General features: G+C 44.8%; 3 protein-coding genes and 1 long non-coding RNA gene across 6 annotated transcripts in view; 3 read left to right on the forward strand and 1 right to left on the reverse strand.

The window, feature by feature from the left end:
• ZNHIT1 (zinc finger HIT-type containing 1) overlaps window positions 1–2,677 on the forward strand; it is a 15,918-nt gene extending 13,241 nt beyond the window's left edge. For all 3 annotated transcript variants that reach the window (XM_085636937.1, XM_085636938.1, XM_085636936.1), the window contains one exon: window positions 1,108–2,677. In XM_085636937.1, the coding sequence (XP_085493063.1) occupies window positions 1,108–1,129 (22 nt within the window). In that variant the 3' untranslated portion in view covers window positions 1,130–2,677. The remainder of the gene's footprint in view (window positions 1–1,107) is intronic.
• A 106,146-nt stretch (window positions 2,678–108,823) lies between these two features.
• LOC146782818 (alpha-2,8-sialyltransferase 8E-like) lies at window positions 108,824–243,045 on the forward strand. Its single transcript, XM_085637903.1, has 7 exons — window positions 108,824–108,939; window positions 156,185–156,268; window positions 162,133–162,219; window positions 199,707–199,851; window positions 214,947–215,059; window positions 241,587–241,676; window positions 242,229–243,045. Exons 1-7 carry the CDS (start codon window positions 108,824–108,826, stop codon window positions 242,689–242,691), a joined length of 1,098 nt encoding a protein of 365 aa, XP_085494029.1. The 3' UTR covers window positions 242,692–243,045.
• Window positions 194,362–196,345, forward strand: LOC146782819 (uncharacterized). Its single transcript, XM_085638206.1, has 2 exons — window positions 194,362–194,971; window positions 195,268–196,345. Exons 1-2 carry the CDS (start codon window positions 194,539–194,541, stop codon window positions 196,134–196,136), a joined length of 1,302 nt encoding a protein of 433 aa, XP_085494332.1. The 5' UTR covers window positions 194,362–194,538; the 3' UTR covers window positions 196,137–196,345.
• Window positions 195,247–196,474, reverse strand: LOC146782820 (uncharacterized). Its single transcript, XR_014972136.1, has 2 exons — window positions 196,340–196,474; window positions 195,247–195,617 (listed from the first exon to the last, which is right to left on the reverse strand). It is a non-coding gene; the product is annotated as an uncharacterized LOC146782820 (long non-coding RNA).
• Window positions 243,046–280,453: the final 37,408 nt, after the last annotated feature.

Genomic DNA, 280,453 nt, shown 5'->3' on the forward strand with positions numbered 1-280,453 from the left:
GTTCTGATTGAATAAAGACTATGGAATGACTGACTTAACTGGTCAAATTCAGTGTCCAACCTATGTAGAAAGGAGATGGCTAGATGCCTACATCTAATCGCAGAATAAAATTCTATGACCAGGAAAAGGAGAGAGAGGTTCCGGGGTATAGGATACTGTCTCCCCAACCAATATAATCAACACAATCGGATATCCTACAGTCTATCCCCGACCCTCTTAAATTGAGATGTTTTAATAAAGGTTAATTATGGGTAAGAAAAAGAAGCTGTTCTCCTATGTATTCCAACACCATTGTTTACAACTGATTGTGTCTTTTATCATTTCGTTCTGTGCGCGCACACTGTTTACATAAATACTGGTAGAAATATGTAGACACCATTTACAGGAGCACATATACCTATAGGTAAGTGTAAAATAAGTTTACACCTAATTGAAAAGAATATCCTTTTCAAATACCACCACCTTTTGTGGAGTTGTAGAAGTAGTTACTCTTTATCCTTTTACACTAACTATGTCAATCCTTTTAAAACTGCTAAATAACATCTTCAACAAATGTGCAAAGCTTAAAAAAGAAATGTAATAGTGTATTGTTGCAATATTTTAATTGTTTGTTAAAATGTTGTAAATCTTGTTGATTTATGAGACTAAACCCCCTCCTGGTGGAAGCAAGTTTGCAATGGAATATATTGTGTCTGGGAATGGTCCAAGTATGCATTTCTTGTTTTTATGCTGGGAAATGTTAGCCACTTCTAACGATGAGCACGGTAAAAGATATAGTTGTATCTTCTTAGTTATAGTAAGAAACATCCTTCTGCCAATATACATTGTCCTCTCCACATTGTTTGATTTTTACTCTCAGCTGTAGGCATTGGCCAATTCGTTTTAGATCTCAAATTTCTTGCTGTGCTCCCTCTCAAAAGTCAAATTTATTCTTAAACTTTCAATTTCCAAGGTAAATATTCTTAAGCTGTGTTCCTTTCTTTGGTTTACTCTCCTATTACAGGGTGCTAGGAAATGGAGCGTAGATAGATAGTGGTACCATGTGATTTTGACCGTCTGTCTCTGTTATCCAATCACTGATCTCTTTTTGTCCTCTTGCTTTCACAGATGTCTAAAGTGGACTGTATAGCTGTGACAATTCTTCACTCCATTGTTGAGATTGCCCTTAGGTATTCTCGGTGTTGGTTGTTACTGCTTAAAGTCTGGCGATATGGCGTGGCAGTATGAAGGAAATTGTTGGACTTGGGGCTCTGCTTCATTACACAGTGCAATTGGTGAAGGAACCAAAATAGAAGAACTTCCCAACCACAAGCAGTTGTCAGCCATGAAGGATTCTGCAGTTAACTGTGTTTACCTCTGGCAATAGACCTCTATGAAAAAAGGTCTGGTACACAAGCAGGACACTGCTGAATCAGCGCTGTGTGTACCGAGCTGTGTTGAACGGGCATTTAGGATGCCTTGCTGTTGCCTGGGACAATCTGTGACCGACTCTTTTGCTTAGAGATTTGGAAAAGGTTTTTCTTCTTCTGATCGGGTTTCAGTGTACAAGTATTTCCAGGGTGCAATCCCAGGGCATACATAATCACTGGTAGCGTAGATTTAATTAGACATGCATCACATGTTGCTACTAAATAGTGGTGCTAATATCAAGTACGCAAAAGGATGCTGCGGTGATGAAATTGGTTTTACTTTCCACAAACAAATGACCAGTTCCGTTTCTCACTAGATCCGTTGGGTACATGTTACATTCTTACTAGCTTCAAGGTCTCCACATTGTTGCTGTTACAAACCTTGAAAAAAAGAGAAAAGTTTCAAAACTAGATTTCATCTTATATGTTTCTCCACACTGAAAGAGAGCATCCTCGAGTCCAGTATTTTGCACCCTAGAACAACAACATTACCTCTAGCAGTAGGCTTCACTGCACATGGTGGCGAGTACCTGGCTGCATTGTAGTCCTCGATAACTTACTCCTGATTGAGCTCTCACTTTTTACCTGCTTGTGCGTGTTGATGTCTTAAGCATTTTGAGAAGAAACTTGCTAAAGAATGGAGGATGGTTGATCAGGCCTGTCTTATAGTATTTTAACAATTACTACATCCTTCTGCATATTTCTTTCCTCAATCAATTCAAAGTAGTTAAGTTTTAATTCTACTCTAACTTATATGTGTATTGTGGGTACTGGGCTAATGCACATGCGCAGCAGGAGCTAAACTAAAGAGTGTGTGATAGAAACTCGACACTCATTATTGTCCTGCCGTACCAACTCATGTAAATAAGAGGGATACAGGCTGTGTTTACCCCTCAGCAATGGGATTGTGATCTTCTCTGGTCATCATGCGGCGGTAGCTGCAGGAGCAACGTTGCAGACTTAATTGTACCTTTTTGTCTATCTGGGGCCTCCTGCTTCTCCACATTGTTATTTTTCGCCCATTTGGCAGGTTGAACTAGAAAACCTTCTGGCTGTATTCGGCCAACTGCGCACAAAGCAAAAAGCATTATTTCATAATGTCGTACGCACAGATGGATTTTAATGTTGGAAATAGACAAGGCATCCTTGAAAGTGGAGGTGGGTGTTCATCTCAAAACTTTACTAGAAGCCCTCTGTCTCAAATGATCCATTTTTGCACTGTGGCAATGTTACTTATGTTTATGAAATAAAGTGCATTATGCTGCTTACTGGGGCTCTGGTGTAAAATTACTAGAAACGTTTCATCAGTGGTGCTGAAACAATTTTCAGAGTGGGGGTGCTGCCATCAGTGTTACATCACTGAAGTCCTAGGGATTGTGAAAAATCCAGGCATCACACAAAGAAGTGTAGCAATTGAGCCGCTCCCATTCAACAAATGGCAAGGGTGTAGAATGTGCCCAGTTGTGCCTTATGGGAGACACAGTCACAAACCTATGACTAAAGCATGGTGTGGTTGCACACTGTGATCATTTCCCATTGAAATGGCCACTCACTTTAAATCAGACATGCAGTTTTACTGATAAAAGTATATGGGGCACAAATGATAATGTGTGGAAATTACTTTGGAGAAATCTTTATCGTGTGCTCATCTCACAAGTAAAGTGGCGAATTATTTTGATCCTATTAAAAATCTTGTCATCACATTTCAGAATTACAAAAAATGAATGTGCTTCATTTGTCCTTGTCTTGATGAGGATATATTCTGTAATATAACTGCAATATTTGTACAGTTCATTTACAGGTATTTAGCGTTTGTTGGATGTTAAGAAATGTTTGACAACCTTCCCTTAGCATCTGACAGCCTTTCTTTGGCTTGACATATGAAAGCCTTTCGTTTCGCACTCTCTGTACCCCTGCAAGATTGTTGGTTCACATTTGAAAAGTATTCACAGAGAAGGGAAAGAAGACACCAAGCACGCTTTAAAAGAATAAGCAGCAATTCGCTAGCCCTTTGAATTCTGTGAATACACACCAAATATGACGAGATAAAAACTAAATTGAATGGCCTCTGTATTGCATGTTCACCTTCTGAACTCCAGAATGGTTATTTTGGAGGTGTGCAGTACTTCCGTCACCCCTGTTTCCAGCGCCCATGCCTTTCATTGGAGGCAACAGATACATGCTTCCGACACCCTTTTGAAAGAGTTGCTGCAGTTTCCTCTCTGCCTTCTCCCTGGAACAAAGGAAAGTGTAGTCCGTCTCTTCGAGAGAAGTCATTGCCTGTATGTGGTAAACCTCTAGTGTGCAGGATAGTGGTGTGGTCTCCTCTGTAGCAAGGGGGCAATGCTGATGCATAATGATTTATCATCTGTTTCTTGATGGGAATTCTTAGTAATTGAGAATGGAATGTACCATTGTGAGGAGCGCCCACTAAGCTTTGGCCATCTCTTTACGCCTCTGTCCCACTCGATGTCCTGATTATTACTGTACGGATTCTAGGTAAACTTTTATTAACATCTTCCCATGACCGCTGGCTTAGGCTTGGAGGACTTGTCTTTCTTGTGCCCTTAGCACAGTCACTGTGCTGAATCTCACTCCTTCCAGTGTCTGGTAGTAATTTGGGGGGGGGGGGGGGGGTGCAAGGGTTGTTGTGGACCCTTTCATCAGACAGCCTGAGCATTTTTACCTTTGATAGGTGGGCCAAAAGTCCTGAGGCGGACTATCCTAAGTTCCATAAAAGGTATTTCCTGAAAGGATAAAGACCTTACGGTTTGGCCGAAAGGGTAGTCCCTCAAAATATGGTGGACGTTCCATAAACTGTAATGTGCAATGCATTGACAGTAATCCACTTTTAATACTGCAGGGGGAACGTCCACTATGTTTGGATAGATGATGAACGTGGAAAGCAGGCCACAAGTATACCCAATGTATATCTATTTACTAGAGTTGTTAAAGATATAGTGGGTTAAATCTAATTTAGGAAGAAAACCTTTATGGATTATGGTACATCTTTGGGTGATAACTGTTTCCAAATTCGATTAAATAATTTGAAAGGCTGCATGGGCAAGATAAGCTATGGGCCACTGGAGGTATGTATCTATACACAACCTTTTAAAGTCAAACACTAACACTTAAGCTGACTGTTACACTTCAGTCAGTTTATCAGAACTTCATTTTTGTGTAGCATGAAGTCAAGAAATGTGGAACGTATACGCCTGGCTGAGGTGGACACTGGGGACAGTAATAATAAAAAGTCTTCTGCCTCTTTCTTTGCTGATTAGAAACTACATCTGCGGTAAGGTTTGCTCATCTTCTCTGTTGCAGGAAGAAGGTCTGCAAAGTGTCGATCCGGCAGCTTAGATGCATCCTCTGAAACTGATGGGCCAACTCAAAATCAAGGAAGGACATTAGTCTTCCCGTGGTAGTATGACGAAATACAGTATATGCCTTCTACATTGCCAAATAGATCTGGTAGACAGCCAACTAATTGTACCATGTGTGAGTCACAACATAAGGTTTAAGTAAAGTACTTGTTATAATCAGGTATCCAGTAGGGCTTTTGGACTTTTGCCGATTGATCTCAAACCATGACCAAAGAAGCACTCCCATTGTGAATTATAATGAGCACAGGCACTTTCCAAATTTCTGAGAACTTCACAGCCAGAAGTACATTGCAACACACTGCTTTGACCTTGGAGCTTCCTACAAACATGCCAATGATGGAATCCTTAACGGTGCCTTTGATTTGTACCAAAAGCCACAGTATCGCTGTTGCACAGCTCGTTGAACAGCGGTACTCCTATGTCAAAATGAGCCACATAAAGATTGTAACCTTAATATAAGAATAATTTGACTCAATTCCACACAATTGTATCACTAATTCCTAATGTGATCAACCTGCAGGGTTTGTGCTGGAGTCCTTCCCAGTATATACTATTTGGCAGAATACATAACCACTACGGCTCTTGCACAACATGTATAGCCTAAACACCAGCGACCCACTGTACAGGGTCAAAGGCTCTTCGACCGCTACATCATTCCCTGGAGCATGAATCTCAGAAGCCTGGCAGACAAATACTCCACAAAAGGCCAGATTAATGAATAAAAATGTTATGGTCTTGATAGCATTATGGTAGTGCTGCAGAGTTATCATTGTAATGCAGAATCAAAAATCGATCTTTGCTCATGACAGATGGGAAATTGAGTGATGAACAAACTGTACTGGGAGACCTTTAAGACTTTACTGATGGTTTGCACAAAATTCCCATGAGCAGTGTATGGCCCCAACGTTTTTTCAACTCCCTAAGTGAAGTGGGAGTCCACTGGTGTGCCCTGGAAGGAGGCGCCAGAGTGCTTCCATATTCCCTCAAAAACATTTCCGCATGCAAATTTGTTTGCTGCACAATTTCCTTCAATAACATAATTCACAAATAATTGGAAGTAATCAATGGACATACATTTGCATTATTAAATATACATCCAGCATCTCCACTGAAAGCAGGAATTTGTGCCTGGAATCTATTTAGGGGCTTCCAAATAAGCACTCTTCCAGTGCTCTGCCTGGTACCTGTCTTCACTCCAGATTAGCCTACACTGCCTCTGTCTCCCAGCAGCACTGGTTGAGCCTTCAAAGGGACATCAAAACAGCTTTTCTGTGCTGCATAGCCATGTTCTTCAGATTCACTAGAAGAGTCATCATCAGATGGGACTCCGCCACAGATGGAACTATGCCAGCTGAAAAATCACTTCCAGATTCTGATCTTTGAGACTTAACCCTTTCCAAATGTGCCTCTCAGGCCAATATGCCTGGTCATGAGGTGCCGAACAAACATCCAGACCTGAACGTTCAAATTCAAAATGTCGGCAGCCATTTTGCCTTCCCTGGGGGAGGGAGCGATCACAGACTGCTGGGGACCTGGAACACCCACCACCCCCAGTTAAGGGCAAATACATGGTAAAGTGGCACTAAGGGTAAGAGGAGTCCTCTCTCCTTCCGAATGGTGTCCCTTATCAATGTTTCTGCCTTGGGGTGGCACAAAGGCCCTGGGCGCGAACTACCAAATTCAAAATGTCTTCAGCCATTTTCACTTTCCTGGGCCTGATAAACTGTTGGAAAGGAAGATTCTACCCCCACTCAGCAGTGAAGGGAAAATACTCCTACATGTTTTCCTCACGAGGGGGTCCACCCATATGCTGAAGTATGATGACCCTCTCCCTGAAAAAAAAATCTGGTAAATTAGTGGCGGATTCCTGTTCTAGGACTGTGGTGTGGCAGCAATCCCTGAGAAGAATCTAGTTGGGAGAGGCACCTTTGGAAAGGAGAATCTCTCCCTTTTCCAGCATTGCCTCATGTTTGTACGTGCCAAAGTAGGGTGCGATAGCCTGCTGGATGCATGCTGCACCCATACTGGCTGGGCTGTCTGGCAGTTAGGTCAGCACGCCGTACAGCAGGCTGATGTCACTGATGTGGGAGGGAGGATCGAGGTGCAGATGCAGAAGTGCTTTCGCGTAAGCCCCCAGTACTTACTGACATGGGCGAAGCCTCCGGTGCAAGTACCAGAGGTTTCCCTGCACAACTCTGAGGATGAGTCATTCGTCAGGTAGTGTGAAGCACACAATCATTATGTAATGATTAAAAAATTATATATATTGTGTTAAATTTTTTTGTTTCTAAGTGTAATTAACTTAATTTTCAAAAACTATACTAAGCTTGTAATTTTTTAAAAATTTAAAACGATTTTAAATTTAGTATGTAACTTTTAATCAAATATACTAAATAATAAATACAAATAGAATTTTTAGTTATGTTGAGTCTGTTTAAAATTATTGGTTAAAAATGAATATTTATAATGTAATTAATATATTTAAAATAAGGTTATACCGGAACGAGGCAGGGATGCCCCCTTTTGCCCCTACTCTTTGCCTTAGCGATGGAGACTCTGACCTCCCTGGTGCGGGCCGATGGTCGCATTCGCGGGTGGTAATGGCCCAACACGGAAGCAGACAAGATCGCCTTATACGCGGACGATGTCTTGCTCTTCTTGGCTGAACCCTCCTTGTCGGGTCCGCACTGCCTCCAGAACCTGCAGTCATTCGGGCAAGCATGCGGTCTATGGCTAAACCCGGGGAAGTCTGTACTGGTCCCACTACACCTCTCCAGGGACTGTTACGATTGGCAGTCCACCATACCACTTCGGCGCCAATCGTTTAAATATTTAGGGATATGGATCACCCTCCTTCCCGAGTTAGGCTGGTCCCTCAACGTCACCCCATTGGTGAAGAAGGCTAAAGTGGACCTTCAGAAGTGGAAGACTCTGCCTCTGAATCCCCTGGGGAGGGTCGCCCTCTTCAAAATGATGATCCTTCCCAGATTTCTCTATGTCCTCCAGAACGCCCCTTCTGTTTTCCTAGGACATGGTTTCGGGAGCTGGACAGTCTGGCCACCAAATTTCTCTGGGGGCAGGGTACGCTTGGCCTTTACCCTATGTCAGATCCCATCCTTTGACTGGGGTATGGGGATGACGCACCTTTACCTCTGTTTCTTGGCGGCGCCTCTCCTAGTTATCCACGATTGGTTTAATGGGGGTTGGTCTGACCCTGCCTATCGACTCGAGATGAGTGAACTGGGTCTACCCCAAATCCAATCACTGATGTACGGGGGGTCCATTCCTTCACAGCTGCCGGATGCAACGAGTTCCTTGCTGTTGGCCTTGCGGGCCTCTTTGCGCCACACTCGTTGGACGCGCAAGCTGACTCAATGTACACCCCTCTGGCAAGGCACTTTGCTCCGTGAGATTAGTGGGCTGCAGGGGTTTAAATCATGGGACCTCATTGGAATCTCACATGACTTTACGGAGGGCGAAGCATTGGATTTTTCCCTCACTATTTCTCCACATTTGTTATTGGGAGCCACGCTTTTATATCGTCCCCCTGGACCCCCTAATCCTTTTTCTCAAAGCGCTGGATGAAGCCATTGTGCCTAGAGCTTTAAATTATACTAATCATTTACTGCTCGACGATTTTAATATCCATTTTGATTTTAGAGATGCTTCTGATACACACCCCCTCAATGAGTCGCTGGATCTTGCCCAACTGACACAATGGATCAACTCCCCCACCCACAGTGGAGGTCATACCATTGATGGGGTTTGTTCTAATTTTCCGCTAACTGTACTAGACCCTCTCCCGGTCACTTGGTCTGATCATTTTTTGATTCAATTTTCTTGGACCATTAAGCCATCCGCCTCTTCTATGAATACGCCGGTGGCCAGACCTCCCCCTGGTATCGAGCCCGCTGCTTTTGGTAGGGTCTTGGCTGACACACGCCCAGGCACGTCAGGGAATTTACTGGAAGCAGTCGGCAGACTCAAGATTTGGTTGGCCGACGCAGTGGAGAGCTTCTCTGTTCCACTAGGCTATAAAAGAGTGAGAAAATCCCCGTCCCAACCCAGGTTCTCTAAGAAGTTAAAAGAACAAAAATCTTCATGCAAGAAGCTAGAGCGGCACTGGAGACAAGCTTACTGTCCTCTTGCCAAAATAGCTCTCAGGAAAGCTCAGAATAACTATTATTCCATGGTGAAGGTGGCCAAAGGCCACTTTTTCGCAGAGCGCATTGCCCAATCGAAAAATAATTCAAAATAAATATTTTCCATCGTTCAAAGCTTCCTGGATCCCTGTGCTGAACAGAGGACTTCTCCCGGCTCTAGGGATTGGTGTGAACAGCTCTCAGGTTTTTTTTATCAATAAAATTAAAGCCATACAGGATAGTTTTGGGTCTGTCAACCAGCCTCAGGAGATTTATTTCCATTACAAAGCCACAGCACTGGGTTCAGTGCACCCTTCTCTGGCTACATTCTCTCCCATTCCGCTGTCTGACACCCTGACTATTCTTAAATCGCTCAAATCAGGCTCTCCTACTGACCCCTGCCGCACAAGGCTATTGGCGGAAGTTGCGGATGTAGTCAACCCGGAAGTTAACAAAATTGTTAATATGTCCCTCCTGACCGCTACGATCCCACCGGAGTGGAAACAGGCAAAACTCCTCCCCTTGCTGAAAAAACCTTCACTCAATCCCACCACCCCGGATAGCTACCGCCCAATCTCACTCCTCCCGGCTGTGGCAAAGGTGTGTGAGAAGGCCGCTCACAAGCAGCTCTCGGAGTTTGTTGAGACCTCTGGCGCCCTCTGCCCCACCCAGTCGGGCTTTAGGGCCTCCCACAGTACCAAGACGGCCTTGGTTGAGATGGCGGAGGCTATTAGAGAGTGTTTGGATGCCGGCGGCAGAGCAGCGCTAGTGCTCTTAGACCTCTCTGCCGCGTTTGATACCGTGCCTCATCAACAACTTTTGGCATATACAAAGAAGGCAATGCTGCACACCACAAACGTAACCTGCACCCCTTTAGACAGTCTGTTTCCTGGGTGTAGTCCAAAATACGTAAAATGTTCGAAGTACACAATGAATTTCCAATCTTGATGTCACAGGAAATGTATATATTTATTCTTTGTTAATCATATGAGTGTCCAGTTTACACAACGCAGCCGACGCGCGTTTCGCCCAACGGGCTTTCTCAAGGCTGCATACAAATGAAAGACAAAGAAAAAAAAGAAAGAAAAAAACAACGTATCTAATTTACTGTATTTACAGAGACGTACACACTATTTTCTCAGCTGTGTTATGCCTTACAGTCTAATGTAAGCAAGATCCATAAATGGACATCCAATTTAAGGGGATAGAGTTCCCCAGAATATAGGAAGAAAAGCGTTTATTTGTGTGGTTAGTAGAGAGATAGGTTCCGACAGGCTCCCCAAATGGATAGAAAAAAAGTCCAACAAAAACCCCTGAATTGCTACATACTATTTTCAAAAATTAACAGAATGTGTGGTTCATCTTGCAACGTGGAAGGGAGTGCGTATTAATGGATGTGCCTGTATTTAATATACCTGACCCAACAGTCATTGGTGCTAGTGTACTTCAAGTCATAAAAAGTAAGGTGATAATGTCTCACTTTATGCGTTTCACAATTACTGTTCCTGTTAGATGTATGGGAAATTTCCAAACTTATACCTAAAAAGTAAAGTTGTGATTTACAACAACCATTGACAGTATGGATAAAGTGATGCTCAACAAGACATCTATTGAAACAGTCCATATTCCTTACCTATTTCCCACCATAGGATTCGATAAAGCGTGGCTCAAAACGTGCACTATCACTATTTTCTTGTAGTTGTGGTCAGTCACATGTATTTCGAGGACCAGGATCCGTCCCCTCTGAATACAGAATGTAACGAAGAAAAAGTATTTAATTATATGTTATCGTATAACATAAAGGTCATCATTTCGTGTTGACCCCTTAAACAATATGTCCAATGACAATTCGTATTTAGCCACACCTATTGTATACTAAGTGTCTAAGTCTATATCAAGCCGACAGTCATTTACCTATTTCAATCCCCAACGTAATTAAACTAATGTATCCAAGTGAAATATTAGAGTCGATGTCTGCGTATTCACGACACCGCGCTACGTGCCCCTTGAAATGTTTCCGTATCAATGTTTGCAAAGTGAACAGCAATCTAGTTATAATCCTGACATCGCGCTTCCTCGCAACACGCTACATAATGCTACGAATATTGACATGATACTGTTTATGACGCGAGCAGAGACATAATCGTATTTATAAGTACGCGCTTCATCCTACTTCGAGTATTATTATGGCAATAACCATAACGCACTCACCTCCTTCAAATTATAAATTGTCCCGCATGTCCCTGGGCGTTCGTACCAAAAGCTTTACCGCCATTGCACTGTTTAAATAAAGATTGTGAACAACAACAAAGGACTGACATCTAAGGCGGCCTGGTTCAGAGTAATAGAACTGGCGGCCATATTGTAACGGTGTCCAAGTGAATGTAATATGTCTAAATGTCGTCCTCATAACCCGGACTGAAACCTAAAGTAACCCGGTTTGAAGTTAGCGAACTAGAGACCATATTAGTAACCGTATAATCATGTGAAACACCATCCTCTTGTTCAGAAAAGGCAGGGAAGCATGGTAAACCATGAAAAGATAGCTAAATTCAGAAATAGAAAGGACAGGTAGCAGCAGGTTAAGAGAAATAGGAATCCTGGCTCCACAGCATGTTACATGGATTATTTTGTTTAAAAAGTCCATCACATTCTAATTATAATTAGCTATGATATTGTACATATTCCGTTATTGTAATGACAATAGGTGTTGGCAAAAAAATACCAATCTATGAGCCTATAGTTAACATTAAACAGTACATGAAAAAAAAAGGGGATCTACAGAAATTCGAAAAGTTCCTTATCAATATTAATCCCATGTTCAACTGCTCTGAGGGAAACAATCCATTTACATTCTTTTTGTCTGAGCATGCTGATCCTGTTGCCACCTCTTGGATGTGGCAATACTACTTCAAGACCATGAAAGGTTATTCTGATCAATTCAGTGTGTTTAGGTGTCGTATTGAAATGTAAAGCTAACGGATATTGCAGATTATTATTTCTAATGGCTCTTAGGTGTTCCTGTATTCGTTCCTTTAATGGTCTAATGGTGCTACCAACGTAAATTTGTCCACAGATACAAATAATACAATAGACAACGTATTTCGTGTTGCAGTTAATGAAATCGTTGACTGAGTATATTTTTTCAGAATTGTATTTAAATGACGTGGTTCTATTCAGCGCGAAAGGGCAAATATTGCAGGTACCACATTTAAAAAACCCTTTCGGTTTTGTTGGTAACCAAGTCCTTTGACGTGTTTTGGGAATAAAACTGGGGCACAAAGATTGTCTCAGAGTATTGCCCCTGGAAAAAGTAATGTTGGGCCTTGGTCCCACCGCCTCCATGACTTTCTCATCGTCAGTTAGTAAATGCCAATGTTTTCTCAGAATTTTGAAGATTTCTCCACTCATGTTGTTGTATGGTGTGATAAACCTGATCATTTTAGTATTTTCTGACTTTCTTTTTCTTTTCATGCTACCCTTCAGTATGTCTGTTCTAATCATATTGTTTACAGCTTTGCGTGCCTTATGGATATCATATGTCTTGTATCCTCTGGCCCTAAAACGTTGTTCTACTATGTTAAGTTCATTTTCCAGTATTTGAAGATCACTGCAATTTCTTTTTGTACGGATCATCTCCCCCAAAGGAATTGCTCTAATCTGTGATGGTGGGTGTGCACTGGTGGCATGCAGAACTGCATTGCATGCAGTATCTTTTCTATATGGTCGTGATAGCAGTTTATTCTTTGCCACTACAATTGTGATATCAAGAAAGTTGATATGTGTGGTACTTTCTGTTTTAGTAAACCTTAAATTGAAGGGATTGGTGTTGAGATACTGGAAAAATTCATCCAGCGTTGTTAATGTACCTGACCAAAACATCAGTATATCGTCTATATACCGACCTAGAAAAAGAATATTTTCCGTTAGTATATTGGGACACTTCTTCCAAATATGGTGCAGTTCAAAATATCCCATATAGAGATTGGCAAACGAGGGCGAAAATTTCGCCCCCATCGCCACCCCTCTAATCTGACGGTACCAAATATCATTGTGTATGAAAATGTTATTTTTCAACACTAATTCTATCAATTCAAGTATCATGATAGTGTGTTCTAGGAATTGTATAGACCTAGATTCTAGAAAGTATTGTGCTGCCAGGAGACCCATGTCCATAGGTATACTGGTGTAGAGGGAACACACATCCAAGGTGACAAGATAGTGTCCATCTACCCAGTCTACATCCGAAATCTTATTAAGGACCTCTGTAGTGTCTTTGATGAACGAAGGTAGGTTCACCACCAATGGTTGTAAATATGTGTCGATGTATTCAGAGATACGTTCAGTTGGTGATCCGATTCCTGAAATGATTGGCCTACCAGGTGGAAAGGGTTCATTTTTATGAATTTTTGGTAGAACGTATATACACGGTATGGTTGGTGTGTCATTGTATAAATATCTGTATTCAATGTCAGAAATTAAACATTTGTCCTTCCAAAATCGTAATGTATTTTGAATAAGTTCTTTGGTAATATTGAGTGGATTGTGGTCTAATGGCTGGTATGTCATTTCATCACTCAATTGTCTATTGATTTCATCCATATAGTCAGATCTGTTCATTAGTACAACATTACCTCCCTTGTCAGCCTCACGGATGACAAGGGAGGCATCATTTTTGAGACTGAGCAATGCCTGTCTTTCCTCCCTAGTAATGTTTGTAGGATAGTGTTTTCTTTTCATAAGGTATTGATCTTCTAATTTATATAGATCTTTGAAGATGTTATGTTGAAATTTGTCAATCAGATTGTGCCCAGGCAATTGTGGTGTAAACCTGGATCTGTGTCTCAAACCACTGTCAGAACTAGCAAAAGTATCAAGATCTAAATCAGTTGCTACGTCTTGTAATGAAAATGTACATTCGCTATCATCAATAGAAAGTAGTAATTGGACATCTCTAATGTCCCTGATCGAAGGTGATTCTGCTAGATAAGTAACATTACCAATTGCGCCGGACAACTGTTGTTTATCCTGAAAGTATTTCAACAATTTGATCTTTCTAACAAATTTAAAACAACTAACATGTAGAGATGTAAAGTCTGGAACAGCACTGGGACAGAAACTCAAGCCTTTGCTCAGTATTTTAATTTCATGTTCGTTGAGTACATGATCCGAAAGATTTACAACATTAACAATATTTGAACCTGTTGTGTCTTCTACATTACTCAATTCTTCTGATTGCGTGCATTTGATCTCGTGGTCACCCCTGTTCTTTCTTGACCGCTTGTGCCTGGTTTTTCCCCTTCTTGCCTTTTTTGGCCCATATCTTTCCTGTATGTTTGTTTGTTCCCTTTCCTGTAGCGTTGTAATTCTAAAAAAAAAGGGATCAGAAATGGGCCCCTCCACCCGTGTTTGTGTGTTCAGTGATTCACTGCTAGTAGCACTGCTAATACTAGACGTCTCTGGAGTACTAGCTGTGTCCGTTTGGCGTGGAGGATGTCCAGAGTCTCCCATATTTACCTCCACTCCTATATTGTCAAATTTTTTGGCGAAGGTGTACACCCTCCCCTGTTTGTAATCTCTATCATCCCTCCTAATTTTTTGGGATTTTTTCTCCTTTAGGTATAGTTGATGGTTATATAGTACATCCTTGAGTATTAGTAGATTTTTATCTCTCACCTCAGGTTGATTTAGTTCCTCAATTTCCTGTTCCAATTTTGTGATCTCTACAATAATCTTATTGCGTTTTAATTCAGCATCCTTGATAAGGATCTCCATCATACCCACTGATGAATTAGCAAGCAGTTTTTCCCATTCTTTGAGGTGACCTCTATCCAGGTCCTCAAAGGAGGGGAAAATAAGAATTCGGAGACCTCTGGGTACCTGTCCTTTTTCTATATATTTGCGTAAAATTGTAGAGTCCCACCATCTGGAGAGTTCCTGACGTTTCAATCTCTCTAGTCTAATAAATTTTTGTCTCATGCCTTCTTTGGCAGTTGGCCGGGTGTTGGTTTGCCCTGGAATCGTGTCATGACTAAACAAATCTTCTAACAAAGTGTCTCTGTTATCATCAAAATTCGCCATTGTTACTTAGTGATTTATCACAATACACACAAGGTAAATGGTTAATACCCAATTCTCAGCACTATGCACATGAAAGTCATATATGTTCACAAGTTAAAGGCAAAACGAGTGCTAGGTCCGCAAAAATTAATGTATATATAGATTATACAGTGGATATGCTAAATGGACCTGCACATCGTATAATTCCAGCCGTAATGTAATCAATAGTTATTCGCAAAAGTATTGGGTGCTAGCACCAAGCCACATACTCATCCACCAAGAGTAATATTCATCTCAAGGAAATAAGGAAAATCCCCAAGATGTTCAACATATACAAAGAAGGCAATGCTGCACACCACAAACGTAACCTGCACCCCTTTAGACAGTCTGTTTCCTGGGTGTAGTCCAAAATACGTAAAATGTTCGAAGTACACAATGAATTTCCAATCTTGATGTCACAGGAAATGTATATATTTATTCTTTGTTAATCATATGAGTGTCCAGTTTACACAACGCAGCCGACGCGCGTTTCGCCCAACGGGCTTTCTCAAGGCTGCATACAAATGAAAGACAAAGAAAAAAAAGAAAGAAAAAAACAACGTATCTAATTTACTGTATTTACAGAGACGTACACACTATTTTCTCAGCTGTGTTATGCCTTACAGTCTAATGTAAGCAAGATCCATAAATGGACATCCAATTTAAGGGGATAGAGTTCCCCAGAATATAGGAAGAAAAGCGTTTATTTGTGTGGTTAGTAGAGAGATAGGTTCCGACAGGCTCCCCAAATGGATAGAAAAAAAGTCCAACAAAAACCCCTGAATTGCTACATACTATTTTCAAAAATTAACAGAATGTGTGGTTCATCTTGCAACGTGGAAGGGAGTGCGTATTAATGGATGTGCCTGTATTTAATATACCTGACCCAACAGTCATTGGTGCTAGTGTACTTCAAGTCATAAAAAGTAAGGTGATAATGTCTCACTTTATGCGTTTCACAATTACTGTTCCTGTTAGATGTATGGGAAATTTCCAAACTTATACCTAAAAAGTAAAGTTGTGATTTACAACAACCATTGACAGTATGGATAAAGTGATGCTCAACAAGACATCTATTGAAACAGTCCATATTCCTTACCTATTTCCCACCATAGGATTCGATAAAGCGTGGCTCAAAACGTGCACTATCACTATTTTCTTGTAGTTGTGGTCAGTCACATGTATTTCGAGGACCAGGATCCGTCCCCTCTGAATACAGAATGTAACGAAGAAAAAGTATTTAATTATATGTTATCGTATAACATAAAGGTCATCATTTCGTGTTGACCCCTTAAACAATATGTCCAATGACAATTCGTATTTAGCCACACCTATTGTATACTAAGTGTCTAAGTCTATATCAAGCCGACAGTCATTTACCTATTTCAATCCCCAACGTAATTAAACTAATGTATCCAAGTGAAATATTAGAGTCGATGTCTGCGTATTCACGACACCGCGCTACGTGCCCCTTGAAATGTTTCCGTATCAATGTTTGCAAAGTGAACAGCAATCTAGTTATAATCCTGACATCGCGCTTCCTCGCAACACGCTACATAATGCTACGAATATTGACATGATACTGTTTATGACGCGAGCAGAGACATAATCGTATTTATAAGTACGCGCTTCATCCTACTTCGAGTATTATTATGGCAATAACCATAACGCACTCACCTCCTTCAAATTATAAATTGTCCCGCATGTCCCTGGGCGTTCGTACCAAAAGCTTTACCGCCATTGCACTGTTTAAATAAAGATTGTGAACAACAACAAAGGACTGACATCTAAGGCGGCCTGGTTCAGAGTAATAGAACTGGCGGCCATATTGTAACGGTGTCCAAGTGAATGTAATATGTCTAAATGTCGTCCTCATAACCCGGACTGAAACCTAAAGTAACCCGGTTTGAAGTTAGCGAACTAGAGACCATATTAGTAACCGTATAATCATGTGAAACACCATCCTCTTGTTCAGAAAAGGCAGGGAAGCATGGTAAACCATGAAAAGATAGCTAAATTCAGAAATAGAAAGGACAGGTAGCAGCAGGTTAAGAGAAATAGGAATCCTGGCTCCACAGCATGTTACATGGATTATTTTGTTTAAAAAGTCCATCACATTCTAATTATAATTAGCTATGATATTGTACATATTCCGTTATTGTAATGACAATAGGTGTTGGCAAAAAAATACCAATCTATGAGCCTATAGTTAACATTAAACAGTACATGAAAAAAAAAGGGGATCTACAGAAATTCGAAAAGTTCCTTATCAATATTAATCCCATGTTCAACTGCTCTGAGGGAAACAATCCATTTACATTCTTTTTGTCTGAGCATGCTGATCCTGTTGCCACCTCTTGGATGTGGCAATACTACTTCAAGACCATGAAAGGTTATTCTGATCAATTCAGTGTGTTTATGTGTCGTATTGAAATGTAAAGCTAACGGATATTGCAGATTATTATTTCTAATGGCTCTTAGGTGTTCCTGTAACTTTTGGCATGGTTGTCTCACATCGGCATCTCGGGGCAGGTATGGAAGTGGATCGAATCCTTTCTAGCCAACAGATCACAGCAAGTATGGCTGCCTCCTTTCTCTTCTACTCCTAGAAGCCTGAATACGGGAGTCCCTCAGGGCTCTACATTGAGCCCTCTTTTGTTTAATGTCTATATCACACCCCTGGTCTACTAGGCAGAGGAGCTGGGCGCTAAAATCTTAGCTTATGCTGATGATACCCAGCTCCTCTTCACGTGGAACAAAACTGACTCCTCTCGGACCATTGCTAAACATTGTCTCGCTGAGGTCTTTAAGTGGCTAGCAAAGGCCCAACTGAAATGCAACGAGGAGAAATTGGAGGTGCTCCTCTATGGTTCCTTCCCCCCGCATTTCAGAGAGAACATTTGGCCTGTGGGTTACCCCATGCCCAGCTCCTCGGGGTGTCCAGCGAAAAATGTGGGTGTTTGGTTTGGTGAGGATTTGAAATTTCTCCCCCAGATGAATAAATTGGCGGGTGTGTGCTTTGGCACACTGAAACGCTTAAAGAAGTTTCTGCCCCTCTTGCCCTAAATGGCTAAGGAAATGGCGACCTGCCGCTCATCCTGTCAAGGCTAGATTACGCCAACGCCTTGCACATTGGTCCCCCGGCATACCAGCTAAAAAAGCTGCAGATTGTTCAGAACGCGACGGCGAGAGATCTGTTGGGTATGCCAGGTAGATCCAGCGCTAGTCAGAACCTTCGAGATCTACATTGGCTCCCGGTTGAACAGCGGGTACTGTTTAAGGCTCTCACACTAGTTCATGGTGCCCTTTATAAGACAGGGCCTCAATATCTTAGGAGACGTTTTGCGTTCTATGTGCCGCCTCGCGTTCTTCGATCTACAGGTCAGTGCCTTGCTGTTGTTCCTAGGTACCGCCTGACTAGATTAGGCGGCAGCTCTCTTTCTGTTAAAGCGGCTATGGCTTGGAACGCTCTGCCCTTTGAACTACGAAACTTAGAGAGCCTCAGGCTGTTTAAAAAACAGTTAAAAACACTGCTATTTAAGTAATCTTACGTCAGGCTAACCCTTTTCCTTCTCCATATTCCATTCGCGCTGGGACACTTCAGAGTAGCTGTGCGTTCTATAAATGGAGGCTAACATAACATAACATGTCTGGGCTAGCGGCCACATACGTTCATTTCAGGACCTCCAGACCCGTTACTCCCTCTACCCCTCCCAATTCTACAAATATTTACAGCTGCAGCATGCCCTCCACACGCATCTCACAGACGACACGAGGCTCCCTGAATATAGCCCCCAGAGGTGCAGACTATGCTGGGTGACTTGGGCACAGGGGATATCTCCTGTATTTACTGAACTTTGGTCAACAACACCCCCGTTACACTGGACAAGTTAAGAGACCAATGGGAGGAATGGGTGGGTCCACTTGACGAGGTGGACTGGCGTCCAAGACGGTTACCACGTCTGCCAAACTCAGACTGATACAACTTTACTACTTGCATGCTGCATACCTTACCCCCTCGTGCCTTCCCTGGGCGGGCCTGCGCCCAGACGCCTCCTGTGCAAGGTGTGGCTATACCCCAGCCGACTTTTTCCATATGGTCTGGTCAAGCCCCTGCTTGGCGAGATTCTGGGGCGATATCAAGGAGGAGGAGAGTCCAGGGTTGGGTGGTCCCCCATGACCCGCGTCACTCCCTACTGGGGATCACAGATGGACTGGACGGGTTCAGAAATGAAAAACTATTTTTTAACACTGCCATGATTGTAGCTAAACGTGATATAGCAGCAGCGTGGACATGCCTGGACCCTCCTGGCCCCGGGAAGTGGCGGAAGTGGGTAGACTGGTGTGCGACCCAGGAAAGTACCGTAGGGTGTGGGAAAAATGGCTGGGTACTGTGGAATGATCTAACTTTGCTCAGTTATTATATAAGTGTATACATTCAGAAGTCGGGACTCTTGGGATGTTACTCTCCTGTGAAGGCTAATGATTTATCAATTCTGTGTTTAATGCTGATTTACTGTTTGCTTTTAAAAACCAATAAAAATTTGCTTAATAAAAAAAAATATGTTCTACCAGGCACTTAATGACAGAAAAAAGGACATCCTTCCATGGCTCTAATCTGGCGGGCCATCGGAGGAATCGTTCTGTTGACAGAACCAGAGCTCCATCAACGGAAAGATGGCAGCCCAACCGACTCTAAATGAAGCGGGTGGACGTAAGGTTAGATGTACAGGGTACCCCATCACATTTGCAGCAGAGTACATTCTCTGTCATACTCTAAATCAGGCCCTTTGTCTCTTTTCTTAGGCTCAAACTCCCCTAGCATGGCAAGCCTAAAGCTGTATCGGACAAAGTCCTCTCAATACCTTTGCCGCAAGGTCCCGCTGATGCCCTGGATGGCTTGAAAGTCCTAACTTTTCAGACTTTCTTAGGGATTTCCTTTTGGTCTTACTGAATGCTTCAGGAGCAACTCTTAGGGCCTGGACTCACTCGAGCAGAGGCCACCAGCAGGGACCATTCAAGATCCAATTACAATTGGTTAGATGGTCACTCCAGAAAAATGTCCTGTGCAGCTTGTGTCCCTGTAGCCCCACAGGCGGTCAGCCAACTGATACTTGGAGTCCAGTCCTCAGTCCTCGGTACAAGTGGGATTACACGCATTCTGTCAAGTCTCCACACTGTTCATAAACAGCAGGTCAAGTCCTCTTCTGTTTGTCCAAAGATCCACAAAGTGTTGTGATGAGCTTGGGATTCACTAGCCAGTGGGTGGCAGTGACTCTAGGACACTTCCTAACCAGTGGGCACACAAGTTCCCAGGGGCAGCTTCTTCTTTTGCAGCATATCCTGGTTGCCTTACAGCAAACTACCCCATAGTGTATTATTCCATGTGAAATCCAACATGGCAGGACCTTTTTTCCCCTTGAGGAAATGGTGGGACAGTCAGTCGTATGTCTTGGGAAATGAGCAGTCCCCACTTCATCCGCACCAAAATGATTCTGAGACCAACTTCCCCTCCCAACGGGATTGTGCCAGGATGACTAGACTGAGCTTTTGGCTCAAAAGACATTTCTTCCCCATGTCTCACTTTACACTTAATTATGAATCGACAGGCCTCACCCTTGTCCCATCCAAGCTGAATACATTCCTGAACCCTCCCAACTGCCCTTCCTGAGAGAGGAAGAGTCCCTTTCCTCACACCCAGGCCTTCCTAACAAAAGGCCTAAGCCATTGCTTCTGCTCTGGGGACAGTTTACACACCTCATCATCGTCGTAATTGTTTATTTTGGAAACAAATCACTTAAAAACACATACAACCACATTGTTCAAAGTTCCTTAGAACATACTGCATTATAATTCTTGTACTCTGTCTAAAAACAATCCTAATTTTAAAATCGATACAGATTGAATCAATTCATCAACAGATATTAGTCTGTGAAGCACATCGCTTTCTTACAATCCATGGGTGAAATAAAAATTTTGATAGTGCAAAAATGATCAAGGTGCTTGTCTCAGGTTTATGTATGCACAGGGGTTCAGAATAAAATCTAAACCCCAGCGACCAACATACTGGGATAATCCACTTTTTTTCTTAAATGAACATAACCCCTACAGCTAAACAGAAAGTGCTCTTTAGTTTTAGCTGGCAATAGCCTACAGGGCATAAATTGGTCTGAGATATTATTGGAGCCCGTTTATATGTAAAACATTCAGTGTGAGTATTCCCAGACAGAATTTGATGTAGAGATTCTTAGCTAATGAAGGCATGATATTATGTGTATAATCCTCAAAAGCAGGAATCGTATGATCTAAAAAAAGGGTCTATCAGTCCGTTTGTCTTAGCTTGTACAGCACAACTTTTCCTCACAAACATGCAGAAAATACTTTTTAGTTTACTGGCAGATTTTGAAATAATAGTCCCGAATACGCAATTCCTTTCAAGAATTCCTATAAGGATCAAGTACAGTTGTTGGCTAGCTATTTAACGAGTACAAAAATGGTGTCTGAAAGAGACCATTAGTTATAGATTCCTTACCTTAGAATTACCCTCAGGCGTCAGACTGGATCCGGAGAAACGTTTTCTTAGCAGTACCCCTGCGCATTGGTAGGTGGCATCGGTCGACTCCGCGTCGGTCGTTGGCATTGTGGTCACTGGGATGACGTCGCAGTGTCTACTTAGACGCCGCCCCTGCGCACTGACGTCTGCTCTTTTTTTTTTCTCAGTGCTAGCCAGCGCAGATCTGGAGAAAGCGTGCCCTTTAGTCACTTTTTGACTAAATATTTTTTGACTTTTGTCAACCTCTTTTTTGAGTCTTCGAGCTCCTGGTAGCACAAGGGATGTCCCATCGTCAGACCGGCTACAAGCCTTGGGACTCCTGTCACAAGTTGATGTCGGTCGCCGATCCTTACCTCGTATGTCTTTTGGGCCGTTACACACACACGGTGTATGATACGGTTGCACAAGTGCTGCCACAGTGTGTGGAGGAGGCCGGGCCATGGTCACCTGTGCCGTTGCTGAGGGTTGAGACGCAGCAAAGTTCACCATCCGGTGTGGGCTGTATACCACTGACTCGCTGGGTAGAATGGTTTCTACATCGGTAGCCTTGAGGCGCTACGCCTGGCAGAGAACGTCTAGCTTCTCTAGGGATTTCCAACATACCCTTTTGGACATGCCATTTGATGGTCGTCGCCTGTTTGGTGACAAGCCGGACAACGCACTCAAGCGCTTCAAGTACTCTAGTACCAAGACCAGATTCTTAGGCCTCGCAGCAACTTCGCCCCATGCAGTCTGCCTTTCACCCCTTTCGTGCTACAGGAGTGCCGCACCACGTGCCGTCCAGAGCCATGGAGCTGCGCAAGCTACCCAGACTCTGCGTGGTCGGGGACGTGGGACCCACTGTCGTGGGTCTGGGGGCCAGCGGGCGGACCAGTCCACATAAGCCCCCCCCCTACAGCAGCATCCAAACCTTCCTAGTCTAACCTTCCAGGGCCTCCAGTTGCCAGTGGGCGGCAGGATCTGCCATCACCTCCGCCAATGGCACAACATCACGTTGGACTGGTGTGTTTTGCAGAATGCCCGAAGGGGCTGCTCCCTCCCCTTCGAGATTACCCCTCCCTCCATGCCACCAACACCCCATTGCATGTTGGAGGAGCATTAGGCCCTTCTCTGCCTGGAAGTTACCGCTCTCTTGGCTAAGAGAGCTATCAAACGCGTCTCTGTGCCAGAAGTAGATCATGGTTGCTACTTCCACTACTTCTTGGTATCCAAGAAGGACAAAGGCCTGCATCCTATCTTAGACCTCAGGGACATCACCTGCTTCCTGCGAAAGGAGAAGTTCAAAATTTTTAACCATGGCTCAGGTCTTGTCTGCTCTCAACCCTGGAGACTGGATGGTAGCGGTGGACTTGCAGGACGCTTACTTTCACATCCCCGTCTTGCCTGCCCACCGGCGTTACCTGCGGTTCACGGTAGGCCACGAGCATATTCAGTTTACTGTGCTCCTCTTTGGCCTTACCAGCGCCTCTCGGGTGTTAACGATAGATGGCGGTGGTCGCAGCTCACCTGCGCAGATCCGGGGTTCCAGTCTTACCCTATCTCGACGACTGTCTGTTGAAGGCGGGTTCACCCCAGGCTGTAGTCTCCCACCACCAGACTATGGCGGATCGCCTGCATTCACAGGGGTTCACCGTCAATGTGCCGGAGTCGCACCAGATTCCCTCCCAAAAGCTCCTTTTCATCGGAGCTGTTCTGGACACAGCGCAGTTTCGGGTTGATCCTCCCGAGCAGCGACTCTGGGATATTAGGGCTATGATACCCATGTTTCAGCCTCTATCCTGGATTTTGATGAGAATGACTCAGAGGCTTCAGGGCCTCATAGCCTCCTGGCCTCCTGTATCCTGCTAGTGGATCATGCTAGGTGGCATATGCAGGCTCTCCAGTGGGACCTGAAGCTCCAGTGGGTGCAGCATCAGGGGAATCTTTCTGATGTCGTCCAGATCTCGGAAGGGACTGCACGTCCGTTTCAGTGGTGGCTCATGAACCAGGATTGGGTCAACAGCAGATCCCTCTCCCTTCCCCAACCAGAGTTCACTTTGGTGACAGATGCATCACTCCTGGGATGGGGCGGCCACATGGGAGAGGCGGAGATCAGAGGCCTCTGGTCTCCGGCGCAGTCCGGGCTCCACATCTACCTTCTGGAGCTCTGGGTGATCCGTCTTGCACTGAAGGCATTTCTTCCTTCTGTCAAAGGAAGAGTAGTGCAGGTGTTCACGGACAACACTGTCACCATGTGGTATTGCAACAAACAGGGTGAGGTGGGGTCGTGGACCCTTTGTCAAGGGGCTCTTCAACTTTGGCAAAATAAGACTATCCTGAACAAGTCAGATAGACAGGAACCTAACTGGGAAAAACAGAAGGTGTAGGAAACAATTTGATCCTTAAGGACACCTTTATCTGAAAGGGAAGTATTATCTCTTTCTATAGTCCCCTCACTCACCAGGGTTTCCCCACGGTGACATGCTTCATCATAGGGGTCCTCCCAGTCCTCTACGGACTGAGGCGTGCTGCGACTTGCGGTGTTACGTAGGAGCACTGAAAATTTTGTGGACTATGTGTGGTGTGAGTGAAGTAGTGGTGGAGTGGGAAAATTAAAATAATCAGCTAGTGGGCTACGAAATAAACTTTATTGGTGCTCTAAGCTGAAAAAATTAAAAACGGGGTAATATGACAAGGGACCCTAACTATGATGGGAAGGTGTGCCTAGCATATTAAGATGTCAACTAGTTTCGAGCTCCCCAGCTCTTCGTCAGGACTACACTGGGACCAGCCCAGTGTCGAGAAATTTGCCACTCCTAGTCAACCTTAATAGGGTGAAATAAGTGTGATGCCACAATAGTAAGGCATGCGTTTTAAAATATATACATACGTTATGTACGTTGATACACTGATCTGTAAATTACAAAATCACAGTTAATGGCTGGAATAAATATATACATATATATGCGTATAGTGTAATACGTAGTAGTCGATAAAGATGTGAACACACTACACACAGGTGAATGCACACTTCATTGGTTGGCGTGCCGCTAAGTGAAAAACAGAAGGGATGCAATTATTCACTCCATGCCGGCGTGGTGTTGGAAAGGTTGTGCTGGAATTGAATTGATTATTAGGTCTGACTAAACACACACAATGACATACAACAGAAAACATTTAACCTACTTAAGAAAAAGCAACACTGTGCCTCATGGTCACTGGAGGGGATGCGGAGATCTCGTACATCTAATGGACGAAGGGAATCAAGATCGTTAAGGAAAAGCGGCGTGTTCCGTCTTGACGGATCGCCCAGCGTGGTGTGGGAAAAAAGAAAGGTTTCCACGCTTCATTCAGCAGGTTAGAAAGGCAGCACTTACTTGTACGTTGAACCCCACATGCTTCTGACACCTAATGAAAGCCAAACCTCAGGACCGCATACTGGCGTGTCCTTGTAGCCGCAATGTTTTTATGTGCTGGCGGGCGTGTCTCAAGGCTAAAGATAGAAATGGAAAAAGGGCAGGTTCCAAATGCCGGTGTGCAAGTGGAGCCGCCATTTTGGAAAGGGGTGAAACTGAACGTCATGATACTATTAAGTATCAAAATACGTTTCTGCACGGACTTAATGGTCCAGCCGGTTGTTTTTTAAAACGCTAAAAAATATAATAAAATAAGGTTATGAGGGCTGCACAATGATAAGGCTCATATTAAGAGGAAAAATCGGAGTTTCTTTGTCGTTTGGCGTTGACTCAGCCCAGGAACCTGGGCTGAGTCAACGCCAGTTTCGAACAGTTACACGACTCACGTTTGGAGTGGTACAAGTGGTGCCTTGAACGCGCACACAGAGCCGCAAGGTCCCAAGGGTAAAGGTATGCCCATGTTGGGCTACATCCTGAATTGTTTTTAAACGACAAAGAAAGGTGCAGGGATAAATGAACAGACCCCAAGCCCTGAAGAAGTTACCGTGAAAGTGGTCCGATGGTAACGAAACATGTCGGCATTTTAACATACGAGCTATCACGCAGCTGAGAATAAAGTATGCAAGCCAGTGTGATTTAGCTCTTTCTCTGATATTAATATATATCACTTAGGGGTTTTTTGAGACGGTGCACACATTCTAGCACAGCTTCTCTTCCTTTAACTTTTTTCAATACACACCCTAGCACCTATTTAGTTCATCACTAGCATCATGCACAATTTCTTGCTGTTGGAGTGTTGGTAGCTGATGATGAGAAATTGAGGTAGCAGGCGAGTACCATCCTGCTTAACCCTCTTTGGTGGCGCTACCGTGAGGCACCAACACTCCTGCTCACTCCTTTTTCACCACATTTGGGTGTGGGAGACATAAGGTTATTATACATAAATAGTCAATTTGACATTCCTCGTAGGCAATTTGTCTCTTTCTTCTTTTTAATGAACCACACCGTAGAATAGCTTAGACGACAGAATCGCAAGCTACAAATGAGGGTCTAATGTTTATGGCCAATAATCCGGATGTATGAAACATTGGTTCACAGTGTGAACAGGTCTTTGTTGTATACAATGTCATTTTGGCAGCCAGGCGTTCCTCTACTAAAACAGGTATACGCCTGTACATTTAACAAATTTGTGGCATGGTGCACAGCAATGGCTGTGGATCCCTTTCTTTGTGGAGAAGTGTGGCTCAATGGTTAGAGCGGCAGACCCTGATGCAGAGTTCTGGCCCGGGACCAGAGTTCAATCCCCTGCCTCGGCGGGTCTTGGATTCAATTTCCTCGGACATGTTAATTCTCGCCTCGGTGCCTATTCTAATCATGGGTCCCACGCTGCAACTCTGGGCAATAGCTTGCTTAATCTCCACAACGGCCCCAGCAGCGCTGGGATGCCTGGCTTCACCATGGGGTGCCCAGGAGTGGACATTTCACAGGGAAAGGCCAGGAATGGTTCCACAGCGGTATGAGTAAAAGCGCCAGGATACCCCCGTTGGGTGTGGCAGTGCGCTATACAAGTACATACACATTTACATTTTACATTTACATTTCTGACCCTCTTTCAGAGGTTCTCCTCTTCATTCTTTCTTTGGCCCAGCAGGGCTCAGCTCTGGGCACTCTTAAGGGCTATCTTTCGGCCATTTAGGCCTTTCTTCGCCTTCCTAATCAGCCTTCTCTTTTCAAGTCCCCGATTGTTAACAGATTTCTGAAGGGTATTTCTCATCTCTTTCCTCCTCCTCCTTTCGAAATGCCCCAGTGGGACTTGAATCTTGTCCTCACTTATCTTATGTGTGCGCCCTTTGAGCCACTACATAATTGTCCTCAAGGTCTCCTTACTTTGAAGACTGCTTTCTTGCTTGCCATCACCTCTGCTTGCAGGGTGAGTGAGCTTCAGGCCTTATCTTCCAAACCTCCCTTTCTGGCTGTTCATCCGGACAAAGTGGTTCTATGCACTAGGCCTTCTTTTCTGCCCAAAGTGGTTACCTCTTTCCACAAAGGTCAGACCATTACATTGCTCACCTTCTTCCCGCCTCTGCACCCTTCCAAAGAGGAGAGACTCCACCATATGGACCCAAAACATGTGCTGTCCTTCTTCTTTGACCGCACTAAAGATTTCCGGGTGGACAATCAACTCTTCGTGGGTTATGTGGGCGCCAAGAAGGGTCAGGCAATGCACAAGCGTACCATCTCTCGATGGGTTGTCCTATGCATCAAGACCTGTTATTCTTTGGATAAAAAGGAACCTCCAGTAGGACTATGCACCCACTGTACCAAGACGACGTCAGCCACTACTGCTTTGGGACGTAGAGTTCCGTTGGGCATCCCTGCACACGTTTACCAAACATTACTGTCTGGACAGCCGAGTCCGGAGAGACAGCTTTTCCATCCGTTTTGTTCTGCAGGACTTCCTGGTGTGAACTTGGTTCGCAGCCCCACCTCTGGGGTTGGTATTGCTGGGGTATCTATTCTAAGGTAAGGAATCTATAACTAGTGGTCTATTTCAGATGAAGAAGTTACTAACCTTCGGTACCGATGTATCTGTAAGAGGCATACATTAGTTATCGATTCCTTACCGCCCCGCCCATCCTCCCCGTTGTGTGAACTGACTTCTAGAGATAGGGAGTCCCTTCCATGGCCCTAGTTGTGTGCACCAGTGGTCAGTGTCTTGCATGGTTCTGCGCATCAGGCGTGGAAAGTCGTGTCAGAACTGACGTCTGCGTGCAGGGGCGGCGTCTAAGTAGACCTTTGACCCTGCCAGCAGGTAGGTCGCCCCCCCAGCCGTCACACGGTCCTCCTGTGCTGCTGCCTGCCAGTGACCTCGCTGCCGCAGAGTAAGCCCTTCTGGGCCTGTTGTCCCCCGTTTTTTGCCTGTGCCCCCGTTTTCTCTTCTGTACCCCTGCCCCATGGTGCCCCCTCGCTTGTTGCCTGTTGTCCCCCATCTTTTGCCTGTGCCCCCGTTTTCTCTTCTGTACCCCTTTCCTTGGTGCCCCCTCGCTTGCCAGTGCCCCCGTGACCCCCTCCCCCGTTTTCCCCTGGTCCACCTTCCCGCTGCCCCGCCCCGCGGCCCCGCCCCCTGCTGTCCCATTCGCCACCCCGCTCCCACCTCCCAGCTGCTCCTCCCTCCCACTACCCCTTTAAATGGAGGCCGCGCAGCGCTGAAGGGAGCGACCTTTGACCCTGCCAGCAGGTAGGTCGCCCCCCCCAGCCGCCACACGGTCCTCCTGTGCTGCTGCCTGCCAGTGACCTCGCTGCCGCCGAGTAAGCCCTTCTGGGCCTGTTGTCCCCCGTCTTTTGCCTGTGCCCCCGTTTTCTCTTCTGTACCCCTGCCCCTTGGTGCCCCCTCGCTTGTTGCCTGTTGTCCCCCGTCTTTTGCCTGTGCCCCCGTTTTCTCTTCTGTACCTCTTTCCTTGGTGCCCCCTCGCTTGCCAGTGCCCCCGTGACCCCCTCCCCCGTTTTCCCCCGGTCCACCTTCCCGCCGCTGCGTCCCGCGGCCACGCCCCCTGCTGTCCCATTCGCCACCCCGCTCCCGCCTCCCAGCTGCTCCTCCCTCCCACTACCCCTTTAAATGGAGGCCGCGCAGCGCTGAAGGGAGCGACCTTTGACCCTGCCAGCAGGTAGGCCGCCCCCCCAGCCGCCACACGGTCCTCCTGTGCTGCTGCCTGCCAGTGACCTCGCTGCCGCCGAGTAAGCCCTTCTGGGCCTGTTGTCCCCCGTCTTTTGCCTGTGCCCCCGTTTACTCTTCTGTACCCCTGCCCCTTGGTGCCCCCTCGCTTGTTGCCTGTTGTCCCCCGTCTTTTGCCTGTGCCCCCGTTTTCTCTTCTGTACCCCTTTCCTTGGTGCACCCTCGCTTGCCAGTGCCCCGTGCCCCCCTCCCCCGTTTTCCCCCGGTCCACCTTCCCGCCGCTGCGTCCCGCGGCCCCGCCCCTTGCTGTCCCATTCGCCACCCCGCTCCCGCCTCCCAGCTGCTCCTCCCTCCCACTACCCCTTTAAATGGAGGCCGCGCAGCGCTGAAGGGAGCGACCTTTGACCCTGCCAGCAGGTAGGTCGCCCCCCCAGCCGGCACACGGTCCTCCTGTGCTGCTGCCTGCCAGGGACCTCGCTGCCGCCGAGTAAGCCCTTCTGGGCCTGTTGTCGCCCGTCTTTTGCCTGTGCCCCCGTTTTCTCTTCTGTACCCCTGCCCCTTGGTGCCCCCTCGCTTGTTGCCTGTTGTCCCCCGTCTTTTGCCTGTGCCCCCATTTTCTCTTCTGTACCCCTTTCCTTGGTGCTCCCTCGCTTGCCAGTGCCCCGTGACCCCCTCCCCCGTTTTCCCCGGTCCACCTTCCCGCCGCTGCGTCCCACGGCCCCGCCCCCTGCTGTCCCAATCGCCACCCCGCTCCCGCCTCCCAGCTGCTCCTCCCTCCCACTACCCCTTTAAATGGAGGCCGCACAGCGGCCGTGCAGCGGACGCGCCGAAGGGGCGCCTAAGGCAAGCCCGTCTGCGCTTGGACCGCGCTCTGTGCCAGGACCCCTGGCCCTCGCCGGAGCCAACCCACCCGACGGAGATACGACGCTGCCGCCCTCTACGCACTCAACACCGACCGACAGCCAAACCCGAAACGCACCCATGGAGCCTTCACCTGCCGTGCCTGCAAGTACACCTGCCTCCGGACCTGCACCGAGCCCGCCAGAACAGGCGCCAACAACAACCACCTCAAGTGCATCCTGCTTAACACCCGCTCCGTCCACAAGCACGCCGTCGAACTCTGTGACCTCCTCAACACAACAGCATCGGACGTCGCCTTCCTCACAGAAACCTGGATGAACGCCTCCTCATCCCCTGACATCGCCATAGCCATCCCGGACGGCTATAAGATCACCCGGAGGGACCGCGTCAACCAAGCCAGAGGTGGCATTGCCATTGTCTACAGAAACACCATCCGCATCACGACCAACACCAACGACACCATCACCACCGCCGAGCTCCTTCACTTCCAGATACACACCGACCCCAAGACCACCCTCAGAGGTACTCTCATCTACAGACCCCCGGGACCACGCACACAATTCAGCGAAGCCATCGCAGACTTCATCAGCCCGATCGCCCTAACCTCCTCCGACTACATCCTCCTAGGGGACCTCAATTTCCACCTGGAGAACAGCAAGGACAACAACACCACCACCCTGTTAGACAACCTCGCCAACCTCGGACTCGAGCAACTGGTCCGCACCCCCACCCACTACGCCGGCCACACGCTTGACCCCATCTTCTCCTCCAGCAACCACATCTCCTTCAGCCACTCCACCGGACTTCACTGGACCGATCACAGCTGCGTCCACTTCAACTTCAGGAAACCCACGACTCACCTCTGCCCGCACCAAGCCCCCCGTAGATACTGGAGCAAGATCACCACCGACCAGCTCACCACCTCCCTGGGCCAAAGCCAACCCACCAACACTACGGACCCCAACGAAGCAGCCCGCAACCTCACACAGTGGATCACCAACTGCGCCGACGCCCTTGCACCACTGAAGAACCCTCCAAGCAATCCCGACAGCAAGAAAGCCTCCTGGTTCACCGACGATCTCAAAGACTCCAAGAAATCCTGCCGCACCCTCGAAAAAGCCTGGCGCCACGACCAGTCAACAGAAAACATGACAGCCCTCAAGAACGCCATCCGCAAACCCCACCAGCTGATCCGCACCACCAAAAGGACATCATTCAGAGACCGACTGGACAACAACACCCACAGCAGCAAGGAACTCTTCAGCAACATCAAAGAGCTCTCCAACCCCAGCGCCAGCAACAACGACATCACGCCATCGCAAGACCTCTGCGACTCACTCGCCACGTTCTTCCACCGTAAGATCGCCGATATACACGACAGCTTCGGCGCTCAGACTACGTACCCAGCCCCCGAACCAACGCCCCCCACCACCACCCTATGCACCTGGAACCCCGTCAGCACGGAAGACACCACCCACATAATGAACACCATCCACTCCGGCTCCCCAGTCGACCCCTGCCCACATCTTCAACAGAGCCGACTCCATCATCGCACCCCAACTCCGGGACATCATTAACAACTCCTTCACGTCCGCCACATACCCGGAGAGCTGGAAGCATGCAGAGATCAGCGCCCTCATGAAGAAACCCACCGCAGACCCCACAGACCTCAAGAACTTCCGTCCCATCTCGCTACTCCCCTTCCCCGCAAAAGTCATCGAGAAAACCGTCAACAAACAGTTGACCACCTTCCTCGAGACGAACAGCTCCCTCGACCCATCGCAGTCCGGATTCCGAGCGAACCACAGCACCGAGACCGCCCTCATCGCAGCCACCGACGACATCAGGACCCTGCTTGACAATGGTGAAACTGCCGCCCTCATCCTCCTCGACCTGTCGGCCGCATTCGACACTGTCTGCCACCACACCCTGACAACCCGCCTCCACCACGCCGGGATCCAAGGAAAAGCCCTGGAATGGATCACCTCCTTCCTCTCGGACAGAACTCAGTGTCCGTCTCCCGCCCTTCCGCGCAGCGGCCACCAAGATCATCTGCGGCGTACCCCAAGGATCTTCGTTCAGCCCTACCCTCTTCAACGTCTACATGAGCCTCCTCGCAGCCATCGCACGCAAACACAACCTCAACATCATCTCCTACGCTGACGACATCCAACTGATCCTCTCCCTCACCAACGACCCCGCCACCACCAGAGCCAGCTTTGCGGAATGGATGAAGCGCAGCCGTCTGAAGCTGAACTCAGACAAGACAGAAGTCCTCATCCTCGGACCATCCCCCTCCGCCTGGGACGACTCCTGGTTGCCCCCTGCTCTGGGCACCGCCCCCAAGCCCACGCACGCAACCTGGGATTCATCCTGGACTCCTCCCTCACGATGACCAAGCAAGTCAACGCCGTTACATCTTCCTGCTTCAACACCCTCCGCATGCTCCGAAAGATCTTCCGGTGGATCCCCACTGGAACCAGGAAGACAGTCACTCAGGCCCTCGTCACCAGCCGACTGGACTACGGAAACGCCCTCTACGCTGGGACCACCGCCAAACTACAGAAAAGACTCCAGCACATTCAGAACGCATCTGCACGACTCATCCTGGACATTCCCCGACACAGCCACATCTCTGCACACCTGAGAGACCTGCACTGGCTCCCCGTCAGCAAGAGGATCCCCTTCAGACTCCTCACCCACGCCCACAAGGCTCTCCACGACATGGGCCCCGAATACCTCAATACCCGCCTCACGTTCTACACACCTACCCGCCAGCTCCGCTCCGCCAGCCTCGCCCTCGCCACCGTCCCACGGATTCGCAGAACCACCACCGGAGGAAGATCTTTCTCCTACCTGGCGGCCAAGACGTGGAACTCTCTCCCCACCCCCCTACGACTGACCCAGGACCACCTCTCCTTCAGGAGGCACCTCAAGACCTGGCTTTTCGGGCAGTAGCGGCACCCCCCCCCTCCCAGCGCCTTGAGACCCTCGCGGGTGAGTAGCGCGCTCTACAAATGTTCTTGATTGATTGATTGACACCGCGACGTCATCCCGGCGCCCACAACGCCAACGACGGCCGTGGAGTTGACCGACGCCACCTACTGACACGCAGGGGTACTGCTAAGAAAAACATTCTCCAGATGCAGTCTGACGCCTGGGGGTAATTCTAAGGTAAGGAATATATAACTAATGTATGTCTCTTACAGATACATCGTTATCGAAGGTAAGTAACTTGTTGCTCAGTTATAATCTCACCCGCCCCCGTTCAAGCCTAAATCTAAGAAATGTGGGAGCAAAGTAGCATGTGAAGGGAGACTAAAACAAGAAAGGGAGACATTATTTTCAGACACTGAAAACATCAAAACATTGCAGTGTACCCAAATAGTTGCTCCATAAAGTGCTACCTTGCTTAAGCATTAGGCACAATAAATGCGTAGCAGGGTGACACAGATGTTGACATTGTGGACTTGAGCATTTTGAGACGTGATGAAACTCTATACTTTGAAGACAAATTACTTTTACAAATTTGTGGATTGAAAATTGGGTGCTTAATTGTTGCAGTATTTATTTCAAGGCTGCAAAGATTACAAAAAATGAGAAATTAGTCCAGCAGAGATTTGAGCCCCAGCCACCAACATACAGGAGTTCTGGAGATTAACAGTGTGTCATCTGTGTGCATCAATGCTACCAGCTAATAAAGGTGAATCATTTTAGCAGAAATTTAGGGAATTGATAACACCATTGATTTAAAGTGTGAACACAGTATAAGCAAGGTCACACCCCTGCCTTTCAGTACACTGATGAGCTCTAATAGCTCCACATTCCCACACCATCTCACTTGCGCATAATTATCACAATGCAAACAGATCAACACTCTCAGCAGCTGTTCCAGAATGCAATGTGAGTGGAGCACTTCTCAAAGAGCTGTATGGGGTACAAAGTCAAACGCTGCCCTAAGATCACTGAAGACAACATATAAATGCTCCAAGGGCAAACGCTGCCCTAAGATCACTGAAGACAACATATAAATGCTCCAAGGGCAAACACTGTCCTAAGATCACTGAAGACAACATATACATGCTCCAAGTTAAACACTGCTCTAAGATCACTGAAGACAACATATAAATGCTCCAAGGGCAAACGCTGCCCTAAGATCACTGAAGACAACATATAAATGCTCCAAGGGCAAACACTGTCCTAAGATCACTGAAGACAACATATACATGCTCCAAGTTAAACACTGCCCTAAGATCACTGAAGACAACATATAAATGCTCCAAGGGCAAACACTGTCCTAAGATCACTGAAGACAACATATAAATGCTCCAAGTTAAACGCTGCACTAAGATCACTGAAGACAGCATATAAATGCTCCAAGTTAAACACTGCCCTAAGATCACTGAAGATAACATATAAATGCTCCAAGTTAAACACTGCCCTAAGATCACTGAAGACAACATATAAATGCTCCAAGTTAAACACTGCCCTAAGATCACTAAAGACAACATATAAATACTCCAAGTTAAACACTGCCCTAAGATCACTGAAGACAACATATAAATACTCCAAGTTAAATGCTGCACTAAGATCACTAAAGACAACATATAAATGCTCCAAGTTAAACACTGCCCTAAGATCACTAAAGACAACATATAAATGCTCCAAGTTAAACGCTGTACTAAGATCACTAAAGACAACATATAAATGCTCCAAGTTAAACACTGTGCTAAGATCACTGAAGACAACATATAAATATTCCAAGTTAAACACTGCCCTAAGATCACTGAAGACAACATATAAATGCTCCAAGTTAAACACTGCACTAAGATCACTGAAGACAGCATATGAATGCTCCAAGTTAATGCTCCAAGTTAAACGCTGCACTAAGATCACTGAATACAACATATAAATGCTCCAAGTTAAACACTGCCCTAAGAACACTGAAGACAACATATAAATGCTCCAAGTTAAACACTGCACTAAGATCACTGAAGACAGCATATAAATGCTCCAAGTTAAACACTGCACTAAGATCACTGAAGACAGCATATAAATGCTCCAAGTTAAACGCTGCACTAAGATCACTAAAGACAACATATAAATGCTCCAAGGGCAAACACTGTCCTAAGATCACTGAAGACAACATATAAATGCTCCAAGTTAAACACTGTCCTAAGATCACTGAAGACAACATATTAATGCTCCAAGGGCAAACACTGTCCTAAGATCACTGAAGACAACATATAAATGCTCCAAGTTAAACACTGTCCTAAGATCACTGAAGACAACATATAAATGCTCCAAGGGCAAACACTGCCCTAAGATCACTAAAGACAACATATAAATGCTCCAAGTTAAACGCTGCACTAAGATCACTGAAGACAGCATATAAATGCTCCAAGTTAAACACTGTCCTAAGATCACTGAAGACAACATATAAATGCTCCAAGTTAAACGCTGCACTAAGATCACTGAATACAACATATAAATGCTCCAAGTTAAACACTGCCCTAAGATCACTGAAGACAACATATAAATGCTCCAAGTTAAACACTGCCCTAAGATCACTGAAGACAACATATAAATGCTCCAAGTTAAACGCTGCACTAAGATCACTGAATACAACATATAAATGCTCCAAGTTAAACACTGCCCTAAGATCACTGAAGACAACATATAAATGCTCCAAGTTAAACGCTGCACTAAGATCACTAAAGACAATATATAAATGCTCCAAGGGCAAACACTGTCCTAAGATCACTGAAGACAACATATAAATGCTCCAAGGGCAAACACTGCCCTAAGATCACTGAAGACAACATATAAATGCTCCAAGGGCAAACACTGCCCTAAGATCACTGAAGACAACATATAAATGCTCCAAGTTAAACGCTGCACTAAGATCACTGAAGACAACATATAAATGCTCCAAGGGCAAACACTGCCCTAAGATCACTGAAGACAACATATAAATGCTCCAAGGGCAAACACTGCCCTAAGATCACTGAAGACAACATATAAATGCTCCAAGGGCAAACACTGCCCTAAGATCACTGAAGACAACATATAAATGCTCCAAGTTAAACGCTGCACTAAGATCACTGAAGACAACATATAAATGCTCCAAGGGCAAACACTGTCCTAAGATCACTGAAGACAACATATAAATGCTCCAAGTTAAACGCTGCACTAAGATCACTGAAGACAACATATAAATGCTCCAAGGTCAAACACTGCCCTAGAATCACTGATATCCCTTGATCTTTTAAAGATGGTGGTCATTGCACTGGTCTTGGCCAGATTATATGACTGCAATGGCCTTTACCAAAACTTACTGAAGGGTTCCTTGAACAGACTTCAAACTCGCCAAAGTGTGACTGCGCGTCTTCTTTTGAAAGTTCCAAAATTCCTTTCTGCTGCATCCGTGATTAGCAGGTTACAGAGGTTGCCGGTGAAGGGGCATATCATTTCCAAAGCCTTATGCATTGCTTATAACACTCTTCACAGACATGGACCTGCTGATCTGTAGAAGAATTTGAGATGATGTGTGCCGGGCAGGACTCTCCATTCCGGCTTTGCCATGCATCTAGTGGTGCCACCCTTAAAACAGTCCTCCTGAGGGGGTGGGAAGTGGTGGGGGGGGCAGGCATTTCATTTGGTGCACTGCTCTGAATTGGAATCGTCATCCTCGGAGCCTGAGAGCTGCTACCTCTTTGTGGCTTTTCTCCAAGTAAATGTTAGGTTTGGTTTCACTGTTCCTGGTCACTCACAGTGCCAAGACGCATCCAGGTAATCGCTGCGCTTAATAAATTATCTCATTTATTCATTAACTTAAGGCAACATATAAATGCTCCAAGGTCAAACGCTTCCCTAAGATCACTGAAGGCAACATATAAATACTCCCGTCTATGAAACGTATACTTCAAGTGTAACATGGCAAAGCGGAACACCTGATCTAGGGTGCTCATACGAGGTCTAAATCGTTATTGGAGGTCAGAAATCAGTTGCTCACCATCTAACCAATCATGTCATTTTTTCCAACACCTGCGGCAAAAAATGTTTTGCAAATGATGTAGCAGGCTAATGGGGCGGAAATTGGATGTACAATTCACCCAGCCCTTTTTGTAATTGGGAATGATTTATGCACCTCTCCAAGATCCGAGAATATCAGCTCCTACCATAATATCATCAAGAGAAAGTAAATATATGGTGCTCATATTGTTGTTCCGGATTTGTAAAGAGCACCCAGAATTTTATTGGGTGCTGGAGCCTTTTCTGTCCTAATGCTTTAGATTGCAGTAAAAGTGTCCCTTAATCTAAATACAATTGGAGGTGTATGTTGAAGAAGGCTGGCTTAGTATATGGTGCTCACTTATGTAAGTGTAGCACCTTGCACTAATCCAGACAACCCTTGTGGTATTTTTTGTGGTCTTGGACAACCTTAGAAAGCTCTCTAAGTTGGAGCTGTGGAGAGCAGCCTTCAGGCTTAGGCCAGAAGGAGTGTAAAGCAGCTTGTTTTACCAGTAATAATTATATAGTGTAGATTGAGTGAAAAAGAACCACACAGTGTAGTTAGTTAAGACTGGAATCAGAGGATATAGAAGAGCCAGGGACCCAAGGAACTACTCAAGGTAAGTACCCAGGAACCCCACGGAGGCCATGTGCAGAGTGGGAACACGACCGTGTGCTCAATACAAATCAATGGGTAAGTCGTGGTTGTAGTTTTTAAGAGGAAGGACCCTTTCCAAAGGGCCCTGAAGAAACCCCATGGAAGATGGAAGGTTGGAGAGTCACCCCACCTGTGGATACACCAGGAACCAGGATAACTACACCAGGGAAGTTGGGTGCATAGGTGCGAAGTGACGTCGGAAACGGCATAGACCACAATGGAGAACTTCAGTGAAGGTGCAGCTGGTGGAGAAGGTTAAAGTCCAGTGGAATCCAATAGTGGATTCAAGATGCAAGCAGGGGAGACAGAGGCATGGGAGACGAGTGCCCACTGCTGTCATAAAATGCAGGAGAGCTGATGGTGGCCTTGACGCTGCAGCTGCAGCTGTGTGGACTAGGCGACGCTGTGGAAGACCAGGAGCCTTTCACAAGCTGTCTCACATCGGATGTCAAGGGCCAGGTGGTTGGTGTCCGTCAGAGGCACCAACGAGCCTTGGCAACGGCAAGAAACAGTAGACGAAAAAGGTGCAATGTCAGAACCAGCAAGGTCAAAGAGACTCACTACGAGCAGGTAAGTCAAAGTAGGACCCGAGTAAGCAGGGAGCCCACTGGAGCCAAAGAAGACCCAAGAGGACCCACAAGAGGACCTCAAGCAGCTCACTAATGATGCAGGCCCACAGTGCAGAGGATCCGGAGAGGACGAAGATCTTGGTTGCAGGTGATGCTGGAGGCTGGAGATTCTTGGAGACCGAAGATCTCTGGAGGAGAGAGTCAACAAGCCTTGGCAACGGCAAGTCAACGCAGTGCACATGGGTACTGCTCCAGCAGTTCCGATGAGGGTACTTGCTTCAAACTTGCTGTGAAGACAGGGCATGCCTCAAGGGAGTTGCAGGACCACCACCTGTGTTGCTGAACCGCTTGGAGTCTGTGGGAGCTCAGGAACAGCAGAGCGGTCAGCTTCGTTGCGGTGCCTGCAGATGCGGGGAAGTGACTCCTTCACTCCAAGGGAGAGTCCTTCGGTTGTTTTGGATGTCCACAGGCCTTGTGAAGAACCTCTATGAAGCAGAGGCGCAGAAGAATAGCAGGACCACGAAGCCAGGAGCAGCAGGAGTCTTCCCAATTGCAGTCTCTGCTCCCAAAGTGAAGTCCCTGCTCCCAAAGTGAAGTCCAACGAAGTCCAATGTGCTCAGACGGTTGATGATGAAGTGGCTTCAGATCTGAATCTTGTCCTACGACAAATCTAAGGAACCACCCACAGGTAAGCCCTTAAGTTCCCGGAGGAACGGGTTGGGACGATTCAGGGGTCACCCCCACAGGAGGGGCTGGACAGTGGGGAGGATACTCACATGTCCTTTGTCCAGTTTTGTGCCAAAGCGGGAGCCAGCGGCTCCCTGAACTGGTTCCAATTGGAGTATGTAAGGAGAGCACCAAATGTGCGCTTCAAAGCAGTCTAGTGGCATTAGCAAGCGCCCCCACCCTGTCCCAATTCAATAAGTCCTGTCTGGGAGGTGGTTACACCTCCCTGTGACAGGAAACCTATTGTCCTGCCTTCCCCTGCTCAAGCCCGGCTCAGCAGCAGGAGTGCAGAATCGTGTCTCAGGTCTGCAGCAATCACAGTTTGCTGTCTGGGTCTGGAAGACTGGTACCGGGTGCACTGAGGGCCTCCCGGAGGGGCCCCAGAGTGCTTTGAGTCATATCTCCAACACCGTTTACGCTGTTGGGGTATGATTCCAACATGTTTGATACCAAACACGACAGGGTTTGTTACAGCCAGCTTAGAGTTAGCCATCGCGTACTGATGCATGGAAACTCAATGTATCGTAATGGCTGATGCACCCTTTTGACAATGGACTCTGTGAATTGTAGGGGTGTCCTGCTCATGCAGGGGCACCTTCACAGTTATAACCGAGCACCCTGCCTTCAGGATTGAAAGGCCTGCCTTATGGGTGACTTATAGGTTTTAAGTGCAGTGACCTCAGATATAGGTTGTAAGTGGTGCTAGCACCAGCTTGCACAGGTTGCAGTGGCAGGCCTGTAGTTACAATTTGAGTGGTCTTTCATGGGTGGCATAATACCTGCTTCAGCCCATCCAGGATTCCTGGGGTACCTCTACCCTGAGTACCTTAGTACCATATACAAGTGACTTACAAGGGTACACCAGTAGCCAATCTGGGGGGTACCTAAGAACTCACCATTGTCCAGTTTTGGGAAGAAGCACAGGGTCTGGGTCCTGATTACTCTGATTCCAGTCAGACTATCTGAACCAAATAATCACACCATCAAAAAGTGGGGTCAACCATGAAAGCAGATCCTACTTTCCTATACAACCCCTCCCCCCACCCCCAAACGTAAGGAGATTAGACTAACCTTGCCTAGCTGAGTCTTCATTTTCTAAGTGGAAATATCTGGTGAGTCTGTCTGCATTGGCATGGTTACTCCCAGGTGTTTGTTCTACTGAAAAGTCCATCCCCTGTAAGGAAATGGACCACCTCAAAAGTTTGGGATTTACACCCTTCATTTGTTTAAGCCATAAGAAGGGCTTATGGTTTGTCTGAACAAGGAAAAAAACTGACCATGCGGTAGTTGTCACTGCGCACAGTGCTAGGGGTAGCTATGACCCTTGGTTATTAGTCACCTTAACTTGTGTAAAGTAATCAAGTAAATCGATTAAGTTCAAAAAACATATATTGATTCATATATGTAAAATGTAAATACACATATACTTGTGGATCATTTCATGAACAAAACACATCATTTGTGCTATATCCACAAACTAGTACATTTATATCAGTAGATGAACAAAATACATTTTTGATTCATTCAGTTAGATACATGAGAGAGTAAAGATGAGCCCAATGCATTTCGGGACAGGCACGTCCCTTCGTCAGGGGCAATCTAAGGACAAAAACACAATAATAATGGACATAACTAAAAATGAACACTTCGTGATACTCAATGAGAACCATTAATAATAGTGCAGCAAACTGTTAGTCACACTCTATAGGTAGTTAAAACGTGCCACTGTTTATGAGAATATAACGATTGATTTGGCAAAAAAGCGAAGCAGCAGAAACAACGTCACCAGGAGAGGGAATACACTGTGGTGATAGAGAAGAAGGTAGTTTGTTTATATCTTGCGATGAATGTGGGGAAATGGGAAAGTACGTGGATGAACATAGCGAGGTGAACTCACCTCATGTAATGTACCATAGGGGACCTCAATGAAGGTAAACAACGTGTATACCAGCCGATGCGCTGCTACGAAAAAAACAACGACAGTGGGTGGGTGACAAAGGCTATAAGCCGAAGGATAAACAATCTATAGAAAAGTAAAACCCCACTTACCAACAACTGTTGACGTAGAGGACACGAGGGTTTTAAACTAAAAAACAACGAAAAGTATATGGTTGGAAGATGTAGGGATATTCATTCATAACGAAAGAACGATGGAATCCAGAGCAACGAAGGTATCAGAGAAAACAAGACTGAAAACTTACATGAATAGCGAAGAAAACAGTTGAAACGCGGACCGTAGGAGCGGGTGGTGACCGGTACCTGGGGTTGGTACTCGGAAGATTGCAGCATGCCGTTAAATGCAAATGAAAACGGAAGAGCGAGTGCAAGGCATAAGTCCGGGATGGGTGAAAATAGAAACAGGACTGGCGGGTGTCGCCATGATGAAGAGGTAAAAGATACTCCGGCTGAAGATGTGGACAGTGTAATAGCGAATGGATCATGGTGCCCCAAAGAGAAGCGAATGGAACATGATAGGAATAATGAGAAATGATAAAAAATAAAGACTAAAAAACTTCAAAGTCGTGAAGTGGGAATGAGCAACAGAACCGGTGTATGTCCACGTGGCCAAACATTGCTAAACATTGAAAGTCTGCTAACTGACCGTGCGGGCATGAAACACTATAGGGAAAATATGGATAAGGGGGTGTGCGATTATGAAATTTATGACTATAAGGGCTGAAGAGCGTGAAACAGGTGAATCGGAATGATGTGGAGGCGTAACAGGAAGGAAACACCGAAAACATACAAAGACTCTTTAAAAAACGTGGTGTGCTGGCTATAGTAAGGGTGATGACAGCAGCTAAATGAAGGCATCCGGACAAAAGAATATGATAGGAAGGGAATGTGGTATAGATATAGGTGTAAGAGATAGACTGAAAAAGAGAATTATAAGGGTTACTGTGGGAGGTTTCTTATAGGAAGCATGACATATCCAGGCGATCATTGATACCAAACGGGGTCAAGGTGTGGAGTTTTTGAATCAGAAAATTTCTTTACGAAGTAGCAAGTTGGTTACGTCTACACTTGGTCCAACATTAATTGTCTCAATGATTTGAAACCGAAGTTGTGAGATCATATGTTTAGCCTCAGTCCAATGGGTTGCAAGGCTTGAGGTGGTGTTCTTGTGTCTAATCCTGGATTTATGTTCAGTTATGCGGGTTTTGATTTTACGTTCGGTCTTGCCTAAGTATGCTTTTCCGCAAGGGCATTTGATACAGTAGATGACATTAGCTGTATTGCAGTCACTGGTATGTTTGAGCTGTATCTTGGTACCAGATAAAGGATGGGTGAGAATATTCCCTGTAATTACGTTGTTACAATGGACACACGATAGACATCTTCTTGTCCCATGGTGTACGCTTAGTTCCTTGGTGGCAACAGGGGGTTTCAAGAGCGAGCGGAGATTTCTACCTCTGGTGTATGCAAACAAAGGTTTACATTGAAATAGGTCATGAAAATCTTCCTCTTGTTGGAGAAGTTCCCAGCGGGAGTTGATAATGTTCTTAATTTTAGTAGATCTGGTTGAAAATTTACTCACAAATACCAATCTTTGTTGAGGAATACGTGGCTGTTGTATGAGAAGATCATGACGTTGTTTACCCATAGCTTTTGTTAGGCAATTGGTCAGCACTTCCTGCTCTTCAGCCCTTATAGTCATAAATTTCATAATCGCACACCCCCTTATCCATTTTTTCCCTATAGGGTTTCATGCCCGCACGGTCAGTTAGCAGACTTTCAATGTTTACCAATGTTTGGCCACGTGGACATACACCGGTTCTGTTGCTCATTCCCACTTCACGACTTTGAAGTTTTTTAGTCTTTATTTTTTATCATTTCTCATTATTCCTATCATGTTCCATTCGCATCTCTTTGGGGCACCATGATCCATTCGCTATTACACTGTCCACATCTTCAGCCGGAGTATCTTTTACCTCTCCATCATGGCGACACCCGCCAGTCCTGTTTCTATTTTCACCCATCCCGGACGTTACGCCTTGCACTCGCTTTTCCGTTTTCATTTGCATTTAACGGCACGCTGCAATCTTCCGAGTACGAACCCCAGGTACCGGTCACCACCCGCTCCTACGGTCCGCGTTTCAACTTTTTTCTTTGCTATTCATGTAAGTTTTCAGTCTTGTTTTCTCTTATACCTTCGTTGCTCTGGATTCCATCGTTCTTTCGTTATGAATGAATATCCCTACATCTTCCAACCATATACTTTTCGTTGTTTTTTAGTTTAAAACCCTCGTGTCCTCTACGTCAACAGTTGTTGGTAAGTGGGGTTTTACTTTTCTATAGATTGTTTATCGTTCGGCTTATAGCCTTTGTCACCCACCCACTGTTGTTTTTTTCGTAACAGCGCATCGGCTGGCATACACGTTGTTTACCTTCATTGAGGTCCCCTATGGTACATTACATGAGGTGAGTTCACCTCGCTATGTTCATCCACGTACTTTCCCATTTCCCCACATTCATCGCAAGATATAAACAAACTACCTTCTTCTCTATCACCACGGTGTATTCCCTCTCCTGGTGACGTTGTTTCTGCTGCTTCGCTTTTTTGCCAAATCCATCGTTATATTCTCATAAACAGTGGCACGTTTTAACTACCTATAGAGTGTGACTAACAGTTTGCTGCACTATTATTAATGGTTCTCATTGAGTATCACGAAGTGTTCATTTTTAGTTATGTCCATTATTATTGTGTTTTTGTCCTTAGATGGCCCCTGACGAAGGGACGTGCCTGTCCCGAAATGCATTGGGCTCATCTTTACTCTCTCATGTATCTAACTGAATGAATCAAAAATGTATTTTGTTTATCTACTGATATAAATGTACTAGTTTGTGGATATAGCACAAATGATGTGTTTTGTTCATGAAATGATCCACAAGTATATGTGTATTTACATTTTACATATATGAATCAATATATGTTTTTTGAACCTAATCGATTTACTTGATTACTTTACACAAGTTAAGGTGACTAATAACCAAGGGTCATAGCTACCCCTAGCACTGTGCGCAGTAACAACTACCGCATGGTCAGTTTTTTTCCTTTATTGACTCTATGCCCGATTGACAGCGAGCATATCACTGCAGCACCTAAGTCATTATTAATCAAATTCAAGCCCCAACCTGAATAAGCAGGAGTGCGCTGCCCCCTGTCATAAATCTGATCGCTCTGTCTCAGCAGCAGCACCCACTCGTTTAACATGTCTTTCGACACTATCACGAATATCACAGATAACAGAGCAAACATCAAAGCTTATACCTCGGACGAAGCTACTGAAATCTATGCTCTCATCCAAGAAGTGAAAACCACTGACACTCATGGAGGAACCATTACCCAACAACTACGTCAACTTGAATTCATAACAAGGAGACAACTTAATCAAAAATTGCACACGTCAACTCTTGTTCAATACCATAAAGCAAAGAGGATCCCAAGAGGGTTACGTCTTGCCATCAAACCTATGCTATTCCGTTTTCATCTAAACACCAGTTTCATGGATAAATGGTACGCTATACTTAAATGCTCTCTAGATCTTATACTGTTGATCATCGAGGAATTATCTAAAACCATAAAAGATCTTGAGGAGGAAATACATTCTCTCAAAAGTGAGCTACAGATGCGTATGGAGACTGATTCTTGGAAACTGCAACTAGAAGTACTGAACCAGAAACTTGACAAGTAGGAAAGAGAACTGCAAGAAGGAAAATTACGCAAATATAGGCGTGATACAATTGATTATAAGCTGAATGAGGTTTATACTTGGGCCGAAATTTACACCTGAAAGCGGTTTGACACCAAGAAAACACCTACATCATCCGACGAGAGTCTGGTTTCAGACAAAGAAACCACCGTTGGCCGCACACCAGCATCAGCTGTAATTCTTTCGCAACAAGCTGGACCTTCTACCTCATCTGCCGCTACACCAACAGGTACAACATCTTCTCCCCCTACTTCTTCTTTTTTAACTCAAGCTATGGGTCACGGGCGTCCACCGGCCCATTCAGGCCAATCGAAACAAGTACAACACGAAAAACACGCAGAGGTAAAGGAAGTAGGCGGAAAGTCCTTACGCAGTGGGAAAACAGTAATCTAGTGATTAATATCTCTTCCCACACACTCAGCGATCAAGAAAAGACCCTCCTTGGACGTGGATTGTCATTTGTACCAACATCCCATACTACTTCTCTCCAGACACAGGGTGAATTTATTAAATTCATGCGGACAATCAGATTGATACATTTCTTTAACAATGTTGTGATTTCTGATCATCAAGAAAGTGAACAAACTCAGCAGCGATTCAAACCCAAAAGCACATTCATGCCTCCAACTTCACATAAGACATTGGACACTTTTGAGACTTTAGTCAACAAAGACTTTGAAAAACGTAACTATCGACCAAAATATTACAGCAATATCTCCAAGTACGATCGTAACATCATTCAGAACCTGGCAAACAATTCATTGATCACTATGCAACCAGCTGACAAAGGAGGGGCCATAGTGGTCATGGACACTGAGTATTACCATCTTAAAGTATCATCGCACATTTCAGACACCAATACCTACATGTTACTTCCACGTGATCCCACAGCCCAACTTCAAGATATACTCAACCAACTACTCAAGGCGGCATGCGACAATGAATGGATCAACGATGCTACACGTCTTTATCTTATGACCACCAACCCACAACGGCCTCATTTGTATATGATCCCAAAAATACACAAGGACCCTAATGATCCACCATTCCGTCCAATTGTGTGGCTCCATTTTTGACCCTGTCGGGAAATTCCTGGATTACTTTTTACAACAGTTTGTTCAGAAGTGGTGTACATATTTAAAGGACACGACACATTTCCTTCAGGTTTTACAGCAAGCGGAGATTGATCCCCAAAGCTCCATCTATCTCTGTACAATCGACGTCACAGCTCTCTACACTTCGATTCCACATGCAGCAGGTCTTGATGCGGTCGAATGGGCTCTTCTTGAAATGGAGGATATTGATATTGAGAAGATTTTCATTCTTCAACTCCTTAAGTTTTGTCTTCATAACAGCTACTTTGAATATCAACACAAATTCTATGCACAACTCACTGGTACATCGATGGGTTTTTCCGGAGCGCCGGCATATGCCAATATCTACATGTCGCAATATGAACAGGACAACATTATCACCAACCCCACCTGGTGGTCTAAAATTATTCTCTATTATCGCTACATTGATGACATCTTCCTCATTTGGAATGATACCATATCTTCATTTACCACAATGATTGAGTCCCTTAACAGTATCAATCCACACATCCAACTTACATATCTTATCCATGAAGACACCATACATTATCTCGACGTACAAGTTGTCAAAACAGCTTTCAATCATTTTAAAACCACTGTTTACCATAAACCCACAGACCGAAATAGTCTATTAGCTTTTTCAAGCTTCCTTCCACGAAGTCTCATCAGGAATTTGCCTTTATCTCAGTTCATCAGGATACGCAGAATCTGCTCTGACACTGAAAATAGTTCTTTTGAACTACTTGAAACTTCCAAACGATTTGCAGCAAGAGGTTATCTCCAGGAAGTGCTGACGAATTGCCTAACAAAAGCTATGGGTAAACAACGTCATGATCTTCTCATACAACAGCCACGTATTCCTCAACAAAGATTGGTATTTGTGAGTAAATTTTCAACCAGATCTACTAAAATTAAGAACATTATCAACTCCCGCTGGGAACTTCTCCAACAAGAGGAAGATTTTCATGACCTATTTCAATGTAAACCTTTGTTTGCATACACCAGAGGTAGAAATCTCCGCTCGCTCTTGAAACCCACTGTTGCCACCAAGGAACTAAGCGTACACCATGGGACAAGAAGATGTCTATCGTGTGTCCATTGTAACAACGTAATTACAGGGAATATTCTCACCCATCCTTTATCTGGTACCAAGATACAGCTCAAACATACCAGTGACTGCAATACAGCTAATGTCATCTACTGTATCAAATGCCCTTGCGGAAAAGCATACGTAGGCAAGACCGAACGTAAAATCAAAACCCGCATAACTGAACATAAATCCAGGATTAGACACAAGAACACCACCTCAAGCCTTGCAACCCATTGGACTGAGGCTAAACATATGATCTCACAACTTCGGTTTCAAATCATTGAGACAATTAATGTTGGACCAGGTGTAGACGTAACCAACTTGCTACTTCGTAAAGAAATTTTCTGGATTCAAAAACTCCACACCTTGACCCCGTTTGGTCTCAATGATCGCCTGGATATGTCATGCTTCCTATAAGAAACCTCCCACAGTAACCCTTATAATTCTCTTTTTCATTCTATCTCTTACACCTATATCTATACCACATTCCCTTCCTATCACATTCTTTTGTCCAGATGCCTTCATTTAGCTGCTGTCATCACCCTTACTATAGCCAGCACACCACGTTTTTTTAAAGAGTCTTTGTATGTTTTCGGTGTTTCCTTCCTGTTACGCCTCCACATCATTCCGATTCACCTGTTTCACGCTCTTCAGCCCTTATAGTCATAAATTTCATAATCGCACACCCCCTTATCCATTTTTTCCCTATAGTGTTTCATGCCCGCACGGTCAGTTAGCAGACTTTCAATGTTTACCAATGTTTGGCCACGTGGACATACACCGGTTCTGTTGCTCATTCCCACTTCACGACTTTGAAGTTTTTTAGTCTTTATTTTTTATCATTTCTCATTATTCCTATCAAGTTCCATTCGCATCTCTTTGGGGCACCATGATCCATTCGCTATTACACTGTCCACATCTTCAGCCGGAGTATCTTTTACCTCTTCATCATGGCGACACCCGCCAGTCCTGTTTCTATTTTCACCCATCCCGGACGTTACGCCTTGCACTCGCTCTTCCGTTTTCATTTGCATTTAACGGCATGCTGCAATCTTCCGAGTACCAACCCCAGGTACCTGTCACCACCCGCTCCTACGGTCCGCGTTTTAACTGTTTTCTTCGCTATTCATGTAAGTTTTCAATCTTGTTTTCTCTGATACCTTCGTTGCTCTGGATTCCATCGTTCTTTCGTTATGAATGAATATCCATACATCTTCCAACCATATACCTTTCGTTGTTTTTTAGTTTAAAACCCTCGTGTCCTCTACGTCAACAGTTGTTGGTAAGTGGGGTTTTACTTTTCTATAGTTTGTTTATCCTTCGGCTTATAGCCTTTGTCACCCACCCACTGTCGTTGTTTTTTTAGTAGCAGCGCATCGGCTGGTATACACGTTGTTTACCTTCATTCAGGTCCCCTATGGTACATTACATGAGGTGAGTTCACCTCGCTATGTTCATCCACGTACTTTCCCATTTCTCCACATTCATCGCAAGATATAAACAAACTACCTTCTTCTCTATCACCACGGTGTATTCCCTCTCCTGGTGACGTTGTTTCTGCTGCTTCGCTTTTTTGCCAAATCCATCGTTATATTCTCAAAACCGGTGGCACGTTTTAACTACCTATAGAGTGTGACTAACAGTTTGCTGCACTATTATTAATGGTTCTCATTGAGTATCACGAAGTGTTAATTTTTAGTTATGTCCATTATTATTGTGTTTTTGTCCTTAGATGGCCCCTGACGAAGGGACGTGCCTATCCCGAAATGCATTGGGCTCATCTTTACTCTCTCATGTATCTAACTGAATGAATCAAAAATGTATTTTGTTTACTGATATAAATGTACTAGTTTGTGGATATAGCACAAATGATGTGTTTTGTTCATGAAATGATCCACAAGTATATGCGTATTTACATTTTACATATATGAATCAATATATGTTTTTTGAACTTAATTGATTTACTTGATTACTTTACACAAGTTAAGGTGACTAATAACCAAGGGTCATAGCTACCCCTAGCACTGTGCGCAGTGACAACTACCGCATGGTCAGTTTTTTTCCTTTATTGACTCTATGCCCGATTGACAGCAAGCATATCACTGCAGCACCTAAGTCATTATTAATCAAATTCAAGCCCCAACCTGAATAAGCAGGAGTGCGCTGCCCCCTGTCATAAATATTGTCTGAACAAGGACATGAGTACCAAACAGGTATGGCCTCAACTTCCTCAAGGCCCAGACCAGAGCAAAGGCCTCCCTCTCTAAAGCTGACCAACGTCTCTCCCGGGGGGGGGGGGGGGGGGGGGGGGTCAGCCTTCTGTTTATAGAGTTATTGGTTGGTCTTGCCCTCTGCATTACGTTGTGACAAAACAGCTCCTACCCCTACCTCAGATGCATCTGTCTGGAAATTAAAGGTTTTGGAGTAATCAGGACTTTGCAGAATGGGAGCAGTGCACATGGCCTGCTTCAGGTCATCAAATGCCTTTTGACAGCTCACTGTACCAAACTTTCTTAGGCATTCTCTTGGAGGTGAGATCACTAAGGGAGTCACAATAGACCCGTATGCCTTAACAAACCTCCTGTAGAACCCACTGGGGCCCAAGAAAGCTCTGACCTGAGTTTGGGTAGAGGGAGCAACCCAGTCCATGATGGTCTGGATTTTACTCTGCACTGGTTGAACTTGGCCTCCATCTACCAGGTGACCCAAGTATACAACCTTGCTCTGCCCTATCTGGCACTTGGTGGCCTTGATAGTGAGGCCTGCCTTTTGCAGGGCCTCCAGAACATTTCTGAGGTGGACCTGGTGATCCTCCTAGATGGAGCTAAAGACAGCAATACCATCTAGATATGCTGCACTTTAGGCTTCCCGACTTGTTAAGACTTTGTTCACCAGCCTCTGAAATGTGGCAGGTGCATTTGTCAGACCAAAGGGCATCACAATATATTGATAATGCTCACTAGGGGTTGAAAATGCTGTTTTACACTTGGCATCCTCAGCTAGTCTTATTTGCCAGTAGCCTGCAGTCAGGTCAAATGTACTCAGATATTTGGCTGAGGCCAAAGTATCTATAAGCTCATCTGCCCTTGGAATAGGATGGGCATCAGTCCTAGTGACTGCATTGAGGCCTCAGTAGTCCACACAAAACCTCATCTCTCTTTTGCCACCCTTTGTGTGAGGTTTTGGTACCAGGACTTCTGTTAATGGGTAAGTCGCGGTTGCAATTTTTAAGAAGAAGGACCCTTCCAAGAGGACCCTGAAGAAACCCTGTTAAAGATGGAAGGTTGGAGAGTCACCCCACCCGTGGATACCCCAGGAACCAGGATAACTACACCAGGGAAGCCGGGTGCTTAGGTACGAAGTGATGTCGGAAAGCCAAAGAAAACCCTCAAAAGGACCCACATGGTGAAGGCACTGGAGTCGCAAGAGGACCTCGAGCAGCTCACCAATGATGCAGGCCCACGTTCCAGAGGATGAGGTGAGGACAAAGCTCTTGGTTGCAGGAGATGCTGGAGGCTGGAGTTTCTTGAAGCCCAAAGACGTGAAGACAGTGCAGGCCTTGAGGGAGTTGCAAGACCACCACCTGTGTTTCTGAACCTTTCGGAGTCTGTGGGACGTCAGAAGCAGCAGACCGGTCAGCTTTGTTGCAGTGCCTGCAGATGAACAGGAGTGACTCCTTCACACCGAGGGAGATTCCTTTGGGTGTCTTGGATGTCCACAGGCCTTGTGAAGAACCTGTATGGAGTACAGGCACAGATGACGCAGAAGACTAGCTGGAAGATGAGACCAGGAGCAGCAGGAGTCTTCTCAATTGCAGTCTGGGTTCCCAAAGCGCAGTCCAACAAAGTCCAAAGTGCCCAGAGGGTTGAAGATTAAGTGGTTTCGGATCTGAGTCTTGTCCCATGACGAATCTAAGGAACCACTCACAGGTAATCCCTTAAGTACACTAAGTAAAGGGTTGGGATGATTCAGAGGTACCTCCCACAGGAGGGGCTGGACAGTGGGGAGGATATTCCCATGTCCTTTGTCCATTTTTGTGCCTGAGCAGGAGCCAATGGCTCCCTTACTGGTTCCAACTGGTGAATGCAAGGAGGGCACCAAATGTGCCTTTCAAAGCAGTCTAGTGGTGCTGGGAAGCGCCCCACCCTGTCCCAATACACTAAGTCCTGTCTAGGTGGTGGTCACACCTTCCTGTGACAGAAAACCTATTTTTCTGCCTTCCCCTGCTGGAGCCTTGCTCAGCAGCAGGAGGGAAGAATCGTGTCTCTGGTCGGCAGCAACCACAGTTTGCTGTCCCGGTCTCGAAGACTGGTACCGGAAGCACTGAGGGCCTCCTGGAGGGGGCCCACAGTGCATGGAATCATACCTCCAACACCGTTTACGGTGTTGGGTATGATTTTAATATGTTTGATCCCAAACACAAAAGGGTTTGTTACAGCCAGTTTAGTGTTAGGCATTGCGTAATGATCATGGCCACTCTATGTATCGTAATCGCTGATGCACTTAGAACCCTTTTGAGAATGGACTCTGTGGATTGTAGGGTAGGGGTGTCCTGCTCATGCAGGGGCACCCTTACACTTATAACTGAGCACCTTACCTTCAGGATTGAAAGGGGAGAGGATGTGGTTTGTCGGCTTAAACTGCCGACTTTGGTGCTGGAAACCAGAGTTCGAGCCTCGAGGTCGCGTCCACATCCTGTGATTCTGGGCAGATCACTTAATCTCCCCGTGCCTGAATGTGTAATGTAAATACGGTGCTCATGTAAAGCGCTCCAATGCCTTCGGGTCGAGTTCGCGCTATATAAATATGCAAAAAACAAAACAAACAAAAACAAAGAAAAGGCCTGCCTTAGGGGTGATTTATAGATTGTAAGTGGGGTGACCTCAGATATAAGGAAACTTATATCTGTCGTAAGTGGTACTAGCACAAGCTTACAAAGGCTGCGATGGCAGGCCTATAGTCACAATGTGAGTGGTCTCCCATGGAATGTATAATGCCTGCTTCATCCCGGTGGATGGCACAATAGGCCCTGCAGTCCACAGGTGACATTTACCTTTCTGGGCTATTGATATATTTTCCTGCCCCATATACTGTGGTTTTACTGGATAGTTAAATATGCCCATGGGATGATTAGCAGATTCTTTTTATGGGTCAGTGCACATACACTTGGTACTGGCCAGTACTAAACCAGTGTGCAGACTTCAGAAAACAGTCATACCAGTCACCAATAAATGGAGGTGATCACGAAAAAGAAGGGATTTTCTCACAGTATTACACCTGCTAAATTCCGAACCTCGTAGTGTCTGATTTAATTGGTAGTGTAAAATATCACCTATTCGTTCAGGGCACTTAAAAATGTGCTCTCTTTTCCTTCAGTCTTCGAGTTAAAGTTAGTTCAACAGTTGTTGTTTATAAAGTATCCAGTTCATTTCAATCATAGGGGTTGCTCGGAACGCAATATTTGATTGGGCCTGTCGGATGTCCAGAGGTACTTTTATACTAGAATAGGGTTTTCCACAGAATTGGGCTGCCGTTTGAATGACATCCGAAAACATGCTTTCACCGACTGTAGGAAGCTGCCTCGGTATGTACTATACCAAAGTAAGGTATAGTGTTCACTTAGTGCAGGGGATCTCCAGAGGTATAGCAGAGGCTAACGTAAATAATACCTTACTCTCTTTTGTTGTAGTCTGGTTGAGCAGTCAGAAATATCAGGAGGATAGTGTTAAGCATTTGTTGTACACACTCAGGCAATAAATGATTTCACATACCCAAAGACTGAACCCAGACAAATTGTTTGCATAAACCGTTATTATTCTGTTATTTTATTTCTACAACCAAGATTTACTTAGTAGCAGGTATGTGAAACTCTTCATAGAGTGTTACTTTCAGCAAGACAGTGAATACTGGGTTGCAGGAACATTCAGATTACTTTTTGCAGTTGAGAAAATAGTTAAAAATGCTGTTAAGTCCTTTTTGATTACTTTTGGATTGCAGTTCTGGTTCGGTTTGATACACACTCCAACACAGTTTACACCACACAGAACATTTATAGGCAGGCTAATTCTTGTGCAAGCTATAGGTTACTTTTTGTGCAGTACAAAACAGTTCAACACAGAAGAATGTTTGGAGAAAACCCACAATTCATTCCTAAAGGGAAAAAAGTGTTACATTGCAGGTGAGAAAAACAGTTTTGTAATTGGAGTTTTGGGGGGGGGGGGGGTAGAACCAAGGTTCCCCAACTTTCAGGTTGGCACTCAAGGGGCACCACCAGCGGCTCTAGGGTGGCCGGGTGGACAGTGCACGGTGCCAATGTTAGCCAATGGGACACCTCAGCTGGGGGATGCTCACAGGCACGCCACTCGGTCTCAGGTGCCAAGCTCCTAGGATTGAGATCAGGGCAAAGGAGGTCCCAGGTCAGCACCAAGTCCACACCATCAGTGGCGCAGGGGCCGCCAGGTACTGGGTGCTTAGTACGTGTTGGGAGCCCAATGTGTTTCAATGGAGGATGTCCGTCGCGAAAAAGGACTGCAGGCTGGAGTCACAAGACTGGACAAAGGTAACCAACAACTGGAGGATTAAGTTGAAGACTTGTTGGACACCAGGACACTGTCGGTCGGGCACCTTAGGTCAAAGGAGCTGCGGATGCAGAGGTGTCCTTCCGTGTCGAATTCTTTTCACCAGTTCTGGTCGCGGTTGGGGGGGACCCTTCGGATTGAGGCTGCAGACGTCGAGGTGAAGGTCGGTGGAGGTCATCCAATGTTGGCACTCAGGTCAGGATTGCCGGGTGGATCTCGCTCGGGCGTTGGGCCACTCGAACTTCAGCTGTGAACGTCAGGTGCAGAGTGGTGAGGACTCGTGGATCCGGCTGGATCTGGAGTCCTTGACTTTGGTTGGTATCGGACAAATCCGGTGTCCACAGGAAATAGTTCTTTACGAAGGCAGGGCAGGTCTCTGAGTTTCTTGGAAGCTGCTAGCTGCAGGACACGCTGGGTTCAGCTCGCAGGGGTTCAGATCAGGAAACAGGCCGGCAGGGCTGGGGCCAAAGCAGTTGTCGCCCTCCTCTTCTGCAGCACGGCTCTCCGGTCCCTCTTCTTCTTGTCATGTTGAATCTGAAGACGCAAGGTTCAGTGTCGCCCCTAAATACTAGAATAAGGGCCGTTACAGGGGTGTGCAGGTTGGGACCAATGGGTCCCTTCCATGGAGGGTCTACACCCCCTAGTATGCCACCCTTTAGTGGGAGGAGGGTATAGGCCTCTTCCTGATTGGGTGTTTCCTCATCTTCAAGATGTCGGGGACTGAGATGTGTGGTTCACCTCTCCTCCCCCACCTGAGGGGTGGGGTTGGCAAAAGTGGGCACACCTCCCTTCCTGGCTGGGTTTTCCCGCTGGTTCTTGTGCCCAAAATGGGGTCAGAAATGGTGGGAGCCAGTTGCTGATAGCAGCTAAAGGCTGGGAAGAGCTAACAAGGCCAGCAGACCTTTGAAGCTCCCTCTTCGAGGACCCTGCCCATCCAGGGGGAGAAGGAATGACACCTCTGCCCAGGATGGGCTTTGTTCCAGGGCCCAGGGAGCGGAGGTCTCTCTACCCAGGGGTCCCGAAACTTGTCTGGTGGTGGCAGATGGCTGGGAGCCAGTCAGGAACCAAGCCAGAGTTGGTCATTTTTCAGGGGGCATCTCTAAGATTCCATCTGAGTACATTTTCCATTAAATCCAACACTGGCATCAGGGTTGGTTTAATGTGCTGGGAAGTTTGATACCAAAATTCTCACACGTGAGTAAAGCCGTCATGGAGCTGTGGAGTTTGTGTTGACAAACTCTCAGCCCATGTACTCAAGAAGGCTTTACTGCACTTATATGTCTGTGAATGGCACAGACACTGTAGGGGCATATAGCTCATGCAGCTATGTCCTCACCTTTGGAATGGTGCACCCTGCCTTTAAGGCTGTACGGCCTGCTAGAGGGGTGACTTACCCATGCCACAGGCAGTGTAGGTGGGCATGGCACACAAGAGTGTGTGCCATGTTGACTCTTTAGTTTGGTCTGCACCAAAACACCTAGTCTGCAATGACAGGATGGGGGTGCTAAATTGATGGGTCTCTGAGGGTGGCATAATACATGCTGCAGCCCTTAGAGGCCCTCTGTGGTCACCAGACCCTTGGTACCAGGGTTACCATTTATAAGGGACTTACATGTGACCCACAAGTGTGCTAATTGTAGGTACAAATGTACAGTTTTGGGAAAGAACACGGGTGCTGGGGCCTGGTTAGCAGGATCCCAGCAAACACTCAGTCAAGTTGGCATCAGGTATCTGGCAAAACATTAGGGGGTAACCATGCAAACAGGGGTACTTTCCTACACCGATATTACTCTACCACCAGGATTTAATGGAGTCACAGATGGCGTAAAAATGAATTTCTTGTAGGTGCACTTCTTGTGATTCAAAGAGAGATGTTGAAACTCTGAAAATCAATTCATTACCTTTAGGGAGGATTGCATCAAAACCCTATGTCAATTAGCAACCATAATGGAGTAGGAATGGTCTAGATAAATATGAATCAATCTGTGGTTATTGCAAACGGTGGTTTGTATGATTAAATTAATGTGAACATAACATAAACACATTCTTGTTTGTAGAGTGCACCTGCATGCCCCAAAGGTGTTCTCTTGTTGCTATTGACAGATTTTGATGTTTGTCATTAACAAACTGAATATCTCTCCTTTGTTTAACCAGGGAAGAATGAAAGGCTGGGTGCCCTGCTGGGATTAGAACCTGTGTCCATGGGGTCAAACACAGATTGCTAGAGCCGATGCATTGTTCCACTGAGAGACCATGTGTGAAAGTAGCTGGTCGATTTTATAGACTCTATTCATGTCTCTACCTTTTCAATGTTTATAATAGACCATAGGGTAAGGACAAGGAGTCCTTAATATGAACCTTTTTGGAAAATCAGCCAAGTTCCTTGCCTTGTGAAGACTGCACAATAGTGGCAGGTGATTTTAATATTACGGTGGAACCCTTGGATAGCTGTATCTCATCCATATCAGACGAGGAGGACGCCTCATGAACCATTCCCAGAGTGGGTATCACCCAAGTAAATAAATGCTCAACCCTGGCTTTGCAATTACAGGGTATTACAATAAGAAGTGGGTTAGGAGCTTGCAATGGGGGGTCACCTTCAGACCAATAAGGGGTTATGACCTTTAGACGTGCAAATAGCACAAGTAGAATAGAATATATATTTCTTTCTTTGCACCTCCGGGCCTATATGGGTGCCATGATAGTATTGGGAAAAGCAGATAGTCCCCACAGTTCCTTGATGCTGGAACTTATTAGGCCATTTAAACCCTATACAGAAGTGATTAAGCCTAGCATACTAGGGAATGTAGTCCTTACTAACAACAAAAAGGCTTTCAAATGGGAGTGTATCCAGGCCCATCCTGAAATACTAGAGGAGGTATACACGAATGTGAGCACTGCTATGGAGAATATAAACAAACTTCTTGAGGGAGGTGTAGCACCTAGCCAAATTATAAAAGTTCATGAGGATTGTTTTGCATTGATAAGGCATTTGACTTTCAGATATTCTAGGAAACAAACTAGGAACACAAACAAACAGCATCATTAGAAGAGGTCAGGAAAGTAAAAACTTTGCTCTTAGGATGTATAAAAATAGAAGATCAAGACAAGGTCCCAGAGGCTCAGAAAAACTACAGCGCTGTACCTAAACAAGCGGAAAATACCTGGGAGGCTAAGGTCTGGGCAGAACTAGTGCGCAGCAAAACAGGGGGACTCAAAAACAGTATTGGTACATGGCAGCCATTCCATAGTTAGCTCAGTTGCATTTCATTAAACCCTGCAAGTGGGCCAAGCATTGCCCTGATCTATATTCTATAGCGGATGGCAGTGTCAAAACAGATAGAGCTGGTTTAAGTCAGTGCAGTACCAACATGGAGATCGTCTTGAGATAAGTCATACGGATTCACTTGGGTCGTTGAAGTCAATCGCAGCTAACAAAGCCCCGGGCCCAGATTGTATCCCCTCCTATCTTTACGACCCAGAACCCGATATTTGGGCTACATACCTACACCTCTTAACAAGGATCATTTTAAGAGGGGGGTCCATACCAGAGTCCTAGTACAGTGCAGAGATAGTTCCAATTTGTAAACAAGCAATTGCAATGCAATAGGTCTCGCATTTTTTAGAGTTAGAGCTATTGGTATAGTAAATGACAGTGTCTTTAACCTTTGTTTTTTTGTTTGGAGTGTAGTGAATGTACGAACAGAGATGCAGCGGTAGCACGGGCTGGAGGACTAAGAATGAGGAACTACCACTGGTAACAGAGACACAGCTGCAGCACTGTTTATACATTAATGCCACGTCATGCCCTGTTGTGATCATAGGAATATGATGCTATAATGCCAATGTATGCACAGTTCTTACAAAGTAGCAATCTGAGTGACATCACCATCAAAATCACAAGGGCCTGTGTTACCCGTGCGATACACTGTGTGATGCACCATAATATGTGAATTTCGGGATGTTCAGTCATAAGTAATAACATCAGGTTTACATTGATTAAAGCGATGAGTGTGTGTGTGTGCGTGTGTGTGTGTGTGTGTAGTGTAGAGTTCCAAAGAATAGAAATGTACCTTAAAATTCACATTTCTAGAGTATGAACCTACCCTTTACAAAGATGCTCATGGGCTCTTCAACTATGTCTGCAGACTTGACAGCAGCTGATAACAAGGATGCTACGGACATTAAAGTTACTTGTGTGCCCACAAATATCCAGAAATAAAATACATAATTAAATGCAGGTGTCTACCAATAGAAAGAAAATGAATATGTACTACGAAGTTTGTGTTTATTTTCCTAAAGTTTATTTTGGTTTCAGTCCCATAACATACACAGATAAACTTGCTAGAGGTTATGTAAGCATCGTTATCCAAGGACTGAATGTGCATCACATATATTTTTTTTTTTTTTTTTTTTTTTTTTTGAAAAAGTTTTTATTGAGCAACAATTCGGTCACAAGTATGGGCCTACAACCACCCGGGCCGGCCGCTAGGTACATAAGGAAATATACACACATCAAAGTTGCAATCCGTCCCCAGGGCACTGCCCCGCAGTGGCTCAAGATAGTTCTCGAAGAACAGCAAGCGTCAGTCCAACAGTAACAGAAACAAAAGAAAAACAATAAAAACAAAAGGCGAGTTACGAGGGATACCAGTGCGGTTCAGGCTCCCCCCGGGAAACTCCAGTCAGAACATTTGAGCAATCCGCTAAAGAGAGGAGTACCGGGAGGCCGGGGACGGAGGGGGGGGGGGAAAGGGGGGTCAAGGAAGATGAACGTCCCTATGTAGTTGTTACAAAAAGCGCCAGGAACCGTCGAGGGTCAGGGGGACATGGCGATATCAGTGTCTACCAGGGGGGGCGCACAGATGCCTCCGCGATACGCATTCCATTGGCCCCAAATTCTACCCCATGCCCCCGGCTTGCCACGGGCCACATACACTGTCTTCTCCCGAAACATACACCAGTCCATATTCTCCTTCCATACTGACACGGTGGGCGGCCGTTGAGCGCCCCAAAGTTGCGCTATATCCCTCTTGGCAATCATGTTCCCTAGGGCCGCCCACCGAGTCTGAGCCGCGTTGTAATCATTGGGCTCCCACACATTCAGGACACAGCGACGCACCTCCGGCAGCAGTACAACCCCGGTGACCTGTCCCATAACCGTGTGGACCCGGCGCCAATAGTCCGCCACCTCGCGACACTCCCAAAGGATATGAAGAAAGGTGGCGCTGAGCCCGCAGCCTCGTTTACAGAGCCCGTCGTCGGAAAATCCCATCGCGACCAAGCGCGGACCCGTAACATACACCCGATGGAGAATCTTGAGCTGTACCAACCGGAGACGAGCCGGAATGGCAACCTCCTTGGGGGACGACAGTGCAGACTGCCAGTCTTCGTCATCCAATTCGACCCCATCCCCAGTCCAAGCCTCCCGAAGGCGCACCAGGAGATCCGCCCGGTGATTAATCAATTTTTTATAAATTAGAGAAATAGTACTATCAGGGACATGTCCGTCAAGTACGCGGTCCTCGAGGGGCGAGGAAACAGGGACCGTGGTCCCCTCCCCGAAGACCGAGAGCAGGGCGTGTCGAACCTGGGCGTAGCGGAAGAACTCCCTGTCGGTCAGCTCGTATTCGGCCTGGAGCACCGCGAAAGTCTTGACCGCGCCCTTGTGCCACAGGTCTCCCACTTTGCTGATACCAATCGTGTCCCACTGGTCAAACCCCTTGGTGGTCCACAAGCTGCCCAGGCGGTCGGAGGCAAACAAGGGAGTAGCACATGTCATTCGCTCACTCCAGCCCGTGGCCGCAGTGGCAGCCCTCCAGGTCCGCACAGCAATCTTAGTAGGACCCGTAAGGGTCCGGTCAGCCAGGCGGGAATAAAGTGCCCTGTTGTAGTTCCCGCCGGGAAGCAGGAACTTGTCCATCTCATACGCCGGATTCAAGCCGGGCGCATACGTGGCGTGGTTAATGGCAGATAGCTGCGAGGCCCAATAGTACCTGCGAATGTCAGGTAGCGCGATGCCCCCGTCATACCAGGGGAGAGTGAGCTTGGCAAGAGCAATACGCGCCCGGCCGTTCCACACCAGTCTCCTCTGCAGGCTCTCCACCTCCCGAAAGTAGGCCACTGGGATAGCGTCAAAGGAGTTCTGGAGTGCATAGAGGAACCTGGGAAGGGACATCATTTTAAACAGCGCGGCCCGACCCAGCGGGGACAGGGGCAGCCTGCACCACCGGGCCGTGTCCTCCCGCAGCCGCCGCAGTGGACGCAGAAGATTCTGCTCGTAGCGAGCCACCGGGTCCAGCGAAACGTATATCCCCAGGTACTTAAAGCCGCTCAGAGATATTTGAATCGGGAGCCGAGGCGGCAGGAGAGGAGGACCACCAGCGATGGGATAAACGCAGGATTTAGACCAATTGATCGTGAGACCCGAATTGTTCCCAAAGGAGGTCAGAACGTCAAAGAGGACGTTGAGTGACTGCCGTGGTGAGGTGAGGTACAGGAGAATGTCGTCCGCATACAGCGAGACCCGATCTTCAAAGCCCGGGCCCCACCGGATCCCTCTAAGCGAGGGCTCCCAACGGAGCCAGGCAGCGAGTGGCTCCAGGGCGAGAGCAAAAAGCAACGGGGACAACGGGCACCCCTGCCTCGTGCCCCTGCCGAGGGCAAAGGGCCGAGAGACCCGCCCATTCACCACCACTTGAGCCATGGGTCCCGTGTAAAGGAGCCGCACCCAGCCAATAAATCCCTCCCCAAAGCCGAATTTATCCAAGACGGCCCAGAGGAATGGCCACTCAATAGTGTCAAATGCCATCGTGGCATCCAAAGAGACCAGCACGGCCGGCTCGGTGAGGAGCTCCGCCCTGGCGAGGACCCCGTGCAGACGCCGCAAGTTAAGAGCGGTGTTGCGGTGCGGGATGAAGCCGCATTGGTCCGGATGAATAAGGTCGCACACGACACTCAACAATCGATTGGCCAGGACTTTCGCCAGGATTTTAGGCTCTGCATTGAGCAGTGAAATAGGCCGGTAAGAGGTACAGCGGTCACGCGGCTTGCCCTCCTTGGGGAGAACGACTATAGTGGCCAGGCGCTGGTCGGCCGGAAGGGAACCCGCCGCAAGAGAGTCGCGGAACATGCGGCCGAGGAAGGGCGCAAGCTTATCAGGACGCAATTTGTATAGCTCAATGGGCAGACCGTTAGGACCCATAGCCTTGCCCGAGCGAAGGGAACGAATCGCGGTCGCTATTTCATCCGACGATAAGGGGGCGTCCAGCCGCTCCCGGTCCTCAACGGACAGGCCGGGCAGAGCAATATCTCTCAATAGGAGGCGAGAGTCATCTTCGTCCCTGTCAGTCACCGGGGAGTACACCGCCCGGAGGTGGTCAGCGAAGCATTCCACAATCTCATCCGGTTCAGTCACACACCCACCATCCGCAGCACGCAACTCGGGGACCACGCGATTCACTCTCTCCTTTTTTTCCAGCCACGCAATCAACTTTCCCGCCTTGTCCCCCGCGTCATAAAATCGGCCCTGCTGCTCCCTATACATAGTTTGGGCCGCGTCAGTGACCAGGGACCTATATTCGAACTGTTTCAGGCTAAGGGCATGTAGCCCGTCCGGAGTAATATTCGCCTCCAAGGCCGACTCCAGCCCCGAGACGTCAGTCTCCAGCTTCACCACCGCCTCGCTCCTAACCTTCTTGGCCACCACTATCTGGGCGAGGGCGTGTCCGCGTATAACAGTTTTAAAGGCTTCCCAAAGGGACAACGCAGACGACACCGACCCCTCGTTTTCACTGAAGTATTGGTCCATGGCCTTAACCAGGCTGTCACGAGTCACAGGGTCCCGCAGGTACCAGGGGTTAATGGGAGCTATCCGCCCTGCGGACCGCGGCCCGGTGTCAAAGAGAAGCCACAGCGGAGAATGGTCGGAGATACCACGCGCCAGGTGTCTGACCTCTCGAATCCGACCAGTCTGCGCCGCTGGCATAAGGAAGTAGTCTAACCTGGAGAGACTCCCATGCGCCCCCGAATGAAAAGTGAACTGGCACTGGGTCGGATGCAGTAGTCTCCAACTATCCACCAAGCCGAAGGTCTCCAACATCCCACCCAGCCATGACTGGGCAGCGGGGAGGGTCCTCGGTGGGTGACGATCCAGTTCACCCGAAACCACAGAATTAAAGTCCCCGCCCATGAGCAGGAGGCCGTCCGGAAGGTCAAGCAGCATTCGACCCAAATCAGCAAAGGTGGAGTTCTGGAGGCCCGGGGGGACGTAGACTGAAACCAGGGTAAGGGGCTGCCCCTCCCACCTCCCAATCAGACACACATAGCGCCCTCTGTCATCCGAGACTATCCTCGTGATCTCCACCGGAAGGGAGGTTCGCAGGAGAATGCCCACCCCCCTGGAGCCAGTTGTGAAACCAGAATGGGCTACGAGGCGGTATCCCCCTCTGTGCATCGCATGGCAGACATTGCCGACCAAATGCGTCTCCTGGAGAAACACCACATCAGGAGTCAAACGGCGCAAATATTGCAGTACAACACCCCGCTTAATGCGGTCCCCCAACCCATTGACGTTCCACGACATAAGCCTCAACCCGTCTCCCCCCATCCCCTCCAATAGAGCAAGAAGCCCCCAGCCCGCAGCACCGCTCCCAAATATGAATAAAAATCAATTCCTCGCCCTGTAAACAAAAAACACACAACTAAACAACCCCTCTTCCCCCCCAACCCCACCCCAAGTCCACCGCCCCCCACCCTGCACCCCTGCGGGCCTAAGACCCCCCCCAACTTGCAGTGTGCCTGTCGCCCCGCTAACCCCATTCTACAAAAAGACCCCGGAGGAGGAAAGGGACCCGAACCCGCCCGCACCCCTCACGGGTCCTGGTAAAACACAGTATGCAAAAGAAGTAAGACCCAACTGTACAGTGCAAAAACGCAAAAGCAAGGACCAAAAGTCAGTCTAAGGGGACCCGTCACCTGCAGTGCCCCCAGAGGGCCCGGGCCGGCCACCCCCGTCCGGCAGCGAGTCCAGCCAGTCACTTGCGGCCACAGGAGTGTCAAAAAAGACTGTCCGCTCTCCATGCTCCACTCGAAGTTTCGCCGGGTAGAGCATCGAATACTTCAGGCCTAGCTCGCGGAGACGGCGCTTCACCCCCTGGAATCCCATCCGCTGTTTCTGGACCAGTTGCGTGAAGTCCGGGTAAAAGTTGACGATCGAGTTCTCGTAGCGGACCGGGCCACGGGTCCGTGAAGCCTGCAGAATAGCATCGCGGTCCCTGTAGTGGAACAGTTTAGCCACGATAGGCCTCGGGGGGGCCCCCGGCCGCGGCCGGCCGCCAGGAACCCGATGGGCCCGCTCCACAGCGAAGAATTTACTTAGGCCAACCGGGGACAGCTGCTGCAGGATAAGTTCCTCGACCACGAGGTCCACCGGGCTGCTGTCGGAGGACTCCGGTACCCCAATGATACGGATATTGTTGCGTCGGGCCCGTCCCTCGAAGTCCTCAAGCCGCCGGGCCATGTGGTCGTTGACCACTCTAATGTCACCAAGCGCGGCCCGCAGATCCGACACCTCCGCACCCAAGGTGGAGGTCCGTGTATCAAGGGCCTGGACCCTCTCGTTGGTTTTAGAGAGGTCGGCTCGAATCAGGGTGACGTCGATCGCGACAGTGTCGATCTTACGGGCCAGGGCCTCATATTGCGTCGCGATAGTTTCCCTGATGCCCTCGATGGCGCCCATAATGTCCTGTAGGGAAGGTTCCGCAGCGACGGTCGTGCCTCCCCCCGCAGCATCCGGGGAGAGGCCAGCAGCGCCAGGGGACCCCCTGCCCTGGGTATAGCGGTCCATGTTGTTGCTCTGGACCGCTCCCCCGCGTAGTGAGGCCTTGGTCTTGCGCCCCTCCGGTCCCCCTTTGCCCGCCATGTGAGCGCCGTCACTCAATGGGACCTCCGATCAAGGGGTGCGCGGGTGCCAGAGAAAGGATCACAAACTGTCGGTGTAGGGGTCGGAGGCGTCAGACCCGACCGTAGCAGATGGAAGCAAACCTCGGGCAGAGGCCCAAGAGGCACCCCGCCACCTTGAGCACGCACGCCAGCTGATCTCCTGAAGGCCAAAATCGAAACCGAAAGTGCTGAATCGGTGACTGGCACCGCGCTGAGGCCGCTGTTGTTCAATTGCAATCCGGCCCCACGGGTCACCTCCACCCCGGCCCCCTCCGTCGGGTGGGTCCCAAAAGTTCCGGCGACGATAACTCAGGATTCCCAGGTCCGATTAGAATTTTGGAAAGAGATATATAGTCAGCTGGTCTTCTTCTCTCAGATTCCATACACCAACTCAGGATAGTCTCAGGATTTATTCCGAGGAGCAGAAAGGGTCCGGGGAGCCCTGTGCTCACGCGACCATCTTGGATGCGCGCTAGGCTCCTCCCCCCATCACATATATTTTTAATATTAAAACTAATTTTAAAACTAAAATATGGAGGATGATAAAATAAACAGTTTTCTGGCCATATGCGTACACAGCTACCACCGTTTTCAAGCATCATGTTTGCATTGCACATTGTGATTGTAAGAACCGTTCTGTTGACGCTGCCCGGACTGGAGACTATTTTGGATAACCAGGCTTAGAGCATACTGCGTTGTGTGTGTATAAACTAAACACAAGTTAACGTCACATTCCTGCGGGAAGAGGAAGGATTGAGGAAGGGGAGAGGAAGGATTGGACTAGACTAGAGAGAGTACCCAGGGAAATGGATACATTTAAAGAGACACAACACAATTAAAATACGGGCACGTGAAAATCGACATTTCTGGTGGGGGTTAGATATACCAACTTGGTGGTACGAGTTAAAAAAAAATAAAAAAATGTAAGGACTGGATTTTGCACAGACTCTACCCTAAGGTGTAGGAGCACTTAAACTAAGCACGAGTTAGAGTTAAAGTCACACTCATATGAGGGAGGAAGGTTCGAGGAGCCCCATTAACACACGCATTAGAGAGAGTACGCTAAGAAAATGCATCCAGCAAACAGACACAGCAAAACTAAATCACAGGTACATCTAAATAGAAAGATCATGCGGGGGTTAGATATACCAACTTGGTGGTAAGGGCTTCCAATTTAAGCAGTTGTATTATGTTTGATTTCAAGCCAAAGGGATAGGTGGCAGCTCCTTCATCTTGTTGTTATAAAAGCGTCTACGGGGGGTGAGGCGGGGTAGGGAGGAGGAGACATCTGCAGCCCAGGAGAGGGAGCGAAGAGCAGCTGTTCTGAATAACAAGGAGGGGGCAAACTGCGATGTGTGAGGAGGCGGGGTTGGTGTCAAACAGGAGAAGGCTGGAGCCCCGTGAGTGATTGTAAGGGAGGGGGAGGGGGATGAAGAGCCGAGAGAGTGGGGTGGAAGAGCAAGATGTGTATACAACATAGAAAGTGAAACAAGAAAAACAAGACAAGCCCGGCGGAGCGTGGCGCGCGCGCTTGGCGGGGGCGGGGGAGCGCATTCCAGGTGGGGGAGCGGACCCTTTGAAGTACGATGCCAAACGGATTGCATGGCGGCACGATGCACGTGATTGTGCGCGTGCTCGCCATGCAATCCACTTTTGGGAGCACTTTTGGGAGCCCCTTACTAGAGTCTCGCTGGGCGATCGCTTACGCAATAGCCAGGCGAGACCTAAAAAGGTTGGCGGGATGAACCCGGGAACTAGAAACCCGTTGGTTTAATTGATGGGCTTCAACAGATGTTTTGTCGACAGGTCCTGGATAAACTTTCGGATTGGGCACTGGCAAATAATATATTCAGCAATTCACAAGCGGGCTTTTGCCCAAAAGTAAGTACTCTGGACCAAATTTTTAGATTCAATTTGATTCATTGGAAAACTGTCCTATTAGGTAAAGGGCACGTATATGTCAGTTTTGTTTTACATAAAGTCCGCTTTCAACACTGTCCAGAGACACAGATTATGGGAGGTATTAGTATGCATGGGAGTTCCAACTAACATCTTAGAATTTGTTTTCAAATCTACGAGAGCAATACAGCACAGGTGAGGTATGGGAGGGATGGGGAACAAACAAAAGCTTTTAAAATAGAGAAAGGAGTACAATAAGGCTGTGTTTTAGCCCTGACTCTTTTCTCTTTGTTTATTAATGATTTGGCAGAATCCTTGAGCTTTCAAAATAATGATGCCCCTAAGATTGGCTCCACGAAATATCCTGAGTTGTTATTTGCAGATGACACGCTTCTTATCTCAAAGACCACTAGAGGCCTGCAAGCAAGTGTGAATTGATTTTTAGAATTTTGTGTTTACCTTGGTCTAGAATTGAATATAAGTAAGAGTAAATCCATGGCTGTTAATCCTTATAAATCCCCAAACCAAGTGTTATTTTTAACAATACCTCTCTAGAGCAGGTCTCCGATTTTACTTACTTGGGGGTGACTTTGTCGCACAATCTTAGATGGAAGACCGAAGTAAGGAACCGCACACTGAAACTACAACAAGAGACTGGGACCATTCACAAAATGGCAAAAAAGTTAAAATCTATTACTATAGCCCCAGCGTTACAGGTATCGTATTTAAGACTAGGACGAAAAGTGCTGTCCTTTATGACGCAGGGCTTTGGGGCCATGAATTAGTCAACGAGTTAACAGTAGTGGAGAATAAATTTCTCAAGCTCTTAACATACCTTCCAAACAGCTCCCCAACCCTCCCAGTTTTGCAAGATATGGGATTATATCCCATTTCATTGACTACCAAGGTGCGGCCCTTACTATTCTGGCACAGACTGTGGTCAATTCCAGAGCTGGATCCCTATAGAACTCCACTCAGGGAGAGTCTAATACCAGAGGGCCAGCTGAGGATCTCATGGGTACAATACATAAAGAAAATGTTCAAACCTCTCGCTCTCGAGAATCTCTGGAACTCTCCAGAAGACTCATCTGACATCAAGGCAATTAATAAAGGAACAGTGCAGAGAATATTACTGGGGAGAAACAGTAAAGAACACTAAATTAGGGAGTCTAACAGATCAATTTCTAGACTATAAGATTGTCCCTCTGTATGAACCTTTCCTAGATGTTGTTCAGAGCTCACTCCCTCGACAGTTATATCGAAAGTGTAGATATGGGACCTTGTGAGAATATATATCTAGATGGGCAAAGCCCAAGAACCCCAGCACCATTTGTCCTTTCTGTGGTATTGTTACTGAATCAATAAGCCACATATTTTTTTGTGTGGCTTATAAAGTCCCAAGGAGAAAATGGATCATCCTTCTTTGCAGATTACTAGCTATAAGGTCAATGGGCCCAGCACTTAGGATATTAAAAACAGATACACATGATGTGATTATTATCAGTCTAGGTAAATATTTGTACGCAGTATGGATAATTCGGAACCAGCGGATAGAGCCTTAAATGATGATTTAGGCTTCCAAGGTGATCATTGAATTAGGCCTAGGATTCATATAGTGCAATATATGCTATTTGGGACGCTGCTATTTTTGTCTTCCATTTTTAAAGCAGTAATTAGCTAAAAATGTTAAACCGTGGAACCCAACACATGAACTTCTGTGTATAGTAGGATGGGGCTATAATTAAATATTTTAACAGAATGTATATAGATATTTTTTAGCTGCACACCTATGAAATATTATTTTATTTTTTTGTATGTTTATGGATTTTTAATCCGAAATAAACAAATAACAAAAAAAATATAGACTCTATTTATATATTTGTTATAATCCGATATCCAGTAGGGCTTGTGGACATTTGCTGATTGACCACAAACCGTGACAGGAGACGCACTCTCATTGCGAATTGTAATGAGCACAGGCACTTTCCAAATTTCTGAGAACTTCACAGCCAGAAGTACTTGGCAACACACTGCTCTGACCTTGGAGCTTCTTACAAACATACACCTGCTGGAATCCTTAGCGGTGCCTTTGATTTGTACCGCAAGCCACAGTATCGCTGTTGTACAGCTCTCTGAACAGCCGTACTCCTATGTCAAAGTGAGCCACATAAAGGTTGTAACCTTAATATAAGAATAATTTGACTCAATTCCACACAATTGTTTCACTAATTCCTAATGTGATCAGCCTGCAGGGTTTATGCTGGAGTCCTTCCCAGTATATACTCTTTGGCAGATTACATAACCACTACTGCTCTTGCACAACATGTACAACCTAAATACCAGCCGCCCTTTGTACAGGATCAGAGGCACGTTGACCGCTATAATGTTCCCTGGAGCATAAATCTCAGAAACCTTGGCAGACAAATGCTCCATGAAAAGACAAATAAATGAACAACCTGTTATGGCCTTGATAGTTTTATGGCAGTACGGCAGAGTTATCATTGTAATGCAGAATATGCCGCAGAATCAAAAATTGATCTTTGCGATACTTGCAGATCAGACACGCCATAAGAGCGGTGGTGCCCCAGGGAGAATCAATACCCGACTCCTCGCTGCTGGAGTGTCGTCTCCTAGAGGAGCATCTTACTCGAAAAGCAATATCCATGACATATCAGAAACTGATAACATGCCAGACACATTGGGGAGCCTGAGGGACCGATGTGGACTAGATATAGCAGACCTACAAGAGGAGGATTGGCTGGACGCCCTGGCATCCCCCAAGGAAGTGGCCATTCGGGCCCGGTTCAAATGGATCCAACTTAAACTGCTTCACAGAGCATACATTTCTTGCAATACACTTAATAAAATGGGTAGAAAACAAGATACCCTCTGTTATAGAGAATGCGGAGAGGAGGGACATTTTTCCACACCCTGTGGGAGTGCCAAAGAATCAAACACTTCTGGGAAAGCGATACTCACCTGTATAGGACAGGCAGATCGAACCTGGGTCATGCTGGGTCTGACGGTAACGAAACGCAATATAGGGATTGGGTGATTGGGGATTGGGTGAAATACCAACCCGAGGTTCATGGGCAGGAGATATGGATTGGTTTATGGTAGCTGAGAAAGCAGTCTATATCAGTAGGGGCTATCCGAAGAAATGAGGGGGAAGATTTGTGACAAATGGAATAATTACAGAGGGTACCCCTACACGCTCCCACTAAAGGAGAAAGCCCGGCCCGGTCGCAGCTTCACCAACAGGGATTAGAACTAGTGATAAGAAAAGGGAAAGAGAATGCTATCTTATACTATATGTAAAAGATGAAAACTGATCATGCTGTGTAAGAAAGTAAGGAAGAAGAATGTGTAAATGGTACTGTCTTGTGATTGTTCTGCTTGTTTTCAACAATGAAAAGATGGTTTAAAAAAAATGGATCTTTGGTCATGACAGATGGGAAGCTGGATAGTGACTAAACTGTACGGGAAGACCTTTAAGACTTTACTGATGGTTTGTACAAAATTCCCATGAGCAGTGTATGGCCCCAAAGTCTTTTCAACTCCCCAAGTGAAGTGGGAGTCCTCTGGTGTGGCCCAGAATGAGGCACCAGAGTGCCTCCATAGTCCCTCAGAAACGTTTCGGCATGCAGATTTGTTTGCTGCACAATTTCCTCTAGGAACATGTTATTCACTAAAAATTGTAAGTAGTCAATGGACACATTTGCATTGACTTTGCACCCAGCATCTCCACTGAAAGGATGAATATTTGTCTGGAATATATTTGGGGACTGCTAAATAAGACTCTTTCTGTTCTCTGCCTGGTACATGTCTGCACTCCAGATTAGACCACACTGCCACTGTCGCTGAGTGGCACAAGTTGGGCCTGCAAACGGACATCATGACTACCTTTCTGTGCTGCATCGCCATGACTTTCAGAATCACTGAAAGAGGAGTCATCGTCAGATAGAACTCCACCACGGATTGAAGTACGCCAGCTGAAAAATCACTTCCAGATTCTGAAACAGGAGCCTTGTCCCTTTCCAAACGTGCCTCTCAGGCCAACATTTCTGTACATGAGGGGTAAAACAAACATCCAGGCGTTAATGCCCAAATTCAAAATGTCTCCTGCCATTTACCCTTCCCAGTGGTAGGGAGTGATCTCAGACTGCTGGGGACCCTGAACTCCCACCACCCCAAGTGAAGGGGAAATACATGGCAGAGTGGCACCAAGGGAAAGACAAGTCCTCTCTCCTTTCTGATGGTGTCCATTATCAATGTTTCTGTCTACGTGCGGCACAAAGCCCCTGGGCGTGAAATTTAAAATGTCTGCAGCCCTGGGGCTCATGGCCTGTTGGAGACGGTGAGACCATCCTCACCCCGCAGTGAAGAGAAAATACTCATAGAAGTTTCCCCCATATGGGAAAGTCTGCGGCTCTGCTAGGGTCCGAAGATCCTCTCCCTGAAAAAAAATATCTACTGCTATGGTGGTGGATTCCTGTTCTGGGACTGTGGTGGGGCAGCAATCCCTGAGCAGAATCTAGATGGGAGAGGCACCTTTAGAAAGGAGAATTACAGGAGTATATACACATAGAGGGTGCCCTAAGAAATTGAAGCGGGTATGGGAAAAGTGGAACAACTTTAGAGGGAATATCTGTGCTCCACCTCATGATGAGTCAGCAACGGACATTAGTGAATAAAAGATACGGAATGGTGTTATTCATGTCATTGTAATATCAATGTAATGATTGTATGAGCCTCCGGGAGGAGCGAAGTGTGATGAGAGGCATGTTTGTATAAGCATTATTCTGTGACCAAACTATTGTAAGTTTACACATATGCATATTAAAATATAAAAATAAAAAAAAACAGAAGAGACAAATAGTGAGAACATTCCAGAAAATAGCATGGTGAGCAGGGTATTGCCCTTATGATGATCAGCATAAACTAATGAGGGTTCATGCAGATTGGGACAATGCTCAATACCCTGGCAGGAGGAAGGATAAGGAAGAAGGGTACATGCAAACTGACATAACACTAAAAAATAGGGCACAAAACATTAGAAGACACAGATCAGATGTTCCCATTGTTCTGCCAGATAAAATCTGGAAGAAAGTAAGGAGGGAGGATGATGAGGAACTGAAGATAGTAGGGGCAGATATAATAGGAAATAAAAAGAGAGGTAGGCATTATGGATAAGATGCATCAAATACCAGATAAACTGCTAAAGAAAATAGATAAAATATTACCACAAAGGCAGATAAATTATAGCAAGGAATTCTCTGCATCTAGATGTTTAGAGCCCTCCAGTGATAGCACCCAACATGCATTCGGGTCCTACTTTGTAAATAACCTGCAGAAAAACATTAAGGATGCCATTTATCAGTAACCCTACATGGTCCCATAAACAGATACCTGGGCTATTGCAGTTTGCCCAATATTATGGAGACCTACAGTTAAAAGAGGAGGATATTAAAGACGAAAAACGATAAGTTACATCCCTGATTCACGCATTTTACTTACTAGGAGAGACCTCTCACTTGTAGGAGTATCTTTCGGGGCATTGTTCTTTAATTGTACCACTACTTTGGCTTTCCAGTCTGTCGCGGATCTCCCATTTGGACTTAGAAAGCCAAAGTCTTTGTTTTACATTTCGGGCTGACGCCGATTTGGTAGTTGGCAGTCTAGCTGCTTAACACGATGCCAACGCTGAAAGATGTTTCTAACACGGATTCCAAAATGCGTATTGATAATCTGAATGGATTTAATTTGAAACTGTTGACTGATACCCCCACACCTACTGAAGGTCATACTCTTGACAGAATTTTTTCAAATCATCCGGACCTAAAATGGGAGGACACTCTTCCTGTTACTTGGTCTGATCACATGATGGTGCATTTTAGTATAAAAGTTAACCCTATGGCAGTGATAAATAAAAATGCTAGATGGATAAAAGTGATCAAGGCTTGGAGTAAAATAAGCAAGAAAGAATTATCTGAGATTCTAGAGGCCTCAACACCATTATTAATGAAGCCGTAGATAGTTACTTCAGTTAAATTAATGAGGCCGCATACCAGTTGGCCCCTATCAAGATGATGAAAAACCATAGAACTTGTCCAACAGCTCCCTGGTATTCAACATCGCTCAATGAACTGAAAAAGACCTGTCGGCGACAAGAAAAATTCTGTAGAAGCAGTTACTCTGTGGAAGAGAGAAAGACATATCATTCAGGAGTTTAAATCAATGATTAAGGCAGAAAAGAATAATTACTTTATTAAAAAGATCAAATTAGCCACGATTTGCCTAGGGAGATATTTCAAACAGTGCAGTGGCTTTTACAGCCTCCCACTACTAGCTTAATAGCGCCTACTCAACAGCTTGGCGATTTCTTTTGCAAAAAATGTAAAGGCCATTTATGAGGAGCTCAATGCCAGTCAGATGGCCAACTACCAGCTGGTAGAGGATGTTCCCCTACCTACCAACGTTATTGGCTTCGATGGCTTTCCACTCTCAACAATGAAGCGTGTAAAGAAATTGATAAGGATCACTAAACCAGGCACGCCAGCAGATCCGTGTCCTCCTAAAGTGCAGCATAAGATTGTAGGATGTATTGTTAAACCACTTACCACATTATTGGATAACATCATTATGACAGGAAGTTTTCTAAAAAAGTGGAAAGAGGGATTTATTCTCCAGCTATAAAAACAAGTCTCTATATCCAAACGAAGAGAAGTACTATTGACCAATTTCTCTGCTTCCTATTCCAGCGAAAATCCTGGAGAGACACTTCAACATCTTGATCTCCGAATTCATGAGCCTAAATAAGACCTTAATTGAAGCTCAGTTTGGGTTCAGGAAAGTTCATTGCACCTACTCAGCTCAGATAGTAACCACTGAGGAGATTCGAGATGTTATGGATAAAAGTGGGAAGGCTGCGGTGGTCCTTTTGGACCTATCCTCAACCTTTGACACTGTCAGCCACCCAGTCCTGAAACAGTGGATGGCCGAATAAGGCAATGGAGGTGCCGCTTTAGGTCTCCTTTGCTCTTTTCTGCGCGAGAGGGAGTAATCAGAGGCCCTTGCAGATTTCACCTCAAAACCATTCTCTCTGCCGTGTACTGTCCTGCGGGGGTCATAGCTAAGTCCTACCTTATTTAATTTTTATGAGGCCCCACTAGTGAAACTAATAAAAACATTTGGCTTCTAAACAATTTCCTACGCTGATGATACTCAGTTGGTAGTATCTATTATCATCGACATAGAGGAGGTGGCTGATCGATTTAATAATTGTATGAGAGCCATAGTGAATTGGATGAGCAACCACTGCCTTGACTTAAATTCCGATAAGACAGAGGTGTTCATCCTTTGAAATGATATCTCCTTCTGGGATAACGCTTAGTGGCCACAGTTTTCGGACCCCCTGCCTTGCACGGTACCAAAGGTGAGAAATTCGAAAACGTGTTTGATTCCAAACTCCCTTTATTGATCAGACTAATCAGCTTGTGTCAACTTGTATTTTTCTATTAAAAACATTAGAGAAAATTCGGCCCTTCATACCTTATGATCTCATGAATACTGGTATTATTTTGAGACAGCATTATTGCAATGCCCTGCATCTGGGTTTACAGCAAGGGATGTTAAAAAACAGCAGAGGGTTACACTGGCCCACAGTTAAGAAGAGGGCAGCTTTTAAAGCACTTTGTGCTGCTCACAAAGCTCTTAACATGACTGGCCTGAATACCTCAAAAGAAGATTCTCTTGGTACATACCAAATAGGCATTTATGATCTGCAGCTGCTAAGATAGTGGTGGTGCCTAGAATTCATAGATCCTCTTGGGGCTGTAGAGGGTCTGTTTACAACACATCCAAGCCCAGAATCAGATTCCAGAGCACTTGCGAGGCCAATCCAACTTATAGATGTTCAGAAATCAGCTGAAAACCTGACCTGTTGCTCTCCCATTTTAGTTTATCACTGTTGTTGTAAATGACCTGACAGGAGACGCCTAGCGCCAAGACACCTTTGAGCTTACGTCGCACTTTATAAATCATGAGACTTAGAAACAAAAGTGCTCATGCAGCAAGTGAAGGCATTTAACGCAACTAGAGGAAGCGCAGCAGGGGGCGAGGTAGAAGAGGATCATCTAGACCTTCCCCTGTGCAACCATACATGCCACCAAGGACATTTAAAAATACATAGCAACAACAGACTTGCTACAACTGTGGTGACCCGGGTCATTTGGCCCAGGACGGCCATCACCCACCTAGACGAGGAGGTAGAGGGACAAGAAGAGGATCAATGAACAGGGTAGACCAGCGACGCTAGAATACACAGTACCAGGCTACACAACAATCTAATACCAACTCTGATAAGAAGACAGAGCAGAGACAGATGTTGTTGACAGACTATGAGGATGAAATACAACATTGCCTCATAGATCTCAGTCCCTATGTGGGACAATAGGGTTGCCGGTGAGAAATGGTACAACAGACTGTCATTTCAGTAGATGATAGAGGTCTGTGTGTACAAGCAGAGGTAGAAGGTAAATAGGTTAAGTTCCTTTTAGATACTGGTGTAACCAGCTCATCTCTGACTAAAACACACTCCCACAGACCCCTCTCTGGGGACAAAAGAAGATATCTGTGGGATTCACCAATGTGTTCATTACAAACCCAATGTCCTCCCCTTTCAAATATATAGGACCCTTTATAGGCAAACATTCTTTGACATGTGCTTATAATTTTCTTGTATTGAACCTCTTAAAGAATTTAAACACCACAAATCGGTGCATGCTGGATAGGGTGTATCTTGAGGTGGTTGAAAACTCCTCTCAAATTGCTTCTATGTATGTTATCAGGGCAGGGAAAGACACACTTCCAGTACATATTCTTCAGCTAATAAACAGGATATGGGCAACACATAAAACTGATGTAGGAAAAATGACCATTGGCCCAGTACAGATACGTGTGCGACAAAAGGCTTCTTTGCCATATATACCCCAGTACAAAATATAAGCAGAAGGATTGCAGGTCTTACAAGAAGTTTTCAAGGGTTTATTAAAGGAAGGAAAAGTAAAGGAAATAACAGGAAGCCCATGTAATTGTCCTATACTTCCAGTTTTGAAGAAGTTAAGTGACAAATAAGGGTCCCCATCTTGGAGGTTCATAGTTGAGCTTTGCAAGATTAATAAAATAGTGGTACAACAAGTCCCCGTAGTCCCAAACATGGGCTCCCATTAGGATGGCGGGTGGACTTTGGTCTGCCCACCACCCTAGCGGTATTGGGAACGCCTCCAGCGGTGCGGCGGTTCCACACCACCAATTAGGTTGCGACCGCCCCCCCTGGCGGTCGCATCCTGGATCTATATCATTGCAGCGGGTGCTACTGTAAGCAGCACCTGCCGCAATGCCACAGATGCATGTTGTGCATTGCCATGCACAACGTGACAGGCACCGTGCGGTGCCTGCCACCCTGTGCATGGCAATGTAGGGGGGTACCAAGTGCATCGCCTCCATGGAAAGGCATTATATTGTGCCGAGATACGCCCGGCCGACAATCATGACAATTGTCGACGGCGGTAAAGCGGCGGACGGACTTCACGTCCGCTGAGGTATCCCCCGCCATGGTAATATGGCGGGGTAAACGTGGTTGTGATGGCGGGCAGATCGCCACCGCCGGCCGGGCGGTGACGATCTGTCCGCCATCATAATGGGGCCCATAGTGTCCATCATATCAACTATGGCTCCTGATAAGACAAACGTTTCTATCATAGATCCAAAGAATGCTTTCTTTTCTATCTGTGTGCAAGAGGACAGCATATGTGGACACAATTACCGTTTTCAAAGGGTGCCACAAGGTTATTATGAGAGTCCTTCAGTTCATAATCAAGCAATGAAGAAGGAACTGGATGCCTTTGAATGCCATGAAACATTAATTTAGTGCATTGATAAGTTGTTATTGGTCAGCACTAGTGAAGAACAGTGCACAACCGATACTGTAAATTTGCTTAACTTCTTGGCTGCCAGGGGAAATATGGTGTCTCCTGAAAAGATACAATTGATTCAACGAGGTTTTCTACTTACTTGTCAAAAGGGCAGAGACAATTAGATACAGACCGCATAAAATACATTTTGGTTGTACTACCTCCAAACACGCAAAAGCAGGTGCGTACATTCCTAGGAATGGTTGGCTACTGCCGTCATTGGATTCCTAATTTTTAATTATTGGCAGAGCCATTATTGGTGTTAAGCCACAAGGATACACCTGAGCCACTGCCGTGGTCGTGGACTATTGATATGCTGTGAACATGGCTTTCTTGCTATTTAGCAAGCTCTCTGTGAATCTCCTGCTTTAGGGCTGCCTGACTATTCTAAAGACTTCCATTTATTCATCATGAAGCTGAAAGGTGGGCACATGGGGTTCTCATTCAGCAACACAGCGATTTATCAAATAAACGGTCATGCCCTTACTTCTCTGCTAAACTCAACAATGTAGCTAAAGCACTGCCAAGTTGCCTTAGAGCTGTTGCGGTAGCAGCAGTGTCACTGCAACAAGCAGAAAGATTGATAATGGGACACACCGTTCATCTGTATGTCACACATTCTGTGGATTTTATACTCAATAAAACACGCACGCAGCATCTCACAAATGCTAGATTAACACAATACCCGCATGTGCACATACACAGATGAAAGGTTTTGAATCTAGCAATCCTACCACCTCATGTTGAGAGTGCACAGCAACACTCTGATGATCACAATTGCATGTGAAGGACAGAAGAGCAGACAAAGGGCAAGATAGATATGGGGAACACACCGTTTGATGACGCTGCAAGGGACACATGTTGGATGATTCTTGTCTGAGAACAGAGGCTGGCACAACATCCGCTACATATGCAGTTATAACGTTCCACACTGTGGTGGGATGTTGCTATAATGGAACAATCGGCACAGGCAGCTGAAATTATTGCCTTGACTAGAGCTTGTGAATTTGCCACAGGCAGAAAGGTTACCATCTACACAGACAGGCCGTATGCATTTAGTGTCGCTCATACTTTTGGTAGATTATGGAAGTAAAGGGGCAGAAATACAGCACAGTGCACTGATAACAAGGTTGTTGAATTCTCTAGCTCTCCCTGCAAAACTGGCGCTAGTGAAATGTAATGCACACAAGAAAGAAACTGACAAGGTGGGCCAGGGGAATGCCTTTGCAGACAAAGTTGCTAAAGAAACACAAGAGAATCTTCCAGCCTTGTTTATGATACAGGCACCTATGGAACAAATGTCTATTGATATAACATTGGAAGATGTACAGGATATGCAAAAGCATGCTACTGAGGAAAAACAATTACAATGATCTGTGACTGGCACACATTTGAAATGATGCTGGATGGACAAAACGGGAACACGATATAAGCTACCGGATGTGACCTCGAGATTTTTTTATGAGACTCTTGGTGACGCTTTCTCACAATATACACAGTGCAAGCAGATGTGAATTGCTATTTGTCATTGAGCGTGTTTTGAGCGTGTTTTCACATGTACACGTATATATGTATAGTTGCATAGCTGCATAGCTACATACCTGCGCAGCCGAATAAATAAAAAAACCACCAAGAAACGCTAAAAAAAAACCACGGAAAAGCTACGGAGAAGACAGCGAAAGTAAAACTCTAGCTACCATCAAGCGCTATATCTCTTACTGTTCTTCTGGTACAGCGCGCTCGCTAGCTCACCAAATTTTCTCCCTCCGACGCAGCTCCTGTTGAACTCTCCTTTGTGTCATCTGCTAACACGGAAGCAAGCCTTCTTAAACACACGTTGCCGACTCACGCTGCTTCCGTGCTGTTACTAGGGTAACAGAATGGTGTACGTGTAGATAGGAGCTTGAAGCTGGAGCTGGAATGGGTGGCTTCAGCTGAGGCTGTAGTGGAGAGAACCGGCGGCGGAGGCGAGATATACTGGAAGAAACCGAAAACCGGAAAAAAAAAAAACTGGAGAAAGGGCAAGTAAGGGACTTAGAGTCTTGTAGGCCCTGAGAGAAAGTGAAAAGCAGTAGAGTGGAGTTATATGCAGCGCCGAAATAGTGTTGGAACAGTACTGAGCAGTGCTGAATGTAAACACATCCATACAAGCCACAAATAAGCAATATTATCATAGGAATAGCGCTATTATGATACAAGTGCAGATCTCTACCACATGTTCACACGTAATATATTCCTCAAATCACTATTGGAATTTACACACTATTATAATCCCCTTAGAACAGGTTATACAAAGGGTGATTCAAAACCAGCGACAGCAACTGACGCAGCTACTCCAACAACACCAGCCACAGACGAACCTAGCGTCTCTTCAAGTAGTACAGGCTCTACAGACACTACAGGCACTACAGGCACTACAGGTACTCATTGCAGTATCATTTTTGATTACAGATATGGCAGCCCGGGGCGAGGAAACTGTAAGAAGACTAGAAGATGCTCTGACCTCAGAAGTAATATTACCACAACAACAACAACAACAAATCCTACGCAATGGAACTGAAAGTGGAAATGTAGCTGCAAGTGGTGGGGGAAGACCAACTATAGATGATGAAATAGGGGATCATGGAGAACAGAATCTTAGATGTCCAGTAGCATCAGACATTAAAGAAAGGCTGGAAAACTCTCAAAGCATAATGAACCCACAAGATTTACCGATAAACGTTGATGTGCAGAGACGGCCTGAAACTAGAGGATTCAGAGCCAAGGAGAACGAAGAAGAAAAACTCGAGTGTAAAGAAAGAGCATTAAAAAAAGATAAGAATAAAAATAAAAACATGGATAAGAAGCAAAATAAAGGCAAAGAGAAAGAAAAAGTGATGGAGCAGGAGAAAGAAAGGGAGGAGGCGAAAGAAAATAAGATTGGGAGCGGGGGCAGAAAAGAAAAGGAGAAAGAGAGAGAGAGAGAAAAAGACCTGGGAAACAACGATAATAATGACAGCAACAAGAACCTAGATTTAATGGCAAAAAAAGTAAAAAGACTACAAACAATTAAAAATTTAAAAGCTGCAACAAAAATTACGGGACCTCAGGATTTCTCTCAGCCTAGGTTTTTTAATATATTCAGCCCACTGACTAGAGAAGCAGGGAGTAAATTACCAAATACAGATAAACAATATGCCATGCATGAAGGGGATGAGAAACAACCCACTGCTACGAGTATAAACTACGATGATCATACTGATTTCCTCCTAGCACGCCCCATTATAAATGAAAAATCTATGCGCGCTATGGACTCTGGTACCCAACTCCACGTTCAGCCATATGATTTATCTCGGAGAAACTCAGGGGCTAAAGCCGCCAGAACATGAAAAATGAAAACGGATCAAATAGATCTAAGAGAAAAAATCAATCCAAGCAAATATAGTGAGAATACATCTAACACTCTGAAAGAAAACGGGGTTTACATCCCCCTACCCCTTTCACCCCGTTTACTAACATTGGACAGGGAGAAACCTACTTCACCTGAAAATGATGTACTCTCCGAAGAGTCGGATTCTGACCTTTATGAAACAGGCTTGTCTATCTCTAGCGAATCCTGCAAGACAACCGATACAAGTGAAGATCAAATTTCGGATTCTGGCAGCTCAGATGGCTCAGTTTTTCTAGGATCGGATAAATTAACTACCTCTGACCAAGGTTTGAACACACAGCCAAGATTGGAAAAAAGGAGGGCGAAATTCAAAAAACAGGGTCAAGCCATAAATGAAGAAACTGTCAACTTGATGAGCAACTTGGAACAACGTGGCACAAGAACTAAACTTGCTCGAAAAACACCCAATAGTAAATCTAAGAGGAGATCAGAACACAAGCAACTTTATGAAAACCAACAGCAAACCGGTTACAGAACTGATGTAAGCTTAACGGCAGAACCCTCATTAGCCGCAGTGCTAAGCTCTATTAAGAGTCTTCATCAAGATACAAAAATTGATAGTCAAAGGAACCACTCTGCTATCCAAAACTTACAGGGAGCAATTCAAAAAATAGATAAAACTTGCACTGAAATTTCTGAGAGAATGGCAACAATAGAAGCACATACTGAAAACCTGGAGACTGATGTTGCTCAGCTTCAAAAACATGAAAAAGATCAAGAGGCAGTTATTAAAGACCTACTGATAAAGATCGAAGACCAAGAAAATCGATCTAGAAGAAATAACCTGCGCTTCCTCGGAATTCCTGAAGGCAAGGAGGAAAACGATCCAAGGGGCTTTATGATAAACCTTCTGAAGACTGCCTTCCCGGAACTACAAACCTGGGAAATAGAGAAAGAAATTCAACGTGCCCACCGATTTCCTTTGATGCTCTCTAAACATTTGCACAAGCCTTCTCAATATCCAAGGGCTATTCTGGTTTACTTCGGAAACTTTCTTTTACGAGAAGCTATATACGATCTGGCAAGACCTACAAAAAAAAGAGAATACAAGGGCTTCTCATTCTTTACTAGACCAGACTATGCTCACGCGACCGTTGAGCGAAGATGGAGGCTGCGACAATTAATCACCCCTTTTGAACAAACTGGGGCAACTGTTTTTCTGCAAAATCCGGCACGGTTGAAAATAATCTATAATGGCACAACGAGAAGCTTCACAAGTGAAATTCAAGCAGAGGTCTACTTAAAAGAAATAACTAAGACAGGAAAATGATATAAGGTCAAAAAAAAAAAAAAAGTTTAAAACATTTATCAACAAAGAAAACCTCATTCAAAACCTGGAAACTTGACCTTAACGCTTATACCAGTCTTACCAGGTCGACACACAGAGGATGCGGATGCGTGCTGATCTAGCTGACGCACACACTTGGGTACTTGCTGACCCAGGACGCTTCATTGGGTGGTGAGGGGGGGGAGGAGGGTGGGGACCCTAGGGGGCGAGGGGCTTTGGGGAGGGGGGGCATGTGGACCAAGGTTGAATCAAGAGTAGAACGTAATGATCCGCAACCAGGGGGAAAAGTAGAGACCAAGCTATATGGCAAAAAAAAAAAAAAAATGGACATATTTACAAGAATACGGAAAGATATCTTTAATGAATAGGATAAGAATTATCTCATTGAATATATGCGGCCTAAATGATTTAAAAAAAAGACAAAAAGTAGCTATCGGCTTCCAAACAATGGAACCAAATATTATATGCCTACAAGAAACTCACATTGAAGTCGGACAACTATATAACTTAAAAATGCTCGGGTATAAACTGATAACCGCTTCTACACAACCGACCGGAACTAAAGGGGTTGCAATCTTAGCTAAAGGGGGAGATCTTCAATTTACAAAGACAATTTCCGACAAAGGTGGTAGGTGGGCCATCGCAGAATGTTTATATAATAATGGGGAAAATAGGATGACTATCTGTACCGTATATGGCAATGTAGGAGATGACCCTGAAGCCTTGAACTATATTACTAACGAGTTGGTACATTGGCCATTGCCCTTAATTATTTGTGGTGATTTTAACCTAAATCTTCCGGGGCAATGGTCGACGGATCCGACATTTATCTATCAAGGGAGAAAACCTAGGGTCTTCAGGGCGTTTAAGGAGTTATGCTCATTGCACGGATTGATTGATACTTGGCATATGAAACACCCAGGTGATCATGGATTTACCTTTTTTTCCTTTCCCCACTCACGCCACGCACGTCTTGACTATTTCCTCATCTCTAATTCCCTGGAGAATAGGTGCACAATCAATAAACTACCTAGGATACTCTCTGATCACAACCCGTTAGTACTTAATCTGGAATGCAATAGAAACAGCTCCACACGGAGGAGTTGGACGTTTGAAAGGGCCTTTCTAAAGAATGAGAGTTATAATAACCGTATGAGGGATTGGATCTTGGCTTTCTTGGAAGTAAATATTGGTAGTGCTCCGATAGAGATAGTTTGGGACGCATTGAAAGCTGGGATTAGAGGAGAAACTCTCCAGTTCTCTGTTAGGTCCAACCGAGAAGGAAAGGCTCAACTCGATAGATTACAACAGAATCTGAGTATGACAGAGGCGGAATTAGCCAAAGCAACACTAAGAGGCCAGGTAACTGATGAATTAGAACGGGTGGCAGTGGCAAGAAATCGGATATCAGAAGTGCTTATTGAGAAAGCTATCAGCAAAGCTACGATCTATAAAAAAAAAACGTATGAACTTAGCGAACAAGTTGGACATCACCTTGCTGTTCGCACAAGAGAAGAACAGTCACTAAATACAATAAAGAACATTAAAGACTTAGATGGAGGGGTGAGATCGGAAGCCTCAGAGATTAGAAGGGCGTTTGAGAGATTCTATGAAGATTTATATAAAGAGCCTAATAGAGAACTGGAGAACATGGATGCATACCTGGAGCAATATGAGGGATTTTGTCCTAACGAGGAGGAACAAGCTAATTTAAACTGCACCCCTACGTGGGAGGAAATCCAGATGGCATTGAAATCATTAGCTAATGGAAAAGCCGCTGGGATAGATGGAATCCCCTCAGAATTTTATCAAAAATTTGCATTACAGCTTAGAACAATTTTGCTTGAATTGTTTAGGTCCATCTTTAATGGCGGTAAGCCTCCTCCCTCATGGTCTGCAGCGAAAATCATGGTCTTTCTGAAAAAAAATAAAGACCCCATGGAAATGGGTTCTTATAGACCGATCACACTAATAAATGGGGACTCGAAAATTTACTCAAAAGTATTGGCCGCCCGATTAGCCCCTATTATCCATAACATAGTGTCTCCTCATCAACACGGGTTTATCCCAGGGAGATCAACGGCGGACCATGTCCAACGGGTGATATCACTTTTTGATTTTGCAGGAAAAACAGGAGACCCTATGGCTTTAATACTTTTGGATGCAGAAAAAGCCTTTGATAGGGTCTCCTGGAGGTTCCTGTGGGAAATTATGGGTAAGAGTGGACTCACATCACATTTTATTAAAGCCATGCAAGGACTATATGTCGACCCAGGGGCCTGTGTTATGATTAATGGGACTCTTTCAGAGAGATTTAAGATCACTAGGGGAACGAGACAGGGGTGCCCATGCTCTCCCCTGCTATTTGCAATCTATATAGATGCGTTTGTACGGAAATTAGAAAATCATCCGTTAGTGACTCCGATAAAGGCCTTTAATATTGATACAAAAATCCTAGCGTATGCCAACGATATTGCCATAGTCACCGGCAATCCTGTTCAAGCAATGGCAGCGATAGAAGAGGAAGCGAATAGCTTTGGTAAGATCTCCGGATATAAATTGAACTCATCTAAAACACAGATAGTCATTAATGACAAGCTAAGGATGGTTGACTATAGAATAACTGAACATGCTGTCTACCTAGGAGTTGACATAACCGCAACCCTTGATAGTATAGTAAGCTTAAATTTAGACCCACTGGTTAAACACACTAAGAAAGAACTAACCCGACTTGACAACTTACATCTTACTATTGGCGGGAGATGCAACGTTATCAAAATGATATTTTTACCTAGATTCCTGTATCTCTTCCGCACAATATGTTTGGAGTTCACTCCCCAACAATTCAAAAACATAGAGAATATCTTTTCTAGATTTATTTGGAACTATAAGAGACCTCGCCGAGCACTTAAATGGCTTATGCTGCCCAAAGAAAGAGGCGGACTCGGAATGCCAAATTTTAAGTTATACTGTTGGGCTACGGTAATTAGATATAGTATTGCGCTTTTACCAATAAAAGACGGGCACAACTCCGATAGGACCACTCCACAAGAATTGATCCTAGGGATAGGATGCGAGGGTTGTCTTTGGCGACACATGAACGACAATTATTTTAAGAAAGTAAAACTTAAGACGATCTCCAATATATATAAAGTTTGGATTAATGTAAGAAAACTGCTAGGACTGAGCCGTTTTTCATGCTACACTCCAATTAGGTTTAATCACGATTTACCTACATTATTTCATGACACTTGTATGTCGAGATGGATTGAGAATGGCATTCAGCAACTAGGCTGTCTCTATAATTCCTTTGGTCTAAAAACTTTTTCAGACTTGCAGACTGAATATTCTATCAATCATAGAGATTTTTTTAAGTATCTTCAGATCAGGGATTTTTTGCAAAAAAAAACAGGGGGACGCGACAAATTTCAAAATAATATCATACTAGATACGATATGTAGACCAAATACGCCTAAAATTGGAGTCATCTATGAACTCCTTAGGGATAAACTCCCTGATGACTTGGAAAAACATCTAATGAAGTGGCAGACCTCTCTTGCAATCCAATCGAATATTTCTTTGCGAGCGTATGAATTATCACAAGTGTGCTTAATGTCTATAAACCTCCAGGCACAATTTTATAAAACTTTTTTTTCTCTTTATTATACTCCATATAAGATGGCAAAATGGACAGTAGGAAAGGGAACAACCTGTCCACGCTGCTCGACGGGGGCTGCCGACATGATCCACATGTTTGCCTCATGTGACAAATTATCAGGTTTGATAAAAGAAATCTCTGACTTCCTTTCTGAAATTCTTCAAGTTAATATATCTATCACTCAGGAGGAAATTGTGCTGGGAGTATCTAATAATCAAAGACCTAATCATATGCAGGGCCTTATTTTTGTGGCTATGGCTGTCCTCCGACTCTGTATAGCTTCAGCGTGGTTGGATGCTACCTCACCGGCTTTTGTACAATGGAGAACCAGATTACTAGCAATCTGTACTTTGGAAGTAGCCATATATAAAACTAAGGGGAGGAGAAAAAAGAGAAGAGGGATGCAGATCTGGGGTCCGCTTTTGCAATGGCAATTAGACCACACCTAAAAAATGCTTGGTCTATAATATGGTTTTATTTGGGAGAATATATATTGTAATTATATAGATGGCGACAATACATGCTGTATTATCTTACAGATTTACCTAATTGTTTTTTCTCTCTTGTGGATGGGTATGATGAGAAGTAATACATTGGTCCAAAGGGAGGGGTGGGGGGCTTATGTTAATATTATATAATTTTGTGAAAATTGCCAATAAAAATCATTAAAAAAAAAAAATAAGCTACCGGATAAGTATCTTTACCCAGTGTGACCATGCACAGCCCTTCACATATTGGTAGGGATGCACAAGTAAATTGCAAAATTATGTTTTGGGTCAACAAAAACATGAGAAAATATGCTACAGCTATCTGTCAGCACTAGATGGTGTGTGCTCAGCATAATCTGGGGAAAACTGCTCCAGTACCTAAAGGACACTTTGTGCAACCAACAATGCTTTTTAAAGCCCTCCAGATCGACTACATCTAAATTCCCCCCTGTAACAAATGTTGATACTTACTGGTCAGTCCAAGTGGGTAGATGGATGCCCAGTAAAAAGTAATGATGCAAATTCAACAGCTAAATGCTTGGTGACGGAACTGATATCCAGATTTGGTATGTCAAAAGCTATTTGGTCTGATAACGGAAGCCACTTCTCTAACAGACTGATGAACTAAGGGCCATATTAACAATGAGGCGATAAAAAATTATCGCCGCTTTTACGGCTGTTTTCGGCCGAAAAGCGGCGATAATTTTATCGCCTTATCAGCAAAGACACGCTATCGTGTGTTTTGCTGATTTTGCTCCCGTTTCCAGCACGCCTAACTTCGCATCGCTAATGAGATGCAAAGTAGACGTGTCTGTGGAAACAACATGGGTAAATATCACGAAGACAGCTTCGCGATATTTACAATGAGGGAAAGCGATTATTTTAATTGTGCTAAGTATGCCTTAACGCAGGAATATAACGTCTGTTGAATTCCTGACTAAGGCATACCTAACATGGGAGGTGCATTCATGTGATACGTCCACAGGGTCGTATCATCAAGCATATCGCCGTTTTACATGGAACATCGCTGGAAAACTAGCGATGTTCCATGGAAAAGGGCGCTATCACTGGAATATACATCGCCATGGCGCTAAGTGTTGTTAATACAACGCAAGCCTGGCGAAATATTCCAGCGATAGAAAAAAATGCGGTATGCAAGGTCAGCGATAATTATCGCTGCCTGTTGCAAATATGCCCCTATGTGAGTAAAGCTTTGGGGATAAATCAGAAGTTCCACTGTGTCTATCACTCAGAGGCAGCGGTTGCAGTGGAAAGGAAGTATGGCGTGCTCAGATATAAGATTGCAAAAATATGTGCTGAAACAAAATTGACATGGATGGATGCTTTGCAGATTGCTTTGATGGGCATGAAAAATATTCCTGATGCCAAAACAAAATTAAACCCCCATAAAGTGGTGACAGGGTGGCCAAAGACAGGCTGGAGGGGTCTAGAAAAAGAAATGACAACTGATCGGTCAAGTGAACTGATGAGATACTGTTATTTTGCCTTGACTGAACGTCTTGCTTTGATTAAGCAAGCAGGTAAAAGAGGGCTTGCTAGAACCCCTGCAAGGTAGCGGGCATAATTTCCAGCCGGGTGACTGGGTGCCTACTCACAGTTTCCAGCAGTCCAACTGTCTTCAGCCTCAGTGGAAGGGCTCTGAGCAAGTCCTGCTGGCCACGCAGACTGCAGTTAAGTTTACCTGCAACAAGAGCTGGAATACCACGTCCCATCTGAAGAGGGCACCACCACAAGCGACACTGCCACCATCTACCACAATGGAGGGATCTCCACAACCCTCACAACCATTCAGCAACAAGACAGCACCCTTCAACATACGACCACAGAAGAAGAAAACCATCTGACAGAACTGAGCGAGATATTTGAGCTTCAAATAGGAAAACTAGCAGATCCAGAATTTTTAGCCCTCATACAGCCTGAACCAGAATGAACTTTCTATTGTTGCAACGGGCCGGTACATACCTGGGATACAATTAGTACTGCCGGACTAAGGACACTAGAGATTGAAGATAGTCATGAACAGGTACTGGATGAAATATTGAGCGTATTTGAGATCAGATCATACGGCAGTACATATTTGAATTTTAACTAAAATATTAAAGCACTGCAAAAGGTCTGTCCTGGTAGCCCAACCAACAGTGTGGTGTCTGAACTAAGAGTGGATGTGACTATTCGGTTAGGATTTCTGTGAGTGCCTGATCTACTACAACTTCCAGCAAAGGACATTTAATCTCAAAACTACCCGACTGTGAACTATGTGTCAGCCAGAGACACTTGCATCCGCACCCCTTAGGCCAAGTTGAGGTATTTCCTTAGTAATACCTTTGCCAGTCATTTGTGAGGCCTGGAAGAACTTTGCCATAATTCAAAATAGGACATAAAGTTCGGCCAGGGACAAATGCTATTCTAACTGCAAGAGCAGAGTTGACCAAGAAGATTAAGAAAAGGGTGTTTTGCTTCTACTTGTTTTTCGCTGTGATAACTGTATTAGTCATCATTGCCACTTTTATGTATGAAATGCATTATTCACCTGTACAAAGCCCTGAACATGGTACAAAGGGTCCAGATTAGCATGCTCAGCATCCAAAGGTGCATCATGAAAATCTCACTATCCAGACAATGAATGCTTATCACAGGGCAATGAATGTTTCAAATTGTTGGATATGTTTAAAAATGTCAGCAACAGTAGAACAAGGAATGCCTTTCTTGCACCTACCTTCGCCATGCAAGGGTCATTACTTGTGCCCCAAGAAAAAAGCAAGTTGACCTACAGAAGAGATTTAGGTCACAGATAAGTATGGCAGGGTGTGAGGCACATTTGAGGCTACTTCAGGATGCGGAGGACACCATATACGCGTCTTTCCTAATTTATACTATTATGTCCAGGAAATCTAGGGATTTCCTTTTGCAGCAGAATAATTCAGAAATAAAAGACACTTATACTTCATATCTTAGGTTGTGAGCTTTCGCGTAAGCCCCCGGTACTTATTGACATGCATGAATCCTCCTGTGCAAACTCCGAAGGCTTCCCAGCACAACTCACAGAGGATGACTCATTCATGTCCTCTGCACTCGGAAGGTAGTGTGGAGGAAGCAATCATTATATAATGAATAAAAAATTATATATTGGTTTTATCATTTGTTTTGTTTTTAAATGTAATAAACCTATTTTCAAAAATTATACTAAGCTTATAATTGTTTTAAAAAATGTAAGACGTTTAAAATTAAATACGTAACTTTTAACCAAATATATTAAATGCTAAATACAAAAAAAAATGTTAGTGATGTTGAGTCTTTGTTTAAAATGATTGTTTTTAAAATTAATATTTATTTAATGTAAGGTTTTACCAGGCAGTTAATGACAGGAAAAAAAGACATTACATCGCCCACCCTAAATAGGGCAGGCGGTGTAATGCCCTTCCTCCAACGGCCCTAATCTGTTGGGCCATTGGAGGAATCTTTCTGTTGGCACAACCAACGGAGCTCCATCAATGGAAAGCTGGCGGCCAACCTGACTCTAGATGAGGCTGGCGGATTCAGGGTTAGATGTACAGGGTACTCCATCATGTTTGTGGCAGAGTACCTTTTCTGTCATACTCTAAATCAGGCCCTTTATCTCTTTTTTTAGGCTCAAACTCCCTCAGCGGGGAAGCCTGAAGCTGTATCTGACAAAGTCCTCTCAATACCTTTGCTGCAAGGTCTCGTTGATGCTCTGTATGGCTTGAAAGTCTTCACCCCAGCAGAGGCTACCAGCAGGGTCCATTCCAGGTCCAATTGCTACTGGTCAGCGGGTCACACCAGAAAAATTTCTTTGTGCAGCTTGTGTCCCTGTAGTCCCACAGGCAGTCAGCCAACTGATCCTTGAAGTCCACTTCTCAATTCTGGGTTCAAGTGGGATTACACCCATTCTGTCAGGTGTCTACACAGCTCACGAAGAGCGGGTCAAGTCCTCTTCTGTTCGTTCAAAGATCCAGAAAGTGTTCTGATGAGCTTGGGAGTGAGGTACCACTCTTCTAGGATTCACTAGCTAGTGGGTGGCAGTGACTCTAGGACACTTCCTAACCAGTGGGCACAAACGTTTCCGGGGCAGCTCCTTATTTTGGAGCACACCTGGTTGCCTTACTGTAAACTACCCCATAGTGCATTATTATTTGGGAAAAACAACATGGCAATACCTTTCTGCCCCTGGAGGAAATGGTGGGACAGTCAATGGTATGTCTTGGGAAATGAGCAGTCCCCACTTCATCCACACCAAAATTGTTCTGAGACCAGCTTCCCCTCCCACTGGAGTGGTGTCAAGATGACTAGACTGTGCTTTGGGCTCAAAAGACATTTCTTCCCCATGTCCCACTTTACACTTATTTATGAATGGACAGGCCTCACCCTAGTCCCATCCAAGCTGAATACATCCCTGAACCCTCCCAACTGCCCTTCCTGAGAGAGGAAGAGTCACTTTCCTCATACCCAGGCCTTCCTGACAAAAGGCCTAAGCCATTGCTTCTGCTCTGGGGACAGTTTACACACCTCATCCTCAGCTTAATTGTTTATTTTGGAAACAAATCACTTAAAACACATACAACCGCATTTTACAAAGTTCCTTAAAACATACGGCATTACAATTCTTATGCGCTGTCTGTATACAATCCTAATTTTAAAATCGATACAGATTTAATACATTCATTAACAGTTATTAGTCCAGAAGCACATCGCTTTCTTTACAATTTATGAGTGAATAAAAACCTTGATAGCGCCAAAATGATCAACGTGCTTGTCTCAGGTTTATGTATGCACAGGGATTCAGAATAAGATCTAAACCCCAGCGACCAACATACAGGGATAATCCACTTTTTTCTTAAATGAACATAACCCCTACAGCTAAACAGAAAGTGCTCTTCAGTTTTAGCTGGCAATAGCCTACAGGGCATAAATCAGTCTGATACATGTAAAATTATTCATACGGAGAATTCCCAGGCGTGATTTGATGTAGAGATTCTTAGCAAAGTGGGGCATTTTATTACCTATATAATTCTCCTTATAGCAGGAATCCATTTATGATCTAAAAAAACGTTCTCTCTGTTCCTTTGTCTTGGCTTGAGCAGCACCTTTCCCTCACAAACATGCAGAAAATGCTTTTGAGTTCACTGGCAGATCTTGCACTTATATTCCCAGGTGAAACTCTCAGGTTTTTCATATCCAGTTTATAGAGCGATGATTTTACAAAATATAACCATGCAGTATTAGATGGTCTATCCAATATAAGCAATTCCTTTCAAGAATTCCTAATAATGCTCAAGTTCAGGTGTTGATTATGTATTTAACCAGTACAATAATGGTCTCAGGGTTATAATGTCACCCACCCCTGTTTGAGCCTAAATCCAAGAAACATGGAAGCACAGGAACACTTGAAGGGAGACTAAAACAAGATCTGGAGAAATCATTTTCAGTATTAAAAACTATGGCTAAATAATTTCGGAAGCTTATCCAAAACCAGAGTTAGTAATAATAGTGTTTTATTGCACTTCGTTTTTTCTCATAGGATGAGGTACAGCCCCTTTACAGTGAAAATAGCTTTTGGGGGCTAGCCGCTATATGACCATGCCAGCATAAACCCTCCTATGTTCCACCTCTGGCACCCTACCTTGTGAGCTGCAAGGCCTACTTACAGGTGACTGATTTAATATGTAAAAGTCTGGTTCCTTCCTGTCAAAGTCATGTTTTCTTGTCATCCGAGTGTTGAACTCAACACTCCTCCTAATCCAACCTCTTCAGTCAGAAATCTGGGCATCATCTTTGATTTCACACTCTCCCTTGCCGCACAAATTAAACAAATGTCATCTGTCTGCTTTATGAAGATAAAAATCTTAAAAGAAGTTCCTTTAACTGGTATCTGAAGAGACAAGTGTATTCTTTAGTTACCTCTTGCCTGGAATACTCTAACAGTCTCTACTTTGGTCTTTGGACTTCAATTAATCCCCTTGAACTTTTGCAGTTTATTCTAAAATACAGTCTTGAGAACTCTGTTCCAAATATTGTAATACTACTGCGACTTCTCCTCACAATTGCTGTAAGTGTTGCTGGTTGTGAGAGGAGTTTTTCTAAATTGAAATTGATTAAGAATTACCTAAGATCTACAATGAGTGCCTTTCGTTTAAGAAATCTTGCCATACTGTCTATAGAACAGCAACTGAGTGATGAAGTAGACTTCGACGATTTCATCGATGATTTTGCTAATAGAAAAGCAAGAAAAATAACATTTTAGAATGTTGGATTTAAGTTTTACTTGAAAAATAAACAGTGTTTTCATTTACTTTCCTATACATTATTTTGAATTGTTGTTGTATTTTTGGTGTGTATTAAGAGGGGCTGCAAACTAAAACAATTTTTTTTATATTATTACAAGACTTAACAATAAAGTCATATTAACCTTAGTGTTGTTTTCAGTGAATTTACTATAATGAATTCATGTCTGTCTCCCTCCCCCCCTCATCGTTCTTGTGCAGGGGGCACTCCCACCATGTTTGGGGTACAGATTCTGAGGTGGGCATGTGGGACCCCAGGCCTCTCATCTGGGAAGAGGCCAGAGCGGTCTTTGGCACCGACAGCAGGTTATTGATAAAGATCTGATTGACTGTCCTAATCCTCCGCAGTTAACCGGTCGATGGCCCCTCCACTCCCCTCCCTTCACACACCAGGGGCTGATGGTGACCCCCATCTGGCAGTGCGCAAGCCTTGCCGTTCCGTACTTGACACATTATTATGATTTTACTGTTCTTGTAGACTTTCAACACTGTTGGTTACCATGAAAGTAATGTGAAAACAAAATCGCAGAAAAATTTAATGTTTCTTGTTTCTTCTGAATATTCAAGGAGTGCAGCAGCACCGGAACAGTTTGTCCCGGGCCTTTGATAGAGTTGAACATGTTCCCATGGCCCCTACAGCTGTGTTTAATGATTGTGATGATAATGTGTCGCCCCTCCCTGTATTTTAGCTTTGGGCCCCCGGGCAGGCTGTGCACCATGTGTGTGCTTAGGTTGCTATGAAGGAGAGATGCACTATTACAAGGTGGTTTTGGGTCCTAGGAGCACACGTCTTGTAATTCCCAGGGAGTTGGTTGCTGCTGCTTAGAAGTAATGACAGGGCGAGACCCCTGGTTGTTGCCTTTGGGCCACCAGACTGGGCTTTGTATCCGGTCTGTGTTGGCAAGGTGGAGCTGACTGACCCCTTTGTGGTGCGTTTAGTTCTAAGGGCACACAGTGAGCCATTCCCCGTGAATAATTAATTTGCTGTTTTTGAAAGATAAAGAATCACAGGCTTCGACACTGTTACGTTGGTGTTGGGTCCCCAGAGCACATCACGTTTGTGCAGGTCCCCAATGCTTTAATGGGGGGGACCATGATGTATGGTCATTTAATGTCAGCTGTAGATAATGGATCCCTGAACAGTGTCATGTATGTGCATGTTTGCATTGTGCTGAGGGGATTACCAGGTAATTGTTCACGCAGCTCTCTGATGGATTTCACATGCGGTTTTTCTGAGTCCCCAGATAGATAATGCAGTCTGTGTGTTCTCTTTTGTACTACCAGTCACCGGTGTCTTCAACTGTGTAGCCTTGGACCGTGTCATGTATGTGCATGTAACTTGCATGATCGAGGTAACTATTAGCGGCGATACTATGTGTCTCTCGGACCTCTTTCAAGTTCTCGCCGTCCTTTTTCCCCAGCACCCCCCCATGCCCCCCAGGGGCAGCAATCTGAGGGATAGCCCGGGCGCCACAAGCTCTAGCTACGCCTCTGATGAAGCCGCCTTTTTCTTTATTATCACATAAGAGCGTACCTTCACATATGCAAGTTCACTATTTCTGCTGTACAACAAAACCTTTTATTTACTACACTAAATGTTTGCTCCGTGTATAACAAGAATTGAGCCCATATATAGGGTACACATGATCCCTGGCTTGCCTCATTGGGCCAGATCTATGCCCATTTTTGCAGTCACAAATGGGAAATCAGCCCGCTTGTGACCGCAAAAAAGGGTGGTTGTATGTACAAACGCTATTTTGCGAGTAGGTGACTTGCAAGATGGTGTTTGTGAGTCTCTATTAGGAAGGGGTGTGCCAAGGGCGTCCCTTCCTAATAGCGAATCAGAATTGTATGTACCATTGTTTTGGTAGCAAAACACTCAAAGTTTACCACCTACTTCAAGTAGGTGGTAAGCCACTCGCTGTACAGAACGCTGAACACCGAGGGTTATGCCACAAAGCAACTCCCGTGCTCTACCATTCCGGTCATTGGGAAACACAAACTCACCTTATACGCCAGGCTCGTGTACACCCACAAATATTTGACTCTTATGCCTCTGAAGTCTTATTTCGCAACCCTCGGACTGATCTCTCCTAATAAATATATAGGACGATGTCTACAATGGATATAATTGTGATTACTACAATCTGATTGTCCTTTATTTCCTACCCGATTGGTACTGCAGGAATATTCCCCATGGGTCTTACTAACCTCCAATCTAGCGTGCCGTTTACCAGATCCTTCCACTATTATTAACAGCCCTGACAAAGTCGCTAAACCGACAAAACACGTGTTGGCTACATGAACTGTGAACAAGATCTACAAATAAAAGATCTGTGCTGACACCAAAGAATTGGATGATTGCATTATTCACATAAAAAAAAATCTTTTCTTTTCTATACCAATGTGAAATTGACAATAAGAACTGTACGGTAGCTAACCGTTTGTATATATATATATAGTGTGTGCCCAGGGCTCGTCAACAACACTTGCAAACAGGAATGGGCCCCAAGGGGACCCCTTCATGAATGGGTTCCAAAATATTTTTAAGAGCAGGTCTTAAAAAGTAAAAAAATAAAAATTTAATTTTGTTTTAAAACTTGCTGCATTTGAAAAAAAAAGTTGCTATGTTGAAAAATCAAACACAGACATGGGGGTCTGCTGTCCCCAGCAGGCCACCAACCCTGTTTTCGCAGGCCATTCCCAATGGGTCGTAAATTGCGACCTGCCTCATGAACATTAATGAGGCAGGTCCCTTGCGACCCATTTGAGAATCACAAACAGTTTCTCAGACACTGTTGTACATTTCATTTTGCGAGTCGCAAAATGTTGCAATTTGCGACTCGCAAATGGAATGGTCGTACATCTGGCCCTTAGTTCACTAATAGCACTGTCATCTGGGCAGGAGCAGTAAGAATTCCCAGTTAATGTTACAAACTCACTTTTCATAAATATATTACGAAAGCATGATGTGGTAGTGCACTGCCATTTACATATAATATATCTTCCATTAAAATGGCCATAAAACTTTCCCACTGACATGTAGTTTCACTGATAACAGAGCATAAACAATGTTTGGAAATTGGGTTTCAACAAAAATATTTAATATATGCACATCACCAAGTAAAGTGTTCTAATTTGTTTTGAGGCTATAAAAATCTTTTTTTCACAGCAAAATTTTCAAAAATTTAACTAGTGCAATATATTTGAACTGTTAAACAGTTCACTTCCCTATTTCAGTGTTGTATTAGAAAGAAGCCTGACATCTTACAGCCTTTCATTTTACATGTGTTGCACAGTTCAATTGTAACACAGTTCACTTTTCAAAATCCCCTAACTTCAGTCACTGAAAAATAGATGTAGAAAGACAAACTGCTTTTTGACCTCTGTCTCTAAAAGCCAGCAAATGTGACAAGATAACAAGATTGAAAGGCATCCTTATTGCTCTTTCACTTTGTAAGCAATAAAGATGCCTTTAAATATTGTTATCTTGTCACATTTGCTCCACTTTCAAAGACAGAGGTCTAAAGTCAATTTGTCTCCTACAGAAGTTAGAGGATTTTTTAAGCCCACCAGAAAGGGCGAGTAGTCCCTAAACATAGCTCGTCCTGATTTAATCTTGCACGACAATGCGAGTGGGCAGGCGGATTTTTTGAGCCCTGCCCCACCCTTGCCCATCCTTCCAGCAACCTCGTGCCCAGCTCCCCTGCAGAGGGTGCATAACCCCACAAAAACCTACCCCCAAAGCGATACCTGATAGCTTCCCAGCGATTGTGACCTTTGATCAACCTTTCTCGATCATAGACATAATGATTCTGACATCTTCCTGTCTTTTCCAGGCCTCTTCCTTCAATCATGTCTTCTAACCTGGCCGAATGCCCACTTTGTAGACTGCGCTAATGATTCTGCTATCAACTGTAACATTATTTTGAGCCTATTCTCCACAAGTCCTCTGGCATTAGTGTCCTGTCCTTGTATGCTCCTGAAGCAATACCACAGATCGCCACCCACTGAAAATGAGACAAGGTGTTTGCGATGTAATTTTCAAGACCTGGTACATGACATGCCCTGGTCAGTATGCTGCTTTAAACACACCAATACAAAACCTCTCAACACCTTCAGCACTCCCATGTCGTTTGCAGACTGCTTATTGACCACTTACACCACCGCCATGTTATCAATATTGAACAGCCCTTACTTGTTGGCAAACTCTCATCACCCCCAAAGTGCCAGGGCAACCACCAAAGGAAAAAACTCCAGGAATGCTATGCTCCTCCCTCCTCTCTTCCAATCCTCCGGCCATTGCTGCGCGCACCAGCACCCTTGCCAATACAAACCAAAACCAACACCTCCTGCCGCATCATAAAATATCTGAATGCTCTATTCTGCTTCTTCGCCCAAACATTCTGAAAAGATGCAATGGACTGCATCAAAAAAGAGGGTCACATCACATTCTCTAATCCTCCTTGACCCCTGCCTTCAGCCTCAACCTTTAATGGAACATACTCAAACCCAAAATGGCCAAGCCCAGTCTACTTGAAAATGCCCTATCTGCCCACACTACCCTGCATGTGAAGTTCAAATGATCCAGCAGGACCTGTACCTCTATCACACACACTTTTTTCTCTTCCAACATGGAGTTAATCAACTGTTTCATCGTTCTTTTCTTGTCCTCTGATAACCTTGCTTCCTGCATGTGTGTCAATTTTTATGCCCAGAAAAGTCTAGGACCTACTGTCTTTTCTTCAGCCAGGGGCACCCCCACATCTGCCATCAGCACCCTGAAACTTACCAACATGTGCTGGCAGAGCGTGGAGCCATGGGGCTCACAAAAAAGAAATCATCTATGTAGTGCATCACTGAAACGTGCCCAGTCGCAAATGTGAACAACCAATGTAAAAATTAACTGAATTTTTCAAACAATGCACATGGTCTTTTACAGCGCTTTATCCATGTACCATTGACCCCCGAATTGTATATCAACCAGCTCAAAGTCAGCCAGACATACCAGCAGCAGTAGAAATGCGGACTTAATGTCACTTTTGGCGATTTGCATCCCAGGAGCTGCTCTGTGCCCCGATTCCATGGCCACATCAACTGAAGACTATAGGACCAAGGACAGCTCTTCTGGAATTAAATAAATTGTTGATTGCCCTTCTGGCCATGACAAATGCTGCTTCAGTCTAAACTGCCCTTTTTCTTTCTTTGCCACTACCTCTATCGGTGACAAAAATCAATCTCTCCTGTGGTCAGCCATTCTACCCTTGTGAACTTCTTTGTCCAATTTTGTTTTTACCGCTTCATGGTGCTCCCTCGCAGATTTCAAATCCTCTGCCCTTCTCCTTCTCCTAGGTCCCACATACCCTAGATGAAAACCGTGCTGAAACCCCTCAAGCAATAACAGCTTACCCCATGGTTGTCATACCATTGCAGTCAATAGTGCAAGCTGTCTACTTTAATTGACATATGAGCCCTTCCCCACAGATCCTTGTGCCCCCCTTCAAGCCCCCCTGTGTTGTCTGCAGGCACTGGCCCCATGGCATTCATTGTGCACCTCACGAATACCCCCCATAAAGGATGAGGGGAAGATGTGCTACGAAGTTTGAACACTCATGGCTGAATTATCACTATTCCCTGATAGAGGATCCCCGATTATATGTAAATGTTGTATACTTGTAAAGCGCACAGCTGCCCCAGCAATGGGGCGTCCCGGCGCTGTATACCGCTGGGGAACCCATCCTGGCTTTCCCTGAGAGATGGTCCCTACTGGGCATCTCCAAGGTGAAGACAAGCATCCCCGGCGCTGATGGGGCCGTAAGTGGAGATTAAGCAAGCTATTGCCCAGAGTTGCTGAGTGGGATCCATGGTTAGAGTAGGCACCGAGGCGAGAATTATCGAGTCCGCTGACCTTGGCCCAAGACCCTGCCGCGTCAGGAATCGAACCCTGGTCCCGGGCCGACCTCTGCTTCCGGGTCTGCCGCCTCTAACCAGTGAGCCACACCACTCCACAATTATATGCCCCACATGCTCCTCCCTGACCTGTTTGTCCCTTTCATGCTGTCCCAACCTCTCCCTGGGTGGGACAGCCCAGAAAGGCATAAATTACTGACAACCCACTAACCATAAACATTGGCAGTGTGGGTCGTGCAGGTCCGATGGCATGCACCCATAGATCGTTATCCAGCACACCCCATTTACCCTTTGCATCCTCTGTCAACAGCACCCTAAATTCCTCATCATACCGAATGCAAAGAAACCCACCAAAGGTTATGTGAGGTTTTCTATTCACATCAATGTATTTGACCAAAGCTACACATCACTCTGGAGATTTTTTGAAATACACACTGGCGTATATAAAAAAAAAAATGACACTGCCTAATTTTCATTGGTGACCGGGACTCTGGGTCTCTTTGCTAGCTCGTACTCCTCCTTTGAACCCTCTTTGCCCCTCATTTCCCTGTGTAAAAGCTTAAAAACCTCCTTATACTCCCCTTTCCAAATCCTCTCCTTTGTGGCCCCCATTAAGTAAGCCCCTAAGGGCTTGGTACACCCCTGTAAGGCAATTTTTTCACTTTAATTTCCTTACCCTCTTTTTTTCTCGCTCTCTTTTACCTCTTGTGTCTCACTCCCTTTGTCCTTCACTGTCCGCTCATCCTTACGCCCAGATTTACTTTCTGTCCCATCTATCTTTTCCTCACTACTCTCCCTGCCTAAACCCTTCTGCCCCTCCTTGCTGTCTTCCTTTTTCACCTCTACCACTTTCGTCCCAATTCCCTTGTCCATCACTTGTGTCCCTTTCTGCAACCACGCATCTGTACCCTTCTGGCCATCCCCGAAGTGACCTCAACCCCTATTGAAACAATGTATGACCTGCTTCATCCTGGCTCCCACTGCTACTTTGGAATGTCCCCCCCTCATGTTGCTGCTTTCTGGCCCCTACCCTCTAACTTCCTCCCATACACTTTTAAAGGCTGTTTATGTGTCCCCCCTGGAGCTGAAACAGTCCAGCTCTCCCTTTCCCCCCACCTCTAATCCCAGGTCCTGCTCCTCTTCTTCAACCTCACTCCACTTCAACATGGCCATCATGGCATATCGCTGATGATGTGCCCCAGGCTGTACCTGCTGGTCCACACACCCCTGAGGGGCCATATGCTCAATACTGTCACGCTCCGAGACACTCCCCCGTTCTCTGTCATCGCTGCTGGCTTCTCTCCTGAGGGCCCCCTACTACCCGTGGCTGAAGTGGACAGGATCGGAAGGACACGGCGTGCCCCTACTTTTTTGATTTAACAAAGTCCGTACCCCTAATTCTTCATTTTAAACATGCGTCCCAGGATGGCAGGAATGGTCCAAATGTAAAAAAAATTACAGGTTTATCCAGCCCTGTGTGGTGCACATTAAGTAAAGCCTCTGCAATTACCAGGACCACCTCCCCCTTCCCCTCTGTATCTGTGGGCAGGGGCCTGCCCAGCAACAATGTAGGAGCAGTGTTGCACTGTAGGAGCAATCAATCACAGAGCAAAAAACTGCTAACAATGATGGCCCGGCTGCTACAGTGTGATTTACACCTCATTTAGTGACCAATACAATGGTCACATCAGGACGCATTGGCGATCCAGCCCTTGACATCATCTGTCCTTTATTTTTGGACTCACCCAGACTGATGACGCCACATGGAAAAGAAGAGGACTGCAGTGTGGAATTGGTGGCAGGCTGTGCCCAAACCTTGGTGCTTTTTTTTTTTTTTTTTAAATAACTGCAAAAAACATCTAATGACTTATCAGCTGCTTTCCTTATTTTATTTTAGAAAATGTGCACTGCTGCTCTGTCTGTGTTCAGGGGTGTGGTCTTTTTTATAAATACTGTTGACCTTTTTTAAGGATATAACATAATTGCAGCCCGAGGTGTCCAGTTCTGTGACACCCGAGCACCAGAGCCCCTTGTGGACCCCATCCAGGGTCGGACTGTGAAAACATATAGGCCAGGCACCAAGGCCGGACTGGCGTAATGGGCATCAGGCAAGAGGCTGGAGAGGTGGGAGGATGGTCTTGTTACTGGGGCTGCAAAACTGACCCCCAGTAACAAAACCAGCAGGGCTTTCCGGCACAATCACTAAATTCTCACTTTCAAAAACACAAGTCACGGCAGAGTCCCTCGTAAACCCAGCAGTTTTCAGGCATCAATAAGAGAGTCAAGAGTTATATCTCTGGTGGTTGATCTTCCTGTTGGAGAGAGACCAGAGTATCTATCGCCCGTTTTGACTCTTCTATTGTAGCGCCAAGGGTTATTATGCCTGATGCAAAGAAGGCGTACCATACCGATCACGGCACTATATTTAAGGTGCATAGCTCAGTGGGTTACTGCTTTTGTCACTGAGATCTTTTAGTTACTTGCAGTGCATAACTTACAATTGTAATACATCTAGCATCTTGAGCAATGACCTGCCATCAACGAGCTGCATGCAAACTCAATGGTGCAGGTTTGGAAGCCTTTTTTTCCCAGAGTTTTATATAGGGAGAACTTGACCTGAAGGTATCAGGTATGAGAGCGCTTTACATGAGCAACAGTTGCGTTACAGACGGACATGGGGTGATTGCGTGATTTGCCCAGAATCACATGATGATGAGCGTCATTTCCGAGACTCCAACTCAGTTCCCTGGATTTGAGGTTGAAGGCGCCCTAGCCGTTAGACCACATCCTTTCCCCAGTCTTTCATTATACTAATACTGCTAAAATGGGTTTGTTTGGGTAGATATACATTCTTATTAGTAAATCCAACCACTGTGTTATGTCTTGAATCCTCGAGTTGTGCTTCTACAGATCTTTAAACATGTCTACCAGAATTGATGGCATGTGAATCCTACATTTTGTAGTCCCTTTTGTCTTGTATAACATTTTCTAAACATTGATGTACACATGTATGATTCATTGTCTCTGTATGTGTGCATGATGTAAAGTGCCCCAAGTCCCTACACTGGTATGAGAGGTGCTATAAAACAAACCAAATACATGTGAGAGGGGCTATGGAGAGATGAGGGGCAGTGTTGGGGGGAATCATTGAAGAGCCCCAACAAGATTGTCGTATCCTGGTGCACCGTCAGTTGAATATATAATAAAATGTGTTGTAGAATGCACCATTAATGCCATTTTTTCCAAACTTATCTTGGGAGAGAACACCCTCTCCTCAAGTCCCCTTTGAATTGGTCAGGCTCGCTTGCTGCGTTCGCTCGCAACACATCGTACAGGGGATGGACAAAATTTGCCAAAGCTGCTTTGGGTTCCCAGTGCGGCCCTGTCTGACACCAAATTAAAAGTGCCCTATTTAGCAAATGAAATAGCTAAACAAGCATTAGCAAATCCAATAGGTCTTGCCATTGCGACATCTTAGGTTTATGATTTTTTTTAGCGACGCTTTACAGCATCACTAACATACTATTATGTCACCAAAAAAAAAGAAATTGGATGTATGCTTCACTTCCCGAATGAAAATATAATTTTGCCTTTTAATCTCAAAAGCTCTCTCAAGTTTTTGGTGGGTAGTAGAGTTAGCTAAGCCGGACAGTTCAAAAGGTATCCTTTGCAGGACACTTGAATACATAATGTCAGTGTTTGAGCAACTAGCTGGCTGACATGAATGTGGAGGAGCCCTTGTGGGTTTCCGTGAGTCAGATCAGATTTTCCTGAAGAGTCCATTTATCTTTGAGCCCTGCTTAATCCCTTCCTTGCTGTCCACAAGTGCAACAAAGGCACATCTGTGTACAGGAGGAGACCTGTATTCATGTGCTGAACGTTTGAGGGAAAAAACACTCATTGATTTCTGAACAATGACTGTAAAAGTGTTAAAGTAACCATGTCGTTCCTGCTTATATTTTTCATGCTTTACATAATCTTGCATTGTCTATGAGTGTTTGCTTTTTCCAGGATGTTGTTACTTTTTTCAGGCAGTGCATAATTTGAATTGAGTCACATCCAGGTATTTATAACGGGGCACAATTGGATTGTAGCTGAAGGCAGTGCAGGTTTCTCCCAGTGGGGCAGTTCAGGGGGAGAGGATTTGGCACTACGGCCAGAGCTACCAAATTTGGAACTGGGGAACCAGGATCAGGCTTCATGACCAGTCCACCAGACCACTGTCCTGAGGAAGTACATTCCCCTACTAGACCTTAGTAGGCCCCTCAAGACCATAGAAGCCCTGGTCTCTTAGCACCAGCAGGTGGACCCTACTGGAGGCCAGTGTGGGTTAACTTTGACGCCCTGTCCACCACAATCCATTCTGAAGTTCACCTCCAGTCTTGCAGAGAGGCCTATGAAGCAGAACACCCTAGATCAGCAGAGACTTTGTCACTGAGGTCACAGGATCCTTGAGGCCAGTCCATCTCAACCATTGGTGCCTCCATTTGCCTTGTTCCAGCAGTAGAAGTGCAAATCACCAGGGATCTGCAATGCAGGATTTGCACGCACACCAAACTAAGGGGCATATTTACGAGGGTTTTGTGGAAGGTGGTAAATGCACAACGCAAATCTCCAATTCATATTTATAAAGCCACACAAAGCCTCCTTGCATGGCTTTGAATGGTTTCATAAATATGGAGTTATGCAACATAGCACAAATTGCTGCTTTGCCTTACTCTGCACAAGGGAGGCATTGCAGTTGGTGTTCCCACTCAACTCCCATGGTTTTTGACACATTCCCAAATTTACAAAGACTTGTAAACCTGCGACTGCATCAAAATCTTACGTATTCCCAAGGGAGGCAAAACAAGTCGAAATATCTATATTTCTCTCAGTTTTATTTCCTCAATCTATATGTGCAGCACACATAGAAAGAGGAAACAGCCACTCAGGATGGTTTTTGTGCAGGAAGGTGCCCCTTCCTGCACAAAAACAATCCTGCATGCAATGGAGGCACCCATGCACCATGGTGCATGGGTGCCTGCGTTGCCGCTAGGCTGACGAAATGGCACCAGTGCACTGGGAAAGGACAGGAATGCACCGTATTGGATAAATATGGTGCATTCCTGCCCTTTTCCTGTGAAGCAGGCAGCACAGCAACGTAATGTGCTGTGTTGCACCACCTTTCCCGTAAATATGGCAATAATTGTGCAAACTTCACTGTCTCTCTGCTTCATGCACAAGAACTTTTAACATGTGCTGCCTGCTTTGGGGCCACTGCAATTATGCAGCAATGGAGGACAAATTATGTTGCAGTATTGACTAAATTATGCACCAAAGAAAGGCTGCAGAGTAATGTGGTACATTTTCCGATACTTTTATTATCTTGACATTTTTACTCATACTAACAGTCTCTGCAAAGCTTTCGCCTCATTAATAGCAGTTTTACATACAAGTGCAGCAGTGAGAACGGTGACCAGTCAACCTTTGTAAAGAGCTCTCCACTTCACAGCAACACAAGTCACGTTGTTTTGATCCGTTTGAGCTATAAACAATCATTTAAATAAAACCATCAGATTATGCAGCAGCCAATGTATTATGTGGCAAAATGGCTGAACTATAATTATGTGGAAAATATTCGCAAACTAGGATATTTTGCCACTCATGTTTAAACTTCTCTCATGCAGTCTCTGTTGGGTGGTATTTTTAGACACCTACAGTGCTCGTGGAGAAACAAAGGATGAAGGTGTATAATAGTCATTGCAGAGGATAGTAGTTGGAAGTAGGAGAAAATAACTGATTGAGATAATCCGAGGACCACTACCTGTTTCTGACTCTACTAATGTTTGAGTCTCATAATTTCAGAATTGATGCATTTGCAATTTTCATTGCTAACTAACTTGAATAGTAATTACACAAACTACTGAAAAATAGTTGTATCTCCTTCATCTGATACTTCTAAAAGCATCTGCAAAACCAACAGGTCCGGGTTGTTTTAGAATGCTCTGTCTGGATACAATAACAGGAAACAAAGAGGCATCTAATGCTCGCTTCATGACATGTTGCGTGAAGCACATAAAATACGTAGAACCTCAATTTTGCATAGACCGAGGGGCACAGAATGATGTAATCAGCAGAGCTCCCCAACACGTGGGGCCTCCAGTCATAGAATTTAAACCCACATTTTGTGTTCAGAAATGGTTAGAAAAAGAGAGAAGTGCTGATGAAAGAAACTGCATGGCTCGGAGATAAATGGCTTATGATTCTACTTATAAGTGTATTTGGGACATTTGTGATTGAAAACGGATCCCACATTGTAAATGTATTTTAATGTCAATAACTCATATATTAAACCTCAAATAAACGTGTATCTATTGGTTGCATTAAATAACGTTATAAGCTGTAACTGGTCAGTGAAATGCCAAACATACTAAAAATTGGTATGCTGTGCTCTTTCTGGCCACACCTCTGACCCCGTCCACTGACCCAATCCTCTTGATTATTCCCGCCCCCTGATGCTACGCCCACAGTTTTTTAACCCACTTCGACCACTGCATACTACACAGCACTTGTAGCATGTTCATGCTTCGGCTCCCACTGAAAATTATCCCCAGGCTCCTACCCCTGAACCCTCAACATGCCTCCCCGTGACTGTAAGGTACCCTGCTTAGTCTCCTTCTCCTGACCTTAAAAATGTCTTCCCCCGCCACTGTGGATGCTCTATTGCAGGCGGAGCCATTTTGTCACTGCCCAACTCCCTCCCACTGACGTGTCTCCGCTGCCCCGCCAAGGCTCACTGAAAACAGGTTAAGGGTCCCTGAGCCAATTACTCCCTCCCACTGAGCACCGACTGGCTCAATGTCCCCGCTGCCCTAGCCCCTTGGGAAAACTCACCCCTCCTGTTCAAACCACTTTGGGTGCAGTGGCAAGCTTGCTAAATCCACTGCCACACCCTCAGAGGCCCGCCTCAGAGTCTTGCTTGGCCCCTGCGCGCCTCTCCTGTCTCATTCTCCAGCAGATCAGCACTGCTTGCCTCCTGTAGCAGCCGCACCGCACCCGCCACTCGCAGATCCTCCCTGATGACACAAAAAGCCACAAAAACTGCCCAATTAAATCTTCCCTGTCTACAATGCTACCAGCCATCGTATTAGCCTGTACTCAAAACTATGGCTGGTAGCCCAAATTCTCTCTTTTTATAAGTAAAACCTACCACCCTCCTACCAACATAGCCCAAAAGGCGACATCAGTCCTCTTGGGCTGGACCACTTGCCCAAAATCACCCTAGGGGCATACCTCCCAGGTCAGCTACCTCCCAAAGCCCCACACTCAGATAGTTGAAGGAAAATTGGCACCCCAAGTTCTGTAGCTCCTAGTGTTCTGGTGTTAAGAGCCTCTATAATTAAAATACACCTGGTGATGGGCCTTACTTGCTCCATTGAAATGAGACAATCTATGGCAACAGAGTACATCCTCTGCATTTCACTTGGAGATTTCTGATTACACCTACATAATCCCCTAGTATTTCCTTTCTCCCACCCGTGAGTTACCATTACCTATAGTATCGTAAGTAGACCCTGAGTGTGAGAGGTCACTTAAAAATAGTGTTACTCCAGAATATTGAAGACACCTCAACATATAAGGTGTGACAAAAATGTGGGTAAGTAACTAGGACACAACACGTAGGTTGTGATGAATAAATTGGGAGGATTTGGTTTTGAGTAATAAGGCCTTTGTGCCTTCTGGTGAGGGTTTTAACTTTTGTTATTGCCCACCCTACAGGCACGAGTCAAAGGAGAGGGTGCATAAAGTGGGGAAAGGCAAATTAACACAGAAGTATATTGGTAATAAGTCTATTCCCCAGCTGCATCAAACACGTTTTTTAATTTGTTTATTGCAATTTCAACAGCATATTACACTGAGTTATTTTACATGTCAACTTCTTAATAGATTGATGGGTTGGAGTCCTACCCCAAGCTACTGCCAGTGGTTAGACTTATCGCACACAGTCTCCCGTCGCCTTTTGTAAGTTACACTCTTAATAGTTTTCATACAGTAAGTTTTGTGCCCCAGGAGTCAGTGCACTCCATCGCCTCAACCATCTGGTTGCATGGTGAGTTTGTAGATCCAGCAATTTTCATTGTTGGCGAAAGCCATAAATGTTATGTATTTAAGCTAGTGTAAGAAGCAAACAGTAACTGTCCCCTGGCTCGGCAGCGTGCAGTTTTGCACCTTAAAGTGTTAAGTGTTGTGTTCGCCAGTAACAGCCGTGTGTCTGGTCCACCTTCCTTGGACCAGCATTAGCTCTTGACACCAGGGGCTGTCAATCATGACAGTGTCTAATGAACCGTTGCAGCCTAGTAGTAGTGCCATGTGATCTACGCAAAAATGAGTTCCCCATTATGGGCGCTGTTACTTAGCAGCCAGTACAATGGAGGAGTTTACCACAGGATATCCTGTAGTATCTCAAGCAAAAAAGTGCATAAGGAGGGGGGGGAAATCAATCCCCATATCCCTGGGAGGGGGAAAGGGTAGGAGGGGTTCAGGACTGTATCTAGGAAGACCTGGACATTGAGTAGGAAAGATTACCAGTAAATAACCAGGCACATACCCATATTCTAAGCAATCTGATTCTCTGAACCAATCTCAGCATTGCTTACACTTTTAGTTTCCGAGTGATGGTAGGGATCTTGTCCTTCAAATTGAACTGTTTAAAAATGTGGTTAATTCCTTGCTCTCTGTGTGCTGATGAGAGAGGCAGGTAGGGGATGGGGGGGTGGGGGGTGGGGGGTGGAGGCATAGTCTAGGTTGCAGGCGTGGTGGTGTTTTTCTTTCTTTTTTTTCTTCTTCTCCTCCCTTCTCAATTGCATTATTTGACTCAGGTGAAAACCAATGGAGTTGGTCCATAAAAATGTGGTTACAGAACATGATTATATTGAATTCATTATGGCATTTTCACATAAGCATTTTTGAGTGCACAAAGTGGTACTCCTTTGCACTCCCACAAATGCTATAGACCAATTTATGGCAGGAGATCTTTACCTAAGCCTGCCCTACATCTTATGTGAGGAGTTCTCTACTATGAGTGGGAGCACTCCATGTGCTGAAGTATACGTTTTAGGCGTAAATGTGGAATGGTTCAGAGAAAGCGGTAGGAGAATGGGAAATATATTCTACTAAATAGATGGAGTTAAGGGAAGGACAAGGAGGGGTTTAGAGAAGTTCATGCAGATACTAAAACACACCCACAAACGTTACGCCTAAACCTACTACCATAGTACTGCTAAGAAAACAGGCTCAAATCTGCTCATGTCAAGCCTTGGATTATGCATAGTTTACTGTTGAACATTTAACTCACTGAGCTATCCAAACAGCCAATTGTTATGAACATGAAGCAGAGAAACAGATCAAGTTTATGTTGTCCATGGCAAGACTCATGTGCCTTGTTCTAGCTTTGACAAGAGAGATAAAATTCAGACAATTCGTATTAGTGAGACTGAGCTATGCAACACTTTCTTTATATAGGCAATTGATTGCACTAATTATCTAGAGCAAAAAACGAACTTTGAATTTGGGAACGCCTCCGAGAGCCAGTATAATTCTTTATGCATCAGCAGCAAAGGAGCACGTCCAATGCAATACAGGTCTTCCTATGTATTAACTGAAACATAGCTGCCAGGTTTCCCCGGTTCATGTGTGATGTGTTGTGGCTCCAGCCCAATTTCGAATTCTGTAACTTATAGTTATGTTTTATAATGGCACAAAAACAATACAAGTACCAGAATTCAGAGAAAAATGCTGGAGTGGGGCAGCATACCTGGGAACCTTGGCAGGCCTGTCAAAAAAACACCCAGAATCATCTTCATTTTCAATATCCATTAGAATCTACTTTCAAGGGAACGGCTTCCAAAGTCACTTGTATTTTCACATCATAATGCATACCTTTCGACGAGCATGTGTATTTAAAGTTAGGTGAAACTTTCAGTGACAGCATAACGTTTTAACTCAAAAAAACACTGTTGAAATTCACCAGTTATAGTTATCTTAAGTAACTATAACTCGCGCCCCCGGTATAAACAGTCCTCTCATCAATGATGTTATTTCCAACGTTTCAGAGATGCTATCAATGCATGGCGAGGGTGCGAGTTATAGTTACCTTAGAGCATGAGCTATAGTTACTAGAGATAACTAGAACTGCTGAATTTAGTGTTCTTTTTTAGTTTAAAATATTATGTTAGTGGAGGTGGCCACTGGGTAGATATAGTTAGGAACGTGTTTCCGTCTCAAAAGCATTTTTTGATTTCCCTATAACTTGGCAATGGTTTGATGAATCGCTGTACAACTTAAAACAAAAATCTTTGATATTAAAAAAATATGTGTGTGTATATATATATATATATATCTATATATATATATATATATATATATTACCTACTGGCGGTCGCCAGTAGGTAGTTATAGTTAGGACCCTCTTACCATAGGAAAACTGCAACATTCTATTTTGAATAACTTTGGCGCCGGTCGACGAATCCTCGCGAAATTTTCAAAATAGGTGGGGCGCTGCGCTCCGCTCCTACCCTGAAAGTCTCGGGGGGATTCGTCAAGCGGGGGCTGAGATAAAAGGGGGGTCCCAAAACGCGTTTTTCCCATGCATTTTTCCATAGGACCTTTAGACACAGCTACAGCCCGAACGGCTGAACAGAGTTCATTGAAATTTGGCAGAGAGGTAGTCTACAGGTCAAGGAAGTGCCTTTTGTAGGTTTAGTGTAAATCTGTTCAGTAGATTCTGAGAAAATAGCCTTTAAATCAATATATATATCTGAGCCAGCTTACAGTGCGCTTACGGTGCGCTTACCGTACGCGTACGGTGACGTGCGCGAGCGCGATTCTGATTGGCTGTTAGATCTAAGTAAACATTCGAATCGGTCGAAACCAGGAAGCGGCGGCCGCCATTTTCTCTCTCGCACTCTGAGTGGGGCAGCAAAAATAAAGCCAAAAAATGTCTAAAGGGGCAGTATATTGAGATCATAACCACCCAGCATTGATATAGGGGTCCCCAAACAACCCCCAAGGCCAAAAAAATTTTTTTTTTTTTTCAAAAAATCGTGGATTACGCTTACCGTACGCGTACGGTAAAAAATTAAAAAAAAAAAATTATCCACACTCTCCCCACCCCGTGTGCAAATGTTGCCCGAAGGGCACCATTTGTGCATGGCATATTTCAACTGGTGAAATTAATAAAGAATACATTTCACAACGATGCGCATAATATGTCCCCCATGTGCACACGGTGCACGAAGCGCATCGTGCGTACATGGCCCATCCCGCATAACGTGGGCACGCGGTGCGCGCGTGACCACCGTGCGTGCACGGCACTAACTGCGTAAAGTGGGCGCGCGGTGCGCGAAGCGCACCGCGTGCTCACTGTGCGCGCACGGTGCGCGAAGCGCACCGTGCGCGCACGTAACGAACTGCGTTAACTGGGCGCGCACGCCACGAATGGCGTAAAGTAACTTAGCATTTAAAAAACCGTACAAATTCACTGAAAAAACCATAGGTTTCACACACGTTATAGTTAGGAATTAGCATTTAAAAAACCTTGCAAATTCACTGAAAAAACCATAGGTTTCACACAAGTTATAGTTAGCTGTACATTTCACTCGTAAAAAACCAATGAAATTCCCCCGTTATAGTTAGTGCAGGCAACTATAACTCACGCGACCGCAATCCTCTGCTGATGACATATGTGTCTTTATGAAAAAAAAATATTTGTAATATATGTATAGCTAAAATTTAATGGAAGAAGACATGGGCAAATAAGTGTCTAAATACAGTATTAGCATCAGCAGAGGATTGCGGTCGCGTGAGTTATAGTTGCCTGCACTAACTATAACGGGGGAATTTCATTGGTTTTTTACGAGTGAAATGTACAGCTAACTATAACTTGTGTGAAACCTATGGTTTTTTCAGTGAATATATATATATATATATATACATACATAAATACATACACACACATATACATAGATATATACATAGATACATACAAACACACACACAAACAAACGTTCACCATGGCAGAGTTATAAACATTGATCACAGGAGCTGTGACAGACCTCAGGAATTGCATTGTACGGAATGCAGCACTGCCATTGCTTTCCATGACTGGCTAATGGTGCACTCTGGCACCAGTTTAATTTTAGGCGGATCTCCATTTACTTTGGACAGTGCCCCTGAGGCCACTGCTGGTTTTGCAACCGGCGGCCAGCTGTGTACAGAAAACACAGTGCAGTTGTTGCTCAGACTGAACTGCGGTCAGAGGTCGGTGGAGTAGGAACACAATCCCGCTTAAGTGCCTTTTCTCTTTTCCCTATTAGTAAATGTATACATATCAACTCGCATTAGACTTCAGCTCTATGACAGGCAGGGGAACTATGATGGTTTCGTGCCACACAAGAGCCCCGCCACACCTGTATTACAATACAAGCGCAAATACAACTTGATGGTGTTTGACCTGCCCCTTGTCAAGCAAACCTGAACACCACAGCCACTGAAAGCACTTCCTGCACCCAGAGGGAGCCAAGCCTTGCTCCACAGAGGACCGACCGCTAGATCATCTCCTCCAGTCTCTGAACCGGTGACCGCAGGATTCCACAAACAACACCTACCTTCCACGCAAGGTCTTCTTGACACTCTTGCCGGGAAGCCCCCTTCCATCCCCAAGCTTCACCCAAGCCCAGCGAAAAGCCTTCAGCGCTAGATGACCAAGAGTTACCAGACTAGGCGTCTTCCCAGCAGAATATTTCTGGATTTGGAATTCCAAATTATCGGTTTTAAACTTCTTTAGTAACAATTAACTAAAAAATTACTTGGATCACACCTCCGCCTGTTTTGCAAGCTCCCACTCGAGAAGAAACACTATCTACAGAAGTGTGGCCTTGTGTAGATTCCGCACACTTTGCCATAAACACAAAAGGATGCGGCTGGTCCAACACCTGGCTTGGATTCTGGTGGTGTCTGGAGTTGCCATTGTGTATTACACAGTGTTCAGGGTGGCACCAGTTCCGGGGCAAGAACAGAGAATTTGCAAGAGGTAAGTTTTACTTTTTTAAATTATGGTTTTGTTGATATAATAAACATTCCTATTTGTAAAGCGCGAACATATCAATCACCCATTAAGGGTTTCAAGGCACTGGGGCCTGTAGGGAAGATTAAGTGAGCTATTGCCCAGAGTCGCATGATGCTGAGCTGAGCTCCGCCAGCGATCGAACTGTGAGCCCTGCGCTCTGCAGTCAGCCGCTCTGGTTGTGTCGCCACACCTCTCCACCTGGATATCTGGTTTAGACCCCACAGTGTAGCAGATTAACTTAAAATAGAAGTTTGTTTTAAAGTTACTTTTATAAAATTCAATAAAAGCTTTTAGTTTCTTAACAGTTAATTTGACTGTGTCCTGTTGACTGCTACAGTGCCACACCCTGAGTCAACTGGCCAGAGAGTAGGGGTAGCTATCCAGGGGAGTCAATACTTCACCTAATTGTCACAAAAGGAGATTTTGTTTTGATATGTTGTCAGTAAGAGGAGTTGAAGGAGCAAACCATCCCGTGCTATAGTTAAGCTTCTTCAGGTCGTTTCAAAGTCCAGAAAAAGCCACAACAAATCCAACAAGCATTGACAAAGCCAATCGGTCACGGCAATGCAAGAGCTATTGGTTTAGTCAATTGCAATGTCTTGCAGCCATGTTATGTGGTAGTCAGGAATATAAAGTAACATTTATAGTTTTCACTTAATATGTATTAGGTGAACTGCGAATCAGCCTGAACTGCGGAGGAGACAGGCCGCGCTCCCTGGGCAGCCCCGCGCGCACTGAGTAAAAGGAAGAGTGCAATCAACGAGCCTCGGAGCAACATCCCGATGAAAGGCAGCCGCGCGCGCTTCCGAAGATAATAAAACAGAGTGATGCGCGGACCCCCTGCCGTCCAACAAGTAGGGCGGCCCTTCGGGGTCTTGTCCTAGGAGAGCGCCCACCCTGCGTCGCCCGGTGTGGGGGAGGCGAGCGCAGTGATGGGAGCTCGGAAGGCGCGCGCTTGTTCCAGCCGAGCAAGAACCGGTCGCGTGGCTCTGCTGGCGCGAGGGGCGGGTGATGGAGGCAGCGTCCTCCCCGCCCGCCGGCCTTTAAAAGCACACAGGGAAAGAGCGGAGAACAAGCATCGCAGGTCATCTGAACACCGGCCCTGAACTCCGCGAGAGAGGAAGCTGTTTACCTGGGCGCGCCGGGTGAGGTGACTGCGGCCTGAGGCCAACGGGGAGGATGCACCAGAAGCCCGCTCGGGTCCACGTGCCCTTTCGCGTGCCTGCTGCGGTGCTGAGGGAGAACCTGGCACATGTCAATGGCTGTTCATGTAAGACATCATGTATGATGAATCATGGAAATGTCAGGACGGGGGGGAGTGTAACTTCAAACGCCGTTTGACCCTTGATGTCATCAGAGGTTAATCTCTTGGCCTCACCCTTTGTTCCTTGTCCACTTCACATGTCCGTTTAGCAGCTCGGGGAAGGCCAAGTGAAGGAACCCATGGAAAGTATTCATCTGATTACATCCTGTGGCTTTGTCTGCTTGCATAGGACCCAGACCAAGGGTCTCAAACGGTGGGATACTAACGTCCATTAAAGGAACCATCAAATGAGTGATGTCACAGTGTCTTTGGGGAAGCAGCACTGGCTGAAGTAATAAGACTGTTTTTTTCCGGTTCCCCAAGTGGCTCTTTTAAGGCCATCCTACAAACCAATCGGGGTAGACAGGCCTCTGCGTTTTTTTCCATTCTCAATTGTTAAAAACTGAGCCTGGGACATTCAGAAACGTTAGTGCTGAGGCAAGGGACTTTCCAGTTACAAGGGCCAGACTTAGATGAATTTAAAACACTTAAGTGGTAATTTGGAAACCCCTCCACATGAGGGCATTATCTGAAAAAAGGCCAACACTTCGCCATTCCCGGTCACGTTGGCTAATGTCTAAGGGTTGAAGAAGTTTAATCAGCTGTTGAGCCGTAGGGGTGTATATTTACAGGAGCATGATTGGTCCAGTCACTAGGCACATTTACCCACTGAGAAATCTCCACTGACTTGCTGTTAACATGGATGTAATTGGTGGACGACAGGAGCTGGTGTCGCTCAAATTGTTTCAGTGAGACTGATTAAACAGAACGTGGCCTCAAAATGTAAACAGAAAGTGCTTTAACTCCAGGGTGTTTAAAACAAATGCAGCCCTTGCCATCATCTGAATTGGCTGGGACAAGAGACAAAGGGCCAGGACAGGCCTGGTGGAGAAGGCCCCATATGTCAGCAGCGATGGGGCCCAATTGTACCGCTTGAGCCTGCCACAGACTGCTCCGTGAGACAGGAGGGGCATGCAGTCTCGGAATGCACAGCAAATGTAAGGAGATAAGAACAGGACCAAGTGTGTCAATTGCTCTTCAAGAAAGAAGAAAGTAGTTCCTGATACGCAGGCTAAAATGGTGACAAGTGTATTGATGCAGTACTCAGTCCCTGCTCTTGGAGACGACTAAACACAGCAAGTAGTAAGACAAATGCATGTCATGGACAAATGAGGGGAATAATAGGACAGCAACAATGGAACCAGTGAATGGGATGCCCATGGGTGGGTCTAATCCCACTAAGTAGATGCAGCATGTCTCGAAGAGACAGCGCAAGCAATGTCTAGCCGAGACCTCAAAATATGAGAGAGAAGGTCAAAGACTCCCATTGACTACCTTTGTTATGTTTTGGGTGGTGCAGGATGTACAGAAGACAAGGACACAGGTAAGTTTCTAAACTAGTCTTTTTAACTTGCTTTCTATTTACCACTTGTTCCTTCACTTCAGGGAAGCTTGTATCTGCCCATGTTGCCCCTGCATAAAGAATGTTCCTCCCATCACCAGGGGCGTTACCCCCATCCCCCGCGGTGCGGGGGGGCCTCCCAGCTGCAGGGGGCCCCCTCAGCACAGCGCTCAGGTCTGAGCGCTCCTGATAAAATCCGGAGCAGGGGCCCCTCTGTGTACATTGCAGGGGGACCCCTTAAACTTTCGTTACGCCACTGCCCATCACTCCCTGTCCCTGAGCGGGACAAGGTGTCCAGTGGCCTGATTGTGGACCTGGGAGGTCTTAATGTCCTTCGGTGACTCCTCCCCACTTCCTACAGACAACCAACACATTCCCGAAATGGCCAGCTTTGTATTTAGATAATGACTTCCTGATATGGGGACTCTGGTATTTTCTTCAGCCGATGGCTTTGCTGGAATTGGAAAAATTTACAAATTCATAAATTGGGGGTCAAGGTCACAGCAAAGGAGATGGAGTCAGCATTGGCAAAGTAATGAAAAGTGGAATTTGACAGTCAACTATTAGAAAAAAGTCTGCTGCAGAGAAATTGTCAACAAGGGCAAATGTGAGAGTACATCTGTGTTAGATTCCTTAATTGGACACAAAGAGGCTGCATTTTAAAATATTTAACTGGGTTAAGACACCTGCTGCAGAGATCATTGTGTGCCCTGTAATTTTCGGGGGATAATATATATAATGACGGTAAGGTACCTCTGGTAGTTAATGTAGTTCTTGCACAGCTCTGTAGTTTGTCCTGTCACAGTTTCTGTACTCATACAGTAGCACAGAGGGTTAATGTGCCTGCTACAAAACACCCAGTGTAACATACAGATCAAAGATTTGTATTTTATGTAGATACCTCAGTCGGTTAATGCTTTGGACACAGATACTTTTGTTACTTCCAGTTTATAAGCTGCAATTGCACAGTGAGCTATGAAGCGGCATCAAGGAGCTGCATGCAAACTGCAAGTCATGGGTTTAGATCCTCATTTTTCCTGTTGGTTTTTTAAGATTGCATTGCAAAGAAGTGTTCCTCTGGATAGCAATAAAGTCTCTTTAGTATAAAAAACTCCAATCACTGTGTTACATTTTAGATCCTGTCTTTGTGTTTCCCACGACTATGTACTCTTAACATATAGTGTCTATAAGCATAGAAGATATGTGAATCCTACACATGGGAACCCTCATTTTCCCACGTAACGTTTCCTGTACATTGAATTACACACTAGTATGAGTTATTGTTTTTCTATATGTGTTTAAAAGTAGTCTGGAGCACTACATGGGGACGAGTAGCAGTAAAAAAGAAATAAGTAAGAAATAAATTAGTATGTGCCATTTAAATCTTTAAGATCAGAAGTGTTTTTTGAGTTTAAAATGTTGTCACAGATATTTTCACCTAACTATAACGTCACTTTAACCTTTGTTTCTATACCCCAAAAGTCCACAAGGATGCATAAACACCACCAGGACACCCAATTATATCGGCCAAAGGTAGTTTAATGGAAAACATATCTAAACATATAGATTTTTTTCAATATATAAGAAAATGTGTTCTCATTTTAGCTTTCTAGAGAACTAACCATTGTTTCTATAGCAAAACAAAACCCCTCATTTTATTCATTTCCTGCAGTGTCCTTGTTGTGGGGAAGTAGAGAAGAAATGTTGAAGCAATCCTCTTGAATGTTGAGGTACTGGCTTATTGTAGATTGCATGTAGAGCCCAACGACAAGCGTCCTTCCAGCTCTGTGCCCTTGCAGCAACAGCCTAGAAAAACGGCAACCTATACCAGCAAGAGGACAGAACATGGAACTACATTTGTAAGATGCGCATACAAAGAAATACACCTTACATCATACAGAATGCCGAACATAGATTGCCATTGAACACATAAAGGAACAGAATGTAGAATACAACACATCTCTCCCTTTTTATATATTAAAAATAAAAATTAAAAAATATATATATATTTATATAACTATTCAGATAAATCATTCGAATAGGCAGGTTTTTTAGACACTCTACCACTTCTTGTGATACAACTTTCCTTAGCAAGCTCTGGTTCACAAAAGCTGTTAGCTGCCTCAGTTACATCCTGCGAGCAGCCAACTAAATTGTCTTGCACCCTCACAAGGGTTTTGTCCTTTGTGATCATAGAACGAGAAGAAAAACTTCCCAACAACGATTCACTTACAGCTGGTAAAAACAGCCCCTGATGACAAGGCAGCTTATTTCTTATAATAGAACTTTGAAATTCTGTGAGTAGAACTATATTTCTACTGCACCACTAACGCCCCTGCTCCAACATGACTGAAGAATGAACGACGTTTCAAACTCTATAGGGACCAGTAAAGTGAAAATTCATTTTAGATTTCTTGTTTCTCATAACTTCCAACATGACCCATACTCCTACACAGATTTCTTGTTCGCACACACGTTTCTTGGAGTCTTGAAATACCTTCATTACACCTTGGATAGCCTCAACTTTATGTTGCATTTCCTTTAAATTCACAAACCCTTCATGATGTTTGTCCTGCAACCAATTTGGACATAGTCCTGTGCAGGAAATTCTGCTTCTCAAAAGTGTGACAGGGGAAACTCCTGTAGTGCTGTGAGGTGTGTTATGATACACCCACACATTGTCCTGAATACACTTTTCTACATTCAATCCACTCATCACAGCTTTTTGGATATCCTCCTTGAGGAAACGGTTAGCCCTCTCAGCAGCACCTTTGGCTTCAGGAGAATATAATGTTTTATGCCTTTATCTTTTTAAAATATTTTCATACTTCCAGAATTCATCTGAACACCATTATCAGTAAGTATTTCATCTGGATAACCTTCTAAAGATCTTCTCCAAAAATTGAATAATAATTTGAGTGGATACTTCACCTACAAATTTGTAGTAAATCCGTTTGGAATAATAACCTGTGAACATGAGTAAATACCTGGATTTGTCTAGTAATGCAGACATGGGTCCCGCAATATCTAATACCAACTTACCCCACGGCTCATAAGGTAACAGTGTGGCATTTAAAGGAGTATTCTTAAGTTTCCAGTGTTTATTGGATAAAATGCATTCCTGACGCCGATTTACAAAGTCATCAACTTCTTTGTCCATATATGGTCACTAAAAACAAGCTCTTCATATTTTCTTTGTGGCTCCTAAATGTCCTCTATGAGCTAGAATAATAATTCTGGTCCTCAACATTTTTGGAACCACAACTTTACCAGCCCTCAACAATATGTCATTCTCAAATGTGAGTTGATCTGGTATTTGACAGAAAAAAAATAACTCACCTTTACAATGCTTAATACGAGGCCAACTTTGATGTACAAAACACAAAACCTGCTCCTTCATAGAATCCTCCTTATATCCACAAAACCATTCCTCTTCAGAAACTAGTCCTTGATATTCGTCCAGAATGTCTATACCTGCACCAATACATTGATTCTCAAAAATGTCCCCATTAACCACTCTCGTTTGTGCAGGCATGTGCAAGTGCGAAAGACAGTCAGCTCTGGCATTTGTACTGCCTGGAATGTACACCATATTGAAACTGTACAACGTGCCCTTGTCCCCCAACAGCTAGGTACATGAGTGGTTTAGGATCGGTACACAAAGTGAAATGAGTGCCCCACACATACACTTTGAATTTGTCTATAGCCTCTTTCAATAGTAGTGTACCTTTTTTCCGTATCTGACAGCACTCTAGATGCAAAAGCCACAGTACTTTATACATTATCAATGCATTGACAGAGAATGGTACATAGGCCGACTGCACTAGCATCCACAGGGATGAGACACTTATGTCCACTGACATATGTTTTTAATGCAGGCACTTTGGGTAACATGTCTTTGATATCAACAAACACTCTTTCCTGCTCCGGCCCCAGGCAAATTTCTCCTTTTTTCTTAACATTTTCTTTAATAGTTTCATGAGAGTGGCATACCCTAACACAAAACTAGGATAATAGTCACTGAGACCTATGAAGGACTTATTACCAGGAGCCGGTAATTCTTTTAACGCGTTGACAAGATCTTCTTTGGATTTCACACCCTCAGAAGTAATGCAGTGCTCTAAATATTCGACTTTATTGGTTCATTCACTTGAGATTTATTCAGTTGAAAAGTACAATCATAAAACCATTCTAAACAAAATGGTCTACACATAATTCAGCAAATTGTCAATACCTTAAAACACGAAAAACATGGTATAAAGTTTAAAAATATTTTTAAAGTAGGTCAATATAATATATCAATTATTCAATACCATAAATATATAATACTTCAGATAATTTACACATGAATCCCTAATAGTAATTTCTTTCAGAAGACTGTGAAAATTACTATTTAGGTATACAAATATTAATGTAAAAATAAGTTTTGATCCTATCCAAAAAGTTTTAAAAAGGTAATAACATTTCTAGGAGACACCAATCAATATATATCCTGTATTCCTTCATAAACTAAAGCCTTGAGATGTGAATTAATCTTTCTTCTTTTGATCGCCAGTTGTGTGCATACAACCACTCCTTTACATACTTTCTAATTTTCTGATTACCGATAAAATCAAAAGCGGGTTTATAAGAATACAATTTCCCATTTTTAAATAAAGGTCGTAAAATGCTCTCCTTAATGTCTCTATAAAAATTACAAAAAAGGATAAAATGTCGAGTTGACTGATGTGATTTTCCGTCACAATGGCAACTTGGGTGATTTCGGTTTCATTTGTCCATAATAGGGAAAGTTATCAAAAAGTGCTGAGTACCGATTCTCAGCCTTGTAAGGTAAAATCTATGTTTTAAATTTGATACCCGGAGTAAATATTGCTGTATGCCTTTCGCAATTGGCCCTTCACAATATGGCTTGATCGTCTACTTTGAGATTGCGTCAGTTCCTCTTACCAGTTCTCTTGCTTCCATAAGCCCGGTTTTCAAATCTTTTTTGCTATGACAAAGAATTTGCATGGGGTCATTAAAATCGACGTTCTCAACGCACTCGTTTAAGAGTTTATTGATATAGGACAACCATGGGATTTATTTACTATGCTCAAGGGCGAGGCACTCCATTATAATTTCCTGGGTAAATTTGGTTCCATCTTTACTTTAGATCCCATACCAAACATTGAGAGCTGCCACACGGATATAGTCATCAATATAGGGAGCTGCTAATTCCTTATGTACAATGTATGAAGGGGTTAAATTAGGGACTGCTAATAATCTTCTTAAAAAAATATTTTCTTGGGTGTGGATTGCAACATTGTTAGTCGTTTCCCATAACGCAGCACCGCAACAGGATCCTGTAAGGCACTTGCTCCTATCAAGCTTCAGAATTTCCCTGATTGGCTTATTTCCCATTTTGTTTGAAAATCTGAAAATGCTCTCTGGTGATTGTAAAAAAATTGATTTGCATGATTCAATGTGTGCTCCTCAATGTCCCTTAGATGTGAAGAATATGCTCAGATATGAAAATGTAGATTCTCCAAGTTTGGTGTAGAGAGAATCTGGATTTCATTAAGGACACAGAGGCTAGCATTATGCATTAACTTTTATTGCCAGCTCCTTGCAGCACTTTAAACAAAAAATTCCAGAACTTAGAATGTCCATAACTAATATCAACTCTGTCACAGCAGCCATCTTCCTCTTTTAAGCTGCTCTGGACCCATAACCCGTGAACTTTGACTTTTCCAAACGATTAACAAAAACCTCTCGCCTTTTCTTACTGGTTATCTGTAACAAACAATAAAAATGATATTCACTTGTTCTACAACCCTACTAATGTATAAACACATTAACAAAAGCTTATAAATCCCCTCCCCCTCCAAACTCTTACCCGGGAGGGTGGGAGGGATAATGCTAGCCTCCGTGTCCTTAATGAAATCCAGATTCTCTCTTCACCAAACTTGGAGAATCTGCATTCCATGACAAGTCCGGAGGCTAGCATTATACATGTTCAAAGCTGTGCTACAACCACAGCCGAAACATGACCCAAAGGTTTCAAATAAAAACGTGCAAAAACATCAGCATTAGACCAATTTGCTGCATGCAAAATCTCCTCCAAACATCCTCCTGACACGAAGGCTTTACTTGCCATAGCACCCCTTACCGAGTAAGCCCCCAAATCATTAGGATTCACACCTTCTTCCAGCATACAACCCCTCACCCATCTTGTAATGCTCGCTGAAGTCACCGGTCTAAATGGTTTCATATACGAAATTAATAACTGATCGTCCCATGTCTTCTGAACTCGCTCAATCTGCTCTCATACCCCTTTAAACAATTAACAACACCCAACTTAGGGTGCTCTTCAAATTTTGGATAAAATATTGATGAAGACATGCATTTTGTCCTTCTGTAAATCCTAAATAACACTCCATCTGGATTATGACATCTGTTACAAATGTCCAAAGCTCGGACATCCGAACCTTTCCTAAAAGAAATAAGACACAGCAAAGTTGGCAACTTACCTGATAACGGTTTCAGATTCAAATATCTATTCATAGGCCACCCTTCAAATAAAATTAGAAGTTTATTAATATCCCATAGACAATTGTATCTAGGTCTCGGCAGTCTCCGTAACTTTACTCCCTTCATGACCCTACAGATTAACGGTTCTCTACCAATAGAACAACCTCCTACTAACCTATGTCCCGCTGCAATTGCAGACCTATAACAATTTATAGTTCTATAACTTAAACCCTTCTAAACACCTTGATAACAAATTTGACACCTCTATGGCAGATGCCTCCACGGGATCCAAACCCAATTCCAAGCACCAACAAACCCATTTCTTCCATGCTCCAACATACCTTTTTCTGGTCCCTGGAGCCCAAGACTCTCTGAGCAACTCCTGAGCCTGTTCCGAAAGACCTCTGAACTGCTCACCTCTCCTAAAATCTTCCAGACAAGAAGGCTCAATGTCCCTACCAAAACTAAAGGATGAAGAACCTCTTCTGCCCCTAGAAGTACGTCCTCTGTATCCGGAATCAATAATTACTCCTCTATTGCCATTTCCAACAAACCTGGAAATCACGCCTGACCTGCCCAAAAAGGTCACAATTACCAACTGACAACTCTGTCTCCTCACCATTAACAAAACTCGCGGAATCATTGCAAATGGGGGAAAGGCATACCCCCGAACTCTGTTCCAATCCTGCTGAAACGCATCTCCCTCCTCCGCCAACGGATCCGGTCTCCAACTGTAATAACATTCCAATTGATACGTCAGCCTTAACGCAAATAAATCCACCTCCAATGGATCCCATGTGTAACATATCCTTTTGAAATAGAGAACATTCAGCTTCCAACTGCTGTAATCCCTGATATACCTCGAATTCCAATCTGCCACAACATTGTTCTGACCTGGAAAATACTCCGCCGTCAAACCTATTTTCTGTTCCAAACAAAAAATCCAAATTCTTTTTGCCAAAAGAGTCAGATTCTTTGACCTGCTTCCACCCAACTTGTTTATATAACGGACTGCCGAAACATTGTCCATCTTCAACAACACATTGAAATTCTTTAACTTTTTCCCAAAGCTTTTTAAAGCATAGAGTCCTGCTCTCATCTCCAAACCATTTATATCCTCTGATTTCTCTTCCAAAGTCCACTTTCCTCCTGTCTCCTGATCCTCTAGACATGCTCTCCAACCAAAAAGTTGCGCGTCTGTTTCCAATACAAAATCTAGACAAATTCCCCAAATCGCTCTTCCAGTCCAGGCCTCTAGATTGTCTAACCACCAAACCAACTCTTCCCGAGCCTCCACAGACAGAACTACCTGATCTCCATACCACAGTCCTTTCTTCACTGTCTCTGCTTTCAATCTCTGCAAAGCTCTGTAATAAAGCGGCCCTGGAAAAAACGCTTGAATTGATGGAGAAAATAAACCTATCACTCTCACCAAACTCCTTAGAGCCACTCTCTCCTTCTTTAAAACTCCTTTCACCTTCTACTTTATCTTCTTCACCTTCTTCTCTGGTAAACTCAAAGTCTTCTCTATAGTGTTTACCAGCAAACCCAAAAACTCCAAACACTGATTCAGCTCCAAAACAGATTTTTCCTTGTTTATCAAGAAACCTAATCCTTCCAAGAGATTCATTAGTACTAATAAATGCTTCCTCAAATCCTCTTGACTTTGCGACATTATTAAAAAATCGTCCAAATACATAATCATACGTATACCCCTCTCTCTCTCAAAAACTTGGCTACAGGTCTCAACACTTTTGTACAGCACCATGGTGCCGATGCCAGACCAAATGGGAGAGAACAAAACTGATAAAGCTCCCCCATCAACCTGAAGTGTAAATATTTTCGACTCTGCTTCGCAATAAGAACAGTGAAATACGCATCTTTTAGATCTAACTTCACCAAACAGTTGTTCTCTTGAAGAATATCTCTTAACAGATGGATTCCCTCCATCTTGAAATGCCTGTACACAACAAACTGATTTAACCCTCTTAATACAGGTCTCCAACCCTTCTCTTTCTTTTCTACCAAAAATATTGTGCTAACAAAACCACGATCCTCCTCTAAAACTTTCTGAATTGCTCCTTTTCTTAACGTTTCCTTTACTTCCTCTGCTACTATTACCTGTAAATCCTTCTGAAAGACCAACTGATTTGGTTATTTCAACTGAACTGGTTCTTCTATGAATTCTATTACATAACCTCTTATAGTTTGAGTAACACAACTGTCCTTTGTTATTTCCTCCCAGTTCTTCAGAAACCATTTCAATCTTCCTCCTACCTCGCAAGGGATAGAACCAAAAAAGTTCCTCGTACTCACCCTGAACTCCTTGATTGAACTGCGCTCGTCCTCTTGCTTGACGCACTCTCCCTGTTTTTCCTCTCTGAGGATAAAATCCAGTCGATGATTGAAAACCTCTGAACGCAGCACGTCCCTGCGACTGGTACTGAGCCCTGCTTTATGACCGGCCAGGGAAACGGGCTCATGCCCCAGCCCGGTCAAAAACTCCTCTACCAAAGACCTTCCTTAACGAATATTGAGCCTTATCTAGGCTTGTGAAGGTTGAAACATATTTACCAACCCCTTTCACCAATCCTTCTCCGAAAAGATAACCCTTAGGGTCTTCAGAAAGTTCTTTTTTTGCAAAGTCCCCCAATTTAGGACTTATTCTCATAAGTATTGCTTTCCTTCTTTCTGCTGATAATGTAGCATTGGCATTACCAAGAAAACAAATTGCTCTTTGGGCCCAACCCCTTAAGAGCTCATTATCTATTTGAACCTCCTTCATCTCGGCTTCTTCTGCCATATCCAAAATATGAGCCAATGGCCCCAACACATCTAGCAACCAATCCTGGCACTGTTTAAGGGTAAACAACGTTTACCGCAAAACTTTGTCCCCGCAGGGAATCACAACGCAGTCGTTACAACGACCGCGTTGTGATTCCGCATACCATTACTCCGCAAGTCGGAACAATGACTTGCGGATGGGGGGGGGGGGGGGGGGGGGGAGGGAGGTGTTGGATTTAAAATCCAACACCTTCCCTAGTGTCCGCACAGACTGGAGTTGGAATAGTAAATTATACTATTCCAATATCCAGTGCCCCCCTCCGCAAGTCGTTGTTCCGACTTGCGGAGTAATGGTATGCGGAATCACAACGCGGTCATTGTAACGACCACGTTGTGATTCCCTGCAGGGTAAAAGACTGCGGGATGAGGAGATAGATTCCTGTTTAAGTGCTCTTTCTAACCCCTTTCTAGGATCACGCCCCATCTTAACAAGCATTTGCAAAGCAATAGGTCCCGCATTTACGTAAGTTAGAGCTATTGGGATTGTAAATGACAATGCCTTTTTTTATGATTTGGTTTTTAAAAACATAAATAAAAGGCATTGCCATTTACAATGGCAATAGCTTAAACTTGCGTAAATGTGAGACCTATTGCATTGCAAATGATTGTTTTCAATGGGTGTCTGGCATAGCTTCTTGTTGGGGTGATTGGGGGGTTAAAGGGGGATATTGTGCAAACAGCACGTCCTTGCCAATGGCACACATTATTACCACCTAGAGGTGTGCACAATGCACCCCGCTCCCAAAAACAGTACTGCATTTTTAGGTGTGCCCTTTGGTTTCTTGGCCCTCGCGGGCCCCAGACCCTGTTTCGGTTGAAAGAGTGGGCACAGTATGGTGGGCTTATATTTGAAGTAAAGAGGATGTGGCATGCTTTGCATTAAGAGGGCTCGCGGCAGAGTTTACTGTCACAATAAACAGGTTGGTCTTTAGTTGTTTATGCAGTATAAGCATGTTAGATGTGTTGCTAATGTGGCTCAGGAAAATGTGATTGTGTAACAATGTTAGTGTGTGTTTTTGATTGGATAGCCTCGTGACCATAGTGGTTTGTTCTGCAATTGATTCATAGACATAATTTTTTTTAAGTGCTACTCAACCCAGGAGCAGATTAGCGCTGTTCTGTAAAACACAGTAAAATCAAAACATACTAGAAAACAAAGAAACATTGCTACATGTTTTTACTTTGTGTTGAAATGTGCATAAGATGCATGAACATTTAACTGTAATTGATACTTATTCTCACAGACTATTCATCATTACCCTTTCCCAAGGCATCTGGAAAATGTTCAACAGTTTAATTTAATCTGCGCAGGTGATGCAGTTATATCCAAGAGAACGTGTCGAAGGTTTCTCTGCAAGGCTTGGAAAAGCTATGCCACGCTGCCCTGTTAATGCTTTTCAGCTATCCTTCTATTTCAGTGAACTCCATCAACTAAGTAAGTTCTCCATAGGTTAATCTTGTCATTTGTCAGCAGAGCCAGGCCTTACTGACAAGGAATGCACCACATCCTATGCGTCTCTCTGACTGGAGTGAGGGTTGTGACTACCCCCTTCTCCCGGGCTGTGAGGTGGTTGGTAATAATTCTAGATCAGGCCTGGTGGGTAGAATGCCTCTTGGCTCTCTCCAGTAAAGGCCCGTTTATCTTATCCCAACTCGTGTGATAGGTGTGGGCGTAGTGTGTATTGTGCCTGTGAGTGCTTAACTGGGTAGAATTAATGGAGGGCAAACATTGGGGAGAATGTGTGACTGTGCAAAACGGCGAACTCCCCAGAAAGTGTTTGTCCATGGTGGACATGACCAGGGTGGATATGACCACCTGCATGTTCCTGTGCTCAGGAGCTTCTACCAGAACCAAGAACTCCTTCCTGTTGGGTTGGTGAAGGTTGTTGTCCCGTTATTTGCTTACAAAAGGATCCACTGCCTCTCCACGCCCTCTTTTTGCCCTCTTTCTGTCAGTTACGTAGCAATGGTGGCCTTCTGCTTGGCTTGGTCTGAATCTAAAATGTAAGCACACCTTGATAATTCCCAAGTGATCTGATCAGTGACTACCTGCACTAGGAGCCCCTGGGTAGTCTGAACAAAGTGGGAAGTTTTCCCTGATAGGGAGAAAATTTCAAATTTTGAACACAGCAGAATTTTCGGTGACCTACGCTTCGTGCCTGTACCTCCATGCTTAAATAAAGGCCATTCAGGCTAATAACTTGTACACAGCCTGAACTTCGAGGAGCCCCTTGTTTGCAAGATGTTGTGCTTCCTCGGGCTAAAGCCAATCCAGGAATCTTAGAACACTTTGCCAATATAAACATAGTGTTGGGGAGGGAAGCTGGTTTGTCTTACAAGAGGATAAGCTGACCCTAGACCAACCCAGGAGCAAGCCCACGGCGATTGCTGCTTGTTACTGTTTTGAAGGTGGGAGGGGAACTACGGCGATCGCTGCTCGATGCTGTTCGGGAGGTGGGAGAGGTCAAAGAAGAAGACGCTTCAGGACGTCGCGCGCAGCCCGGTAGCTAGCAAAGATGTGATCGTGCGTGTGCACATCTGCTGTCCGGGCGCAAGCTGAAGACACGCCGTGAGCGTGCACATAGGCTGTCCAGGCGCAAGCTCTGGATCGCCAGAGAAGACACGCTGTGAGCATGCACATCGGCTGTCCGGCGGGCACAAGTTTTGTCTCCCTTCGCGCACCAAACCGACAAGAATAGAATCTTGCCAAGGTGATGCAGCGCATGTGCTGCTTTCGCTAGGCGAGACCTAAAAAGGAAGCGAATCAAATCCGGATCTAAATCCGGTGTCATGCATGCCTTCCTGTCCACCACAGGACGAGAGCACTCAGCCTTCATTACAGCTCTTGCTTTCTTATCCAACGGTCTCCTTATCCAGAGTTTAAAAAAAAAAATTGCCACCTGAGGCAACGGCCACCAATCTGCTTTTCTAGGGTGGTGAATCATCTCCGGACTGAACATATTCTCTCCCTAGGAGGCCTCCTTCAAAGACCGCCTAGAAAACAACACACACACAAGCAAAGTTATCTTCAACATCGTGAAGGAACTCTCCAACCCCAGCTCCAACACCAACGACATCCCGCCCAGGTCCAAGGCGGACCCCAAGGACCTCAAGAACTTCCGACCCATCTCCCTGCTCCCGTTCCCAGCGAAGGTCATTGAGAAGGCCGTCAACAAACAACTGATCAGCTTCCTTGAGGAGAACAACATCCTGGACCCGTCCCAGTCTAGGTTCCGCAGCAACCACAGCACCGAAACTGCCCTCATCGCCGCCACCGATGACATCAGGACCCTGCTAGACAACGGAGAAACAGCGGCCCTCATCCTCCTGGACCTGTCAGCCGCCTTCGACGCGGTCTGCCACTGCACACTACGAACACGACTCCATGACGCCGGGATCAAAGAGAAGGCCCTGGACTGGACCACCTCCTTCCTCTCCGGCAGAACACAGAGCGTCTGCCTCCCCCCCATCCACTCCGAAGCCACCGAGATCATATGCGACATACCCCAGGGCTCATCCCTCAGCCCAACGCTGTTCAACATCTACATGGCACCGCTCGCCCACGTTGCCCGACTGCACAACCTCAACATCTTCTCTTACGCCGATGACACCCAGCTGATCCTCTCCCTCACCAAGGACCCCCACCCCGCCAAAACCAACCTCCACGAAGGAATGAAGGTCGTCGCCGACTGGATGAGAAACAGCCAACTGAAGCTGTACTCGGACAAGACGGAGGTCCTCATCCTCGGATCCACCCCCTCGGCATGGGACGACTCCTGGTGGCCGATCGCACTAGGAACAGCGTCAACACCCACCGACAATGCACGCAATCTAGTGGTCATCCTCGAATCCACCCTCTCCATGACGAAGCAGGTCAACGCCGTCTCTTCCTCCTGCTTCAACACCCTCCGCATGCTCCGCAGGATCTACAAGTGGATCCCCACCGTAACGAGAAGGACGGTCACCCAGGCCCTCTTCAGCAGCAGACTGGACTACGGAAACACCCTCTACGCAGGAGCCTTGGCCAAACTCCTGAAACGGCTCCAACGCATCCAGAATGCCTCCGCACGCCTGATCCTCGACATCCCTCGCCGCAGCCACATCACACCCCACCTGAGAGACCTACACTGGCTCCCCGTCAACAAGAGGATAACCTTCAAGCTTCTCACCCACGCACAAAAAGCCTTCCACAACATCGGACCAATGCACCTCAACAGCCGACTCAGCTTTACACCCCCACCCGCCAGCTCCACTCCGCCGACCATGCCCTCGCCACTGTCCCCCGCATCCGAAGAGTGACCGCTGGCAGCAGATCATTCTCCCACCTCGCCGCCAAGACATGGAACACCCTCCCCATCCGCCTACGGCAGACCCAAGACCAACTGACCTTCCGAAAAATCCTCAAGACCTGGCTTTTCGAACAGTAGCAGCACCCCCCACCCCTTAGCGCCTTGAGACCCTCACGGGTAAGTAGTGCGCTTTACAAATGCTTTGATTGATCCCTGAGGATCTTTCACAATCCCTTTCTCTTTTCTCTCCTTTCTACCTTATTCATGTCCAAATCCCAACATCGTCTATGTAATCATAAAGAACACATTCATCTGTTTCCTCCTCCAACTCCTCATCTAGGAGATCCACTTTATGTTTCTCTCCAACTTTTGTGCCGCTTCGGACACCTTCCTCATTTGTGGTGCAAGGCTCACCTTGATTTTTTCTCATAAACCTTATCCCTACTTCAATATTTTTTTCCTTTCTTGCTCTTTTCCCATAACCTCTTACATCACCCTGTCCCCTTCCTCCATTTATTAATATTCCTCTTCATTGCATTCCACTGCCCTTCTTTTCTTTTTTAGAACACTTTCTAAAACTTCCTTCACTAAAGTTTTCATTTCCTCTTGAACTATCTTCCTTATATTTGCATGAGCTGTACCTGAACTCTGTGCACCTTCACCATCTCCAAACTATTCTTATTATATTTTCTCTCCTTTAAATTTAAACTATTCTTTCCTATTCACCTAACTACTATAAAACCTCTCCTTCCAATACTAAAAGTAATCTAAAAGTGAATTATTATACTTTTAAAATATATCTGTTTTAAAGAAATGACTTTGTTTCCGCTTTGTTTCACAAATTTCCTCACCCGACTGTCAAAAACAGCTGATGACAGTTACGGCCGGAAACTCTGGTGAAAGTAAGTGCGCATTTGTTAACAAAAATGGCCCCCATGCGTTGCCACACAGGAAGCGTGACGACGCGAACTACGGAAGAGTAAATCAATCTCTGTGCTTCCTACGCGCACAGAGAAACTACGCGCACAGAGAGACTCATCCCTCACGAGACGGGGATTCCAACGACACCGCGAGCCAGGATAAAAAATTAACTAGCATTCGCGCCAAGAATTTTCAATTCTATTAAGGACACGGAGGCGAGGATTATGCTTCTCTTTCAATTTATTGCTACTCACTGCAGCCAATGAAAACTTTTCTTATGTAAAACAAACTACATTTCCCATGATGCATATACCACATCACTTCCTGCAGGGCACCATAAGAGCCAGTAACACCGGAACCAGTCCTCTTTCTTTGCTCCGAACAATAGTCCAATAAGTATTAGAGTTCAACAACAGCTTCCAACGTGGAAGAACACCAGACCAGCTGGGAAGAACGTCAATCTGCACACCGGATTAATCCATCTTCTTGTCAGATCCTGAAAGAACAGAGATAAAACAACCCATAACTTCTGTATAATCAGAATATATACACAACGGGTGGGCAAAAATGACATTACAGTAATTCCTTAATAGAATTGAAAATTCTTGGCGCGAATGCTAGCTAATTTTTTATTCTATTACAGGACCGGAGGCTTCGTATTATGCTAGTTTAACGCTGATTAAAAACAACAGAGGATATATCACCCACCGGTTTATAATAAAACTGCTTAAACGTTGATTCAGACGACCAGTCTGCAGAATGCATAATATCCTGCACCGTAGAACCCAGCATGAAAGTCTTAGAGGCCATGGCGCCTCGACTAGAATGTGTACCAAACACTTGGGTATCCACCCCTGCTTCATGCATAACATCTTTGAGCCATCTGGCTATGGTAGCCGCAGTCACAGGTTTGTACGGTTTTTGCAGAGCTATTAACAATTGCGCCACACCATCAGGCCTAATAGACCTGGTACATTCTTCATTAGCCTTGAGGCATTGAACCACACAAAGTTTAGTATTATCGGGAAAAGCATGATAATCCACACTACGTGACATTGTTTTAGTCCTAGCCGTAATAGAAAACGAAACTCCCTCCGGAGTAAATACTCTACCTGTAATATCCAGTGCTTTAACATCTGAGGAACGTCTGCAAGCCGCTAAGCAAAGCAACATGGCCAGTTTTGCCGACAATTGTTTCCTGGACAACCTGTTGTTGTCCGGCCAGTTATTAAACAGAGACAGAACCAGTGAGACATCCCACAATGAAGTGTACTTAGGTTTAGGTGGATTAGCTACTCTGATACCCTTTAGAAGTTTACATATTAAAGGATGTATTCCGACAGGTTTGCCCTCAATCTGAGAGTGGCCTGCCGAGATGGCGGAACGGAAGTTATTAACCGAGCGATACGACAAACCCTCCGCCGCCTTTTCTGACAGAAAATTTACAATATAGGGTAATCCTGCCCCAACGGGACCCACATGTTGTCCCATACACCAACGGCACCAGCCTCCCCAGGCTGAAGCATACCGCTTCCTGGTAGAGGGGGCCCACACCTGATTGATAAAGCTTGCAGTCTGGTCCGAAAATCCTGGCATTTGCCAACGTTGCCTGAAAGTCTCCACGCCATATGGGACAGGTGACCCGATAGGACCATCGGGTTTTCTCCCCCTGAGGGCCCTGGAGCATCGTCGAGGACCATGGGATCCTCCTGGGGAAGTCGCAGCTCGCCTCCAGCAACAATGGGAGCCAAGGCTGCGACTTCCACAAGGGAGTCACTAAAATCACTTCTGCTTTCTGGCGCATCACTTGAGTGAATACGCGCGGAATGAGGATGAATGGTGGAAACGCGTAATTCAATTTCTGAGTCCACTCTTGCGCAAAGGCATCCGTCGCCAGCGCCAGAGAGTCCGGCCTCCAGCTGAAGAAACTCATCATCTGACGGTTCAGTCTGGAGGCAAACAGGTCTATCTCGCAAATCCCCCAAATCTCCTGTAGCCACAGGACCACTCGTGGGAGAAGTTGCCAATCGTTGTAGTCCCTGAGGTGGCGTGAATTCCAGTCTGCCACCACATTGGACTGACCCGGAATGTATTCCGCTATCACCAAGATCTGCTGGTTCAGGCAATAATGCCAAAAGGCTTTCGCTATCTCCACCAACATTGAGGACCTCGTGCCCCCCAGTTTGTTGATGTACCGTACCGCCGATATGTTGTCCATCCGAAGAAGGATGCAACATGAGATCCGTTTGGGAGCCAGCGTCCGGATCGCAAACGAACCTGCCAGGTGCTCTAGACAATTTATATGAAGATCTAACTCTCCTAGGGACCAACGTCCCCCTGTGGAAATAATTCTGCATTCACACCCATGTTATCCAAATGACCTGTGGCACTTGCAGCTGTGCCAGCCAACACTTTCACCGATTCTGCTGAACGTTCTATGCCCTTAGCTATTTTTACTGTCTCCTCTAAAGAATGATTGGTGAAACACAGCAAATGCTCTTGAACTTTTTTAGAGTAACAGTTTAAAATAATCTGATCTTTGGAAATCTCTAATTCACATGTGCTGGCTAGAATTCTAACTGCTGCTATATACTGTTCTATATTTTCATCTGCAGATTGTGTCCTTGAATAAAAATTAGACCGCTCTCAAACAATTCTTGGTTCTTGAGTAAATTGCCGCGCTAACCTTTTTTTTGCTTCTAAACACACATCCCAGTTACCAGCATCCCCTGAATCTTCTCCAGGAGGTGGAATGACTGGCAGATTATCAAAAACATTTTGACCTTCTGTTCCAATACAACTATATAAAATAGCTGCTTTCCTATCTGGACTATAATTTAGGTCATCATAGCTACTAAGTCATTTTTAAAAACACGTAACCAATGTTCCATCTTAGGTTTGCTCGAACAGCCTAAGAAATTTGGAGGTTGTTGCACAGCGTTTCCTCTAGACATGTTCTTGCACACAACAGCATAACCAAAAGAAAAACAAAATGAGAAAAAAACACAATACTATAATGATGGAATGACTAGAATGAATGAATAAAAAAAAAAAAAAATCAAGGCACAGTTTAGTTGGTTCCAATCCAGAGAAGTCGGACCAAATACCATGGAAAACGTATCTGCAGCCGCCAGATACAGCATGGTGTAGTTTCTGATAACCCTGATACTGAATTAACACGAACGTGTCAGGGCATCCTCTGCAGCCACAAAGTAAACAAGCTTTGAGGAATATCATAGTGGTGACACGCTGGATGTAAGCGTGGTGCGTCACGCATTTGCCTGTTTGCCTGGTGGTGACGCCGGGCAATAGAAAAATGCCCTGCAACCAGAGACGAGAACTCCAACAGCTGTGCAGGATTCTGGTTGGCTAAGACCGTTGAAAGTCTTCAACGCGGGTTGGCTGAAACTGCTGGCAGTCAGCTGTAATAACACGCTTGCACGTCCACGGCTGCTGGAAATTTCCAATGCCTGTTAGCTAAGAGTACTGACTATCAACTGCAACGCTGCTGCACTTCTTCGCAGCTCCAATACTTCAGTGCAGCTCCAATTGAAGATCGCGATAAAAAATTATGAGTGCACGGCGATTCCACTGGTAGTAAGCCTCCAAACAATTAATAAATGCTGGAAAAACAAACAAATAATTATAAAATAATTTTGAACAGCAAATCGGCTCCAAGACGAAAAGGAAAAAAAAATGGAGAAAGACTGCTTTATCCCAAATTGTCGCCAATTTGTTATGTGTAAGTAGAGAAGTAATAATGAAGCAATCCTCTTGAATGTCGACATATTGGTTTATTGTAGATTGCATGTAGAGTCCATTGACAAGCATCCTTCCAGCTTTATGCCCTTGCAACAACAGCCTAGAAATACACCTTACATCATAAAGAATGTAGAACATAAATTGCAGTTGAACACTGTGGTGTCGGGCCTCAGGCCCGCATCATGCAAATGAGGGACACATACAGCATTGGAGTTAGTGTGGTAACTGGCCACGAGCACGTGCACTCGGGCCCTTTTATTGACGGGGCCACGTCACTCGTGGCACCCGTGATGGATGGGTGTGGGGGTGCAGTGTGTCCAGCCCTCGAGGGAGTGGCTGGGATTACAGCTTCCTGCGGGACACTAGAACGTGTCTCGCAGGACACTACATTCCTCCCCAACTTTATTGAAGGACAAACAAAGTGTCAGTCCAACCTGTGGGGAAGAAACAAAACTAAATACCACAGGGTCCATCAGTCTCTCGAGCCAGGTGGCAGGACGACATCAGACATGGGCTGGTGGACTTGGCTTGCAGCAGTACCTTCTCGGCGGACACCCGTAATTTAACCTGAGGGACTCAGTACACGTCCGCTGGCTTGGAGACGTCCGCTGCGTTCCGTCAGTTCGCTGACAATGCCATGTCTTGCTGTCTTGATGGTCTGTGGTGAGTTCTAACAGTTCTTTTTAGCGTGCTGCATCATGACCGTGGATGGAGTCTCAAGTGAGAATTCACAGAGGTGTTGCTGGACCGACTATCCCTGTTGAACCGCTTGGCTGTGACTGGTACCCTGTTGGTGGGGCAATGTCTCTCCTCGCTCTCCCGCCTGGGGAGGCCCGTCGTAGGGGTTGCTGCGGGACTGTAGGAAGGCTGCGCTGGAGCCGCTGCTTGTGTGCCGTCTGGGGGCAGCTGCAGGACCGCCGAGGAGCCGTTGCTTGGTCGCACGCACAACCCTCACGGGTGGATGAGTCTTGGTCACGACTTGCACTCGCTGTCGCGGATCCAGTGTAGGCCAGGTTCACAGGTGGCTTCTGATTTCGTTTAGTCGGCTTGTGTGGCAGCGGTTTCAGACTCCAGTCCATCAGTACTTGAGGAGTGGTGTTTGACGCATGTGCTGATGGCTGGCGTGATGATGGTTGCCAGCCATGGGGTGAATCAGAATGACAGGTGGTGGTGACTTGCTGGTAGAGTTTGGATGTCAGGATGGACCTGGGCAGCCACGTGCCTCCGTCTCGCTGATGTTGAGTGTCTGTGGCGGCTTGACACGTAGAGTGTGTGGATCCTCACTTGCCTGGCTTGGGGCCACTGCCTACTCTGTCTTGACGCGGTGTGAGGACAGACACTCAGTGCTGATCTTCACCCGTGGCATCTGCGGAGAGGAGCAGGGATGCCACTTGACTTAGACTGTCGACGCTTGGGGATGGACGGTCGCCTGGGGAAGCGTAGGGATGAGACACGTTTGCGCTTGTTGCGGCTTATGTTCGGTTCACCTGTGGAGCTGTATCCAGGGACTTCGGTCTGCCTTGGTGGCTGTCTGGTATGTCAGGGTGTGCTCATGGCCTTCTGTGAGTCCTCGGTCTTCTCCCTTTTCTGGTCTGTTCAGCCCACCTGTGTTTATCTGGTTTTCAGGGTGACAGGGCTGTGACTCTTCTTTCTTCGAGGGCGTTGCGCCTGGACCTCGAGGCGGCGCTGTCATGGCGCCGGCTTCTGCCTTTGCTCCGGCGCGCTCCTTGCTTGCTGGGCGACGTGACGTCCAGTCGCGTGTCGCTGGCGTTGGAGCGCCTGTTGCTGTGGCGGCCTGCCACGTGGTGTATGCGACTCCTCTCTTGCCTGTCGTGGGTCACCGCCGACTCCATCTGGAGGCAGTGTTGAGGAGGACACTGTGTTGCTTTTGGCCCACCGCGGGGCTTTGCTGTGGCGGTATAGATGTGGGTGCTCTCCTACCTGCGTTTAGCAGTGCTTCTTTGCGGAGATGTCTCTATCTCCCGGGCGCCTGCCCGTGCTGTCGGATTCACTGGTGTGGTCTTCTGCGCGCTTCGGACTACGTGCGCTCCGTCTTCGCCTTGGGCGCTCCCTTCTGGCACTGGTGTGGCTGTTCACCAGTGGGGGCGGGTGATGCAACCTCTTCAATGTCGGTGGGTTTGGGCAGCCATGTGTGTGGTGCGCGCTCTGCACCCGTCATTCTTGCCCTGTTGCTGGGAGCAGTTCCCTGGAGACGTTGCTGTCTTGGCTGGCCATCCACTTCTTGCTAGTGGTGGTGGTTGTTTGTGTGTAGCTCCAAGTTACTTGCCGCTCTTCGCAGGGTTTGCCAGTTTCTACCTATACTTTGCAGAGGTTGCAGGCTGTGCTCTTGCATATGCGATGCTGGTTTGCGCTGGTGCAGCTTGGGGCACCTTGGGGCTCATGAGTGCGGCAGAGGCCTAGGGGCTTTGCTCTCTTCACAGGCATCTTGGCTGTCCTCACTTGCAGGGTGCAGAGGGCCACTCTTTGAGCATTCTTCTCCGAGGGCGCGTCTTGCTGTGCCTGGTACGGTCCGTGTCAGCCACTGGGTGTGAGCAGGCAGTCCTCTTGGTGGTGACGGTGCGCACTCTTGGATCTGTTGGTTGCTGTTGCTGGCTGGTTAGCTGGACGCTGTGCTATGGTACTGCTGACGTCGGCAGCGGTGAGCAGTCAGTGTGTTGGACCGCTCTTTGGATGCGCTGGTGTGGATCCCCTTGCTGGGATCACTTAGCAAACTTCCGTTGCTGATCTAGCCACTTCCCGCAGGGTAGTAGAGTGTCCGGGCCTCACCTCCGGTCTGCGGTGCAGTCTGGGCTGACGGTCGTGGGGCACAGCTGGTTATCCGCTCTGCCCCGGCAAAATGCCTGTCCTTCAGCACGTTGCGCCTGGGGAGCTGCCAGGTGGCGCTGCTGTCGTCTTGGTGGCTTGCCCTGGTTGCTGCAGACTTTGGGCTTCCTGGGAGCCTTTGGTGATGTGCAGCCCTTTTGGGGTGGCGCGCAATGCACCGTGTGCTTCTCTTGGGGTTTGCCGTTCTGCTGGGCTTTGCTGTCCTTTGCTCTTTGGCACCTGCTTGTGCTGAGGCCGCTGTGTTGAGGCAGTCCTGGGGCCTTGGTATCCTCTTGCTAGGTGCGGGTTTGGAATCTCCCCTCTTCCAACTGTTGGCAGCAACACTTGGGCATGGATTTTGAAGACGCTCCTGAGCAGTCGTTAGATGGCGCTGCCGCCACCTGTGCTATGGTTCCTTTGCTGCTTATGCGATATCTCTCAGTGGCCCATAGCAGCTTGAACAGAGGCTCTTGATTGGGGCTGTTGCAGTACTAGGTACGTTCCACCTGGGCTTAACTTGTGTGTGTGTCTGCTTCTTTTTGTGTGAAGACCTATGCTGGGAGCTCCTGTCTGGGCCTGCTCAGCGCAGCTGCAGGAGAGTGTGTTGTCTCTTACATTCACCGGGTGGCAGCACCATGTCTAAGGTGCTGGGCCCTGGTAATCTGCTTCTAGGCTGCAGTTGCTTAGTCAGTTTGCTGCAGGCTACGGAGGGCCGAAAGGGCTGGTGTAGGGCTCCTTGCTGTGTTGGCGGATGCTTTTGCACCGCTGATCACTAGGTGGCGCTGTCTGCGATGCTGGATGCCACGGTGACGTCACCAACGTGGCAGGCACCCAGGATGCGGGTTTATAGGGGCAACTTGCCGATGCTCTGCACCTCTCCTTGGAGCAGAAGCGCCGCTGCTGGGGTCGAGGGGACGACCAGTGCCATGTGTTGAAAAAGGCCGGTGTAGTTTTGCAGAGATTGGTGGCACGGTCGCACAGGCTTGTATGGGGTCTGGCCGCTGCGCGACCGTCAGGTGCTAGGTGGTGCTGCCGGTGCTTACAACGCGCAGTGCAGCAGCTTCCCTTCCGATGGCCGGCCACACGGGGCTGACGATGCAGGCAGGAGCTTGCCTACCGATTGCAGGTGAGAGGCCCGGGACCTTTGGGGGGAACTGGTGGCCGCCAGTAGCGTTGGCGGAAGTCTCATTCCGGCGGGTAGGGGCGCAGCCGGATTTGATGGGTGCACCGCGGCTCTCATGCGGGGGCAGGCTGGTAGTGAGGTTTTTCTGCTGCGTTGTGGCAGGGTCACAGGCTATCTAGCCACTGCGGGCTGTTTGCTTAGCTCGCTTGGGACTTGCCTGCTGGAGCGGCGTTGTGCTCTGGCTTGCTACTCGGTTCTCTTTGCGTTGGGCGGCCTCGCCAGATTCTCAACCTTTGGCTCTTTGATAGTGCTTTACCCCTGGCTCGTCGTCCTGCTGGGACAGTTCGTCACTGCCGGGTGGCCACTGGATGTATGGGCGAGGGAACGAGGGTGAAGTTGCGGGTTTCACGCTTACCCCAGGATCATCCGGTCATTCTCCTCCCCTCCTGTCCTCAGTAGGATTGCGGCACGGGCGGACCTCATTGTCGCTCCATGGGTTGCGGGGGGTGGCGTCGCGCCAGATCACAACGACAGGTGCTGGTGGCTGGGTACCTCGCAGCGGGGGTGCCGTCTCCCTGGCACGTTTCCTTTTCTTCCCCCACGAGGGACGATGAGGCGCCAGGCCACGGGCACGTGGGGTCAGCTGCCCGCCTCGTCACCAGTGTGGTGTCGGGCCTCAGGCCCGCATCATGCAAATGAGGGACACATACAGCATTGGAGTTAGTGTGTTAACTGGCCACGAGCACGTGCACTCGGGCCCTTTTATTGACGGGGCCAAGTCACTCGTGGCACCCGTGATGGATGGGTGTGGGGGTGCAGTGTGTCCAGCCCTCGAGGGAGTGGCTGGGATTACAGCTTCCTGTGGGACGCTAGAACGTGTCTCGCAGGACACTACAAACACCTAACGGAACAGAATGCAGAATACAACAATCCTCTGTAAGAAATTTCTTTCTGTTTTACAGCTTTGATTCCATCAAGATTGTGCTCAGGTGTGCCACACTTTTGTCATAAATACAAAATGTGGTACTTATTGGAATACTATAGTGAGGTGCAGTAGAACATTAGGGAATCAACTGACTGGCTACTACTGCTCTTGGAAATAGATGTTTACTCAGAATATCAGACTTTTCTCACTTGCTGAGGAAGATAGTGCAATTTTGTAGGCAATGTACTCTCATTTTAGTTGCTGGAGAACCTTCTACAACCGCAGTGAAAACACAATGAGGGAAAACGTTTTTCTCTAAAACATGTTTATCAAATCCCAGTACAGTGTCAGAATTGTTCATACAGTAAAATCACACGAGAACACACCAGAGTTTCTAAAAGGAGTATAGTACCACCAATAAATGATTTATATTATGACTAAAATCTGTTATTACCCAATATATATATATTCCCGTTTGTGACTTCACTACAGTGCATATCAATGCAGACCATGTAAAAGCTTTCTCAACATATTTGTTATGTTGTGTCCAGCCAATCAGGATAGACTAGTCCCCTTTAAATTGGCCAGCTGGAGCATATCTGGACACCAACAGTCTAGATATGTCTAACTTTTTAACCACTTCATGACCAGCCGAGCCACTCTTTAAATGCTAATTTCACGAAAACAGCTGAACGAATTTACATCAAATCATAAAATGCATGCTTTGTGAGTATAGTTCTAACTTTTGGCTACATTTGGTGTAGTTCTATTCAGTTTTTTTGTGTGTATTGGACAGCAATATTCCCAATGGGTTTCCTATACTCTACATTTCTGGTTCTAGCGCCTTGGTGTACCCATATTCTTGGGTAATATCCCTCCGCGCACCATCATTTTTGATGCATATAATAGACTGTGTTTGGGTAAGAAACAATCCCTTCCAGGTAGACTGTGTTTCCCCTTTTGCTGTTACAATTTTTTTTGTGCCTGGTAATGCTGATTTGTTGGTGTCACCTGAGAAGGCTTCTACTCCTTTATATCCCCAAACAGTGTGAAAATAGTTCCTACCTTGCTTTTGTAACTAAGAAAATCCATATCACACACCATTACACCCTCTTCCTATTCTCCTCTTCCCAGTGCTTACCTGATAACAGTAACACCCAATTTACAACAGGAGTTGGATTGGTGGTTTGTGGACCAGAATCTATGATAGGGTGTCTGGCTGCGGTATCCTGCTTCAGTCCAACTAACCACAGACACCTGTACCTGGGGATGGGCTGCAACTCTGGGGGATCAGGAAACGAAGGGCTCCATGTCAGAGTAGGAGGCCACTCACTCATCCAACTGGAGGAAATTATCAATGTAGTGGGAGGCACTTTGATCATTTGCTCTTCAGTTGGAAGGCAAGAATTTTCTAGTCCTGAGGAACAACCAGGTAACAAGATGTTATCTGAACCATCAGGGTGGCACAAAGAGCTCAATCTGGTGGCAAGACATATTTTTTTGCATTGTCTGAAACACATTTACTGGCTTTGGGTGCAGTTTGTATTCAGCTGCGATTGAATTTGCAGGCAGACAGTCTAAGCCAAAACATACCATCCTTGGTGATGTTCCATTTATCAGCCTGAGAGTTCGACCACATTTGCTTCCAGTTTGCAGACTTGTTCTCATCACAACACAATGCGATGCTTAAGATTTTTTTGGAATGGAACTGTGGTGTCCCCCAGGCAAGGGGAATGGATGTCTTGTGGATACATTGGCCACAAGGGCTGCTGTACACCTTACGCATGATTCCCCTACTCCTGAAGGTGCTTTGGATGTTTCAGGAGGAGAGAAGGATGGTAATATGATAGCACCATTTTGGACACAACGCCCTTGAGTTTCCTATCTCGAGAGGATCTCAAGAGGGGAGGATTTTCACCTGTCACTTCAACCTCCACCTCTTCAGTTCCCACATCTTCCATTGATTCATGTTGGAACATCGCAGTTCCAACATCTCAGATTGGAAATTGAGAGGGTAGGTTTTGGGAAAATGAAATGCTTGAGATAGGTCGTCCTTGATATTTTAGCTTCGAGGAAGCCCTCAACTCTGGTTTCATACAAAAACAATTGGAGTTAATTTCAGAATTGGTGCGCATTTAAGAATTCTTAAGGGATGGATTCTTACAAGTGTTAACTCTGGCCACCTCATCCACGCCATGGATGGTGCAAAAGACTATTACATTTGGTGTAGACTCCTCAAAGTTATCCCAGTTAATCTATAAATTATTATGAAGAATTAGACTGTAAAAGCCTCTAATTCCAAATCTGAATTCCTACTTGGGATTTATGTATAGTACTTAGAGGCTTACAACAACAGCACTTCAAACCTTTGGAGCAAGCAGACCAAGCATGGCTTTCTTGAAGACAGCACTTCTTGTGGTGATCCTATAGGCAAGGAGATGGGTGGGTTGAGTACTTTGGGGATATATTACCCTTACTTAAGGATTTTGTCTGGACTGAATTATCCTCAGATTTTATCCTAGGTATATTCCAAAGATCCATTTACCCTTTTCTCTTGTCCCAGGAGTTTGCACTTCCGGTTCTGCACTCAGAGAAAGATTCACAAATGTTGTCTACCTTGGGTGTAAGAAGGTCTTTGTCAATCTATGTAGACCGTTCTAAGCATTTCAGTTCTTCCAATTCACTATTTGTTTCTAATGGTTTAGTAAAGTAAGAAAATAGGTAACAGCTCATATCATATGTAGGTGAGTTTATCAAGCAATTTCCCAATGATATAAATTGGTAGGAGAATCGGTTCCCATTAATATTCAAGGACACTTTATAGACAGAATCTGGGGAACCTTCCTGCAGGAAATATTTAGTGCCACTACCTGGTCATCCTATGATACCTTTCTAAATCACTATTGGTTGGATCTGACAGAATCTGGTCAGTGTAACTTTGATTCTGCTGTATTGGTGTTGACAATGAAGTAATTGTTGATAATAATAAAATTAATCTCAGCATTACTTGTTGTCGGTGCAAAATGTTACAGCGTGTTATATCCTCACAAGATAAGGATTGGGAGAAGGAGGACAGACAGAGGGGGTGATGCTTCAAGTAATTGCCAGTTATTTTCAATATTCCGATTCCCGATCTTCCTCAACCCAGTCCCATCCCTCCCTCCTTTGTTGCACCTGCAATAGGTTAGACTTGTTAGATACAGAAGGAGGCGCAGAGGAAGGGCGCTTTCTGCTGTGCATCTTGTAAACATAGAAGAAACATCCATGCAAATCTTTAATCCAAAGCTGTTATGAACTCTCTTTTAGAGGCAGAGTTCTCTGACAAGGAAGGACTGGGATGAGGAAGACTACAAATAGGGGTAATGACTATTAACAGTAAGCAGTGGAAGCAACCCCAGTGTGCACGGTCTAGTCTGGCGACCAAATGCTTTGCGTAGAACCTTGAGCTGTATTGTTCATAAATAAGGCTCCCAGTTTTCATTTTTTACTGATTTTATAGATTAATACATACATTAAACACCCTAGCACACGTTTTTTTATGATTAAGGTCAATTTCCCATATTATACATAGCATAAAAACACAAGCGAAGTCTTTTCGTTTTTCTGTCTTTTAATCCATTCGGGTGTTCTTTAGCCTCTTTAGCCAACACGTGTTTCGTCGTCTCTGTAGTTTAATACACACGACTTGTTCACGGCTAAATAAGAAAACACACAGTACGGTGTTTCAGTTTCAACAAACGTAAAAAGCTTAAGGGGCAATAGTTTACAATTATATAACGAGTTGTTACATTAATTGTGAGCGTGTCTGTGCATATACCACACAAAAGTGAATCTAGAAACAGTTGTGGTAGGGTATTTAACATTGTATACCCTTCACTTTTGGTTAGGAAGAGATTGAAAAACACACATGTGAATAGTGAAGGTTGTATGTGATTGAAATTAAATCTATATGAAAGATTCCCTGTGTCTCATACAACCTTAACCCAGGAAAAAGAACCTAAGTGCATATAGAAGTCCAAGGACAGGACCACCATTCTGGTCCAAAATGATAAAAGCCAAGAGTGGAAAACAAAACCACTAAAATCCGATCTTAAAACCATGCATTTAATATTAGGAAAGACATAGAAATCCAAAGAACAAACCTGTACTGTTATAAACAGAGTAATCTGAGGGGAAACAGGAGAAAGAAAATGTATACACTGATATCAGTATACATAATATATAAATAAGGTGATAAAGTGATTAAGTGTCCACAAACTCAGAAGAGAGGAAAACTAAATACGTACTCCTATTGTGGCGATAATTCCAGGCCACAATAATCCTGTGGCGTGGGGTACACGAGCAAATCCTTCTTAAGAGCGAGTCAGTTAATTAGTGCTCTGTATGGGTTGTCAATCCACAACCCTCATTAATCCCTGGTTTCACGTCTTCATCAAGACACTAAAATAAACAGGAAATCAATGTTTACTTAATCTAATTCCAAAATTTTCTTAATCAAGAAAATATTCTTTACTTCACTAATGTGAAGTTGGTGCTTAAAAGGTGTCAAGCACGTCCTGTCCGGTTGCTGTCTCATTACTTACTTAAAGTTTGTAGACTCCTTAACTCGTAACGAACGTCTCCCCACGCCGGTCTCCTCGAGTGCGAGTGCCGGGTTGCCGAGTAACCGTTCTAAATAAACGTATTTGCGTGATCATGTGACCACGCGTAGCGCAATCACGTAGAGTTCCAAGTATCGCGTTATTTTCGTATGGGTGGGTTAAAGTAATATTAGTAAATTCGATTATTAAGTAGGTGGCATAAATATAGGCGGTTTCTAATGTCGGTGATATCAGTCTCGGGGAACAACCTTTACAACGCAACTTTTACAACGCACTACCATTACAACGCATTTTTTACAACGCATAATCCATTACAACGCATGATATTACAACGCATGACACTACAACGCATTTTTAAAAACTACCATTACAACGCATTCCATTACAACGCATACTACCATTACAACGCATACCATTACAACGCATAATATTACACTATACTATCCAACACTTACCCTACTGATGCACCCCCTGGAGTTAGAATAGTAATTTTTACCCCTATACTATCCAACACTTACCCTACTGATGCACCCCCTGGAGTTAGAATAGTAATTTTTACCCCTATACTATCCAACACTTTCCCTACTGATGCACCCCCTGGAGTTAGAATAGTAATTTTTACCCCTATACTATCCAACACTTACCCTACTGATGCACCCCCTGGAGTTAGAATAGTAATTTTTACCCCTATACTATCCAACACTTTCCCTACTGATGCACCCCCTGGAGTTAGAATAGTAATTTTTACCCCTATACTATCCAACACTTACCCTACTGATGCACCCCCTGGAGTTAGAATAGTAATTTTTACCCCTATACTATCCAACACTTACCCTACTGATGCACCCCCTGGAGTTAGAATAGTAATTTTTACCCCTATACTATCCAACACTTACCCTACTGATGCACCCCCTGGAGTTAGAATAGTAATTTTTACCCCTATACTATCCAACACTTACCCTACTGATGCACCCCCTGGAGTTAGAATAGTAATTTTTACCCCTATACTATCCAACACTTTCCCTACTGATGCACCCCCTGGAGTTAGAATAGTAATTTTTACCCCTATACTATCCAACACTTTCCCTACTGATGCACCCCCTGGAGTTAGAATAGTAATTTTTACCCCTATACTATCCAACACTTACCCTACTGATGCACCCCCTGGAGTTAGAATAGTAATTTTTACCCCTATACTATCCAACACTTTCCCTACTGTTGCACCCCCTGGAGTTAGAATAGTAATTTTTACCCCTACACTATCCAACACTTACCCTACTGTTGCACCCCCTGGAGTTAGAATAGTAATTTTTACCCCTACACTATCCAACACTTACCCTACTGTTGCACCCCCTGGAGTTAGAATAGTAATTTTTACCCCTACACTATCCAACACTTACCCTACTGTTGCACCCCCTGGAGTTAGAATAGTAATTTTTACCCCTATACTATCTAATACTTACCTTAAATGTAATTTAATATTATGCGTTGTAATGGTATGCGTTGTAAAGGTAGTATGCGTTGTAATGGTAGTGCGTTGTAAAGGTATTTTTTTAAAATGCGTTGTAGTGTCATGCGTTGTAATGTCATGCGTTGTAATGGATTATGCGTTGTAAAAAATGCGTTGTAAGTGCATGCGTTGTAATAGTGTGCGTTGTAACGTCATACATCCATCAGTCTCACTACGACAGACCCAAATATCGGTAGTACTGTAGATTTAATCAGAATACCGCGATCACGTGACCCCATATGTCGCGTGACCGTATCGGAATTCCGAAAGATGCGCCATGTTTGTATGGGCAATGGCAGTAAAAATTCAGTACGGAAAACATAACATAAAGTGAAAAAACTCAGAATTCTAAGTCTCTGGATTTCAAAGCACGGATAAAAAATGGGCAAGACCAAAAAAGCAAGTTTTTTTGCATTCTACGAACGATAGGTTCTATATAGAGCATCTCTCTTAGATGCCACTTAATAATGTTTTATTAACATCCAATCAAGTCCGCAATGCAAAGAATAGCCTTATGTGTCGACAAGCATTGATGCAAGGAACTCTCCTATAGAAGCCGGACCTAAACCAACACGGAATTCGATATTCATGAGTGAGGTGAAGTCGGTTTTTTAAAATAGTCATTCAACTATCTCATTATGTGTATGTTACTAGTCCCTCTGGTTACAAGGTCAATTTCAGTGACTATTTCGTGTGGGTGACATCATACATATAAGGTAAATGGCTAATACATCATTTAACCTTTCTTACATTGCTGTACAATTTTTCCATTCTGTCATACTACAATATTATTTTTCTTATGATTTACGTTTTGTAGGTTTTGCAATAACAATTTCTTTATAAGGTAGGCTCAAATCTATTACACATATCTTGTGTCCAAAGCATACTAGAAAAGAAGAGACGGATCAGCCAAAACAACACCTCTTCCGACTCTTAGATACTGGTAGATGTGCATAGTTCGCATTCAGAAATTCTATTTCCCCAAGAAATAATGCATCTCCTGGTCCACATTCATCCCTACTTCAGTTGTCCGTAGTTTGAGGATCCAAGATGCCTCATTTCTACGCAGTTGCAATTCTCTATTGCCTCCCCTAGGGTGTCTCGGAGTTTGTTCTATCCCATAGAACGCAAAATCTTTATGAGGTCCTTGTTTGTGGCAGGATGCAATGTGTGTCGCTATTGGGTACCTGAGGTCGCCCTGTTTAACCGCCCTCATGTGTTCCCCAATCCTCTCACGCAGTGGTCTTATAGTACTTCCTACATACTTTATATGGCATCTACATTCTATTATGTACACCACAAAATTCGAACTGCAGTTGATATTTGTGTCAATTGTATAACACTTATCGTTTGGGCCCATGAAGTCCAATTTATTTTTTACTGCCCATTTGCAGGCGGTACAGTGCCCACACCCATGGAAACCCTTCGATTGAGCTGTCAGCCAATTGGTGTTTGTTTTCAGAATAGGGTAACTTGGGCTTAGAAGGTTCTTTAGGCACATGCCTCTTTTATAGGTTATTTCGGGATTTCTGTTAATTGCACTGGATAATGTTACATCTTCTTTTAGGATGTGCCAATGTCTATTTAGGCTTCTACTAATAACACTTGACAAAGTGTTGTAGTTGGTGATGAACCTAACCTTATTGTCCTTGTTTTTCTTTTTTGCATTTTCTTTCAGGGTTTGTACCCTCTCTATCCTTTCTATCCTGTTTTTTGCTTTAGTCAGTATGCCTCCACCATAGCCTCGTTGTTTAAAACGTTGTGTCATGGCAGCAGTGCATATCTTAAACTCCTGTTCTGAGCTACAGTTGCGTCTCGCCCGCACAAACTCCCCATAGGGGATGGCATTGATTTGATGTGCTGGATGTGCGCTAGATGCGTGTAAGATAGTGTTGCCGGCTGTGCTTTTACGGTAAAGTCTGCTGTTAATTTGTTCGTCTACGATGTACAGTTCAATATCCAGAAAGGCTATCTTTTCTTTACTGAATTCGTACGTGAATCTAATGTTCATTGTATTTTTGTTCAGATGTTCCACGAACTCCATAAGAATATCAGTATCTCCCCTCCAAATCATTAGACAGTCGTCTATATATCTGCCCCAAAACATAATGTGATCTGTCCATTTTGAGCCATCTGGGCCCCAGATCCATCTCTCTTCCAGCCAACCCATAAAGAGGTTGGCATACGAAGGAGAGAACCTGGAGCCCATGGCTACGCCCTGTTTCTGTCGGAACCAATTGTTTTTGAAAATGAAAACATTATTGTCTAAAATCAGTTCGATCATTGTAATCAACATTTCTGTATGTTCCCATGTGCTTGCTGAGCGTCTACTAAGTATTTTTCTTATAGCTAGTAGTCCGCACTCTCTTCTGATGCTCGTATAAAGAGCTGTGACATCAAGGGTTACTAATGTCATTTCTTTGTCCCATGTTATATCTGCCAGTAGCCCCAGCACATGTTTTGTGTCCCGTATATATGATGGTAGATTGTTGACCATGGGTTTGAGGAAGATGTCAACATATTCAGATAATCTTTCGGTTGGGCCCTCTATCCCAGATATTATGGGTCTCCCCGGTGGAAAAGGCATGTTCTTATGTACCTTAGGGAGTGTGTAGATGCATGGGAATCTGGGTCTATCTATTCGTAGGTAGCTATATTCTTCTTGGTCCAAGATACCCATCCCATGCCATTGTTTCAAGTATGAGTTTATGTGTTCTGTCAGTTTCCAAATGGGATTGACAGTTAGTGATTCATAACATTCCGTGTCCCCAAGTTGTGTCAAAATTTGATTGTCATAGTCTGCAGTACTCATAATGACAATGTTGCCCCCCTTATCCGCTTCCTTGATGGTAATGCTCTCATCGTTTCTCATTGTTTTTAATGATTTTCTTTCCCCTTGTGTCAAATTATCTCTAATCATGTGTGATCCCCGTTTTTTAGAATCAAATTTGTCCAAATCATTTAACACAAGTCTGTGAAATATATCAATTGTGTTGCCTGCGTGTAAGGTTGGTGTCCATTTTGATCTCTCTTTCAAACCACTTGCAATCTGTCTGTCATTCATAATATTCAGATCTCTCATGATGATATCAGTGGTGACTAATTCATCTTCACAGTCTGTAAGTGAAAGCAATAGTCTTGTATCAATGATTTCTTGAATAGTGATTTCACTCAGAGGGTTAGATTGCTGAGTAGTATTCATTCTTTTATTCACATCATCACACATCATAAAGTGCTTCTTAATCTTTAGTTTTCTGATAAATTTAAACAAGTCAATTTTCAGATTGATCACATTGCCATCATTTTTTGGACAGAAACTTAAACCTTTCTGTAATAGAGACACATCATCAATGTTAAGGGTTTTGGCGGATAGGTTGATAATGCTAACATTGTCTACTTCTTTTTGTTCCATGACCTTGTTCTCATGCCTTGTTGTTCCTCTCTTTGTACCTCCTCTCTGCCCTCTCCTTGTTTTGGATTTGTCATAGGACGACGGTTTTGTTCCCTGTTTCCCTTTTTTATTCTCATAACTTCTTTTAAAAAACGATTCTCATTGCCTGTTGTGTCTGTTGAGCTATCTCCTAGTTCTGAGCCACTGGAGGCAGGGGTTTCAAGTGATGTGGTGCTTGAATTAATGGAGCTCGCCAATCTGGGTGCAATTGTATCATCTTTGGTTATCAAATAATCATATTTTTTCGCAAAGGTGAAGACTCTACCATTTAGGTAGTCCACCTCATCTCTCTTCAATTTCTTGGTCTTGCGCATTTTGATTTCTGATAAATGCTGCTTCATGATATCATTTAAGATATTATAGTTTTTTTCGGTGGCTTCAGGTAGATTTAGTGATTTGATTTCCAACTCTAAGCTTTCTATTTCTGCCTGTAATTTCAATGTTTTTCTATCACAATTTTCTATCAGGATTGTCATTAGTTTATTAGAGTTGCTAGTTAGTTCTTGTTCCCAAGCAAGTAACAAATCAGGGTCCAGATCATCATATGTTGGTATAATTTGGGAGCGGAGTCCCCTAGGTATTCTTTGTACCTTAAGATATTGTCGTAAGGTGGCTCCGTCCCACCATTTAGATGTCTCATTTTTACGTAGTTTTTCCAAACGTACAAATTTTGCTCTTAGGCCTTCATTTCTATTGGCATCAGCCCCTAATGTGGTCGATGTGGAAGCTGTATCACTTTTTTTATTATTAAACAGGTCATCTGCTTCTTTGTCCCTCTTATTCCTGATATCCTCAAAACTAGTCATAGTGCACTTAGGCTGCCCTCTATTCTTTGTAATACTTTCAACAGATTTTGGCGGTATATGTAATAGGGAATAGGCGCCACAAGTAATCACACTTCAAGTGTTCACTGTCACTTACTAATTACGAACGGTGCTAAAAGGTGAGGGAGAACCACCAGCCTCCCCCAAAGGATTTGTGGCAAAAGCAACAAAAATGCATACATTAAACACCCTAGCACACGTTTTTTTATGATTAAGGTCAATTTCCCATATTATACATAGCATAAAAACACAAGCGAAGTCTTTTCGTTTTTCTGTCTTTTAATCCATTCGGGTGTTCTTTAGCCTCTTTAGCCAACACGTGTTTCGTCGTCTCTGTAGTTTAATACACACGACTTGTTCACGGCTAAATAAGAAAACACACAGTACGGTGTTTCAGTTTCAACAAACGTAAAAAGCTTAAGGGGCAATAGTTTACAATTATATAACGAGTTGTTACATTAATTGTGAGCGTGTCTGTGCATATACCACACAAAAGTGAATCTAGAAACAGTTGTGGTAGGGTATTTAACATTGTATACCCTTCACTTTTGGTTAGGAAGAGATTGAAAAACACACATGTGAATAGTGAAGGTTGTATGTGATTGAAATTAAATCTATATGAAAGATTCCCTGTGTCTCATACAACCTTAACCCAGGAAAAAGAACCTAAGTGCATATAGAAGTCCAAGGACAGGACCACCATTCTGGTCCAAAATGATAAAAGCCAAGAGTGGAAAACAAAACCACTAAAATCCGATCTTAAAACCATGCATTTAATATTAGGAAAGACATAGAAATCCAAAGAACAAACCTGTACTGTTATAAACAGAGTAATCTGAGGGGAAACAGGAGAAAGAAAATGTATACACTGATATCAGTATACATAATATATAAATAAGGTGATAAAGTGATTAAGTGTCCACAAACTCAGAAGAGAGGAAAACTAAATACGTACTCCTATTGTGGCGATAATTCCAGGCCACAATAATCCTGTGGCGTGGGGTACACGAGCAAATCCTTCTTAAGAGCGAGTCAGTTAATTAGTGCTCTGTATGGGTTGTCAATCCACAACCCTCATTAATCCCTGGTTTCACGTCTTCATCAAGACACTAAAATAAACAGGAAATCAATGTTTACTTAATCTAATTCCAAAATTTTCTTAATCAAGAAAATATTCTTTACTTCACTAATGTGAAGTTGGTGCTTAAAAGGTGTCAAGCACGTCCTGTCCGGTTGCTGTCTCATTACTTACTTAAAGTTTGTAGACTCCTTAACTCGTAACGAACGTCTCCCCACGCCGGTCTCCTCGAGTGCGAGTGCCGGGTTGCCGAGTAACCGTTCTAAATAAACGTATTTGCGTGATCATGTGACCACGCGTAGCGCAATCACGTAGAGTTCCAAGTATCGCGTTATTTTCGTATGGGTGGGTTAAAGTAATATTAGTAAATTCGATTATTAAGTAGGTGGCATAAATATAGGCGGTTTCTAATGTCGGTGATATCAGTCTCACTACGACAGACCCAAATATCGGTAGTACTGTAGATTTAATCAGAATACCGCGATCACGTGACCCCATATGTCGCGTGACCGTATCGGAATTCCGAAAGATGCGCCATGTTTGTATGGGCAATGGCAGTAAAAATTCAGTACGGAAAACATAACATAAAGTGAAAAAACTCAGAATTCTAAGTCTCTGGATTTCAAAGCACGGATAAAAAATGGGCAAGACCAAAAAAGCAAGTTTTTTTGCACTCTACGAACGATAGGTTCTATATAGAGCATCTCTCTTAGATGCCACTTAATAATGTTTTATTAACATCCAATCAAGTCCGCAATGCAAAGAATAGCCTTATGTGTCGACAAGCATTGATGCAAGGAACTCTCCTATAGAAGCCGGACCTAAACCAACACGGAATTCGATATTCATGAGTGAGGTGAAGTCGGTTTTTTAAAATAGTCATTCAACTATCTCATTATGTGTATGTTACTAGTCCCTCTGGTTACAAGGTCAATTTCAGTGACTATTTCGTGTGGGTGACATCATACATATAAGGTAAATGGCTAATACATCATTTAACCTTTCTTACATTGCTGTACAATTTTTCCATTCTGTCATACTACAATATTATTTTTCTTACGATTTACGTTTTGTAGGTTTTGCAATAACAATTTCTTTATAAGGTAGGCTCAAATCTATTACACATATCTTGTGTCCAAAGCATACTAGAAAAGAAGAGACGGATCAGCCAAAACAACACCTCTTCCGACTCTTAGATACTGGTAGATGTGCATAGTTCGCATTCAGAAATTCTATTTCCCCAAGAAATAATGCATCTCCTGGTCCACATTCATCCCTACTTCAGTTGTCCGTAGTTTGAGGATCCAAGATGCCTCATTTCTACGCAGTTGCAATTCTCTATTGCCACATTTGATATATTTCACAGACTTGTGTTAAATGATTTGGACAAATTTGATTCTAAAAAACGGGGATCACACATGATTAGAGATAATTTGACACAAGGGGAAAGAAAATCATTAAAAACAATGAGAAACGATGAGAGCATTACCATCAAGGAAGCGGATAAGGGGGGCAACATTGTCATTATGAGTACTGCAGACTATGACAATCAAATTTTGACACAACTTGGGGACACGGAATGTTATGAATCACTAACTGTCAATCCCATTTGGAAACTGACAGAACACATAAACTCATACTTGAAACAATGGCATGGGATGGGTATCTTGGACCAAGAAGAATATAGCTACCTACGAATAGATAGACCCAGATTCCCATGCATCTACACACTCCCTAAGGTACATAAGAACATGCCTTTTCCACCGGGGAGACCCATAATATCTGGGATAGAGGGCCCAACCGAAAGATTATCTGAATATGTTGACATCTTCCTCAAACCCATGGTCAACAATCTACCATCATATATACGGGACACAAAACATGTGCTGGGGCTACTGGCAGATATAACATGGGACAAAGAAATGACATTAGTAACCCTTGATGTCACAGCTCTTTATACGAGCATCAGAAGAGAGTGCGGACTACTAGCTATAAGAAAAATACTTAGTAGACGCTCAGCAAGCACATGGGAACATACAGAAATGTTGATTACAATGATCGAACTGATTTTAGACAATAATGTTTTCATTTTCAAAAACAATTGGTTCCGACAGAAACAGGGCGTAGCCATGGGCTCCAGGTTCTCTCCTTCGTATGCCAACCTCTTTATGGGTTGGCTGGAAGAGAGATGGATCTGGGGCCCAGATGGCTCAAAATGGACAGATCACATTATGTTTTGGGGCAGATATATAGACGACTGTCTAATGATTTGGAGGGGAGATACTGATATTCTTATGGAGTTCGTGGAACATCTGAACAAAAATACAATGAACATTAGATTCACGTACGAATTCAGTAAAGAAAAGATAGCCTTTCTGGATATTGAACTGTACATCGTAGACGAACAAATTAACAGCAGACTTTACCGTAAAAGCACAGCCGGCAACACTATCTTACACGCATCTAGCGCACATCCAGCACATCAAATCAATGCCATCCCCTATGGGGAGTTTGTGCGGGCGAGACGCAACTGTAGCTCAGAACAGGAGTTTAAGATATGCACTGCTGCCATGACACAACGTTTTAAACAACGAGGCTATGGTGGAGGCATACTGACTAAAGCAAAAAACAGGATAGAAAGGATAGAGAGGGTACAAACCCTGAAAGAAAATGCAAAAAAGAAAAACAAGGACAATAAGGTTAGGTTCATCACCAACTACAACACTTTGTCAAGTGTTATTAGTAGAAGCCTAAATAGACATTGGCACATCCTAAAAGAAGATGTAACATTATCCAGTGCAATTAACAGAAATCCCGAAATAACCTATAAAAGAGGCATGTGCCTAAAGAACCTTCTAAGCCCAAGTTACCCTATTCTGAAAACAAACACCAATTGGCTGACAGCTCAATCGAAGGGTTTCCATGGGTGTGGGCACTGTACCGCCTGCAAATGGGCAGTAAAAAATAAATTGGACTTCATGGGCCCAAACGATAAGTGTTATACAATTGACACAAATATCAACTGCAGTTCGAATTTTGTGGTGTACATAATAGAATGTAGATGCCATATAAAGTATGTAGGAAGTACTATAAGACCACTGCGTGAGAGGATTGGGGAACACATGAGGGCGGTTAAACAGGGCGACCTCAGGTACCCAATAGCGACACACATTGCATCCTGCCACAAACAAGGACCTCATAAAGATTTTGCGTTCTATGGGATAGAACAAACTCCGAGACACCCTAGGGGAGGCAATAGAGAATTGCAACTGCGTAGAAATGAGGCATCTTGGATCCTCAAACTACGGACAACTGAAGTAGGGATGAATGTGGACCAGGAGATGCATTATTTCTTGGGGAAATAGAATTTCTGAATGCAAACTATGCACATCTACCAGTATCTAAGAGTCGGAAGAGGTGTTGTTTTGGCTGATCCGTCTCTTCTTTTCTAGTATGCTTTGGACACAAGATATGTGTAATAGATTTGAGCCTACCTTATAAAGAAATTGTTATTGCAAAACCTACAAAACGTAAATCATAAGAAAAATAATATTGTAGTATGACAGAATGGAAAAATTGTACAGCAATGTAAGAAAGGTTAAATGATGTATTAGCCATTTACCTTATATGTATGATGTCACCCACACGAAATAGTCACTGAAATTGACCTTGTAACCAGAGGGACTAGTAACATACACATAATGAGATAGTTGAATGACTATTTTAAAAAACCGACTTCACCTCACTCATGAATATCGAATTCCGTGTTGGTTTAGGTCCGGCTTCTATAGGAGAGTTCCTTGCATCAATGCTTGTCGACACATAAGGCTATTCTTTGCATTGCGGACTTGATTGGATGTTAATAAAACATTATTAAGTGGCATCTAAGAGAGATGCTCTATATAGAACCTATCGTTCGTAGAATGCAAAAAAACTTGCTTTTTTGGTCTTGCCCATTTTTTATCCGTGCTTTGAAATCCAGAGACTTAGAATTCTGAGTTTTTTCACTTTATGTTATGTTTTCCGTACTGAATTTTTACTGCCATTGCCCATACAAACATGGCGCATCTTTCGGAATTCCGATACGGTCACGCGACATATGGGGTCACGTGATCGCGGTATTCTGATTAAATCTACAGTACTACCGATATTTGGGTCTGTCGTAGTGAGACTGATATCACCGACATTAGAAACCGCCTATATTTATGCCACCTACTTAATAATCGAATTTACTAATATTACTTTAACCCACCCATACGAAAATAACGCGATACTTGGAACTCTACGTGATTGCGCTACGCGTGGTCACATGATCACGCAAATACGTTTATTTAGAACGGTTACTCGGCAACCCGGCACTCGCACTCGAGGAGACCGGCGTGGGGAGACGTTCGTTACGAGTTAAGGAGTCTACAAACTTTAAGTAAGTAATGAGACAGCAACCGGACAGGACGTGCTTGACACCTTTTAAGCACCAACTTCACATTAGTGAAGTAAAGAATATTTTCTTGATTAAGAAAATTTTGGAATTAGATTAAGTAAACATTGATTTCCTGTTTATTTTAGTGTCTTGATGAAGACGTGAAACCAGGGATTAATGAGGGTTGTGGATTGACAACCCATACAGAGCACTAATTAACTGACTCGCTCTTAAGAAGGATTTGCTCGTGTACCCCACGCCACAGGATTATTGTGGCCTGGAATTATCGCCACAATAGGAGTACGTATTTAGTTTTCCTCTCTTCTGAGTTTGTGGACACTTAATCACTTTATCACCTTATTTATATATTATGTATACTGATATCAGTGTATACATTTTCTTTCTCCTGTTTCCCCTCAGATTACTCTGTTTATAACAGTACAGGTTTGTTCTTTGGATTTCTATGTCTTTCCTAATATTAAATGCATGGTTTTAAGATCGGATTTTAGTGGTTTTGTTTTCCACTCTTGGCTTTTATCATTTTGGACCAGAATGGTGGTCCTGTCCTTGGACTTCTATATGCACTTAGGTTCTTTTTCCTGGGTTAAGGTTGTATGAGACACAGGGAATCTTTCATATAGATTTAATTTCAATCACATACAACCTTCACTATTCACATGTGTGTTTTTCAATCTCTTCCTAACCAAAAGTGAAGGGTATACAATGTTAAATACCCTACCACAACTGTTTCTAGATTCACTTTTGTGTGGTATATGCACAGACACGCTCACAATTAATGTAACAACTCGTTATATAATTGTAAACTATTGCCCCTTAAGCTTTTTACGTTTGTTGAAACTGAAACACCGTACTGTGTGTTTTCTTATTTAGCCGTGAACAAGTCGTGTGTATTAAACTACAGAGACGACGAAACACGTGTTGGCTAAAGAGGCTAAAGAACACCCGAATGGATTAAAAGACAGAAAAACGAAAAGACTTCGCTTGTGTTTTTATGCTATGTATAATATGGGAAATTGACCTTAATCATAAAAAAACGTGTGCTAGGGTGTTTAATGTATGCATTTTTGTTGCTTTTGCCACAAATCCTTTGGGGGAGGCTGGTGGTTCTCCCTCACCTTTTAGCACCGTTCGTAATTAGTAAGTGACAGTGAACACTTGAAGTGTGATTACTTGTGGCGCCTATTCCCTATTACATATACCGCCAAAATCTGTTGAATTTATAGATTAATACAGACAGAAAACATCTATTCTCCTGTCCGTATTTTTTAAATTATGAAATATGTGTTCTTTTGGCGTATTCCCACTACTACATAATTCAAGTTTTTCAACCTGACCTCCGTGCACCGTTGCCTGAAAGCTATTGCTATATAAACTTCACAACTAAAGATAACAATAGTTCTGATAAACTCCAAGACATATGATGTAACAAAACACCAAGAAATAACACAATTTCGAACATAGGCAAATGTCTTTATTGCATAGACAGATTTAATCTGTTCCAATCACAGATCAACATCTTGAGAAGAATTTCATTCTTTTTTTCATTGAATCCACAATATTATTCTTTCATGAAAACCGCCCAATGCATTTCAGGCCCTATTGGCCCCTCTTCAGTGGATTATCTGTAAACAATGTAAATGATACTCTCTTGAAATACAAAGTAATGTGCAGGGTGAGCAGACATGAAAATGTACAAACGTTTAGTTGAGGTGTATACAAAATACTGAAAAGATTCATGTGTTAGAACAAAGATAGAACAAAAGAGCAGATTTAAAAGAAAGAACTAAAACAAAAAATTTTAAAAAAAGCTCTGTGTGTGAAAGAATCCGAAAACCGTCACCCGACTGCAACTGATTACTTATGCCCCGAATCATGCGACAACAAAAAGAACCGCAATACAGACAAATGTGTCCGTGATAGTGTGAGAATGGATCTGGAATCCAGAAAAAAAGAGGTGATACGCTATTGCCAAACAACCAACCGTCGAAATCGAAAAACCAACCTTGAACTTTCTCCACGCAGATTCAAAATGTTAATGATCTCGCATCTGTGGATACATAAACCAAACGGTAGTATCACTAAATATACCAACACCGATTCAGCGGAAAAAACACTGATTCAGCGGTGAAAACAATACGTGCTAGCTGGTTTCTAACCTTCTTAATGCTCCAAACAGCCTGTAATCCAAACTTCATGGCACGCTGGCCCCAACAACTTCGCGGCTGGTAAACGTGTACCTCAGATGCAACGTGTGACGTTAAAAATAGTAGAAAAAACGACGGACTACTGTTGTTGCAAAAAAAAGTATGAGCGCCATCTTGGAAAGGTGAAAGGCACCACTGTGCCAGTAAATGCTTATATCGAGGATAACTAATCCTAAGCGGGGTTGAATGAAAAAACTACGACAACCTGGTACCAAAACTAATATCCAATGCTGACAAACAAAACGCTCTAGATGAACGAAACCCAAGAAGGAAAAAGTTAATAAACCCGAAAGGTGTGAAAAAAGAAAAAAAGAAAGAAAAAAGGGTACTGAAAGAAATACGGTAAATCACTACATGTGTTAAATACACAATATCATTCAAATAAACAAGAAGTATATGTAGTCACAATATCCATCCAAATACACAGTGTGCTGACATAAATGGAAATCTATACAAAAAATCGCCTACACTACTTCTCACTTAGTGTAGGATCACAGAAAACACCCTAAATCTACTTTGTCATTGATCCCTTTTGGTTCTTGGGTGTCAAGTCTCTTTATCCAATAAATCTCCCTTTGTAATAATGTCCTCGTCAGATCCCTACCGGGTGCGGGTTTTACCATCTCTATCACCTGGAATTTCATTTGGGCTATGGTATGCCTAAATTTCATCCAATGTACTGATAAACTGCTTTTCGTGTTGCAATTGCGGATAGTACTCTTCTGTTCTGAAATACGTGTTTTTATTTTTCTCTCCGTTTTGCCTATATACAGTAGTCCACATGGACATTTTATTCCATATTTCAAATTTTGGGAATTACAATCTGCATTATGTTTGACTTTTAGCCTCTCCCCCGTCAGGGGGTGCTCTATGCTGTCATTACATATCACATTTTTGCAGTGTACACAATTATGACATCGCCTTGTACCTTTAAATTAGTAATTGCTTTCTATTGGTTTGGGCTTTAACATTTCTTTCAAATTCCAGGATATTCTATAGGCAAATAAAGGTTTGTTCTTGAAAAGATCTTGAAAATCACTTAAGTTTGCTAAAATTTCCCATCGATGATTGATGATTTTTTTAACCTGTCTAGAGCAGGTGGAACATTTCGATACGACCACCTGTCTATTGGCATTTGATTGACTTTTGTTTCCAAAAGACTGTTTTACGTGATCTATTTTCCATCTTTGAAAATGCTTCGTCCAAAACACTCTCTGGGTAACCCTTCGATATGTATCTCTCTTTTGAAATGGAAATGTTTTTCTGTAAAGTGATGTCATCTGAACAGATCCTTTTAGTTCTTAAAAAACTGTGAATATGGAAGAGAGTATAATTTACATTGTTTACAGTTAACCCCTGAAGAAGGGCCAATGGGGCCTGAAATGCATTGGGCGGTTTTCATGAAAGAATAATATCGTGGATTCAATGAAAAAAAGAATGAAATTCTTCTCAAGATGTTGATCTGTGATTGGAACAGATTAAATTTGTCTATGTAATAAGGACATTTGCCTATGTTCGAAATTGTGTTATTTCTTTGTGTTTTGTTATATCATATGTCTTGGAGTTTATAAGAACTATAGTTAACTTTAGTTGTCAAGTTTATATAGCAATAGCTTTCAGGCAACAGTGCACAGAGGTCAGGTTGAAAAACTTGAATTATGTAGTACATGTTTCATGGCATGTCTACACAGCGTGCCAGTCCCTGTAGCACGCCATATTTTAATTATTTAAAAAAAACTAATAAGTGGGTTTCCCAAAAAATAGGAGTGCTCCTTTATCTCACAAATATTAACTGGATTCCCACTACTGTCACTCATGAGTGCCAGCCCTGTAGCTGTGGAGATTGACTGGTAGGGAAGTTTAAAAAAACAACAATTTTCTAAAGAGCCATAATTAACTGTAGCCATACAGCTGTTTAAGCTGTTCTACAATGTAAATATTTTCACATGACTGCTTTGTACTGTAAACGGTAAACACCCAGTGGGCAGTCAAACGTGAGTATACATTTATCCATAACTAAATATACTCATTGCAGTTACATAATTACACTAATCACAAATAAATTTGTATAAATACCGATACATTTGTCAAAAAATAAATATGGATAAATACAGAAGGAAATGTAAAAGAAAGAAATACCATCAAACCAGGAGCCCTATTTATAATCTCACCTGAAGGTCTGCCTCTCTCGAGGGCATAGGCAGTGGCGTAACAATAGCCAGAGCATCCCCCGTAGTGTGGGGGGCCCCCAAGCTCCAGGCACTGTGCACGGACAGCTGGCCCCAGGCCTGAGAGCTTCTGACTGGGTCCGCCTCATGGACAGGGCTGGACTGGGAACGGAAACCGTCCCTGGCAAACTGCTTGGCCGCCCCCCCCTGGGGTGGGGGGGGTGCAGCCGAGCTGTTTACGAGGGCCGGTTTCAACCGATTTTGTTAAGGGGGCCAATATTGCTGACCCCAGTAACAAAAACAGCCCCCCAGGGGCCCAAAACCGCCCCCCAATAGGGCGGCCCATCGGGGAAACGCCCGGTGCCCGCTACGGCCAGTCTGGCCCTGAGCATGGAGGTGGCCCCCTCCATGTACTTTGCAGGCTGCCCCTTCAAGTTCCGTTATGCCACTTGGCATAGGTTTCTCCTGTTACTCAGAATCGTACGACTCTCTTAAGTTATTATACCATCTCTGTTACAGTCGCTAATCAATCTGGCTTAATAATTCTGAGTGTCTCTATATCTTAGATGTTGCATCCTCAGTAAATTCCTCAGTCAGTGACCTTGCCTCTATTTGAGAGTAATCTAGCAATCTCTCCCATTCGATGTCATTTCTCAGTTTGCCTCAGACCGGCAGATATTAGTACATTTGACCTCTATTCATATTCAAATTCAGCTTCCATTTGATTCAGTCTTCAGACCTCTCTTTACCATCTGATTGTTCATTTGACTTAAAATTGCCCAAACTAACCAGTTCAACCATACCTGAATATGTACTATTGAATGAAGTTGAGAAGATAAGATGTGGATGATCAATCTGCCTCTTTTTATAATGTTGTTTTCTACTTAATGTTTTTTCTGCTATGTGTTAGCGTTTGGAATCCAGCTCAGTCCTACATTTGAACAGATGTTTGTACTTGAGTTCCATTTTTACACCAACCCTGTGTTATGATTGGGCGCTGTAAGCTTTCTGCGTGTTTTCTGTTTTACAGTTCGGAAGACGTAAGAGTGAAACTTTCGAAGTATTCGTGCGCGGCAATAACTAAGAGGCTCACTGCTACGTCATTGAAAAAAAAGTGAGTACTATATGGTTTTACAAATGGCTATGGGGCTTGGGTGAGCCTGCCGCACCTGCGTGTCATGCTGGGGATAAAAAGACTAGAGCAGTGTTTGGGCATTTGGGGTTGAGTGGCAGTCCAACTTTGTGGTGCCTCTCAGAAGCTTGGCCCATTAACACATAAAGATAATTTGGGACATGTGGGAACAGAAGACTGGAAGATTCTCTTGTGGGAGAGCATCCTCCAATGATAAAATGTAATTCCAGTTCTCCTGGTTCTAGATCGGTAGTTTAGGGGGTGGGGCAAAATAAAACTTGTGACTAAACGAAGTTAATGTGGTGAGACAACAGAGTTGTCTACAGTTTTGTAGCAAGTGGAGACATGCGGAGACATCCAATAGCATTAAAAGAAATAGCCTTTACTAGGAAGGAGGGAAGGAGCTACACTGGAAAAATGAGCAAGCATTGACAAAGCCAATGGATCTGGCATTGGCTGCTGACCTCTTGGCTTTGCCAAGGCTCATTTTGTCATGACTTTTGTCATTTATTTTAGTTGGGGGAGCGGCCGGGCTCTCACTTATATAACTGAAAAGACCCTGACAAAAAATTCAGTCTCAAAAAGAAAATATTGCCATAGTGTTACCTGGCCCTCAAGGGAACTCTGTGTGCGGACGTGCTCCTTGTGAAAAAGCAGAATACCATTTCGCACAGCGAACTCAACCAAAGGCTGAAGTGGACTGACCTACTGCTCTATTCTGTAGTGTGTGGAAGAAAATATGAATGACACAACAACAGACCAATGAATACAGAGGGAAGGCTGAAAACTCCTATAAATATGTATATTAGACATGTAATATCTGATAGAGATATCTAGCCGCAGATTCCTTATTTTTTTAATTCTCCCCAGGCGTCAGACTGGATCTGGATGACTTCGACTCCGGTTGTGATGTCAGTTGAGTCATATACGTCCCCTGCAGCGCGCACACGTCTGTTTCTTCTTTTCCGTGCTGCAACATGGAGCTGGAGAAGCGGTTCCTCTGGCCGTTTTTTTCTGGCCAATTTCAACAGTTTTATGCCGTTGGGAACAGTGTACTTTTCACCATGTCGTCGGGCATTAAGCCTATTGAGTCCCATACTCGACAAACGTCGGTTATGGAACTGCATTCTATTTGTATGTGGAATTTGGAAGAACACCACAACTCCGAAGATTGCAGCTCCTGCCAGAGACTGAATGCCGTATGAAGTTGATGGTGGCACATCTGATTCGGTCCTAGGAGACCTTGCGGCCCTGGTCTTCTTATTATGCAGAGGTCATTTCGTGGGACTACTCCATGAGCCGGTGCCATTTTCCAGGAAGCGGTACTTCAGAAACATCAACGGGTAAGTGCGATCGTTTGAAGTCGAGGCACCCCTCAACTTCCCCGCGTGGGGACCCTGTCTCCCACTGCTCCTCCCGCTCGCAGGTTGAGGAGGCCATTTGTTACTCTGCCTCATGTCTCCCCATCTTTCCAGGAGCTGGGGCTTTGATGGCCCAGATAAGGAAGTATTCTAACTCTCTACATCTCATCTTCGGTCCTCCACCTTCCACTGGAGTGCCCACGGGCCCCAAGGAGTTGAGTGGAGCCACACCGGTGGGTTCGTCCTCTATGTCAGTTGGACCATTTGAGTCTTTAGGTTGGCCCCGGTCGGTGTAGGCCATCTCCGCTACTGGGCCAGTGCACAACCCATTAGGGATTCTACCTTCGACGTCCGTTATCAATCAGCCAACTCCCACATGGCAGTGCCGATCGAAGTCTCTCCTCCTATCGACGTTGAATCGTCAACTTCTCGATGTTGATCGGCGTCTGGTGCGGAGTTGGTAGAGCAAACTGGGGGGAGTGTGGCATTTTCACTTCCTTCTCAGGGTGAGAAGGTTCACCTGGTAATGGGTGATGCGAGGGGGGCCTGGGCTTTTTTAGCCCATCTCTGAGATCTCTGAGATTATTCCATCTCTCGTGGAGGAGAGTTGGATATCTGCACCTGGTGAGGCTAGTGGGCTGGAGTCCTCTCCAGCCCCGGAGCTTCTTTCCCCACCTAGGCTTGCTACTAAGGCAAGTTCCTCCTTTAAATGCAAGTTGAGGAGAGTGACGGCAGTGTTGAAGTTGTCACTACTTTACTTGGAGAAATCCACTGACCCTCTAATTGATGTTCTTTACCAAGATCAGTCTGGGGAAGAGCCTGTTCTTCCATACAGTGAAGTCTTGGTCGACATACTGTTAGGAACTTGGGCCAAGCCTGGTTCATGGGTCTCAGCAGACCGCACTAGATCGCGCAGGCATTTGCCTGCTCCAGGAGATACAGCTTGTCTCCTCAGACATCATACCAAGCATAGCCTGGTAGTTCAGTTGGCCACAACCTCTCAAGATATAGATTCTTCACCTAAGACTCCATTAAATAGGGACTCTCGGAGTCAAGATACATGTGGCAAACACATCTTTCCTCCTACTGGTTCTGCATTAAGGTCTACCAACACGTCTTGTGTTCTGGTACATTTTTCCTAAGCTCTGTGGGATACCTCGCAGACTATGTTATCATCGCTTTCGTAAAGCCTCCGTTCTGATGTCGAAATTTTGATTAGAGATGGCCAACGGGCAGCTAAGCTGTTAATCATTTGTGGAATGGATACTACTGATTCAGTAGGCAGGACCATGGCATCTTCAGTGGCGCTCTGGCGTCGTGCATGGTTAAGAACTTCAGGTTTTTCAGAGGCTGTGCAGGTGACTTTAGTAGATATGCCCTTTGATGGCGCCCATCTCTTTGGGGTTCAGGCCGATTCAGCATTGAGACACTTCTGTGATAGGAGAAGTGATACAGAGTCTTAATTACTCTTTCTCTGTTATATGTTCTTCAACTTTGACCTGGTACTTAATTGGTATAAATGATTTTGGATGTTTGTTTTCTCAAAGGGCCTAACTTGTTAGGGCATGGGAAGGTCCTTCTTTTGATTACACCTGGTTGGTGTTTCTGCATGCAGGTGTTATTGTTTCACTAGTGTCTGTAACAGTTTAAGTGGTATAAGGATACCTGAGGTATATTCTTTTTTCCTCTGATAATGGGCTTCTTGTTTAAGACGCCATTTGCAAGTGATTTGTCTTCCGGTTAGGAAGTTCCTTTTCACATGCTTCTTTTGAAGGAGTTTGGTATGCAGGTAGGCATTACTATTGACTCGCAGTATTTATTATAGAGAATATGAAACGCTGAATTTCCCCTTCGGGGTAATTTTGTTCTCTGGCTTCTCCAGCGTTGTCCTTTTCGCTACTTTAGCAGGGTGCAACTTTCATTGAATTCAGGTGGTGCACGGACGGCCTTTGTGTTGGATCATTTTTAGACTATGCTTACTGGTGAGCAGGTCATGCCATCTTTATTATGTGATGTGTTCCTTACCTGCACATAGGAATTTATTCCACAAACGTTTGCCTCTTTTTGCTAGAGACGGTCTGTTGGCAACTCATGGTGTCTGATTAGTATTCTTCAGAATACTTAAAGATTAGGTTTCCTCCGTTTTTAGAGGTTATATTTATTCTTATGTTCAGTTTTGGAACATGGTTGTCCCGTGAGCTCTGCTTCTATGGTTTTCTGAGATGCAGTGTGTGAATATTTACCTTAGAGCTGTTTCCGACCATGTCTTACATGGTTGGAAAGATTTCTGTTTCATCATAAGAGAAGGTTTGCATTTTGATCCTTCTTCACTTTAAGAACATACTGGATATTTCCATACTCCTTGGCTTTGGTACTATAGATAGTCATCCATTTCCTGTCTGGAGGTTGGATGTTCTCGGTCTCCTTGGAGACATTTCTCTTTCTCTTTTAAGCATTTGTTATTTTCTGTACCTTACAGCCCTTTAAGGGATCATAGTATGACTATATGATCTGGTGCTTGGTGTGTTCTTATAGAACTAAATATGCGTATTTGAGTACTTGTCTGCCCTACAGTCAGATTAGATTTAGGCTCATATGCCTTGTGGTCTGTTACTCCAACTGGGTTCCCTTTTGGGGTATTTTCCAGGGGCTTGATTTATTTTATTCATCTTGAACTTCTAGGCCAAGTGTGGTCGTAAGTGCTTGCTGCTGGCCAGGGCTCATCTTCATTTGGGTTTTCTTTAGGTAGTACCAGGCTGTTAAAATGCTTTTGATGGGCAGCATCATCTTAATGCAAAGTCACCCAAGGTGTTTCATTGAGAGTGCGATATCTCTCTTGACATTATATTTTATGGTACTTTGCGACTGATTTTTCAGTTCTGTTTATCCATGTGTGTGTATACTGAGTTTATATGTGTGTTGCATATGTGTTTTCACATGCTGGGATATAGTGCTGCTTTATGTAATAAAAAGGATGTTACACTGTTTTAAAAACGTAATCATTATCGTGAGATGCGATTGCTTCTCTCTTCACTGTAAGTTTTTGGTGAGGATCTATGGTATGAGTGGAATGCGGCTATATAGATCTGGGTACAATTGATCAATATTTATGGCAGATTCATATCGGTTTAATTGCCGTCTGGCACTATGCATTGTGTAAACCTTCGGGTGGTCATTTTGTAAAAAAAAAAAAAAAAGTGGGGGTTCTTTGTTTTAGAGATGGTCTATGACGTTCATCGGTCTTGATACTTGTATTGATCTTCCCGATCTTGCAATGAATGGGTTTATTCCTCTTGGTTTTAAGGGGAATGGGCTTTGGAAGCCATTCATTTTTTGGGATTATCAGGACAGATTTCCTACAGATATTTCTAGCAGATGTTGAGAATGCGGTTTTCATGGTGTTCACTTGCCTTTGCCCTTTTAGTCCAAGGACTCACATACCCTTTGGGGGTTAAATACTATTGTCTAACTATTGCCAGATGTGTTCTGACAGTCTATTATCCTGCTTCCCTAGAGGCATTGGTTTTTCTGTGCCAGCAGGGTTGTTGCTTATTTACATTGTCTGTGGTCATATGGAGAGCCATGCTCTTTTTCGTTTAATTCCTATGTAGACCTGGTCTGTGGTCAATTTTGACCAGCTGATTCTCTTTGAGAGCTTTCATAAGATAAGCTCCCAGACCCTCCTCCGGGTGGGTATAGCTATGGTATTTAATTGAAAAGTTGCGGAATCTGTGTCTAGATGTATCTATCAGATGAACAAGTTACTTACCTTCGGTAACACATTATCTGGTAGATACACAGTCTAGCCGCAGACTCCTTAATGCCATGCCCATTCTCCACTGTCTGCGAATGATTTGCACTGTAAGGGTTAATCCCTTTTCAATATTGGTTTTATATACCAGTGATTCCTGTTTCACGTATTTGTGTAATTCAACAGACCATTTGGTCTTACTACTTAAATCTTGACTTGGTATTCACAATATTGGGACTTTCCTTATGGGTCTTGTCTGGGTATTGTCATACCATTTATTTCCATTTCCTAATTATGTTTTAAAGATACATTGTTCTTTTTTTTTGCACACTGTTTACACAGCCAGTTTTTATAGTGGTTCTGCGTTTTTGCGCAGTAGGTTTCACAGGAGAAATTGACGTCCGCGCACCGGAGGGACCCTTTAGGACTCCACTGACGTCACAACTGGAGTCCCTCTGCGCATCAACCAGCGCACAGAGGTACTGCTAAAAAATTTCAGCTGAAAAATTTCTGACTCCTGGGGAGAATTCAAAAGCTAAGGAATCTGCGGCTAGACTGTGTTTCTAGCTGATAATACTTTACCGAAGGTAACTAACTTATTCTATAGTACATTAAAAAGATCTTGGCAAACACTAGACGTAAAAGCCTGGAGTGAAAAAGAGGGAGCCTCGATTATTATTTTTTTATGTGTTTTGTACTTTCCTCATTTCTCACTTAATTTTTTTCACTTATAGGATTGATGAAAAAATTCTCATGCGTGATGCGGGAGGGATGCTGAAATGCCCCTGGCATGAAGACAAGACAAAGACAAAATACTACAGGTGCCAAGAAACAATTTAAAAAAGCAGAGCAGAGTTCATTGTTGATACCGGAAGTAAAGATATCCAGCTCATTAGTAGTTGATCCTTTATGTACTGTGTTGTATGGTAACAGCAGAGTTACAAAAGGAAGTGAAGTGGCATTAAGCATCAAAGTAGCCTTACGGCAAAGGGCAGATAGAAATGGGAATATGTGGGTACACTGTTTCCACAGTTTTTGGTTTAAAATCACTTTTATTGAAGGCACACTCAGGAGGTATTACAAAACAACACATCATAGACAACAGTATGTGATCCAACACCTTGGAATGCTGTCAGCCACTACCAGTCATACCTGTTGCCATATCTGGTCTCCGAACACGTTGGATGCGTCACCTCACCTACAGGAAATATCTGCATTAAACCTGAGAGGGTGCAGAGAAAAGGCGAGGGACAGGCAAAGGTAATCACATTTTAGCTTTATTCTTTATGACTTCCACTAACACCTCTCAGTTTTAAACAGTGCTTGAAATGGGAAAATAGAAGTGCAGGTACTCTGTACCAGAGTACCTGCTTGTTTCTGCGAAGTGCCGGAACTCTCCAATTAAAAGTATACCATTTCTCTTGAGAAGTGCCGGTACTTTCCCCCTCAAAATAAAAAAGTGCCGGTACTCCGTACCGGACAGTACCGGCCCATTTAAAGCAGTGGTTTTAAACAAGTTCCTCAGGTGTACATAATATCTCTGACTTTATAGTGGGCAATCCAGCCAGGCATTACCACAGCCAGCTAAACTCAAAAGCAGGTGAACCGTGGCTGCTAATCCCCCTGCTGCGCGTATCAGGAGCCTGCTTTTTATTAGCATGAAGAAACTGCTGGGTTGCCGTCAGGCGCGCAACACCCATTGGACTCAAAGGGCTTCAGCCCCCCCCGTCGTGTGTGGCAGCCCGGGATGAGACACCTTCCCGGGCAAAAAAACAGCCGCACCCGAGCACTTCACAGGTCTTTAAAAGACCATTTGCATGTTAATGAGGCCCCGCTGTTGTTTCACCCCTTCTAAGAGCCCCTGCAGCTCCACTCTGCCTATTGCTTAAAGTTCAGCCCCCCCCCGAAATCTTTGCTCAGCCCCCCCCCCCGAAATTTGGCTCTAGTTGCGCCTCTGGTTGCTGTGGGATTCGAGAACAAACCTCCCCCACCCCCACAAACCCAGAGTGACGCATCACATCCCGCTGATAACGACATAACATGTCTTTTGTAATGCCCCGGACGGCCTGCGAGGGCCTCAGCGTTGCAAGGCTCAACTATGGGAAAACATAGATTTAATGTCAAGGCTGGAGGCTAGCATTATGCATACATGTTTATTGCCATCTCCTTGCAGCACTTTAAAGCAAAACAAACGAAACACAAAAATTCCAGAAGTAGAATGTCACTGTAGCCTATGTAACTCTACACAGCAGCCATCTTCCTCCTTTATCTGCTGCTGCTTGACAGATAAGTATTGTGTGGTATGGCTGTAATATTGAAACAGGCCGTATCCATTATGATACTTAATTATTAAAGTATGGATTCATATGGATGGTGTGTATAGAGATATTTTATATTTTACAAATGTTTGGATATTTAAAAGGTATACACGTTGTTTATTTATCACATGGTAAGTATTTAGTGTGTGAAAAACCCAATTTATGGGTTTACTGTGGGGTTTTAAACAAATATTTGAGTGGTGTTTATATTTAAAGAAAGAAGGTTAGGCGTTACCGCGGGGGCTCAAGGGGGGTAACGGTTGTGGTGTGCATTCCTTGCTCTCACACTGTAGGACGCGTGCAGGAAGCGTTTGGTGAGGGGCCTCCATTAGTTCTAAAGACGTAGCCTCGGAGATCATAGTTGCTCTTCAGAGGCTTCCGTAGGTACCACTTGTGACGTCGCCGCACATGTTTGTGTGACGGCGTCACATTGGCGGCCATATTGGGAAAGTGACAATAATATGAACAGCGTCTAATGTAGCCATAAGACACCATTTTAGGTAAGTAATTATGCTGGCAAACTGTCAAAATAGCTGATGAGTACTGCATTTGGCATTTTTGAAAAGAAGGGAGTTTTATTTTAGTAGCGATAACGTGTGAAGTGATAAAAAGCATTTAAAAACAAAGAATGGGGTTCACTTGAGAAATAAATTATTAGTAGGTGTTTGGAAGATTTTGGTGTAAATTTGATAAAATTAGCAAACAAGGTGAGACATCAGGAGGTATTGAGGACACATCTTTGAAGAAGATGGTTCAGAAGGAAGTAAGGGCCTCTGTTAAGAAGTTCTTTGAGACCGTGTTTAGGAGGAAAAGAAATGCAGTGGATACGTCAGGGGATGAGAATTGGCCCTTAGATGAGAACAAAGGAGTTAAGGAGAGTAGGTATGGGAAAAGAAGAATGAAGACAAAAAATGTTGATCATTATGACAGATTGTTGTCATGTGAGATAAGTGAGCCGAGCGCCACAGTTGATGGGGGTGTCCTAAATGGCACAAGAGAAGGTGTCCTTAGCGGCACAAAGGAGAATCAGAGTATTCCTAATGATGATTACATCGATGACCATGGGAACGATGATTACAATGAGTTTGTTCTTGACGACTATGACAATGATGGCTGGGATTTGGACATGGATAACATTGAAAAAGATTGAAAAGAAAGAGGGATTGTTAAGGATCCGCAAGGGGAGGATATGTTTAGTCCAGAAATTATTAGACATCCCAGTAGGGCCGATTGGTGGGTGCTTCCACATGTAGCAGATTTCATTAAGCTATGGGTAAAGAGGCCATTAGAGAAGGAAACTAGGGCTGTGATGAGGGCGGAGTGCTCTTGCCCAGTAGTTGGGGACAAAGCTTGCGCAACTCCCGATTTAGATCCAAACTTCATCAGTTTCTTATTTAAGATGGGGTGTAACCCCAGAAAGGGACTAGAAAGGGCACTGGAACAGTGCCAGGATAGGTAATTGGCTATACTGGGGCCATTAGCCAGAATCCTGGACATGGCTGAGGAAGCAAGAACAAAATCAGTATGGTGGATAATGTATTGTTACACGGATGGTCACAAAGAGCATTTTGTTTTTTGGGAAACATCAAACGGGCTTTAATGACAGAAAGGAGTAAGGCAATATTAATGAAAATAAGCAGTAAATTGGGGGATTTGCAAAAAAAAAAGAACATTCGGAAGACCCTATATTGAATAAGGCGCCCTCCTCCCTGAGGAGAGTGTTTAGGGCCGTGTTTTTGATTGGGCAAGGGGACATTTCCCTGGCTAATCATTTAAAGGTCCCACTACGGATCACAAGGTTGTTCTGCCTTCTGAGGATTTCACTCTGCTACAGGATTGTATCCTCAAAGAGGAAGAACAGGCAGAACGCGCCAGGCCAGAGGAAGGGCATAGTTCACACAAGGAAGTATGAAGACAGATTTTTTTTTTTCCCCAGGAAAGCTAGGGGGGAAGGCTAAGTTTATATGTGAGCAATTGGAATGTATTAACAAAGGATGTATGGGTGTTGCTCACGGTACAGGGATATACAATAGAGTTTGGGGTAGAATCAGAGTTAAAGGAACTAAGACAGATGGTTTTTCAGGAAAACCTTCAAGGTTTGGTAATGACAGAGATGCATGAAATATTTAAAAAGGGGGCTATAGAGAGAGGCCCAGAAGAGGAAAAGACATTTGTGAGTACAATTATTTTGGTCAAAAAGAAGGACCACAGCAGGTAGCCTGTGTTTTTAAATTACAGGCATTTCAAGATGGAAGGTATCCATCTATTAAGGGGCATTTTGCAAATGAACGATTGGTTAGTGAAATTGGATTTAAAAGATACCTATTTTACAATTTCAATGGCGAAGGAGAGTCGCAAATTTCTACAGTTCAGGTGGTTAGGTATCCATTATCAGTTTACGTGCCTTCCTTTTGGGCCGGCGCTCAGCACCTTGGTGTTTTACGAAGGTGATGAGACCGGTTGCGGCGTTTCTCATGGAAAAGGGAGTATTGCTGCTAATGTATTTGGACGATTTTTTAATAATGTCTCAGAGTTAGTAAGAGTTGAGATGGCAACTTCATTTGGAAAAAGTCCTGTTGGAATCTCTGGGATTTTTGATCAACAGAGAGAAGTTGGTGTTAGATCCAAAACAGAGTTTGGAATCTTTAGGTTTCCAGGTGAACACTGTGGAAGCTTCCTTTTAGTTTACCGGAGAAGAAGGTGGTGAAGATAACGATGGAAGTGAGGGGTGTTCTAAAAAGACAGTCTATAACTTTGAGAGCTTTTGCTAGAGTAATTGGATTATTTTAATCCTCAATACAGCTGGGTTTTCCAGGACCATTGCATTACAGGGCCTCGCAGAGATTAAAGGCAGAAAGATTGAGAAAAGGATTGTGGTACGGGGAGCAGACACGACTTTCAGTGGAAGCACGTAAGAAATTGATATGGTGGCTAGACTATCTGGATGCTTGGAATGGCCGTGCAATCTTTGGAGTATGCCCAGATTATGTGTTGGAAACAGAAGCAAGCCTTTTTTGGTTGGGGGACTTGTCTGGGTCAACAGGAGACTTGCGGCAGGTGGTTTTGGCAAGAGAGTTTGGAACATAAATGGATTATAAATGAGAGGAGGGCTTTTTGCTTTACAAAGTTTTGGGAGGGATTTAAAAAACTACAATGTTTTATTAACGATGAACAATGTTTCTGCAGTACGGTATATAAACCGATTAGGGGGAAGCAGGTTGAGTATCTGACTCAGGTTGCTAACCAAATTTTGAGTTATTGTCTAGAGCAGAAAATAGGGTTACAAGCAGAGTATTTTCCAGGTCTGGACAATGCAGTGGCAGATTGGAATTCAATATATCTCAGGGATTCCAGCGATTGGAGGCTGAATGTGCATATCTTCAGAGAATACATCAAATAGGGGGACCCCCTAGAGGTGGATTTGTTTGCATCAAGGCTGACTTATTAGCCTGTTACTACAGTCGGAGATCAAATTCTCAAGCAGGGGAGGTGGATGCTTTTGAACAGGATTGGAAGGTAGTTCTTGGATATGCATTTCTCCCATTTGCAGTGATACAGAGGGTATTGTTGAAGGTCAGGAAGTGGAAATGTCTGATAGTTTTGGTGACTCCTTTTTGGACAGCTCCACCTTGATTTCCAGGGATGTTGGAGTTTGCAGTAGAGGAACCCTTTTTGATCCCAGGTTCAAGGGAAGTACTGTTAGGGCCAGAGGGAGATTTACGTCCTTCAGTCGTGGAAGGAGCTTCGAGCCTTCTTGTTTGGAAGATTTCAGGAGAGGAAATCCGTTTGAAAGAGTTCACAACTAGCTTAGGAGTTACTCAGAGAATCTTGGACACTAGGCAGTAGGAAGTGATATGTTGGTGCATGGAAGAAATAGGTGTGTTAGTGCATGGTGAGGGATTCGCGTCTCACGGAGGCATCTCCCGTAGAGCTTTCCAATTTCTTATCATTGTTGTTTGAAAGAGATTTGAGTTATAGGACTGTAAATTGTTACAGTTCTGCAATAGAAGTGAAATATAGTTTTGTAGGAGGTTGTTCAATAGGAAGAGATCCTTTAATTTGTAGAGTTATGAAAGGGATTAAGATACAAAGACCTCCTTGGTCCAGGCACACATGTCTGACGGATTGTTTGAGAGTTCGTTAGTGAATAAGTATTCATCTTTACGACAGTGGTCTAGTAAGATGGCAACTTTGTTGTACTTAATCTCATTCAGGAGAGTTTCAGATGTAAGAACTTTGGATGTAGGTAATAGATTTAATAATCCGATTACAAGACATACGAAGACTATGAATACTTCTATTTTTTTTACCCAATATTCAATGACTACCCTAAACCTTGTGTGGGGATATGTTTGAAGAAGTATGAAAGAAGAATGGAAGAGTATATAATATAACCAGTATTTGTAAAGCGCACAGCTACCTCAGGCGAGGTGTCCTGGCGCTGGGGGCCGTCGGGAAGATTAAGCGAGCTATTGCCCAGAGTCACATGATGCTGGGCTAACCTGCCACCGACACCTTGGATCGAACTGTGAGCCCCCATGTTCTGGAGTCCGCCGCGTGGCCCCTGCACTGCACCTCTTCCACGTACAGAAGAGACGATGTGAGTCAACTGTTGATTTCTTACGCTAGGCCTTCAAATCCAGTAAGTTGTACAACAATAGCTTGCTGGGTAAGGGGCTGTCTGCTTGAAGCAGGTGTTGATTTACACAAATTTGGTGCGCATTTAGTAAAAGGAGCAATGGCAAGTAAAGTATTTGCACCAGGTGGTCATTTGGAAGAGATTTTGAAGGTAGCTGACTGGTTTAATGCAGATATGTTTGTAAGGTTTTATTTAAAGCCAATGGAACATGTGTCATCTGTGGTGTTGCCACAGCTGTAAAGATGCATAATGCTAGCCTCCGGTCTTGACTTGAAATGTAGATTCTCCAAGTTTGTGAAGAGAGACTCTGAATTTCATTAAAGGCACGGAGGCTAGCATTATCCCTCCCCCTCACACTCCCAGATAGAAGAAAAGAGGAGGAGGACGAAGGGATACTGTGTTATATTTGACAAAAGGATGTGAAATATGTTTTGAATAGATTTTGTAGAACAGTATATGTTTGCCATATGTTGTTTTCTTTCAGATGCGCAATGAGGAAAAAAAAGAAGTTGGGGCGACAGTTTTGATCGTTAGTTTTTGAGATATTTCAAGTTATGGAAACAAAGCAGCTTAAAAGAGGAATATGGCTGCTGTGTAGAGAGTTATATAGGCTACAGTGACATTCTAGTTTGGTTGGTTTTACTTCAAAGTGCTGCAAGAAGCTGCCAATAAAAGATATATGCATAATGCTAGCCTCTGTTTATTTCATGAAATGCATATTCTCTCTTCACAAACTTTAAGAATCTACCTTCTTGATGAGAGCCCTTCTCACATTTCTTTCTCCTGAGATGCAGTGTTGGTGATCAGTTTGCTTTGATTATTGTCTCTAGTCTGAACTAGGCCTGGGCGGAGCTTGTGGAGTTTCACTTTGCATAATTCCACGCAGTTGCTGGAAAACTCTGCCGAATTCCTGCTGAGTTCCACGAGCGGCGGAATTCCACCATTGTCACATGTTTTTCACTGAAGGGGTCGAGTTCAGCCCCTGCTGCACCTCAGGCGCTTCATCCTCGTTCACCAGTGGGTACTATGATCTCCCCTGTGGGTGCCCGGTGTTTGCTTCGTCTAAACTACAGATGGGAGTGACATCGAGCGCCAAATTAACTCTCGGCAGCAGCTATCCATTCCATACATGCCTTTCATGAATCACCAAGAACATGCCACAGAACCGTACAGCACACAGGTAAAAAGTTTCTTACATTGTCGATGAAGGCTGCAAACGTGTTGCTGAGTGCCTGCAGCTCATCCTTCTCCCACTGCTGGTTCACCTACACCGTGTCCATGGATGGCAGGGACGGGTCAATGGAAGGCATGCTGATGGGTGCAGATGGTCCCCCTGAATTGGGGGCAGCAGGGCAGGCTCATGCTGTTGTCTGGGAGAGCCTATTGGTTCAGCAGTGGTGGCAGAACCGGGGGCTTGTGCTTTGGGGGTCCTGCATGGGCATGGTCCTGGGTACAGCTGGTGGTGGTCATGGTGCTGGGGGTGAGGCAGCCAGAACAGGGGCGGCATACGTTGTTCTGTTCAGGGTGGGGAAAGGAGCTGGTCCTCTTGCTGAAGAGACTGCTGCTTCCATAGACTGGTCATTTCATGGTGCTTCTTGTGCTAGCGGGGAGGAGAAAAGAAACAACCCGAAACCAGAAGCGAGTCCCCTTATGCCGATGCGAGCTACCACTGGCATTTTGCCTCTGCACCGTGGTTCGGCGTGCATCCCCGGGTGGACAAGGAGCGTGCATTTGTAGGGGAGGAGAGGTTCAGCACCTAGCTTGTGCTCTCCCCAGAGCTGCCCTTGTCCGCGCAGCCCCCTCACAGCCCTCTAGATCAGCAGCACCAACGGCAAACAAACTTGTCCTGCCAACTAAAAAAAAATGCGGCTGTTCCCGCCAACTTCAGCGGATCCGTGGAGGGTAACTCACAGTGGCGGCTGACCTGGATCGGTGGTGGTGGGAAAGTAAAGGGGAAAAAAACATAGCTCCTTGTCGTCCCTCGTCTCCGGAACAGGAAGGACCCAGGCTTCCAGGTTCCCCTAAACCAATCACAACGCTGCAATGCAGTATTGTAATTGGTCTGAGCGCCGTGGTTCAGTGCTCAGCCAGGCAATGGGAGCCCTGGCATGTTCTCCACCCAAGCTGTAATGCAGCCTGGGTGGAGAACATGCAAAGCATGCATGATTGTCAGGCTGGCCAATCAGTCATTGCGCACTTACAGAGTGCCGACCACTCCTCCCCCCTGCAGAGCAGCCCGCCCCGCAAAGATGCAGCAGCAGGAACAAATAAAATGATGATAACGAGTTATTATCATTTCATTTTTCCTTTATTTCCACTGCGACCTCTGCCTTAGTGGAGGAGCTGCAACTGGTAACTAATCCTAGATGATAGGCTGTAGCGTTACAGTTAAGCCCCGCCCTCGTCAAACTGGAGTAGGACGGCTCAGAAAAAGGGACGTCCGGACCCAGCAGCTAATCAAAACATCAAAATTCTATATATTGCACGAGAACTGGCAAAAGTGCCCCCTCCCAGTGCTCCAATCCCAGGTCATCAATGTTAGGGGTGAGGACTGAGACAGGAGCATTCCAGTAAACATTGCTCCTCTGGTTGGCTGGCGGTACTTTCCTAACTCCGCGCTCTGTGTGGAGTGTGCAAAACTGTGCGAAGTCTGCCGGCGGTGTGGAGTTCACTGCCCACCCCTATTCTGAACCAGCCCTGTTACCTTATTTGCCGCCTTACCAGCCGAGATTTTGGTGGACAAACATGTGGCACAGATCGTTGAAAGCAGGTGCTAACAACCACAGCATCTTTAGTGTCATGGCCCTTGCATCATTCTCAAAGCTCTCCATAGACCCCAAGCAGGCAACTGATGTGCAAATACAGTGATCAAACGTATCAGACCCTGGGAGTACTCCAGTGTGGTCCTCCGTGGTCTTCTCAACCTCTGCAACCTGAGGTTTCAGGGACCCAATGTCCTGTACCCCATCTGCCAGCATCCCCTCAGGTTCCACAAGTGCACCATCCATGGTCGATGTCCTCTATTTTGATGCACCCAGTGATGTCCTGCAAGACTCTCAGAGTAGATGCTATTAAAGTTTCATCTCTGGTTAGCTGCTCTTGCATATGTCTATCCTATTTATGGTTACCAGCCTGTAGGTCCCCAGGCACCTGCTAAAAAGGACAGTGTACCAAAAGACGAGAATTTAGAAAAGGCGTGAGACCACAAAGATGTACACATACCTAGTCACATCTGATGGTTATCAACATGCAATAGTAGTGAAGAAAGCAATATAATCAGGCCCGATAAAACATTTCTACACATTAGATCCTATTTTAACACACAATAAAGATGACATGTCCGTGGGATGATACGATTCACATAAGGATAACTGAGCCAGGATCCAGAGTGGTCATATATTCTGTCGTTCGGTATAGTAAGCACTGCCAGTTCATATTGCTGTATTTCAACATACATTCACAGCAGAGGAAGAATTTTAATCAGGCCCAATAAAGTAGAATCATTGCAATTGATCACAATATAAATAAGAGGTTCCTAGGGTTGATAGAGTTTTCAGAAGGGTGACTTACTCATATATACCATCATTAAAATTAGTGAACAGAAACAGTTCAAATTGAGTCATGCACTAGAGGACCAACATTATTGGTTTCAAAACCATGCTAACTAGTACATATTATACTTGAATCAGTGAGGGAAAGCCTCTCTGTAAGGAAACAGGCTTTTTGCAGCCTCCCCCCCCCCCCATTTTTGCCCCATTTGGACCCCAGTGCTGATGGTTAGGACCCTGAAAGTGCACTGGAGCCTGCTAACCAGTTCCCAGTGCTAGGGCTTTCTCCCTAAAATATGATAAATGTGATTTAGTAACCCCAATTGGTAAGGACTTTAATCCTCTTAAGTCCCTGGTATGTGGTACCCATTGCATGAGAGTTAAAGGCTCACCAGGTCCTGCAGCCCTGATTGTGCCACTCTGATTGCCCCAAGTGAAGAGATGACAGCAGTCCTGCCATTGCAGACTGCAGGAGCAGTGCAAACTGCTCAAACTCGACTTTGCCCTCACATTGAGTGGCAAGGTCACAGCAGTATTTTTAATATTTGAGTCACCCCTAAGGTAGGGTCCTGAACCCAGGAGGCAGGGTGCATTACAAATGAAGGTTGTGGACATATAAGTGCAAGCTTATATGTTCCGTAAGTAGCGTCCTTCCATTAGGTGCTACTATAAGTGTTCAATGGGCCATATGATACCATGGCCTGGCACCCGAGCAACCCCAGGTTGCCAGCTTCATTGTGGTCACACTGAAAAGTGTCACGTTTGGTATCAAACAACTTGTCTCATCAAACCCGACTTTTTCCCAAACTCTGATTTAATGTGACATTCACCCAGGTGGCTAGCTTAGAGGTTGCCCACTTGGTTGTCGCAGCCTTTCCTGTTCCCTGGCTATCAGGTTGCAGCTCTGACAATAAGACATGAATTTGACCCCTGCTGGGAGCCGTGAACACTCCCAGGAGTCAGAAACAGAGGTCTGCCTGGGCGGGAATGTCTGCGATTTTTAAAAAATGGTAGAATGGAGGATTCTGAGTAGAAATTGTAGCACACCCTACGGAAGGGGTCACTTCATGGGCGGCTCATTTGGCTAAAAGCACCCACATCCCTAACACCCCATAATCTAGACTTTAAGGGGCTCCCCTGGTACCAGTACCTCAGATCTGAGTGACTTGCAACCAAAGGGCAAAGAAGAGACCGAGTCTGCGACTTCAGGACCTGCACAAAGAAAAGGCGCAGAGACTTCACCTGTGTCAACCACCCTGCAACTGCCCGACTACGACTCATCCTGGACCTGAGCCTGGTTCCAAAGGAAAGAGTAACCCCTCTGAAAACCGAAGGCAACTCTAGAACTCCCGTGGACTAGAGGTACTAGTCGCCTGCAGGCAAAATCACACCAGATCCAAAGTATCACTAGCCATCAGGCCAGCCGAAGGAATCGCCCAAAAGTAAATGGTATAGTGCATTATGGGAAATGTAGTACTGACCTCCAGCAAGTTTCAGGTGGCTACCGTTTTGCCCGAACTCCATAACGTTGAAGTGACTGAAGGCTGGACTTGCTGCTGCCAAGGTTTGTTGGTGGCCAGGCATGCTACCACTACCTTTGTTTGACATTGTGCCTCAAGGGACTCCCGCACCATCTTCAACCAGATGCCTTTGTGGCCCCATTGTTGAGATTTTGTACTCCCTTCCTTATCACCATCGTCTAGGTGGTAAAACCAGCAACCACAGCACTCATTCATCAGCACCAGGGACAGCCAGAACTACTCTGCACCCAGAGCCTGGTCCTGGGACTCGACTTACCTTGCCCCCCATCCCCGTGGTTTCCACAGAACTTGACCTGAAAGTGACAAATTGTCACTAGTGTATTTCCCCATTGACCTCAAAGTTATTGTTTTGCAATATTGAGATGCACTGATTTATTTTTCTTTTAAAAATCCATAACTTTGGTTATACTCATCTGATTGTGTTTTGGTGCCTAAAATTATATTAAAATCTGCCTTATTTTTATAAATTGGTGTCGGATTTCTTTCAAGTTGTGTCAATTACTTATCATCCATGTTGGTACTCTGAAATGCATGTTCCTCTAGTGAAGACTGACTGCTCTGTGCCACCCTACCAGGACTGAGCTAGGGATTTATTAGTCTACAACTAAAGGACCTATTTGGGGCATTGTGAGATTATTGCATATTGAAGCCTAACTAGCCTCACTGCATAATAATCCACTTACCTACCTTGGTGTTACGGCGGTGGGATCCTGAACTTATATTTCGCACTACCACTTTGTCATAAGTGACTTTGCACGAGAAATCCACTATTGACATTAGATGCAAATTATTTCTTTCAGATATTTCTTAAACATTTTTTAATTGGAATTGTTACGGCTCTGATTAGAGCCCATTCTAAAGTAAGTAAAAAGTTAGAAAGTTATGCAAAAGTTTTGATAGTTTATATATTTTTTAAAAAAGGTCCCAACTTTCAAATAAAAGATTAGTGCACAATGGAGGCTGACCGGAAACTGGACCTGTCCATCTTCTCAGCTCTAAATATCAGTGATCTGAGAGCCTTGTGCAAAATTGGGGGCATTGACTTCAGAACGACAGCCATAAAGGAGGATCTAGAGAACGTTTGCAGCTCCTATGAAAAGGAACAATTAGAGAGGGAAGGCCAAACCTCAGAAGAAGATTATTAAAAGGATGAGTATTTTGCCTTGGCCCACGAGAGATGATGAGGGAAGAAGAAGAACAAAACTCTTTACCCTTCCCCAGACCTCTTCACCAGTGGGAAGTGATAGAAGTCACTCTAGCAACGCCTCTACTGGCAAAGTGCTAGTTTACTTTGTGGAACAGCTTGACCTCCTCTCACTAGAGGATAAAAAGATTGAAGAAAAGAGAGTCACGGTGGCCTTAGAGGCCAAAGATAATAGTGACAGCAAAGTAAATAGGGAACACGAGGATACTTTTGACCCTATTATTCCCAAAGATTCCCAAGTAAGAGAAGGTGATGACATCAATAAATGGTTTGTAGCCTTTGAGAGAGCCTGCAAAATAAGGATAATTCGCCAACACTAAGGTTCGCTACAATGGGTGCTGTTCTCAGTCAAGGGCAGAGATAGTCATCTGACCTTTAAGGAGGATGTGGCTGAGCTCTATCAGCACATGAAGAGAATTTTATAAGAAGAGTTTAGACACACCACAGAAGAGTACAGAGTGAAGTTTAAGGACACCTATAAAGGTCAATACCAAACTTGGGTGGACCTTATAGACTCCTCAGTCTAAGCACTAGAAGGCTGCATAAAAGGCAATGCGGTGGACACTTATGATAGGCTATATAATTTAATAACAAAAGAGCACTTTCTAATTGTACCACAGAGAAATTGCATCAAAAATTGCTGGATTCCAAGTTGTCTTCTCCCAGAGAGCTGGGGAAGATAGCTGACAAACGAGGCTGGACAGGAGTACCAAAGAAGACCTGGGGGGGGGGGTGGGGAGGGGTGTGAACCCAAGAAGGTGAGTGTCAGGCCCACAGAAGGGAAGGGAGAGAGGTAGCAAAAATGCCAAAGAACTTCCCTTAGAACCCCAGAACCCTAAAGAGAGGATCAAAACCCAACCAACCTCTAGGAAGCAGAGCAGTGGGGACCCAGGTCTGAAGAAACTTTTAGACAACAGGCTGTGCTTTGACTGTCAGCAGTCAGGGCAATACGGAGGGAAGGGAGCCTGCACCAAGAGAAAGTTTATCACTCAGATGGCCAGTGTAGCCATAGTAGAGGACACCTCAGAAAAGGCGGTCCTAATAGCATTTTATTTTTAAATGGGTCCAGATGGTAAGCTGGTGCTCCACGAGGGTGGTAATAAGCGCTTCCACCTCCTTAAGGTGAGTGTGATCCCCACCACTGTCCTGAGTGGCACAGGTACCAGTCTCACCATAGTAATGGACAGGTTAGTGTCCCCAGACCAGTTTCTTCCAAGGGAGGTAAGAAGAGTAAGGGCAATCCCAGGGGAGGTTACCAACAGACCTGTGACCTTAATTACCCTAGAAGTAGGGGATACCCCTAGCTGGCATAGAGTGATAGACCCTCCCCCTAGATTGCATCCTAGGCAATGACCTACCAGAGGTTGGTATGAACCCAGAAGGTGCAGCTGCCTAGGGCGCTTCCCCCACCAAAGGATCCTAGAGGTCCTATCTCTAAAGTAAGGAGACTGAGGACCCAGAAGAAAATTAAAAAGGGGTCAAGTAGGAAAGGATGGCTATTCTTAGCAAGAGACCCAGGGAGCCAAGGGACATCTCCCCCAGTATGGGAGAACCCCAAAGCTGGCACTGGCAAGGCCTCTCCTGATTCCCAAGAAGTTCTGGACAGTCAGGCAACTGCTCAGAACCAGGGTGTCACCCCTGACCGACAGAAGAAGGAGTGGAAGAAGAATGTTTGCCCCAGGAGGTGATAGCTCTTCACTCAAAAGTTGGAGAGGCTCCACAAATCCACAGTAACCCCTAAAGTAGCCCATCCACCTGTCTTAGAGTGTGGTTCTGGACACTGACAGTTGTCAGTCGCCTCCGCTGGGTGCACGCCTTTATGGCAGTACTGTCCTTGGCATGTCATACAGATCCAGCGACAAGAAGTAAAGTAGGCCCCCTGACCCTGTTGGTCAAGGTGGGGTTACGCAAGTGTTGGGTGTCCTCTTTGGGTCAGCTAGGTGTTGCCCTAGCTAGAGTAAGATTAGAGGAGGTAGGTACTCCACTAACCAGGGTAAAAGATCAGAATAGTAAAAACACAGTTTCAGCTAAGGTCCAGCTTAGGATGGGTCCTGTCATAGTTGAGGTGGGTCAGCTTCCCCGAGGAAATGACCCTGACAGAAGGATGTGAGGCAGATTGGTCCCTGCAATAGGTCAGCCAGTTTTCCTACATCCTTCCTCGCTGAACAGTCAGGAAAACCCATCAACAGTGGGGTTGAGTTCTCCTGGACTATTAGCTAAGCGGGGGAGTTGCGTATGGAAACAGACTTTTTGCAGCCCCCCTTTGCCCCATTTGGAGCCTGCTAACCACACCCCAGTGCCAGTGCTCTCTCCCAGTTGGTAAGGACTTTAACCCCCTTATAAGTCCCAAGTGGTACAAGTGGTACCCAGGGCATGGGAGTTTAAGGGGTCACCATGGCCTGTAGCACTGATTGTGCCACCCTGGGTGACCCAATAGATGACAGCGGGCTTGCCATTGCAGACTGCAGGAGCAGTGCAAACTGCTCAAACTCGTCTGTGCCCTCACCATGAGTGGCAGGGTCACAGCACTATTTTTGATATATGTCAGTCACAGCTAAGGTAGGGCTCCTGAGCCCAGGAGGCAGGGTGCATTAAATTAAAGGTGTGGACATAAATGTGCAAGCTCATATGTTCCTATTGTAGACTCCTTCTATTAAGGGCTACTATAAGTGTTCAGGGGGCTGTAGGATAACATTGGCTGGCACCCGGGCAACCCTAGATTGCTAGCTCCATATCGGTCCTATTGAAAAGTGTCAGTCTGGTATCAAACAACTTGTCTCATCAAATCTGACTTTTTTCCCCAAACTCGGATTAAATGTGACGTGCACCCTGTTGGCAACCTTAGACGTTGCCGATCTGGTTGACCCAGCCTTTCCTGTGCCCTGGCTGTCAGGCTGCAGATGCTAATAGCACATAACAACGTGGGGGAGGTCTCAGGGAAGTTTCAACAGAAATGCAGACCAGCAGGTTGTGTTTCCCCTAAGAACAAATATCAACACACTAATACAACCTGGGTCAGAAATAGAGCCAAAGAGTTACACAAAGACGTCTAAATAAACCCCATACTCAAAATGACAACTCTATTAGAGAGCACTCCCTTCACCAGGACCCATCAATCACTTAAGGTGGTTAATTGTTTTTATCATCTGGGTCTGTATACTCCATCCAGCCGGACCAGTTCATAAAGCAGTGATCCGGTCACTGGCATAGAAGGAGCACTAAAGGAGGATTGTCACCTGATCTCTCACAAATATTGTCTTGGATGAGGTACTACCCATAGAACGAGGTGAGAAATCCTAATAGTCAGCAGTAAAATCATATGTGTGAGTTAAAAATGGCTAAGGGTACCCAAAAGTTCTTTAATAGTAGGGAACCCCTGTCATATTTAAAAAGCAAGATGGCAATATTGCATAAATTAAATTGACATTATGCTATTGTCCAAAGCAAGTATGGTCAACATGTTTCTGCCCTTAGGCGATCGATAGTATCTGGGCTTTCATCAGGACCTAAATTACTGCTGTGGTTTTCAGTGAGAAAAACGTGTGTGTAAATTATACAAAAGTGGGGTGCAGATAAAAAATTCCTACCGCACCGGTCAAGTTGATACAGCAATCAAAACCGGATACCTGTGGAGAAATTTAGAAAAAGGACAGAGACCCAATGTGTAAAACAGGCTCAAATACAGGCCAAAATAAATTTCTATGACCAAAAAATAAGCATTCACTAATGCTGTATAGGCATTCAGTACTGTTCGTTTTGAATTGCACTTACCCATAGATAGTGGGTACAGCCCTCACCTCAACCTGGTCTCAACTCAGGGAAAGGGGCCCCGCTCTAAAAAGAAAGAAATAGTAGGAGAAAGCAAAACAGGTAATACCTGAAAAAACCCTCCTCTTCCAAAGCTTAGTTAAAAAACCTGAGAGTGAATTCATCCAATCCCAAATTGCAAAGACATATATGGTATATAAGACATTGTTACAGGAATCATTCAAAATGTACCTCAACTGTAGACACTTTGTAACAATTGCTGCCACCCAGGGTGGAATTTACGCCATCCCAATAGGTCAAAAAAATGGAAAATTGTAGAAAACACACACTCCCAACATCTGGTAAGTGACTCTAATGGAAATTGTCACAACAAATTAGAAAGTCACATACACTAATATAAGCAAGTTCAAAAGACAAAATAGCCATTGTAAGAGTGTCTCAGCTCCCATGAGCCCAGGAATTCAAATTTAAGAACAAAAATTAAAGAGAAGACCTTGTCATAATACAAGGTAAAAAAGTACTGAATATCCTAATACATAAAGCATAGAAAATAAAGTAATCACCTAGAACTCCTAAGAATACCATAGAATCAGTTATTCAGAATAGTAATAGTGTCTATGGAGCAGACAAAAATGAAGTCAAGTCATTACCTAGTAGACTGAGAAAACAAACAGAGCACTCACCTATCCGTCGGTACCCCAGGGCGGTCATTGAGGTAAGACCGGAGGTACCGACGGACGCACTCGTGAGGTTTAAATAGATTGTCTCGATGTAAATGCCTGCAGGTGCAGCGCGCCGATTGAGCTGTCCAGGGCACTGCCTGTCAATGCATAACCCGCATGCGCGGTAAAGGAACACTAGAAAGCCAAAGCGAATGTGTGTTAGTTGTAGCCACGCATGCGCGGAGAATACAATGTACGCGAATGCGTGTGAGTTGTTAACGCGCATGCGCGGAGAATACAATGCACTCGAACTTGCATAGAGCGTGCGTGAGGGAGAAGACACGCATTGGTCCTCCCGTGTCAGTTACGAGTGCAAGCAAATGATCATGAAGGAACCCTATCGTGTTCCAAATGCACGAGCATAAATGCAATACTAACATGGTTAAGTTCAATGGCCGTAAAGACTCATCAACAGCCATAATATAACACATTAGGATACAGGACTTATACCAAATGCACATATTTTAAAAATCTAGCGCACACGCTCATTCAGAGAGGTGCTACAAGTCAAATTCAATTCGAAAAGGAAACTCTTTGCCAGGGAGGGTCTCTCGTGTGTGTATATCCATGAGGGCCATCAGTAAGAAAAACCACATCCCCATTCTGGGAGAGCAATAATCCTTGTAACTAATATCTCATCATAGTATCCTCAAAACAATGTGTTGTCCATGTCGAACGCACTCTATAAAAAAGTGAGGGTCTATTTTGATCTTATAATAACAGCCAAGGGATTTCATCATTCAGTCCCACTGTGTCTGAATGAAGTCTGTGTACCCATCTCTGCTCTCTCACCAGAAGGAATTTCTGAATGTCAGTGATATGTACTGGAATATGTGGTTGTTCTAGAACCACCCACTGCAGCTCGGTCTCTTTATGTCCCACTGAAACAAAATGGTTAGTGAGTTTGGTAGCGCTCTTTTTGCATCGGATAGTACTCTTATGTTCCGATATCCTCACTTTTACTTTTCGTGATGTCATACCTACATAGTTTTTATTGCAGGGGCATTTTATCAAGTAAATCACTCGTTCGCTGTTACAATTTGTGTGGGTTTTGAGGGACCAAGGTCTATTCGTCCCTATCTCTACCTCAGTGGTGTGTTGAGTCTGGGGGCATACTGCACAATTGCCGCATGGAAAGTGACCTACAACAGGTGGTAACCCCCAAAGTGTGCTCGTATCTGGGTTTCTCAACAACCTCGGGCGTGTATGTACTAATCGATCTTTCAGATTAGAGCCCCTTTTAAAAGCAAAAAGGGGAGGGGGTAAGGAACTGCCCTCTAATTTGAGAAACCTCCAGTTCTTAAGGATACTCTTCTTGAGTGCATTGGAATAACTGCAGAAGGTATTGACACAGGTAATCCTTTTGTTCTCCTCCAAAGGATTCTGTATCCTCTTCTCGAGCAGAGCTTCCCTGTGGTTGTTTCTGGCTCTCTTCATGGATTTCTTTATGATTGTTTTGGGGTACTGTCTCTCCTGCAAATGTGTGGATAGGAGGGTGGCATGTTCCTGATATTTCGCTACCTCAGAACAATTCCGACGAATACGAAGGAATTGCCCACCTTTGTTGAAGACACTAAAGATCTGCTTCGTATCCTGGATGGGATGCCATTCGATGTTAATCAGGACATTTTAGTGAGTTTTGACGTCGAGTCATTATACACGTGCATCCCGCAGGATGAGACACTATCAACTATCAAAATGCTCCTGGAAAGTGCATCGCTACAGAGTCCCACACCAGTGGACTTTATTATGACATGCGCCACCTTAGCTATGAAGGAGAATTTCTTCAAATTTGAGGAGGATCTCTTTTTACAGATCTCAGGGACTTCTATGGGGAGTATTTTCGCACCATCCCTAGCGAATCTATACGTCCACCAGATCGAACAGACTGAGATCCTCTCTGTGACAAATCCGTTTCTAGGTCACATCGTGACTTGGAAACGGTATATTGATGACATTTTTGTCATCTGGAGGGGAACCTTTGAGACCATTATTGATTTTCATACCTGGTTGAATAACCAGAACAGGTTTCTTAAATTTACCTGTGATTTTTCAAAGGAAAGTATCTCTTTCCTGGACTTACGGATTGAACCGAAGAATGGCAACCTTAGTACCGAACTATATAGGAAGCCAATGGCACGGAACTCCCTTTTGCATTTCAAGAGCTACCATCCAAAAGCTCTTCGGGAGAACCTCCCTTTCGGGCAATTCCTTCGTATTCGTCGGAATTGTTCTGAGGTAGCGAAATATCAGGAACATGCCACCCTCCTATCCACACATTTGCAGGAGAGACAGTACCCCAAAACAATCATAAAGAAATCCATGAAGAGAGCCAGAAACAACCACAGGGAAGCTCTGCTCGAGAAGAGGATACAGAATCCTTTGGAGGAGAACAAAAGGATTACCTGTGTCAATACCTTCTGCAGTTATTCCAATGCACTCAAGAAGAGTATCCTTAAGAACTGGAGGTTTCTCAAATTAGAGGGCAGTTCCTTACCCCCTCCCCTTTTTGCTTTTAAAAGGGGCTCTAATCTGAAAGATCGATTAGTACATACACGCCCGAGGTTGTTGAGAAACCCAGATACGAGCACACTTTGGGGGTTACCACCTGTTGTAGGTCACTTTCCATGCGGCAATTGTGCAGTATGCCCCCAGACTCAACACACCACTGAGGTAGAGATAGGGACGAATAGACCTTGGTCCCTCAAAACCCACACAAATTGTAACAGCGAACGAGTGATTTACTTGATAAAATGCCCCTGCAATAAAAACTATGTAGGTATGACATCACGAAAAGTAAAAGTGAGGATATCGGAACATAAGAGTACTATCCGATGCAAAAAGAGCGCTACCAAACTCACTAACCATTTTGTTTCAGTGGGACATAAAGAGACCGAGCTGCAGTGGGTGGTTCTAGAACAACCACATATTCCAGTACATATCACTGACATTCAGAAATTCCTTCTGGTGAGAGAGCAGAGATGGGTACACAGACTTCATTCAGACACAGTGGGACTGAATGATGAAATCCCTTGGCTGTTATTATAAGATCAAAATAGACCCTCACTTTTTTATAGAGTGCGTTCGACATGGACAACACATTGTTTTGAGGATACTATGATGAGATATTAGTTACAAGGATTATTGCTCTCCCAGAATGGGGATGTGGTTTTTCTTACTGATGGCCCTCATGGATATACACACACGAGAGACCCTCCCTGGCAAAGAGTTTCCTTTTCGAATTGAATTTGACTTGTAGCACCTCTCTGAATGAGCGTGTGCGCTAGATTTTTAATATATGTGCATTTGGTATAAGTCCTGTATCCTAATGTGTTATATTATGGCTGTTGATGAGTCTTTACGGCCATTGAACTTAACCATGTTAGTATTGCATTTATGCTCGTGCATTTGGAACACGATAGGGTTCCTTCATGATCATTTGCTTGCACTCGTAACTGACACGGGAGGACCAATGCGTGTCTTCTCCCTCACGCACGCTCTATGCAAGTTCGAGTGCATTGTATTCTCCGCGCATGCGCGTTAACAACTCACACGCATTCGCGTACATTGTATTCTCCGCGCATGCGTGGCTACAACTAACACACATTCGCTTTGGCTTTCTAGTGTTCCTTTACCGCGCATGCGGGTTATGCATTGACAGGCAGTGCCCTGGACAGCTCAATCGGCGCGCTGCACCTGCAGGCATTTACATCGAGACAATCTATTTAAACCTCACGAGTGCGTCCGTCGGTACCTCCGGTCTTACCTCAATGACCGCCCTGGGGTACCGACGGATAGGTGAGTGCTCTGTTTGTTTTCTCAGTCTACTAGGTAATGACTTGACTTCATTTTTGTCTGCTCCATAGACACTATTACTATTCTGAATAACTGATTCTATGGTATTCTTAGGAGTTCTAGGTGATTACTTTATTTTCTATGCTTTATGTATTAGGATATTCAGTACTTTTTTACCTTGTATTATGACAAGGTCTTCTCTTTAATTTTTGTTCTTAAATTTGAATTCCTGGGCTCATGGGAGCTGAGACACTCTTACAATGGCTATTTTGTCTTTTGAACTTGCTTATATTAGTGTATGTGACTTTCTAATTTGTTGTGACAATTTCCATTAGAGTCACTTACCAGATGTTGGGAGTGTGTGTTTTCTACAATTTTCCATTTTTTTGACCTATTGGGATGGCGTAAATTCCACCCTGGGTGGCAGCAATTGTTACAAAGTGTCTACAGTTGAGGTACATTTTGAATGATTCCTGTAACAATGTCTTATATACCATATATGTCTTTGCAATTTGGGATTGGATGAATTCACTCTCAGGTTTTTTAACTAAGCTTTGGAAGAGGAGGGTTTTTTCAGGTATTACCTGTTTTGCTTTCTCCTACTATTTCTTTCTTTTTAGAGCGGGGCCCCTTTCCCTGAGTTGAGACCAGGTTGAGGTGAGGGCTGTACCCACTATCTATGGGTAAGTGCAATTCAAAACGAACAGTACTGAATGCCTATACAGCATTAGTGAATGCTTATTTTTTGGTCATAGAAATTTATTTTGGCCTGTATTTGAGCCTGTTTTACACATTGGGTCTCTGTCCTTTTTCTAAATTTCTCCACAGGTATCCGGCTTTGATTGCTGTATCAACTTGACCGGTGCGGTAGGAATTTTTTATCTGCACCCCACTTTTGTATAATTTACACACACGTTTTTCTCACTGAAAACCACAGCAGTAATTTAGGTCCTGATGAAAGCCCAGATACTATCGATCGCCTAAGGGCAGAAACATGTTGACCATACTTGCTTTGGACAATAGCATAATGTCAATTTAATTTATGCAATATTGCCATCTTGCTTTTTAAATATGACAGGGGTTCCCTACTATTAAAGAACTTTTGGGTACCCTTAGCCATTTTTAACTCACACATATGATTTTACTGCTGACTATTAGGATTTCTCACCTCGTTCTATGGGTAGTACCTCATCCAAGACAATATTTGTGAGAGATCAGGTGACAATCCTCCTTTAGTGCTCCTTCTATGCCAGTGACCGGATCACTGCTTTATGAACTGGTCCGGCTGGATGGAGTATACAGACCCAGATGATAAAAACAATTAACCACCTTAAGTGATTGATGGGTCCTGGTGAAGGGAGTGCTCTCTAATAGAGTTGTCATTTTGAGTATGGGGTTTATTTAGACGTCTTTGGGTAACTCTTTGGCTCTATTTCTGACCCAGGTTGTATTAGTGTGTTGAAGGCTGCAGATGCTGCCACCAAGATAGGAATATGACGCCCTGCCAGGAGGTGTGAACACTCCCAGAAGTCAGAAACAAAGGCTTGCCTGGGCGACAGGTATCACCAAGGAAAGCCAGGACTACTCTGCACCCGGGCCCTACGATCCTGGGGAAAATCAGCAGACTGTCGGAGTCTGGTCCTGGGACCCACCTCACCATATCCTCCAGTGGTTTCCACGGAACTCGAACAGCAAGTGATCAATTGTCACTAGTGTATTTACCCATTGACTGCAACATTATTGGTTTGCAATATTAAAATGCAATGATTTACTTCTCCTTTAAAAATCCAAGACTCTGGTTATACTCATGGCCACTGGAATTATGCAGCAGGGGAGGGTCAAATCACGTGGCAGGGTTGAGTAAATTATGCAGCAAGAAAAGGCAAATTATGTGGCTAATTCAGCACATTTTGTCATAGAAATACTATATCGTTTTGTAATTTGTATGCTTGTTAACACTGTCTGGGAGGTGGTTGCACCTCATTTGTACTAGTTTAAAACCCAAACATAGCAATGAGCAATAGAAAGGTCGCCAGTCAATCTTTGCCGAAGACTGGTACTGCACAGCAGCACATGTCGCTGCATTGCTAGTAACTTTTTAACCATTTAACCTAGAAACAAAATATTTGTTTTGTTAAAATGTGCAGATTATGCAGCACATGATGGATTATGTGGCAAATGCAGGAAATCTCTAAATATGTGAACAATACCGTGGCTGCACAACCGCATAATTCTAGTGGCCCTGGATATGGGAGAAACGGTAATTTTACCTGCTTTCTCTGACCTCATTCCAGAATCAGTTCATACGTGCAGAAGTGGGCATTAGCACTAGCTCCTGCACTTTACCACAATCGTGTTGGGTGGGATGATGAGTCTCCTCATCACGATATCACGATAAAATCATTCCTCAACCCCAGAGACAGTATCCAATAAAACATGAGGCTAAAAAACAAGTTAGGGAAATCCTAGAACAACTTGATTACCAGGGTGATAAAGAAAATTGCACCTCGTCCATGAATAATCCCTTGTTTCCTGTAATGAAAATGGACAATTCATGCGTCTAGTTTTAGACTACAGACATTTGAACACTTCCACATGCGCGTTCACAGTACAAAATGCAGATAGTGCTGCACTAATTAATAACTTTGTACAGAAGAAACACAAAACAACACTAGATATCTCAAATGGATTCTTCTGCCAGAATATTGCGCCTGGAAGCAGATATTTGGGCACATTTTCAACGCTGGGTTCACAGCGTCAATTTTGTCATTCACATCAAGGGTATAAGAACAGCCCTGGGCTATTCTCTGCCAGGTTAACTAAGTTACTTCAACATTTTGATGAGGAAGCATTGTCCTATTTAGATGATATTTATCTGACCGTCGATGAATTAATAGAACACTAGGCTAGAGTGAACCACTTAATTCTTGAGTTTGCTCACCTAGGTTACAAATTTAATTTAAAAAAAATCAAAAATAGCCCACCTCAGTGTCCTGTTTCTGCTAAACGAGTTGTCAAGTGAAGGCAAAATCCTAGCAGCACATCTTTTAGAAAAATGTGCACTGCTCCAACCTCCAATGACTCTGAAAAGACTACAATCCATTTTAGGATTCCTGAATTTTGGCAGAACATACATTTTGAACTACGGAGAATGAGTAAAACTGTTCTACGATAATCAGACCTGATTTTTCCATCAACCACTGGACACAGGAACACACAAACATTTTATGTTTCGTACAAGCTGATACAATAGCTTCCAAACATTTACACACATATGTAAACACAACTAATTTGGTGATCCGTGTAGTCGCTGGACCATCCGGTTACACCAACATCACTTTCAGTGAAGGTGATACAGAACCCATAGCATACAAATCACATTTTTATTCCAACGCTGAAATGCGTTTTGCAGCCACTGAGAAAATTCTCACAGTAGTACCGACTTTTGTAGAGAAAGAGAGAGCACTGGCTCAGGCTAAGTGAATACTTGTCGTTACCCCAGTACCTACCTTAGAGGCCGTTACTAAAGCTAGTGAACCAAATGCCGAAGCATTACATCTACGATGGATTCAATGGGCTAACTCTCTCACTGCAACAGATGTAGACTACAGATTTGTTTCTACATTACAAACACAAGCATTCCTGCATTCTGAACAAGAATATCCTCTGCCGAATTGAATAATGCCTCTAGATCGATATGAGTACATCATTTATACCAAGGGATCTGCTCAGCCTTCCGTAGGGACACCAAACCAATATTCCGCGACATGTGCAATCGTGAAGGGGTGCATGCATGACAAAAAGTTCTGTCCTGAAAAAACACACACTCAGTCCCTAGGGGACTGTACAGCACCGCAGGCAGAACTGAAGGCCCTGATACTGGCACTACAAAGTACGGATCACGAATTCCCCACACTTATAGTGTGTGATTCATACTACTGTGTCCAATCCTATAATGAATATCTTCACTATTGAGGCCATAATGGATTTCAAGATTCCAAGGGTTGCACAATCAAGCACAAGCTGCTTTGGGAACAGGTGGAAAAGCTGAAAGAATGCTTTACAAGGGCTCATGCTATCCATACATTGAATCATCAGTGTGTTGGCGTTCACGTTGAAGGGAATTCCATGGCTGATGAAGCCGCTAAAGCAACAGTTTGCACTGTTGCCGTTGCTGCAATCACTCGCTCTAGCATAAGATCAGACAAAGACATCATGGTGGCCGTCAATGCTGCTCGCAACAACACCCACCTGCTGAAAGGTTTTCCACTCATGTACTCCTACAAGTTAGATGCTCAAAACATTCCATATGCTCAGACTAAGGACTTTGTCCTAAAATGTGACATCTGCCTGAAGCCGAAAGGCTCAACCGTTGCACATCCACCTCAGACACCTCTTTTGATCTCAGACAAGCCTCTGGTGGTTGTTTATTTGGATCACTGCTGCCCCTTACACTCAGACGGGGCCTACAAGTACATCTTGGTGGCAGTGGATTCATGCTCCAGATTCCTGTGGGTTTGGCTACAGCGCTCGGCTGATGCTCGAACTGTTATGAAGGATTTGCGAGTCCTCATCGGGACATTCGTAATTGGCACACTACATTCTGACCAGAGCCTGGTGTTTAGCTCTCGGGTTTACAAAGAAGCCATGGGAAGTTTGGGTGTGGCCTTGTGGTACTACTCCCCCTACCATCCTGAGGGAAATGTAGCTCAGAGGAAAAAACATGACTAAAAGCAGTACTTAACAGCTAGGGTATCGGGCTCAGGGGTGGTTGGGTCAATCGCCTATATGGGCTCCAGAGGGCACTCAATAATATGCCAGGAAAATCCCTGGGGGTCGTACTCCTTACGAACTCCTGTTTGGTATGAAAATGTGAGTACCAGACCTCGACAATGTCAGCACAGTGGCGGCGGAAACACCATTTGATATCATTGAACGTTTGGCTGTTTTACAGGAAATCAATGAATTCTCGGGTGCACAGAGCAAAGTACAAGTAAAACGCACCGCCACTGGAGAGGTGAAGGTCATACCGGCAAGAACTGCCTGGGTCTCCAAGATTGGGGATCTGGTCAGAGAAAAAAATAGTGCACAAGAAAGAATTTGGGCCATCTTACAGAGCACCTATACCTGTCCTGGCTGTCGAAGGTACTAGAACAGTACTTCTTCAGCCCCTTGCCGGTTGCAGGACAAACGGTTTGTCTAAATTGATCTGATCAAACCACACTATGTGGCAGATTCTCAACAGTAGACCACATGGGCTTTTGGGTAGCCGCTGCACTCCCATCTCTACCATTCAGAAAGTTCAGATAGAAGCTTTAATAACTACTGAATATTCCCCTCTCCAAAGACAAGTTGCAAACAAAAACTGTTGAAAGAACTACAACTGATTCCAAGGGTTGCACAATCAAGCACAAGCTGCTTTGGGAACAGGTGGAAAAGCTGAAAGAATGCTTTCCAAGGGCTCATGCTATCTATACATTGAATCATCAGTGTGTTGGCGTTCACGTTGAAGGGAATTCCATGGCTGATGAAGCCGCTAAAGCAACAGTTTGCACTGTTGCCGTTGCTGCAATCACTCGCTCTAGCACAAGATTAGACAAAGACATCATGGTGGCCGTCAATGCTGCTCGCAACAACACCCACCTGCTGAAAGGTTTTCCACTCAAGTACTCCTACAAGTTAGATGCTCAAAACATTCCATATGCTCAGATTCCAGGAGTGGGGGATAGAGTAATACTAAACACTGATTGCAAACAGACTAGGGACTTTGTCCTAAAATGTGACATCTGCCTGCAGCCGAAAGGCTCAACCGTTGCACATCCACCTCAGACACCTCTTTTGATCTCAGACAAGCCTCTGGTGGTTGTTTATTTGGATCACTGCTGCCCCTTACACTCACACAGGGCCTACAAGTACATCTTGGTGGCAGTGGATTCATGCTCCAGATTCCTGTGGGTTTGGCCACAGCGCTCGGCTGATGCTCGAACTGTTATGAAGGATTTGCGAGTCCTCATCTGGACATTCGTAATTGGCACACTACATTCTGACCAGAGCCTGGTGTTTAGCTCTCGGGTTTACAAAGAAGCCATGGGAAGTTTGGGTGTGGCCTTGTGGTACTACTCCCCCTACCATCCTGAGGGAAATGTAGCTGAGAGGAAAAAACATGACTAAAAGCAGTACTTAACAGCTAGGGTATCGGGCTCAGGGGTGGTTGGGTCAATCGCCTATATGGGCTCCAGAGGGCACTCAATAACATGCCAGGAAAATCCCTGGGGCTCGTACTCCTTACAAACTCCTGTTTGGTATGAAAATGTGGTTGCCAGACCTTGACAATGTCAGCACAGTGGCGGCGGAAACACCATTTGACATCAATGAATGTTTGGCTGTTTTACAGGAAATCGATGAATTCTCGGGTGCACAGAGCAAAGTACAAGTAAAACGCACTGCCACTGGAGAGGTGAAGGTCATACCGGCAAGAACTGCCTGGGTCTCCAAGATTGGGGATCTGGTCAGAGAAAAAAATAGTGCACAAGAAAGAATTTGAGCCATCTTACAGAGCACCTATACCTGTCCTGGCTATCGAAGGTACTAGAACAGTACTTCTTCAGCCCCTTGCTGGTTGCAGGACAAACAGTTTGTCTAAATTGATCTGATCAAACCACACTATGTGGCAGATTCTCAACAGTAGACCGCATGGGCTTCTGGGTAGCCGCCGCACTCCCGTCTCTACCGTTCAGGAAGTTCAGATGGAAGCTTTTATAACTACTGAATATTCCCCTCTCCAAAGACAAGTTGCAAACAATAATTGTTGAAAGAACTACAACTGTACAGTCAACAAGTAAAAAATCTCAGTTCGAAAAATTGATGATGTCTATGTGAATATGTCATTGATCAAGTCATCTCCCAGTTCTACAAAGCCTACTGAGCTGCCAAAAATAGACTGGGCGGCGTCTGGCTACTTCGTGCATTATGGCGGTTTCCCATCAGATTCAAGTGAACCTGAGCTACCACCACCGCCTCTCCCTTTCAAGCTATGAGTGTATGCCCTCTATCTTTGGCTGAGAAAGACATACTTTGAGGCTCCTTGGATACATCTCTGGATTACAATTGGATTACTTTTCCTGGTACTCTGGATTAGTTTGGTAACTGTCTTTTTCCTACTTCTGAATGGACACTATCTCTCAGAACGCTCTGCAGCACAACTTGTGAACTTGGTTCTAAAACCACATGCATCATTGCATAGTGAACTAAGGGACTTGTCTGTGGTGAACATTACAGCAGTTCTGGTTCTGGAAGGAATAGTTTGGAATAGGGTATCGTATGATGTGCATGGTCCAACTGAACCTTTACAAATTTCCTTAAATGATATCATTACCTCTAGTACTTTCTCTGATGATTGGGACATTGAAACTGTGCACAATTTGCTTGCAGATCTAGAGCAATCAGCTGCATTTTCTAATGATGAATTGCACAATGGTACATCTAATTTTGTCGACATGTTCTGTTATCAACATTATGGTCACAATTTCTTACACAAAGCTAGTATCCCGCACGCTGTTTACAATTATACTCAATGGGAACATTGCCCATCACCGGCAAAAGGTAGCTAAAAAACATTTGCACAAACGTTTGCTTCTTTTTTTGGTTTTGACACATCAGACCCAGCCACATATTATTATATGCTTGCACCTACACCCGCACAGTGTTAACTTAGAAAAGGCTTTGGCTGTGGTTGACAATGGTATGTCCACATTATCATCTAGAATTTAATCACTTTACAACATAGTGTCTTCTGCAATTGACGTAATACAGCAAGACATGTCTATTTTGAAGCATGGACAGTCACAGCCACAGTCCATTGTAATACTTACCTGGACATTGCAAACACTAAGTTCTGGCCACAAGCTGTGACATTACATCAATAGTACGAGTCTGTTTTCTGCATATGATCTAATGGAAAGACAGATAGTAATGGCACACAGTGATGTGAAATATACCTTGTTGCACATTGAAAAATTAGACCAAATACCTTTCACCGTGACAGAGACACCATCCACAGACTAGATAATCCATGGTTACATTACCCTACTGGTCATGACTTTCCAATTCCTATATTGTCAACAATTCCAATAGGTAGGCAGATACGAAGAGCTAGGGGAAGGCTATGAGCATGAGAACTGGGAATTACCCTTCAGGTTTAGATGCAGGACTAGGGACACAGACATTTTTCTTAGCGGTTCTGACTGTAAGGATGCTTTAAGCGGGTCCTTAGTTTGCAAAGACATTTCTCTTCATGGGGTATGCAATACCTCAGTTGCGAACTTGTCCTGTTATCTGAAAGGTTCTCCGGCTGCCGTGTTTCATCCGGTTTTCAAGCTGCTCTTGAATGGGAGTTAATTGATGCTGAATGATAAAGGTTGCTGTGGAATGGAACTGGGCATAGCTTATCTGGTAACAGTTAATTCCACCGTCAAATGTTGCACTCAAGTACTGTTTCCAACCGCCCGCACAATTAGGGAGGCAATGCTATGGTCTTCAATAAATGTTTCCAACTTACGCTTTGATTCTCTGAGCAAACTGAAAGCCATGCTTTTTCAAAAAGATGTGGCCTTGACTTGAGCCAGAGAGACGTTTGATCTCCAGGTTGCAAGGTCCTGGTCTGAGATTCAGACATTATTCCACACTAGCTTCCTGCTGGATTTTGGGGAGCTGGTCCGCCATATCTTTAATATGTCTGATGCGAAGTGAATAGTGGACATTTTTATAAACATATCGGCGCTGGACTGATTAGCACCGTTCAGACAATTTTGTCCTACTTGTCCTGCTACCTGACCTGATCTTAATTTTTCTGCTTCGCAATGGACGTCTCAGTTCAACTCTGAATGAAAACAGCACTGCTTGTGCTGTGGTGTCGTGAGCGCATGGTACACAGCTTTGGCACACCTCAGCTGCGAGAACTAAATGAGCACTGGTTCTTGTCCTTCAGGCCTATTTGGCTTTACTGTGTACAATCTGTATTCCACTGCCTGCTTTGCAGCCACAAATGTGTATTGGATCTGTACCTAGGATCACAATTGGTTGCGCCACAGGACACTGATGCACTGATGGACCCCTTAAAGGCCCATGGGTATTGTCCCCAGCGTATTCCATTGCTGATGAATGCATTTTTTCGAGTCACCCTGAGATGCTTTGGCTGCTGGTGAAATGGACATTGGCTCTACAATACACTTACAGGATGCAGTCCCTCCCTCAGTGGCTGCTGTGGGAACTGGATGGAATTACCTTTTGCTTCGAGGTGCGTCTCTGGGAACATTGTCTGCAGTTGTGGGCAACAGCAATGTTGCGTTGGAACACATAAAAACAATTGGCTTTTTCCGTGTGGTGGGAACCATTCGGTCTGTTTTTCAAACAAAATGAATCAAAACAGCTTTTGCTTTATTTTTCTAGGCACAATGGATTTCTGAGTGCTTGGGATTTCAAATAGTATAATGATGTTTGAAGGCTTTTAAGAATATTTTAAAGGGAAGCTTGCTGTTAGATGATTTTAAAAGTGGTTTTAGACCTTTTTCGCCCAATTTCATTATGGCCTTCTGGCTTTTAGATAGCTTTCATATATCGACCTTAGTATGAGGAGTGAGTGTTATGTGCCCGGGCTAGGCCCAAGTATCCAAGAGGCTCATTTTTTACATTGTCCTAATTTTCACAATAACATTCCTGCTGTGACCTTTTGCACATAGTTGCGTGCACGGCAATGTTTGATTAGTTTCCCTGAAACTACCTTGTTTTAACACATCTAGCGTCGCACAACATTATCATAATGCCTCGAACATCATGTACAAGGCCCTTCTACGCACTATGTACAAATGTGGTTCTCTTCATCCACGGTGTGACAGGACTAATTACGTATCCATAACATCACTAATCTATATGCACATCGCAAGACTGCTTCTATTATAAATAAGGAGCATCCCAAAGGTTTAGTGGAGGAGGCACTTTAGCTGACGCCGAGGGTCCCTGCAGGCTGAGACTTCACCATGCAGCGGTCTGACATGTCCGTGAGGGTGTGTCCAGTTCATGACCAAGATGGGCTCCTACATTCTCTACCACCAGGTACTGGGTTTGGATTGTTCCTTGGGGGGGTTATGCCTTCCCACAGAAACACTCTAGGCACACCCAGAGTAGGGTTTGCACAGTAAGAGTACACCTGATTGATGCCTTGTTTATATGCTTGCATATATATGCTGTTTTTGCACCATGGTAGAGCTGTATCTACTATTGACGCTCTTGGTGCTTGTAATCACTTTCATCTGCTTCTGTCTACTAAATATTGTAGCACATGCAATCTATACAAGAATAACGTTAGTTCAATGAATATATTGAAAACTTCCCCCTGTGTATTCTGTAAATTTCTCTGAGCAGAAGTAAGCATGTGTGACTGAGCGAAAAGTCCAGATCTGTTTCCACAATCCCTGATGGTCTGAGGGGTCGGGATTGTCATGTTCATTGGTTGCCAGAAACCATGCGCTCCCTGGGAAGGTTAGGGGGGCTTACGGTGGCACTGTGAGCTAGCTGGTCTCTAGGCCAAAATTAGCTTAGACTGCTGCTGTGATGCGCTTACAAAGCCTCCCACGTGTCTATTACAATGGACTGCCCTCCTATGCAAATCCTGTTCCCATACTGAACCAAAATTACCATACAGGCTGACTCCAGTACCTGCGCGTCTCCTTTTCTTGTATGACAGTCCATTGATTCACCTTACCACCTTAAAGAGGCTTCTAGTATTGATCTGGACCTATGAGGTCTCTACATTTACTGTAAATTCACTCTGACACACGTGTTTCGCATTTTGCACCTTAGCTCTGGACTCTTTCCTCACAAGGGCAGTGTGACACCTGTGTGATTTACACATTTCCCACCGATTTATTGATATATGTCAAAAGTAAGCTTCTAGTTATAATAGGTATCCATCAAATGTTACAGCCTGAGAAGCCCCAGGCCTGCATGCCACCAAGGGGCGACACACATTGGCAGTTCAATTTCAAGATTTCAGGTGACAAATAAAATAAGAAACTACAATCAGATTAAATAATCTACTGAACCATTATTTACTATGTTTGGTTTATTTTTTACAACTTTTTTCTTGCACTATTAATTAGCAAATGTACTGCCTTGATTAGTGGTGTTACTGCATCTCGAGGGTCTGTGTTCATATCCATTATCATAAATTTAGTTCTGGCCTAGTGACTAAGGGCCATATGTAGGTAGAATGGAATTTGCGAATCGGAAATTGCGATTTTTCGCGAATCGCAAATTCCGAATCGCAATTAGCTATGTAGGTAGATTTTAGCGAATAATTAGCGATGCGCAAAAATTCGCAGAATTATTTTGCGATTACCCTAATAGCGATTCCTTAATTGCGAGAACGCTATTAAGGAATCGCAAATCTGGGAATCTGCAATTCAGGTGCAGAATGATGACATCACAACCAGGAAGTGTGACTGCCCATGCTGCACCTGATTGCCAGCAGCTGTGTGTGAGCCAGTAGCTGTTTGAGAGCCTGTGTGGAGAGGAGAACAGTGAAGCTCTGCATTTGAAAACCAGTCAAATGGATTCCCAGGGGACTGAAAAGCAGCAGGAGGAACCATCAAGGAAGAGGAAACAGAAATTCAGTGAGAGGGAGCTGGAGGTCCTCACACAGGAGGTGGTCAGCAACCATGATCTCCTATTTGGGAAAAGTTCCCTGAGAGTACCTGAGGCCAGAAAGCGCAAGATTTGGAGTGACATCCAAGAGAAAGTGAATGCCATTGGTGTCACACACCGCAGTGTGGAGGACCTACGTAAAAGATGGTATGACATGCGGCAGAGGTCAAAGGAGAGGGTGGCAACAAGACTGGCAGAGGCTAAAAAAACCGGTGGGGGCCCTTCCACTGCAACCGAACCGACACCCCTGGAGGAGCTGGTGGAGGGCACACTGCAGCCTGAGAGCGTGAGTGGAGTGGCTGACCTGGACAGCTCAGAACACCCAGACACCAGACAAGGTAAGGTGCATGGCAAGACCCCCTGCTACATCCCCAAACCACCCACATCCCCCAAAAGGCAACCTGACTGCAACTCCAGTAAATGTCACACAGCACACACAGTAATGCATTATGGGAAACGTAGTCACATGCACTGATAACTGTGCCAGTGAGACACAGACAGGTGGAATAGGAAGGACTCCATCATGCAGAGATAGAAATAGACCGATAGTACCCATGAGATTCTATTGCTTGAAACTAATGCATGACAAATACCACACAGGACACAGTACTAATGTGTGTCATTTAATCCACAGCACCACCACCAACACAGGATAGTGAGGCTGAATGTGAGCCAACAGTTGAGATGGAGGACCAGGCATGCCAGAAGGATCAGGGCGCAGCCACAACTGCCGACACAGCACCATGCAGGCGTCGCATAATTGTCCCACCACTACCACTGTTGGAGACACAGGCACCAGACACAGCAGAGGAGCAACAGCCAGTGCACAGGCAGCGTGCAGGACTGCAACAAACACAGTCCCCTGAACAATCAAGAGTAGGGAGAGGGATGAGACGCAGGGAACGGCCGTCCACCAGCACTGCTCCTGTTGAAGAGGACACGGTGTTCTCGGGCCTGGAGGGCAGCATGCTGAAGCAGCAGCGCCTGCAAGTGAAGGGAATCAGGTCAATACAACGGCAGCTGACAGCACATAACCACAACATGACCGAGTTGCGCGCAGGAGTGATGGCCATGACTGGTGCATTGGAGGGACTGTGCAGGGAGATAGCGAGGGACAGGGCAGCGCGGCGCCGGGACAGACATCGCCTTCACACACGGCTGGACCTATACACAAGGGCTGTGAACCGCCACACAACCGCCACATCCTTGCTGGCCAGAAGATGTGTTGGCATGCAGCGCGAGATGGCCCACTGCTGCCAGGACGTGGGCAGTGTCTTGGTGCAGGTCACACATGCGGTGGACCAGATGCGCGCAACCGCCACAGGTGGCATAGGTGCACTTGCAGCCACGGACACTGATGAACAATCGAGCAGGAGCAGCATCACTCCCCCAATACCACAGGAAAGACGCAGGAGTGCACGACAGAGCACAGTGGAGGATGAGTCAAGGGAGGGCACAGCGCGCACACAGCGAGGCGCACCAGGCCGTGCACGTAGGAGGTGAAGGGACACAAGGGACTAATGGCCATGTGTGATGCAACACAGTCCATGTAGACTCAGTGTCTGTTGTTACTCTTTGCACTGTGACACAAACAAGTGCATGCAGGGACTTTAACGTCACAACGTGAGATCACTCAATGCCTGATGACACAGAAATAAACATCCCTGTCAGTCACCAATCAGTGTCATTGTGTCATCATTACTCACTTAGAAGTAGTTTTGGGTGATCTCATCACGTCTCATACGTCCGGCAGCTGCACCAGCACCTCCTGCGGGAGCGCGATGTGGTGCTGCTCCATCCTCATCTGATGATTCAGAGTCTGTCAGGTCCACTGGGGTTCCTTTCTTGGTAGCGATGTTGTGTAGCATTGCACAGGCAACCACTATTTTGCAACACGTCTCAGGGCTGTACTGTAGCGCTCCACCACTCTTATGGAGGCATCGAAAACGGCTCTTTAGGATTCCAAATGTCCTCTCAATGGCACAGCGTGTAGCTCTGTGTGCGCTGTTGTACCCCCTCTCACCTGCAGTTGATGGATTCAGGTACGGTGTGAGGATGTAGTCTCGTACAGCATACGCACTGTCACCTGCGGGGCATAAGCAGATTAATGTTCAATAGTGTCCTGCCACTGCATCACTCTACTGCCTCTGTGTGTGTTTAACAGGCATTTACCTAGCAGATAGCCCTCTCCAAAATCACCATTTGTGAGTCTGCGATGTAATGCACAGTGGCGAAACATGAATGAGTCGTGTGTGCTTCCAGGGTATTTGGCCACAATATCAGTGATTAAGTGTTGGGCATTGCACACTACCTGGATGTTCAGGGAATGATATGACTTTCTGTTGCGAAATACATACTCATTATGTGAGGGGGGTGAAATAGCGATATGTGTCCCATCTATGCAGCCAATGACATGGGGGAATTGTGCAATTTGGTAGAAATCTTGCTTGGTCTGATCCAGTGCCTGTGCTGTGCTAGGAAATTGTATGTGGTGATGCAGCCTCTGTACCATTGCATCCAGGAAAGCGTGGAAGAAGCGCGAAAGTGCACTTTGGGAGACACCTCCTGCTGTGGCAATGACCCCCTGGAAACTACCTGATGCCAGGAGGTGCAGTGAGCACAGCACCTGTACATGGGTGGGAATGGAGTGTGCCCTGCGTGTGGGGTGGTCAAGTATGGGTGTCAGTTCAGCAATTAAATCCAGGATGCTGTCTGGGTGCAGCCTGTAGTTGACATGGATCTCCTCATCGGTCACTTGGAAGAGGGTGATGCGTGCTCTGTAGATCCTTTCCTGGCGTCTCCGTCTCTGTGTGGCATCCCTGATTCGCAGCCTCCTGGCTATCACGTACAGCCCAGCCATGGTGGAAAGGCCCTGTGGCATTGTGGGCCTGTTTAAATAGGTTGCAGTAGGTTACCACCTGCTCAGTGTTGATGGTAATTGGGAAGTGCAAAATTGCGAATTTTGCATAATCGCTATTTGCGAGTTTTCTGAACATGTCATTTTGCGCTATCGCTATTTGCGAGTTCGGTAACAGCGATTTTCGCTAATACTGGTGCGCAGACTGCGATTACGCTGATTTATTCGCAGACTCCACTTTCCGCAAAATAGCTAATCGCTAAATTAGCGATTCGCACAGCTCTTCTGCGTATACCTTTCCTACATGGCTCAAGTATGTTTTGCGATCGCAAACACCCAGATTCCTGCGAATCGCACTGTTTGCGATCGCAAAACTGTTTCCTACATATGGCCCTAAAATACCAGCTGTGTGTCCAGTAGAGACCAGCTTTTCAACATGACTAATGGTGTGCAAATCATCGTGGGCTAACCCTCAAATGTGTTCACATGGTAAAAGTAAAACATCTGTCTGTGAAATCCAATCCTAACTGACAAAGGTGGGTTTGGAGTATAGAGGCCCAAGGAGGACTGCAGATTTTACCCCCATTAATGATATGTAGTGAGTTTTCCCAGAAGGATGTGGCAAGCACCAGAGGTTGTAACTTTGTGGGTATTCACACATTTTTGCAGTGACTCTTTGTCACTTCTCTGAACTTCTAAATGTTCATCTTAAGAAGTGTGCAGCCATATGTACTCATCCGTGGTCCTTGCTGGGAACAGCAGTGGGGCCGCGTTGGAGGGGATTTCGAAGGACAATGCCGACGGAAAATTATGTATTTATTTAATTCCCCCTCAGCATCGTCCCTCGAAATAGCCCCAACGCGGCACCACTGCCCCACCGCTGTTACCTGCATGGACTGCGGCTGTATGTACAAAGCATTTTTGTTGTTTCAAACGCTCCAATTCAGAGTTTGCTATGGCAAAAATGCTTTTTGCGATGCATTAAACCCATCACAGGAGTCAGTCACTTTTTTCCAACTCCTAAAATGTGTTAAATAAGGAACTGCTATTTGCAAGGAGTGTGTTTTAAGCACACCTTCCAAATAGTGATTCTTATCCATAAGTGTTTAGGACAGAAATAGCTGTTGCAAACCATTGAAAAATGATGGACCCTTGAGTTGGGGTGCTAACCCATTTCCAAAAGGGGAGGTGTTGTCCCAGGGACCCCTTTCACTTTGTGACTGTAAAAAAACAGTTTGTTGGGGCTAGGCAGTTGTCCATGGGGCCACTGTTCACTCTCAAATAAACTTTTAAAAGTAGCAAAAAAAAAAATTGAATGCAGCCTTTTTATTTCCATTAGGGAAAATGAGATGCATTAAAAAAAATCTTTAAACGTGATCACAGCAGACATTGTTGTCCTCGTCGCCATAGAAATGTAGTAACCACAGAGGTGGTGGTTAGTGAATAAGGTCCTTTATTCATCAGGAAAAAGAGTACACATCCATAGAGCAACCTCCAGCTTCATCAACTGGCAGCATTCACAGAATCTTTCAGTGATGTCATTCCAATGACATCACTGAGTTCTACAGTAGAGAATGAATTCTCCATAATTGTGGTCTGCACACTCCAAAAAGCCACCATCCCTATAATGGCCACCAATTGCACTGAGTCACAATTTGCGACCTGCTATATGACTATTAATCAGGTAGGTCAGATTGCATCCCACTGCTACTCAGAACTTTATGAACCGAGAATTGAATACATAGGTTGAATTGCAGAATTCCACACTGGTCGGAAAAATACTGGTGTCAATTTACAAGCAGTATATTGCGATCAGTGTGTCATACATCTGATCCTTGGTGTCACAGATGTAGGAGATGTGACAAAATGCATGGAACACTGACAATTTTGTGTGCTTGTGAGGTAAACATGATTTCACTAAAACGTCACAAAATACTTAGCCTTGGACATGCAGATCCCAAACACATGAAGGATTTTGAAGCATAGGCAGAGGCTGGTAAGCCACCAGGTTAAACGTCCGTCACCTATGTCTTCGGGTTTTCTGAATAGGGTCAAAGGTTGCAGTGCTTGATTTAAGCCTGTGGCTTCCGATGGTTGGCACCTGCGCTTAAGTGTCAACACTGACGCATGTGACAATCTGCCACAAGGTGGGGCTGTCTTCAGGGGTTAGCTTCAGTTATACATGTTTTAAAACTGGATATTTACTTCCCCCACAGGTCGGTGATGAAGCAGTGCTGCAACGCGTCGGATTGGCTAATAGTGACGAAGGAGAATACACCTCTAGGTCGAAATATTATCTACGAAACGCAAAAACACAAGAAAATCAACGTGACAATGGAGATGTTCAAACGCTTCCCGAAGGTAGCATCACAGGACAAGAAAGCATGAGTGGGGGAATGAATGTATCAGTGGAAGCATGAATGAGTGAATGTTACCTGGGTGAATTAATTCATTGATGGATGCATGAATGAATGAAGACTGCTAGAGTAATTCAATGAATGTGGGGGTCGGTGAATACATTGATTAATTAATGGATATATGGGCGAATGAATGAGGGCATGGGAGGATGGATGGGTGGTAAATAAACCACCAACATACTAAGTTTCTCAATGGATTTGGATTTCCAATCTTTGTATATCTGTAAGCAGTTATCCATCTAGTATATATTTTCCCATCTAGTTTGTCTCTAGCTATATCTGCGTATGAGCATCTATTACATCTTGTCACGGCCAATCACAAACGAATACTGTCTTATTTTTTTCCAGTAAAAGATAACTTCACTATATATATATATATATGTATGTATGTATGTATGTATGTACGTATGTATGTATGTATGTATGTATATATATATATATATATATATATATATATATATATATATATATATATATTATCTACTGGCGGTCACCAGTAGATAGTTATAGTTAGGACCGTGTTTCCATAGGAAATCCGCAACTTTCTATTTGGAATAACTTTGGCGCCGGTTGACGAATCCTCGCGAAATTTTCAAAATAGGTGGGGCGCTCCGCTCCGCTCCTACCGTGAAAGTCTCGGGGGGATTCGTCAAGCAGGGGCTGAGAAAAAAGGGGGGTCCCAAAACGCGTTTTCCCCATGCAATTTTCCATAGGAACCTTTAGTCCGAGGTAGTCCTCAGCTCAGGGATGTGCCTTTTGCATATATGGAGTCAATCTGTTCAGTAGTTCCTGAGAAAATTGCAGTTAAAAGCACATACATATCTATAGCCGCGCACCGTGCGAGCACCCTAACGTGTGCGAGCGTAATTCTGATTGGTGGTTACATGTTAGTCAACGTTCGAATCGGTCGAAATCAGGAAGTGTCGGCCGCCATTTTGTTTGTTTTCAGTGCGAGAGTGAAAAAGGAAGGTGGCGAACGTGAAAAGGGGGCAGGGTAGAGAGTTCCTGACCCCCTAGCCTTTGTCAGGGGGTCCCTGAAGGACCCCGAAGGCAGAAGAAAACATTTTAATTTTTTTTTTTAAATCGCGGGGGTGCGCGCACCTTGAAAATCCCCCCCCAAAAAAAATATTACGTAGTTTATTGTAAAATAAATATATAAAAAAATAATAATACATACATAACTTAGCATTTAAAAAACCGTACAAATTCACTGAAAAAACCATAGCTTTCACACATGTTATAGTTAGGAATTAGCATTTAAAAAACCTTGCAAATTCACTTAAAAAACCATAGGTTTCACACATGTTATAGTTAGGTGGATATTTCACTCGTAAAAAACCAATGAAATTCCCCCGTTATAGTTACTTCAGATAACTATAACTCGCGCGACCGCCACTCTATCACAAGGATGATGTCATCAGTGATGTCAAGAGTGATGCCACTGACCATGTCATGAGTGATGTAATATGTGACGTCATGAGCAGAGGATTGCGGGCGCGCGAGTTATAGTTATCTGAAGTAACTATAACGGGGGAATTTCATTGTTTTTTTATGAGTGAAATATCCACCTAACTATAACATGTGTGAAACCTATGGTTTTTTAAGTGAATTTATTATATATATATATGTGATCAAGGCTCAGGCGAGCCGAAACGCGTTATGGCGACATCTGGAATAAAGACGGAATAATTTTGCACACAGTTTTGGGTTTGTGTCCATCCTTGGGGATTGCCGGTGAACAACGGGCAGCGGAGACGTATTCAAGATATATATATATATATATATATATATATATATATTGTCCCCAGGTACTTCAATGATTGTGGCACAAACTGGCAATACTTTCGCTTCGTTGCCTCCTGCCTAACGTGTTTCTGCCTGCCAAAGTACTTGATCACAGACCGGACACAACCAGATACTGCACACTACTTATTGGTTCTTCAATTGTCTTTATTGCCCTCTGGTGGGCTTTAACAAGTGAAGCAAAGCACTGTGGAATAACTGGTCTTGCTATGTCATTAAGAGCTCTCCAGTGGGTTCTGTGGCGCCACACAATTCATTCCATATATTATTATGCCCTCCAGTGGGCTGCCAATCTAGAATGCACAGTTCGTCATTATTCTTTTACCTGGAGATCCTTATCCAGCTCGGACATTTCCAAGCCACGGACCTGCATAGTATATTCAGTGCGGTGGCGCAGTCTGTACGACTGTACTGCTGGGAATATTCTCCACAGTTTTCCCTAGACATAGACACACTTGTCACTTTAGCAGTCCGAAATGTGTCCGGCAAGAGGAAACGAAGTGAAAGTATCGCCGGTTACCTGGTGATGAGGGCGTCTATGTCAAGGGACAATTGTGGATATATATATATATATATTCACTGAAAAAACCATAGGTTTCAGACATGTTATAGTTAGCGGAAATTTTACTGATAAAAAACCAATGAAATTCCCCCGTTATAGTTAGTGCAGGCAACTATAACTCACGCGACCGCAATCCTCTGCTGATGCTAATACTGTATTTAGACACTTATTTGCCCATGTCTTCTTCCATAAATTTTTAGCTATACATATATTAGAAATATTTTTTTTTCATAAAGACACATATGTCATCAGCAGAAGATTGCGGTCGCGTGAGTTATAGTTGCCTGCACTAACTATAACGGGGGAATTTCATTGGTTTTTTATCAGTAAAATTTCCGCTAACTATAACATGTCTGAAACCTATGGTTTTTTCAGTGAATTTGCAAGGTTTTTTAAATGCTAATTCCTAACTATAACGTGTGTGAAACCTATGGTTTTTTCAGTGAATTTGTACGGTTTTTTAAATGCTAAGTTACTTTACGCCATTCGTGGCATGCACGCCCACTTAACGCAGTTCGTTCCGTGCGCGCACGGTGCGCCCACTTTACGCAGTTAGTGCCGTACACACAAGGTGGGCACCGCGTGCCCACGTTACGCACCGTGCGCACATGGAGGACATATTATGCGCTTCCTTGTGATAGGTAATCTGTTAAATTTAATTTGTAAGTGATGACAATAATATGCCATGCACAGAGAGTTTTTTTTTTGTTAATTAAAATTTTTAGCGTAAGCGCACCGTACGCGTACGGTAAGCGTAATCGGCGAAATTTTCAAAAAATAAAAATTTACAGTTTTTGGCCTTTGAGGACTCAACTAACATGGCTATGTGCATGGGCGCTGTCTAAACAGCCCCTTTATATGTTTTTTGCCTTTATTTACAGCCCCCCCTCAGAGTGCGAGAGAGAAAATGGCGGCCGCCGCTTCCTGGTTTCGACCGATTCGAATGTTTACTTAGATGTAACAGCCAATCAGAATCGCGCTCGCGCACGCCACCGTACGCGTACGGTAAGCTTACGGTAAGCGTACCGTAAGCTGGCTCAGATATATATATTGATTTAAAGGCTATTTTCTCAGAATCTACTGAACAGATTTACACCAAACCTACAAAAGGCACTTCCTTGACCTGAGGACTACCTCTCTGCCAAATTTCTAGTAATTCTGTTCAGCCGTTCGGGCTGTAGCCCTGTCTAAAGGTCCTATGGAAAAATGCATGGGAAAAACGCGTTTTGGGACCCCCCTTTTATCTCAGCCCCCGCTTGACGAATCCCCCCGAGACTTTCAGGGTCGGAGCGTAGCGCCCCACCTATTTTGAGAAATTCGCGAGGATTCGTCGACCGGCGCCAAAGTTATTCAAAATAGAATGTTGCGGATTTCCTATGGAAAAGGGGTCCTAACTATAACTACCTACTGGTGACCGCCAGTAGGTAATATATATATATATATATATATATTCCAAATCTGCATTGCTGAAAAATCCAACAGGAAAAAACAACGCTTCACGGCACCCAGTGCTTTTAAGGCAGAGTTTATTTAGGCCACACAAACTCATATATATATATTTATAATAGGCACCCCCCGATAGGGGTATTGTGGGCTCGCACCCAGGTTCTGTACATTGCCTTGACCATTGGGTTCAGTGCGTCAGCGGGTAGGGGAGGTAGAGGGAGAGCAGCCCCGGCGAACCATGGACGAGACAGTTTTCTATTGTCACCCATAATAGAGAATCTCGAGCCTGGGACTGCGCCAGCTGGAGAGCCACACAATAATGCTCCACAGACAGGAGGCCCAGGCCCCCTGTGGAGGATAAGTTACTTAATGGCTACTCAGGCCCTCGCTGACCCCCAAGACAAAGGCCTTGATGGCCTTGTCCACTTGTCAGAGTTTCAAGAGAGGCGTCAGCTGGCGGAGCATACCCAGAATGTAGGTGAAGCGGGGAGGGCCACCATTTTCACCGCTGGCGCGCGACACCACAGGGACAGGGTCCAGTGTGAGCACTTATCAAAGTTGAGCCACATACGCTCCATGAGAGGGTCGCGGTTGTCTCCTGTCATTCGCTCCAGGCCCCTGTTGACATAGATGCCCAGGTATTTGAGCCGAGCTTCCTTCCATTGAAAGGGAATCCGGCAATGGCGGCACAGGTGGTAGCTCTCGAGAGTGGGAGGGCATCGCTGTTACCCCTGTTGACTTTGTAACCAAATACAGCAGTACACGCTTCAATGGTTTCCAGAACCACAGGGATGGAAGAGGGCAGGGCCGAGAGAGTAAGCAGAATAGCTTCTGCATATAATTATAGTTTAGAAGGTCCACCGGGGCAGGAATGCCCAAAGTCCGATCCGACTGATGTAAGGCCGCCGCCAGGGGCTCCATGGCGAGGAGGAAGAGCAGAGGGGAGAGAGGGCAGCCCTGCCACGTTCCCTGGCGAACTGAGAATGGGTCAGAGAGAAAGCCACCACAATTTACCTGCACCGTGGGGGAGGGATATAGCCGACACACTTTGGAGATGAAGTCTGCATCAATGCCAGATTTCTGGAGCGCTGCAGACAGGTAGTCCTAGTCTATTCGTGACAAAGGCCTTTTCAGCGTCTAAAGACAAAGCCATGGCCTACTCTAGCAGGTCCACCACTGACCATACCGCATGAGCAAGAGTCCGCAGGTGGTTGCGAGATGGGCAGACGGGGACAAACCCCACTTTTGACTGGTGGACGAGGGAGGGAAGTACCTTCTTGGGGCGTGTAGGAAGGATGCGGGCCAAAATTTTAACATCCTCGTTAATGAGGAAATGGGGCATGAGCTACCACAGAAGACATTGCCTACAAAATGGCACTATCTTCCTCAGCCAATGAGAACAAAGTCTGATATTCTGACTAAAGCATCTACTTGCATGAGAAGTAGTAGCCAGTCAATTGTTTCCCCAATGTTCTGCTGCACCTTCCTTAGTGTTCTAATGAACAACTAGAGTGCTAACATTTTGTATTCAAGACAAAAGTGTGGCACACCTGAACCCCATTTTATTGGAATAGGAGCTGCTGAATTTAAAGCCTGTCCTGTCGAACAGGTCGAAGTAAATGAGAATGTAGATGTTGATGTAGGTAATATACCAGGAGGTTAAAAATGTGAGGAATAATATGGGTTCAAAGTAATTTGATGTATAATTTATTTCTAAATGGGCAGAAAAATAGTTAAGAGGAGAGAGGTTGTCATAAGCCCAGAATCCCCTTTCCTCATCTGTTTACTTGGCTTGCCCATCATCTCTGTCAATTATCAGCACCCTCATTTTAAAACAGTAACATTTTAGAAGACAAGTATATTTATATATTCACTGAAAAAACAAAGGTTAAAATTACTTTATAGTTAGATTAGGTACTAAAGACCTTGGCATATAATTAAAAAAGAAAACAACATATTTTCACTGAAAAAACACGGTTAAAGTGATCTTATAGTTACGTCTTGGAGTGAGACATGAGCTAATGTTAAAAAATAAACACTGAAATATGCTAGTTAGAATTTAGGTGATTACCTAGAACTTTCACCCGCATCATGCACTGTTTATGACCTCACGTTACATCACTCATGACTTGTTGAATGATATTGTTGATGACATCACACGACAATTCAGACATAGCTTCCAATCAGACTCTGCATATAATCTACATTAGGACTTGGACTCCGTGCCTAGGCTCCGACAAGGCCATGTATCCAAGCCTCCTAAATCATCAAACCTCCTTTGCACATGATCTTCGGCCATATATAAGACATGGCTGACACAGGGTTTAAGCTTGTGGCAAGGATCTGCTGCCAACCCTCCACACATGGCTAACTCCCACCATACAGAAACTTTGGTTGGTCTGCAAGGCCTGGTGTCACCCCAGACCCTACATCCAACATACTACAGGGCTTGGGCGGGGTGCGTGCCCTATGTGCACATCCTGTTCCCAACCCTCCACATGTGACCAGCCCTCACTGCGCATGGCCTTTGATCATGCGAAGAGGGGGTTTGACACAGAACCTCACATGTAGCCAGGCCCTACACGCACCCCGCCATGCTCACCCAGCACCCTACTTGCTCAGCCTTCAGCCCTTGACAGCTAAAGTTAAACAAAGGGTCTATTCAATGATGTTCAGCGGCCCGGTGTCCACCTGTGAGCTACCCCCACTGCAGCCATTCTTGGCGTCAATATAAGTGAATAGATAATGACATCTCTGAACTGTGCTTTACTTCTGAAATATCTAACTTCTTTTGCATCCTTCAAAGCTTACAGGCCAGCTGGTAAGAGCCCACAACCATGTGTTACTCCTCGTTCACAAAGCCCATAGCATTGTCGGAATCATTGGTTGCTCCCATTAGTAATTTCAACAATGTTATTTAAATATAATTAGTGATCCCAATTATGTCATTTAAAATATCCTGAGTGATGTGATATGTGAGGTCATACACAGTGCATTTTAAGGGTGACATTTATAGTGCGTTCACTGAACTCTAGCTGTTGTGTTTCTGTGTCTTTTTGTTTTTAATGTTAGCTTGTGTCCCATTCCAACATCTGGCTAGAATGCCATTTTAACCATTGTGTTTTTTTCAACCTGCTGTTACTGACCCATGGGAATTAGAAGGGACCTCACAAGGAGGCCCTCAGGGCAGGACCCACTGGTGCGTCGCGAGCCGATTTTTGGTGGATCACAGAGGTCCAAGCAAGAAATAAGGATGTCTTTAAATTCTGTATTCATCTTGTCACATTTGCTGCGCTTCAAAGACAGAGATCAAATGTCAAGCTATGTCTTCTGACAAATTGCAGCTTATGTTTTTTAATGGGGACTGGTCTTTACAAACTCCTCTCACGTTGCAGCCAGAGAAAGAAAAGTAAAGTAAATTATGTGACAATCTTGCTGGGGTATTGGGAGTGTGAATGAAAAGGCTGTAGAATGTACATTTTGTAACATCCAACAAAATGTAAATACCTGTAAATGAACTGTACACATTCAGCAGTTAGGGAAGCAAAACTGAGGCCCAATTTTTCTAATTCTGAAGCGTAATGTAAACAAAGATTTTAACAGAATCAACGCAACCAACATTTTAAATTAGGAAAGTGAGAGATTTTCAAAACAAATTGTGGGAATGGATTTTTCCCATTGATTTCTAGTGAGGCACAGGTCATTTATAAATTGTGCCTATTGGCGTGTATGAAATAAAGACATTTTACCTGGTGGTGCATAAAAATGAAAAAATTCACATTAACCCGAGTTCCACACATTACCATCTGTGTGTAATACAGTTTTATCAGTAAAACTGTGGGTGCAATTTCATGGCCATTTCCTTGGAAAATGTATAGGTAAAGGGCCTACCACACAGTGAAATCGCTCGCCTCGTGCCCGATAAAGCTAGGGGATCGCGAAAGTTTGTCGTTCTGAAAATTGGGTCATGGTTCTAAAAAGTTTGGGAATCGAGACTTTAGCGCTTACGCTCTCCGATCACTGTGTCTACTGATTATAGAGAAATGCTGCCCTCTTGTGAGATGTTTAGGAATGGCCGCAGCTATGCTTAAAAGACAAGTCCATATCCTCAAGCTACTTATGGCCCTAGTACAAGTGGCTCTGTACAATGGCAATACAAATGGCCTGGTATTTCTGGTCACATTTGCACCAGCAAAAGGCATATGTGATCAAAGGTTGGTAATACGCCTGGACGACAGGCCCCAGTATTCACGATAAACAGGGCACAAGTCCTAAAAAAGAGAAGTGGGGGGACTAGCTTAATTAATCAGTATGCAAGTGGCATCGGGGCACGTAACGACAGGGCGCGTGCCATCGCGGCACGTGATGTCACGGCGCATGGCATTGCGGCGCGTGACATCACAGGAAGTGGCATCACAAGAAGTGACATCAGATGTTAAGCCCTCACATATATGTTTAGCAGGTCTATCATGAGTACATTTGAGCACGTTTGGAGTATACTCGCAAACACTCCTGATTTAGGCAGAAGATTCACACTTTTGTAAGCTTCACTTAAACCAATGTTGCCTTTTGTCAGCATAAAGGTTCCTCTACCTATAGTGCTTTAAAAGAAAAAATAGTGATATATAAAGTATTACAACGCCGTCTCAGGGGTAGTAAGAGCTATCTAAATGCTATTTATTTTGTGCAAATACTGGGAAAGAACAACTCATCTGACATTCTTACAGCACATGCATATCTCCTAAACAGAGCCTGAACAAAGTGAAAAGCTGCCTCTCTTAAGTATGTGTGAAGTGCTAACAAGGTGTGAGCCTTTGTTTCCCCTCTGCTGTATTTGCTTCGAGGTGTGAGGCTCCTGACTGGTCCCAGCCAAGAGACTGAACAAAAGGAGGCCTGATGACCCCTCAAATCCGGCCTTTGGTATGGGCCCAGCAGGAGTCAGAAAGAAGAAAGCTCCATCCCCGCCTGCACGTTGTTGCTTATCATAAGCATACAACAACGTCCAGGCGCTGCTTAATGTGTCCCGGTGTTTGCAAATTACACCGGGACGAATTCAGCATCTTTTTCAGTGAAGACCAATTTCCTGGCAGGGTGGACGGCATACACCCTGTGAAAAAAGTGGGTGGACGATGTCCACCCGCGTGCACCTCTGACTCGTGCCCTGACGATAAACATGCAGGAAAAAAGATGCGTTAACACCGCTTTCCCGATATTCCCCATTCCAGATGTGAAAACTAGTAGTGATGTAGTACCACCCAATATTGGTAATACTGTAAGAAGTATTTCCAAATCTTATTAGCGGACCTCTTGTAATCTATCCATAGGGTGAGAGTAAAATATTCCCTGTTTTTGCAGCAGGGTTTTCAGCTGGTGTCACTACAGGAGTCAGAAGGCAAAATTTTTCTGGACTGAAGTGGTAGGTTTAAAGGGTAATGCGGCACAATACAATGTTAAATGGTCCTGGCATTCACAGGAACAGTGGGGGCCGAGGGGGGTGCGCGGTGCTCCATGCAAAATATAATTTTGCTGCTGGAGGACTCCTCAAACAGTAATCAAAGTCCATTTTTTAAGAGTTGGCACCACCTTGGGGTAACTTTCAATTGCTACTTCTTCACCTCGCCTTAACAGAGTCTGCAGCCCTTGTCATGCGCTACATCTTTCAGAGTCCTCCTATGTGGACAAATCTGCCTCTAGAAGAGCTGGAAGTGAGAGAGTAGCCTTGACGTGCCGATAGCAGCTGAGTAGACACTCAGATGAGTGGAGGAAACTGTGCCGGTAATGTTAAGGGCACTGCCTACTCTAATAATTCCACAATTGTAAAGCACAAACATACCCCTAAAGGGTGGGGGAACCGTCCCAGGTGTCCCAGGCACTGGGGGGAGGGAGGGGGGGTCTGGGAGATTCAGTGAGCTATTGCCCAGAGTCACATGGTGCTGAGCTGATCTGCCGGCAGCAATCGAACCATGAGCCCTGTGCTCCGGAGTCAGCCACTCTGGCCACTGTGCCACACCTCTCCTCAGTGTTTTACTCAAATGTTATGTATAGTAAAAAGTTTTGTAATAATTGTAATTAATTGTATCAAATGAAGTATATTACTTACTCTCCCAGTGTTGGTGACAATCTGAAGGAACACCCGGGTTCAGTTCACATTTTGATGACATGACCAAGCCTTAAAGATGTCTTAATTATAATGGGTTCAAAAGTAGTTTCCGACCTCCTCAACCGACACATTCATCCCCAGGTCAGGCATGCCAGATGTTTTGGCAGGGCCAATTTAAAAAACGTCATGTGGAGCCCAATGCGGCAGTTCTTTTGGTAATGCCATGGCAGGAGCCCTTGTTTCCAAGTATAAACAAGGTATTCTCCATGTTAAAAGAAAACATGACAGAGCCAGCATCTGGCGTCATCTAGTGGTGGCTGTGTTTAGCTGCCTCATCCTTACTAAACAAGCAGGCTTGCTCTAAAATCTGTTAATTTTGCAGCTGGAGTGAGAGACCCTGAAAAACAATGGTCTCGGCATTGTTAAAGTTAGAGCTATTGGCATTGCTCATGACATTATTTTTGTTTATGTTTTTGTTTTTAAAACATTTACAGAAACGGCATTGTTATTTACAATGTCAATAGCTTAATCTCTCTCAAATGTGAGACCTATTGCATTTGCACCCACACACAGAGCCACACACACAAAGCCACCCACACACATAGAGCAACCCACACACAAATAGAGCCACCCACACAGAGCCACCTACACACACACAGAGTTACCCACACACAGGCAGAGCCACCCACGCATAGAGCCACCTACAAAAAAAGCCACCCACACAGAGGCACACACAAACACATACACACACACATAGAGCCTCCCACACACACAGAGAGCCACACACACACACAAAGCCACACACACAGAGCCACACATACATACACAGAGCCACATACACATACACACACAGCCACACACACACACACAGAGCCACACACACACATACAGAACTACACACACACACATAGATCTAGACACATACACATTGATCTTGGGAGCCAAAGCAGAAGTGGCACCCACTTCACCTCCAGTTGTAAGAAGTATTTTAGTGAGTAGTATTTATTATTGATAGTAGTAGTTAGTGAGAAGAGAGTAGTATAGTGTGGGTAGTATAGTGATTTGTAAGTATTATAGAGTTGTATAGTAGTGGAGTTAGTTATTTTGTATTAGAGAGGTATTATTAAAGAGTGAGTAGTAAAGTGTTATTTCTAGAGTGTTATTAGCATAGTCATTTGTAATGAATAAGTAGTGGTGTAGTAGAGTGTTAGTAGTGTTAATATTTGTAGTAGAGTGAGTGTTAGAGTGAGTAGCAGAGAGTGCGTTGAACATTAGTATTATTAGTAGAGTAGGAGATAGTAGTGTGTTTTTATAGTGTTGTAGAATAAGAAAAAACACATTAGATGAGAAAGAAAGACAAGATGGCTTACCTAAGACCCGCAACCAGCATCATACATACCACCGGGCAAAGCACTCCATGCACGACGCTGCACGGAGACGACACGGGCCGGGGTAGACCTGTAAAAGAAACAGAAAAATGCATTAGATGAGAAATATAGACAAGATGGCTTACCTAGGACCCGGAAACAGCATCATACATACCGGGCAAAGCACTCCTTGCACGACGCTGCACGGAGACGACATGGGCCGGGGTAGACCTGAAAAAGAAACACAAAAAAACATTAGATGAGAAAGAAAGACAAGATGGCTTACCTAAGACCCGCAAACAGCAATCATACATACCGGGCAAAGCACTCCATGCACGACACTGCACGGAGACGGCACGGGCCGGGGTAGACCTGTAAAAGAAACAGAAAAATGCATTAGATGAGAAACATAGACAAGATGGCTTACCTAAGACCCGCAAACAGCATCATACATACCGGGCAAAGCACTCCATGCACGACGCTGCACGGAGATGACACGGGCCGGGGTAGACCTGTAAAAGAAACAGAAAAATGCATTAGATGAGAAACATAGACAAGATGGCTTACCTGAGACACGCAACCAGCACGACCAAGGACCACGCCCCCTCAAGGACAAGCTTATACCTTACAGACCGGCTAGACAGCTAGACAGCTTCGATCTACAACTCATAACCAACTAGTGGTTCCGCGCTCCAAAACAGTGTCCTGGGGTGACCGTCGGTTTCTAGTCGCGGCTCCGAAGATATGGAACACTCTACCGCAACATATTAGAACCTGCCCCTCACTTTTACAGTTTCGGAAGAAACTGAAAACTTGGCTGTTTAACCAGTGATAGTGCCCATGATCTCCCGATGTTACCCATACCTCGGGGAAAGACAGTTGCTAAGGTCTAGCGCCGAGACGCCTACGGGTATTCGTTCGCGCTTAACAAATGTCAGAAATAAATAAATAAATAAATACATACATACCGGGCAAAGCACTCCATGCACGACGCTGCACGGAGATGACACGGGCCGGGGTAGACCTGTAAAAGAAACAGAAAAATGCATTAGATGAGAAACATAGACAAGATGGCTTACCTGAGACCCGCAACCAGCATCATACATACCGGGCAAAGCACTCCATGCACGACGCTGCAAGGAGACGACACGGGCCGGGGTAGACCTGATAAACAAACAGAAAAATGCATTAGATGAGAAACATAGACAAGATGGCTTACCTGAGACACGCAACCAGCAGCATACATACCGGGCAAAGCACTCCTTGCACGACGCTACACGGAGACGACACGGGCCGGGGTAGACCTGAAAAAGAAACAGAAAACAAGATTAGATGAGAAAGAAAGACAAGATGGCTTACCTAAGACCCGCCACCAGCATCATATATACCGGGCAAAGCACTCCATGCACAACGCTGCACGGAGACGACACGGGCCGGTGTAGACCTGAAAAAGAAACACAAAAAAACTTTAGATGAGAAAGAAAGACAAGATGCCTTACCTGGCTGGGGTAGACCTCAAAAACAAACACCCAAAAATAAATTAGCAAACAAGAAATGTAAATAAACAAAGATAGCTTACCTTAGATGTTCGGAAATTGCTGTGTACATCCCAGCAAGAGACACGAATAAACACGAGAACGTCCCTGTAAAAAAACCACAAAAAAAACACGCCCACCAGTGTAAAAGGGACGGGGCTTAAAAAAGAGGAAGAAGCGAACCCCCCCCCCCCCCCCTCCCCCGAATCCGAAAAAGATGGGGCTTGAATTGACAGACAAACCTCTTCTCCAATGGCTGACCAGCATTTAAGAGGCCAGCTAAGGGAGAAGAGGGGCGGGTTCAAGCCCCACTACTGGAAAACATAAAATCTCGCCAGCGAGACTGCGCAAGCGTAGCCTTCGCTAGCCGAGACCTAAAAACAGGGCCAGGAGTATACTCGGGCCACTGGAATTATGCGGCAGGTGGGGGTCAAATTATGTGCCATGGTTGAGTAACTTATGTGGCAAGAAAAGGCAACTTATGCTGCACATTTTTTGATAGTATTACTTCATTATTTTGTCATTTTTAAACTTGTTAAAACTCTCTGGGCATTAGTTGCACCTCATTAGTACTAGTTAAACACTCAAATATAGCAACAAGCTACAATAAGGTGACCAATCAACCTTTGCTGCAAAGGGCTTTCAACTGCACGGCAACACGTTGCTGCGTTTTTAGTAGCTTTTGAACCGTTTGAACAAAAAAAACTTTGGTTAAAATATTCAGATTATGTGGCAAGTGTGGCAAATTTGCAATTAATCGAAAATCGCCACAGCTGCACAATCGCATAATTCCAGTGGTCCTAAGTATACTGGCAAAATGCAATGTAATTCTTGCTAAATAGCTAAAAGGAAAGAATCATGCAGCTGAGATTATCAGAAGTATAGCCTTATCAGGACAACTGTCTCTAAGAGAGCTATTTACACCTGGAAGTGCTACAGCGGGTACAAACGGAGCCGGGGGGAGTCCTAAGCGAGGCAGGGTCCTGGAGTTAAATGTGACTGTAGGCACCCTTCGCACCCGTTCTAAGTCTCATGGAGCATTGTCTCCAAGCAAACAAATTATCATATAGAATACCTATTGGGTATTGTATCTTGTGCATGATTTATTGCCTTTTCACCTAGTAACAGCACTTGTATAAATATCACTTTACACATTCACCTACTCTACCGACATAGTTTCGATAGCATAGTGAGAACAGAAGGGATCTGTTTTTGTCCTGAAGAAGAAGCCTATGAGCTTCGAAACATGTTGACATACACAGGAGGGATCGCTCATTAAAGCAGGATACCTCCAATCCACTTTTTTAACAGTACCAGTTCCAAAGAATATTAAAGTTACTAGTCCATAAGAGCCAGGTACTTTTTAAAGCACTTCTTTCACCCACCCCTAATCCTTCCTCCCACAGTTTCCTACACCCCACATAGTACTGAAAATCAGTGCTCCCACGTAGTCGTAGTTTGTAGCACGCCCCGTCCCGCAGCGAGACGGGAAGACCCCCATGATGAAGCATGACACCAAGGGCCCTATTGGTGTGTGAGGGGTATTTAAACAAGCATTGTGTAATTCCAACCACAGTAGGAAACACACGTGATCTGTGAGTACATCTTTTCTGAAATCTATCTAAGGGTGGATCCCTATGTTTTGGTAATAACCATACTGCCTGTCTTGTCTGGAACCAAATAACTGCCAGAGATATGTCCGATAACATTCTGGTGATGCCTCGCAGTACTGGGTCGTCTGCCTGCATTTCCACTGCATCTCCTAGTAATTTCAGGCGATATTGCGTGCAATGAAAAAAATATGAGGTAACCAAATTACCAGACCTTTTTCCTACTCCTCTGACAGAATACTACAGACAAGGGGGGCCCATTCTTCTTTTTTTCTGCTCAAGACCGCCTAGTTTTTCCTGGCAGCGATGGACAGAAAAAAAAAACATCCAACCTTTCCTCTCTAAATGGAGCATGAGGTCAAATTTTCTTTTTCCGACGGCCCTACTGTGTCGGGCTATCAGAATAAGCTGTCAGAGCTCAGGAGGGAGGGTAGGAGGGGGGTTGTCATTTGAAGGATGCCGGTCTGACCGACAGATAATGGAGCAGAGGGACAGAGGGTTTGATGGACAAGGGACTCCCTGGAGGACCCTGCCTGCTAAACACGAAATGGGGCCTGAAGTGTTCCTCAGCACACAAGGTAGTTTTATATTTGTGAACCTTTTTCTTTTTTTCCAGACGTCCCCTCTTCCAAGGAAGGTGGTTAAGTCCTGCGCAGTGGTCGGCAATAGCGCGATCTTATCCGGCAGCTGCTGTGGACAAGAGATCGACAAGAATGACTTTGTGATCAGGTAACTTCTCACTCAGGTGCTACTCGCCGCTAGCTTGAGGAATGAGTCCCATCAAAGAGGAATTTGGTAAGTTACGGTAAGGAATAATACTTTTACTACTAATTATTATTATTATTATTATTATTAATTCTTATATAGCGCATAGCTACCTGTGAGGTTTTCCAGCGCTGCAGGACAATGGCCAGTACCCTGAATGGGTGACCTTAATTAGCCATATTTTTAGGTCTCGCCTGACCCAGCACATGCGCTGGTCTGGCGAGACTTATTGAGAGGGCTCCAAAAAGTGCTACCAGGCAGCCTAGAGCTACAGTGCATGTGCGCGGGCGCGCGCGCCACGCTTTACTGCGATTACTTTCACTTTCGCGGCTGCACGGCCGCTTTGATGTTTGATCGCGATCGAGATCACTTTCAATTTCGCGGTCGCACAGCGGCTTGGCATAGCCAATAGGTCTTGCTTTTGGGACCTTATAAGTATTTAGTTATGCAACTGTTGCATGGCTAAACACTTATAAGGTCCCAAAGGCAAGACCTATTGGCTATGCCAATGCTTGTTAACTTTTTGCGGAAGTAGATTAGTAAAATGCAACTCTAATCGACTCAGAAAGTGTGTTCCACAACTTGGGGCCAGTGAAAGATAATGAGCGACCGCCTATTCGAGAACCTCTGAATTTAGGAGCTGAGAAGAGACTGATTCTAGAGCTCAGTGTGCGGGTTGGAAGACTACTGTAAAAATTCCGCGCGGGTGTGGAACTTGATTTTATGCAGAAAGCCGAAAGCCTCGAAGTTGATGCGCTTATCCACGGTAAGCCAGTGGAGATCACGTAGAAGATCAGACACTGAAGAGTATTTAGAAATAGCAGCCTCGCTGCTGTGATTTGAACCATCTGAAGAGGTCTAATGAAGACATCTCTGGACGTCTAATCATAATAATATTAATAATAGCAATATCAATAATAAAATGTAATGCAAGAGTATCGAATTTACAGCACTCGATTTCAACGCGTGGTGTCTCTTTATTTGACATGCATGCCAGCAAACTCTTAAGCCTTAAGCATGAAGTGCAAATAAAACCAGACCTGAGCTCTGTTTGTACGTTCTGCTAGCAAGGCCATAACCTAGAAAGGCAGTGATCTGTAGAAGCAGGGGCCAGCTGGGCAAAGCCGTTTTGCAGTTGCAAACTTTGCAAATCCCAAATCACTGAGTATGCAACTGCAGAAGGGCTTTTTAAAAGGTACAAAGCCCTTTTGGGAGTCGGAAAATGGTTTCCCCTGATACTTGTACTTCCTGGTTCCGAATCGTAAGAGTTTTTGTGGGTGTTTCCACGTGTTTATAGGAAGGCGAGTGAAAGGTGTGTCCCCTCCTCTGTTCGACCCAGAGAGTAATGAATCAACAGTTTGTGAGCACAGTTTCAGTTGCAATGCAAACCATTGTCGAGTTACGACCCTGAGTTGGTGTGGAGGCTGAAGGTGCCCCCCCACCCGGTGAATCATGTCGGCAGCCTCAGGAGTAGGCTGTGTCCCAGGGGAGACCTCCTTGATGTCTTCCAAAATGAGAAACTTTTTTTGGGGTGGCGCAGTACCAGCTCTTTTATAGAACCCGGGTGCTTAAAAAGGAAACAAAGTTTCTCTTTTGGGAATGTAGACACTAGAATGGGGCCTACTATTTCTTGCAGGGCAGCATCGCTGTCTTTGTACACAGTCACAAGAGGTCACAGCTGCCATTTTAATACCCAGCTGGTCATTGTTCACCCCTGTGCAACTGGGGATTTTGCTGTGCATCTATAGTACATGGGTCACATAATCAGAAACAGGCCACGAACCGTGCCCATTTTGTGACCGCTGTGTTTAACCTGTTTCTTAGTACATTTGGCCTAGCATTCTCTTTTTTTTGCTGGTTTTAACAAGTAGAAGGACCCTTGTCAAGATCTCTCACGACATTATCTCTGCCACTCACTATAAGGTTTGCCCGTTTGGTGTGAGCTCCACTCTGTGGTGTATCGTAGGGCTGTACCAAAAGATGGGTGTGGCTAATATTCAAGCTTGAGAGGAAGCCAAAGACATGCCTCAGCTGCTGTCGCCCTCAGGGCCGGCTATAGGGCGGTGCAACCGGTGCAGCTGCACCTGGCGCTGACCTCGTGGTGGTTGGGGTGCGCTGTGTTTGAAAATAACTTTTGGTTTAAAAGCAGGTGAACTTCCTTGTGCGTCCAGCAGTTTTTGGGCAAAAATTAAAATGTCAAGATAGCTCTTGTGATTCATGTTCCTACTGTTGAGAGATCAGAATGTTGTCTAGTGGTAGTTTTGGCTGATGATAAAGTAGCGCAGAGGGTTCATGTGCCTGCTAAAAAGAACACTGTATGATGCAGATCACAGAACTGAGTCAACTATGACTAGCGCTATGAAAAAAATGAAATGTATATCAGAGAGGGCCTATGGAGAGATGAAGTGTGCTGTTAATGGGTGGTAGTGAAGGAATTAATGGAGAAGGAGGTCATGGGGGGGCATGGGCACCAAAATAATATTGTTACACCGGGTGACACCAGCGATAAAGCCAGCCCTGATGCCGGTGTTCCCTGCTCCTGACCATGAGTGACACGCGTGGATGAGTTCCCCTCACAAGAGTCATCAGACTAGGCTGCACCCTCATGCCGGGAGGTTCACGGCAGACTCATAAGCTACGCCTTTATCCAGTGAACTCTCTCTGAAATGGGCCTGCTTTGAAGGTGTCCAAGTACAAAGCAGGGTCCTCTGGACAAGAGGAAGAGTATTGCAAGTGTCAGTCCCTCTAAAGCAAAGCACCGTAAAGATACAGACTCGGATTGCTAATGGTTTAAGGTTCGAACTTGACCAAGGCTGATGACTTGCATGACAAATACGACAGAACTCACCACCAGAATGGAAGACTGACTGGCTGAGATGTATGATGGAACAATGCATTCGGTTGCAATGCATGCCGTTACCACGCATAATCTTTGCCACGCATATTAATACAATGAGTATGCCTTTACCATGCATTCTTTTAGAACGAATTACGTTGGAAAAGCATGAATGTTAAAGGCATATGCGTGGTAAAGGTTTTCCCTGACCGCAGCCCTAAAACCGGACCTCAGTGACCTTTCTGTCTCCCAGCCCTTTTAAACAACACCCGGCCACCGCCCTCAGCCCTAAAACCAGAGCCCTGACGCAACGTCCCCTGGTCCTCAGCCCTTTTAAAAAACAAGCATTGGCATAGCCAATAGTTCTCGTCTTTGGGACCTTATAAGTATTTAGCCATGCAACAGTTGCATAACTAAATACTAAATACTTATAAGGTCCCAAAAGCGAGACCTATTGGCTATGCCAAGCGGCCGTGCGGCAGCGAAAGTGATCGTAATCGTGGTAAAAGCGGCGCCCGCGCACATGCACTGTAGCTCTAGGCTGGCCTGGTAACACTTTTTGGAGCCCTCTCAATAAGTCTCGCCAGACCAGCGTATGCGCTGGGTCAGGCGAGACCTAACAAGCATTGGCTCAACCTGGTAAGGGTCAAGTTCCATGGGCTCAGTTCCCTCTGGGGCTTGCAAGTCCTCTCCCTGAGGAGAGGGGTCCTGGGTTTTTGGCTGTTCAGAAGCTGGTTTCTCAGTCTTCTTACCTTTCTTCTTGGAAGGTTGGCCCATTCTTTCAGGCTCCAACACTTCTTTATACCCTGCTTTCAGCTTTGTGCTCTAGTCTTGACACACACAACCTCTGGGATGTCCAGCATTGCTGCATGGGTTTTCAATTCTACCTCAGCCCATGCTGAGGTCTCCAGGTCATTTCCAAGCAGACAGACAGCTGGGAGCTTTGGAGAGACCACTACCTGTTTCAGGCCAGTAACCCCCCCCCAGCCTAATGTCACCATAGCCATGGCATGGTTAGTAGTAACACTGTCAGCGTTGGTGACTGTGTAAGATTTCTCACTCAGGTATTGCTCTGGGGAAAACAGTGTGTCTCTCACCATTTTATTTATTAATTTGAGTTTTATATAGCGCTGGCTAGACCTGGGGGTATCAGAGCGCTTTACATAAGGAACAGCGAGTTGGAAGTTACAACATTTTTACATAAGTTACACAGTGATTACAAAGTAACAACAAGAGTTACTAGCAAATAGCACATAAGTACACATGATGAAGCCACAATAGCATAGTGGTATGCATTGCTTGTGCGTTGCGGAACAGAGAGAGGAAAAAGGAAAACAGGGGAGGGAAATGCTGATAGAGTCAAGGCAGGTAGAAGGGGGAAAGTCCATCGGGGAACCAAGCAGTCAGTGTGAAAGACAGATAAACCAAGAAGAACCGTGAAAAACAATGACCAATGTCCGGCTCGGTAATGACATAATGACACTAGCACCTGTATCACTCACAGCTTCTACTCTGGTCCCATTGATCCAGGGCTATTGCAAATACTTATTTGAGTTGGATGGCCACACAGCTAAAGTGGCAAACTGAACTGCACCCTCAGTGACTAGAACTGCTTCAGTGTGAACCCTGATTTGCTCTGGGCACACTGTTGATCCCATCTGGATTAGCTACACCAGTAGTAACCGGAGAAGGACTGGGGGCTTCTTGCTAGGATAAGTAGCCTCTCCAGTTAAGTGTCCCAACTTCTTACAGTTGAAACACCAGGCATTCAGAGGATCAAAGTTCTTCCCCTTGTACCTATTATTGGACTGGGAAGAGTTTTGGGAGCCACCCCCATGAGCAGGTTTTTAGGGCCCTTTTGAAGACTCTGACTTTTTGTCTTTAGGGTTCTCCCCCCCTTTCCCCTAGGGAGGTTTTGTAACCCGTTTCTTTTGGTCACCCCGAAGTGGATGTTTTTGTTACCCTTGACTTGACCCAGTAGTCTGACTTCTTTCACAAATCTTGGGGAGAAATTAGACCTAGGTCTACCAAATGTTGATGTAACTTTTCATTAGTGCAATTACTCAAATTATGTTCCTTCAGAAAAAGATTGTAAAGTCCATTGAAATCATGCACATTATTTCCAGTTAACCATCCATCTAGTGTCTTACCTGAGTAGTCAACAAAGTCAATCCAGGATTGGTTTTGGGTTTTGTGAGCACCCTTGAATCTAATTCAATATTTCTCAGTTGTGAGTCCAAAGTCCTCAATCAGAGTATTCTTCATGAGATCATAAGACCCAGCTTCTGCCCCTGTAAGGGTCAGGAGTCTGTCCCTGCAATTACCAGTGAACAGTTCCCAAAGGAGTGCCTCCCACTGTGACTTCTTCACCTTTCTCATTTCACAAGCCCTCTCAAAGGCCATGAACCATTTGGTGATGTCATCACCTTCCTCAAATTTGGGGACAATCCCTTTGGGGGTTTTAGGATAATAAGATTGCTCTCTGTCCTTGTTCTGTTCATTAAGCTGCTGCCACCATTGATGGGTGATAGGCCCATCTCTGCTCTTTCTAGAACCAGGAGTCTGGTCTCTAGGTCTAATCTTTTAGTCAACCTCACTAAGAGGTTGGTCTCCTCATTGAGGCTGTCCACGATGGACTCAGAAGCACCTGACCCACCTGTGTGAGGTCCAGGTACTGAGAGTTGTATTCTTGGAATGAGGGGCTGGGGCCCTTCCCTCCCTAAGAAGTGTGGGTGGAGAGGGTTGGGTTGGAAGGTATCCTCATCCCATCTTCTTCCCCTTCTGAGAGGTATTCACCATTCTCAGAGGAATGTTCCTGAGCATACCCTGCCAACAGCTCCTGGAGCTTTTGTTTGGAGGGATGGGAACCCATGTTAATGTGTTTTAATTTACATAGAGACCTTAACTCCCTGAATTCTAAGTGGAGATAAGGGGTGAGGTTGAGCTCCTCAACTCTATCCTCTATGTCATTAGTTATATTTTCACTAATAGCTGGGTTCTTGTTAAGAGACATTGTAAAAGAAAACTTTTAACCATCTTATCCCTAACTACAGTGAGCTTTTATTTATTTTTTTAATTCTAAAGGGACTTAACCAAGGCCCTAACAAGATGTTTAGTAGTTTGAAAAGAATTGTCAATTCAAAAGTCAGAATTCTATAGACAATTTAAGAGTTCTGTCGTGTGATCAGCTGTTGGCCAAAGACAAACAATTGATGGACAGAATGCAGAACAAATCAAAACATTCACCCCCAGTCAAGAGATCTGGGTTAAAGCCATCTGTCCATCAACTGTTTTTTTGCATTTGCAGGTGTTGGCCAAGTCAGTTCAACAAATGCAAAGTTGTATTTCCCACCGCTGATTCACCAATGTAGGAAGCTGGCTCTGTATATACTATACCAAAGTTAGGTATAGTGTGCACAGAGCCCAGTGACACAACAATGGTAGGGAGAGGTAAATGTAGATAATACCTTACTCTCTATTTGTGGTAGTGTAGGTGAGCAGTAAGGCTTTATCAGAGGGTACTGCTAAGCATTTATTGTACACACTCAGGCAAGAAATGATGTCACACACTTAAAGACTGAACTCAGACCAATTTGTATAAAATATTATTTAGATATATTTATTTTCTAGAACCCAGCAAGCCTGGCAAAGGTAAGTGTAAATGGTAGTTTTCAAGGCAGGTTGAACAATACAAGCAAGCTGAATGAAAATTACTGTGTTACAGGTTTGTAAATACTTTTAGTACAGTTGAAATTACTGTGAGGTTACTTTTGATTGCTTTATAGATTACGTTTTCTGCTCAGTGTGATATGCCTACATATCACACTGTGACATTTCCTAGAGTAAAGGTAAGTAAAGTAGTTTTTGTATATTTTCAGTTTCTTAGAGTTCCATACAAACCAACTCCACACTTAAAAACAATTTTCAAGAAAAGCCGTCACTGCAATCCTATGGAAGGAAAATGGAGTTAACTGTTTACAGGTAAGTACTTGGTTGTGGGAGTTTGGTTCCTGGGGCTAGAACCAGGGTTCCCCCAGGATTGAGGAGGCACTCTCAAAGCACCCTCAGCGGCACTAGGGCAGCCGGGTGCAGAGAGCTCAGACCCAATGTTATCCAGTGGGGGATAGGGTCCTCCGGTCAGTGGTTGCTCACGAGCAGGGCACAAGGTTGTGGGAGCAAAGTTCCTGGTGTTAGGCTCAGGGCAAAGGGGTATCCGAGCTAGCACACAAAGTGCACCGCAGCGGCAGGGTGCTGTTTTGGTGTTGGGTGCCCTGTTGATTTCAATGGGGATTCTCCGGTTGCAACAAAGACTGCAGACTCGGGGACAAAGATCATCTGGATTTGACCACCAGTTGAAGAGGTAAGTTGGGATGCTGGGAGACCGTCGGTTGGCCACCCAAGGCGGTGGGACGTCTGGTGCAGGGGTGTCTTTAGGTATTGGGTTTTCTTACCAGCTCTGGTCGCTGTCGGGGGGATCCTCCAGAAAGGGGCTGCAGGCATTGATTAGAGATTCGAGTCAGGTTAGACATCACCCGATCTCAGGTCAGGATTGCCAGGGAGACCTCCTCGTGGTGTTGAGCCACTCGAAAGCGGGCCGTGGGCGTCGGGTGCAGAGTGGTGCAGACTCACGGATTTGGCCAGAGGCAGAGTCTGTTGGTGAGCAAATCCAGTGCTCACGGGAGACTTAAGTCTTGGTTTTGGCAGGCAGGGCAGGTCCTCCGGGTTCTTGGGAGCTGCTGGCTGCAGAACACGCCGGGATTTCGCTGGAGCAGGTTCAAGATGGGCACAGGCTGGTAGGGCTGGGGCCAAGTCAGTGGGCGTCCTCCTCTTCTTAGTTCAGCACAGCTTCTTCGGTCCTTCTTCTTCTCTCTTCTTGTCTGTTCTTGTCTGAGGAGACAAGGTTCAAGGTTGCCCTTAATACTACATTTAGGGGCGTTACAGATAGGTACAGGTTGGGACCAATGGGTCCCTTCCTTGGGGTGGGTACATCCCCTATTATGCCACCCTCCAGTGGGAGGGGGACATATGCCTCTCACTGGTTGTCTGGGTCCTCCCATCTGCAAGATGGCGGGGACTGAGAGTTGTGCTTCACCTCGCCTACCCCACCTGAAGGGTGGGGTTGGCAAAGGTATGCACATCTCCCTTCCTCACTTGGTTTTCCTGCCGATTCTCTCGCCCAAAGTGGGGGTCATTACCGGTGGGGGCCAGTTGCTGGAAGCAGCAAATGGCTGAGGTAGCTCACAAAGGCGGAAATCCTTTAAGCTTCCCCTTCGTGGAACCTGCCCATCCTGGGGGAGGAGGCATGGCACATTGTCCCAGGATGTGCATTGTTTCAGAGCCCCGAGCAGCAGGCTCTCGACCCAGGGTCCAGAAACATGTCTGGTGGTGGCAGCTGCCAAGTAGCCATTCAGCCAGGACACTAGAGTTAGGTCGTTTTTCAGGGGGCATCTCTAAGAGCCCTCTGAGTCCATTTTTCATTAAATCCCACACTGGCATTTTTGTGGGTTTAATGTGCTCAGAAGTTTGATACCAAACTTTCCAGTTTTCAGTAAAGCCATTATGGTGCTGTGGGGTTGATAATGCCAAACTCCCAGCACCATATACTCTTAATGGCAATACTGCGATTACAATGTCTAAGAACTGGTTAAGACACTGTAGGGGTACAGGGCTCATGCACCTGTGCCCTCACCACTGGTATAGTGCACCCAGCTAGAGGGGTGGCATACCTAAGCCAGGGCAGTGGGTTGTAGGCATGCCACACAGGGATGTGTGCCATGTCCACTCTTCACTTTGTTCTGCACCAAAACACGCAGTCTGCAATGGCAGTGTGTGTGTGTATGTGTAAAGGTACAGGGCCTCTAAAGCTGGCACAATAAGTTCTGTAGCCCCTAGAGGCCTTCCCAGGCCACAGTGCACTTGGTACCTATGGCACCATTTACAAGGGACTTACATGTGGCCAAAGAGTGCCAATCAGGTTTTGTATCAATGCAGCTTAAGGAAAGAACAGCCCTGGTAACCTGGTTAGCAGGAAACCGGGGCACACTCAAAGTACATCAACAGTTTGGCAAAAACTTGGGGCAACCATGCAAAAAGAGGGCCTTTTCTTACAGAGTCTTCATCCAATCTTGTCTTTGTAAAATACCCTGATCATGTCCCAGCATAGGGAACAACTCTTGTAAGGTGATCTTCCCGCTCCGAGAACTGTGGGATGTTATTTTGCACGAATTTTATCTGGATCCTTTACAAATGAAAACGTTCCATGGTGCCAATGTTCTGACTTTCAAAGTCATCCCATGATCGCTAAAGTATAGTGTAGAATGAACACCTGCAAGGGTGATTGACCCATGACTGCGCTCAATTTTCAGCTATTTTAATCTGTCTCTAACACTTTCACCACCTAAAGGATAGTTGTAAGTTGGAATATTAAGCACAAAACTATTATGCTACAAGAATATCATAGCCAACATTTCATCATTGACCACAATATCAGGAAGGTAGGTATGTTTAGGCAAGTATAGTCATTTTAAATGTACTGGACCTAACGCCACATATAGGAATGACCCTTATGGAGATAAATAAGTATGCATATGCATTTATATTTCTTCAAGGGCCCTATATGTGAATTTAAGTGTACTAAATCTCCAAGGTATGTATATACTTGGAATTAAGTGTAGTACATTTTCACGAGATATATATTTTTAGTTAAGTCTAGTACATCTTGAAGATGTATATATGTGATCAAGGCTTCGGCAGCCAAAACGCATCAACAATAGCACTTTATTAAAAAGTTAAATGAGCAGCACCCCTGAGTGTGGGTAAATCCTGGGATGGGCTTTATGAGGAGGCGGTGAAGAAGTATCACGGAGAGTGCTGACTTCGCTTTGAAACCGTCAAGCCCTTTGATTAGGAGCATGGTGGCAGCCAGCAGTTTCAAATTTGATATATGTGTGGAAATGTGTGTATATATATATATATATATATATATATATATATATATATATATATATGAACACGAAGATTGTAGCTGTTCCCAAGCCTCTAGTTCGGCGGGCTCACGGCTGGGGTAGCCACCCCCAAAATTCTCACACGTTCAGTCCGGCGCAATCCTTCCCAGGTGTATCAAAGGAATCACACAGGAGCCGTGGCCTCTATTTCAAAATAGAGGCCACGGCTCCTGTGTGATTCCTTTGATACACCTGGGAAGGATTGCGCCGGACTGAACGTGTGAGGATATATATATATATATATATATATATATATATAGACACACACACGCATGCACGTATATATATATATATATATATATATATATATCCTCACACGTTCAGTCCGGCGCAATCCTTCCCAGGTGTATCAAAGGAATCACACAGGAGCCGTGGCCTCTATTTCAAAATAGAGGCCACGGCTCCTGTGTGATTCCTTTGATACACCTGGGAAGGATTGCGCCGGACTGAACGTGTGAGGATATATATATATATATATATATATATATATATAGACACACACACGCATGCACGTATATATATATATATATATATATATATATATATATATATATATATATATTTAAGTTTAGTAAATCTGCACTTCTTACCTTCACAATATTGTGGCAGTTGATATTTAGGACTATCATATTTATTTTTGTAGCACAATACTGGGGATACAATAATCTGTTATAATATCCCTCTGGTAGTGAGAACAATATTGATTTATGCTGGCCTTGCGTCGTAAGCATGATAAAATACCATAGAATGAAACGGACTAAAGCAATCATCAATGTTGAAACATCCTGAGCAGCAAGGGTGGAAGCTCAAAAGATACTACCTTAAGTCAGGGGCAGCTCCTCCATTAAGGCGGGGGAGCATCGCCCCACTGAAAAATAAAATGGTTATTAAGTTAATTTATTACCATTTTATTTTTCAAACCCCGTCCCAGGCAGAGGGTCAGGATGGGGGTGGGGCTTTCTGATTTCTGCTGCTGCCAGTTAGGCAGCAGGAGAAGCAGTGATGGGCAGGGCACTCTAGTTTTAAAATGTGCATGTCTCTTTGGCTGTCTTGCGATGGCCAGCCAGAAGTGCAGTTTAAACCTCTGTTAAATAGATAATCTGTAATGATGAGAAGTAGTCCATGGATGTAAAGGAAGGAAGATTTATTGGTGTATTTTTCGCAGGAAAATCCGCGAAGCCATCCCATCAAGATCTGACTCCAGTTTTACTTCAAAGCCAAACATTGTCAGAGCTTCTAACATTCTGGGATGTGCTGGTGCTGATACACATTACCACACACCTCCCTCACATATAACAACATATAAAAACGACAGAGTCCAACCTATATACAAAAACAAACAGATGTAATGGCACAAAATAAATCAAAGAAACAACCTTCAGGCTAAACTACATAGTCATCTAGATAACCAGGACTTCGAGTTTTCCTAACAAATTTCCTTGTTGTAAGGAACCTGCTTATGTCTCCACTTCTGTTATAGGTTTTCTCAATACTTTCACCACTGGTTTTAACTTTACCTTCATCACTGTACTACCTTCATTACTACTCTCACACTGATCTTTGTTACTCATGTCCTCTTGGTCATTCTCCAGCTTTCTTCCTCTATACACGACCACCCTGCTGAGATTCCTCACACGGTGATCGGCAGTCTTAATGGCATTGGTGAAGACGTTTATCACTCTCATGGGTTTGGAGAACTTGGATCCAACCACATTCCATCCGGGTCTCTTAATCATTACAAGGTCACCTACTGTGACAGTAGTGGTTTAACAGAGTGCTTTCATCAAAACTGGCTTTGCTGTCTCTGCATTTATTGTTTTCTCTCAACCTCCAATCCTCAGTATCCATATCTCTGTTCACACCGCTGAGGAGTTTATTTACCCAGGGAGGTTCCAATAGAGTATCAGGATGTCTACCACAAAATAGACTAAATGCTGTCTTGCCTGTCGTAGTGTGATGGGTGAACCTGTACACACCCATCCTCTTGGACATCGCCTCCTTCAAATTGAGGGAGTTGTTCTTTGCCAATGAGATGGTTTCCTTCAAAACTCTGTTAAACCTCTCTACCATCCTATTGGACTCGAAATAATAGAGAGAACATTTCTTGTGTATTATACCACACCCATGAAGAAAATTTTCCATCGTCCCAGAAATCAACTGCTCTCCAATGTCAGTTAATAGAGTTTCTGGGAAACCTTCCCTTGCAATGAGATCTTTCCAAAAATTGATTGCACAAAGTGTTTTAATACCTCGAGAAAAACATATTTCTGGCCACCTAGAAAATAAGTCCATCACCACTGTTACATAGTTCTCTTGGCAGTTACCATGTATAGGTCCCAGAATGTCCAAAGCAATGTCTTTCCACAGTCCACTAGGACGTTTCCTTATCATTATGGGCTGAATTCTTTTCTTTATACTCTTTTCACTCAAGGCACATTGCATGCATTCTTTCACAAAGCATTCCACATGCAAATCCATCCCAGGCCACCTATACGTTGAAAGCAGTCTTTCCTTTGTCTTCCAGATGCCTAAATGACATCTATGTGCCTGACTCAACAACTCTTCATGCAATTTAACATGAGGTATCAATCTATTTGCCCTCCATTACAGACCATTACTAGATGACAACTGATCTTTCACATACCAGTAATCTTTATAATCTATTCCACCTTGTTCTTTATGGTGCCAGCTGGTACAGATAAGCTTCATTACCTCTTGTAAGACTTCATCAACTTTTACAGCTTCACGCCATGCTTCTTCAGAAATGATTTCGTAGTCAACTTCACCTACAAAATCTGTGAGATTGTCTGCTGATGTATCACCCTCTTGCCCCATTTCAGTCTTAGGTACTAATCTGGATAAAGTGTCCGATAGGAAATTTTCAGACCTGTAAATGTATCTCACAATAAAATTGTAACCTTGTAAATTTCCAATCCATTTGGATATTTGGGGTGAAATGGAGTCAATGGACTTATAAGTGAAAACCTCACACAGCGATTTATGGTCAGTTTTGATCCCAAATGTACTGCTTCACAAAATAAATGGAATCTCTTAATCGCCCATTGAACAGCAAGAGCTTTCCTCTCAATGACATAATATCTACATTCTGCTCCTCTGAGACTTCTAATGATAGTGCTGTCAGGTCCAGAACCCTCTTGATGCAATACTGCCCCCAGACTCTAAACTGGCATCAGTGGTGCTGACAAAGCTTTTATTGAGGTCAAAGTACTTGAGTTTAGGAACTAGTGTTTGTTTTGTATTAATATCACAGAACTCTCTTTCACAGTCAGCATTCCACACAAACTTTGCTTGTTTTTTAACAAGCTTCTCATATTGTAGTTGACATCCGCAAAATTCAGAATGAATTTATTATAATCAGCCATTCCCAGAAAAAGCATATGTTCCTCTTTGGATGACGGAGAGGCCATATTCTGAATAGTATCTATCAGTTCCGCTTTGAGAATTACCTCATCAGAAGTTATAGTGTGACCAAGATAAACAATTTCTCTGACACCAAACCTTCACTTCTCCAACTTGATGGCAATGTGTACATAGCCAACCCAGGACCTGTCTGACTCTACAACTGTTCTCTGCCACATCCCTACCATGCACCAGTATATCATCCTGATACACACAAATACCAGTTATCCCATGCAATATTTTCTCCATAGCTCATGGAAACATTGACGCTGCAGAGACAAGACCAAAAGGTAGTCTGGCATATCTGAATGGTCCAAATAGCGTGACGAACGCAGTGAGATCCCTTGACAACTCATCCAATTGTATTTGATGATAAGCCAAATTAAGGTCTATTGTGCTGAAGACCTTAGCTTTCCCCACCATCATCAACAAATCCGAGATAACGGAAAGTGGATACTAGTCTACCAAGACACACTTATTAAGTTGCCTGAGGTCCACACACAATCTCAAAGACCCATTAGCTTTTCTTGCTGCCACGACTGGAACCAGCCATGCTGTCCTTTCCACTTCCTCAATTATTCCCTGAGATTTGAGTTTGTCTAACTCAATACACATCTCTTCTCTCACCACAATGGCAACACCACGTACTTTGCTAGACACAGGGACAGAACCTGGAATGAGTTTAACTTTGTGGCAATAACCCTTTAAACAACCTAAATCTTAGCTGAACATGCAGGTATAATCCTTTGTTAACTCATCTTGTAGTACAGAGCCATCTCATACAACGCTGACACTATGTGTTTTGTTTCAAATAATGGGAGGAGTGTTATTGGGATCTAACATGACTCCTAAATATCTTTGGTGCCATCAACTCAAAATACTATCTCCTTTCTTAGAGACGTATATCATTCCAGAAGTAAAGTGTCCTTTATATTTAACCAAACCCAAAAAATAACCTTGCAGTTTTATGGGATCACCACCATAAGCACAAGGATTAATATCAGGTTTATGTAGGGTGACTCTCCCTTTCAGTTTGTCTTCATAACATTTATTAGCCACAATGGTAATCTTAGCTCCTGAACCGAATAAGACTTTGGTCCTTTCTCCCTCGACCTCTATGTAATCCGAAGGCCCTTTGTTCCCAACTTGAAGTATTTGCCCACATTCAAAATCTGAACTCCCTTTGTTTTCACTATCACTGGTTTCCACCGCATCTACCTTTTGTTTGAGATTTTACGTCCTGCAAGCCCCAGCAAATGCCCCTTTTTCTTGCAATGCGTGCACACAGCCTTGAGTGCAGGACATGACCTGTCATTGGCAAAATCTCCCACTCTATCGCATCTGAAACCCCTGTTCTCTGTTCTAGCCTGATACTTTATATTATCCGTGCTTTTGTGTTTATAATTCTTTTCCCCATCCTTAATAGGTACCTTTTTTACCATCATGCAAAACAGAGCATACATCTTTGGTAAAATCCTCTTTAATTACTTCCACACTCTCTGAAGATTGTTCAATCCTTTTTGCTACTAGAAATACTTCTTCCAGGGCAGGTTCATCTTTGAGCCACAGCTCTTCTCTCACCCTCTAAATCCTACACCCTAACATGAATTCGTTTCTTATTCTTTCATCCACCATTGGTCAAAATTTGCAGGATGATGCCAAACGTTGAAGCTCTATAACATAACTTTCTATAAACTCTCCCTCTTTTTGTACTCTTTTGCCAAAATAATAGCGTTCCAAAATAGTACTTACTTTTGGTAAATAGTGCAAATCAAGTTTACGTGTGCAACTTTCATATTCGTTCAAATCAACAGCATCACTGTCCGGCACATCAGGAAGTTGGTCAAAAACCTCCTGTCTCTCAGTGACAAGACAGTGGAGTAACTGTACTGTCCTCCTGTCAGCATTGAGAGACGTGCCATACACACGCGCATATCGCTCAAACACCTTTTTCCATATAGCCCATTCTATAGGCGGATCACCAGAAGTGGACAAACAAAACATAGGTGCCGTGAAATTTTGCATTATTCAACCGTTACAATATAAATTAATTAATTCAAAAGTTGTACATCACACAAAAATAACCTGCAAATAAAGTTAACACGTAAAGATATATGTAAACTTAAATAAAGATATGTATGTGTAAATATTGACCTAAACAGATATGTGCTTATGACATAAATACATTCATACACAGTGAAAACATCCCATAACTGCTGAGGAGTTCAGCAATGAATCAACCTTCTATAGATATGCAGTAAAGAAACCCTTTGTGTTTAGAATGCACAGAAATGAATAACAACATTTGAATTTGTCCTGCTCTAGGGATCTATTTAAATACGAGACCAAGAGACTAAATTAGAATGATGTGCGCACCAGAGACACACTGGTATTCTTTGAATACCTTTCTCCTTTTGGCTTCCCATGGAGCCGACGAGGAAGCAGATATGTTGCTGTGCGTGTCACTGACACGCCGGCCCTTCCCGAAGGCAGCCTTCACAACTTTATCCCAATACCAATAAACTCAAGAACGAAGATCTTGTCATGCTGTGCATGTCAGCGACACGCCGGGGCAAAAATCTTCATGAACAAATGCTCACGATGTCCTGCTGTGCGTGCGTCTGTGACATGCGGGAACCAATGCCTTCACCACCCAGCAGCTGACGTAGACACTGATTCTCTTCCTGCCTTCTACGTAACATCAGCACGTCAGCAACACGCCGGGCTTCTTCGAAGAATGATGAAGGGACCTCTCTTGTGCTGCTCCCATCAAAGAATAAACGGAGCATCAGCAAGGAGCTCGAGGTGTCGATGAAGAAGGTGCCTGCCGTAATCAAATGATGCAGGGGCATCAAGGAAACCAGAGATCCTGCGAAGCTGCCCTTGTGTCCAATTAATCCTTGCAATACACCAGCCGATTCTCATGAAAAGTGTAGAGAACCGTTAACTGCCCTCATACAGCACTACAGATAAGCATAAGGGAGTTTGCCAACATCTTTTTTTTCCATCAAGGTTTCTGCCACCGATAAAAACAAGCAAAATGCAATAGGTCTCGCATTTACGCGAGTTTGAGCTATTGACATTGCAAATGGCAATGCCTTTTATTCTTGTTTTCGTTTTTAAAGCATAAATAAAAGGCATTGTCATTTGCAATGTCAATAGCTCAAACTTGCATAAATGGGAGACCTATTGCATTGCAAATGCTAACGGCTGTCCTGCAGTTCCACCGGGGCACAAGCAGGCATCCACTTCTGTCAGGACAGCTGATCGCAGCATAAAGACAGAAGTGGATGCCTGCTTGTGCCCAGGGGGACTGACATTAAAAAAAAAAAAACACACTAAGCGGCATTTTGTTGCTAAGGCAACAAAATGGCGTGGGACTGTCCACAGTCCCACGGACACGCGCATGATGCTTGCAATGGACAAATGGCGAGAGCAGCCATCTTTGTCCATTGCAGACACGTGCATGAGAGCCCTCACAGACTTCCAAAAGGTGCTCTCCTGGCTAGAGCAGCTCATGTGCTGCTTTCGTCAGGCGAGACCTAAAAACAATTAAGAAAAAAGATTCCAAATGTGAAAGCAATCCAGAAGTGCAACGTAAGCACCTATAACACTAACGCAGAGTGAGAAAGTGTTCTCAAAATCAAAGAGTTGAGCTGCCAAAAAACAAATCACGGAGTTGAGCTGTCCTTCATGTCCCAAGTCGTTGCCAGTGTAAAATAGGTAATCCGTAATGATGAGACGAAGTCCATGGGTGTAAAAGAAGGAAGATTTATTGGTTTCTTCTTTACAGGAATCCCATCCCATCAAGCACTGCCTCCATTTTGACTTCAAAGCCAAACATTCTCAGAGCTTCTTCCATTCTGGAATGTGCTGATGCACATTACCACAGCCTCTCTAACCCAGCTGGGTTAGAGACAGCATAGGGCTCCTGTCCCCTGGGGAGCGGTGAGAGAGGCTGCTCCCTCCAATCTTAGTGCTTCGTTCATGGTGCATGAAATGAAATTAAATGAAATGAAAGGTTTTTTATAGAGCGCATCTGCTGCCCACGGGCGTCCAGGCGCTAGTAGTGGAAGGAGACACTAAAGAGGGACCAGGAGAAGACAGGGAGGATTAGAGACAGGGGATAGAAGAAAATTAGTTTCTGAATAAAAATGTTTTCAGTTCTTTGCGGAAGTGAAGAAGGAAGGGGTTTGATCTAAGTGAGAAGGGAAGGGAGTTCCAGAGTTTGGCAGCGTTCAAAGAAAAGGACCTACCACCTGCTCTAGCTTTTTTAATTCTTGGAACTACGGCGAGAAATGCATTGGTGGAGCGAAGGGTTTTACCGGGACAGTAAGGGGAGAGAAGAGAGTGATTGATCTCCGGGCTCGCTCTATGAAAGGCTTGGTGCGATATGCAAAGAGCTTTGAACTTTATTCTCTCTCTGACTGGGAGCCAGCGGAGAGATCTGATCCCTGCCTTGATTGATTGTCTGCGAGGGATCTGGAGAAGGGTGCGGGCAGCACAGTTCTGTGTTCTTTGCAGTTTTTCCAACACATACTCTGGTGCTCCTAAGTATAGAGCATTGTTAAAATCCAATCTGGATTGTACAAGGCCCTGGATAACCACCTGCTTGGCTTCAAAGGGTAATATTGGCAGGATTTTTTTCAACATTCGGATAATCCCGAAGCAGGTTGCAGCTGTTTTCGTTGCCTGAGTATTTAGTGTGAGTTTGTTATCTAGCCATACTCCTAGGTTTTTTATATCTTCCTTCGGAGTTGGCATTGGTCCTAGACTTGCGGGCCATAGCAGGTCATGGGTAGAAGGAGGAGAGGGGCCGAGAAACATTATCTCGGTCTTATCGCCGTTGAGTTTTAAGGATGAGTTTGTCATCCAGCTTTTGACCTCCTCCATACATGCTGCCAGATTGGATTGAGAGAGCACGCTGCCTTTCTGTGTCAGGGAGACCACCAGCTGAGTGTCGTCCGCATATGATATGATCTTAATACCGTATTTTTGGACGACCCCCGCCAGTGGCCTCATGTACACATTAAACAGTGTGGGACTCAATGAGGAGCCCTGGGGCACGCCGCAGTTTAGGTGTCGGCTAGTGGAGTAAGAATCGCCATCAAAGACCTGAAAGGTTCTATTGCTGAGAAATGAGCTCAGCCAGTTGAGGGCGTTTCCTGAAATGCCAAGATCGGAGAGTCGGGATAACAAGGTTTTATGGCAAACTGTGTCGAAGGCTGCGCTTAGATCGAGGAGGACCACTGCCACTGTCCCTCCTCGATCCAGGATCCTCCTAGCTTCTTCCGTAACGGCTAACAGCGCTGTTTCTGTGCCGTGTCTAGGGCATGCATGAAAGCAGCACCAGGATTGCTTACTGCAGTTTCCAGGTACCGCATTGGAGGCTACCTGCCTGGACCCGAGAGAGGAGGATGTCACGCCAGGATTGAAGGTAAGTCCAATAATTTTTAAAATGTATTTATAACTTTCATTTTTTGCCCTCCCGCCTTACCATGCTCCTTACATGCCAGACGCCACTGCCTTAAGTTACAAATTCCCAGTAATTAAAGTGTGTGCAGAAGTTACCACTGAGAAAACAAGCACGCCTTGAAGAGAACTTAAAAAGAGTACAATCAATCTAAGCTTGCTGAAGCAGGTAACTCCTCCACAGAATTATTCTACATTCGCCACAAACTGGTGGCCACTCTTGATAGATGTGTCTCACCACCACCCACACCTAAGGGGCTTTGCTGTTACTTATGACCTAGAAGTTTTAAATATACAACCTACGTTGAAGCACACTATTCCGCTTGCTGGTGCCTACAAGTCTAAAGTCTCCAACTATGGGTTATGTTTCCTGGCCCCACTCATTAGCTTCACTTGTCTTTGGAACAAAACTTAAATGGCTCGTGCAGTCCATGTAAATATTAATATTAGAACCCAGTTGTGGCGCAATGAGATGCTGTGTTGGGCGACAATGCAAACTTGTTGATCCTGTGTTGGGCGACAATGCAAACTTGTGTACATTAAGTATGAATTTGCCTTAAATTGGTTTGCAGTTTTTAAGGCTGCGATTTTCAAAATGACAGGCTTTGGGATCTTGCATGGAAGCAACAGCATCACAGTACACCATGTGAAACCCACAAAACCCTGCAGCTAAAAATATTTCCCTGTTCACCTTCAATACATGCTGGGCATTTTGAATTATACAATCTATCAAGTTGCAGCTGAATTCAGACTGTGCTTGTAGCATCTGCACCACTACCACCCCATCTGTCTTCTTAGTGGGTGATTGAGTGCTTGCTTGTAGAACTTTCTTGCCTCTGGTGCGCTTCTTCGCCGCTGTCCTTCCTTTTCCCTCCCATCTCAGATGTTTATGAAAAGGAGGTCTCTGTATTGTTGATCCATTCTTTCACGACTCTTAGTACATCAAGAGGGGTGGGGTCAAGAACCAGCCGCCTGTTCTCTGTTTCTTAAAGGATAGTGAAAATGGAAATCACCTACCAATACATGACATGTCTCTCCACCACTGTGTGTTTTATATTATCTGCACTTAGCAAGAGTGCAGGTCCTGAGATGGTCTCCTGGGAGCCTTCAACCTTCAATAGTGTCTCAACCGCTTACCTTAGGCTGGACCCTGGTGTTCTCTCCGTAACAGTGAAAGCTCGCTGGCATGTCTCTAGGGCTATGCAGGGGACTTTCTCGCCTATCCAAGAGCGGCCCGTGCAGGTAAGAGCGGTAAGGTAGTGGGGTGGAGGGGAGGGGATTTGACAGAAAGCACAGAGGGAAAATTAAATAAAGAATTAATTTTCCCTCCTCGACGTCTGTCGATACCCCCCCGCCCCACCGCTCTATCCTGCATGGGCTGTGCCTGCCTCTATCTGCTCTCTATAGGGCTGTGCCCAGCTCCCCTTCATCAGCAAAAATGGTATTTACAATATGCTTCACAATGGTACAGTATAGTTTACAATGCCGCCCCCCCCCGGCCGCACTTGGGAACCAAAGCAGACCTGGCAAAAGTGCGCAAAACAGCACGCGCTCTTCATCTCCGCTCACGCTGCCTCTTTCTTTCTGTTGACCTATTCTCTCTCTCTTCTCCCTCTATGATCACTTTTTGTCTCTGCCTTTCCCCTACCTCCCCTCTTTCTCTCTCTCAAAGTCTCCTCTTGTCTGCTGCAGTTAACCTTGGAAAGCAGGGGAAAGGGACAGAGGCACCAGGAGTGGCCCTCTGCCTTTACAACCGGTCTCCAGCCCACTGGGGAAGTGCCTGGTGGAATAAAAGGCCTGTGCAGCTTTGCTGTCCTACTCTCATGGGGTAGCCCCTTGCTCAGGATTCATCTCCATTCCTTGTTCCCATCATCATCATCTAGTTTATAGGATGCTTCATGTTCTCTCATTTCCAGCTCAGAGTTCCACGAGACCAGCTCCAGTGCTTAATTTGTGAAAAAACATAAGTGTCAGGGATCTGTCAGGAGGCAACTGCAGTATTCACCACTCATACTGCAGATGATAGTAACACAACTGTTAACTATCACACTCCTTACAAGTGTGGCAATTCGGACTATTCAGGCCCCCAAGGCTTTAACCCCTTCGCCGCGGCAGGAATTCCGCCGCGGCGCTGGGGGGGTGTTTGGGGGCACAGCAGCGGCGCCGTGCTCATGACGGAACCACTCCGTCATGAGTCACGGGCGAGCTGTGCTCATGACGGAGTGGTTCCGTCATGACTCCGCCCACGGCGCTAATCGCCCGCACAGGCGGGGAATTAGCGCCGCGTGGGCGGAGCGGCCGCCAACGGCCGCAGCATGACGGAACCACTCCGTCATGAGCACACGGCGCCCGTGGCTCATGACGGAGTGGTTCCGTCATGAGCACGGAACGGGTTAAGAATGGCTTGGGAGGCAGGTAATAGTAATTTTAATGTATATTGAGTTAATAATTAACTGCTGTTGTTGTCATCTCACAATTAGCCAGACAGCGCAAGCACTGGTGTTGGCAATTAAGTGCCAGTGCTGGGCAGCGGAAGCCACTGGCTCAAATTAAGCACTGACGAGCTCCTTCCAGGATGAACATACTTCCACCAGCAGATTAGGGGGTTTTCTAGCTAGGTTTTTCCACCGTGTTGTACCAGCACATTTTACACTCTTCTTTTACAACTTTCTGTCCTCAAGGTGAGGTCCTCTGGTTCTTGGTTATTTCCTGTGTCTGTCCCCCACTGGGCTCAAACCGGAAGAGCCAGGGTGATCACAGGATGAACAAAAATCCCATCAGAATTTGAAACTGATTTCCTCCATAAGGTCGACAGAACACCTGCTCCCCCTCTGGATGTGCTCCTGTCTACCAAAAGCTCTTTTACATGTAATTCCACCTTAATATTGACTTCAAAATATCGTGGTACCAGAATATTAAGCACAAACATATCAAGATGGTGTGTTTATATAGGCAAGTATAGATTTACTTCACTTCAATCCACTTTTATATACCTTAGTGATGTGTGTGTGTGTGCGTGTATATATACTGGGGCTGATCCTCGTGAATAAATAAAAGGTGTGCGATTCACTGTGGGATGTTTGCTGGTTTCTGCCATTGAAAAAGGGAAATGAATTCCCGAAACGCGTTTGGCTGAAGAATGGATGAATATTCACAGCTTTTTTGCCTGCATGTAAGCTGCCATCATATAGATTGAATATTTTACACGTACCTGCTGGCTCTCTCCCATTGGGGCTACCCTGTGTGTTGGATTGTAGCGGCTGAGCCCAGCTGCGGGAGAAGCCCACCGCGAGTGTGCGGGCCCGAGAACGGCTCCATTGGTACCACGGGAGGTGGTGTTCAAGGTGACAGCTGGTGAGCACAGCAGGCTTGCAAGCAGGATTTTCATCGACCCACTGAGGTTTTAAGTACTTTTACAATGCCAGCGTCCTTTTCAAGAGACTCACTGTAGATTATTTTTCACCACTACAAGGACCACAAGGCCAGAGTGATGGCCACGCCCACTGGGGCTGATCCTCGTGAATAAATAAAAGGTGTGCGATTCACTGTGGGATGTTTGCTGGTTTCTGCCATTGAAAAAGGGAAATGAATTCCCGAAACGCGTCTGGCTGAAGAATGGATGAATATTCACAGCTTTTTTGCCTGCATGTAAGCTGCCATCATATAGATATGAATATTTTACACGTACCTGCTGGCTCTCTCCCATTGGGGCTACCCTGTGTGTTGGATATATATATATATATATATATATATAATCTACTGGCGGTCGCCAGTAGATAGTTATAGTTACAACCTAGTTTCCATAGGAAATCTCAAAATTCTATTTTGAATAACTTTGGCGCCGGTTGACGGATCCTCGCGAAATTTTCAAAACTAATGGGGCGCTCCGTTCAGCTCCTACCCTGAAAGTCTCGGGGTGATTCCTCAAGTGGGGGCCGAGAAAAAAGCGGGGTCCCAAAACGCGTTTTCCCCATGCATTTTTCCATAGGACCTTTAGACGCAGCTACAGCCCGAACGGCTGAACACAATTACTTGAAATTTGGCAGAGAGGTAGCCATAAGGTCAAGGAAGTGCCTTTTGCAGGTCTGGTGTAAATCTGTTCAGTATTTCCTGAGAAAATAGCATTTAAAAGCATATCAATATCTATACACGCGCACCGTGCGCGCACCGTGCGCGCACCCTGCCGTGCGCGAGCGCAATTCTGATTGGTTGTTAGATGTCGGTAAACATTCGAATCGGTGGAAACCAGGAAGTGTCGGCCGCCATTTTGTCTCTCGCAGTCTGAGGGGGTGAAAAACAAAGGTCCAGAACGTGAAAAGGGGGCAGAGTGGACAGTTCCTGACCCCCTAGCCTTGGTCAGGGGGCCACACAAGGACCCCCGAGGGAGAAAAAAACTAAAATATATTTTTTTTAAACTGCGAGGTGCGCGCACCCTGCGCGCACTGCGAACCGTGGGTGCTCGGTGCGTGAAGCGCACCGAGCGCCCACAGCGCGCGCACGCGTGCGCGCAGGGTGCGCGCACCTCGCAATTTAAAAAAAAATAAAAAATTGCTCGGTGCGCGAACGGGGAAAAACCTGAAAAAAAATATATTAATAAATACATAACTTAGCATTTTAAAAAACGTACAAATTCACTGAAAAAACCATAGGTTTCACACACGTTATAGTTACGAATTAGCATTTAAAACACCTTGCAAATTCACTTAAAAAACCATAGGTTTCACACATGTTATAGTTAGCTATGACATTTCACTCGTAAAAAAACAATGAAATTCCCCCGTTATAGTTACTGCAGGCAACTATAACTCACGCGACCGCAATCCTCTGCTGATGACGTCAGATATTACATCACTGATGACATATGTGTCTTTCTGAAAAATAAATATTTGTAATATATGTATAGCTAAAGATTAATGGAAGAAGACATGGGTAAATAAGTGTCTAAATACAGTGATGTAATATCTGACGTCATCAGCAGAGGATTGCGGTCGCGTGAGTTATAGTTGCCTGCAGTAACTATAACGGGGGAATTTCATTGGTTTTTTACGAGTGAAATGTCCAGCTAACTATAACATGTGTGAAACCTATGGTTTTTTAAGTGAATATATATATATATATACATATATATATAATATATATATATATATATATATATATATATATATATATATATATATATATATATATCTTCATGCTATGTAGCTGTGAAGTTAAGAGTAGTAAATCTACGCTTACCTATATACACTTACCTTCTCAATATTTTTGTTGTCCTGGATATTTTTAACACAATATTATGGTTCCACGATATCTTTGCTGTTGATATTTCGACATACAACTGTTTTACAATTGTGTAGCCCCTTCACAGAACCCACAAGCTCTAGAACCAGTCAAAGTAACACTTATCTCTGTATTTTGTGATCTAGGTCATGGTGATATTTGTTATCAGGAAGCTAGAATTCCACAGCCATCTCAGTGACCTTCAGTCCCGCTGTCATCTCTGACAAGTGCCGAAAACTGCCCATCCTGCTTATACAGAAAACAAAATCAATACACCATCAACTCTGCTCTGAGGCCCCTCAGAAGCAGCTAAAAGTAGACCGTGGTTTCAGGTCATTGCAACAAACTGCATCTCGTTGCATCAAGACAGAGATACTGATGTAGGGCTCAAAGAATTCCACCTCCTTTACCCTCAGCTGGTCCTCTGCTTTGGTCCCAGTGTCAACTCCCTATAAAGTTCAAAACCATATGGTATCCTTTGATTGTAAACTGGGTAATCCCCAAAGGACCGAGAATACCATCACCTAGGCTGTTTGGACAGTCTGCTGACTGACATCACTCCTGTGATGGTTACTGATTAGTGAGGGTCTAGAGCCACTTCACTTAATAGAAGGATGCTGTACCGATTCAGAGGGTTCCCCGGGCCCTACAAGCTGACCAGACACCCAGGTTTTCATTCCGTGAGCTGTCTAACTACCCAGCCATCGAGTCACAAGCAGCTGAAGGGGAAGTACTTCAGAGGAGAGGGAGCCTGACCTCTGGACCATCATTCGACCCAAACTTTGACTTGAACAAGATGTCCTCAGGTTCCTTTGAGGTTGAAGACTAATATGTGTATCCACCACATATGAGCTAAACACGGCTTAACTCTCTGGCAACGTAGATTGCGATTCGTGTAGTACCTCTCCCCTCACCCACCAGTGAGTGCTTTGAAGCAGTGTAAGCTCCTTATAAAACCCACAATAAATAAAATATTAGCACCCAAAAACCAGGATAGAGATTCATTGGTGGATTTAGTGAGGGTGCTTGCAGAGACACCACAATCTTCAATATCAGTCCATACACCATGACGCAGTTAGACATGATAAACTCACATATAAGATAAAATGACGGGGATGATTCTTGAATCCATTCATTTTGGTGGCATCGGAACTACTTTACGAACCACCACAGTGGAGTATTAATGTGCACAATCTCAAACAATACGTCGACAATGTTCTTCAACTAGTGAAGCAATAACATAAATGTATTAAAAAAGGGGTTTTGAGTTCCTCATCTATGTGCGCAAACAACTTCTCCACAAAGCAAAGCAGTGGTGTTAAGGAGACCATATTCCAGTGTCAAAGAAATAAATAAACACACGTTATCGGGCTATTAAATGAAAGGCAGTGGCTCTAGTGGGGGGGTGGTGGCGGCAGTGGCGAAGGGGCTGCATTGACTGTGCAGGAGCTGAAAGTCAGAGGTTGCAGTTGTAGGGCAAGCAGCTGAAGGAGAAAGACCAAGGTTTACCAGTCCTGGGAAGGCAGAAAAGAGGAAAGAGCCATTTTAGGATGAGGAAAAGACACAATGTGGTGATACGAGAAGGACTGAGCTTTCCTCCACCACCTGTCGGCTTTGAGATATAAGGGTTCTTAAGAAGATGCAAGAAGGGGAGCTGGGAAGGGGAAGCACACTGCCTGCTTGCCTGCACCAGTCTTCCGAAGGCATTATGGTAAATGTAGTCTTCAACAGTGTAGATAATCCTAGTCTCTCAAATGTTTTCCAACCACTATTGGCAGGTGTGCTGGATACTCCTGTAAACTTGTTTAATACATAATTAGCACGGATTAGCATGAAGTAATCGAGTTTGGGGTTGCGTGAAAAGCCACCTTCAATATTTCAGGTTCTCTACCACTCCAAGCACCCAAGTGCACAAGAATTTAAGCAACGGGAATGGGCAGCACATTGCCTGCCTGCACTAGGGTCATATTTCCCTGCCAAAATTAATGATTTGGGGTATTTTCTAAAGAAGTCTAGCGTTTTGCAGGAAGAAACAGCTTCACTAGTAGTGTGAGGTGTGATGCTGACACAATTGTTTGAAGCTGATCTGTGTACAACAGTGCTGTTTAGATGTCGCTTTTTCATTACCAGAAAGCAAGGCTTTCTTAAGATGGCTGCCGTTGAGAGCTCTGGGGAGGACGCAGTGGCCAGAGGAAAGAAGGGCATCACGGGAAATGTAGTTTAGAAAGAACGGCATTATGGGAGATGGAGTTTAGGTTTTCTTTTTCTGTGAGTTTTATAGTTTTAAATTAACATTTAGCTCCTTTGTTTTTCTAACCCTGTCGGAGAACCTCCACTTCTAAGTGCTCGGTTACCCGTTTCCCTTCTGCCCTTGCCCTCTTATTTGTGAAAGATACCCTAGGAAGGGGGCTGAAGCCGCCACCCTGCAGGTCGAGCTTTGCCCTGGTCTCTCATCTCTTGTCTTTTCTGCACCTCCTCACAGATTCAACGTGCCGCCGCTCCTCAACTATACGAATGATGCAGGAAAGAAAGTTCATCTCGTCACTGTAAACCCGAGCATTTTGCATCAAAGGTACTGTATATTTCTACACTTGGGAGCTTTTTGGCTCTTTTGGGAGCCAATTTTCTTACTCAAATTTGGTAAAAGGTCTCTCAGGAAAGCCAGAAACCAGTGTTGGTGGGTTAGGCGACTATTTCAACAGTGTATTTATTCGCTTTCCATACTATTTCAAGGTTGTAGCGACTGAAATAATACACAGGAAAAAAAATGTATAAAGCTCCTCACATTCCACACATTTGTCACTAGAGTTCTCCCCACTTCATGGCCATACCAGTGGCAGAATGGGTGCTACATCAGTTCATAACATAGCACACTTGGAAGGGCACTTTTGTGGCAGATTCATCCTGCCACCCCATCCCTTCTTCGTGTTTTCCTGCCCACACCCTACACTATACTCTACCTTTGATCTTTCATTGAAATAAATCCCCTCTATGTGGCCCTGGCCATTTTAGATGCTATTAAAGGCCTAAGTCTTTCTGGGCTGCTCGGGTATTTGTACTTACAACATGAAAGCTTGAACTTAAGACTGACATAGGCTTGTGTACCTTTTTTCTATGTTTTTAGGTTTCATAATTTAAATCACGGAAGGAAAGCCTTTGGGATCATGATGCAGTCCTATGGAGATGCCCTCATCCTGATGCCAGTGTTCTCCCTCACGGGGAACACCGAGGTGTCCTTCAAGGTGCAGTACACGCTTGAGGACTTTGGCCTGGCCTCCAAGATGGTGTCCTTCCATCCCGTGTACCTTCAGAAGCTGGCGCAGCACTGGAAGACCAAGGGGCTGAAGGTACATAGGTTGTCATCAGGATTCATGCTGGTTAGCGCGGCCCTCGAGATCTGTGACACCATTACCCTATATGGCTTCTGGCCATTCAGCACTGACTGGAAGGGCAGTAGACTCAGATACCATTACTATGACAAGATCATGCCCAACAAGGCTATTCACTCCATGCCTAAGGAATTCTTAATCTACTCTCAGATGCACATTGATGGGGCACTACGGCTACATGTGGGGCCATGCCGCTGACATAGGACATTGGTTCTGGTTAATCCCATGTGTAATTGCCAATAAGAGCAGCCATTCTGGAGAATTACTGGATTTTGGATTACACAATATATGCGAAATGTTTGCCATTGTGCATACCATAAAATTTTGTGTCATTTTTCCATGCAGTAATATGCTTCAAGAAGATGTCTTGCCAAGAGACACTTTCTGCTCAAAGCAGTCTCCCGCAGTAGCTTGCGTAAGTTTTCTATGTGATATAGGTCCTCACCTAGAAAAGTGACATGAGATACTTGGCATTCACCTTTGTGTAAATTAGCATAATTTCCCAACATTTTGAAGGGGCAGCATGTAAATTACATGTAGGCCTACTTCATGCACTGCTGTGTCTTGATTTTCATTCCACTGATGTCAAAATGGCTAGAGTGGCTAACATATCTTGTAAACAAATGTCTTTAGTAGTTTATAAAGATGTTCCCGAATAACACCCCTTGCCTGTGTTTCTTTATTGATAATTAAATAGTACTAAACATATATTGATCCAAATAAACACATTATTTAATATTGCATGCATTTTATCTTTTATTCACCTGTAGCCAATAAAAGATTTTTTATTAAGACCAGAAAGTAGAACTGACAGAGTGTTCAGTTGAGCTGTTTGAATCCTGGCACTGGGAGGTGCACATCTAGTTTGAAGAGCTGAATTCTCAAAAGGTCCACTCACTAACTGATCACAGTTCTGAGCCACACAAGTGTACCCTCCTTCTTTCAATCAAGAAATGGATTAAACCCTCCTCGCTTCAATCCAGGATTGCACTGTACCCTTTCGCTTTAAATTAGGACTGAACTATACCCACCTTGCTTCAATCATGGATTGAATTTCACCTTTGCTTCAATCAAGGATTGGGTTATACCCTTCAACCACGGATTGAATTATACCCTCCTGGCTTTAAATCATGGATGTAATTATATCCTCTTTTCTTCATTAATGGATTGAATTATACCATCTTTGCTTCAACATTGACTTGCATTATTTCCTTTTGCTTCAATCATGGATTGAATTTTATAACTCAATAACTTCAAGTATTGCATGTAAAGTGCTGAACATATTGTATTGTAAAGTAATAACTGTAATCTCATGCTTCAACCTGTTAAGCCTACTGTACTCAAACACATACAAACCCCTATTATAACATAATGTACGCATTCCCACACTTTTTTCCTCTGTGTCTTCTCTCTCTCTCGTCCCCTCTTTCTGGCTCACCACACACACACACACACACACACACACACACACACACACACACATGCACACATACACACACACACACACACACACACACTACAGCACAAAAGCCTACAGTTGACAAAGTGATAACTCTAACAGCACACTTTACCCCAGTATGTCACATGCATTACACTGGCAGTCATTACATCACAGATAAGTTCTGCAATATTTACACAAGGAGTCATATACATCAAATGAAGATTACTTTGTAGGTAAGTACAAGTATGTCAGCATTCTTGCCACCTACTTAAATCCTGCTTATGTCTCCCATGTGGCAAAGCTGTGTTAGGTGTAGGTGTCTATGAGAACATAAATTTGCAACAACTCTCTGGGCTGCTGCTTGTAGAGAGCTAGGTAAACTGTAGGGAAAGGTGGATATTTGAAAATCAGGGACTCAACAAAATAACAGTATCATCATCAAGTGTGAAGTAATACATAAAGGGAATAGAAAATGCAACGGGTGGAGGATAGAGTCAAAACATGCAGCAAGATATGCAGCTGTGGATGAATTATATAAAACACAAGGTTTAAGAGAGGGGCCCTATACCACAAAGGGGGTAGAGCACCAAGTAGACAGTAGTCAAAAAGAAGGATTCTCCCTTTCGGCAAATATTGGGTACCACACACTAACTCACATCAAAACCAGTCAGTCACCAGAACAAGACACCAACACCTTCACTAGGTCAAATGTTCTCAAAAAAAGATATTTATTTTAGTTAAAAAGGAGTTTCATCACAATTCATCAACTACAGTAAATGATCCCATAAATGTTAAAAGATAAAAACATTAGTCAGAAAGTTAAAAAACAAACAAACATTTTGTACACAAATTACATGCTGGGGAGAACATGTAAGAAAGATACTTTCTTATCAACATTGAACCACGGAGCCGTCCACCCACACGAGACTAGAATGCACGTAGTAAAGCAACCAAAGAATTCCCTAAATACAAAGGGCTAAAAAAATGGACATATGACGTATTGATTGAGGAATACTATTTATGGGATCATTTACAGAAGTTGATGAATTGTGATGAAACTCCTTTTTAACTAAAATACATATCTTTTTTTGAGAACATTTGACCTAGTGAAGGTGTTGGTGTCTTGTTCTGGTGACTGACTGGTTTTGATGTGAGTTAGTGTGTGGTACCAAATATTTGCCGAAAGGGGGAATCCTTCTTTTTGACTACTGATGAATTGTATAAAGACAAAACTAGTGTGACATTGCAAAGGAATACATTGGGTACAAATGCTGAGAAGGGAGATAGTAAGTAGCGGGTATTAATGTTGGGAAAATGAGAGAAAAAACAACTTACCAAATCCTGGGACATTATCTCTCACAAATATTATGTAAAAGTGAATTGAGTTATATGAAGTTTAAGAACTCTAACATTATCTTCACACCAGGAAGCAAGTGCAGCATTATTACAAGACTGGAGTAATTTGATGATGGATACGGGTAATAAATCAATGCAACTACTTATAAAACATCTATCAATTGAGCAGGAAAATATTTTTCAGAAAATGAAAAAGACTCAGAAAGATTTATTAAAAGAGTAAGGTCAGACAAGGGCGACAGAACAAGTAAAAATGTTTACTTTTTTAAACAAAACCCACCTGATGCATCTAGATCAGAACGCTAATTGGAACAAGAATGCTGTTTGAGGAAGAGGAAATTAAGAAAGAGGGACACAATAAGAGGAAAGATGTGGAACAGCAACAAAAAGAGAGACAAGATTTGGCAAAGGAAAAGCTCAGAAAATAATGAAACAATGAAAATGAACAATCAAACAGAGAATTCTCCCTCTAAGAAATATTACCTTATACCCAACAAAACCTATTGACTTAGTCAACACAAAAAATAGATTTATATCTGTTTGCAAGGGATTTCTGTTTAGGCACATACCACTTAAAGTTAAAAAAGAAAGAGATAATGATGAGAAGAAAAATAGAAAGTGGAAAAATAATGAATTTACAAGTGTGCAACCGTAAAAACATAATTGCACTTGTAGGAGAATTTGAAGAAAGATGAGGATAGCTAGGATGTTGAATGGGTCCATGAATTGAATATACATGTAGATGAAAGAGGTCAGAGTGGCCTCCAGAAAAAATATCAAAATTCTGTCCTAATTACCAGCAGGTAATAAAATTAGTTCATTTTATGAGCGAATACTAAATGAACTTGATCAATCAGAGAGAGTAAATTCACATAAGAAAAAACACAATTTAACATTGGAAAAACAGAAAACCCAGAAAGCATTATAAGTAGACAGAAGAATTGCAATTAAACCAGTCATTGAATTTGGAAATGTGATGGTAAGGGAGCAGAAAATATATTTAAAGACATCAACAAATATACAAAGATTAAGCAAAAGCCAATGCAATATCTAAAACCGACAAACCACCAGGAATGGACAGAGGGAATTGATATATTAGAAGGAAAAGAATATTTATGAGTAATTTATCATGTGATACCCACCCTCTATCTAATCCCCAAGATCATAAAAATGAGACTCAGCTTCCAGGGACATTAATATTTGTCTTCTTTGATTCACTTTTGGAGAAAAACAGGCAAATATTTGGACATTTTTGGTACCCCTGGTAAAATTACTACCAGTCTACAACTAAGATGTGATGGACTTTCTTACATACATTCCTTGTCCCCACAAAATAGGATGGAACCATGGCCATAACAATCCAGCACACATAGATTCCACATGACTGGGGTTTAAAGGCTAGCGAGTCCTTCCTGAAAGAAATATTGATATACAAATTAAAACACAATAGAATGTTAGAAATGCTCTCAATCGGTTTACACAACAACTACTTGTTTAATCTGGTACAATCATGGGCCACTTATTTGCCCCGTTATATAGATATTTTGTGATGAGCTGGTATTAGAAAGTAGAAGCATAGAATGAGGATAATGAGAAATATGTGAATAAAACAGTCTTCCGGTTGTGATATACAGATGATTTATTTAACATCTGGGAAAGCCACTACCATGAAGACTACAATGTGGACAATAGATCTTTGATATTCATTGGTTTAGAAAAAAGTGGTTCTAAATGAAGGAGTGCTGAAAAAGGGAAAAAACAGACAAGTTAGATCACACCTGATATTGCAGTTGAACACAATACAGCCCATAGGTCACAATATTGATGCAGAGATGTATGTACATCTTGGAGATTGAAATAACAAATGGAGTAAGAAAATGTCAATCTAACATCTGAAGAATGAAAGAAAAGCATTAATGAAATAAAAACATAACAAGAAAGAATTGTTTGAATGAATAGTGGTGGTGATGAGAATGAATAAAAGTGTAAGACAAATGATTAAACTTTATAAAGGGCTTCTAGTGGGAGAAATTAAATAAGTAAAAATCAATGAGTTCATCACCAAACTCAATGCAAACAACTTACATTTACAGTGCACGAGTACGAATGATTCTGATTTTCTGAACAAGAAAATATATATCAAAAACAAACTCTTGTTTAGAAAAAACACAGCAGGAAATTCTATATTACATGCTTCCAGTTGCCAGCCTTACAAACTGAGAACTCACATTCGATATGGTGAGTTGCTGATAACAGGCAAAATATTGCAGTACAGCAGAGCGCTACCTAGAGCTCACATCACAACTCACGCCCTATCATGCAATCAATGCTATCTACAAAGAGCAATTCATGGGTGGTGGCATTAATTATGATGTTAATTGTAACGTTCCATGTAGTAATATGGAAAATTTAGATTTATTTTTAGTTTTTTACTTGCTGAACCATAACTAACATGTAACTGATTTTTCAGTGTATATATATATATATATATATATATATATATATATATATATATATATATATATATATATATATATATATATATATATATATATATATATATATATATATATATATATATATATATATATATATATATATATATCCAAGGAAAGATTCACTCCAACAGGAAAGAACCGGAGGGACACAAACGGGGAGCCAAGAAGAAAACCTTTATTCCAGCACAGGCGGCATGACGCGTTTCGGGTAAAATCCCTTTCTCAAATGCCATACACTGAATACTGCTTCCTGTTACTTTTCTGTGATCCATCTCGCTGCTATTGGTTAGCAGCCCAGATGAGCCGATTGGTCTCCTGAACACTTGGACGCCGCCTCATCCAAACGACTGCGTTTACCAGCATGCACCATCTTGGCTGCCAGGTAAGTGTTTTGCTGCCGGCTCATGAAAACTGTAGAATAGTTTGCTGGCGATCTAGACAAAGTATGTATAGGTGCAGTTGCCATCGCACAGTGTCTCTGCTACAAAGAGGTTTCTCCTGGGCCCCCTTGATGTCTCACCGCTTGTATCAAAATCCCACAGCGGTTTGAGACTAACTTCAGGAAGTTTGTCCTTCCGTGAAGTCACGGGCTGCACCGCTGTGTCCTTTGGTTAGCGGGTGCCTGGGCTTACCAATACCTTGGAAACGAAGAGGAGACTGCGAAGCAGTTGCCCTTGTGCTCAGGCCACAAACGAGACGGGTCCCCCAATCACTCCCAGGGCTGGCGTGAAAAATATCCAAGGAAAGATTAACTCCAACAGGAAAGAACCGGAGGGAAACAAACGGGGAGCCAAGAAGAAAACCTTTATTCCAGCACAGGCGGCATGACGCGTTTCGGGTAAAATCCCTTTCTCAAATGCCATACACTGAATACTGCTTCCTGTTACTTTTCTGTGATCCATCTCGCTGCTATTGGTTAGCAGCCCAGCTGAGCCGATTGGTCTCCTGAACACTTGGACGCCGCCTCATCCAAACGACTGCGTTTACCAGCATGCACCATCTTGGCTGCCAGCCCCCTTCCCGGGTTGATTTTGGCCCCAGGTGCCCCATCCCCAAGGCCTGCCCCTTTTAAAAAGTTTTTTTATTTAATTAAAAGGGAGAGGGGCTGAGCGGCTCCCCCTGCCAGGTAATTTTCAGTTCCGGGGACCCCATCCCCAGGGGCCTGCCCCCTTTTTTTCTTCATTTAGTTAAAACAAAAAAAACAAAAAAAAAAGGAGGGGGGGCACGTAGACCCCCTTCTGGGCCAATTTCGTGGTTGGCCTGTAGTCTGGCTGCCCTAGGTGCACCCAGGGCACCCATATTTAAAACGTTGGGGAACGCGGGGGGAGCCTCAAGGCCCCAGGGGTCCCTGCCAGCTCCCTGCCTCCTGTGGGAGCCGGCATTGCTTTGAGACTGAGTGAGGTGCTAACATGCAGCTCCCTGGATCCCAAAGCAATGTCTGTTTTCCTGACTGCTTCACGGCAGGCAGGAAAGCAGACACATACTCTGCTTTCAGCAAGAGAGAGCAATTTGTGCTCTCGCTTGCTGAATGCAGAGCACTTGTTTGCTATGGCATGGTGGGAGAAAGCCATAGCAAACTGCAATGTACTGGGGGTGGGCACCCCAGGACGTTGCTGGAGCCGTCTAGGGCTGCTGGAGTGGGCCTTTGTGAAGTAAGCCCCGGGTAGGTGGTTCCCTGTGGCCAGGGGTCTGCAACAGACCCCCTTCATTATTGCATTTGTGTCCCGGGGAGGTGGCGGTTCCCGGAGATGCAGGGGGGGCCACAGCCCCCCACGCATTTATATTTATTTTAGCTCTGGGAAGGTGGTCTTCCCTGGGGCTGCGGGAGAGGATGAGGCTGCATTTATGTACAACAGTGTCCTGGGGAGGTGGCAGTCCCTGGGGCAGCAGGGGAGCCACATGGCTCCCCCGCATATAATTAAGTTACTGCCCCGCGGAGGTGGCGGTCCCAGGGGCTGCAGGGGAGGCCATAGGGCCTCCTCCACATTATTTATTTAAAATGTATTAATGTACGTGTCCCAGGGAGGTGGCGATCTCCGGGGCTTAACAAAAGCCTAGGAGGGGGGGCCGCATGAGCCTCCCTCCTTCATTAACTTCATGCCCCGGAACAAGGCCCACCTGGGTGTTATTCTGAAGCAAGCTAGGGATCCACGCTCTTTCTTTTTAATTTGTTTTTGTCGCATATCCACCCATGAGTCTGAAGCAACAAAAATAATGCTTTTTACTAACCCTGGGCGTAGTACGCGTAGCTACGCGAAGTTGCACTTGCGCTTATCGAGCTCTACGCGAGTGCGCGTAGTTGCTTGTCCCGTCCGTTCGCGATGTGTTTTTCTTGCTTGCGAACGCGTATTGCGTGTCGGGAGTCTGTTTGCGTGCTCGGGGGATAGTATCTCGCGAACTTACCCATGCGGTCGCCTATGGGCACAGCATCTTGTTTTTCGCTTGTCCCGGCCGTTCTCGATGCTTTATTTCCTGTTACGGGTCGTGTATAGCGTGTTTGCGATGCGCATGTCATGTTCGGGAACGCGTTTAACGTGTTCGCGACGCTGTTTGCGTGTTCGCGGGGAAATATCGCGCAAACTTACCCACGCGGTCGCGTTACTCTATGCTATGGTTCTGGGGCCTGCTTTTCTATCCTCCCTCTATCTTTGCCATCCTTAGGTTTTTACACTGTTTGTCCGATCTTTTTTATTTATTATCTATCCCTCTCTGTGTCTAAGTCTATATTTTGCATTTTATTTCTACTTTTACTGCGTTTTTTTCATTTTTCTCCTGTTTTATATTTCTTCCTTCTTTAAGTTGCTACTCCTTCCCCTAACTTTATTTTTCCCTTCTAAATTTTCTTTTGTGCCTCCCGCTCACCCCAGAACCATGCCTAAGGGTACTAATGGTAACGGGCGCTCCAAAGGCAAGGTGCCTGCGCCCAAGAGCCGCCTGTCTTGCGGCAGACTGCGCCGTCCGGGGGTGCAGGCCAGGGAGCTTTTTGGAGAGGCGGAGGTGGCCGCCCTTGTTTTTTTTGTGCAGCGCCTCCTCCCCTTGACCTTGGCAGCAGGCCTAGCTCCAGGTACCAGACCCAGGAGTGTCACCGCCGGTGGGCGAAGGTGCGCTGGGTTGTGTTTCGACAATCAGGGGTCCAGCGCACTCATCACCAGCTGTCCCACCGGTGGTTCGACATCTTGGACCGGGAGCAGGACCTGCTAGGTGTCGAGGTCGTGGGGCTTGGTGAGTAGCTAATATACTAGTAGTATAAGTATTGTGTATAATTTTTTTCTGAATACTGCTGCTTACATTGCAGGTAAATTACGTTTCTAAATCTTCTGTGATTGTAGGACACAGGTGCTCGACGCTGCTCTTACTTGTTTGCAACTTTGCGCTCGCTTGGGCTGATTATGTAAGAGTTTACTTAGAGAACTTAAGTTAGGTAATGCTATTGCTAGAGAGACTCTAGTCTAGTCCTTCCTTTGTCCTCCTGTCACTAAGAAGAGATAGTGGTGGATGGATTGATAGGTTTAGTTAGTATTAGCTGGTAATTTTGTAGAGGTCTGCGTGACGCATCCTCTCTGTCACTGAGTGCTGCTTACCCCAGTCCTTAGTTGAACCTTTTGTAGTTTGTTTAGTGAGTGGTAAGGCTTACCAGTGTCACTAGCATAACATCAGATGCAACCAACCAACAATTTGGTTTATGCTCAAATTTATGCATGTGTCCTACACCTATGCATTTTTTAGGGCTAAAATTTAAATGCAGACTTATTGGGCAATTGGCCCGTCTGGAATATATGGGCTAGGTCAGGTGGTACATAGGCTTACTTAGTATTCTGGAATCAGAATGGAACACTGGATTAGTGTTCATAAATAATAAGTAGACGGTCTGTGAGTCCCGCAATAATACTACTAGTCGATCTGATGAGATAGGTCAATTTTATTGCAATTGTTGTTTCCTAAAATGTTTTTTGAGTCTTTTTTAAAATATTTTATTTGTTTCACAGTACACCAATCATTAATGTTTGTCTCTTTCTTTGTTATATCTTACATGATCAGCACCCAGGGGCAAGACGGCTGGGTCACAGGCGGCGGTGGGACAACAAGAACATCAAGATGCCTCCCAGGGCCAGGATCGCTCCTCTAACGAGGGCTCTGCTGCTGGCCCCAGTAAGTCCTCCAGTGGTTATATTAATAATTATATTTCTCTAACTTTTACTGCACCTTATTTTTTCTGAACTATTATTTCTGTTTCCTAATTTTATTTTTTCCAAATCTTCTTCGATCTAGACTATTTCTACATTCTTGTTGTTATCCCTGCCTCCAACTGCCTCTGCTATGAGCCTATGACTCTCTGTACTACTACTATTAGTCTGTCTGTAGCTAAGCTTGCTCAATTGGCCACTTTTAATTTAAAAGGTTAATTCACCAATAGCTCTAGCAACGGAGTCCAGTCCTTTGGGTTGTCCTCTTCTGGTCTTCTTAATCTTTGAAGCTTTTCGACAATTCCCACCAATAAAATGCCCAACCAGATATTTGATTATTTTATTTTTTATTTTTTTTTAAACCTTTATTCTGTAAGATCAGTGACACAGCTATTCAGCCGACAACCCGGAGGTACGGCAGCTTTAAAAACACAACACATGCTAGCGTCAACATTCCAATGACAGAAGAATCGAAGGTTCTGTTTTAAATAAACACAAATCCAAACCTAAACACAAGCAAGGCGATGAGTACCGTAAGCACCAGAAGGGGTTCTCATCAGGGGAGGCGAGCCCCATTTCGTCTAACAGGCACAGGTCTGTAGTAAGGGAAGGGAGGGGAAGTCAGAGACTCAAGAAAACATACACATATCAGCAAGAAGTTCAAAGCCGGAAAGAAAGCTAAGGGGAAAGCTGCTCCTCGGGCGGATCCGGGTCCGGGGGCAGGCATATGCCCCCTCTGTACTGGTTCCAGTGCCCCCAAACAGAATGCCATTTCCGAGGGCGCCCTCGAGCACAATACACTGTCTTCTCCCTAAACATGCTCCAATCCATGTTTTCCATCCATACTGTCAATGTAGGAGGCCCATTAGAGCCCCACAGACGAGCAATGTCGCGCTTGGCAATCATGTTACCCAGGGTCACCCACTGAGTCTGTGCCGCGTCGTGGTCAGTAGGACCCCAAACGTTCAGAAGACAACACCGCGCCTCAGGCTGCATGACGATGCCCGTCACCTCCCCCATCACCTCGTGGATGCGCCTCCAAAACTCCATAATCGCACCGCATTCCCAAATAATATGTAGGAAGGTGCCCACCATACCACAGCCTCTCTTACATAAGCCCTCCTCAGAAAAACCCATATGGACCAGCCTGGGCCCCGTCACGTAGACCATATGGAGTATTTTAAGCTGCACCAACCGCAGGCGCGCGGGGATCGCGACCTCTTTGGGAGAGGAAACTGCGTACTGCCAGTCCTCGTCATCTAGTTCAAGGCCATCCCTGGTCCATTGAGCACGTAACCCTAGAAGAAGATCTACCCGAACATTAATAAGTTTCTTATAAATGAGCGAGATCGTACTCTCTGGCATATGGCCATCCAGGATCCGGTCCTTCAACGGAGAGGACTCAGGCACCTTCTCCCCTTCTACAAGAACTGACCGCAATGCGTGGAACACTTGAGCGTATCGGAAGAACTCCGTGCTCCCCAGCTCATACTCCTTCTGCAGCTCCTCGAATGATTTTATCCTACCCTTAACCAAGAGGTCTCCAACCCTGGATATGCCAATCAGGTCCCATTTCTCAAACCCTTTTGTATGCCATAGCTTACCCAGAATATCAGAGTCAAACAGAGGGGTGGCGAGGGTAAGCTTACCCTTCCAGCCCAGTGAATCCGTCGCAACCTTCCATACATGCACAGCCACCCTGGTGGGCCCCGTTAGGGTTAAGTCTAACGACTTCGAATACAGCGCTCTGGAGTAGTTACCCCCACGTAGCAACCATCGGTCCATGGCGAAACCAGGGCTCAGCGCCGGACCATATACACCATGGTTAATCGCACTCAACTGGTTGGCCCAGTAATAACGTCGGATGTCCGGAAGCGCAATACCCCCGTCGTACCACGGAAGCGTCAACTTAGCAATCGCTATACGCGGACGCCCTTCCCACAATACCGCGCGCTGGTGGCTTTCAACCTCACGGAAGTAACTGGCCGGGACCCAGTCAAGAGTATTCTGCAGGGCATAGAGGAAACGGGGAAGAGACATCATCTTGAACAGAGCGGCACGGCCAAGGAGGGAAAGCGGCAACCGCCGCCAGCCCGCCACGTCCCGCCGCAGACGCGCCAAGGGAGGGAGCAAGTTCTTCTCGTATCGCAAAATGGGATCGATGGAAATATAGATCCCCAAATACAAAAAGCCCTGCTGGGCTATCTGGAGCGGGCAGTTGCGCGGGACAGGCGGGACATCACCACACAGGACATACAAGTATGACTTCCCCCAATTAATGACAAGACCAGAGTTTCTACCAAAAGAAGTCAAGACGTCACAAACCACTATCAGAGATTTCTTAGGCGAGGCGAGGCGAGGTATAGCAGAATGTCGTCAGCGTAAAGTGAAATACGGTCTTTGTGGTCAGGCGACCAGCGAATCCCACGTATGTCCGGGTGCCATCGTATCCACGCCGCCAGCGGCTCAAGAGCAAGAGCGAACAATAACGGCGACAGGGGACAACCCTGCCGGGTGCCTCTCCCGAGCTCGAACGGTGCCGACGCCCGCCCGTTCACCACGACGCTGGCGAGAGGTCCCTCATAGAGCAACCTCACCCAGCCCACAAAACCAGGCCCAAAGCCGAACTTGGCTAGTACAGCCCACAGGTACGCCCACTCCACCGTATCAAAGGCCATCGTGGCATCGAGGGACGCCACAACAGCCGGCTCATGCATCGTGTCCGTCCTGGCAATCACACCATGAAGGCGTCTAAGATTCAGTGCAGTGTTACGGTGCGGGATAAAGCCCGACTGATCCGGGTGGATCAAGTCGCCAAGCACCCGGACCAGGCGGTTAGCAAGGAGCTTAGCAAGGATTTTCGGCTCGGCATTGAGAAGTGATATCGGCCGATAGGAGCCACACTTGTCACGGGGCCTACCGTCTTAATGTATTACCACAATCGTCGCCAGCCGTTGGTCGAGCGGAAGAAACCCATTCACCCGCGCCTCCACGAACATGGCGCGCAGGTGAGGAGCCAACTTATCCGGATGAAGCTTATACAGCTCAACCGGCAAACCATTTGGGCCCGAAGCCTTACCGGAGCGCAACGCGCGGATGGCACCCGCCACTTCGTCGACAGTTATATCACCATCGAGGTCATCCCTATCAATGGCAGAAAGGCAGGGCAGAGCGATATCCCGCAACAGGTCACACGAATCCTCAGTCGGCCTATCCGAGACCGAGGTGTATACCGTACGAAAATGGTCCGAGAAACACTGAACTATACCGTCAGGGTCAGTAACAACCTCTCCCCCATCCGTGGACAACTCCGGCACCACTCGATTGACACGCTCTTTTTTGTCCAGCCACGCCAGCAATTTCCCGGCCTTATCGCCGACATCATACAGTCGACCCTGCTGCTCCCTATGAAGGGTCTTAGCAGCGTTCGTCACCAGATCCCTATATTCCAGTTGCTTCAAACTCAAATTATGCAGTGTGGCCGGTGTAACATCCTCTTCCAAGGCCACTTCCAAAGCCGCTATCTCGTCCTCTACTTGCGTCACCTCGGCATCTCTCCGCCGCTTGGCGGCCACCACCAGGGAAAAGGCCTCCCCCCTCAATACAGTCTTAAAAGCTTCCCACAAGGACACCGCAGATTCAACTGAACCCTGATTCTCTTGAAAATAGCGGTCAACTGACTTCAGCAACGCACTGCGCAGCTTGGGGTCACGAAAATACCAGGGGTTAATGGGAGCCACCCTGCCCCCGCCACCCGGCCAATATTCAAGCGGGCCCACACCGGTGAATGATCATAAATGCCCCGTGCCAGGTGCCTAGCCTCAGATACCAAAGAGGCGTGCGCAGCCAGAGTGAGCAAGTAATCAATCCGGGAGAGACTCCCGTGGGCCCCGGAATGGAAGGTATATTGTCTCTGAGTGGGGTGCCGTAGCCTCCAACAGTCTACCAGACCAAAAGTGTCTATAAAATAGGGAAGCCACTTCTGAGCACCCCCGGTGTCCCTGGGCGGACACCTATCAAGCATTTCAGAACCAACCGCATTGAAGTCTCCTCCCACCACCAGCATCCCTTCGGGGAGTTCCAACAAGGCCTTGCCCAGATCAGCAAACGTGGAGGCCTGCAGGGCAGGAGGGACATAAACAGAAACCAATACCAGCGTTCTGCCCTCCCATCTCCCCGCCACAGCCACAAAGCGCCCCCTGTCATCAGCAATAGTGGAATCAACCTCGAATGGTAGGGAAGCTCTAACAAGTATGCCCGCACCCCTGGAGCCCGAGGAGAACCCCGAGTGAGCAATGAATTTATAGCCCTTTCTGTTGAGTGCATAACACGTATTCCCTATAAGATGGGTCTCCTGCAGGAGGACCACATCTGGCGAGGTCCGTTTCAAGAATTGCAGGACTATCCCCCGTTTAATACGATCCCCTAAGCCATTAACATTCCAGCTGATTATGCTTAAGCCCCTATCCCCCATCCCCGAACACAAAGAGACCTCCACCCCCCCCCGGAGAACCATGATCGGACAATGCTGACAACAATTGCTACGCCTTGCAAGAAAAAAAACACCCCCCCCAACAACAACCCCAACATCCCAAATCCCCCCCCCCTCCCTGCACCCCTGCGTCAGCTTACAAAGCCCCCCCAACTTGCAGTGTGCCTGTCGCCCTATCAAAAACAAATCTACAAAAAGTACCCCGAGGGAGGATAAAGAGCTCCTATCTTCCCCCCGCCGCCCTCCCATTACTGCAGGAACGTGCGAGTCACTGTCCGGGGCTGAGTCAATACGTGCCAACACCGGAGGTATCACTTCTGTCCATCACGATCGCCTTCCGCTCTGTCCACGCTGTCCCGGCCGGGCTGCCGCCGAGGGAGCGCATCCAACCAGTCCCCTGCCATGTCCGGTGATTCGAAGAAGAAAGTCCGGTCCTCATACACCACACGTAACCTGGCGGGGAAAAGCATGGCATACTTCAGGTCCATATCTCTGAGCCGCCGCTTCACCCCCAGGAAACTCTGCCTCTGTTTCTGCACCATCTGGGTGAAGTCAGGATAAAAACTCACTGAAGCGTTCTGAAAAGGGACCGGGCCTGTCACCCTCGATGCTTGCAGGATAGCGTCTCGATCCCGAAAATTAAAGATCCGGGCAACAATCGGTCGCGGGGGGGCTCCCACCTTGGGCCGTCCTCCAGGCACTCGGTGAGCCCGCTCCACCGCAAAGAACTTGCTGAGGCCCTTAGGCGCAAGATGATTCACCACCAAATCCTCGACGAGTAAATCCACGGAGAGATCATCTGAAGTTTCCGGGACCCCAATAAGGCGCACATTATTGTGCCGGGCCCGACCTTCGACGTCCTCGAGCCGGCGGGCGGAGAGGTCACTCGCGGTTCGTAACTTACGAACCTCAGCCTGAAGTTCCGAGACATCGTCCGCGAGACCAGTGGTCTTGAGGTCCAGGGACTTGACCCGCTCATTGGTTTTGCCCAGGTCCGCGCGAATCAAGTTGACATCAATCAGAATCATGTCCACCTTGTGCGCCAGGGTCTCAAACTGTCGCCCAATCGAAGATTGCATCCCATCTATCGCCCCTTTGATATCCTGCAGCGATAGCTCCGAGGCAGGGGATGAATCGGCCTTCTGCGCTTCTAGCGACTGTCCCGATCCACCAGGCGACCCCTTCTGCTGGGCATAACGATCCATATTGTTGGATTGGGTATAGCCTCCCCGCCGGGTAGTCTTAGACTTCGACCTGTCCGCCTCCGATTTGGTCGACATCCCGAACAGCAGGACAATCAAGTGCCAAAGGACGTCCCTCACGCAGCTAGAGGAAACAGGGTCAAATAGGACTACAACAGTCAATCAGGACCGAGTGGAAGTCCTCCAGACAGAGGAGGATATGCGTGAAGCGCTCCCAAGCCCGAGCAAACAAAGGGCGAGAAAGCGAAAGTGAAAGTGCAGCGGCGTCCGCCCGTCAGTTCACACCTCCCAGGGCCGCTGTTGTTCAATTAGTGGCCGGGCATCCTGCCAACGCAAGCCCCTGGCATCCTTCGGAGGTAGGCCGCAGTCTTCCGCCATGCACAACTTCGGTCCCCGGTGGGCGATCTTCGCCCGGACAGCGTCAGTCGCCCCAGCTGTGACTCATCTGCAGGATTCCGTGCATGGAAATCAGGATTTAGGACAGGATAAGTGCAGGAGTGCGCGAGGGTAGCGGGAGCTCAGGGCTCATGCGGCCATCTTGGTCAAGCGCTAGGCTCCTCCCCATATTTGACTATTTTTGATAGGATATACTACTACTGTTGTGGGGATTCTGCACAGCCACATACATAACTATGCACAAGAAAATAGGATGTTGGTGATGGGAGGTTGGACCTTCCTCACACCTCAGTCAGAACGCCCAATCCCCAGACCGACTAGCTATATTTTCTAATTAGGTCCCCGAAACCCCCCCCTCACTCGTGTAAGTCCAGCACACCAATTACCACAGTCTTTGTTTGTGTAAGTTGAAGTTCAAAAGGTTTATTTTCAACTGACAAGTGACAAGCTTTGTACGTTGTTCTACAATTCAAATCATTGTACTATACGAGCCAGCTACAAAAGCAAAATGCACAAGGTTAAAACAATAAACATTGTTACAAGTCCACCGAAGAGTCAGACAAACGATCTCTGTGCGAATTCTGGGGGACCCCTCACCTTAGAACGTAGAAGTACTGGTTACATCATAAGCTCTGCAAAGCTCTGGTTTGTTCGTAGAAGGGAATCTTCCGCCTGTTATGAGAAAAATGGTGCGCGATAGATAGTATAATGCAAGCATTTCTCAGTCATTCCAAAAAGTGTAGCATGTTCTGGCTAAGCAATACGGACTGACCAGAACTCCATAACAAAGTGGCTTGTTTTTCAACCTCTTGTCTTGTACGCAACGCTCATACAGTAGCTGTATGAGCTCATGTGGGCTCAAAGGCATCTTACACAACAAGCTGCGAGGTAACGTGCGCAAAAGACATGAAGCTAAAATGGCACATGGCTCAGGCTAACTTTGCAAAGAGTAGAGTACACTAGAATGACCCTAGGGACCATAACACTACTAGTGTCTACTCTACTCTAGTACACGATTTGGACTAGTGATGTATGTTGTATATGTATGTATTAACTTTTTTTTCAATCTTGCTAGTGAAAAATAATGAATAGGGGGAGGTGTATATGGCATCTAAAAATGTGTAATGTTTTTTTCTAGGCGTACTACTGACCACCACCAGTGCCGGGGCCAGCGGTGATGCGGCTATTACGGAGGGAGCAGGAGATGCAGCAGTGGAACCTGCAGGAGCTACTTCAGGGGGTGAGCCAGCAGCAGCGGCGGGCAGTGGTAAGTTATGTTCCTTACTTATTGACATTACACTAGCGGGAAGGGTGTACTGTTACTATACACTCACTGTACTGTTGAGACTTAGTAAGTATGAAGTTGCAGTGAACATTAGACAACGGTTGAAGAAGAGACACCCTTTAATTAGCAATGGCATTAGCAGCAATAGCATTAGCAGCTTGAGTTGAGTAACCAATGGCCTCTTCTACCTGACTCCAACTCAGCTGTGAGTGTTATGGAGAAGACTAAAAGTCAGATCAGATCAGATGATCTTGATGGATGTGTTGAACAAAAAGGGAAAGAAAGGTGGAAGGAGGAAGGACGGACGAGATGTAATATGACTGGCAGAGAAGGATACTTTGGAAGCATGCATAGTTGGCTGATCGAAATCAGATGCATGGGTTGTTGAAGGATGGGTGGAAGGTCAAAGAAAAGATGCCTGCATGGATGCCCACGCCGTATGGGTGGATAGGATAGCAAGAATCGTCAGCGGTGTTTGGGTCAAACTCAAAGCCAAGGCAAGCAAGGAAGGACGCATGGGTGGTTGTTGGTGAAACAAACAAAGGTTTGTTGAGAGATTATGAAGAATGTTAGAGGTTTACTTTGAATGGATGGATGCCTGGATGTATTCATCATAGATAGCATAGGTGGCGACTGTCACTGGATGCAGACCAGAGTCTTTGAAGAGAATGTAAAAGAAACCACGCCGCAGTAGCAAAGCCGAGGAGAAAATATATAAGTTGTTTTTTCAGAATACTTCCTTGACTCACAGTAGTTTGCAAGCACATCATATATATATATATTATGTATGTATGTAGTTATCAGCGCATTCCTCCGACTCAGAGGACCACTCCCTACCTATGTTGATTTTACTGTCAGCCAGCCTGCTATAGGGGGTGGCCTATCTGTTGGTTACACAATCAATCAAAATAAAGTTCCTCATGTCGTCCCATATATAAGCAACGATCATTGGATCAGATATATAATCTGCCTTTTTGTAGTAGTCAGGGCAGGGTGAAATTGAAATTGAGCAATTGCCCTTGATGTAACAGAGAGACTATGTCCAGTGCCACCCGTAATAGAAAATTACGAGCTTCCCCACCTGAAGACAGTAGTAAATAGAACTAACGTGAGTCTGCGTCATGAGTCAGACTCAAGTATGTTTGTCTTGGGCGCAAGCTGACTCAGTTGGCATGCCGGCTACAACAAAGTTATGTAATTTCGCTAAACTAAAGAGAAAAAGAAGACTGGTGTACTGTGCCATAGTGCTAGCATAATGCCTGAAACTCCCACAAATGTCAGAGGCTGAGGAAGTTGGAGGACAGATACATACCACAAATGTTATCTACTGTGCTTGCTAGTGCTACAGCTACTATGCCACTATGTGTTGAATCAATTTTGTGTTACTGTTTTGCTAAGAGTAGTATTGGTAAAATATTCGTTTTTTCTTTCTTGATATAGCTCCTCCCAAAAAACCACCGAGGAAGGAGTTGGCAGTCCTGGCCCGGCACCGGAAGCTGGAGGCCACCTGCGCCGAGTACCGACGGCTGGTGGCTCTGGCGGAGGAAGAGGAGGGGGCAGCAGCTGCAGCCTCCTCCAATGTCCCGGGCCCCAGCCAGGCCCCTCCAGTTGTTCGGCGCCACGGTCAGGCAGCCACCCGTCACCGCCCACCAACAACACCCAGCACTACTGCTGCCCCATCCCGTGGATGCAACTGCAGGGCATATGCGCGCTGCATGCTCCTCCGGAATGTGCGACTGGAGGAGGAGCTAGAGGAGGTCAAGAAAAGGCTCAAGGCCTGGAGAGAGACATCCGAAGAGCCCGCCGCTAAAGACCCTGTTCATTTGCCCCTTTTTTATAGGTTCTTTTGGTGGGTGGGAATCGGGCGTTGGGGTTTCTATGGACAATTGGATATTTGATTGTTTGGACTTTTTGTTTTGGACATTGGTTGAGGTTAGGGAGAGGGGTGGGTCAGGTGGTGTTGTGGGATTTTTGACATAGTTAATTTTTGTTAGGGGATTAAATTATATATATTTATACTTTACATACGATGTGGTTCATGTTTTGTGGGTGGGGTTACTGTTTTACGTCACACTGTTTCCTTGCTGCTGTAGGGCCACAGCCAGTGTTTGATTTAAATAATTGGCTGACTTTGTAAGACACAAACAGATAGATGCGGTACCCCTCAATGAGTGGCTTGTCCTACTAGTATGGTCAGTCTCTCCTCCTCCTCCTCCTCCTAGTCCATTATACCTCCCCCAAACATCTTTTCTTTTCTTACCTGTTATTGATGTTTAAGTTAGGCACAGCGATGGCTGCATGACGATGCAGGTTGGGTTTCCGAAGAGAATGCAGAATCAGATGCCATGGTTGTGGTGGTAGTAGTACTAGACACTGGCAGTAGCATTTACAAAAAAAGAAAATGAGACAGTCAGTCGCCTGAGAGAGACTCTGGGAGGAGTAGTAGAGGGAAGTAAATAAAACAATGGTGGAGGGGATAGCCTAGTACAACAAGTTACAAACTGTAGTTGTTTTCGAGTCACTCAACTAGGCCTACACTAGACACAAGCGTAACCTTTAGTGCTGTATGTATTAGGAAGGATGACAATCGATGCCGGCAATTAAGGATGATGGATTAGGTTCCTTTGTTAAAAAAGTTAACTCGCAAATATACTTATCATGGGTGGGCAAGCAGAAGAGGATCCTCCCCTGCCTTGAATTTGAATTAGTGTTGCTTTCGCCACGTCCACCCCAGCAAGCGTGTGATCAATTATTGGTGTACATTAATGTAGTCACACCTCAATAAATCACACAGCCCGGGGGTAGAGGGTTGGGGTTTGATGAATGGTTGGGAAGGGGGGTTTGGGGAAAGGTTTGACAAAGAAAAACAGTACGCATGGACAAACATCAACAAAAGAAAACACAATCTTTGTAGACTACCATATCTATAAATGTGTTAAGGGTGAAAAAGGAAATGTAAAACCTACTAACTACTACTAGACAATTAGACAGTTCAGGGCATCAGTATTAATATTATGCACTTTGCCTTGCGTGTCTGTCCTCATAGAGACACAGATTACATACAGTTTGTGTTCTGTTCTGTTGTCCCGGGCTTACTTTTAAAGATAGCAACGACATTTTAAAAATAGCTGTAGGGATGAATTATAAGCAGAGAGCAAACATAATTAATAATAATAACACACAGTATTAATGATTGAAGACAAAAAATGAATCACATTGTTTAAAAGATGAAGAAAGTTGCTACTGTTGCTGTGTTATCCTGGTCAAATGTGGAGTTGCATCTCGGCATTCCTCTTGTTCCTCAGTCCCTTCCATGGATGCTCCGTCCTTCAATTTTGGGTGACGCCACTGCCTGCCTGGAGTATGTAGATTCAATGGAAAGGTAAGTGTGCGTTGTTTTTCCAAGTATAGCACAGGGTAAAAGCCGGCCTGTAAGTGTAAAAACGGAAAAACAAATGTGATATTGAAAAATCAATGAATAAAAAAATGCATCAATTATGGTGGAGTGCAACAAGACAGAGAAGAGAACACTTTTAGACTGAGGCAGCATGGATAGATACATCATGTCTGTCTACTCTGTTTACAGCATTTTTTAAGCTACATCAACAACAGGACAGAGCAGGCCCACGGCACCGGGCCATGACCAAACCTCCATGTAGCTGAAATTTTGACAGAGCCAGACAAAGCACATATACAGCAAACTAGCATTTTCAAAATTAAGTGAATAAATCAATGCACCGCTGTCAGTCATACCACTGCACTCGACTCCACCACTACACGGACATGTAGGTCTGCTGTGGTTCTTGTTGACTTGTGTTTACCTTAAGGCACTTCATGAAACAAAGTTATTCCATCAATCAGCTCCGATCCTAAGTACTGACTGACTGCGAAGAGTATATGTGGTCATCATGATCATGGTGTCCAACTCAGTCTGTAGTGTACCGAGTGAGTCCAGAGTCCATATTCAAATATCCAATGGATAGCCCTGCAGTAGAAGTACAATTTTGTTATTAAACAACAAGTGTGTTTACAGCGCCATTAACCAGAAACAGTTACAGGAGGACACATATACAGCAACATAGCATTTTCCAAAGTAAGTAACTAAATCAACACACGGCTGTCAGTCATACTTCCACTAGTATACTCGTGACTACTCGACTCCACCAGTACACAGACATGTAGGTCTGCTGTGGTTGTTTACTTATTTACCTTTTATGCCACTTGATTTGAAATGACCAGAGTTATTCCATCAATCATCTCCGATCCAACTGACTGACTGCGAAGATAGTATGGTCATCATCATGGTGTTGTACGTGTTGGCCAACTCCAACTCACTCTGTAGTGTACGGAGTACGACTCCGACTAAGTCCATAGTACTCCATATTAAAAATTGCAACGGATATTGGCCTGCAGTAGTAGGAGTACAATTTGGTTACTTATTAAACAGCAAGAAGGGAAACATTGACTGTCACTTGAGTAACTTTTGGTTGGTAGATTAATTACTAGTACAGTTCGACTTCATGACGTCATCAACATTAACACAAAAAACAGCAATCACTCTGAGTCTGCATACAACGCATGCCAACATTACCTGTCTTGCTTTTCTCTTTGGCTGTCAGATGCCTAGTTCTTTCTGACAGGTGTGTGTTTTTTTACCCAGCCAGTGGCCTCATTATATTACTCCACATTCATTTTGAGTGTTAGTCGCTGTTTCGGTTTTCTTACTCATCTGTGGCACATTGTCGCAGTTGAAGTTGGTTCACATGGTCAGTGCTGTGAGATGGGCCGTGGCCTGGGTAGCGGTCATTGGTCAATTGAGTTTGCATAAATGAAATGTGACATGTCAGCAAGTTTCTTCGAAGAGTCTCTTGTCTTTCTCTGCCAAGTATCTTCTGTTCTGACATTGATGAGCTTTTATGCCTGCTGAGGCGGTAGCCTAGTTCTGACAGTAATGAGTTTCGGCTCGGAAACAAAAGGAGGATAGCTATAGTCACGTTCTACTTCTTCTGGAGGGACTGTTAGAGGCAACATTTCTTGTACTATTCTCCATCCAATGTCTGGATTGAGGGAAATGTATTTAGGGCGAGTCAGGAAGATGGAGCAGGACTCTGAGGAGTGGGCAGTTAAATGCACAGAGGTGCAACTCCAATAGGGAAATAAAAAGACAAGACGGTGGTGATGGATTTGATGTGATTTGATTTGAAACAGAAAAAGACAGATACACACACAAATAAAGGAAGGTAGAAGGTAACAATTTGAAAGCCTAGTTGTCAGGGAAGAGGAGCTCGTCCTCAAACTCTGGTGGTTCGGACAGAAGTAGGTCATGTAACCCACTACCTATTTCATCGAAGTCGCTCTCCTCTTCCTGCTGTGATTCACGTATTTTGTAGTCCGGTGGTATAAAGTGCTGATTCATTTTAATCATGGTAAACCTCTTCACGCTTTTGGGTGAGAGACTGGTCTTTTTCAAAGTTACAATGGCACCAGCAGCACTGAAAACACGCTCAGAAGAGACACTTGCGACAGGGGAAGCCAGATACTTTATCGCCAGCCTGCTGAGCACTGTCCAATGGCTTCTTTTCCCATAACAATACACCAATGGGTTTTGATCCATGAAGACCTCTGTTGGGTCATCCAGATAGGCCTGGACCGTCCGCTCAATGCTCAGGGGTGCTCTGATGTGCTGGGCATCTTTTGCCTTTGCATCAGCACTGGACTTATCATACCCCTGCCGTAGAAACCAATCAGTTGCCGATTGTAGTGTGGATGATCCTGTTCTTGCTGTTAGTGATGTTTTTGGTAGTGTTGGTGTCAGTGACTGCTGGGAGGCAAACGCACTGCCCTCAGGCTCTGAAGTAGAACTTGACTCTGGAATCTGCCCTGTAGTACTTGTTCTGGCTTGGGGCGGGGGGCCTCTAATTACCAGCCGTTGTTTCCAAAGTCAATGGCTTGCTCAGCTATCAAAGTTTGGTACTTGGCAACACCCACTTCTGAAAAAGGAATTACTGCCTTACTGTTCAGAAATACTTTGTACCATGGATCCAAAATTGAAGCAGTAATGTAATGTGGATGTGACACAATGTTATTTTGAATCCTTGTTTTTTCTGATAAGCGAACGGCTAAGGATTCTGCCAAATAATGTGCGTCTTGTTTGCCATCCACACCTGCGTACGTTTCAGACACCTCCTTCAGCTGTTGCTCTAGCATGTGCAAAAATGGGATAGCTTGCCCCATAGTACAGTCCTCCCTGCTGACTTCATGTGTGATGACCTCAAAAGGATGTAGCATCTCTGTCAGGCATTTAACAAGGTCCCATTGGCCCATCTCAACGGTCATTCCTCTCACAGTAGGATCCCCTAATCTTCGCATGACATAAGCATTGGGTGGTATGTACTGCTCAAACAGACGATCAAGCATGTAATAAGTTGAATTCCAATGTGTTGGCACCTCCTGGATGAGTGTTTTGACTGGCATTTTATGCTCACGGTGAATGACCCTCAGCTGCTTCTGGGCTTTAAAAGAATGGCTGAAATGTGTGCATATTCTTCTGCAGGTGACCAGTAAGTTGCTGACTTTGTATTCATTTTTCAGAAAGTCTTGAACAACAATGTTAATGCAGTGTGCCAAACACGGGACCCTGAAATAGCCACCATCTTTCATGGCCCTAACTACATTACTGCCATTGTCCGTGGCAACAAAACCAATGTTAAGCCCTCTTGGCAGTATGAGATTTCTCCATGGCAAACATGGCTACAGTTGCATGTTTGCGAGTGGCATGAAAAATCTCAGAAGTGTCAACACCAGAAGATATCTGTTCTTTAACCCCCACAAAAGAGATCCAGTGTGCAGTGATGCACATGTAATCAGTGGCTTGGCAACTGGTCCACATGTCTGTTGTCAGGTGGATACTCTGAAAAACACTCTGCTTCAAGGCGGTTGCAAGCAATTCCAGCACGTCGTGATGTAGTGCTGGAACAGCAACTATGGCAAAATAGTAGCGGCTGGGAACCTGCCATTTTGGGTAGATGGCTGTCACAAATTCCAGAAAACCCACCCCTTCAACAAAACAAAAAGGGAGAAGGTCCAGTGCTAACATTTTAGCCAGCTTCGCATTGTACAAACGTGCTATTGGGTGGTTGCGTTGGTTCTGCCCCTCCCCCCTAAACATGCTGATAATGGTGGGCTGCATGGTTTTCCTTTCTCTTAGGCTCAACAATGCACTTTTTTTAATTGCAGTACTCCTTGATGTCTCAGACTGACTCTTACTCTGGTGCCACTGAGATGTTGCAGAAGATGTGGGTGACGATAACACTGCACTGCTGGGGACAGGGCTACTTTGTGTACCACTACCAGAGAGAATGTCTCCCTGTCCTTCCTCTCCCACCGTGATCGGATCTTCTTCTTCTACTCGTTTATCCCCACCAACACCAATGGTTGCAGTTTTTATACCACAAAGGTGGTCCTCCCAGTTGATCAAGTGGTGTTTTTCAGATGGGTTATTTGGCCTCCGGTACCATAGTTTGTACCAAGCTTACCCTGACTAAAAGAGGTATTACAAATGTAGCATATAGCAATGTTCTCCTCCTTTTTGCTAACCGTAAAGAGGTCCCAAACTGGGGAGCTTAACTTTTGCCTCCTGCTGGCAGTGCCACTTCCAATGTCGGATGAACTGGAGGGTGTGTGTTGAATTTGACTCTGTGCTGTACCACTACCTACTTCTACTGAGGTGGTGGTTGTGTGGATGTAGGTCGCTGCTGGGCCTTTGCTAATGCAAATATGGAAGCTGCAGGTCGTGTTGGTGTTACCTGTGTTGGAGGTTTGCGTGCTACATCCCTCACAGCGATTTAGGATAGGGTAATAATGTTGGTCTCCATCTCCTCGGGGCCGGGAGTGATGTTCGTGATGACTGGCTCATCATCATCATCCTGTTGTTCTACATCAACCTCCATAAGTGTTAGGGTTCCTGGAACCTTCCTTTTCCCTAGCCTACTCTTGGGACGTGTCTCCCTCTCAGACTCAGTTTGTGTCTTCCAAGTGGCATCTAGATCATCAGAAGGGGGGCTTGGCAAAGAACTTGATGCACTAACCCTCCTTTTCCTTGCTGGGGATTTGGAAGAGAATGGATCTTCTGAATCAGTGGCTTCCTCCTCCTTCCTCTGCTTGAGGCTCAATTTTCTGAACTGCCCCTACTTCAGGAGGAACAACAACTACTATTGCGGGCGGTTGTTGTGGCAGTTGTTGTTGATCACTTATCTGCTGTGTTTCCTCCTGTGTTGATTGTGAACTACTTTGAGATAGTGATAAGTTTAGCTCAGGCTCAGCATCACTGGTTTCCACCATTAGGCTGGCTACCTCTTCCACACTCATGTGCTTGGGCCTGGGTTGGAGGGTTGGGCCCACTGATGCAGAGGTGCTGCCCCCATCTTGTTCCCCGGACACGTATGCCGCAGGCGTCATTTTTGGTTTCCCAAAAAAGGTTTTGGGCGGCACACCAGACTTAAGTGTCACTTCCTTCTGTTCCTTCTTCTCAATAGCAACTTTCTTGGTACTGGAGGACCTGGTACCTGCTTTCTTCGGGGCCATCTTCTACTGATGTCAGCAGCACTCAGTCAGTTGCACAAGTTGCAGAGATGTCTGGTCAGGTCACTCACAAGTCACGTCGTGTACAGCAGCAGGACTTCTGTCTGGCACGGGCGATGATGACACACCTCCTCCTCAGTCTTTTGTGCACCTAAAAGCAAAAAAGCCAGAAGAACATCAGTCAAAAGATAGTACAATCAAACTAATATAATATACAACTTCTTAGTATGTGGTGGTCACAATTATTACATTTTAGTAACTCAGTGAACAACAACAGTGTAGCCATTTATGAGACTTTGACAACAAGACCAGGGCTTTCCTGGTGTACTGTGTAACTGTATAATCAGGAAGAATAAGAATAGCAAAGAACAAAAACTAAAATGTAGTTGAGCATGTTTGGCCTAAATTTGTGCATCACGTGTGATGGATGCAGCATCAGGGAGCTGCAGCTGGAAATGGGGATGGATTTGGAAGCAGTAAGACAAGAGGAACAATGGAAAGACACGCAGGCCTATATGGCAAAAATAGCACACTACTAACTACCACCACAAAATGGCCCCCAGCAACATGGTCACTCACAGGCACAAGGCACAGCAAACAATGAACTCAAGAAGGCCTATAAGGCCAGGCAAAGGATGCCTGATAAACAAAACAGCTTTAATGCAAAACAGAAAATCCACATGGCTAAAAACAGTTTGGAAAGTTACACAACAACCACAACAACACATACACATGCAAAAAAGGCATTTATTTAACACACCCAAAAAGTGAAATAAACCCCCCCAAAAAACCACATTTTGTAATCCAATGCCATTCATGCCCTAAATGAAATTCAACAGACACCACAGAAACAGTTGTTTCATGCACCCATAAGTACCTCTGGGCCTACTGGCTGAAAAGGCCTAACACACATCCAAAAGGTGAACCCCCCCCCCCCAAAAAAACATTTTACAATTCAACACAATGCCATCCATGCCCTAAATGATGTTTAAATTCAACAGACAACACAAAAATAGTTGGTTCATGCACCCATGATGATTGACTGACCTTCACCGACTACATCCTCCTCAGAGACCTGAACTTTCACCTTGAGAACAACAACGACAACAACTCCACAACCCTGATCGATAACCTCTCCAACCTCGGACTGAAGCAACTCGTCACAACGCCCAACCACTCCGCCGGCCACACGCTCGACCCAGTCTTCTCCTAAAGCCCGCACGTCTCCGTCAGCCACACCACCGAACTCCTCTGGACTGACCACCGCTGCATCCACTTCGCCTTCCAGAAACCTACCACACACCACCACACCCAACAGACCCCCCCCCCGCCGCTGCTGGAGCAAAATCGCCGAAGACCAACTACATGCAAACCCCGCTCTCAGCCCACCCACCGAACCCTCCAACGCTGACGACGCTGCCCACAGCGTCAGACGCTGGATCGAGGACTGCGCCAACACCCTTGCCCCGCTGAAGAAACCCCCCTACAGAGACACCAGCAAGAGGGCCAGCTGGTTCACCCCAGAACTCCTTGCCTCCAAGCAAGCCTGCCGGAAACTAGAGAAGGAATGGCACAGTGAACAAACTGCGGACAGCCACGCAGCACACAAGGACACCATCCGCATCCACCACCACCTCATCAGGGCGGCCAAGAGGACCTTCTTCAAAGACCGCCTCGACAACAACGCATACAATAGCAAGGAGCTCTTCAACATCATGAAGGAACTCTCCAACCCCAGCTCCAACACCAACGACATACTGCCGTAGCAAGCCCTGTGCGACTCCCTCGCCACCTTTTTCCACCGCAAGATAGCAGACATCCACGACAGCTTCAACACCCAGACAGCCCCAACAGACATCAACACAACAGACCCTCTGCACACCATCGTCCACGACCCCCTGCTAGTCTGAGCCAGCGTGAGCGTCCATGACACCATCAAGACCATGAGCACAATCCACTCCGGCTCTCCGTCAGACCCATTCCCGCACCACGTCTTCAACAAAGCAAGCAGCTCCATCGCATCCCACCTGCGCAAGTCATCAACCTCTCCCTCGAGACCGCGACCTTCCCAGAGAGCTGGAAACACGCCAAGATAAACGCCCTACTCAAAAAACCTAAGGCAGACCCAAGAGACCTCAAGAACTTCCGGCCCATCTCTCTGCTCCCCTTCCCGGCCAAGGTCATCGAGAAAATCGTCAACAGACAGCTAACCCGATACCTCGAAGAAAACAGAATCCTGGACCCTTCCCAGTCAGGGTTCCGCAGCAACCACAGCACCGACACTGCCCTCATCGCCGCCACAGACGACATTAGGACCCTGCTGGACAATGGTGAGACTGCAACACTCATCCTCCTAGACCTCTCCGCCGCCTTCGACACCGTCTGCCACCACACACTACGCACATGCTTCCACGCCACAGGGATCCGAGACAAGGCTCTGGAATGGACCACCTCCTCCCTCTCCGTCAGAACCCAGAGCGTCCTCCTTCCCCCATTCCGATCCAAAGCCTCCGAGATCATTTGCGGCGTACCCCAGGGACCCTCCCTCAGCCCGACACTGTTCAACATTTACATGGCCCCGCTCGCACACGTCGCCCGACAGCACGACCTCAACATAATCTCCTATGCAGACGACACTCAACTGATCCTCTCCCTCACCAAGGACCCCATCACCGCCAAAGCCAACCTCCACAAAGGAATGAAGGCCGTCGCCGACTGGATTAAGATCAGCTGAAGCAGAAGCTGAACTCGGACAAGACGGAGGTCCTCATCAGCGGCTCCAACTCCTCAGCCCGGGACGACTCCTGGTGGCCGACGGCACTGGGGGCAGCCCCGATACCCACCGACCACGCACGCAACCTGGGAATCATCCTCGACTCAATGCTCTCAATGACCAAGCTAGTAAACGCCATCTCCTCCTCCTGCTTCAACACCCTCTGCATGCTCCGCAAGATCTACAGATGGATCCCGACAGATTCAAGAAAGTCAGTCACCAAGGCCATCGTCAGCAGCAGACTCGACTACGGAAACGCCCTCTACGCGGGAGCCCCGACCAAGCTTATCAAATGACTACAACGCATCCAAAACGCCTCGGCGCGACTGATCCTCGATGTACCACGACACGGCCACATCACCCCCCACTTGAGAAACCTGCACTGGATCCCCGTCAACAAGAGGATATCCTTTAAGCTCCTCATCCACGCACACAAAGCACTCCACAATACCGGCACAGCCTACCTCAACAGACGACTCCTTCTACAGCCCCACCGCCAGCTATGCTCCGCCGACCTCTCACTCGTCACCGTCCCGCGCATCCGAAGAACAACCACCGGCGGGAGATCCTTCTCCCACCTCGCCACCAAGACATGGAACACCCTCCCACTGTGCCTACGACAGACCCAAGACCTGCTGACCTTCAGGAGGATACTCAAAACCTGGCTGTTCGATCAGTAGCGCCCCCCCAGCACCTTGAGACACTCAAGGGTATGTAGTGCGCTTTAAAAAATAAATGATTGATTGATGAGTACCTCTGGGCCTACTGGCAGACTAGGCCACAAGCTTGGAGGCCTATGGCAAAAGCACAGGGGCTGGTCACACAAAATGGCCGCCACCACATGGCCTGGCCACCCACAACAACAAGAAAAGGAAGACAAGACAGACAATGCAGGCCTATGGCAAAAGCACAATGCCTGGCTTAACAAAATGGCCGCCACCCACATGGTCAGGCCATCCACAATAACAAGAAAGTGAAGACAAAGGACAGGATCAGGAAGTTGAAGACTCTGGGGAACTTCTTTCCGCTTTTAAAAAATTGTAAAAAAAAAGAAAAATGACTCCTTGCTCAAAAACCTACAGCCAAATGACAACCCGAGGAGTTTTTTTAGCAAAATGAACAAAATCATCATTTTCGAGAAGGTTTTATGCTGCTCGAGAGATATTCTTTGCCAGATTGCAAATTCTGAGTGTTCGGCATCACGATCTTTACAAAAAGTCGTTATCGCGTGCGTGAACACGCATGTTGAGCGCGCAAAGAAGACAAAAAGTGTAAGTCCGCGTTGTCGAGCAGTGTGGAGTTGCCAAAACTGCGCGAGCTGAACACCTAGGGTTACCTACTGGCTGAAAAGGCCTATTCATTTAACACACACCAAAAAACTGAAATTCCACCCCAAAAAACACATTTTGAAATTCAATCCAAATGCCATCCATGCCATAAATGATGTTAAAATTCAACAGACATCACAGAAACAGTTTTTATGCACCCATGATGACTACCTCTAGGCCTATTGGCAAACTAGGCCACAAGCTTGGGACTGAAGCCTATAGCAAAAGCACACTGCCTGCCTCCATAAAATGGCTGCCACCCGCATGGCCAGGCCACAACAATAACAAGCATAAGCCAAGGGGAACAAAGAAAAGACATACAGGCCTTTACGGAAAAAGCAGCACACTACTAAACTACCACCACAAAATGGCCCCAAGCCACATGGTCACTCACAGTCACAACAGGCAATGGAAAACAATGAACTTGAGCAGGCCTATATGATCATACAAAGGAGGCCTGCTAAACAACACAGCTTTAATACAAAAATGCTAAAATGAAAATCAACAGGGCTACGAAGGTTGGAAAGTTACACAGCAAGCACACACACACACATCCAACAAAGGTATTTATTTAATAACACACACACCCAAACAGTGAAATACACCCCAACCACATTTAGCAATTCAATCCAATGCCATCCATGTCCTACATGAAGTTTGAAATAAAATTCAACAGACACCACAGAAACATGCACCCATGGGTACCTCTGGGCCTACTGGCTGAAATTTCAAAGAAAAACAACTAGGCCCCTACTGAAACTACAGGCCACCCACAACAATACATTTTAAATATGATGTAATCCCCAAAAAAATGTAGGTACAAACAAGCCCCAATCAAACAAACAAGTATACCAATTCTCCAACTTACTTGTAAAATCTCAAATCCAAAAGTCCTCAAATCCAATCCAATGATATGATGCAGCAGACAGACACAAAAAGTGATCCTTCCAGCTCCAAATCCAAATGAAAGTGAACAGCACATGGACAAAGCCCTGGGAGGAGCCTGCTGGACAGGAACAGGAAGTTGGAGACTCAGGGGCACTTCCTTCCTATTGAAAAAATAAGTAAAAAAAGAAAAAGGGCTCCTTGCACAATAAACTACAGCCAAATCACATTCTGAGGAGTTTTTTTGAGCAAAATTATCATTTTCGAGAAGGTTTTATGATGCTCGAGACATATTCTTCGCCAGATTGTATTTTCTGCGTTTTCGGGATCGCGATCTTACCAAGACTGCCGCTGGAAGTCAGGTCTACGCTGAAGTTACCAAACCTCCGCAAACTCCGCGAGCGGAGCGTAGTTCACCGCGCAGGTTTACTTTTTCCCTCCCTACCATATCTGGGGGATCAAGGTATTCCTATCTTGCCTCCTTTTCTTTATTTGTTTACTTTTTTTCTAGTACTTGGCATCTAGCTTAATATCAAGGTGGCTGCGAACACTTCATGGTTGAAGCGTTGGCAGCCAATCAAATTTTAGAAGGATCCGCGAGTCCACTGCAAGGCCTCGTGTCCCCAGATATCTATATTGTTTTAAGTTAGATATCTCAAAAACGACTGAACAGATTACACCAAATCACAAAAAGCACACTGTCTGCACCAACATCTAGCTTTCTGCTAAATTTGGTTTAATTCCATTCAGCAGTTCGGGCTGTAGTAGTGTTCAAAAAATGAAAAATCCCCATAGACTTAAATAAGGAAAATGTGTTTTGGAACCCCCCTTCTTTCTCGGTTCCCACTTGACGGATCACTCCGAAATGTACAGCACAGCACCTGAACCAAAAAGGGGAAGGTTTGTGAAAATTTCGTGGACATTCGTCAAGCAGGCTAAAATTATTGGCAAAACAAAAAAACACTTGTCCTATGAAAACTTTGGTCCTAGCTGGAGGAGATGGAGAGCGGGGCACTGGGGACTACAATCATAGAGGGCAGCAAGGGCCTTGTACACTTTGCCCGAGCCATCTGAGATTTTTCTTCAGGTCACAGAGAGGAGAGCACTATAAGCAGCTAGTGGACGTTGATGACTGTGTATAGCAACAATAGCTGTTTTAACTCTTTTGCTTGACACTTTCATTTGCCAATATATCCCTGTTTCCCCACTCTTTGTGTTTTTCCCTTTATTAGTTTCCTTGGTTTACCTCCTACCTCCTCCCTGTATTTACCCTTGTTTTTGCATTGGATGGTTTACAAGCTTTTCACTGACTCCTTCCTTTGATTCTCATGTGGCTTGACTATTTGAAACCTGCTTCTCTACCTTGCCACAGAACTCCCTCTTTGGCGACTAGGACTTTACCTTTGAGTAGCCTGGTGTGTATTCCATCTATGTTTCTAGGGCAAATTTCCGGGGCTAGTTACAGTGATGCTGCCTCACACTTCTGACTATATATCTACCTATTATAGAGTTCTGTACAGTTGCTCAAATACTCACTGTCTCTTGTTTTTTCTTCCTAACGGTGAGTCACACTTCACCTCTGTAAAGCTGTGCCATCCTTCACCTCAGCGAGTACAGTGCAGGTCCTCTAACAATCGTCCTGCTGAAAATGAGGGTCTTGCTGTTTCTCTCATTCTTTAACTCCTCCCACCCTTATTTCAAATTGGTGCTCCCTACTCTCCTGGATTCTGACACAGGAAGTGGGCCTACCTCTAAGAGAAAAGGTGGAGAAGTGTGGCTCAATGATTAGAGCGGCAGAGGTCTAGCCCGGGACCAGGGTTCAATTCCCCGCCTCGGCGGGTCTTGGGCTCAAAAATTCCACGGACCTGATAATTCTCGCCTTGGTGCCATTCCAATCATGGAGTCCCACTCTGCAACTCTGGGCAATAGCTTGCTTAATCTCCACAACGGCCCCCACAACGCTAAGGATGCCTGGCCTCCACCTTGGGGGTGCCCAGGAGTGGACGCCTCACAGGGAAAGCCAGGATGGGTTCCACAGCGGTATTCGTGCAAGCGCCTTGAGACCCTTGCGGGTGAGTAGTGCGCTATACAAGTATCAATTTACAATTTACAAGGTGGGATTAGCCCCACTGTTCCTCAAGCCACATTACAAGAGTCATGGCTAACAGAGGCAGTGTAGTGTAGTTATGGTTCAGATGCACTTTACTTTAAAATGGCGTTATGATTCACCTTTAACTTTTGACCTCATGGAATGATCTCAACAAACTTGAACAAATGAAAAGTTTAGCCAGCTAAGGTCCGGGATCCCAAATTTCATACACTTCTGTGCAGGAAAAAAGAAATTTAGTGGGGTGAATAAGATGTGTTTTACATTTTAGGTCCCAAAGGATTTTTGTTCATGTCTTCTACAAAAAACGTTCATGTAATTAATTTTATACTTGCATGAAAGCTGAACTTCTTTCAGAAAGCAAGCTTCTGTTGGTTTGATGTAAATCCATTCAGTATGTAGTCACAAAAGGTGCTGGGTAGACCTGAAAGGACTAACATTTTTGCATTTGTTTGACATTTTCGCAAATCATGTTTTGCGACTCCTGTCAATCACATTTTGATGATGTGAATAGCTGGAGAAGGGCAGCGGAAATGTTTTTCTTGAAAATCTCAAGTTATTTCTGTGATGAAGGGACAGAAGAAACATACGAGATATGGTGTGGCCGGGACCCCGGGGGTACCAAAGACTAAAACATCAGCATTCTAGTTGTGGACGAGGTCTTAACTAATTAGGTTCAAAAGAACAGAAAGCAGGAAGAAGAGAACGTGCAAGCATTGGCGAGGAGAGGAACGTGGCATGAAGAACAGATGATTGATGCTGAAAGGGGGCAGGAGGCCCCAAAAGACTGCAGCAGGATCAATCAGATTCTTCCACATCCGTGTTGCAATCAGGAGGAGGTGACACCCAGCTGCAGGAAAGAAGGACTCGGATTGGCCAGAAAAAGAGGAGCAGGCTCTAGATCAGAGTTGTGACCTCATCCAAGTGAAACTAAGAGGCACTGGGGGTGTGACGTGGTGGCCGGTAGCATGGGAGTTTTTGTTATATCCTTCTTAAGCACTGATGCATCCTATGTTAATTTTGTTCCTAGCTGCTCAGCCAGTGTGAGTGTTCTGAGTGAAATGTTGGTTTGATGGAAATGATTGGAATGTTTGGGTGCCTGTGTGGTGAAGTGTGACAGTTGGAGTATGGGCTCAGCAGCAGGCAGGCTGTTCCTGGTGGGGCTGCTGTGCATGAAGGCCATCCTGCAACTAAGACTAATAAAGAATCCTCGAAGATACTCTTTGGCTACTTGTCATACATCACAACATAATTTTGACGACAATCTGGAGACAGACTCATGCATACAAGTGGTCTTATTGAAGATGAAGATGTGTAGGAAAGTGGGTTTCTGTTGCAGTAACCCCCCACACACTTTTTGCCGGACTACTGATGCACTTTTTCTTGGTGTGCCCTAGGTCCCTCCCAATCAGGTTCCCAGGGCCTGTGTTCTTTCCCCAAAACTAACCCAATTGGCATCACTGTGACCAGGGAAGACCTCCAAGGGCCGCAGCACTTATTGTGCCACCCTTAGAGGCCCTGTACCTTTACAAACACACACTGCCTTTGCAGGCTGTGTGTTTTGGTGCAAAACAAAGTAAAGAGTCGACATGGCACACATCCCTGTGTGACATGCCTACAACCCACTGCCCTGGCATAGATCAGTCACCCCTCTAGCTGGGTGTCCTATGCCAGTGGAGAGGGTACAGGTGCATTAGCCCTGTACCCCTACAGTGTCTAAGTCCATTCTTAGACATTGTAAGTGCAGTGCTGCCATTAAGAGTATATGGTGCTGGGAACTCCCCAGCACCATAATGGCTATACTGAAAACTGAGAAGTTTGGTATCAAACTTCTCAGCACATTAAACCCACACTGATGCCAGTGTGGAATTTAATGAAAAATGCACACAGAGGGCATCTCAGAGATGCCCCCTGAAAACTAACCCACCACTAGTGTCCAGGCTGAGAGGCTGCTTTCAGCTGCCACCACCAGACAGGTTTCTGGACCCCTTGGTCGAGAGCCTGCTGATCTCTGGGGCCTGAAACAATGCACATCCTGGGACGAGGTGCCAAGTCTCCTCCCCAGGATGGGCAGGGTTCACGAAGGGGAAGCTTGAAAGGCATGCCGCCTTTGTGAGCCTCCCTAGACCATTTGCTGCTTTCAGCAACTGGTACCCACTGGTTCTACCCCCCACTTTGGGCGGGAGAGCCGGCGGGAAAAACAAGTGAGGGAAAGAGGTGTGCCCACCTCTGCCAACTCCACCCCTCAGGTGGGGAAGGCGAGGTGAAGCCCAACTCTAAGTCCCCACCATCTTGAGGATGAGGGGACCAACCAACCAGGAGGGTGGTACGATAGGGGGTGTACCCACTGCAGGGAAGGGACCCATTGGTCCCTGCCCTTTACCTACCAGTAACACCCCTAAATCTAGTATTTAGGGGGCACCCTGAACCTTGCTTCCTGAGATCCAGCTTGACAACAAGAAGAAAAGAAGCAGAAGGAACGAACAGCCGTGCAACCAGCTAACAAGAGGAAGACGCCCACTGACTTGGCCCCAGCCCTACCGGCCTGTCTCCCCGGGAACCTGATCATGCGAAATCCCGGTGTGTCCTGCAGCCAGCCACCTCGAAAACCCTGAAGGACATGCCTGCCTTCACTTCCAAAGAATGCTTCTCCCGTGAACACCAGATATGTTCAACTGCAACCTCCGGCAGCAGCCAGAGACCGCGAATCCTGCCCACTCTGCACCCGCCGAACCCGGCCCGAGCTCGAGTGGAAAAACACCACGAGAAGGTCACCCTGGTGATCCTGACCCAAGATCCAACGACCCCTGACCTGCCTCAAGCCTCCAGCTGATGCCTGCAGCCTACATCCAGAAGGCCCCCTGACCAGGAGCTGGTAAGAAGATCCGTCCCCAAATGGCACCCCTGCACCCGATGCCCCACGGCCTTGTGTGCCCAAACCGACGGTGCCTAACCAACCCTTAACTTCCCAAATTACCTCTCCAAGTGGTGGTTGCACCCAGAACTCCTTTGTCCCTCTGCTTTCAGTGCTTTTGCAAATCGAAGGTTCTCCATAGAAAACAACAGGGTGCCCGATGTCGAAACAGCACTCTGCACCAGGCCGCCCCAGTGCCGCTGAGGGTGCACCTTTTGTGCTACTTTGTTTCCCTATTTGCCCTGACCTTAACCCTAGGAGCTTTGCTCCCACAACCCAGTGGCCTGCTTGCCAGCAGCCACCAACCAGGTTCCCTATCCCCCATTGGAAATCATTGGACCTCAACACTCTGCACCTGGCCGCCCTAGTGCCGCTGAGGGTGCAAGAACAGTGCATCACTGACCCTGGGGGACCCCTGAGTCTAACCCCAGAACTTCAACTCCCACAGTCGATTACTTACCTGTGAACCGATAACCTGTTTTTCCTCTTTAGGATAAAATTGACAATTTTCTTCCAAAAAGTTTCTGTGTGGAGTTTTGAAATCTAAAAAATATTCTTTGAAAATCGCACAAATAAACAAAACGTATTTACTTACCTGTTTGCAGGAAATGTCCCAGTGCTGAATCTAGGTATCCAGCACTGAGTTAGAAAAGTAACGTAAAAAGTAACTTACCTGTAATTCACTGAAAAAGCCTATTCATTTCAATGTACTGTATTTGCTATGTGTTGCAACCTGCTGCATCCCCTGAAAATCAAACAAAGTACAACTTCTATTGCATTTTCAAACTGTTCTATATCCAGTAACTTATTACTGAAAAGTATTTAATGCTTACCTGTGCCAGGCTTGCTTGGTTCTAAAAATAAAACAACAGTATATATTTTTATACAAACCCTATTGGCCTAGAGTTCAGTTATTGAGTGTGTGAATTCATTTGCTGACTGAGTGTGTACATCAAATGCTTAACACAGTCCTCTGATACTGCCTTACTGCTCGACCACTCTACCACAAATAGAGAGTAAGGTTCTATCTAACTTTAACCTCTGCCTACCTCTGGGGTCACCTGGACTCTATACACACTATACCTCATTTTGGTGTAGCCTATATAGAGCCAGTTTCCTACATTGGTGGATCAGCGGTGGGATACACCCCTTGCATTTGTTGGACTACTTGGTTATGACCTTATCACACGACAGAACTCTTAAATTGCCTTTAGAATTCTGATTTTTTACAAATTGTCATTTTTACCAAACTACTAAAAGTCTTGTTAGGGCCTTGCTTAAGTCCCTTTAGAATTTTAGAAAATAAAAAGTCACTGTTGTCAAGGGTGAAGGGGTTAGAACTTTTTTGTTAGAATGTCTCAAGAAAAGAACCCAGCTATTAGTGAGAATAACCATGATGACATATAGGACATGGTTGAGGAGCTTGACCTCACCCCTTACCGTCACTTGTCTTTCAAGGAAGTAAGGTCCTTTTGTAAAATTAAAAATATACCAAAGGGCCCTCATCCAACCAAACAAAAGCTCCTGGAGCTATTGGCTGAGTATTCTAAGGCTCATCCCACTGAAAATGGTGATGACCAGTCAGAGGGAGAAGGAGGTGAGGAGGATTGAGAAAGGTGCCCACCTCCACCACTTCCTAGGGAAGAAAGGAACCCTGTTCCCTTATTTCCAAGAATCAACCCTAGGGGCCACACAGGTGGCTCAGGTTCTGGTGAAGACATTGAGGACAGCCTCAATGAGGAGGACAGCCTTTAGGCAAGGCTAGCCAAAAGACTGGATCTAGAGTTCAGACTCCTGGCTCTAGAGAAAGAAAGAAAGAAAGAAAGAAAGAAAGAAAGAAAGAAAGAAAGAAAGAAAGAAAGAAAGAAAGAAAGAAAGAAAGAAAGAAAGAAAGGAGATGGGTTTAACACCCATCAATGGTGGCAGCAATCAAAATAATCATAGAGAGCAATCTTATGATCCTAAAATCCCCAAAGGGATTGTCCCTAAATATCAGGAGGGTGGTGATATCACCAAGTGGTTCACAGCTTTTATTATTATTATTTTTTTTTAATTACAATTATTATTATTAAATTACATTTATAAGGCGCACACCTACCCGGAGGTTTCCCGGCGCCATCGGACACAGTGCGAAAGAAAGAAATAACATCTACTGGTTGAATAGCCACATTTTTAGGCCCTTCCAAAAACTTTTATAACTGTTTTCATGCCAGAGCGGCAGGGGGAGTGAATTCCACAATGAAGGGGCCAGATAAGAGAAAGACCGGCCACCCATACGTGTCCGTTTGAACCTGGGAACTAGAAATTTCGCCTGACAGGAGTATCGAAGCAGGCGTGTTGGAAGATATGAATGGGCTAAGGCACTCAGATATTGATCTTATGCATATAACATAGGGCCTTAAATTTAGTTTGATTCTCTATCCTAAGTCAATGGAGGTCACGGAAAAAACCTGAAATGGAGGACGTTTTAGGCACGTGGCAGAGCAGTCTAGCTGCCGAGTTCTGAACTACTTGCAGTT

This window comes from Triturus cristatus, chromosome 12 (genome assembly GCF_964204655.1).
Source record: "Triturus cristatus chromosome 12, aTriCri1.1, whole genome shotgun sequence".
In the NCBI taxonomy this organism is placed as follows: Eukaryota; Metazoa; Chordata; class Amphibia; order Caudata; family Salamandridae; genus Triturus; species Triturus cristatus.

Bases quoted from the DNA above. Each gene is read 5' to 3' on its own strand.
- LOC146782819 (XM_085638206.1), top strand. From the start codon at position 194,539: ATGGATTCCCAGGGGACTGAAAAGCAGCAGGAGGAACCATCAAGGAAG. The intron at 194,972-195,267 runs GTAAGGTGCATG...TTTAATCCACAG, and splicing joins ACACCCAGACACCAGACAAG to CACCACCACCAACACAGGAT.
- LOC146782818 (XM_085637903.1), top strand. From the start codon at position 108,824: ATGCGGCTGGTCCAACACCTGGCTTGGATTCTGGTGGTGTCTGGAGTT. The intron at 162,220-199,706 runs GTGCCAAGAAAC...CTTCCCCCACAG, and splicing joins ACAAAGACAAAATACTACAG to GTCGGTGATGAAGCAGTGCT. The intron at 215,060-241,586 runs GTAACTTCTCAC...ACCTCCTCACAG, and splicing joins AAGAATGACTTTGTGATCAG to ATTCAACGTGCCGCCGCTCC.